This window comes from Buteo buteo, chromosome 2, assembly GCF_964188355.1.
Source record: "Buteo buteo chromosome 2, bButBut1.hap1.1, whole genome shotgun sequence".
Taxonomy (NCBI): Eukaryota; Metazoa; Chordata; class Aves; order Accipitriformes; family Accipitridae; genus Buteo; species Buteo buteo.
Genome location: NC_134172.1, coordinates 70,408,527 through 70,693,793, shown reverse-complemented (window position 1 = coordinate 70,693,793; position 285,267 = coordinate 70,408,527). Strand labels below are relative to the sequence as shown.

The window sequence follows — 285,267 nt, the reverse complement described above, 5'->3', positions numbered from 1 at the left end:
TCAGAGTGGCTGGAGGCATCAAGGGCTGCTGGGTTGAGCGAGTAAGTGAGAACAGGAAACCCCCGGTACCGGGAGGTGCAGTTGGTCAGTTACAGCGAGTTGTTATATTTCCACTGAAGTGGTCATCCCTCAGGGCAGCGCACTACGGGTGAATTAACCACAGGTGATATCAAATTATAACACCTAAAATGTTCCATATGAAGAGATGGCAATTTTCATGTCTCATCTCTGACTCATCAGCAGAAAATACCACTGCTTGCTTGACCTGTTGTTGCCACTGAGAAGGGGTAAGTCAGACTTACTACCACTGAGGTAACTAGTGAACCAAACACCTGTCTAGCATCACTGTACAGGTGGTTTTCCAAGGACTTGGTTGCAACAGAAAGTAATCATTTTGGCAGGAGGCCTTTCAGCCTGCTTCTCACTTGTGGTTTTGTGATGCACAGCTACTGAGCATCTGTTGATTAATGTGTGCGCTGGTTGTTGCTTTTAATAGATCCCAGGAATTTCACAGTCATTGAAGCTCATCTAAGATGATGTGGCTGTAGGTAATATAGTGTTTAGTTTTAATTCTTAAATTATACAGGGCAGCCTAAATAGATAGCTATGTGGAACACTGAGGGCCGGCACAGATGAGTAAGTGACCAGCTGTAACTTTGTGCTGGAAACATAGGGAAAGGCACTGATTTAAAGGCACAGGACTTTGTTCTCTCTTAGAAGTGGAGGCTGTGGGTTTTTAGGAGCAAGGGCATGCCAGATTTACTCTAGGGACTTGGTTTAGCAGTTATGGCAGTCTTTGGACTTGGAGACATCTGGGTTAGCCTGTTAGATTATCTACAAACACAGTGATCTCAGGGAGGTTGAAGTCACCCTTAATTCAAGTCTTTCTGAAATAGAGAGCACTGAACTTCCTTCTGCAGCATTGTGTAGTTAGACGATGGGAGGATGCTGCCAGATGTTGTAGGGAAGGTGGAAGTGCTTCACCTAGATTTACTCTAGAACTATCCTACAAGTATTTAAATATGCCCATCACCTTCATAGCTTGGCTTTATAGTAAAAATAAAATATTTCCTGGGGTGCGGAGAGGGGTTCAGCTCTAAGCTCACCCGAAGCCAGGTCCTGATTCTGGTGTGGAATATGGTATAGGCCAAACAATGAGATGAGCCTGGGGTTTCAAAGACGTAAGACAAGATCAACAGTATCAGCAATACCGAAATCAGCAGTGACCTTAAAATGTCAGTATCTGTAGGCTGCATGTGAGGAAATGCCTATGGCTACGGCACCAAAGTGCCAACAGGGCACTTATTGCTTACAAAAGACCTGCCTTTTGGGGGTTTCATCATCCCCCAGGATCGGTCCCATCACAGCTTCTGAAGATGTTGGCAGGCTGGGATGTGAATGCTGGGGAGCTGCATTGACCTGAAAACAACCTCTGTGCAAAAAGATCATCTCCTCCTACGCCCTTCTCTCAATTTTACTGCAGTCCAGTATGAGACTGAGAGAACTGATGGTACTTTAAAAGGAAGGATGAATGATCTTTGTTATCAACTCAGGACATCTATTTATTATACAGGCAAAGCTTAGGCATGCTGCTAAGAAGGTAGGGAAAGAGTCAGCCATGTAATTTGCTTGCTTTATTGCTTTTGGGCAGATGGGAAGGATTCTCTTAGGCTGACTGATGAAATGCTGAAAATTGTTTTAAACCCTTCACTATATAGATTTGGTTTTATATCTTCTTAATGTATCTTAGTATATATAGCATCTTATTCTCTTGTTCTCTAGATATATGCAGTAGGCATATGTGTGTGTGCATACATATACACACACTTATATGTATAAATATAAACAAATATATGTAGAGGCAAATTCCAGGCGTGAGTTCTCAGCAGATAATGTCTCTCCTGTTAGTTTGGTATTTGTTGTTTGAAACTATTGGATGCTTGGTTTGTTTGTTTTTCATTTCATGTTTCATCTGGTTTTGACATGCTAAATCTGGAGTTTATCCAGGAGGAAGCAGTGACGGAGGGAAGCACATCTCATGGCTGTAGTCAGTGCCCAGCAAGATGTGCTGCTGTAGCCAGTCACCAAAGGTTGTGATCAGTCTGAAATGCAAACAAATGGGATCAGCCCTTGGAAACAGGGACCCAGAGGGCACCGAGAGGAAATGTTCCTGAGGACACTGTCATGTCATCTGCTGGCACTGCTAGTCAACTGGCTGAATACATGGGCTGAGGAGGCTGAACTCCTCTCTTGCCGTGGACATGGGGATGGTGTGAGGAGTACCTTGTTGAGAAGCGATGGCTGACTTCTCCAGCCCTGTTTGCAGCCCTCCCAACCCGAATCTCATTTCCTCATTATTGACACCAGATGCTTGCTCTTACTGGCTTGTGCCCTGCCATGCACTGACAACTGCTTTGCCAGATAGGCAGACACAGAGGACAGTCCCCATCCACAGAGCTCGCCAGCTTCCCAACAGACAGGGTCAGCTGGGTGAATGGTTCAGACACTATTTAGTGGGGCCAGGAGGTGCTGCCCCAGACACAGGACATAGAAGAATTGTCCTCCCTAGGTTTTGCCTTTAAACAGTGAATTTTTTTTTGGACTGAGAACTCAGGCATTTCATGTGTTTCAGAGCTGGTGCTGTGCTTGTGTGCTGTGACTCATCTGAGTCTACTCTTGCAGCAGTGTGTGATGGCCCTTCTGTCTCAAGATGTGACTCTCCCAGCATGCATGGGTTATGCTTAGTGACAGGCTTAGGCAGGAGGCAGTTGCTATTTTACAAGTGCCTAAACTGAGGCACAGAGAGGCTGGAGAAACGGCCCTGAAACGGACAGCAAGTCAACAGGTGAGCTGGGAAGCACATCTCACAGAGTCCCCTACCATCTGCCCTCTGACCAACACTTTATCTCAAGACCCACAAAGACTGGGGAAATCTGCTCCCACTTTTTCACCCTAATCTCCCAGTAAACAGGTTGCTGATTGTTTACCAGCACAGATGGCTCTCACTAACACCACTTACTTATCTGACCTTTCTGGCCACCACAGGCAACCAGACACATGGGCTGACCGCACCACAGGCTGGAGCCCAGCATGATGCAGCTCCACGGTCATGTTTCTGCCAGGCCCAGGAATGCAGCCGCAGTGCGTCAGACCAGCAGGTCCTACAGGCCCTGGGTCTTCTTTCCAGCAGTGACCTCTGAACGCTTCTGCACACTTGGAAAATGAGGCGAGAGAAGGCAGTGAAGACAAAGTACCGCCCTTTTCCATTTCTTCCTGAATGTCTTCCTCAAGTCAATCTAGTTTCTTCGTTAAAGGGCTGTTCAATGCTTAATTTCAAACAAGCATTGCAAGTTCAAGCCTCCCACACCTTGCCACAGGTGTGGTTTCTGGAGTGTATCTATATATTTGGTGCATGTGTATCCATCCCAGGATTTGATGGCACTTTGCACGTGTGCATGTGTAGAGGGAATGACAGGAAAAGAAGCCAGCAGTAGAAACCATCATTTGTGAATTAAGAAAAACAAACAAAATAACCGAGAATGGAAAAATCAGTTATGATCAGGGAAGAATTAGAATTTAAAAAACAACACCCCCATTTCCTCTACAAAAAGCCAGCAGAGGCTGTAAGCAGACATCTTGACAGACAAAGAACAGGGCAAGCAGATGCAGTCCTGCTCCTGATAGCCTCTCCAGCTACTCTTCACTGTATTGAAATAGTGGAACCTTATAGTATCTGCAGCTTCCTCTGGCAGCCGGTCCCCCGTTTGCATCGGGCTGTGAGCAGAGCCACCTCCTTTTCTGTTCTGGACCTGGCTGGCACCAGCTTCCTTGGATGTAGGTCCATGCGCTGGGGGCAACCATGAGTGTTGTGTCCGCCTTTGCCCTTGGTGGCCAGGCGGCAGTTACTTCCCAGAGAGAAGCCATTCATCACCCGGGAGGTGAAACCCAAATACCAGCTTCAGGAAGCCTGGCCTTGCCTGTCCCCTGCTTTCCTCCCTCCCACAGCAGTCCTTCACACCCTGCCCCTCCGCTGGGGGTTGTTTTTAATGCTGAAGACCTTTTTGTTGCAGGCAATGTTTAGGTATTCTCTAGATTGCATTCTTGTTGGCATATAAATTAAAAGTTCTTCCTCCTTCCTTATTACAGACTACCCTGAAAGCCCTTCTGTCAGTGGGAATTAACAAAGCTTTGTGACAACTCTGATAAACAGAGTGTTTTGTTAGCTGGATTACAGTTACTGGTACCAGCCCCAAATGAGTCCAAGTATCCGTTGTACTGGTGAGAATCATCTGCTGTGACATGTCTACAAACAAATGGCAATGGGAAAAGAGAACAACTGTACAAAAAACTGCATTTCTTGCTCATGGCAATAGCCTGGAGCTGCTGGGCACTCCCAGGACTTGTCACCTCATGCTCACATGAGCAGCCTGCTCTCGAGCTGCCTCTGAAACCTGCCAGCCCTTGCAGGAGGCAATGCAGGGCCCTTCCAAGAAGGATGCCAGTCTTCTCTGCCCTTTGCCAGTAATGGGATGGCACAGCAAAGGCAGCTGGGACATGGGGAGGCACCTGGGGTGGGCACTCCAAAGTGTGATTTAATGATAGTGTGCACACAGATTTCCCATCAGCTGGGTCTTCCCAGCCTCCAACCTGCTTCTGCTCCGTAGCCTGGATATAGCCAGAAAGACAGAGATCTCTGCCCGGTGCTGTTTAGCAGATCATTGGGAATCCAAGCTGTAGGACCTAGATGTTTTTGTAGGCTCCGTTACCCTGTCCGTGGTGCCTCTGCTGGAAGAGAGAAGTTTCACAGCTGAAATGATGCAGGTATCCAGTTCAGTATACAGCAAAGTGACAGCAGAGAGAAAAATAATAATCTGAATGTGCTGACTCCTGCTCTAACTAGTAGACCACACTTTCTCTCATGTCTCCTTTCCATCAGAGGCAGCTGGTGGTGGTTTTTATGGGCATTCCTCTGAAGTGTCTCCATAGAAGAATGTTCTGCTGCTTCTGTTATCTCTGTAATCCCTCATCAGGACAGCAATTGCTTTGTTGATACAACACAGCTCCTGTTCACACCTACTCCACAAATCACTTTTGACACACAACACGCTGGCTGCATATCATAGAGAGGGGTATCCCTTCCCGTGGCCACATGGCCTGTCTTGCCCTGGATAGAGCAACATTTCTCCTGTAGCCTGGAGTAGAGATAAGGGGAGAAGTACAGATTTAAGAGGGGTAAAGTGAAAAAGCAACAATAACAAAGATTTAACACTGGCAAGAGTGGTAACTATCTCATAGGAAAGAGGGGATATATGACAAAGGAAACAAAAAGGAAGAATGAAGGAAACCGATCTAGCTGTGGTGGGCTGTTAAGCACCCACCCGGTCGCTCGCTCCCCTCCAGTGGGATGGGGGAGAGATTTGGAAGCGCAAAAGTGAGAAAATACTGGTGGGTTGAAATAAAGACAGGTTAATAAGCAAAGCAAAGCTGCAAGAGCAAGCAAAGCAAAATAAGGAATTCATTCATCGCTTCCCATCAGCAGGCAGGTGTTCGGCTGTTCCCAGGGAAGCGCATAGGGGTTACTTGGGAAGAAAATCACCATAACCTCGAACATCCCCCTTTCCTCCTCCTGTGCCTGAGATTTTATTGCTAAGCATGACATCTTATGGCATGGAATATCCCTTTGGTCACGGGGGGTCAGCTATCCCAGCTGTGTGTTACCCCCATGTTCTCCCCCCCCCCCGCCCCCAGCCTCCTCGCTGCGGGGATAGAGTGGGAAAAAGAAAAGGCCTTGATGCTGTGACAGCCCTGTTTAGCAGTAGGTAATACACCGGGGTGTTATCAACACTGATTTAGTCACAAATCCAAAACACAGCACCCAACCGGTGCCTCTGAAGAAACTCCAAGCTTCTCCAGCCGGACCTTGTCCGGCAGTGCTGGAGGAGGAGAGCTGCTGTAAAAAGAGCAAGAGCCGAGGGCAAAGGAATTATTTCTTTCCTTGGCAAGGCCATTCTCCTTGGATCCTCCTCTCTTTCCAAGAAGAGATCATCTCTGACAGCCTCCTTTCACCCCTGCAATTACTCTTCTGGTAGATCCAGCCACTCCATCTTTCTTCCACATCCATCCAGCCGTGGCACACGGATTGAAGTGGGTGCCTTGCCCATTGCCATAATGCTGCTGCCCATGTCTCTCCCTGGCTGTAGGGTGAGATGAAGCTGTAAACCAGCAGCTCCCCCTGCTCCGAAATCCAAGGGAAAGCCTGAGGGTCAGGCCTTTGACTGATACTTACTCCAATTAATTTCAGGGACACTGGCAGAAAAGTGGTTGCATGGTCTCAGAGTTCTGACTAGGATGTATAACATCTCATACCTCTGTCCCAGCGAAGCGGTACTGGCTCAAAGCGATCAGTGCTATTCTAAACCTAGAAATCTGCAGCGCTAGTGAAAATGTTAACAAAAAGCTGTTTGTTTAGTTTAAAATACCCTTACAAACTAAACAGCTTAAATCCAGGTTGCATACAATGAACTGTACACTGTAAAATTTTTTTTCTTGGTTTATCTGAGAAAAATATGCCCATGGCAAAGCCAAGCCTGGTTTGTTGTTGTAACTAGGCACCGTTCTTAGCAAACTCGCCTGCTAGCTGCAGTCAGCTGTTGTGAATAACTAATAGAGCTTGCATAAGATGAGAAACTCTGCGAACCTGGCTGAAACCAGCTGTCATGCTGGTAATGCAAGGAGTACCTCTTTTCCCTGTGAATCATGAAGTGGTGATTGTCTGGGGACACAGAGCAGTTAGGGCCAGCAGACCCAATTAGGTCATTGCAGCTGGCCACCTCTGTATCACAGGCCATGTAGTATTATCTGTAAAACCCTGTAATGAACCCTACAGCTTGTGTTTCAGGAAGGTAGGACATTTGGCTGACACATAAATTCCACAGAATTACACTGCTTTAACTGGGTGACAGCAAGAAATAAAGAAACTACCACTTCCACTTTTGCTCTTACAAAGTTCAGCCTGAGTTTCAATTGGAATACTTCTGGCTGTAGCTACCTCACGTAGTCACTTAGGTTGTTCATAACAAGCAAATATGAGCTCTGGTCTTTTGATTAAATTCCAGTTTAGATGACTGTATTCTGCTTTGCTACAGTTTCCACCATTTCTGTACTAGCTGGTGATGCTCCGCCTTTCCTGCCCTGCATTTCAGGGTCCTTCTGCACTGTCAGCTACAGACCCTGGTGTGGGCTTGGGCTGAGATCTTGAGCTCCCCAGAGGATCAAAGCAGGCTCAGCCTGATCGTGGATCGCAGCCCTTGTTCCTGTTGTTCAGATGGATACACAACACACACAGAGCCACATGTGTAAAACCAAACCAACCCAAACCAAACCCAAATCTGGCTAGCAGCACAAATGGTGCCATGTTGCGGTATCCAGGTTGGCACAAACAACCCCGTCGCACCAGAAATGTGGTGTCCATCAGGAAATGCTCTGCCTCTTTCAAGGTCCACCCTGACATGACTGCCATTTTTCTTTGCGGGCAAACAGGACCACTGCTGTCCTGTGTGGGGAACCAGGACTGGTGCCTTTCTTTGTGGCTTTCCTGGGCAGATGGTTTGTACACGCTCAGCAAATCTATCGCGCTCGAAAGGTGCTGATCCATCACACACACGTACGCAGCTGCACAGCACCTCCACAACAAATCTGATGCTTCCAGAAGGTGTTGGTCTTGCAGCACGTTCACTGTGTGATGGACAGAAAAATGCTGTGTTTCTTCTTCCTGATTTGTGCTATGTGTGGCAGCACAGCTGGGGCTGCTGTACAGCGCTGCCAACCAGCCTGCAAATCCCGGACTGCTGTAAATAACTCTTCTCTCCAGGTACAACATCTAGGCTGAAAAAGAGCATGTATCTGGGGAAATGCAGGCAGGCAGCAAGCTCGCCTAGGGGGGTGGCTGCAGTTCCAAAATAAGTCGCTTCCAGGTGTCTTAGGATCCCTTGCACTGAGGGCATTAAATCAATACCTATTTTCACTCCTTTAGGCAGGGTCCTGCTTATGGCAACAGCTGATGCTTCAAAGCATTAAGTAATTAAAAAAATGAACTGCCCTGTGGAGTGAGATATATGGTGCAGTAAAGATCTGTTTAGACCAGATTTTTGTGACTGATGCTGCGTAAACCTCCGAGGCCGCTCGAGAGATACTTTGCCCTTGAATTCTATGGAGAAAGAAGGATAAGGAATTTGCGTGTGGCACCTCCCGGCCTTGCGTGAAGGTCATCAGAGGGATGACTCTGGTGAGCGTTTTCCAGAATCAGTACTGCAAAGACAGTGTGCGAGTGGTGCTGCGCTGCGCAGGTGTGTGCCCTGCCCTTGGTGGCAGCTCAGCTCTTTGACACTGGCCCTGTACTGTTGAAATCACTCATTTACTTTCTTTTGCTCAGCAAGTCAAGCCAATACCCTGGGAACAGGCAGTGCCGAGCCCTTGCCCTTGCTTCGCCCTGGACTTCTGCAAGCAGTGTCGGCCGTAGAGCCTGGATGCCGGGGGCCTGGGGCAGTCTGTTTATGGTTTGCAACCCCATATTCAGAGTCCTGCTGTTTTAGCTGTTACAAATGATCCTACATTCAAAACAACTGGCCCCGAATTTTGCTTTCTGCTCCATGCTGGGGAATTTCTGGTTGTTAATTTTTCAGAGGCACCCAGCGAAGCTGACTAATGCAGGGAAGCAGCCTCAGACTGCCTGAGCGTGGAGGAAGTTACACATTTGGCATTCGAGAAAACGTATGCAAATAGCTTTTCCAAGGCATTCTCATCACCATCCATGTTGAGAGCAATTAAACCTCCCTCAGAGTGACACTTCCATGCAAAAAACATTATACAGCACGTTGCCAAACTCCAGCACAGCCAAATAAATCATTGGAGGCAACGATTCTGGGCTCTGAACTGTTGTTCTCCAGATGAGGTATAAATCAGTTGCGGCAGCAAGAGCAGCAGCTGTTTTTAGAGCTGGTAAAGGTCTCTTTAGCTTGACTTCACCTTTTCTGCTCTCAGTCACGCTCACTCCTGCAAAGACTTCAGAGTCAGATATTTATAGAGTGACAGCAGGAGTCCCACTGCAAACAGGAACAAAATCAAGCATGAAAGAAAATCATTAGGATTTCCTCAGAATAAAATAAATATAGTAAAGGTGCAAATGCTCCTTTAGGGAAAAATAAAAGCATACGGCACAAATGGTGCCAGTGCCAAAAGCAGGCGGTAATTAAGCCTAGAAGACAGGGAACCCGAAAGGCGGCGTTGATGGTTCTAGCAGATTGCTCTCACGGGCTGAGCTGCTTCCTAAGCCTTGATTCAGCACATGCCTAAGCCCTGCTGAAGTCGGTGACTTTTAAGCAGGTATTTGAGTGCTCTGTTGAATTGCAGGTTACGGGGAGGGGAAAGGGTGCATGGCTGAAATGGGTGCCTCTCTCACCCGACGCCGTCACCGCTGTGGAGCCCGACACGTAGTGTGTCGATGTTACCCGGCTCATGTCAGCACCACATCAATGCTCTACACAGGATGAAAATATCCAGAGTATGGTCCTGCCTGGTACCCACCACACCGCAGCTGGCAGCTCCCACAGAGCTGTGCAGTGGCCATGACCAGGAGGAGTTCTTCCCGCGGCTACATTACAGCTCATCACAGCAAACATTTAGCCAGGCAGTTGCTGCTTGGGATTGCTGCAGCCGCTGGCAGCTTGCAGGCAAGCATGGGCCAGCAGGGCCAGCTTTCCAGCCCTATGGTTTTCATGGGGACATGGACCTGGAAAACAAATGCCCAAGCTCCTGTTGGCTGTGGAGGGCAAAGCAAACCTCCCCTCATCGGACCAAGATGAACAGGAATCACTTTGTGCAATGTTTACCGCACTGCTTCTGAGCGACAAACCCCCAAACTTGCCCGAACTTGCTATGATTTAAGAGAAATGAAAGGCTGCACATGTTTTAAGAAAGTCCTACAAGCCCTTTCCTTGTACATCAAAGGGCAATGACTACAGAAGCAATGCCTGGGTGGTCAAGAGGTTCAGTTCTTTGCCTTTCTGATTAAGTATTTATTCCAGTTAATCAAAGCCCAAGCTGGGAAGAAGGTTAAGATGGCTGGAAGCCTTTATACTTTACTCTGGCAAAATATCCAAATATATTCACAGAATTAATTAGGATTCAGCTGTGTGGCTGGAAGTGCAAGGAGGTGTCCAGAATGGAGCTTTTTCATAGGGTCACCTGGGTAGCTTGGCACTGGTCAGTGATTGAGTGGAAATGGTTAAAATCCCTTCAGTCGTAGCTATTGAAGGCAATGGGCATTTTTTCCTGCACAGCAGAAGAATTTACATTCTGTATTTGAAACACCATATTTAATGTAGCTGTGGAAGGTTCTTATTCACCACGAAACTGTCTTCCTCTCTTGGGAATCCAATTAAGCTGTTGGCCTTTGCGAGTTAATTTTGCATTATGTAATTATGAGTTAATAGAAAGCAATTTCCTCTGAAATGTTCTTTTGTTCCTGGTTGTCCTTGTCCCCAGATTTATGGAAGGCAGTCACATTTCTACATGGTGTGAAGTCCTGAAGTCTTTTTTACAGAGGCTTCAACAGAGGCAGAATTTCACCCCACTTTCTTGCCTCTGCTGTTAGTTTTGAAATCCAGCTGTGTGTCTGAATAGTCCAGATGTTTCTTTTCCATCCCCATCACCTGGCAGGAGTTAGGCAGGGTTTCACCTCTGCCTGCACTGCCCTTTCATCTGGTTTTGCCCAACATCCTTGTGATCCCTTGCAGACCAGGGAAGAGCAGCACTCTTCCACACCATCCACAAACAAGGCTGGCCCCAGTGGAGAATTTCCTACCATCCCCATCTCGACCTCCTGGTGTGCTGAAAATGGCCTGTTTAATTTCTGACTCCCACACAGTTTGTTTGGCAGTATTTCAGCCCAGCCATCGTCACAGCTTTTTGACAGGGACTTTGTTAAGTTTTAGATTTTTTTTTATTTAAAAAAAAATATTTTATATTTTAAAATCTGGATGAATTACACTAAATTACACAATAATTTTATCTCTTGTCTGCTGAAGATTCCTTCCTTGCGAAATTTTGGAAAGTACAGCCTGATGTATTCCCTTGACAGAATATTTAGATCTCAAAGGCACTTTATGAGTCTTTGCGCAAGTCCACTTTGACTGGGATAGATCATCAGCCTTCAGAGGTGGGCTGACGCAAACAGAGGCAACGAAATCAATTGAATCTCTGCAAAGCACCATGACAAGCTTAATATTTTAGCCTATTTTTCTGACGACAGCCACCTCCCAAGTGAACATGGAGCTCTGCAAAATAATTCTTGTCGATATTGCCCCTTTGGGGAGCTATGACACATCTGTTGACTGTGGCAGAATGAGCTATCCTCATGGTTAGGCACGTGTACGGGTGCTATTAAGATCAGAGCCCTAATAGCCTTGTAAGAAAGTGTAGCATAATCTGAGAACTGGTCTACAGTAATCCTGCTTGCAAGGAGCACCTTGCAGCATTTGGTGGAGTTTTTCCATCTCAATAAACAAATATCTGCCTTTGGTTTCCTTTCTGTTATGGCCAACACATCAATGCGAGATAAAATAGCAGCACCCATGGGTGGCAGTGGTCTAATACCCAGCCGAAAATGCCAGGGCCACTTAGGTGTGCTCCTATTGCCAAATTAAGTACACACCCTGTTGTGTCTTTCTGAAAACCTGCTGCATCAATAATTATGTCTATGATCTGGCATACAGCAAACAATATGCTGAGTGAGTATTTATTGCATATGCTGTGTCTGTGGGTGTACATGTAGAAAATATTTACATTCCTACTATGCATGCATCCTCTGTGTCCTGCTCCTGCTCAAAGCCGGTGATGACACTGTGTTGGCTTTAAATGGAGCTGGAGCAAGCCCCATGTTGCAAAGAGACTTCTAGTAAGAAATAGAGGGAGCACATTGCTTTTGCAAAGCCGAGAGCTGGTCAGCATCCAGTCCACCCCAAGTCTCCACGTCTCTCTGAGCAACACAGCTCAGGTTCCCACTTCACTCACAAACCGTCTGGTGGCAGAAACTCTGGGGAAGATCCAAAGCAAACAGCATCGCCGAAGAGCTGGAGGGCTGACACAGTACAATGCTGATTGCCCTCACCTTTATAAATGGAGGCATTTTCCTAATCACAGGATGGAGTCTATTCTGGAAAGTCTCTGCCATTGGGGCTGAAGGTGCCAGAAACTTCAGAGACCGTGACAAAGACTGCAAAGTGCTAGCGAGGGCTGTGACATCCTTGCTACAATCTGTCCTTTGCCGAAGTGGCAGAACAAAGATTTTCCTCCCAGATTAGGTAGTCCACATCGAGCCTCTGTGTAAAGTGACAGTAAGAGATGTGCAGAGTGGAGCAGCCCTTTAACGACCGTTTCAAACCCCAAAACTGAGGATTGTGTTCCCCACGGCAGCCCTTTTACCTGGCTGCCTGCTCTGGGGTCAGCTCCTGCGTAAGGCTCTGCTGCTAACCCTGCCGGCCAGCGCTCCTCAGCCCTGCCTGCTCCATGTTGGCCCTCGGGAGCACGTGGCACTGCCTGTCCAAGATCCGAGACTTCAGGGCAACTCCTGGGCAGGTGGGTTTGCTCCTTGCAGGGTGCGAGGCAGCCCCTGGCCGCCCTCTCCAGCGCAGCTCCGGTGCTCTCGTGGCTGGGGGCAGGATTTGGCCTGCCAGATGTCTGCTCAGCCTGGTCGCGCCAGCATTCATCAGGAGTGAGCAATGATAGCTGCCACTTTGGTCTCCCACGCACAGCAGTTGAGCAACTGCATTGGTGCCACCACTGTGAATATGCAGCTCCAGCCTCTCCAGACTGTGTGTGGTGCAATAGTGCCCGTACCCTCCCTCGGAGCACCGTGCTCACGCTGGGGCACCCCCGAGCCATCAAAATAGAGCTCTCCCTCCAGTGATGCAGAATGCCTTTTATGTGGAGACATGCTCTAATGGTGCAGCTACATCTTCTTGTGAGTGTAGGTGCACTGGCAGGACCTGTCCCTCCGTTCCTGCTTGTGGCCATGCACCGACAGACCTTACCTTCCCCTTCAGGCTGCCGGCAAAGGTGCTCACACAAGCCCTCTTTAAAGTGTTTTTGGCACCATCGGTATGTTAAACTGCAGAAAGTGGGACTTTGTTTATCCACCACAGGCTGGGAGGGCTGGAGTAGCTGGTACAGGCTGGAGCACAGCTGGCAGAGGAAGGTGGTGGGGCAGTCACCCGTGTGCTCCCTGCAACAGCCATGCTTGGAAGTGCTCCCACCCCAAAGTCCTCACCTGTGGAATGATCTGAGACTTTTAAACCTCTCTTCCTGTTTTATTTTATTTTATTTTATTTTATTTTATTGGAAGAGGGCAAAAGGAAGGAGAATGGCTTTTGCTGGTGCTTCTAATCCCTTAGCTGGGATGCAGCAGAGAGGCAGGGCAGGGAGAAGAGGGGAAGAAAGAAAAGTAAGCGAAAAAAGGGGGGGAAAGTGAAGTGGGTTGGCTGGGGCTGAGCTGAACCCTGGGAGAGAGGGAGAAGGGAGGTGAGTCAGAGCTGGGGCAGCAGGGCAGGCATGCCCCAGCATGGCTCCAGGGCTTCCGTGGCTTCACTTCTCCATGACAGTCCCCATTGTGGCAGCCTGGGCCTGGGAGTGAGTTTCTGGGTGGCTCCTCTAGCAATGTCATTGCTAATTAAATATGTTCAAAAGGTTAGATTGCTGGTTGCGACGATGTCTCACTTTTGACCATGTCTGCATCAAACCAATCATAAACCAAGCAAGAATCTTCTTGGCTTTCCTTGCCCAAGGCATCCTTTTAGGAGTTGGACAAAAGCTATTTTGCGAGCAGCAAATCCAGCCACCACTTGGCCGTGCAGTTCTGCTGGAGTACTTTGGGCTCCCAGAAATTAATAGGGCTCAGGATTTAACTTATTTCAATGAAGGTGGTGGTGGAGTGGCATCCCTGGAAAACAAGAACGAGTACCAGTTTTCTTGTTCCTGAAGTTAACACAGCTCATGCAGCCTCTCCAGGGAAATGCCTGCTTTCCTCCTCAGCCTCCCAGCTCTTGAGGATCCCCTGTCCTCGAGATCCTTCTGCGCCTTGGCACATTAAGAAAAGTAATGCCTTGCCTTTTAAAGAGAGATTTCTAATTTCTGCTAATCCCTGTTCTTTTTTACTTTACCTCCTCCCTCCTCTGAGAATCTATGTGTCTAACAGCAGCGTGTTTGTCTCCCATTTGTGGAACGTGGGAAGTGTTTTCTTTATTTGCCCTTACTACATCCAGGCTGGAAGGGGGGCTAATCCTTCCTGGGATTACTGTGATACACAGCTGTACCTGGAGAATCCTCTGTCCCAGCATCTGGCCCCAGGCTGACACGGGGCTGGTGCTGGGCACCCCCCAGTCACTGTCTGGCTGGGCAGTCGGAAATTTGGATTGAGCAATGCCTCGTTCCCCGCCAGGGAGAGGCTCACCCCTGGGGTGCAGAGGCAGTCGGGGACACAGCGGGCACGTCCTGGCAGATGATCTGTCCCCACCTCCCACCCCACTCGGTCCTGGAGGTGCCGCTGCCTTTGCTGCCCACCCCGGGTGGGGACAGCCGGACCCTGCCTGCGCGCCTGGTCCACAGTCCAGTTTTCCGCCCTGGGCCTGGAGCCCGGGCTTGGTTTTCTCAGCTCTATCTGTTGATGAAATAAGGAATTACCTCTCCCTCCGACCTCCCCTAAACAAAGTCTGACGTGCACAGATCTTGTAATCATAAATGAAGCAAAAAACGCAGCTCTATGGGCTGGAGTGGGCCCCATCTGCTCTGCAGCTACTTCTCCTGGCTCCCGTGATGGGGATGGCGTTTCTTCTCTCCCAGTTTTTCATTTTCAGGCATCTCCATATCTCCTTCCAACTCCTCCTACACACGGCGGAGGAACTGCCCACAAACATGTGCAAAACTACTTAATTACTCTTTAACCGACTGGGCTGCTGGTTGCTGCTAGTGCTGATTATTGCACTGACTGTGATGACTTCGCCCCCTCTTCACTTCCACCCATCTGTGCCCATCACCTCCTCAGGCTACGCCTCCTCCCGCGCAATGTCCGGGGGGGCACCCAGCACTTGTCCAAACAGACCCCTGCTGCTTGGTGGGCTGCGGGGGGGGGGGGTGGGGGTGTCAGCCCTTGCTTTCTTGGTGCTGGATGTTCCAGGTTCATTACCGGGTGTCCCAGGACCATGGCTGGGTGTTCACGAGCCATTGCTGGGCACCCTGAGCCATTGCCGGGTGTTCCAGGAACATGGCTGAGTGTCCCGGGACCACTGCTGGGTGTCTCAGGACCATCGGCGAGTGCCCTGGGGCTGTGGCCAGGTGTCCTGAGGCCACTGCCCGGTGTCCCGGGACCACTGCTGGGTGTCTCAGAACCATCGGTGAGTGTCCTGGGACTGTGGCCAGGTGTCCTGAGGCCACTGCCCGGCATCCCGGGACCACTGCTGGGTGTCTCAGAACCATCGGTGAGTGTCCTGGGACTGTGGCCAGGTGTCCTGAGGCCACTGCCCGGCATCCCGGGACCACTGCTGGGTGTCTCAGGACCATCGGCGAGTGCCCTGGGGCTGTGGCCAGGTGTCCTGAGGCCACTGCCCGGCATCCCGGGACCACTGCTGGGTGTCTCAGGACCATCGGCGAGTGCCCTGGGGCTGTGGCCAGGTGTCCTGAGGCCACTGCCCGGCGTCCCGGGGCCATCAGTGGTGCCCCAGGTCCGTGGCCGGCTGTCCCGGGCTCACTGCCCGGTGTCCCGGGGCCATCGGTGGTGCCCAGGTCCACGGCCGGGTGCCCCAGGACCACCCGCGGCGCCGCAGGGCCGCAGCCGGCCGCCCCGGCAGCGGGGGCGGGCGGGGTGGTCTCCGCCGAAGATCCCCGGGCGCTCCCGCTGCAGCAGCAGCAGCGACGGCGGCGGCGGGAGTTTGCAGCCGGTCCCCGCGGCGCCCCGCCCCGCCCCGCCCCGCTCCTCCCGCCCCGCCCCGCCCCGCCCCGCCGCGGCGCGGCTCATTCATGCGGCGGCGCTGGGCGCGGGCGGTGGCTGGGAGCGGCGCCGGCGCGGCGCCTTCTGCCGGGCCTCGGCGCATGTGAGCGGCGGCGGCGGTGCGGCGGCAGCGGCAGCAGGGCGGCGGCGGCGGCGCATCGGCCATGCGGTGGCCCCGCGGCCCCCGCGGCGCCTGGCGGCTGCTGCCCCGGCGCTCGCTGCTGGCCGCGCTCTTCCTCTTCTCGCTCTCCTCCTCCTTCCTCTACTTCGTCTATGTGGCGCCGGGCATCGGTAAGCGGTGGGCCGAGGCCCGGGGGCGCGGGGTGGGGGGCACGCCGGCTCCCGGTGGAAACGCTGAGTAATCCGGGCCGGGGGGGGGGGGCCGCGACATCCCTGGTGGCTCGCTGCCCGGAGAGGGGCGGCCCGGGCCCGGCGGCTCTTCGGTGCCCCCCGGGGCTCGGCGCTGGGCAGCGTGTCCTCGCCTCCCGCCGGCGTTGGGGAGAGCCCGCAGCCGGGGGAGGGAGGCTTTCCCCGGGGGGTTGTGTGTGTGTGTGTGGGGGGGGTGCCCGCTCGTGTCCCTCGGGGGTGCCGGTCCCCGCTGCGTGGGGGGGCCGCGGGAGGTGCCGGCCGCGCTCCCTGTGGGGCTTCCCCGGGCTGGCGGGGCCCGAGCGGTGCCGCTGCCAGAGCCGAGCGGGGCGGCAGCGAGCCTGCTGCCTGCCTGCTGCCTGCCTGCCTGCCGGAGAGTTTGTTTGGAAGAAGTGGAGTGTTGTCCAAGTGTTTGTGGTCTAAACTCACTCTCTGGCAGAAATCCTACTCCTTTTGTCAAGTGGGAAGATGAGAAGTGTGTATTTTAGAAGGAGAGCGTACTCGCTCCTGTCTTCTTTTCCATAGCGTGCTTCGCAGGGGACTGGAGTAGCCGGTGTACCAAAATGGCTAGCACCTAGTGCCGGTGCCAGTGGGGCTGTGCGCCCATCTCCCATGAGATACGGGAAGACTTGTGCCTCGGAAGGCAGCTGTTATCTTCATGTGGTGTATCTCATTTCTGCAAGGAGCCAAGGCTTGCGGTTTGGCCTTCCACCGAACTTTGGCAACGATTTATTTCTATAAAAACAGCCCTTTTAACAGAAATCTTGCAAATGGGAGTTTCTCCTTGAAATGTCATTGGTATTGCTCATGCCTTTCCCGGAGCTAAGTAGGGGTTGGCTGGTGTGTGAAGCCCTGCTCGTGTCCTGGGCACAACCTGAGTAAGGACACGCATCCTGGGCTGCCCCATGGTGGCCTAGGGCTTTGCTGTCCCAATGGGCAGGCTACCGAGCTCCTGGCCACTGTCCTGCAGGCTGCCCTCAGAGCTGCCGACCTGTTCTCTTGCATCCGTTGGAGGACAGTTTCACGCTGGTGCTAACGGGTGGCGCAGCCGCTGTCTGCTCCCCCTGTAAACACAGCCTGACTCGTTCTGTTCACGTGCTGCCGTGGGGCCGGCAGTTGTTTTATTGGATGCATCCCGCAGCCCTTTGTGGGGCAGGTGCGGGGGATGTCTTCTCCAGGAGCCACGGTGTGCTGTGGATGGGCTTCCCCAGGCCCAGAGGGCATAGCTGTGTAGTTTAAGGAAACTTCTCTTATAAGGACGGTTTTGTTCCTTTTTTAGAGTTCTGTAATTAATTTGGTGCCACTTCTGCATGGTCACTTGTCCTAGAGGATGGAGATGCTGTAGGGTATAAGATGCTGTTTAAAACCAGCTCTCTGCACAGAGGCCTTTCCCTACGTGACCCCAGATAAGATGGTCAAATCCCACCCTGTGTTCTTGCTACCTGCAATACTGGAAGAGGAGACAGAGGGGTGAAGGTGGTCCCTGTCCCTACCTGCCTGTGGAATTCAGTGATGTTCTGAGTCATCTCCTTATCAGGTGACAGAAAATCTGCCTTTTTTTTTTTTTCCTCCCTCTTTCAGCCAAAAATGTTCTATCATGAAAACCCAGCCCAGTATTCCTGGGGTGGCTGGACTCGTCCTCCTGGCACTTGGAGGGAGTTTGTTTTCAGGCCAGAGTGATAAGGAGAAGCTTGGAAGAAGAGTGAGTGAGATAGGACATGAGCAGAGCTGGGGATTTTAATAAATCAGCTGCGTGGTGTGTGATGGAGAGGTGCTGTCAGCGGGGTGTTCTGCGGGCCTTTGGCCTGCCTGCCACTGTCTTGGTGCAATGGGGTAGAGTGGGGCTGGTTTTCTCCAGCCACTGAAGGGCCTGGAGAAGCCTCTGCCCTAAAACCATCCCTTGCAGGATGTGTTGGGCAAGCGGCTGAAGAAGGACTTGCAGCCCATCGGCTAAACCATGGGCAGAGGAGTGATTAATGCATTCCTTAATGGTACCTCAATTAAAAAGAAAAAATCCAAATAAATGGGACCTGAAGCTGCAAGTGAGCTTGAATCAGCTGGAGCCTGGGCTTGGAAGGGCTTTCATCTGCTCGATGCTGCAGGCTGCTGGGAAGGGTCTACTACAGCAAACGTCCACTTGTGGGGGTCAGCAGCCGGCAGCACCAGGGCTGGAGTCAGCCTGCCCTGTGTGGGCAGCGTCAGCCCCTCTGGGTTGGGAATGGCCCTGTGGTGGGACGACAGTGAGAATCTGGGCATCCCTGTGGTGGGGTGTGCCGTCACGGTGGTGGAGGGCAGAGCTGTGCCGAGCCTGTCCCCGAGCCCCTGGTTTGAGGGCGAAGAAATCCACTGGTGTTGCTGAGGCTTGTGTTCAAGCAGTTGTGCGCCAGGAGAAAACTGGGACAGTTGCACTTCTGGGTGCTGTCTCAGTGCATTGGTGTGGAGCTGGCATGCTTGCCGGCTGGAAAACTGCTCCTGGTGCCCTTTGGAGATGGGGAAGGGGAGCCCAGTCTGGGCTCTGGGTTGCCTACCCCAGCACTGGCGTGTCGCCTGGCTGGCCGCTGTGTTTGGCTCCTTGCAGCCCAGGTAACGCCAGCGTGCCCTCGGTCTGCTCAAGACAGAAATGCAGGAAGAATTTCATGTTTACTGTCAGCAAATAGCCACACTTGGTACCTACAGGGAGCCCAGAGCTTTTGGGGCTTATGTTTGCGTTGTGCCCTGGTTTATGTGGTGCTTGGGGTAGCTCCTCATTTCCGTCCTTCACCAAGGTTTCCTCCTACAGAACTGAAATTTTCTTGTGGCCTCAAGTTTGTACAGAGCGATCCAATGTAAACAGCCAGCGCTGCCTTCTTCCCAGTGTTTGCATCCAATACCCATGTGTCCTCCCCATGCACCACCCTAACGATTTACATCCCTGGGCTCCCAAAGCCGCTTTGGAAAGTAAATTGCCAGAGACCCAGCTGATGGCACGAATACAGCAGGCTCCCCTTTTATTTGACGCCGTTCCCCAGCACCCGCTTGCTTTTGTCCCCGCCGTGGCTGGGGTGATTACGTGGGTCTGTCTCATCGTGGCCATTGTGCGCTGGATGAGGCGGCCGATTGTTCTGCTCCGCGGTGAGCCGGGGCCGAGGCGCGGCGGGGCTGGTGGAGATGCAGCGGCTGGAGGCTCCAGGAGATGTTCTCGTATTTGCACGGGTCCCCGCTGCCTGCCAGGGAAGGCCTGCGAGGCAGCAGGTACGAAGCGATGCTTGTACGGGTGGGGAGGTCGTTTTTGCTCACTGCCTTGCTCGGAGGTCTTGCGAGCGGCAGCAGCAGGGTAAAGGGCTGTGAGGCAGATTGTGCTTTAATTATGTACAATTGCACTGGCCTCAGATTTGGAATAAGCAGAGCTTGGCATGGGGCGAACTGTTTTGTCCCGCTCTAGAATCCAACGTGCGCCTCGGGCTTTTTTGCAAGGCTTGTTCCCGGCACTGATGGTCTTGCCGTCCCGGGATGACCGCCCTGCGTGCCCCTCGCTTCTCCAGGGGGGATGTGCAGTAGTGGGCTTGCCGGAGTTATTCTGTCTGTGCTCAGACCCTGGTGTTGGAGCAAGGGTCGTCCAAGGAGCTATGCCACTGTCCCTGAAAATGTCTTGTCGTGCTGGTTTTGTGCTTTTTTAACAGAGCCTGGGAAATCAAGGGAATTCCTTCCTGCAGCTGAAAACAGTAACGCTTTTACAAGCTGCTTGTGCTGCAAGTTACTGTTTCATCTTGATAACTCTTGCTGCAACAGTAGGAATTTCTCAGACCTTGGACTTGGTCTTTGAGGAGAGGGTGGTTGATGCATGGCTGGGAGGAGGGAGGTCAGGGGCCTTCCCTGGTGCTCAGGCAGCTGCTATGGCTTTTCCCTTGTTGTCTCTCCAGATGTTGGAGCCTTTTTATTTTATTTTTTTTAAAACTTAGGTTTGCACAGGAGTCTTACTTGGTGGGATCTGATGTAGGAAAATAATGCAGAGAATTTAAATTACTGGGTGAGAGATTGTTACGTTTGTGAGAGCTGTAATTCACTTTGGCTTTACTTCATCAAAACTTAGAGGAATTGCTCCCCACTGGTTGTACAGGGCATGAGGTAGCAGTGTTAGCCCTGAGCTACATTTGTGGTGCAAGAACTTGATTTTGATAGGCAGGAGTGCTTTGAAACACTCTTCCTTCACGCTGCATTTTGGTGGACAGCAGAGCAGTACTGTGGACACCAACAGCTTCCTTTGTTCAGCTCGTTTGCTGCTTTGGTCCCTTGCAAGAATATTACACGGCTGATCCAGTTCGGATGTTTAATGCATCAGCCTGGTGAATCTTAGCACAGAGGCATTCCAGGGGTGAAAATGGCAAAAGATTTTGCTACTGCCATCTTGCCCCAGATTGAGGGGACAGTGGTACTGTGGGAAGTGGTTGTGAGTTGCCCTTAGTGGTGAGGAGCAGAGGAAAAGTGGTGGCTGTGGTCCCGTGGAAGGGGGATGGCACCGTGGGGACACGGAGCTGGGACTGGTGAGTCCAGATGAGGGGTGTGGGCAGGTTGTGTGGGGGAGTGGGTAGCTGGTGCTTTTTCCTTCTCTGCACTTCTCGTGGGGATGTCAGCAGAAGGAGCGTAGTTAGACTCGGCGGCTGGCGCGGAGAAGGGCAGAAGGGGGATGTCAGTGCAGAGTCCAGAGCGAGGGGTCCCGGGACGCCGGCCGTGGCAGCGTGCTGGTGCCCAGCTCATCCGAGATGCGCACTGGTGGGCCGTGGTGGCCTTGGCTCAGCTGGGCAGAGGCTGGGTGCAGGTGCCCTTTCGGGTTTGCTGGCGGCTTGCTGGGTGGCTGGGCACTGCCGGAGCAGGGAGAGAAGAGGAAGGTGCAGCTCAGAGTAATGAAAGGAGGTTTGTGCTGTTGTAGCCCTGGCTTTCATCTTCTAGGCCTTCCCTCTGCAGTGGAAGGGGCTGTGGTATCTTGCTATGAAAACACCAGCAGCGCTGCCCTCCTTCACTCTTCTCGCCCTGAAAGTTCTGCCAAGCAGCATTTCGCAGCCTGAGGAAGGATCAGCCCAGTTCCTCAGCGTATCCCACTGAGGTTTTTGCAGTCATTGGATCCGACAGTGACTGGGAGGTAGTAAGAAATCGCCGAGTGCTCCTTGATACAAGAACTTGAGCTCAGGATCTCCTTTGCTACGTGTGGAAGGAGACTGGCGATGGCTGTGGGAAGTAGCTCCTCTGGTAGCACCGCTTTCTTCCAGCACTGTGTCTCCTAAAAGGCACGTGCAGGCAGGAGAGCGGCTGCAGCCCGGCTGGCACAGAGCTGCTCCTGTGCCGATGCATCCAGGGCACTGGTGGTGCAGAGCATTGGTTGGAGACCACCTTTTGGTCAAGGCTAGCAAATTCCAAAGTTTCTTTGAGGGCAGGTGAATTACTAGGTTTTCTTTGCCTGTAAGCACCTGTGTTGTCTGTCAGGCGTGTCTGTTTTTTGGGCTTTTTTGCTGGTGGCTTGCTGGGTGTTGCAACTGCAGAGAGTATGTGAAGAGTTCGCATTTTGTCTGTCTGTCTCTGGAAGGCCTGGCTTGTGGAAGCTGATCAGCAGTCACAAAAGCTTCCATGTACGGGTTCATTCCTGCAAATTAAATGCTTCAAACCTTCAATAATCTGCCATGGACCTAACCTTAAAGCCGTTAGTGCTGTCAGACCAGACTTCCAGGAGATGTGAGCTTCATGGGACTGGGAAACTGTGGAAGGCCAGGACTTCAGCAGGTGCTTGGTCACTTCAGGTGGCTGCTGGCTCTGGTGGAGATGAGGGCTCTGACACTGCTGCTTTGTTTCCTGAACTGATGAGCGTCTGCCTCTTTTCCATGTGGACTCATTAATTGCATTAACTCGGGCAGCATCTGCTCTGCAGGGTACGATGAACACCCCCGGGACCACTGCAGGGAATGGAGATGAGCTATGTGGGGAGCTCTGTGTTTGCACTTGTTCCCATTTGAATGCTGTTACTGTTGGTGGATTTTTAATATCCAAGCAGTGCATGGAGTCTTTAAGTGCTTAATTTTATTGAAACTTCTGGGGAACCTCTCAAGGGTGGCACCGGTGACCCTTAACCAGTGGTGCTGGTTGGAGCTGGTGTGTTGACTGGGTAAGGCCCTGCAGAGCCCTCTGCTCTCCCTGTGGCAGTACCAAGGGATGAATAGTCTGGAAGAGAAACTGATGTGCAGCTACACAGAGCAAGAAAATCTTTCCCTGAACGGCTTTATTTTTAAAGCATCATTGTTACAATAAAATCTGTGTTTTCTTTGACAAAACCTTTGCTGAGTTATTTTAGTAAAGTTCATTTTCGTACTGGCTCTTCCTTCTCCTTTGCATTTGGACTGTTGTTCTGACCCTAGTTTTGTCTGACAGCGTTTTGAACACTGGTGCATTAGGATGGTTAATGTGCATTTGAAGGTTTTCTAGCAGCTGCTCTAAATAATGTGGGTATTAGTCCTGTTTTGAGAGATGGAGCAGAAAATGTGTAGTGGACTGTGCTGTTGAAATGCAAAAAAACCCCCGAATCAGAAAGTTTGAGAGATGTTTGTGAGTGTGTTTTTTGGAGAACACGAAGCCAGGGCTTTTAGCGTTACACTGGAGCTGCTATTATTTTGAAAGGAAAGGTAGACCAAAAAGCTGAGGGGTGATGTCAGTGCCTGGCAGGAAAACTGCTCCCGGCCATCCTCATCTGCTACTTGGAAGCGTCCCAGGGGTGACGGAGGGACAGCACATGTAACCCCCGTCCCGGTGGGAAGCGTCCTCGTGGGTGCAGCAGTGGTGTGGAGTGTGACGGGCAGGGCGGTGGTGCCCTTTTTGTATTACAAAAGGAATTTTCTGGGGCTTGCTGGTCTTGCTCAGACCTAAAGTGGAGAGGCGGGCTGTTGTGCCTGGGGAGGCAGGCAGGTTTGGGGGATCCCTTGTGCTCTGTAGTGACCGTGGGTATTCCGTATAAAGCCACAAGCTTGACTGCACCTTATCTGACGCTTTGTTTTTCCAAGGCACGTAAATATTACTTCAGGGGTGCAAGAAGCTCAGTGTGATCTCCTTCCTCACTCCTGGCTACATGGGGGACGCAGGGGTGGTTAGCATTTGCTTGGGCTGGGCTTTAGGTTGAAAGTGTGTGGCCACGTGTGTGTGACTTCCTAAAGCTCACTTTCCGAGGTTTTTTGTTTCGAGATGCAAAACCAATGGGCTCTTCCTTTTGCAAGCCTGCGGTTTGGTGTGGTGTCCCCAGGCTGGCACAAACCCCTCTGCAGCCCTTGCCCTGTGCAGGTCTTGTCCCTGGGCCCATCCAAAGATGCTGTGGGGTGCTGGTAAGTGCCCCTCGCAGTGGAGAGGACCCTGGCCAGGGCACCTGTCCCTGTCCCCTGGCTCTTGCTGCAGGGGAGAGGCTGCTTCCAGGGGATGTGGGTTCAAATAGCACCATGAATATTTTTCTCCGGGTGTGCCTCAGTTTCCCTGCTTGGTGGGAGCTTGTTGTGTTAGAAAACCGCTATTTTCCTGCCCCGATGTGTGGGTGTGTGTCCGTGCAATGCTTGCTTGGGCTGTGTGCTCCCAGCCTGCTGCGGGAGGGTTGCCTGTGAGATGGCACTTGCAAAGCTGTTCCCTCCCTGTGTCTTTCTAATCTGAAAGGTAAAGGTTGCAAAATATTTCTGTATGGAGGATGCCACTGCACATGTAATGGAAGAAAGCAAATACAGGCAAAACCGCTGTTGCACAGCTGTGGCTTGGACTATTGTATAAGCAGTCTTCAGCCAGTGTTTGTTTGCATACCTAGGGAATTTTATGGCAAAATAATTGATCAGTTTTAATTGAATGCCATTGCCATACAAACAATCAAAGGAACCTCTTGAATCCTGGCACTGCATTAGCCACCTCCTTTGCTTTGGAGAGGCTGGGGACCAAGCTGTGCTGAAACTTTAAATATGCTGATACGCTGCCAAAAGGCTCCTGTGCAGGGTGTAGAGGGTTACCCTGCAGTGACGAGGACAAGCTGGCGGAGGTCTGTGTGATGCCTGCAATAGGGGAGCATGTATTCTTTCTTAATTTATGGTGTCTCCCCTCAGCAGCAGGTTGGGAGAGGCTGTGTCTTGAGCAAGGACTTTGCATGGAAAGTGGTGCAGCCGGCTACGTGAATGCTAATGTTTATGAAGTGCCTCTAAAAAAATGTACAAAGCATACAGAATAAGAGGAAAGCAAACACTGCAGTGCACCAGGTAGTCAAGTGCTAACTGATTTTTTTTTTCCTCACCTACGTGGCAGAAAAAGGAAAGGATTTCAATCCAGTTCCTCCCTTTCGTGCCCTTTGCGTCAGCGGGCGCGCTGGCAAGAGGCTGCAGGCTGTGGTGCGGGGAGCCTGGGGTGTGTTGTGCAACGGCCGCTCTTGCTAAAACACCCGGTGGTGTGGCTGGGGCAGGGCTGGGGGGTTGTGTGGGGCAGGAAGCAAAGGGGGGAAGGAGTCAGCAAGTGATGCACAGACCACAGGTAAATAAACGGGCTAAAATGGCTGTACTCCACGGCAGGAAGCCCAGAGCTATCGTAGCTTGAAACTAGTGTGGTCCATGCCCCAAGCATGTTGTGGCTTTTGCACTAGGGCTGCAGCAACCTGCTTCCAGGGAGAAAATAGTGGATATTAAGTTCCTCGCTGCAAAAGCAGGGTTCCCTTGGAGCTGGGGTCCCTGCGGAGCCGTGCAGGGCGGCCCCTGGCCGTAGCAGCACCCACAGGAGTGTGAAATGCTTCCACACATGCAGCTCGCTCTTATTCTGCAGTCATTCCGCCCCCCCCAGTGTTTTTCCAACTCATGTCTTGCTGCCAGAGTCCATATTAATAATGCATGACTTTTTTTTTTTATGGTGCTTCCTTCCCGGCATCCCTTTCAGCTGCTGAGTCAGAGAAGATTGTTATAGCAGCAACCTCTGAAGTGGTGAAATGCCCCTGCAATGCTCAACTGCTGTCGTTCATCATCCTGGCTCCTCTGTGAGCAGCCCTTTCCCTTTCCCGGCTCCCGGTGACGATACCAATGCCAAAAGGCTGATTCCTGCTATGCCAGCTGGTGACTGGTGAGATCTGCTCCGCTGAGGCTTCCTGGCTAGTATTTGATTAAAGCAGATATTGCCTCTGTTGGATGCTTTTTTTTTTTGGTTTTGAAATCCTGTGAAGTTTTTTTCCTGATCTGCCTGAGACTGTGCTTTGGGATTGTGCCCAAGACCTTTTTTTTTTCTCACTAATTCTTAAATCAATTCTTTTTTTTCTTCCTCCCTGCACTCCCCCCCCCCCCCCCGCCCCGAGATCTGTGCCTGGGCTTTTTAAGGTAATTGAGATGACAGAAGCCACATAACATGCTAACATGGTTAAATTAACTTTAAATCCTTCCATTGGCTGTTGAAATGTGCCTGGCTGCTGCAGGAAGCCTCAGAGCTGCTAATGCAGCATGGATCAAGGATTTGCAGGGCTCCTGCCTCTTGGATTGGGATCAGCCTCTGGGGGTCACCTCCCTGCAGAGCTGGTCCCCACCTGCTGGGTCCGAAACCTGGAAGGAAATAGGGAGCAATAGTGCTTTTCAGGGAATTTGTCTTCTAGTGACTCAAGTAGTAAATACACTGTAATCTTGGGAGCAGATCTCTCCTGTCCCACATCTTAGCGTGATTTTCTGTTTGGGTGGAAGCGGCTGCAGGGGGAATTGCTGGTGGGGAGCAGAGTCGCTGCCTCCTGCCCCAGGCTGGGAAGGAGCATCCTTGGGGCTGGGAAACAGCAATCTCATAGCCTTCCCCTGCTTGGTGTTCTGCCTCTGTGCTTCGACAGACTCACCTGTAAATTTATGCAACTATCCCAGAGCCAAGCAGGAGAGGAGAGGGGCTTGCCCAGGGAAGGGGGGGGTTTCTTTTTGCCAGACTTCCCAAACTGCCTCGTTCCTCTATGTCCCGCTGTTGGGAAGTGCAGAGGAGTGGAGAGGCGCAGCCTGGGACCCGGGAGGGAAGTGGTGCTGCTTTTCCTTGTCCCAGCTGGCGAGAGCTGACTGGAGCAGCCAGACGGCAATGCTGCCCTTGGGAGCGGGGTGTGTGTGTGAGGCTGACCCTGGCTGCACACCTCCATCTTGCCCAGAGCCAGGCTCTTGCCTGTCTGGCAGCAGCAGTAGCGTGCTTCCCACTTGGCCTTTCTGCTAAGGGTCTACAAATGCTGTGCTACTGATTCATTCCTCCCAAGGAAGGGGAGGCACGGCCGGTACGGTGTGGAATTCCCCAGAGCTGCAGCGCATCCTCCTTCCGCGCTGCAGCCTGGCTCCCTTGCTCAGGGTCAGTGATATTTTTTCTTGCTGTGGATTTTTTTAGGGCTTTGCTGGCTGTTGGATGCCCACCACCCTGGCCACAGGGCAAGCCTTGGAGGCACCCTCCCTGTGCCCTCCGACGGGGAGGGGGCAAGCTCTTTCCGTGGGTGACTTTTGCCTGTTATGGTGGGAAGCTTTGCAGAAGGATCCCATTAACTTCTGCACCTCGAATCTGTATGGGCTCGCTGTAGCAGTGGTAGCAAGAGGTGTGTTGTCTTGCTGCAGTCGCCAGCTGCCCCAGTGTTTCTGCCTTCCTGGGACGTGCCCTCGAGGGGCACCTTCACACTGCAGGCAGCCCTGCTTGCCTGGCAGCAAAATGCAATGCCACCCACAACTAGTGAGACGAACGACTTGCTTCTCGGCTAACAAGATTTAGGTGGATTATGCTATGTATTTAATCAAGGGCTAAGCTCATTGCCTTATTTGAAATGGATCAAAGCCCTTGAAAATGCCAGCCTGGAGACGAGCTATTGAGCGAGAATATTATTCAGCCGTGTTTCTGTGCGGTGAGGCTTGCTTTCGAAGAAGCTGGGTAGTTCAGCAGGCACGTATCAGACCGCAGCAGCGACCAAATGCAAAACCAGATGGGAAAAGTCTGAAGTGATGGAAGGAGGTAGGAGCATGTGAATGTTGTTAGTCATTCAGCATCCCGGAGGATTTGGGGGAAAAAGGCTTCCTTTTCTAGCTTTCAATTTGCGACCACGTTTCCAGATATATAAAACTCCGTGCTGGCAGGTAAGGGAAATGCTCTGGCATTTGGCAGTCATGCTTTCACATTCTAGAAGAGCAGCTGTGATTTTTGTGTGAGCTTGTGTGGCTTTGCAGCAGGGACCGGATTCTCCAGTGCTTTCACTGACCCCCCCGCAGTGCCCATCAGCAGCGCTGGAGCTCGCAAGGGTCTCGTCTCCCCTTGTCCCGGTCCCCACAGCAGCGTTGCCCTGGCACCCTACGGGACTTCGGTTGTGGCAGCAGAGGAGCTCGTGCTGGTTGCGGAGGAATAAAGCCGACGATGCTCCTTGCTGCTCTTTTAGCCTAGAGGAACTCGCTCCTTGCTCTGGCCTTTGCTGTGCTGTGCGATGGGAGCCCACGTCTTGCAGCAAGACCAGCTCCCCCCATTTCCCCGGGGTTGGAGGCTGCTGGCTGTGGGGCTCCTGGCCAGCTTGGCACGGGCAGGCGCTGCCCTGCCCGGAGCTCGTCCCACCGCGGGGTGAGGGGGTGCCTGGCCCCCTGCCTGCACCCCGGCAGTGTCAGCGGTTCATGGGGCGGCAGACGCCTGCCGAGGTGGGCGGGTGGATGCGTCTGTCAATAAGCAGATATTGAGGCAAGTTTAAAATCACTCGCCAGTGAAGAGCTGTTGTGCTTGCCGGGGGCCTGCCTGGAGTGGTAGGGCAAGGGCGTCCAAGGTGCACGGCTTTCTCTTTCTTGAAAGATTGGGTTTTTTTGCTGTGAGAGGTGCGTGTATTAGTGCTCGTGGGCGCCCTGTCCCCGTGTCTACAGTCAGTGTGCTGCAAGCACCCCCTGCACTGACCGCTTCACCTGCACGCGGTGAGCTGTCCCAACCTAGCTGAGCAAGGTGTTGAAAATACGCTGGCTATTCAAATCACCTTTCCTCTTTCTTTAAAAGAGATTTATTCCAGTAACCGCTTTCCGTCTCGCTGCCATTTGACATAAGGAGGGCAGCTACAGCTCACGGCTCTCCTGCTCGGTGAACGTGACTGTCGGCACTGCCTGCAGAACAGAAAATACCTTAACCAAATGGCTAGTCTGGAGGAGTCTGTGCTGGAGGACAGTTACTGCCGACTTCTGCTTCTCATGCAGCAGCAGGTGCCGGTGCTCCCTGCAGCATCACCATTCCTCCCCCTTTGCTTAAAGAAGTGGCTTTGCAAACTTCTCTCTGCTCCGATTCTCAGACCTCATGTTTTAGCCTCGCTGCATGCTGCAGCAGAGAAGACCTCGCAGCAAATGCAGGGAGATAAATTCAGCCACATCCTGCCTGTGCCGCAGGCATGCGGGTCCCTGGCTGCCCCATCTCTCCTGGATGTGGCCTAAGCCCTCTCACAGGGCTGGCCAAACGTCTTGTGTGACAACCAGGTGCCAAATGTTCCTGTGTTCCATTTATTGTTAATCAAACTGCAAATGAGGTTTCGCTTCAGTTCTCCTCCAGCCTAAGCCTATTGTGCATCCTCCTGCCCTAACTTGCATTTGTAATTACAGGCAAGGATTGGTCAAGCATCTTTTTGTGTTTCAGAGGCCTCGGCAGGCTTGCTAGCTTGCAATCACCCTGTCAGTGCCGGCTTTCTGGTGTCTTGGGTTGTATCAGATGCTCTTACACTTTCTAGGCTGCAGCAGTGGGGTGTCTGCCAGTACCTGGCCCTGTTAAGCAGCTCCAGTGTTGCTTTTTCTGTGCATTGAGTTGGGAAGGGCTGGCGGGTAGGAGCAGATGGAGGGAGCTGTATGGGGGGCTGCCCAGCTTCAGGGTGCTCTAGGTTAACCCTGCTTTCACCTAATTAAAAAAAAAAAACCGCCAGTCAACATAGTAATTGTCTCATTTGCTGCTGCGCTGCAGAAAGCTGATAGCGAAGCAGGGCTCACAGCGGGTGCTGACACCAACCCTTTCCCCCCACGCTGCCCTCCCCCAGCCGCCATCCCCTGCCCTGCCTTGGGCTGTAGCTGCGATGTCCCTACTCTGTGCTGAGGGCACAAGAAGTTCTGGTCGTGGCCGGGGCTCTTGGCGTCACTTGCGTTCAATGGGTACCGAAACTCTGTGGGTGGAAGTTCCCACGCAAAGCTTGTGTCCTTCTTTCCCAGTGCGGCAGTGGGCTCTTGGAGTCAAGGCTGGGGGGGCTCCCCTGCCAGCTCGGCTCCCAAGCCTGCAAAAGGGCTAAAAACCAACAATGATGGAAGAGGACCCTGCTACAGTCAGGGAAAGGCTGTACTTGCAGAATAGCAACCTGTATTAAATTTCTCGGTTGTTTCCCACCTTTGGACATGGGGCACTGCATCTGCACCTGGCTTGGGAGTGGGTAAAAGATCCCTCAAATTGCGGGATGCTGCCAAAGAGCGTTGTGGCATTTGTAGGGCTGGGTCTGCAAAGCGCTGCCAAGGGCTCAGCTGTGTGGAGGATGGGGGAAGCGGAGGAGGATGGTGTTTAGCTGGAATACCTTGGAGAAGCAAACACAACATGGACAAATCGGGTAACTTGAGTGGCTAAATTAGTGTAATCTAAAATCTCGCTATCCAGTGTGGAGGGAAAGGCTGGTGCCTTGGTGATGAGGAGGAGGGTGGGCTGCTGCATTGCTGGAGGTTGGTGCTATGCTGGGTGGGTTGGAGGGGCTGGTGTGGGTCTGTGAGATGCCAGCTCTGATCAGCTCCTTCCCTGCAGCCCCTTGGGGCTGCCCTGGCCTGGAGGGGTCCTGCCCTCACCACCTGCCCAGCTCCTTCCCTGCCGCCTTTCCAAACCCAGGGGTGTCTGCAACAGCCAACCCTGCCCCTTTGAAGTGCGATGTTTGCAGAGGGAGAGGAAAAGCTTGTTCAGCCCCTGACGAAGCTGTCTTTGCTTCCAGCCATCCTTTGTGAGGTCTGCCAGTGCCTGCCGAGGCGATGCCGCGCTGCCCGGTGCCCACGCCTGGCCCCAAGACCGCAAGGAAGATGCTGTGGTGCATCTCCATGAGTTGCGCATTGAGATAACCTGGTGTTTTGGTGCATTTGGTTTGGTTGTTGTTTTTGTTTTTGTTTTTTTAGGGTGCAAAGGAAATGTGCCATCCCCAAGACCTCATAGCACGCCTACTGTACTTGCGAGTTTAACTTCCCACTAGCAATGTGGGGAATGGAGGCCAAAGACTCTTAAATGGGGGCTGGGTGCAAGAGGGGACAGAAATCACAAGCTGGTACCTCTGGACTCTGTGTACGGTCACAGGGAGTTGCGTGGGTAAGGGCAGGGAAGCCCATGCCAGGATCACTGCAGCTTTGGGTGAGCACAAGGATGTCCCTCTCTGAGACTGAAAGCCCAGGGCAGGGAGATGCCACAGGGACTGGTACTGCCTTGGTGCAGGAGGTGGCCAATGTTTGTTTTTAGTGGTCATGCTTCCAAGCCATCCCACCCTCCCCGTTTGCAGGCTGAGCATCCTCTTGGGCTGTGAGTCTCGCCCTGCCATTCCCCCGGGATTTGGTTGTGCAGGAGGGTGCCAGCGTGCTCCTGGCTTTCCCAGAGCCCACCCTTGCTCTGGGCTGGCAAAGCACCGAGCTGCTCCCTGGCTCTCACTCTGCCTTGTTCTTGCCTACCCAGGTCCTGTTTGCAGGCTGTGGCAGGGGCTGGAGCAGTCTCTGGGCACCGTGTGCCCATGCCAGCCCCCCGTGGATGGGGTCCCAGAGCTGCTGTGTCTAAACCCTGCTACTGAACCCAAAGCGAGCGTGCCCACCTGTTAGAAATGAATTGCCCTCCTCGTTTGCCAAGTGCTGCCTCCTTATCCCAAGGAGTTTGTGCAGTAGGGCAGGCTGGGGCGGTGCGGGCTGAGCTGGGCATGGGGGGCTGTGTGCATCCCACATGGGGCTGAGAGGGCTACTTGACCCAGGGGGTGCTGGCCTCCCGTTCCCACTGTGTTTATCTTTTCCAAGGTAGCCGAATGTCTGACTCTAACTTGTTTGCAGAGCTTGACTTCTGGGCGCAGGCAGGCTGGAATTGATTAGTGTGGTGGTTTTTTTTTTTTCCCCCTCTCCCTTCCTGCCCTGTTGCTCTTATCGATGATCAAGCAGTCAGATCCCTCAGTAAACACACAACTCTCTTTAAGCTCCTCATACGCAGCAGCAGCTGCTGAAGTTTTTTAAAGGTGTTTCTGTGGGGGACTGGGATGGAGGGAGGGGGTTTTTGCAGTTCTCTGATGTGCCCCCATGTGTGCTTGTCCCTCTCCAGGGCTGTGAGGAGGGGCGATATGGAAGAACTTCAGCTTGGAAGTCCCCAAGCAATTGCAGGGCCACCACGCAGATGAGGGCTGGTGCCTTTGAGCAGGAGAAGGCAGCGGTGGCTGCCTCCTGCCCGTGGTGGGACAGGCAGGACACCGTGTGCCCCGTGCTGCTGGGAGGCTGTGGGCAGCCAGGCTCAGTGCCCAGTGCCGCATCCCCACAGCCTGCTCACGGGCAACGGGTATCGCTGAACTTGCATTGGGTTTTTCCCCAGCTTGTATAAACCCAACGAACCCTGGTGGGGTGGGAGTCTGAGGGCCACAAGCTCCCAATCCCTCGTGGTTGGTGATGTCCTCATCCCCCTGTGGTGGATCTTGAACCCTGGTTACAGCTTAGGGCTGCAGACGCTTTTATCCCTTGCTGAGCTTGCTCACTTAATAGCCTTGTTTCTCCTTATCTAGGATTAATATGTAACTTAATGGTAGTGTTAGGCACAGTTCTGTGAGTGTGGTGCTTGTGGTAAAGGGTGGTGCAAATCTCGTTTCTGGTGCCAGGGCACTTTATTCCCCCTTCCCATGATAAGGTTTAGGGTTTTCTTATGCCTGATGCCAAGGTGGCAGTGCTGTTAGTAAATGTTTGCCATAGCCGGGCAGGAGGGACGAGTCAGCAGAGGGAGGGAGAGGAGGGTGATCCTGGGGGGAGGCCATGGGGCATGGCGCTTCCCTGCCCTGCTGTCCCCAGAGAGGGGTTTGGTGTGTCCTGAGCCCTGGGGTCTGGTCCTGAAGTGCATGGCAGAGGTCTGCGGTATGGGGTGGTAGAGAGAAGGGTTTTTACATTTTCCCCTATTCAAGGCATCCCAAACAGACTCTCATGCTGTTGCTTTTCTGCTGACACACAGGAAGGCATCAGGCAGGCTGTGGTTTGATGTGTAGTCTCTTAGTTAAGTGCTAAATCAGTTCATAGATAGAGGGGTGAATTATTTCCAATGAAGTCATTCCTTACTCTGATAATGGAATTGGTTAATTTATTTACAGCAGCTGTATTACTAGTTTGCTTCTCAGGCGGAAGAAAACCATATAAAAAATGTTAGGTATTCCAAGGCTACATAGCTCGCAACAAAGCTAATAAATGTCTTGGGACATCGGAGTTCTTACAAAATCCCATAGGTAATGGTCTGTGTGTTGGAACTTCAAAGTTGCATCCTCTCTCTGATAGCTTTTTTTGTTCTATAAAAACACAGCAGCTGTACTGACTGTTTGCAGTGCAGTCTTTAATTATTGTAGACAAGAACAACTCTGTAATCTTACTGTGGAGGCCAAGCTGCTGTGGATCTTAATGGCACTGTATGGTGAAAGTACCCTTGGCAGGGAGCTCGAAGCTGCTGCCTTTTAAAATCTCAGACAACAATAATCCCACGTGATTGAAGAATTTCAGCTTGGAGAATTTTTTAGGAGTTGAAAGGGCTGATGGGCTCTCCAGCAGGTGAGCCAGGCTGATGTGCACCGTGGAGGTGGGGCTGTGGCAATGCTCCTTCTCTGGCTGCTGAAACGGCTGGTTTCCCAGGACCTGGCAATGTATGGAGAAGAAACCACAAAAGGGACAGTCTTGGGGTATTGCTACAGAGGGATCTCTCCTTAGATGCAGTCTCTGTGGTGCAAATTGTGCTTGCTGCAAAGCAGCCTTTATACTTTCAGGGCTGAAGCGTTTATGGGATACTTTATTTTCACTAGCAGGTCCCGACTGCAGTATTGCACTGTGTGCTCCTGCTGGGTCTGGGCTCTTTAGCCCCAGCGAGGATCTGAAATGCCCGACGTCAGGTCAGATGAGAGCCTGCGGCTTCTGGTGGTGGATGTTGCCCTGCTGATCAGAGTAGTCATCTGTGATGTGGTGCTTGGGGACTACCAGGGTAAATGCCTTGGTACGGGCTGAGGGTTGCACTCTGCAACCTGCCTTCCCCCAATGTGGGGTGTCCCCACTGGTGTGTCCCCGCTGCTCAGGGGGGAGACACGAAGCAGCCAGTGGCTTGGCATAGGCAAGCCCACCACGGGGACGAGAATCTCTGCCTTGGGTTTCGCCATTCTGATGGCAAGAAGTGGGTCCCCTGGGATGTGTGCATCACGAGCGAACTAGGCAGGGAGCAGGACTTTCCCATGGTAATTTTTTTTTTTGGAGACAAAGAAGATGTAAATAGGAGCTGGACCATGCTTTAGCCATAAATGGCAGTGGAAGATGTGCCGTGGGTCTTGCTGAATTGAGCGAAGAACGAATGCTGTCCTCGATGCTGTAACCACAAATCCTGTGCCTGCATTTAAGCATGACAACTGGGAGGGCGTATTGTTTCATACATGTTAACTGGGATGGTCCAGACTGGTATAAGGGCCAAACCACTGACCAGAAGCAACATCTCAGACCCCCCTTTGGAACTGCTCAGTTGCAGCAAGCATGAGGCTGTACATGTGATAAGCCTTTTTGTTCAGCCATGCTGAACTCGTAAAACATGCTTGAAAAATCAGGTCTTTGTTTTTGGGGGGGAATAACCTAAACAACAGTCCTGTTCTCTTTTCCTTCATCAAAGTCAGGGTGTTAAAGCTTCAGACAGTGCAGTTTGTACTGTGTGAACTGAGTCAGTAAATCCATGACTCTAAGTTGGTTTTTATCTTGACAATTTTATACTCTCCAATGGGTATAGTTAATATCCTAATTTGGAAGACTAACAAATCAGTGATTTCAAAATCTGTTTAAATGGTATGTGATGTTGGATTTGAATTTAAAATTTCTATATACCTGTCTTCTATTCTCTGCTGTGGTCTGGCTGTATTCTAGATTGCTTCAACTGGTGAAGGACAGCCCCGATGAAAACTCCCTATTGAATGTATTTCCTGGGCAGTAGCAGCCCACACGTCCCTTTTTTCCTGCATATCCTAAGGCTGCTTGTTTGATGAGTAGGATGCTCAGGTTGGGGGGGGGGGGGGGGGTGCCTGCAGCAGAGGATTTCCTTTCTGTCCTGCAGCCCTGCTGATTCCCATGACCCTGGAGATGAGGGGTTGTCCTGAGCAGCCCACGTCCTTCCCTGCCCTCCTGCTTCAGGGGCAGCACTGGGGAGTGTCTGCCTGTTCTTCCTCTCCCTTGCTTGCCCAAGCATTTACTTAGTTCTTATTTATTTATTTTTATTTTATTTTTTTCTAAACCAAAGCTTTCCCTCTGTTTCCTTAACCTGATCCTACATGAACATTGGGCTGAGGCATCAGGATTCCTGCCGCTTCGAGATGGTGTCTGGGACGCAGGAATTTCCACCACTTTGTCTGCTAATGAACCTAAGGAACAAACGCTGAACTGTAAATGTTTGCTGTCGGTAGCCAGCAGCAGCCTGCCAGTGCTGCCAGCCAGAGAGGTTAGCAACCATTTCACTGTGACTGCTGAAGAGCCTTTTATTGCGCATTTAACTGTGCGGTGCCCACAAGTGCCCAGTGAGTGCTGTGCTTTTATGCTCTGTGTGCGGAGAAGTCTGCTGGCAGCCGATGCTCTTTTTCTCCTTGGAAGGGTTTGTGCTGACCCTGGTGAAGGGAGGCGAGATCGGGAGGGCAGGCTGGCTGTAGATGGGCAGAGCTGCCCATTGCCGGGAAGGAGGAGGGATGGAAGATAAACAGGAGATGCAGACATGTGCAATTGCATCTCCTGAGCTGCAATTAAAGTAGGAGAGTCCGAATCTTGCTAGGAAGGGTAATATTTAACTTGGGCAAATGCTTGTTATGCTCTGTGTTCCAGCCTGCACATGTCGCTACGCCCTTCCTCACAAAGAGGAATCGCAGCGGACCTCGGAATTGAGCTGCTCTTGGGATTTGCAAAGCCCTGGGTGATCTTACAGCCGTCCTTGGCGTTACTGCCCTGGTGCGCAGGTAAACTGTGTCCTCTGGTTTCCCCATCCACAGCATCGTCTGTGTGGAGCCGGGTACCACAGGCGCTGGGCTGCTCGCTGCCCTGGTGTATGTGACTGCGCCTGGATGTCCTGGGGCTCGATCCCACCGCCAGCCCTGGCTGCTGCTGGGGTGCAGGGCTCCTTCTGTGGGTGCTTTGGTGCTGCAAATGCTCCCTGAGTTCCCTTGGCCTTCTGAGTTTTCCCATGTGTGCAGAGCATATCGTGCTTCTCTTGCTGGGTGTCCTAAAATCGGCGCAGTGTTCTTCACAGTGAGTTGCACAAACACCTTAGCTCAGCCAGCTGTGGGATTGCAACTGAAAGTTGCCATCTTAAATGTGTACGTTAAAAATTTAGGGACTATTAGAATAATCTGAATTTTCTTCCCCCTTGCTGAAGCCTCCCCAGGGTCATTTTTCTCCAAGACAGTTCAGATGCAAATTCCCCATATTCAGGTTTTGGTCGAGCATCACTGCAGTCTCCCATCTTCCCTGCTTGCTCCAAGCACGTGCAGGCTGCAAAGTTGGCAGTTTTGGGGAGGGGTGGCTTGTAATTACCAGCTCAGTGCTGCTGCTGCGCTGTTAATTCTCAGACTGTTTAACATATCAGATTATTCCTTCCTGTGCTATTTATAGGCAAAGGGCTAAGTAATAGTGGTGGCATTAATACTAAATTCCCTAAAAGTAATAGGAACCTCTTACTTAATTGTTCTGGCATTCTCTACGTCTGGGGAATAAGGTGCCACTGGAAGGCTAATAGAGACAGAGGTCTCATGGTCTGTTAGTGATGGGATGCTGCTATGTTTCCTAGTTAGGTTGTTTACAAGTTCAGACTATCGTAACTCTCTATCTGTTCCTTGGAGGCTTAGTTTGATTAAACCCCTTTGTATTGCTAATGCTAATGGAGCTGAATTGATGCTGGGATCTGCTGGGAGAGCTTAACAAAAGGCTTAACATAGACATGACCCTGCTGGTTTCGCTGTCTCTGGGCCCCACGGGAGGTGTTAGCAGTGGGCAGGATCTCCCAGCCCTGGCAGGGTGCTGGGGTTGACCTGAGCACCCATCCTTGCTGCCTGCAGGACCTTCACTGGAATCTCTGTTGCATCTCACATGTGCAGGCATCTGCTGGGTGCTTCGTACCTGCTCCAAATGTTGGGCGAAGCGGTTTGTTCAGCGGCAGTTTCCCTGGTTGTGTGTTGCTTTATGACTGTGTTGGTTGAGATGTGTGCTCCTGGGGCAAGGCAGGGGCTGGATGGGGTCCAGCGGCTCCAGAGCCTCGGGTGCCGGCAGGAGAAGGCTGCACGTTGCAGTGAGACCACGATAAACTCGCAGGCAAACCCCTCTGTTCTTCTGTAGTGCTGATGGACTAATGAATTGGGAAAAATGCTGAATGTGACAGAAAGCCCTAAATCTAAAAGCAGAGGAAGACCTGCTCCTTCCTCAGGAAAGCCTGGCCACCATGCTGGGTGCTGATACTGCTGTGGTCGTGCAGGGCGGCCGTGAACCGCCTTGGCCCCTCTTCCTGACCCCAGCCCTGGCGGCTGTCTCTCCCAGCATGGGGCTTGGAGTACCGTGCCGTCCCTCATGTCAGGGGATGCTGGAGGAAGGTCCTTTCCGCAGGCGGCGGAAGCGTGTTGGAGTCAGGAGGAAGATGTGTCAGATCTGTCCCCTTCCTTTGTCGGTTAGCTGGTGTGGATCACGCTCAGACCTCTTCTGAATCAACTCCCGAGCAGCAAATTACCCTGCTGCCTCTTCTAGTACATATCATCATGGTGATATTAATTTTCCGTGAGAGAGTCAGCTGTTTCTTGATTAGAAGTGCTCCGAAAATACCAACAGAGAAATGATTACAGGAAGCCTTCAGTGCTCATTTATATAATTGGACTTTACCTCCCTGGTTGAAGTTGTTGCATCCATTCCTGGCTTGGACGAGCACTTGCCCTTTCTGTTGCTTGTGAGCAGGGAGGTTGGGGTGCAGCATCCCCAGGGGTGCGCTGGCCCTGGGGTGCAGCCGTGTGCCACTGCTCCAGCTGGTGGCAAGCTATAGGTCTGATACCCTGGTTTCCACGTGTTTAAATCCCAGTGGGGTTGACTTGTCTTTAAACAAACTAACAAGAATAATCTTAAGGCAGTCATTTGGGCAAATGGATTCTTAAATTTTTGCTTGCTCTGTGTGGGTAGTGGGGGTTTGCTGGAAATTTGTAGGAAAACGGGCATCTCCCCATCCCTCCCCACCCCCTGCCCCTGACAGCAGCTCAAATCCCTCTCCTGTTCTTGTCCTGCTGCTCAGTGGCTGTTATCACTCCGTGTATGTGGTCTGAAGTGCTTCATGCTCAAATGGAATAAAGGCAGAAGGCTAATGTAATTTCTGAGATCATTCTATGTGATTAGATTAGCAATATCTTGCAACATGGAGAATTGCTTTATGGCTGAACCCCGGTTCAGGCCGAGCGCACTGCGAGTGTGTGTGGGCACGTTCCCCCCCGGCAGAGGGCAGCGGCAGCGATGCTCAGCATCTCCTTCTTCTGCTGGTGGTGGTCCTGGCACTACGGCTCTGGGAAACGCTCTCTCTCGGGTACAGGGGCCCTTGGCTCTCTAGGGTCAGCCAGGCGAAGCTCAATACATTTAACATGTGGCCAATTTGCTCATCAAAAGCGAAGTAAACTGAGGAGTGAGGCTTGAGTTTGGTACAGCGATTCCCAAATGTTGGTCCAGACCCAGGACCCATGGAGCTAATTTAAGCACCGTGTGGGTATGGGGAGTGAAATGTTTTCAATAATGTGTTTTAAATCCGATTTTCTAACTGGAATGAATTGCATGTTCTGGATAAGCACGGGGTTTGTGAAGCTTATCTCACGGTGGTGGGTCATTTGGGAGCAGGAGAAGGGGTTCTCATCCCTGGGCTGGGGTCGGTATGGTTGCAGGGGGGTTTTTGCTTCTGGGCGCGTGGCACGTCGATGGCCCAGTCCATCTGTGGCCAGGTATCTCCTTAATCCTCCGAGTAAAGGGGTTAATATGCGAAAAGGCAACTGCTGCCTTAAACAAAGCTGGTGTTGTTTGCGCTGGCGCTCCCCTGGGATGGTGGCTGCAGTGACAGTCTGTTCAGGATTCCCGCTCCAGCTCCAGCTCGGTGCGAGTCCGACCCGGCGAGCGGCGTCATGTGGCTGTGGCGAGGCCCTGCTCCCTCTGCCCGCTGCGGGAGCCGGGAACAAACGGCGCTTTCACGGCGCCCGACAAACCTCCCGCGAATTAAGCAGGGGTTGGATGCCGGTTTGTCTCTCCGGCTCTTTCATGCTTCGCCAAACCTGGTTCTGCTTTATGCGGTGCGTAGAAGGCATAATGAAGCAGAAAGCGAAATTACTCGTTCGGCGTCAGTGAGTTACGCCTCGCCCCTGACTCAAACTCGATGGAAGGTGCAAGCTTGCTGCCCCCGCTTCCCTTATCAACAGCCTGGTCCTGATAAACATCTCGACTCGAGTGGCTTCAGCTACCCTTTGCTCTGTGCAAAGAGGAGAGGAGCTGCGCCCTGGCTCTTGATTAGCCTTTTGGGTTTTTGGAAAGGGAGCTGGGCAATCTCTAACCCTCGCTATTTGCTGATGGCTGAGGTGAGGCTGTGCCACTCTCCCTTACAAGTCCACGCTCTGCTGTGCCTGCTTGGCTTTGGAGGACGCTGTTCACGTTGCTGGATGCGTTGGTTTGTGCTGCCTCCTGGTAGAGCCTTGCGGTGCTTCTGCCTGCAGCTTGGGGTGGATGCTGTCACTGGGGCAAGATGTTAGAAACGTGTCCTTAGGAGCTGTATGCCCCAAGCATCAACCCTTAGCATGTTGCCTTTGCAGTTGAGACAGAGCTGGGATGTGGGCTGGTGAGCTGAGGGAGAAGTTGCCCAACTTTCCCATCTTGCTGTGGTTATCAGGGAGAGCTGTCCTCTGCCAGGCCAATGCACAGATCGGTCTAGAGCTGCCCTCTGCATCCTGCCCTAGATCGTAAGGCCATGCCAGCCTGATTGCATTGCGCGCTTATTCACCCTTAACCCCTGAATAGCCCCCACTAATCCTGAATAGCCCCTTTCCGCTAACATTTTTTTTCCCCAGGGACTCCCATTTCTGTAAGTCCTGGTTGGCAGCTGCCTGGCGAAGCTGGAACTGTGATGGGGAGGGATGCTGGGGCTGGACCACTGGTGCTGGGAGGTGGTGTGGTTTCATGCTGAGCTCTGAGTAGGAGATGCGTGCGAGCATATGAAGGTTTTGGGCTGAGTGTGAGGCTTTGCATGGGGAATTTCAGCTACATTTGTTTTTGGCCTGTGGTGCCACATCAAAATGCCAGCTTTTCCTTGAGGCTTATCCCCCTGGGGATCTGCTAGAGCGAATTCCCTGTCTTTCTGAGCAGGAGCAGCCCTTGCTGCCTCTCGTTGTCATTGCAACAGGAGTATCTTGCCAAGAAACTGCACCAGAGCACACGTTTATTTTGTAGCTGTCACTAACCGACCGGGCGGTTGCTCTGGGTGGCAGAGCTGGCCCTGAAGAGGTGGGCGAGCAAAGAGGGTTTGGGTGCAGCTTTGGCTGAGGCAGCTCCCGCTTGTTGCTGGCGTAACCGCTGGCTTAACGTGCCGTTGCTGGCTGCACCACAAAGGGTACGTGTATGGGAAAGGAGGGGCTGGAAACGGGCATTTAAAATTGCATTTCAAGCCATTTGGTTGCCGAGCACTTAATGCAGCTGACCCCCATCTTGCTGAAAATCTGATGATTTCCCATGGCTTGGAGACAGGCTGGGCGCAGGCAGCCCCAGGCATGGCACTGGGAGCTCTGGGCATGGTGCGGGGCTCCATTGCACTTTCAAATATTTACTTAGTTGGGTGAAAACGAAATATGGTAGGGATTGGGAAATGCATCTGGGCAGCCTTTCTGGAGGCTGACTTGATCTGTGAGTGTGAAAGGGGAAAGGGGGGCAGGGAGACCGGTGGTTGGGGAGGGCAGGGGGGGAACACCCTTGCTTTCCAATAGCAGTGCCGTCTCCGGGGTGCCCTATCTAATCTGTGCTCCTGGTCACTGCAGCGATGACTGTACCTTCCTGGCACTGGCAGCTGCTAGTTTTGAGCTATTACAGCTTGCGATACGCTGCTGTAGAAAACAAACTGTTATGGACGTTTCCTGGTGACATTTCATCAGTTACTGCCCCCCTCTATGCAGGGTCTCTGTTGTTTCCTTGGCCTGGTGCCCTCTTCATCCTTCCTGGAGTGTCTTTTGACCTGTTTTTTTTAATTACTAGTGCAGAATTGGCCTTCTAGATCTCCCCTCCTCCATATTTTCAAATAAAGATTTTTTTTTTCCCCCCTTCATTCTTAAGCTTAAAACTTCACTGCAGTGGGGCTGTCTGTGACTGGCACTGCGATGCAGAGGGGTGCTGTGGCACGCGTGGTGGCCGTCCTGCCGTCCCCACGGGTGGCCGTCCTGCGGGCACGGCTGGTGACGCAGGGCTGTGCCTGCTGCTTTTTTGCTTTGGGGCTCGTCCCTGCCAGTCCCAGGTGTCAGCTTAAACCAAAACTTAAGCAGGCTCAGCCTGAGCAGTGCCAGGGCATGGGGTCAGTGGGAAAGGGGGGGGGAAAGAAACGTGGCTGGGGGGAGCTGGCCCTGAGGACCCAGGGGGCTTGTGCTGCAAAATGCTGCCTGCTCTGGGATGTACGGATTGCCAGTGGGCTCAGAGACTGGCAGTGGGATTTTTTTTTTGTGGTGCCCACTGAGGTACCTCTGCCAAGCAGGTGTCAACCTTTGGTGGTGCAGTCTAGGAACAAATGCCCTTCTCCAGGTATGCAGCTTAGTTTCCTGTTACAGTGATATTTCCTAATTAAACCTCCCTACTTAAGCAGCAAAAGGTACTGTTGTTTAAGCTGCAATGCTGCATTACAGTCTGCATTGTCAGGTGTAGCTGGGTGCGCTCCCCCCTTATTAACAAGCCAGATTTCCAAACGTGCCTTACGCCTCCGCTTCCCGACTCTGTGCCCTTCCCAGCTCCTGTCGGGCAACTGAGGCACGTGTGACCCAGGGATCCTCCTGGCAGGAGGGAGCTGAAATCAAGCAGAAGGCTGGGAATGGTTCCAAAAGACTCCTATTTCTCTTTCCTACAAAAGCTGGTGCTCATGTAAATATTCCTTTTTTTTCTCCCTTGCAGTGAACACCTACCTCTTCATGATGCAAGCCCAAGGCATCATGATTCGTGAAAACATGCGAACAATAGGAGCTCAGGTGTACGAGCAGGTGGTCCGCAGTGCCTATGCCAAGAGGAACAGCAGTGTGAACGACTCAGGTATTTCTTGAATAATTGTCATTTTGATCAAAGGTTCCATTTCCATTGGAAATTGAGTTGACCTGAACCACTCTCGCTTGAAGGAATTAATTTATGCTGGTAAATGCAGGGTGGGAACATTGATTAATTGGCTTCTTTCTACTTTTTATATATATAAATAATATTATATATAACGTACAATACATCTTTATATATAGAATTACTGTGTATATATGTACACTATATATATAAAAATTATATTTTTTTATATATAAAAAACTCAAATGCTTCAAACTTGTATAAGGGGTGAAAATTTTGAAAGGTCTCAAATGATGGGATGTTGAGCCAAAAACCTTTTTGCTTTCCAGGAATTCAACTTCTTAGCTTCAACCAGTGTGAGAGTAAATGCTTTCAAATTCAGTGTAAGGATCAGGTTTCATTTTTAAAAAAACGACTTCTCAGGCACATGTGCGTGCAGAGCCCTGGCTCTGTGCACGTGGAGGAGCCTGTGCTTATAAGCTTCACTCTTCCCATGCAAGGATGAACTGAGATGACTTGGCTGGAGATCTGCCACAAATAATATATTGAACTTTGGGCAGAACGCAGGCAGCAGAGTCACAGGCTCCCACTCCCAGGCTGTTCATCATCCGTAATATAAAGCTGATAACAGGGTTGCAAGTTTTGGTGTAAATATGGTACAGCGAAGCATAAATGCACGTGGCTGTGTGTGAGCCAGGATGAGGCGTTGCCTTTGGGCTGGTGTGACACCGAGCATGTACCTTCCCTCTTGACATGTCACTGGTGCCTCACGCTGGTGCGATTGGCCTCCGGCTGCAGCGGTGCTGGGGAGCTTTGCTCGGCTCCTCTGTGAGGGCTGATTGTTTTACAAGGCAAGATTATTTCCTTGTTAATAAAAAATACAAGCTGTGTCCTTGCCTCCCAGCCCGCTGAGGAGTGGGTGATGCGACCACCAGTTCGGCTATACTCTGACCGGGAATGGGCATGGGAGGGGAATTAGCAACTTCCACAAGAGATTGATGCCCCAGGTCACCTCCTCTCCCCACCAAAGCTGGCCAGGGCTGCCAGCCCAGGCTATTTTTAAGACTGGAAGCATCGAGTAAAGCAGACGCAGGGTGAGGAAGTAGCTGATCCCCCGAGAGGAATGGATCCGCTGCTGCTTGCGGCGATGCAAGCCTCTGTCCCGCTGCGATCCTTGCTCCCGGGGCTCTGAGCCCTCTGAAAATCTGCTGTGTGCTCCTGCAGCAGACAAGGGAAACGGTTATCGCTTTAGCGTCGGCAATACCGGTAGTGCTGCTACCAAAATAAGTGGCTTTGCTCGGGCCTCAGGTCCGTCCCAGCTCCGCAGGCGTGGGTTGATACCCCCCCTGCCCCAAGACCTCTGGCCGCAAGGGCGGTTTTAACATATGCAAGTGCTGTGCACCGTCCTTGGGCGACCTTCCCTGGCAGGCAGGTCAAAGCAGATGCGTGACGGATGGCAGTGACATCTGGAAGGCGTGTGGCGCTGTGGCCGCAAGGATTATATTAACACTGGGATCAGTATCTTCCCTCCTCGACTCTGTTTTTGGGCACCTTGGTGGGATCGGGGTGGGTGGCACTGCCTGGTTAGTGCATCCTCCCAACGCTGCTGCATCAGTGTGATGGCCAGGACAGCAAACCCACCTCACGCAGCTGCAGGGAGGGACCCAGCAAAGGCCTTGACTGTCCCAGTTGTGACTTGGAGCTGCTGGGAGCAGCTCCCGGGCTCTCCTGTCCCTGTCCTACCCCGCAGGCAGCAATGGGTGTCCCGTCCTGCATCCCCTCCCCTCTTCCCAGGAGAGGCAGGCAGAGCAGGGGCAGGGATGCTGCTGCTGGGGGGTGAGCTGGCACAGGTCACAAACCAATTTGGGGTAGTAGAAGACCCTCTGGCCCCTTTCTGGTTGCCCCTGCTCCAGCTGCATGGGAGCACTGGGGAGTAGGAGGCTGCTGATGCTTTCTGAGCTGCAGCCTCTCCCACACGTCACATGCCCCAGCAAGGGGCTGGGAGGGGAGCAGTTCTTTGTGCAGTGCTGTCTTGTGTGTGTCCTCCTGGGATCTGGGGCTTTAATTTCTGGGTAAATTCCTTTAAAAAATGCAATCTCCCACCCTGAACAGCAACGTGACCAAGCACAGGGTGGTCTGCTGCAAGCACAGTGTGTTTGTCCCCATCCATCTGCGTTTATTCTTTGCCCTTAGCTTTTTTTGTGTTGTATTAAAATGGGGAAGTAATTTATAACTTTTTCAGCATTTGCTAATAGATGCGATAACAGGTTTCCTGTTTGGTGAGCCAAGAAGGGTCCATTCTGTGCTTCTGCAAGCAAAACAGGCAGCCCTTCATGCAAAGGATGCAAAGGGGAGTTGAGCTTCACCGTGCATTGTCAGCTGGACTAAGTATTAAGTGTGCACTCTGGTGATAGGAGTTTAATGGGAATCTGGTTATCAAAATTTAGAGCAGTATTGAACATCCAAAATAATATCTATCATACTTGAAAAGTCCTTAGGTTCTGTTTACAGGTCCGTCTTGAGTCTGAGATAGTTTGGGTACCACTTATTTGGGCAGGTAAACAGTATTAATGATGTGATGGTAGGTACTAGCACAATAAAGCAAGCTGAAATATCAGGCCACCAATGACTTGTCCCAATTGATTTAAATGAAGGAGTTTGACCTTGTAGGTAAAGGCAACGCTCCCTGCTTTGCTCTGAAAGATTAAATTGTCACTAGATTATTTTTTCTTGATATATCATTAATGTGGTTATTAGATGCAGCCTTTCTGCTATGCAGAATATACTGTGCCTATGCAATTACTTAAATGTCCCTATCCTTAAATATGACTTAAATTCTTAACTCTTAATCTTAGCAGATTCATTCACTTTGCTACGCTGTAATTCTGGGTTTATTAAATTGCTCTTAGGATAAAATGTGTGAAACCTTTTTTGCAATCAATATGTTCTTGCAACTAAATGTATACTTAATTTGAAAGGTTATAGCTGCTGGTTAAAAAAAAAAAATCTGAATTTCAAACTGGGTTCAGTAAAATAACTTAAATCTGGCTACTTACTGTAAATCGACTTTGCTGATGGATCACCTGCGACCCTTGTGTCCAAGGCTTTGCAGAGCTGCTTGGGCAGTTTTTGGGGGTGGCAGGTGGGACACTAGACCTTCTTTTGTCCCTGGGTGCCTGAACACCAGCTGGTTTGTACTGTGCTCATAAGAAATCAGGGCTGCTCTTGCTTTGAATCAGCATGGTGAATGTCAGCCCCATGGCGTGCTTCTGCAGCTAACTGCTGCAGGAATGCCCATGCATGATAAGGTAATTGGAAAGGATGAGACCTCCTTCTTGTCCTGGTAGTCCCGGGAGCTGCCTGCGATGGGACTGGGTGGCTCAGCCCTAAATGCCCGCTTTCCAGGACCTCTAGGGTGTAAGGTTGGTGCTGGTGCTCTGGGACCAAAAGGCCAACCCTCTGCTAAACATTTGATGCTCGGAGAAAGTGGAGAGGCAGCACCTTTCTGTAGCAGCTGATGCCTTACTACAGGCAGGGAACTTTTTCTAGCGCCTAAAATAAAGGTCATGCTTGGCTGAAGATGCTTGGTGACTTTACTGTAGAAAGCAGAAGTGCATGGTTATGTAGATGTTTTAAGGAGGTTTTTACAGGTGTAGCAGGCTGGAGGGGTTTTACCCAGGAGGTAAAAGGGTGCAGGGGAATGGGGGCGGCTGGAGAAATGAGCTGTGGCGGGCACTGCTGCGACTGTTGGGGCATGGGGGCTCCTCTGCTTTTGCATGATGCAAACCAGAGGAAAGGCTGCATGTAATGTGATAGTTTTTATTGATCCTTTGAGGAGGACAAGAAGCAGGACTTCCCTGTGCAGGCCTGCTGCACTGGCAATCCTTGCTGGCACTGGGACCCGCCTGGGGACTTCCCTCTCTGAGCCCATTAGGAAAGGACCCGCTGGCGGAGCATGGCCCCTCTTGCTGGGCTGTGGTCCTTCAAGAACAAAGTGCTAAGTAGCTTTTCCTTCCAAGCGCCATGTGCTCCTTTGCTTTGAGCTGTTTGTGATACCTAAAGGTGACACTCAAAATTCTACCTTTGGCCAGAAAACGTGAAGGTTTCTTTGGCGTGGCGTTGTTGAAGGCAGCCAGGGCTTCTGCAGCCACCTGCCCCAGGATGGGGATGAGCACCCAGCTGGGCTGCAAGTCTATGGCTCATGCTGCATGGGGACACCCCCGTCCTGTTTGGGACATCCTCAGCCATGGGTGGCTTTGGAATCTGGTCTCAGTGGCACTGGGAGGTGGCTGGAAACAACAAAGACCTGCAGCTCAAGTGTAAACTTTTCTCTCCTTTTTTTTTTTTTCTTCCCCATTCCCCAGATTATCCTCTTGATCTAAACCACAATGACACCTTTCTGCAAGCCACAACGTTTCTTCCTGAAGACTTTACCTACTTCCCCAACCACACCTGTCCTGAGAGGCTCCCTTCTATGAGTGAGTAGCATCCCGATGGCCCCGTGCCCCTCTCCTCCTCCCCGTGGCTTTGGAGGGCACATCGTGGCCTTCCCTGGCTCACCGGCATTGCACCTTTCCCTGCCAGGCACCTGGGGATGAATGGGAGTGCTGTTCATCGCCTCCTGGGAAATCATTGTTTACCCACTCACACGAATTAATCCCTTCTATGTTGGAGGCATGTCTCCCTGCCGAAGCAGGAGCCCATCGCTTGGCAAACACAAACAAAAGCGGGATTGTGTGCTGGGAGCCGGTGAAAAGGCTCGGCCAGCTCTTTTCCAGGGGAAGGAAGTGGTGGGTCCCAGCCCTGAGCTGTGCCGGGTACAGCTGGGCAGGGGCTGGTGTGGGAGACGGGCTGGACCCCCCCAAGGGAGCTGCAGCTGGGAGAAGTGCTTCCACCAAAGACACACTGCTGTGGAAAATTGGGCTTGGGGGATAAATATTTCCTAAAAGGGGGAAACAGCTCTCTGCTGAGGTGTGGGGTTTTGTCTGCTGGAAACCTGTATGGAGGAATAGAGGGGTGCCCCAGATCGTGGGGGTCTCTGATGGAGAGCCACATCCAACGGTGGCCACAAAGGCTGAACTGAGCCCAGCTGCTGAGGAGATGGAGGTGTTACAAGTCATGCCAGCAGCGTTTCTTAATCAGTTTTGTTGGTGTTTGGGGAAAAGAAAGGACTGCCTGTGTGCAGCACTGGGGACAGCAGGGAGGGATGCAGCAGAGCACTGCCCCGAGCTGCCCCAGGACCACAGCGGTTCCTGACCCGCTCTTCTGCTTCTCCCCACTGCCTCCGCAGAGGGCCCCATTGATGTAAATATGAGCGAGATTACAATGGAGGATATCCACCAGTTCTTCGCAAAAGACCCTTCCATCAAGCTGGGAGGCCACTGGAAGCCGAGCGACTGCCTGCCTCGCTGGAAGGTAACCGGGGAGCTGGGCAGCCCTGTGTCCTTTGCCGAGTGTGGGGGGACGGAGAGTCCCAGGCGGACGGTGGGAAGACATTAACGGGAATGTTTCTGATGTGCTGCAGCTCCAGAGTAATGAATATAAGGTTCTCCGAAGTGTGGGGCTGCAGTGTCTGGGGAAGAAATGCTGAACTCGAGGGCTGCTTTAGTGATGTGTGAGTCAGCTCTGAGTTTCTGCAGGGACTGCTAAGGAGTCAGGCAGTGAGCTTGCCTGCCTGCTTCCCCACTGCTGAGCCTCCCACTCCCCCCACAGCCCTGTCTGGGGTAGGATGGGACCCAGAGAGGCAAGGTGGCACTGCTGGGGACTCCTGTCCCCGGAGGGAGGTGGCTTAGAGCAGTGTGGTAGCAGTTGCCTGGCCCCACTCCTGCTGTCCCCAGTGCCAGGCAGAGGCAGTGGAGGGGGGCTGTGGGTCTCCCTCCTGCTCGAGGTTACGTTGAATTTCCCCAAAGCAACAATTCCCCCAAAAGTAAATAGGAAATCCACATTGTGGGTGTCGGAAGGGTTTCAGCCGTACGTGGGAGAGCTGAGACACCATGTTTGGTGCTCTTCTTCCTCCTATAACGCCATACCAGCCAGTCCTGCTCCCCAGCCTGGGGGTTGGTGGTAGCAGGAGCCGCTGGTGCAGTGCGGTAAGAGCCATGTCCTCTCCTTGTCAGGTGGCGATCCTGATCCCATTCCGCAATCGATACGAGCATCTTCCTGTCCTCTTCAGACACCTTATTCCCATGCTGCAGCGGCAACGTTTACAGTTCGCCTTTTATGTTGTGGAACAAGTGAGTGAGCCCTGGGGCGGTTGGGGTGGCAGCCGCTGGGGCATGGATGTGCTGCGCTAAAAGTGTGTGTCTGCCAAAGCTGCAAGTGTAGCTCTGCGCTGTGTCCCAAGGAGTTTACCTGCCAGATGACACCATTTAACCTTTGGCAGGTTTAGGGTTCACATTGCAATGTGTAGGTTCCCCTATTCTGCCTAAAAGTGGCACAGCTAAGAGATGTGCTCCAAAGTGACTGGTTTTAACTAAAAAATAAAGTGGACATTCAAGGCTTTTTTTTTTCTTTAAAAATCCTGTATTGGAGGAGATATTTTAAAAAAAGGCAACTTTGAACCAGGTATTGCAGTTTAAATAATGCTGTGTTATTTTGTTTATCTCTAGTAGTTCTGGGGCGTGCACCCCAGGCACAGGAATGGCCTGAGCAGAGTTATGCGTTTCTTGTCTGGGCGCTATCTGGAAGACTTTCATGAATGTAGAACATAACTGTCATTTGATATGTATGTGAACCTGTCACTTAAGCTATCTGACTTCATCCACCCAGTAAATGTACCTCCATATTTAGCTCTATCTTAAAAAGACTGATGAAAATTTTGGTTTTTAAGTGTCTGAGTAAGACTTTAGCATCCTTATTTTTGCTCCTGCACTGTAAATTGAATATTTAAGTCTTGTCTGATCTTGCTAGTCTGTCTGTTCCAATACATAATTTCCTTTCATGGCACTGATGTGGGAGCTGGTTGCCCTCCACAGTTTTCTAGACAAGACTGAGAATGCACACGTGGAGCACAAGCTGCATGGGGCTCCCCTTGAGAAGGAACTTTCTCCCTCCTAGGCTGGAAACCAACCCTTTAACCGTGCCATGCTCTTCAATGTTGGCTTTCGGGAAGCAATGAAGGACTTGGACTGGGACTGTCTCATCTTTCATGATGTGGACCACATACCAGAAAATGACCGTAACTATTATGGGTGCGGACAGATGCCGAGGCACTTTGCAGCCAAGCTGGATAAGTACATGTATCTGTAAGCACTGTTCTTCCTCCCCACTACCATAATAGCTAAGGAGGCAGTGTTAGATTTTATTTTTTTTTTAAGTGCGGAAGATGAATCTTGGTTTGCTTCTCAGGCTTTGTGCAAAGTGAACATGAGAGGGAAATAGAAGAAAGCATCCTCACAGCTCAGGCTTTCCCCATTGCAGGTGGGAGAGCTGCAGCGCTGGTGGGCTCTGCCTTAACCCCTTTTCTCCACTTAGGCTCCCTTACAATGAGTTCTTTGGTGGGGTGAGTGGCCTGACTGTCGAGCAGTTTCAGAAGATCAACGGTTTCCCTAATGCCTTCTGGGGCTGGGGCGGCGAAGACGATGATCTCTGGAACAGGTATGGGCTCAGCTCAGCCAGCATCCCTGAACTCTGCTTCTGATGGTGGTTCTGCCAGCCAAGTTTTGCATGTGCTGCTGGGGGGGAAGTGTTGTCACCTCTGCAGCCGGCGCTGGGCTTGCTGTGCCCATTTCGCCAGGGCTGGGGAAGAGCCAGCCTGGCTGCGGTGGCTCGGTGGAAATGGGGGCCGCTGCAGCCTTTGCAGGCAGTAGGTTGAAAGCAAACAGAGAAGTGCTAGTTGGGAGATTATTGGCTCTGTGTGCAATATCGCATGCTGCTGAGCTCAAACTGATCTCGGCTGAGCTGAAGCCTTGAGGTGCCAAATGCTGTGTGACGTGCCCAGAGCCCAGGCTGGAGTGGGTAGGTTTGCATAGCTTATCTGCTGGGTGGAAAGGCAAAGCTGCTGTTGGAGCCCCAAGCGTGCTAACTGGGCAGCCCTGGCAAGTGCTGACAGCACAGCAAATGCAGTAATTGAAATTTTTTTTTGTTTATTTTATTTCTTCCCTTTCTAATGCAGAGTGCAGTACGCAGGCTACTCAGTGACTCGACCAGAAGGAGACACAGGGAAATACAAATCAATTCCCCACCATCATCGGGGAGAAGTGCAGTTCCTAGGAAGGCAAGTAATTTTTTTTTTAAGAATTCCAAAGCTCTTTACAAGTCTGTACCATGTACAAGGCTCCATGCAGCTTTCTGAGGGCAGTAACAGCCTTAACTCATGAAGGAAACTAACTGTCGGGAGATGGAGGCAAAGCACTGCCTGAATTCCTCCATCCCTATGTTTTATACCCCGCATCCCTATGACAAGGGGTCCTTGCTTTGTGGTTGTAGCTGCTTGGATGCCACCCAAAAGAGAGGGTTGTCAGTGCAGCAGGCTGGGGGCCTGTACTGTGTCTCCAGGGGGTTGTTCCCAAAGGGGTGGCTAATGCCAGATGTCAGAGAAGCTTCTGTGTTTCTAGAAGAGCCTGATCTAAGCGTTGAAGGAGGCATTGCTCAGCCTGCAAAAGACAGCAGGGACTCTCCTGCTGTGTGGCTGCTGAAGCATCAGGTATCCCTGGGAGCACTAACAAAGTCCAGTAGCAACACCCTGGGTTTGCACTATGAAGGCAGTAGCTGTTGCAAAAGCAATGTCCCCCTGCAGTGTTGTTCTTTGGTAGTGGACAGTGTTGAGTGGTTTGAGTTGGAGAATGACACTCGTACTGGTTTCATCCTGTGATGGTATGTGCAAACAAGGAGATGGCAACAGCTCCAGCACACTTCCACCACCACAGCACTGAGATGGAGCAGCTCACCCCTCTCCATTCTTCTGTTCTTGCCTCTTGGTCCCAAACTAGGGTGAGTGTACAGAGTCCCTGAATTCAGGGTTTGCTCTCTTGTGAGACATTGGAAATCCATCAGGAGCAGTAACTGTGCCCTGTACCTAAGGAGCACAAGTACTGCATGAACATTTTGTCTTTTTTTTCTCAAAAAGCTAAATTCTCCCTGGAGCTTTCCAGGAGGGCTCTGACCCCTTTGTCCAGGAGCCAGGGTCGTGTCGGAGAGTACGAAGGTTGGTTGAATGCTTTTGCCTGGGGACCTTGGTGGAGTTTGAGTCCTCTGAAAACTATGCAACAGAAAACTGAAGAAATACCTTTTTCACAAACAACTGCAGGAATTAACACTTATAAGTGATGAGCTACTGGACAGTGCAAGCTCTGTTCTGCAGAAGGGCTCCTGGCCACTGCTGGCAGAAAAGGCAGTAAGGAGGGTTTATGTTGCAGATACCGTTTGAGCTATCTGCTGGTCCTCTTTTTACAGAAGACTGATTTTTGGGGGAGTTTCCGTTTGAGGTTATGTCATCTTCAGCTCTAGCTTTCATTAACCTGCCAGACAGAATGCAGCCAGTAAGAGATGCTTCTTTTGTTCCATTCTTGAAAAAAAAAGTTGGTTTTGGCTTAAAAAGCCATATTTAGTTAAACCCTTGAAGTGTGGAAGGCTGGCAGTGCAGTGGGATTGAGCTCTTGTTCCTAATGCTTCCCTGGTCGTCTCCTGGCCCCAGCCAGGAGCCCTGGTTCAGTGTCAGCAGGAGCTGTGGGGCAGTACTGCGGGAGGGGGATCTGCGAAGATGGCCAAGGCAGTGGTTCACCCCAGTGAGGCTGGTACCCTGCTGCTGAGCGCTCCTGTCTCCACTGCTGTGTCTGGAGCCTGACTCCAGCCTAGGCGAGGCTTAGCAATAGATTTGTTCTGTGTCCTGCCTCTGCTTCCCTCTGCTCTGCACTTACCCACAGGCAAGTAATAACTGCTGCTATCCGAAAGCCCTGCTGCTTCTCCCACCCGAGCAGGGAGCAGGGCGACCCAACACTTCTCACTGTGGAGAAGGAAAGTGTTTGTCAAGACGCTAAGTGTCCTGCCCATGTTCTGATGCTGTGACCTCTTTGAAACCAGCTTTGGCCCTTTTCTCTTTGCTCTCACCCAGCATCTTCCTCCCAGCACGTCCCTTACCTGGTGCTTTTTCTGTCCCCAGGTCTCAGCCCAGCTCCCACTCGCCCTGGTGCTGCCAGGCCCCCAGCACTGTGGTGCAGAAAGTCAGTGTCCTGTCCTGCTGAGATGTTTCTGCTTATTTCTTTTTTTTTCCTTCCCACCCTTATATGTTAGATATTATCATGCTGCCCCTAAATTTGATTGAGGCTATTTTTGTGCACCAGCTGCTATTTCCTTCCCCAAAACATCATTTTTACAGTTCTACTTCCTTATCCCCCAGCCTTCGGACTAAAATAATTTAGTTCTGCTCTTTTTTGTGGTCTAGTTTCTTAAAAATGGAAAGGACCACATCACCCATCATCTGCTTTTCTCTGGGATGTTTTGGCTGGTGAGGGCTTGGCAGGAACCCCTGAGCTCAACCCCCTCCTGGGAATGGGTCTCGCAGGGTTCAGGCAGGAGTTACAGGGTTTTTTGACAGCTGAGTGCTTGCTGGTGGCACAGAGAGCATTTTGCTCTTCATCAGGTGATGGACTGTACTTTTCTAAAGTTTGGGATATTTACCAATATAGAATATAGAAAATGTGATGGTTATCTTTATTAAGGGTTCGGAAGTTCGTTGTTTTGTAGCTGCTGCTGGGACTCACCATTTTAATGTGTTTTAGTAGCATTGGGAGGACTTTGCAGAACTCTGTGGGATATGTGGAAGTGACTCTGGCCTCTGGTTCTCATTGCACAGGTATGCCTTGCTGAGGAAGTCGAAAGAAAGGCAAGCCCTGGACGGCCTCAATAACTTGAACTACTTTCCAAACGTCACGTATGACGCCTTGTATAAGAACATCACTGTTAACCTGACACCGGAGCTGGCTCTGGTGACCGAATATTAAGAGGAAAAAATAACTTTGCTCTGCCCTTCACCAAGAAAGCATCACGCTAGACTTTCTTTTCCAAGGGTTATCGAGGACAAGCAACACTTTGTCTAATGAAGGATCACAGTATTTTGGAGAATAAGGCTGAAAGTGCACGCACAAATTGCCCTAGCTGTACCAATCCAGCCCGATACTCGTGCAGTGAGCTCAGCAGTCTCTTTCTTTTTTCTGCCACTTGCTTTCTGGGTTTCAGGACAATGGTTCGACCTGCTGCTCTTGTCTCCACATTCCTCCTCCAGCAATCTCTGGCACTGGGACTCGCCTCGGATGCGCTTTCTCCTCTGGGAAGCAGCTCAAGCTGAGGGACTCTGGCTTCTCGGCGGCGAACGTCGGGAGCGATTCAGTCGGCAACTGCCCTGGTGGGAGATCAAATGACTTCTGATACCGTTCTTCTATGTCTGTGCAGTTTTTTAAATGACCTGCTTGAAGTATATACAACAGATTCGCTTCTTAAAGAAGTGTAAGTGTAAATATGCTGTGTAAATTGCCCCTTTTTATTTTTCTCCTATGGCTCAAATCCAAGCTAGACGTTTACATACAGTCACTCATTTTAGTCCTGAATTCTGTAAACACTTGTGTGTGCATCACTGTACTTGTGCAAGGTGTTCCCTTTTAAGCCAGTGAGACTGCTTGCATGACTTAAGCTGTGCATATGCAGAAATGTCTGTGGGACAGGGCCCTGAACTTTCCAATGTAGTGGTTGAGAAATACAGCTGTATCATCGCTCATTCCAGGAACCACAGGGGTGGCTTTTTCCAGGGAGAGTGAGGAAATGGGAATATTTATGAAAAAACTCCCCTTTCTGTCACTTTTGCAACATGATGTGCAAATGAATCCAAAAGCCATATGGAATAAAGTCCCTTTCCTGTTGCTCTCTATCCCACTGATGACAAGCGTGAGCTTGGCGGATTGCTCAAGAGCTCGCATCAGTCCTGCCCACGTGCTGCCCTTGGGATGGGGCAGCTGGCCGCACCAAGCCCGCCCTGGACCGGCAGCACCCTGCCGTCACTCCTATAATGGGATGGTACAGTTTGGGAGGTTGTTTTAGTTGTATTTATTGTGTAAATCTAGCAGCACACTGAAGTGTTGTCAGAGCCGGGTAGTGCACTTCGTTATCACCGTTGGCACTTGGCAGCACTTGCACAGGCACAGCTGGTGGGGCAGGTTGTCACAGGTTAGTGAGAGAAATGAAGGACGCATGAATCAAGCTCATGAAAACATGAGGACTGAGAACCAGAAAGCTTGGTCCAACACCCCATCCAAACTGGAGTGCCCCTTCCCCACAGCTGCTGTGGGCAGGCTGGGTGCTGGGCTCTCCTCCCCACCGACACTCAATCCAGTCCTTACGCGGCACCAACACAGTCACTTTTACTGGACCTCTCCGACTTAAAAGTAAATACATTGGGGGTTGCTTTTTAATTTGTATTTATACATAACAACAGTGGGTACTTAACCTCTGAAGTACTTTAACTTTCTTTTTATTGCGTTGTTTGCCTTCAGTTTCCTTAACTACTCATGGTTTACATTGTTTTCTTGGTTCCGTGGACATATGATCCCCATACACATCTGTTGTGGGTGTGACTGCCCAGGGCATTCCTAACCTGTATCCAGAAAATGTTAGTTTAGAAAACACGAGTTCTTGTGTAGATCTTATCGGCCGGTATGAGAGGACAGCGAGCCTGCCCTTGAAAAGCGCTGATAAGTTTGTAACTTAGGTTTAAAGTCATTGAACTTACATGTGCTTTAAACTCGCTTCCCAAGGGGATTCAACTGGGTTATTTATAGGCAGAGGTGAGGATTTGCTTTTTACGGCGCATATAGCAATAAAGACTTTTGCTTCTGAATCTCGATCTCTAATTCATGTGGACCCTTTTCAGATGCTGAACCTGTGTTGCCCTGCCCCTCTTTTCTTTCATCTTGAGACCTTGCTAGAAATCTGTCTTTGTTTAATGGTGCTTCAAACAAGGAATGTATTTCAACTAGTCCAAGTTCACTACCCCAGGAATCATGCATGTGTGTGTGAGTAGGTGTTAAACTACCTTAGTTGGGATCCTCAGCCTTCGATGTGTACCTGACACCCATCGCACCTTGTGTTGAACAAAAAGTCGTTACCTCTGTTCAGAAATGCACTCTATGGTTGGCACAAAAGGGTCCACACACCCCCCCCCAGCAGCACCCCTCTTCATAGTTCCTTTGTTCTAATCACGTTGAAATTTTTTTCCCTTTTTAAAATGTGGAATATCTGAAAATGTGCACTGTTAATCTTAGCAGCTATGTCAAATACTGTATAGTAAATGTAACTGTTAAAAACATACTGTCAAGCGCATGTGCTATTATGGTGTAAAAATTCTCATATTAAGGAGAACCTGTACATATTCTGGCAGCTGAAATTCAACAAGGCCACTTGCTCGCCCCTTCCATGTCAACACCGTTGGTCTGCCCCACTGGAGGGCAGGTCCTGTTTGATGCTGATTTTTTTTTTTTTAAATGCAAAACTATTTATTGACAGTTAATTATCTGTAAAGCTCTGCTTCTCTAAGGGAGGTACTGTCTGAGCAACAGCCACGTGCTTTGGGTTGCTCACCATCAGAAGTGGCTTTAAACTTTAAAGTAGATTTCCATCATCATGGCTTTTGAGCTTACTGTTATGTTTTTAAGAGGTGCCAGGGGGACATTTTTGCACTGAAGACTAGTGTTTTAAAACACACACACACTTCTCAGCAAAGCAATCCTTTGTGTCATTACATTTATTTACCCATGTGTTTGTACATTTTTGTATTTGTTAATTTATGAATGATTTTTTCAGTAAAAAATACATATTCAAGAACAAAGACTGCAGTGGTTGCTTTTTTTATATGAGGTTGGCATGTGCTTTTTTTTTTTAATAGGAGGTGAGATCTGTAAGCCCAGAGCGGTAAGTGCTTATGAGAGTTAATGAGTGGCAAAGGGTGAGCCCTGGATGCTGAAGGCTGATCAGAAATTTCTCATTAGGGCTGGCCAGAAGTAAATTGAGTGTAGGATAGGGATGCTCCCCAAGCTTTTACTACTGTGTATATGCTAAAGCCTTTTTTCCAAGCATCTGCTTCAGTGTAGTACTGATGGAGGGGCTGGCTGCTTTCGGGCAGGTGGGTTTAGGAAGATACTTGGCTGAAGCTGGTGCAGGGCTCGGAAATGATGGTGATGAGGGTTAGTAATTTGATTTTTTTGATCAACAAACCCAGGCAGACAGACAAGCTTCCTTGCAGCAGCTTTAAAATATCTTTCATGCAGCATACAGGCATGCTAGAATAAATAGCTGGCAGCCCTGGGTTGTTCCAGGCCTTGCCTTTATTTAGCTCTCCATCTTCTGGGAAGCTTCCTCCCACCCACGGTGTTCGGCTGGAGCCTGCAGGGTGGCAGGCTCCTTCCAGCTGCTGCCACCCACCCGGGGACGACGGCCTCGCATCCCCCTGGGCTTTGCAGGAGCAAGGGTGGGAGCCTCTCGCTTCTGGCTGTGCTCCAGTGGGAGTCCCTGACCTCAGTTTTGGGGGGGAACCCTACAGCTGTGTTCCTCCATGGGTCGCCCAGCTGTAAGGGTTTCATTGCCTGCATCACGCCTGCAGTGGCTGGGCAGGGGCTGGAGGAGATGGATGCGCACGTAGAAATTTGGGGTTGCCCTTAACACAGGAAAAATGAGAAGGGCAGGGAAGCCTCCAGCCCGTGTCCCGGGTGTGTGCGTGGGTCCCCCTCACCGGAGCCAGCTGCAAAAAAGAAGAGCTGGGAGCAAACCCCCTTTTGCGTGGGCTGTGCCGGCAGGGTGCCAAGAGGAGCCCTGTCAGGGACTGGCGTGGCAGTGCAGCGCCAGCACGGCCACTGCTGCAAACCAGTAGCTGCAGAGGGAGGCTTTCCTCTAGAGCAGCCCACGCCTGCGGGGGAGAGCATTCCCTGCTCAGGCTGGAAAATAGCTCAGCCTTCTGTGCTTGCAAAATCCTCGAGCTTTTCTGCAGAGTGCATAAAAAAACCCCCAACCATCAAAGCAGGGTGTTTTCTCCCACGTCTTTCCCCCTTTCCTTTCCGTGTGGCACAATAAATCTGCCCAGGATGGCCTGGGCTGGCAGCTGGAGCACATGCAGCTGTGGGGTATCCCTGAGACCCTGCCCAGGGGGATGCTCTGCTCAGGAGCTGGTGGAAAGGCTGGACAGGAGCTTGGGGCTGTTCATTCATGTCCCGTTGACATGTATTTTTTTGGCACTGCCCAGCCCCAGTGGGCTGGGAGGTGTGAGCATGGGCACCGACACGGGCTGGGGAGAGGCAGGGGCACTGGTCCCTCGGCTGCAATGACCACGAGGTGGAAGCGCAAGGCTAATGATGCTTTGCATCTAGTCCTTTCCCTTTGGAGCACCTGCTCTGCCTATTCTGAACATCTGATAAATACCACAAAAAATGTAATGACTTTTTTCCCCAAATATTCATGCAGCATAACCTTTTCCTGCCAGATATGGCTCTTTATAGGGAGTGGACCAGGGGTGGCTGTGCCCATGTAACTAAAGACAGAAGTATGAAAAAGATGTGGCCCCTCTTGTCAGGCAGGTGGAGATGAGTTACTCCAGCCGTACGTGAACGGGGCTGGTGAGTGCTGACAGCATCCGCCCTGGCAGGATGGGGCCAGGCTGTCTGCCCAGCAGCCCATGGCACAGCTCTACTGCTGGCATGTGGCATTGGCGTGTCCCCCGGTATTAGCAGGGCTGCTGCATGCGGTGATACGCTCGGTGAACCCTCAGCAGGGCTTCAGAGCCTCCTCCAGCACTAGGTAGCCGTTTTTAGGTTAAAAGTTTCTAGTTGCAGCAATTTTCCCCCCCTCTTTAGGGTTACTAATTTCCTCCTGGGAGTGGGTGGGTTGAGAGGCACTGCTGTGAGTCACCAGCCATGCCAGAGCTTCCTGCTGACCTGCTGTGGCTCTCGGGTTGGCACCTCTCCCCCCGCAGGGGTAAAGGTGCTGACCCTCCACTGAGCATGGCCAGAGGGTCCCACTGGCCCCTGAGCCCGGGGTTTGCTGCTCCAGGCACAGTCCCCGTGGGAAGGGCAAGGTGTCCCCGGATATTTATTCTTCCCTCGGGCCAGCAGTGTGACAATATTGACTGTTATTTAAGAAGGGCTCTTGGTAGTCAAGAGGCGAGGCGAGTGGCGAGCAGGAGTGGTGGGTTGTGGAGGATTAACTGCAGCTCTCAGGCAGCTGCCCTTAGTAAATCCTGCTGGGGAGGACTTTCCAAGAAACCCGTTTCTTCTGAAAGACTCTCCCAGGTGCGCAGCCAAGGGCTGCCAGCAGCCCCCACTCCTCTCCCACAATCAGTACGAATAGCTTAGCCCTATGGCGATGTCTGCTGCGCTGCTGCCTGCCCTTAGCATCCCGTCTCCCACTGCCCCGGGTGCTCCCTTCGCCAACTGGCCAACCCTGCCTGTTGCCCACCCAGCACCCTGCTGTGCCCCCAGCAGCAGCCACCGGGGCAAGGTCCCTCGGTGACATCCCTCCAGGGATTTTGGGCACCCCCTGGGCTGTGCCAGCCCCCTCCTGTGCTCCCCAAGGAGAGAAGAGTGACCCCAGCCCTGGGTACTGCCCTTGGGTGCCGGAGGGAGTCAGGCCAGGGCTCGGTAACGTTCACCTGGGCTTGCAGGCTGAGCTGTCTGGGGAGCGATGAGCAGGGCCACGGGCACTGGTCCATATCACGGCTCCCAGGCTCTCCAGTACTGCTGACAGCGCTGTGTGCCTGCCAAATTGCTTTTGGATAAGAAAACAGCAAAAAGAGGAAAAAACCAGTAACTCACCCGGTGTCACCTGGGTGAAGCAAGAGCAAACACTCCGCTGTGAGCGGCAGCGACTCGGGCTGGTCCTTTACCCCATTGACACAGCAGATGCCACCCCCTCCGGCGCTGGTGGGGACACAGGATGAGTGGGTGGGTGGTTGGGCCACAGTGTCTGGGCCAAACAGGCGGAGCTGCTCAGCCAGGGAGAACTATGGGATGCGTGGACATCCAGTTGAGAAATCAGCGCCTTAAGCGTCGTCTCGAACCACAGGGATGGCAGGTAGCGGGGCAGTTTCCAAAGGCCATGAGTGCGGTGGCACATTCGGGACTCTCTTGCACAATCACCCACATCACTGGGACTGCGTGGTCACCGGTGTGGCAGGTTCCCAGCGAACAGGAATGCTATCCTCCACCAAAAAACTGCGAGTCACCTCGCAATAAGTGCCTTGCTCTGGGGTCAACACGAGTGGCGGTGGTGCCCCGTGACCTGCCGGCGGGACCAGGCAGATCCTCCCTCCTCCCTTGCTCTGCCCTGGGAGGTGTCAGGGATGGTCAGTGCCTCCCTGGGAGCGTAAAACCGATGTCCTCAGTACAGTCCGTGCGGCCACATCTCGGCCCTGCTGCAATCTGCATTTGCTCAGGAGACAGGCTGGGGACATGGGATGGGGGGGTGATGCAGCCAACCTTGTGCTGCCCAGGAATCACTCCCAGGCTCCTGCCTCCCCACTCTCACCCTGGCACTCCTGCCTCTCTGATTGCATTAAAACAGCTAATCGCGTTATCGGGGCAACAGCCTGGGATCCATCACAGAGCACGTGTATGCTGGGGGCTTTGATACCAATAACTGTCTCCAGCACATGGCTGAGACCTAATCCCTGAGCCTGAGCAGAGACCTTCGTTTGACAAAGCAAATTCATTCATAATTCAGAGCTGCTTCTGTAGCTGGAAACTTTTCGTAGGTGACTGAACGGCCTGGAGATGTGTCGTGGTTTAACCCCAGCCAGCAACTAAGCACCACGCAGCCGCTCACTCACTTCCCCCCCATCCAGTGGGATGGGGGAGAAAATCAGGAAAAGAAGTAAAACTCGTGGGTTGAGATAAGAACGGTTTAATAGAACAGAAAAGAAGAAACTAATAATGATAATGATAACACTAATAAAATGACAACAGTAAGTAATAAAAGGATTGAAATGTACAAATGATGCACAGGGCAATTGCTCACCACCCGCCGACCGACACCCAGCCAGTCCCCGAGCGGCCAAAAAAAAAAAAAAAAAACTGCCTTCCCCCCCTTCCCAGTTCCTAAACTAGATGGGACGTCACATGGTATGGAATACACCGTTGGCCAGTTTGGGTCAGGTGCCCTGGCTGGGCATGAGAAGCTGAAAATCCTTGACTATAGTCTAAACACTACTGAGCAACAACTGAAAACATCAGTGTTATCAACATTCTTCACATACTGAACTCAAAACATAGCACTGTACCAGCTACTAGGAAGACAGTTAACTCCATCCCGGCTGAAACCAGGACAGTATCCACCCCTTATTCTATACCATTGACGTCATGCTCAGTTCCCATACCTTTAGTTACATTCTGATCAATCATCACCACCTTTCCATCCCTTTGAGACATATGAACAATGATATATATATATATATATATATAAAAGTATATACACACAGAGATATCAGTTCTTTAGTTCATGGGTTACGTTCATAAAATGTTTGAGTTCATTTAGTTTCCGACTCTGGGCTCCATCTGTCATACCAGTCTGTCTGGGCAGGAGGGATGGTGCAAAGTCCTCTCAGTCGGTAGAGCAGAATTGGGCTTCTGTGCGGTGTGAGGAGCAGATGACATTTGATGCAGCAGGAGGATGGTGTGCACCGTTGGATTGTTGTATGCTGGAGTCAGTTCTGGTTCCACCTCTACGGCTCTTTGCTCAGTTTTATCACAGTTCTTTCTTGCTTGATCCAAGTGATTCTTACTATAGTACTATGGATATAGCATATAACAATTATAGTAATGATAACATACAGTAGCAGGGTTATACAGCAACTAATATCATACAGTTTAATTCTGGCTATTTTCACCTAAAATCAAATCCCCTTGAGGCACACATCGGACTTCCCCATCTTTTCGCATCACCCACCAAGTGCACCCAGGCCCTTGAGCAAAAGCAATCCCACGAATGGGTTTACCTTTGCCTGAGGCAGGAGTAACCCAGACTGTTTTCCCTAACATGTTTTTCATGTGCACTACAGGGACTTTATCCCCTTCTACAGTATGTAAAAATTCTGATTGGGCAGGGCCACTCCGATTGGCAGATCCTCTGGTGTTGACTAACCAGGTGGCTTTTGCTAAATGTGTATCCCAATGTTTGAAGGTTCCACCCCCCATTGCTCTCAATGTAGTCTTTAACAGTCCATTGTATCGCTCAATTTTCCCAGAGGCTGGTGCATGATAGGGGATATGATACACCCACTCAATGCCATGCTCTTTGGCCCAGGTGTTTATGAGGTTGTTTCGGAAATGAGTCCCATTGTCTGACTCAATTCTTTCTGGGGTGCCGTGTCGCCACAAGACCTGCTTCTCAAGGCCCAGGATAGTGTTCCGGGCAGTGGCATGGGGTACAGAGTATGTTTCCAGCCATCCGGTGGTTGCTTCCACCATTGTCAGCACATAGCGCTTGCCTTGGCGAGTTTGTGGGAGTGTGATATAGTCAATCTGCCAGGCTTCCCCAAATTTATATTTCAGCCATCGCCCTCCATACCACAGGGGCTTTAACCGCTTGGCTTGCTTAATTGCAGCACATGTTTCACATTCATGGATAACCTGTGCGATAGTGTCCATGGTCAGGTCCACCCCTCGGTCTCGAGCCCATCTATATGTTGCATCTCTTCCCTGATGGCCTGAAGTATCATGGGCCCACCGAGCCATAAATAGCTCACCCTTCTGTTGCCAGTCCAGGTCCACCTGAGCCACTTCAATCTTGGCAGCCTGATCCACCTGTTCGTTGTTCCGATGTTCTTCAGTGGCCCGACCCTTGGGTACGTGAGCATCTACATGACGTACTTTTACAACCAGATTCTCTAACCGGGACGCAATATCTTGCCACAGTGCCGCAGCCCAAATGGGTTTACCTCTGCGCTGCCAGTTGCTCTGCTTCCATTGCTGTAACCACCCCCACAGGGCATTTGCCACCATCCATGAGTCAGTATAGAGATAGAGCACTGGCCACTTTTCTCTTTCAGCAATATCTAATGCTAGCTGGATGGCTTTCACCTCTGCAAACTGACTCGATTCACCCTCTCCTTCAGCGGTTTCTGCAACTTGTCGCGTGGGACTCCATACAGCAGCCTTCCACCTACGATGCTTTCCCACGATGCGGCAGGACCCATCAGTGAACAGGGCATATTGCCTCTCATTTTCTGGCAGTTTATTATACAGCGGGGCCTCTTCAGCCCGTGCCACCTCCTCCTCTGGCGACATTCCAAAATCTTTGCCTTCTGGCCAGTCCGTGATCACTTCTAAAATTCCTGGGCGACTGGGGTTTCCTATGCGAGCCCGTTGTGTGATCAATGCGATCCACTTACTCCACGTGGCGTCAGTCGCGTGATGTGTAGAGGAGACCCTCCCTTTGAACATCCAGCCCAGCACTGGCAGTCGGGGTGCTAAGAGGAGCTGTGTCTCAGTACCAACCACTTCTGAGGCGGCTCGAACTCCTTCATACGCTGCCAATATCTCTTTTTCAGTTGGGGTATAGCGAGCCTCGGATCCTCGATATCCTCGACTCCAGAACCCCAGGGGTCGGCCTCGGGTCTCCCCAGGTGCTTTCTGCCAGAGGCTCCAGGTAGGGCCATTCTCCCCAGCTGCAGTATAGAGCACATTTTTAACATCTTGTCCTGTCCGGACTGGTCCAAGGGCTACGGCATGAACAATCTCCCGTTTAATTTGTTCAAAGGCTTGTTGTTGTTCAGGGCCCCATTTAAAATCATTCTTCTTCCGGGTCACTTGATAGAGAGGGCTTACAATCAAACTGTAATTTGGAATATGCATTCTCCAAAACCCCACGACACCTAGGAAGGCCTGTGTGTCCTTTTTATTAGTCGGGGGAGACATAGCTGCTATTTTATTAATCACATCCATTGGGATCTGACGACGTCCATCTTGCCATTTTATTCCCAAAAACTGGATCTCCTGTGCAGGTCCCTTGACCTTACTTTCTTTTATGGCGAAACCGGCTTCCAGAAGGATTTGGATTATTTTCTTCCCTTTCTCAAAAACTTCTTCTGCCGTGTTGCCCCATATGATGATGTCATCAATGTATTGCAGGTGTTCCGGAGCTTCACCCTTTTCCAGTGCAGTCTGGATTAGTCCATGGCAAATGGTGGGGCTGTGTTTCCACCCCTGGGGCAATCGATTCCAAGTGTACTGGACACCCCTCCAAGTAAAGGCAAATTGTGGACGACACTCTGCTGCCAGAGGGATTGAGAAAAACGCATTAGCAATGTCAATTGTGGCATACCACTTGGCTGCCTTTGACTCTAGTTCGTATTGAAGTTCTAGCATATCTGGAACGGCAGCACTCAGCGGTGGCGTAACTTCATTCAGGCCGCGATAGTCGACTGTTAGTCTCCACTCCCCATTAGACTTCCGCACTGGCCATATGGGACTATTAAAGGGTGAGCGAGTTTTGCTGATCACTCCTTGGCTCTCCAGTTGGCGAATCAACTTGTGGATGGGAATCAGAGAGTCTCGGTTGGTGCGATATTGCCGCCGGTGCACCGTCGTAGTAGCAATTGGCACTTGTTGTTCTTCAACCTTGAGCAACCCCACAATCGAAGGGTCTTGAGAGAGACCAGGCAGGGTAGACAGCTGTTCAATGCCCTCCGTCTCCAAGGCAGCTATACCAAAAGCCCATCGATAACCCTTCGGGTCCTTAAAATACCCCCTCCTGAGGTAGTCTATGCCAAGGATACACGGAGCCTCTGGACCAGTCACAATGGGGTGTTTCTGCCATTCCTTTCCAGTTAGGCTTACTTCAGCTTCCAATACAGTTAACTCTTGGGATCCCCCTGTCACACCAGAAATACAAATGGATTCTGTCCCTCTATAACTTGATGGCATTAGAGTGCACTGTGCGCCGGTGTCTACTAGAGCCTTATACTCCTGTGGGTCTGACGTGCCAGGCCATCGAATCCACACAGTCCAATAGACCCGGTTATCCCTTTCCTCCACCTGGCTGGAGGCAGGGCCCCTCTAATTCCGGTCAGAGTATTCAGTATTCACTTCTCGTAAAATTGGCTCAGAAGTCCCTTCAAGAGGATCGGAAATAAAATCAGCCCTTCTACTCTGTTTGGAAACTGGAGCGGCATTTTTCCTGGTAGAATCCCCTTTTGTGGTGGCTTTTCCTCGCAGTTCACGTACCCGTGCATTTAGGACCGAGGTAGGTTTTCCGTCCCATTTCCTCATGTCCTCTCCCTGATCACATAGGTAAAACCACAGGGCACCTCGCGGTGTGTACCCTCTATATTCTCTCTCTTGGGCAGAGGAACGCTCCCTCCTAATAGCTGAAACATTGGTCCTTACACGTGTGGAGTAGGACATATCCTCTTTGAATTGCTGGAAATCCTCAGACAGCTTCTCCACAGCCGCAATGCAAGCTTGTAGGGAGGAGGAGAGATTTTCTTCGTATTGACGGAGTTGGCGAGCCACTTCCTCCACTGTCGGTGCCTCTTCATCCTTCCAGGCCATTATTGCCAATGCGTTGGCATAGGATGATGGTGCGCTCCGTACAAACTTCCGCCACATGGGTCGTGTGCATTGAACTTCGTCTGGATCTTTGGGTAATTGTGGGTTGTCCGGGTCATGATGAACCGTCTCTAGCACAGCTAATTCCCTCAGATATTGAATACCTTTTTCCATGGTGGTCCACTTGCTTGATTGACATATAACATCTTCCTTAAAGGGGTACCTTTCCTTCACACTTGACAGGAGTCGCCTCCAAAGGCTGATGGCTTGTGTCCCTCTTCCAATTGCCTTGTCAATGCCACCTTCCCTGGCAAGCGATCCCAGTTGCTTGGCTTCCCTACCTTCTAATTCCAAGCTATTAGCCCCATTGTCCCAGCATCGGAGGAGCCAGGTGATAATATGCTCACCTATACGGCGGCCAAAGTCTTTTCGCAAATCCCGCAGCTCACTCAAGGATAGGGACCGGGTTATTATCTCTGGTTCTGCCTCCTCCTCCGGTTCCCGTGATGACCCTGGTTCCTCTTCACCCTTCGCTAAGCGAACTGATTTTTTTGTATATTTCTTTTTCTGTACGGGGGCAACTGATACTGGTGCAGGTTGGTCCGCTGGTTCAGTTGCAGTATCGCTAGCCAGGTTTTGGATAACCGCAGTGTCTGTCGACGAGGTTTGGGTAGCAGCAGTGCTCGTCGCTGGGGCTGGAGGGACAGCAGTGCCCGTCGCCGAGGTTTGGGTAGCTGCTGTGCTCCTTGCCGGGGCTGGAGGGGCTGCAGTGCCTGTTGTTGAGGTTTGGGTAGCCCGAGTTCTCATCGCCGGGGCTGGAGGGGTCACGGTGCCTGTCGCCACGGTCTGGGTGCCTGCAATGCTCCTTGTCGGGGCTGGAGGGGCCGCAGCGCCTGTTGCCAAGGTTTGAGTGGCCGCGGTGCTCATAATTTTGTTGTTAGGTCCAGAGACTTTCTCTTCCCCTTGAGGGTACTGAATGGTGTCGAACAGGGCTCGATAGGCATGGGCCAGGCCCCAGCACGTTGCAGTGATTTGTATCTCTCTGGAGCTGCCGGGGTGACAGCATACCTTTTCCAAATATTTTACTAGTTCTTCTGGATCCTGCACTTGTTCAGGGGTGAATTTCCAAAACATTGGAGGTGCCCACTTTTCTAGGTACCTGCCCATACTACCCCACACACCCTGCCACTCATAATTATCCAGCCTTGGGGCACACCTCTGGGTGATCTTCTTAAATAGCTGTTTAACCTTAAACGAGAGCTGAACCACATTCAGAAGTATGCTAATTCCTAGCAGTAGGGCTAGGACCGTACTAGTCCCAACACTCCAGGAGTATTCAAATTTCTCAAAATTCTCAAACACCATTGTAACTGGACTGAAGGAGAAAGGAGAGGGGAAGAAAGGTACCCCACCCATAGACTGGTTTTCCATGGAGGAAAGGTAAATGGTATAGTTATTAATAGTTTCCCACAAACGGCTCCCACAGTATAAAGGTGACAATGCTAAGTGCAAATACCGGATTAATCCCACAGCTGATGACTTTAGCATACCATAAACCAGAGTTATACCATACATCAAAGCGAAAACCTTAATCCACCTCCCACGGATGATAAGCAGTAGAAGAGGAACTACATACAGCAAGCGAGGAGATACATAACAGAGCCTTAAAAACCAGAGCAACAACTCCAATACATAAATCAACATAATGAATGCTTAGAACAAATCTGTTTTAACGAGCTCTGGTCAGGTCTGTCGTTATCTCAACCCTTCGTGCCCCACGTTGGGCGCCAAAAGGACTGTCGTGGTTTAACCCCAGCCAGCAACTAAGCACCACGCAGCCGCTCACTCACTTCCCCCCCATCCAGTGGGATGGGGGAGAAAATCAGGAAAAGAAGTAAAACTCGTGGGTTGAGATAAGAACGGTTTAATAGAACAGAAAAGAAGAAACTAATAATGATAATGATAACACTAATAAAATGACAACAGTAAGTAATAAAAGGATTGAAATGTACAAATGATGCACAGGGCAATTGCTCACCACCCGCCGACCGACACCCAGCCAGTCCCCGAGCGGCCAAAAAAAAAAAAAAAAAAACTGCCTCCCCCCCCTTCCCAGTTCCTAAACTAGATGGGACGTCACATGGTATGGAATACACCGTTGGCCAGTTTGGGTCAGGTGCCCTGGCTGGGCATGAGAAGCTGAAAATCCTTGACTATAGTCTAAACACTACTGAGCAACAACTGAAAACATCAGTGTTATCAACATTCTTCACATACTGAACTCAAAACATAGCACTGTACCAGCTACTAGGAAGACAGTTAACTCCATCCCGGCTGAAACCAGGACAAGATGCCACAGCCCCCGGCAGCCAGCCCGAGAGCAGAGGGGGGACAGATTACGTTGTCTTTAACAGAGCTTATTTCTGCTGGGGTTTGGAGCCCATTTAGAGGGGGGTCAAACGAGCCGGGGTCGGGGTTTACAGCAGCTCAACGGCCAGTAATTCTGTCTGGCACTAGGCATGGGTGGAGCTCGGAGCTCTCTGGCTGGGAGGAGCGGTGGGGGGGTTACTTGAACACGGGTCAGCTTTCTTGCCTGAGTCCCTGCCAAGTTGCTCTCCCCGCTTCCCTGCCAGAGGCGTTCATTACCAGTGAAAGCAACCATGTATTCTGCAGAAGGGGGCTGCACGTCCAGCTGTGGAGCACGCACAGGGTGGCAGCATCTGCCGCCCTCCTGGCCAAGCCTCCTTTACTCAGACGATCTGGTACCCTGGGATGGGGTAAAAAGGAATAGCTGCAGAGATGCAGCTCAGCCTCAAACCAGCCTGTGGGGAGGAGGGGGAGGAAGAGGAGGAGGAGAGCAGCCCCCAAGCCCCCTTGCCCAGCTGCAGCCCCTCCCGGCTGCCAGCCACAGGAGCTTCTTTCAACAGGCTGCAAATGAGGCAGGTGCTCCAGTACAACCCCAAATAGGTGCTGAGCACCGGGGGGGGGAGAGCAATTAGTGCTTCCACCTGGATGAGGAGCTGTGCCCACAGGTCCCACCCTGTCCCAGAGGGGAGCTGGGCGATGGGCCAGAGCCCTACCACAGCCTGACCTTGTCCAGCCGCTCTGGGGCAGGATCCTGCTGGGGCTCAGGGCATCGTGGGGAGGGTCCGAGCCCCCAGGGATGCCCAGAGATTCTCCGTCAGCCCCCCCCGATCCGCTCCGGGGTTAGCAGGGCCCCACAGTTGAACTGCCGGCAGGGGGTCGGGCCCCGGGAGGAGGGGAGAGCCCCCAGCCCCTCCGCTCCGAGCTGGGAGCACGGCGGGGCCCGAGCCGCCGGCAGGGACCGGGGGACGCTCCGGCGGGGCCGGTGCGGGGCCGGTGCGGGGCCGGTGCGGGGCCGGTGCGGGGCCGGTGCGGGCGCTGGGCGGCTCAGCGCGGTCCCAAAGCCCCACCTGGCGGCGACCGGCGGCAGGGAGCGAGCCCGGTCCCGGGGACAGCCCCAACCCACGTCCCCTCTCCTCCTTAGGCACGGCGGCACCCACGCGTGTTTCGCCACCGACACGCGGGAGAAAAGCCGGGCTCGCAGGGTCCTTTTCCTTGAAGCCCCAGGAGCAAGGTTGACTTCAGCTTCCCCCCCCCTCTCCCTGTTTATCCACAGGAGCCGTGGCCGGTGCCGTCCCCGCGGGGCTGGGTGCCACGGCGGGGGGGGTCGTGACGAGGCTTTGCCGGTCCCGGCGGCACCGGGCTGGAGCTGCGTGGTGGGAAAGAGTGAGCTTGAATGGAGAAAAGCAGAGAAAGCCCGTGGGAAAAGGCCTTCAGAGGTGTGAGGGGATGGGACGGGGCTCGGGGCAGCCTGGGGAAAGGGAAATGAGGGGAAAGGAAGGTGCCGTGGGGTATTTTTCCCGTTCCCAGGAGCAAAAGTTTTCAACCCGGCATCCCCAACATTTGCTGATTAGGGCAATGATGTGAAGTGGACAAAATAAAAAATAGCTTAGGGAAAAACTGGGTCCGTTTCCTGCAAGAGGGGGAGAAATCCCAAATTTTCAGGGATATTTAAAAATGCAGAGTGAAAGCCAAGTGTGAGTCTCAAAGTGCCTGAGGAAGCTGAGCCACCGGTGGGTAAGCAGCTGTTGGCTTTTGATTCCTTGGCACGAGATAAAGTCTGGCCTTGAAGATGCTCCTGGACATCCTTGTGATACTTTCCTGATTTCTCTGGGTGAGTTATTCCTGCTCTTGCAGCTGTCGCTACCAAGAAGAAATCATTGTAACTGTTTTTCAGTTGCTTAGTTGCTTTCTTATATGTTGTGCCTAGCCATGGGAATGTCTGGTAAGGATCCCCCTTTCCCCTGCCCCTTCACTGAGCAGAACTGGTGGATCTGCTGTAGATTTTCTTTTCCCGTGACCAAAACCAGGGAAAGTTCTGAGCTGAAGAAAAACATTTGTCCTCAAATTCAGATACGATGTTTCATGTTCATGCTATTTTACCCTTCTGTTTAATCCTTTTCTCTATTAATATTTATCAACATAATATTTTTCTTCTTTTAAACAATGTCAAAGCTTTGCTTTAAAGAAAAAACAAAATTAGAATCATTTTTTTTAAAGCTTGGACATTTTTCAGCTACCCCTTCCCTCCTTCTCTGCCTGTTTTGGCTCAAACTGCAGTCTGATTTTGATGAAATACATTATTCTGTAGAAACGTCAGATAAATGCGCCTAGCTCTAATGCTGTCAGCCTCATGAAACAGAGAGCTGTCTTTGTCATGCCAGGAGATACACAGGGAGGTGAAGCCAATTCTCCTTCACAGGGATGGGCTTAGAAACCCAAGTGCTCTCATGAGCACTTTTGTGCTAAGGCACCTTTCCCAGCATCCCTGCTCTCTCGCTGGGGCTCAGTGGGGCTGGATCCCCCTGCCCTGCTCATCACAACAGCCTTTCGCAGCCGCCTGCCTTTGTGTCCTTTCCTCTGCTGCTGGCATGGGAGTGCTCTGTCCTCTGAATTTTTGGGGAGTGCAGCATCCTCCTGGGTGCCTCCAGGAATCACCGTGGCACTCCTGGCCCTCAGACCTCCCACCAGAGATCTGGCCAAGCCAATGAGGGACCCAAAGTTCCCTGTGCTCTGACGCTTTGTTTGGATAAACCATTTGGCTTTTGGAGGGAGAGCGTGGGGAGCTGGGCTCTCCGCAGCCGTATGGGCTCTGCGGAGGGTGTGAGCTGTGTTTGTGACAGTCCGGCTGCCTGTCTGCACAGGATGGGGTTGGGATGGAAGTTGGGACAATTTGGGAAGGTGTTTGGAAAAGGAGACAGGTGTTTCTGCATATCCCATGAGTCTATCTTGAGAGTTTTTTCCCCTGTGAGAAGTTCACAAGGAATAAAGTGTCTCTTGGAAAGCCATGGTGCCTTGAAGGCTTAACTTGCACATCCCTGCTCCCAAGCCCTGTGCAAGCTGGTGGCAGTGGCCGCTCCCCTGGAAGCATCTCCTGCCCTGGCTCCAGGAGCACTGAGTCCCACCAGGTGCAATTTAGGATGCGGTGAATTTTTAAACCAGATGCTGGACTCCTTTCAAGTACTGTCTCCTCTTGAGACACTGCAGTTCATGTTTTTCTTAAGTATACACGAATATCACAAAGTCTGACAGTGGTTTATGTTGGCGGATTCCCACTGCCCTCGTGTATCTATCTTGTGTAAGTTGGATGATGTAAATCAGTTCTTTGGGTTTTTCATGTTCTTATTTGGTAAACTTAGGTTCATGTTTTGGGAAACTCACCCCAGTCCTCTAGCATGGTCTGTGGGCATAAATCTACTTTGAATTAATGCTCATTGCCAACATTTTTCAAACTAGATACTGAATGAGAGAGGTTTTTAGTTAATATAAACCAGAGTAAATTTATGATGACAAAATATTGCTAGATGTGTCAGGGAAAAGACAACCTGCTGAAATGTTTGACTAAAGTAAAGCTAAAAACTGGAATGTTTTTCTTTGGTGGATTCCCAAAGCCCCGCTCCAGCAGGGTGGGGAGGTTGCTCATCACCAGATGCTTTTGTGAGCTCCTGGTTGTTTTCCAGGAGGAGGGTGGAGATTGATGTTTTCAAACAGCCTTTGGCAATGAGTCATATGTAGGGCCCTTCTGAAACTCAGATGGTCTGTTTTGGTTTGGTTGGGGTTTTGGGTTTTTGTTGGGGTTTTTTTTGCTTTAAAATATCTTCAGTGCAAAGTGCAGGTATGGATATTTTGCTTGAGAAGAATCTAAAAGTGCAGGGCCCTAAGCATGATGCTGTACTTAGACTAGAGACTTCCCACACTTTACTAATGCAAATGGTGATAATTGTGGCTGGGACGGGCTGGGACGACTGCAGCACCAGGCAGGAGCACCTTCAGGGTCTGCAGTGCCCATCAGCGAATGGCTTGGCCTTGTGAGCTGAAGGGTGCTGAAGCTTTTCTCTCCCCTGACACATGGTGGTTAAACTCACTGAGAGGTTTTGTGGCCTGAGAGGCTGGAGACCCAGCTGCTGCTCAGAAACACCTGGGTCCAGACCTCTGCCCCATCACTGCGTGGCTCAGCTGTTGTGCCCAGGAAGGCAGCTCGTGCTCTACAAAAATGTCTTCTAGTACCAACAACCTGTTTACACATGGGTATCAGACTTTCTTGTATCTTCAGTCCCAAATAACTTTGGCTAGGATGGGAACACAGGGAAATGCACAGCAAAGGGTTTCCATGGTCCTTGCTCTCCTCACCCTTGCTTGGGGAGTTACTCTGTGAAAGCTATGGCAGCCTCGTTAGCTGACAGCAGACGGTGTCTTCCTCTCCCTTTCCCTAGGGCAGAGAGAAGAGGACAACATACCTGCCTGTTTTTTTCTCAGTTCTCTGCCCGAGGCAGTTGTGGGGCTGCGTGTGTACAGAGCAGGGAGAGATTTATTTGGTTGGGTAGGATATAACAAGATACCAGTGTTATATGTTGCCCTTCTTGATTGTGAAAGCAGCCTACAGCTGAAGTCATGATGCTGATACTGGTGTGCCAGGATCACTGGCTGCAGGCAGGTCACTCCTCTGTGCCCTCGCTCCCATTTCTGTGCCTTCTGCTGGGGCTGCCAGGGCTCTGTCCCACCATGGGGTCATCAGCTCTGCTGCAGTGAGCTGAGTTCAGCATCAGCCTCTCGTGGGAGGCTCTGCTCCCTGCTGGGCATGTGTAGGGATGGAGGGTCCAAGACCTGCTGAGAAATGTGCTCAGGGATTGAACAGCAACCTCTGTTCAGGCTGGTACAGCCATAGCCATGTGCATGGTTTCAACACAGGATATGAATGGAAAGGAGGAACCTCAAGCAATCAGGTGAAAAACATGTCTCTTGGGAGAAAAAAATTATAAATGTATATCAGAATACTTTTTCAAGACTCTCAATGCTTGCACATCAGAGCCAAATGAGAGTTTACTCTCTAAATCAGTTCTGCTCTGAGAGGATCAGTAGCACTCGAGCAGATTCATACTTCCAGGGCTTGAATTTAAATAGTTAAATCCCCTTCCCTACAATGCGAGTTTTCTTCCTTGCTTGCCAGCTGTCAGATCTTGTATTATTGTCTGTATGACATGCACTTAGGAAATAAAGACATTAATAAGTAACAGACACAACAACTTTCCTTTCTTTGCAACGACACTGCTATGAGCATGGAGCAGAGCTCCTCAGAAAGGGCTCTAAGTGCCTGCAGGAGGCTGTACGTGCTCTAAGGAGCAGCTCAGAGTTTCCAGTGTCAGGTTTCCATTCAGAATAATCTAACCCGTTTCTTATCCAAACATGTACCCAGAAGAGTGATGGCAGAGCTGGACTTTTATATTTATTGTTTTAAGGAAGGTGTGCTCCCCCTCAAACCCTTATTCAGGGCAACGACTTTAGAGTGAGGTCCAGCCTTTGCTCCGTGTCCCTGTTCAGCATGGCTGCCTCCACTGCTTTTAAGGGATTTCTGCAGTGTATTGAAAGATGACTGGGATCAAATCGTTGGCAGCTTCTGTTGTAGTTTAGGTATTTGTGGGCTGAATCTCTGCACCAGACCGAAAATGATTTGGATAAGGCAGGAGGGCACTGGGGTGAGTTGAGTTCTGTCTCTGACACTGTGACCCTGGTTACAGTCCAAGCCTCTGCGTGAGGTCCTGAGCCAGGTCCCTCTGAGGTTGGTGCGATGCACCGTGATACACTTGGACCATCCCGGGGAGAGAGGTCTGGAGTGAAGGCTGCGGGTTAGCTGTCAAAGCACCGAAGCAGTAGTTGCTGTATAGATCTGGGCACATCCGTGTCTCAGCCATGCAGTTAAACTACAGGATGCTGGAGAAGGGCAAAAAGCTGGTATGAGGCTGGCAGGACTGTCCCGGGGAAGGGGAGAGTGTCCTCAAGCTTGTAACAGGCATAACTCAGCTAAGAGTGAGTTACAAACCTGAAAGGCCCGAGTTAAAGGCTTGACTTTTTTTTATAATTTTTTTTTTCATCCTCCTCAGGCATGGAAGTGCCTTGCCAGGGGCTGAGCAGCCACAGGGTGATGGCTTTGCATGGAGCAAGGAGCCAGCTCCCTTCGTTGCGGGATGCTGTGGGGACTGGGCACCGAGCAGAGGCCGCTCACCTGTCTGTGGGTTGTAGCGCGTAGCCTGAGCACCATGGTGTACTGAGTTAACTGGGCTAAACTGTGCCGTACAGCTCTGGAAACCGCCTGCGTAAGCCCTGTGGCTTTGTGTGTCAAGGAGGATGCAAAATTGCTCCCTTGGATGCTAGTGAGATGGTGTGAAAAGTTCAGAGGACTGGGTCTGGTCACGCAAGTGGTGTGGGGTTGCTCGTTTCCACGCGGCGCTTCCACCCTGCAGCCTTGTCAACAGAAATGCTGATCTCTGCCTGGAAAAGGTGTGCTGAGCCAGCCAAACCTTTCAGCAGCACCACAGCCCCCACCACCCCAATCGCCATCAAGTCAAGCCTGTAGTGGTCTCTCTCCCACCCAGAAGTCATTCCTCCGTGAAACTGAAATGTACAAGTCATTCCCTCGTGGAAACTGAAACACAAATACGCTGGGGGTAGTGGGTTGGCCTGTATTCATCCTGCCATGGTGGCCATGCAACAGCAGATGCCAGTGGTGCCATGTGCCAGCGATGCTTATCACTGCTCCTCTGTGGGGGGAGGAGAGACATTTGCTGGAAGTTTGGGGCAAGTTTTTGGTGTGCTGTTTTTTGTTTTTTTTTTTAACCAGGGGTCCAAAAGCAAGGAGAAGTGAGAGACAAGAGAGCCACTGAATATCAAAATGCTGATGTATCAGATGAAGACATCCATAGAGTCAAGGCCTCACACCCTGCATTTAAAACAACACGAGCATCGATGATGTTGTCACTCTTCATCTCAAACAGAGCTGGGTACCTGGCGCTGTCTGGCAACGATGGAGAAAACTGCAGTGGTCCACCTTCCCAAGCTGAAGACCAGACACATCTCGGAGGAGTTCAGGGAAGTGGAGCAGGTTTTGATGCCATGCCTGGTCCATGCTGACCACAGGTCAGTGCCAGGGCTGGAGTGACCATACAGCTGCTCTCCCGCTCTCCCCCTTGGGCTGGGGCTGCAGGCAGATGGCCCAGCAGGATGCTGGAGATAACAACTCCTAAGCGGCTTTGCCCCTTCCCAAATAGATGTGCACCAGCAAGGTCAGAGCAGAGCTGTGGCCCAGGGGTGACGAGGGAACCTCTGACTCCAGGCTCTGACGGGGAACACGGCTCTCGAATATCCCTGTTTGTGGGACTAGTGTGGTCTAACACTTGCAGATATTTTAAATGTTAGCAGCTTTTCTAGGGCAGAGCAGCATGCGGGTAAACTGGGAAGTCTCCCTTATTCCCGCTGGTGGGAATTTGCCTTGTCCCTCTTCTCCCTCTCTGCCCAGAGCTGGCCCTCTGCAGAAGAGCCGAGTGTGGCAATAGATGGCACTGCTGGGACGGGCTGGAGCCTCTGCCCGCTGTGCCAGGACCCGAAGGGCATCACTCTGCCGGGGGCTGCGTGGGGCTGGGCTCCTGGTGTGCATGGCCACATCAGCCCAGGCTTGGTGGCCCAGCTGCAGATACATAAATTGGGCAAATCTGGTGCAAAGCGGCCGCACCAAGACTTCACATTCCTAGTCAAATTTCTGCTGCAGCGAGAGTTTATGTTCACACCTGAATTTCTGCTTCTGTTCCCATGCAGTGGAGAAGGAGGCTGCCAGCATCAAAGGGCATCTCTGGAAACTTCTGTCTGTGAAAAGCCGGAGCAGCAAAGCAGCTGGGAGCTGCCGGGAGGAGCTGGGAGCAGGAGGGGAGCTGTGGGGCAGAGCCGCAGCTCTGGGCCATGCGGGTAGATCTGCTCGGCCGGGCAGAGGTGAATATGAGTCCTCTCTTGATGCTCGGTGCCACCAGGTTCAGCTGCAGCCTCTCCCCGAGCAGCCACTGGTCATCAGCACAGAATCTCATCTGCAAACCCCTCCTGCGCTTTCACCTCCCTGCAGGCTGCAAATTCCCAGCAGAGCCGGTTATGGTCACCAGGCCATTTTAACCTAAATATTCCTTTCTTAATTTTCGTTGAAAAACTGTACTTTATGTGCTTTGAGGCAGGCTTATATAGCTTGATGCATACAAAACCCATGGGAGAGATCCTCGGCCGCCGCGAGCTGTTGAAGGGGGTTGGGGCAAGAGCAGCCCCAGATCGGTGCACTGACCCGTGCGTCGCAGCAGACCATGCAAGTAAATGCTAGTTTCATGGTGCCGGGCTCTCAAGACTCAGCAGCTTGGGGTAAAAATCCAGGGATTTCAAAATAATGAGTGTTGGGTGCTTTCGATTTACTTCCTGAGCAGTAGAGCTTTATTTTGGGCTGGAGTCTTTTGTGGAAGTTCAGACCAGGGCTGAGGTGCTGCCCTTGCCTAGGCCAGATCTAGACCCTGCAAACCAGCTGAGAAGTTCCCATTGAGCCAGAGATCCAGAGAAGGAGGGAGAGGGCTGTTGCCTGCAGCGTCATTAGGAAGATAGCAATTAAACCCTTTGAAATCATCTGCACTCTGGTTGTCTGCCTTCATAATATCCCTAACTGCTGGGGAGAACCTGCTTTAAAACAGGCAGCGGTGCAGATTGATTCTGCATCGCATTGGCTCTCCAGCACTTTGTTCTTTTTTCAGTTTGACCTCAGCAAATGCATCTTCCCAGATGACTTTGTGCTGCACAGGGGACCAAAACGCACTCTCATCACAAGACAGACTTCCTCGGCTCATTCACAGCCCCGGCAGTTTGCTGGGTGTAATCTACAGAAAGATGAAAGCGGCTTTATTCTTTCTAATGCATGACCAAGTCAGCTAGCTTCAAACATGAATGATTGAGGGCCCACGTGCATTTGTAAATGCCTACATTTTAATTAAAAAGCAACCCCCTCCTTGGAAATTCAGGCAGCTAAAGTGGCATTGTGCTTACCAAAAGAGAATGAATTATTTATATGATATGCTCTGCTCTTTAAATTACTTGGGTTTAATGTACTGCATAGGCACTCTGTATTGATAACAGCGCTATTTTGCTTCCACTTAATCATCACAATTTTATTTATTTATTTATTTATGAACAAGAACAAAAATACCCAGTGCTGGCCTATCTGATACTTCGCTGCACCACTGACAGGCTGTGTTTCCTCCCAGTCTTATGTTTTTGCTGTAAAGAGGCTGTTTCACAGCCCGCTGTGGCACTTGGTGCCGTGTGTGTACGGGGATGGTGGCGTTTGTCACCACAGTGGTGCTGACACTGATTTGTGTCTTGCTCTCTGTGCTTTATTGGGGCTCTGTTGGTTCCAGTTCACCTACTCACCATTTTAATAACTCTGACTCCTCTCGGGTGTTTATTTTTAGGGTAATGTAGGCCCTGCGGTTTTTTGGCTTCTCCTATTTCTCCTAAAGTATCCTGCAGCTGTGGCAGCAGTTCAAGGTGAATTAGAAAAAGTAGCTAGAAGTAGAGGACAATCTGCAAAGCTGATATGTGGATGTAGCCAGGGGATGCTGGACGACATGGCTGTTCTGGGCTGGTGCACCTCTTCTGCATATTTTGGTTACCAATATCCCTGAGCTTTTCTTTGCTAGAATTTAATTTACCAGAAAAGAAAACTTTTGGACAGCTTAGGAAGCTGCGTTCAAGGGGAATGGGTGCCTCAAACAGAGGTACTGCCCTGTGCCTGTGGTTTGCAGCCACTGCACAGTGTGCACGGTCATGTCGCTGCACACAGAGCTGATGTGGGGTGCAAGGTAAAGAGGTTTGTACAACAGTTTTCAAGGGAAGAAGTTAGAGGTAAGAAACAACTGTGGGAGCATCAGCTCCGTTTTCCCTGCTGTGGCTGCGGAGGTCTCCCTTGGGTGCAGCTTGCCCCTTTCCTGGCTTATCTAACCCATAAATTGTCCTTTTTGTTTTACAGCTATCTGCCTGCACTTACTGCACAGTGTGAGCGCGTGGTGCTGCCAGGACCGCTCAGCCTTAGTTTCATGGCATCGCTGCACAGATTTAATGAGCATTTTTTGCCAGAGGCTTGTCCGGAGGAGGGGCAGCGCTGTGCCCGCTGAGCTGCCATCTCCCCCAGCTGGGTCACAGACCTAGAAGCCCTGGCTGCGTGTTGAGGGCAGTTTGGATCTGATTTTGATATAAAGCAGAAGGTTTTTGATAATGCTGGGTAGAAGCAAACTTTGGGGCCTTGATTTAATTTCTTTTTCCTTCCCATTTGGAATTAGACTGCAAAGTTACCAAAGTTTTTTCAGATAAGGTCAGTCACTACTTTCTTGTGATAATTTAAAAATATTTCATTTCAATTTTGACACTCCCCCCGCCCCCTTTCATTTTCTCTCTCTTTCAACTATCAACTGTTGGGTTTTTTTACATTTGCAATTCAAATCAGTTGGGATTCAAGCTGCCCTTTTGCTTGGCAGCCTCCCCGTTGGGATTGCTGTGTCGGTGTTAATGTGGCACCACACCCCATTAGTAACTCCATATACCATTCAGGCGCACAGGGATGCTGTGTGCAATCTCCTGACTTCTTTTCCACAGTCTCTGAGTAAGCAAAGGGGTTTTGACTTTTGGTAAGATGCAATGAGCTGCTGTTAATTCTGGAACAAGAGTGTTTAGCAGAAGCAGCTTAGAGAACCAGGAACTGATGGGCTGCAGGAAAGGTGTTATTGCATCACAGCCATTTCTAAGTGCTGGGTCGTGTTTGATAGATTAATAACAGGTTTTGCTAGTTTAAGGTAAAAGGACATCAGCTGGGAGGAAATGGAGCAGAGAGACCTGTGAATGCTGCTGATGGGGACACTGAGCTTCCAGGGTCGTGTGGCCATGAAAAGGCAAGCTGAAAATTGCTGAGTGTGCAAAGTGAGGCGGTTCCAGGGGTGACACTGAAAACCTTAGCTGCCTTCTGAAATACCAGACCTAATTCCTGTCACTGCAATCAGGAAGACTCTGACTGCTGTAAATGGCTGCTGAGGCGTGTGAAAGAGCAGTGCGTAATTGTAATGCACGTGTGAGGCTCTCATAGAAAAATCACAGCTGTGTATGGCAGGAAGGGACATGAAGACGTACCCTAATCCATCCTTCCTGTATCAAGCCAAGACCAATATGTCTAGACCATCCCTGACAGATGCTTAAGCACCTTTTTCTTGAAAGTCTTAATGATGTCTCCACCCTCCAGCCTCCTTGGGCAATCTACCCCAGGGCTTTACTGTACTTCTGCTTTGGAAGTTTTTCCCAACAGCCATCCTAATTCTTTCATCCTATTATTTTTTGTCTGATTCCCAGCAGATATGGAAAGCAAGTCATTGCTCTCCTTTATAGGAACCTTTTGTAAATGGAAAACTGTTACCCCATCTCCGCTCTGCCTGCCTTTTTCATGAGTTTATTGACCCGTTTCCCTCTGTCTCTCCTTAGAGACTGTTTTTTACATCTCTGGTCACTCTTACTGCTCTCCTCTGGGCTCTCGCCGGTTGGGGCCTGTCTTTCTTGGTGAACAGTGCCCAAACTTGGATGCAGGACTCCAGCTGAGGCTTTAGTAACAGGGAAGGGAAGGTTTACTTCATGTGTCTCATATACAGCTTTTCTGTTTATGAATTCCAGCATGATAGCTGCAAAAAAAAGCAAACAATGTCCTGGTGGCCCTTGAGATTTGGGCACGGTGGAGATGAGGACCATATAAGTACATAGATGGATGCATGGATGAAATGCAGACTCTCACCAGTCAGACAGAAGAAACCGAGCTTGGGGAAGTGGCTCTGCAAGGGACAGACTGCTGCTCGCGTATGTGCGAGCCTCAGGTCTGCCCTGGTGAGGACCAGCAGTGGGTGTGGAAGGAGGGGTTCATTCCCATCCCACCGGGATGCACCCCGTGTTCACCTCGCCCACGTCAGGAGCCGTGCGGTGGTTCCCCCTGGGGACACACCAAGCGGGTTTCATCATGCTGGTGGCTCCCAGCCCCTGTGGGCTCCATGAGCTGAGAGGGTCTGAGCCTTTCTGCTGCTAGACTTGGCTTTCAGGGCTTGTATCTGTAGGCATATTTATTTAAGCTGTTCTTCTCATTTGCTTTTCACTTTTGGAGGAAAAAGCTTTCTGTGAAAAGATGAGTTGCACATTTTTTTTCCCTCCCCTTCAGCCCAAGTGTTAGGCAGGAGGCTGGTGAGTGATGCGAAGTTGGGCTCTGCAGAGGATGGCAGGGAGGCGTTCGGAGGAGCCCGCGGTGGTGGCTGGAATTCCTGTTGCCATAACAACCCGATGCAGGCCTTAAATATAGAACCGGTTTTACCCCATAGCCCCCCTCTGTCCTTTCCTCTGTAACACAAGAGCAAACAGGCTTTGCTTCCTTCTTGCTGCAACCTGTCAAAGTGTGAAAAGTCAGAAATGGGGCCAACTCTACGGCAGCGTAAACCCTGGTAAGTGTGGTGTGTGAGGTCAAGAGACCCACTAATAACGGGTTTGATGGTCCTGCTCCATTCAGCTTCGGTGTGTGGGCTCTAAATACTGGTTTAGCTCAGTGAAAATCCTCAGACAGGTTGGACTGAAAGAAAAAATCCCCTAGCAAGAGTGGAAAACATTTAACTGCTGAAGCAGCTGCTTCCCTGCTGCAGCTTTGGCCGTGGTGGGCGGGAGGGACCATCACCGCTTTGGGGCTGGGCGAGGCGTAGAGCTGGGCAGGGACGGGGACAAACCACGCCAGAACATCACATCAACATTACTCTGTGTAGGGGCTTGTTGTTTGCCGAAGGAAAGCTTCACTGAAGGAGCTGCCCTGTTTTTGCGAGCTACCCTATTTTTTTTAACTTCACAAATGCTGTCCAAAGAACTGTCCCCTCCAGAATATTCCTTCCTGTGACCCCCTGCCGCTGTCCCATCCCCGTGAGCATCAGGAGACTGCAAAGGATCAGTGGGCATGCACCGCGTGTCAGGCATGAGCTGGCTGCACCAGGGAAAGATCAAATAGTTGGGATGTGGCATTATTGTCTTTCAGGAACTTAAATACAGCACATTCCTCAATGCAGACAACACTGAGAAAGATTTCTAGAAGGGGAGGCTCGGTACTGCAGCGTGCCGTGGGGAGCAGGAGCGAGCAAGTGTGTTGGACAGCCGGCTGCAGTCGGTAGCAGCAAGCAGTAAGCGTGCGGCCAGTCTGCAGAGCGCAGCTCGCTGCCCCAGCCTGCTCCTGGTGATGGTGATGCTAAGGAATCCAGCCAAAGTCCCTTAGCTTGGGAGAAAGATCATCATATAGAAAATTCACAGGATGCCTTCGGTATCTCCGGTGTATGATTATAGCGCAAACCTGTCTGTTAAATTTATGTTTATTCCTCAGCAAACTGTATAGATGCTTTTAGAATTCATACTTGTCTTTTTAATTAAATATTGGGTTTTATACCACAGATCAGGAAGAGTCCCAAACTGCGGGAATTATTTACTGGTGCAATATACTGGGAGAGCTCCCAGGATCCGGACTCCACCGTAGTGTTGGTTTCATTCTGTTAGTGTAGTTAGTGTAATTTCATTCTCTTAGTTTGTTAGAAGGATACTTGGATTCAAAATAAAGCAGCTGGTTGATATGAAAAGCTATGATTAAGGTTTTCCCATAAAATCTTGTTAATCTACAGAGAGGTGCAACCTGCAAATGCTAGATGAATCCCTTATTTTTTTCTTCTCCGATAACAATCTCATCACTGTTAATGTTGTGTAGTTTTTCCCTGATCTGGTCATTGAAAATAGCTAATTTTCCTGAAATGGCCTTTGATTCCTATTAGAGACCAACAAATGGCATGGAAAAATCCAACCTGAGCAGTTTTAATTTTGGCAAAGTTACAAGTAACTGAATGCAGAATAACTTGGGTGGGTCAAGCAGGTATCGTCCAAATGCAGCAATAGAAAGCAGCTTTTCTGAATTGACTGTTTCATCACTTTAGATGTGTTTTCCTTCTGTTGACCTCTTCTGAACTGGAGTTGAAAGATATCAGGTCACAAATCCCAGGGTTAACAATGAAAGATACTGGGATGTCACAGCCAGAAAAGGTCGTCAGGGTTCAATATAAATTGAAAATTGAGTAAAACAGCAAGGACTTGCCTTCCATCAGCTGGGCATCTTCTTCCACTTCTCTGTATGTTTGTCGAGAATTGTTACTGTGCTGCTTTTTAACCCAACTAGTGTATTGACTAGTCTATTGGGATGGAGAACTGGTAGAAAAAATTGCACTCAAAAAATACCATTGCTGTACATCAGCTTTGTAGCTGTGAGACTGCAGCTTTGATGCTGAGTGTCTGAGGGTGCCTGGGGGACTCCAGCATGCCATACAGTCATTCTGAGTAACTAAACACTGGATACACTCAAAGAGAACTCCATCCTGGAGGCATATTTCAAGGGAAAACATAACTGTCAGAATCTATAGGATGTAACTTGTAGTTAAGTTTGCACATTCATCCATTTTCTTGCAAATCTTTGGGTAGATGGGAACTAAATATAGCTAATGGACTCATGAGCTCAAGTACACACAATGCTGTGCTTTTATTTCTACAGAGTGAGCCCCAGGGTCCAGGCAGAGGGTTGATGTTCCTTGACGGCAACATAACAAGTGAGAACTGGAGGGAAGACGCTCTGGAGTGACTCAGCATCGCGACTGTCCATATAAAGTGCATTAGTGCAATATTTAGCCGCTGGAAAAAAGTCCTGTTGGAATTTAGGCTCCCAGCCCAAGCAGTGGTGGCCCAGAAGACCTGCACAGAGCACGACTGGGCGGGAGATGTTCAGATGGGTGTTTAGAAGTTTCTGCTGTGTTTGTGTTGGTGGTCCCCAAGGGTGAGGTGCTGTGCACAACCTGCCTCGCTCAGAGCTGCTGCGGTGCCTTCTCGCAGCACCAGGGAGCTGCTGCCCCGTGCAGCTTTCCCCTGACGGACCAGTGAAGTTTGAAGCAGGGAAGAGGAGGAGAAGGCAGCTGATTTCATGACCCTTTATTCCAAACCTGGGGCCACCTATTTCTCTCTGAGAGCCAAGCAGGACTTTCCAATGCCTTTGGTAAGCCCGGTGATACCTAACACAAAGGCACTGAAGGACTAGGGCTTGTTTTGCCTGTAATTACCAGTGTTTGTATGTGCCCTCCTGCAAGGCACTGGCTGGAAAGTACATCTCCTCCCAGACTGCAGCTTTCCAGCTGCTTGGTGCCGAGACAGCCTCCTGCTCTCTTTTGGGGGTGCTCATTCAGGGTCTGGAAAGACTGCATTTAAACCTGGAAACTGTGAGCAGGCCAAAGGATTTGCTTGTATCTACAAAGTCACCCCCCTAAAATGTGCTTTAGTCCATATTAGGGCTGGAGCATCACATTTCTCCTGATCAAGCAAATGGTTGGGAGATCTGGTCTCAGATTGCACTGCAAAGACTTGTAAAGCAAACCACTGAAGTTTCTGGGATAGTTCCCCAGACATTGCTGCTTGTTTGTGCTTGTTCCTAGCCTAATTAATCTTTTTCCACAGGGAAAGACTTGTTTTAGTCCATTTCTTGCAAAATTGAACTGGTCTTTCTTGCTTTACTAAATTAAAATCCATGAAGATGGATGCTTTAAGAATAGGTACTTTCAGACCTGTTGTTCACATTGTTGATTCTGACTTTACAGCAAGACAACTGGTGCGCATCCTCTCTGCACACGCATTGGTACAAGGTGAATGTTCTTCAGTGGGCAGGAAAGAGACACCAAGGGACAGGGTTTCTGATGTCACATGCTCAGCGGTCTGGGACTGCCGGGGTGAGTTGTTACTGTGCAACATTACTTTGGGTTTTTGCATGGCTGCAGTAGGACACGCTCCTTAACTTGAAGTACCCATTGATGGGTGTTTCTACAGGGACCCATCAGTGGCCAGTGCCATCTCAGCAGCCATAGAGAAGCAGTGGAGAAGAGCTGCTAGCACCCAGCACGGGGGAAGCAGCACAGCTGAGCTATCCCCAAGTTATTGTTACGGACGCTTCAAGCAAATCTAGTTTTTATTACAGAATAAAATACTTAAATTTATTACCCAGAAGAAACTATACAAGCTCAAAAATTGTGCTTTTTACAATGCATCTTTATTGAATTCCCTTGTCTGCAGTGTTCCTGGGGGCTATTAGCTGCTTTAACTGGAAAAGCAGTTGCTGGGACCCTGGGCATTTGCTCTCAGAGGCAGCATGTTCCCTGCAGCCCCCAGCCCCTGGGATTCACTCAGCCCACATCAGCCTCCCAACTGCTGCCATCTCTCTCCCTTCCTCCTTTCCTTTGAAAGTAGGGTTCGGAAGAGCAAAAACCAGGGCAGGAAGGATTTGTGCAGCCACATGTGGCACCCCAGAAGTCAATTCACCTTTTACCAGGACTTTTTCCACAGAAAGGAGAAAAACGCCCATGCAGGACAAATAGCTTTGGCCTAGGAATAAACTGTAGCTGCATTATGGAGCTTAAGATCTATTGAAATGATACTTGTGTTGCCCTTGGTAATCAGAAGCGCTGAACTGCTGCTTGGCTTCCCTAAGAGCTCCCTGCACAGCCCTTCCCTTATCAAAGGGATTGGTCTGGGCAAGGCAGGCAAAGATCACCCGCACACATGCTGGGCTTGAGGAGGAGGTTTTGATGTGTTGCTGAGCAGAGGTATTTAATTAACCTCCTCTGTTGATTTTGATGGAGAACCAGCTTCACTTTTTATGTGCAAGAGAAAAAGACACTGTCTGAAGAGCAGCCGTCTGTAAGATGGCCAAACAAGTGCTGGGATGGGCTGGGTTTGCTCACTTCTGGTTTTCCAGTGCAAGACTGTGGTTGAACCTTTGCAAACAGGCCAGAAAATAGAGGCAGGGTGAGGGACTTGAAGAAAACTGGAGGACATCTCCACATGTCTTATGTTCCCCCAGCATGCAGGGTGATACAGGAGGTGTGCGAGGGGTGGAGAAACACCTCGTTCCTTCCAACAAGCAAGCAATGGCCTCTGAGCAGAGACAGCACATGCAGAGGACTTGCTCTGCGTTGAGATTGAAGAGAAGAGGGAAGGTGGATATCCCCTAACATCAGCTGCCAGGGCAGAGGATATCAGTGTTTCTAGCTGTGGTGATCCCCAAGGTGGAGGTGCGAGTGGGTCACCCCTCAGCAGCCTTACATAGCCCCCAAGGGCCAGTGGCTGCCCGGGGCTATGACTGGGTGCTCTGCTGCCTTCTGCATCCCATCAGGAGCGAGGAGGTAGGTTGAAAATGCGGGCTAAGCTTGAACTTGCAAGGCCATCAAAGGATTTTGGAGAACATTTGTGAAATATTGAAATGGCTGCTTGCTCTTCAAACATGACGGTGGGTGCGAAGTTTGGGAGTTTGCTGGGATTTCCTGATTTACTGGGGCGTAACTGCTTGAACTGAGGGCCTTTTAAATTTTACATTATGCTGGCTGGGTTGTTAATATTTAATGTATGGAAAAAGACAAAGGTAGGTAGCTGACAATTCTCTTAAAATAAAAATCTCCATTATGATAATCCTGAGGAATCTTTGCTATAGTTATTACTTCAGTTACTGGAACAGCAGAACATAAATGCTAGGAGCAGGGAGAGAAACCTTGCTGTGCCAGGGACTGCATGAATGGGGTAGGGGGAGTCAGAAGGTTGCAGCTTGAAAGACAGGGAGGACATGGAGACAGGAGTGTGCCCTGAGTTAGTGAAGCCTGTGACCAGGCCAAGTCTTCCCATCTCATCACTGCACTTAAAACAGCCCTCCGTGATGTGGCTCGTTGGGCTGAGGACTCGCAGCCCTGGGCTGGGCTGGGTGTCCCTGCCCCATGGGAGTGACATCCTCTGCGGGGCACCTGTGACCACCATGCCGCTGCACGGAACAGGAAAGCTTCCCAAGTTTGGGGTCACGCTGCTGCTTTTTAACCTGAGGCCTTTTCTCCCTTTCCTTTTGGACTTTTGCCCTTCCCAGCTGGCAGAGTTTTGAAGAGCAGGTGGGTGGGAGCGCCCAGGACTGCTGCTCCCCAAAGGCACCACCTGCAAAGCTGCAGGATTTTAGCCAGACCGTGTCTTTTCATCTGCTTAAAACCAGGTGATAATAATTTCTGTCTTCCACATGAGTCCTGCTAAATCCCCCTCCAGAGCTGGCAGGAGCATAGGGAGGGATTTCAAAGGCCTTCCTGCCAGATCCTCTGCCCTTTGCACAGAAGCAGCCTAATGTGCCTTACAGAAAAGCTGCATTGCAACTGTTTTTCGCAGAAAATAAAGCATTCACCAGAACTCTTAATTCTGTGTTATCATGAGGAATTTGGACCGCAAAATCCCCTCTTAAAATGGGTCCATCATCCAGTCCTCCTCCTGGTCAGCTCCAGATAACTCCTTGCTCCAATGCTGGCTCTTCCCAATCCTGCTCTACTGCTCTGCGCTCCCCATGGGCACTGTGCAATAGCCTGGTGTCAAAATTCAGACCCGCAGCACCCTCCAAGCTGGGCACTGCGGCAATACCAGCTCTGCTCTCAGCATCCTCCACTCCTGCCGAGATGAAGGAAGCAGAGCTGCATTTTCGGTAGGTTATTGCAGTGTTCTCAGTTTGTACGATTACATCCAATTTGTTCTTTTTGGTTAGCTGGTGCTGGGTATTATTCCCCTGCAGAACTCATGCGTACAGCAAAATGGGCATGTTTAGAAAAGCTCATTAAAATTCACGGGGAGTAGTGCTGTCCCATGTGAAGAAGTTTAATCCGAGACAGCCTTCAAGAATGGCTTATTGCAGCCTTCTGCATCGCCCACAAACACTTTGGGGAAAAACAGGGAAGGAGAACAGTGTTAGATAAGCTGCTTTAAAATGATCTTCATAATCCTGCAAATTAAAAGGTATTTTATTAAAGACAAGTTACAGATGCAAAATAACCCAAGAAAGGCTGGAAGTGACCCTTCCTAGAGATAATTTATGCTATTCCTGCAGCTGTGGCTGGATGTCACTGAAACCAAAGCTCTCCCCCCTCCAAGGAGCCAGCCCTGTCAGTGGCACAAGACACCCAGCCTTTCCTCTAGGACCTGCCCCCAGAGGAGCTAGGCCCCCTTAGTACTAGAAATAACATTAAGTAGTTGCTTAAAATTAGATTTGACCCCCTCCATGTCACTTTGTAGCCGTTGGCATGAGGCTTCTTGACCCCAAAAGCAGCTTCAGCTTTCACTGTTGTTGAATGGCACAAAGGAGGGGAGAAGGAAGAGTGTGTTTGCTCAAGGCTTAGGGCAACTGAGATCAGGGAATGGCCAAGAAGGGCTGGGTTCATGCAAGTTTTTCAGCTCCTGCCTATTTTCTGCCAGTTCCTCATAAAAGATGAGCAACAAAACCCTTAAACTGTTGGGTACCCCCACCAGCCTTATTCTCACTGAGGCGCGCGACTCTTGTAAAAGCTTCTGCCACTGATGGCAGGAGCCTCCGACAAACGTGCTCCCCGTTAGCTGCAATAACAGTGATAAGGCAAACAATCTTGGTAGGAATCACTAAAGGATAGCTCTTAAGATTTAAAGGATGTTTAGCCGCTCATTCATCCCCCACCCCATGCAGCTTTTGACGGGTTGCTTTAATCCTTCTCAGTCTCAATTTCCCTCAGTCTGAAAGAGGATATTACGGTACTTTCCTCCCAGGAACCATCTGAAATTGCTCTCTGACTGCAGAGTTCTTTTAGGATCAGCATATGCAAGAGCAGAGCAATTCTTACTCTCATTATCCTGAGAAAACTCGCCATGCTTCAGGACATTCAAGTGATGGCATTTTTCCAGCATTAGACCCTGAAGTAGATTTTATCTGTTGGCTGAGTTAGGTGTTTGCTTTGCCTCTAAGGCTGAGCCCTCAGCCTGTGTTTAATAAATTGGGGTTGGGCAAAAGATGGGCCGCGGATGGAAATTGGGTGGCTGTGGGGCAGTAGTGAATCCTGGCAGCCACACGTTCAGGACACAGCTACCTTGTTGCCACAAGGAACTATGTCTCTAAGCTCAGGTGGAAGCTGTTTAGGGAGGGGACCTGACTTTTCCTCCTCTGCTGCCAGGACGCTGTGAGCAGCCGCATCCTGGAGTGCCCTTCAGAGCCCTGGCTCCTTTGCAACATTGCTTGTGTTTGCTTCAACCGTGCTGAGAAGATGCTGCCAGGGACTGGAACGGGAGAGCTCCTCAGCAGACCCAACTGCTAACTATGCCGCTTGGAGCCTTGTTGCCAAAAGCCTTTCCTGAAACAGTCGGGCCAGCATATTCTCTATTGGGGGAAGGTGGACTCGTTTCCCCCGCTGCTCTTTCTCAGCACTCCTGCCCTCCGTAGCAGGCAAGGGCTCCCCGCCGCCTGTTGTGACACGCTTCAAGCAGGCTGGTTCTCCAAATGCTGGTTAAAGCAATCAGGCTTCCCCCAAACCAGGGAGAGAAACGGCACCCGTCGCCTCTGAATCAGCGAGACTAGTGTGTAAAGGGCAAGGCTGGTGGCACACATGGCAGGATCAACACTTCCCATTACATCCCTACTTATGTCTTCTCTTCTGAGCTGGGGCTTAATTTTGGTGCCTGCATCAGCAGCTGCCCCACCACATCTGCAGCCCCTCGCCTGGCTGTGCAAGGGGTTTTCCCCACATGGAAGCTCCCCCCATGGCTGGGATCCCTCTGGCAGCTGAGGGCGGCAGCTAGGCCAGAGGGATCCCAGCCATGGGGGGAGCTTAGGGAGGGCAGGCAGGGCCTCCTGCCCAGGAATCCCTGGGAATAATACTGTGTCTAGGTCTTGGATCTTGGCTCTCCCAAAAAACTGCCCAGTCTGCCTGCAGTCAGAACAGGGCTGCTGTGCCACAGACCCCAAAGGGTGTGAATGGCTGCAGGGCTGTTTGCAGTCCTCAGTAGCTGGGCGGAAAGCAGCCTGGATGGATGGGCACTTGGTCACCCCTGCGAGAGAGAGGTCACGTCTCCACCACTGCAAAGACTGTCTGACCCCTCTAGCTCTGCTGCCCTCCCTCCTGACTGATGGCGAGGTGACTAACGCGAGATTCCAGCCCTTCAGGGGCTAATAAATCTGCAGTTGCTGAATAATATAGCAAGTCAAATTGCTTTACAGAGCTTGGTGCTTAAACCTAAATGTTAGATAATGTATTATAGGTGGCTGTTTTTCCCTTGGTGCCAGGCCTGCCTGAACAGCACAAGCTGGGAGGATAAAATGTCCCCCTGGCCCCTCCATGGGGTGCAGGGACTGGCAGAGTGGTGATGCCACTGGTCCCTCCTGGGCAGGAAGGGGACCTGGGGCCCCAAGGATTTGGCCTATGGTATTGACAGATAGGACAAAATTAATTTCTCTGGACATTTTGCAAATTCCCTAGCAGATGGGTAATAGGGACAAAGTACACCATTGAGGGCTTTTTATTCCTCAATGAGCAGAAAAGTTTGTGTATTTTTCCTCCTTGAAGTAATAGTATTTGGTCTCAAACCCAATGTGAACAAGACAGACGCAGTCAGGAGGTGATGTTTTACATACCTGGCCACCTTAGGGAATTGGTTGATGCTTCCACAGCTTTCAGTCAGTGCCCCAGACTCATCCTCATCAATATAAAAGGAAAGGTGAGTCTGATGGAGGCATCCTTGGAAAGACGAGCTGCGGGGTGTGTGTTTGTGGTCAGTGGGTGCAGAGAGGAGACTTAATAGATGCGTGGGAGGAAGTGCACAGCCTGGCAAAGGCAGAAAGCTGGAGCCAAGGGGGGTGGCTCTGAATGTGCTTTGTGGGAACCTGAACCAGAAACTTCTCTGATGACCAGTTTGCACTGGCGTGTTTCCTGCCCCCTTCCCGAAGGCCAATGGAGCTTAAGGCTGACTAAGCACCAAGAGCCACTTACAGGGCTGTGCCAGGCAAAGGTGAAAGCTGCAGAGGTGATGCAGCTCTGGTCGGCCCCTCCTCGAGGCAGCAGGAGGGAGGGAAGCCTGCCTGCAATGGGGAGGGAGGGATGACTTTGGGCACTCCTGGGAATTCAGAATGCATCTGAAAAGTTTAGGTGAGCTGAAAACTTCAACTCTTTACAGGACAGGGTTCCCATGTGGCTACTGTCCTCCCAAACACAAAAGAGGGCTGCCCTCACCTGCCTTTTCTCTTCCAAAGCTGAGACAGTCTTTGGAGTCTTTGCCCTCTGCCAAGGGGCATTTGCTCTGTGGTCCCCTGGTCCCCGTGGAGACCTCTCTGCTCTTCCTCCTTCCATCTCCTGCTTTTGCAGATATCCAGTCCAGCAGCTCAGGCCTCCCAGATCCTTTGGTGCTTCTCTGAGGACTCAAAGAGCATGGCAGAGGTCAGGCCTTGCTTTTGGGACCAATGAGCTGTTACGGACTTATACATACGCAGTTTGGGAAAGGCTTTCTTTCACCATGGTGAGAGGAGGAGCTGGTAGAGGGCAAGAGTGAATGGTGGAGCATGCTGCGGGTACAGGCCAGGGGCCAGGAAAGCTGTGGCTACCAAGGCTTTCCCCCTGCACACAGAGCCTGCTCCCCTGCAGCAGCATAGGTTGGCAGCTACAGCTGAACTCCTCCGAACAGGGCTTTCAGCAAGGGAGAATGTGATGATGGAGCCCAGCTGCTGCTGACGTTGCCATCCAAGTTCTGCCTGGGCTTTTCAAGGAGAGTCTTGTCTCTTTAAGGTTCATTTTTGGACTATATTTTGCTGTCTGCTTCCAGTATTTTTCCCTGGTATTCCAGTATTTCCACGCTCCTGGGCTCTCAGTAGCACATGCCACTTCACACTATGTATCTCAGTTCTTTTTGCACTTTTCAACACTTGTTACAGATCTTTGCCAAGAAACCTGATAATTTTTTTTCCCATTTAAGGGAAAGGATTTCGGACTATAAAATCTCCATTGTACCTAAAGTGTTTCTAGGCTGGAAAGAATATCCCTGGAAACTAAGGGAATCCCTAGGGGTACATAATAGGAAACACTCTGTAATGGAGACAGCTTATTGTGTATGACTGTCTTTCCCACTCACGAGGACAAGTACAAGGCCCTTGGGCTGCAAGAACAATACGGGTTATTGTTACATCTTATAGCTCATTTTAGAATATGAAACCCAGCATCCCCTCAGCATCAGAAATTAGCCAAAATTTGTGGGCCACCAAAGCTGCTGTGCCCATCTCTGCTGGAAACCCATTGTTCCACATACCATTGCTGTGACAGGGCTGAGCGCTTGTTTACGGGCGAGGAGCCTTCCTTCTCTCACAGTCATTTGTTTCTCTGTGACCAGTAAAATGATGTAAATCAACCTCCCCTCTTGCTTTGCAGGATGGGCAGGAAGATGCTAGACCATTGTATAGGTGTGGGTGTTTGTGAAGATGTCATACTTTTCCTTATGCAGGCAGAGGAGTCACTGCAGATCAGCAGAGGGATATTTCCATGTTTAGGCTCAGCCTATTTCCCTGTCATGTTGTAGCACAGCAAACACTGTCTTACAGAGGTTTTCTGCCTAGCAGATGAGATCCAGATATGTATATACCACTGACTGTGAGCCCAGGAGAACATATATTTGCTGTACTCTCCACATTTCCTCTAAAGTACTTGAGGTTTAGGGTGTTTCCTTGTCCATAACTGCTGTAATACCTGGAAGGGAACAGGGTTTGCCACGGACTGCGTTCAAACATTTGGCTGCTTCCATAGGCTGTGGAAATAACAAACCATAAATTAAGTTTGCAGAAGCTCAGGGTACGAAAATATCAATTGAAAGGAATATCCAAACCAAGAGTAGGTTGGATAACCTTGGAGAAGAGCGAGCAGGCTGCACATTTCTGCATCCTCAGGCCTGCACTGCCCCTTGCTGACAAACTCTCCATCGTGGGACAAGAAATGCTGCAGGGAACAGATGTCCTGGGGGTGGAAATGTCCTCTCCTCTGCCCAGACTCCTGGATCACCCCAGGCACAGACAGCTGGAGGGTCTGCCCTGGGCAGGGCTCCTTGCAGCTTCTACCTGAGACTCCAGTACGATTTTTCAGCGCTGGCAGGACTGCGTGGGTGGAAGTGTGGGCACACAGCAGTGGAGGAGTCTGTACTTCCATGAGGCCCCTTCATGTGCCCCCCTCCACAGCTGGTTCTCCAGCCTCTTGGCAGAACACGTGAATGACATTGGCGGTGTAGCAAGAGTGATGCAGGAAGATACAAATGCCCTGCTAATAAACCCGAGTTGCCTCTCTCCCAGCGATTTAACTGCATTGAATCTGATGCATATCCCTGCATTAGGCTACTTGTCATTTTCCCTCCCAGCATCCTCTTCCCGCAGAAGAGCAGCCTGCATTTGTCACAAGGGGAGATAATGTGCCCTGGATGCCAGTGCTAACAAACAAATAACTTGCTCTCCTACAGCACCTGCCAGCTGGAATTTTCAAAGCACTTGGTAATCATTAAAAGATTCAGCTTCCTAGCCCTGACCAGAGATTTTCATCTCTGTTGCAAGAGGAGTAAACTAGGGTCTGGAGGTGAAAGGATGAGAAAGTAAGAGGAGAACTGAAGTGCTCTGGGTGCCACTTGTAGGTTTTCATGGGGTAGGGGAAGCTACTTCAGTGGAGGGGCCCTGGGCTGGGATTAAGCTCGTCAACAAGTTTTATTCCCAATTCTTCCCTCCACCTCCCCTCTGGGTGATCTTGCTTTTCTATATCTTAATTTCCTCATCTGCAAAAGGAAGGTAGTGACCCATTTCTCCTTGTAAGAAATTCTGAAATATACAGATGACGTACAGTTGTAGAAGGTACTGGAGAAAAACAAACACTGTTTGGGATTTCAGAAAGCTATCTCTAAGGAAGATGTGGACATTCAAACACCAAAGATAATAGCATAATATTGACATTGTGTAGGCTGGGCAATGGGAGCCAGGTGGGGGCTAGGGAGAGAAGAATAGAAAAGTGGGGAAAAGCAGCAATGAGAGTCCTTTTTCCCTAGTTAATCACATAAAATCAGACACCGGGCTCCTGTTTTAGAAACCTTGTAGTAGGAATTGTCACTAGAGTCCAAGAGCCATGGTCAATCAATGCAAGAGGAGAAAGGGCTAACGAGCATTGCTGCACCTCTGGTACACCAGCCTAAGCAGATGAACTGCATTAAGTGATGCTAATGTACCCATTAAATGGTGCTAATGGAGCTCCAGGCTCCTGGTGAGGTCCATTTTCCCTGTTGGGAGCGAAGGAGGAAGGCAAGAAGGACAGAGTGGCAGAGGGATGCTTTGAATGTTGTGCTGTTGCCTGGAAAGTCATCCTTTTCTCCATTTCTGCTGTGTTTTCAGGTTAGTATTATTGTTTTTATTATATTTATAATTTTTTTTAATATTTATAGTCCTAATCGGCAGGAGCGATCCACTGCTCTTCCTCCTATCCGTATCTGCAAATATATGCAACCCTCCTGAGAACAGGCTCTTTGCTTTGATGGGGCGCTGCTGGGGTGAGGTTGAGGGCCCAGTTCACTCCTCGCACACACGAGTGATGTGCAGCCTCGCTGAGCTCAGCTGCTCCCGGCTCAGCAAGCAGGGCCTGGGAAGCGATAGGGGCCCTGCTGGGCTTATCAGCGCTCTCTGCTCATCGCTCTTGTTCTGGCACCGATCCCTGCTCCTATTTTTACGGGTGATACCACCGGGAGCTGGAGGATGGTGGGAATAGCCCCGTCCTCCTAAGGAGGGATGCTGCGGCTCTCCCCCCGGTGCTAGGTCTGTTCCAGGCGCCTCCCCCCGCTCTAAATCAGCCCCGGGGCGGCGGGGCCCGGCCAGGAAAGCGTTAACCTTCCCTGCAATGCTGCATCCCAGCTCACGGTGGAGCTGCCTTCCTCTCTTCCACCCCCAACTTCCAATTCACTCCAAACAACTCCGGGACAGAATTACAGGGAAAAGCTGGAGGTTCAGACTAGACTTGTTGATCTCCGTTCTGAGGCGGCAGAAGGAAGTACCGGAGCTTTCCTTTGTGTCTGCACGGAGAGAGGGCTGGGGGGGGGGGGTGGGGGGCGGGGGCAGATGCGGCTTCGGCGTTGACTGTAGGCAGGAGTGAGGAGCCGCAGCCGAGGGAAGGCCTTGGAAAGCTTCCTGCCGAGGGATCCGATTTACCTCGTTTCCCTTCCCCTCCCCCCGGGCTCCGTGGACAGCCGGGAGCGCGGCCGCCATCCCTCCGCCTTGAGGCTGCCCGCGGGGGGATGCGAGCGGGGCCGCCCCTGCTGCCCGCCCCGCCGCAGGATGTAGCCGCCCTCGGCCCCGCGCAGCCCCGCACCGCCTCGCTGGGAGCCCGCAGGAGGAGGTAGGTGCGGGCCGGGCTGGGGCCGAGGGAGGGGAGCTTTCCCCCGGGTGCGCCGGGGAGCAGACCCGGCGGCGGCTTAGAGGCAGCGGCGGTATTTCGGTTTTGGGGCTCGGGGGACGAGACGGGACACACACCCCCCCCCCCCCCCCCCCCGGATCGGCGGGGAGAGGGGCCGAGCCCCCGGAGCTGTGCCGGCTGGGCATGGAGGAGCCGTTCCTTTCTGCGCCGGGGTTTCTTTTCGTGCCATCTTGTGTAAGCAACAGTGCTCAGGGCTGTCACAAGCCCGCCGGCTTTGCAAGGAAGGCTCGGGTTTTTTCCTTATTCCGATTTTCGTTGATTTCCCTCTTCTGCAGAGGTCGGCGTGGGGTGTGTGGGGCGGCATTCCTGGGCAGCTCGGAGAGGTAGAGTGCGTCGTTAGCGTGGCTGGAAATACCCCCTTTTCCCTTGCCCAGCTCTTTCCTCGGGGAAATTTGCAAGGCTGGAGTTACAAAAAGCCTCCGCCTCTCCCTGCAGCCTCCACGGCTGGGCAGAGCGGGGGGGGGGCACCGCCGGCTCCGAGGAGGGGGGTTGCCCCGGCCGGGTCGTAGGGACACCCGGGGTCCGGCGTCCGCGGTCCGGCAGGGCCCCTCTGCGGGAAGGAGCGGCGGCGGGGCCGGGTGCTCGGGGGACGGCCGTGGCGGGGCCGGTGCGCTCCCGGCCGGCCGCTCCGGGACGGGGGACGACGTGCCAGCCCACCCCCGGCTAGCGGCCCGCCGTCTTTTGGGGCGCATTGCTGAGCGGTGCTCGGGGGAGCTCTGTGCCCTCCCCTATCAGTCAGCAGCTCCCAGCCCTTTGCTAGCAGAGACTCCCGGGGCCGTGTCCAGCCTCCCCAGCTCCCCCGGACGGGGTGTGCGAGCGACCCTCCCGGGCAGAGGCGGGGGTCCGCCGGGGGAGAGGGGTTGGGGGGGACACACGGGGACACCGGGCCGCCGCCCGGGGGAGCTCGGCGGCGGCAGCGCCCGGGCCGACACGTGGGAGCGGGCGGCCTTCAGCACCGCGGGCGCGGACAGCGCCCGGCCGGGCGGCGGAGCGCGGTTCAGCACCGCCCGGGCGGACAGCGCCGCCGCCCCCTGAGCAGATTAGCGGGGCCGGTGGCTCCCCCGCGCTCGGATAAGGCCGCGCCGAGGCGGCGGCGGGCGCGGAGGTCAGCGGGCGGGGACCCATGGTCGGCCTCTCTTGCAGCTCTGGGGCATGGAGGGGAAGGAGAGGTGAGGAGAGCCGGCCCCCGCACGCCCTGCTCCGCGCCGCACCTTGGAGCGTCCAGCCTGAGGGGGACCAGCGATGCCTCTGGGGATGAATAAGCATGGATCTCGCTCTACTACCTCTTTGCCTCCGGACCCCACGGAGATCGTCAGGAGCAAGGCCTGCTCCCGAAGGGTCAAGCTCAACGTGGGGGGGCTGGCCCACGAGGTTCTCTGGCGGACCTTGGACAGGTTGCCACGGACCAGGCTGGGTAAGCTCAGAGACTGCAACACACACGACTCCCTCATGGAGATCTGTGATGACTACAACCTGGAGGAGAACGAGTACTTCTTCGACAGGCATCCCGGGGCATTCACCTCAATCTTGAACTTCTACCGTACTGGCAAGCTGCACATGATGGAGGAGATGTGCGCCTTGTCCTTCAGCCAGGAGCTGGACTACTGGGGGGTGGATGAGATCTACCTGGAGTCCTGCTGCCAGGCCCGCTACCATCAGAAGAAGGAGCAGATGAACGAGGAGCTGAAGAGAGAAGCCGAGACGCTGAGGGAAAGGGAAGGGGAGGAATTTGATAACACTTGCTGTGCTGACAAAAGGAAAAAGCTCTGGGACCTCCTGGAGAAGCCCAACTCCTCCGTAGCGGCCAAGGTAAGATCTCCGCATTTCTCATCAAGTCTTGCCTATATTGGCTCGTGACTGTGGTGATGCTTACGTGAGGTATTGCCCTGCTACTCTTGCTTTAGCATCTGGGCACTTGTGGCTGGGTGGATGCTGTGACTGAAGGGGAGAAAGGCCTCCCAGACACAAACAAGGTTTATTGTATCTTTTTGGTGTAGTTTGGAAAGGATCTAGTTTGAGCTTCCCTGGGGAAGCCTAGGCTGTTCAGTGTGGGAGCAGCTCTGCTGACCTGTGGGTCAGCATTCACTGATTGAAGTGGCTGGAGGTTGTAGACGTGTTATCCAGTGGCCTGTCTTAGCGCGTTTTCTAATAGAGATTTCTTTGGCCCTAAAACATGTGTGTCTCCTACTGCTTAACCAAACTGGCTTTTAAGAAGAGGAAATCTACTTGAACTCTTAGACCTAGGTCCAGTCAGGAAATAATGCCTTCCCTTCTAGGGCTTAATTTAAAATTTTGTGGTGAAATACATCTCCTGGTTATTTGTATCATGCATTCCTAAGCCACGGGTCTGCTAAAGCTAGTGTTTGAATTTCATCATTTACCTGATTTAAGTCTCCCTGTGCAGTACTGCTGCAGCTCTGTCTCTGTCAATAGTTGAAGTGCTGCTTACTCTGAAGTTGGTGCTAGTGCAACAGATCTATTTGAAGGCGTATGGAAGATAAGATCCATGTTAGGAGAAACCAATGTCAGAGTTGGCTCTGATAATTCAGCTGTCTCATGTTAGTCACATATTCTTTAGTGAGGAAAATCTCTGTGAACACAATGATTCTGTAACCATGGGGACAAAAGTGAAGGGGAAGAGGTTGAAAACTGTGGGATGAATAACTGAAAAGCATAAGAGACTGAGCAGTAGGGACCAAAACTTGAATTTTCTATGTACTGGTGTCCTCACAGTATAGCAAAGAAGTAGAAAGAAGCCCCAGCTACCTCTTTAATGTCTTCTCCCTGTTGTATGTGCATTTGCAAATGTAAACCTTAGTTCCATCCCATGGGAATCTGGCTTTGGTGGGCTACTTATGAACAGACTTATTTCCCTCTCTTTTCTCTTATCAAAATGTTGCACATCTTGAATCAAGAGCATGTACGAAAGTTTGGGGAAGGGTTTTTAGGAAGTGTGGAGCTAAATGGCTCATTCTGGCGGGGGAAGGGAGAGGCATGGTCAGCTGCTGAACCGATTATCACTTTTTTAATGACAAACGAATGTCAAAATGTCAAAATGTCAAAAAGAATGTCTTTTTCTCTCCAATGGCACAGATGACACTGTGCTGAATGCATTAATCATTTATAAGGCTCCTTTGGCACAGTCCTGGAATCCTGAAACACAGGCCCCGGGCTTCGCTGTGTGTGGCACTGACTCAAAATCCATTAGAGACTGTTGATGTTCATGATTTATTGTATATGAGCAGGGGTCATTCTTGCCAAATAAGTGTCTCTTGTGATTTATAAATGAAATACACTCTAGCTTCATTTTCTGAGAAAATTCTCGGAGTAAGTGCATTCAGCATTGCAGTTCTGGATTAATTGAGAGTGAATGGTAATGCATTATTATCCTTCACATTTAAAGCTATCATTCTGTGACTTCGTTACTGTAAGGAAAACGGTGCTGTATGTTATCAGACCTCAAATATTCCAGCAGTTTCAAAACACAGATTTCTACTCATGTCAAGTGTAGCAAGGAAAATGGGCATGCTGAACAATTAGCTTACCAGGCAGGGACAGAAGAGCTGCTAAGCCTATTCTTTATCCGATTTGCTCCCTGCTGGTGGATAGCTTTTCTCTCATGCCAGAGTATGCCCTTTGCTTTGATCACCTTCATGAGAATTCATTCCACATATTGAATAGGCTGGACCCAGTCTTCTGATGGAAAGATGTGGGGAGAGGGACTTGGCAGCCTGACCCATTATCTGACCTAACCAGCTGTGCCCCGGCTCTGTTTCAGGCTGCATTTTCTAAATCTGAGCCTCTGCCTGATAGCTCCTGGCCAGCTTTCCCCAGCTGTCTGCTCAGTGGAGCACTTTTGCTGAGGCCATGGGCCTCCAGGAGCTTCTGTCACCTTTCCTAAAGCTAGACTCCATCTGCTTTGCCAGGTATGGGAGTTCAAACTGTTCCTAAAGAAAGGGAACAAAGTAAACTATTCTGAGGTTTAATGGCTGTCACTGAAGGACCTAAAATTATTGTTGGGAAAAATCTGTACTACTCTTGCTTATTCTTTTTCTTCACAGTTGTGCTGCTTAGTGCAAAGGTTTTTCCATTTAAATGTAAGAAAAAGTCTCCTTTCACCTTTTCTTTAAGAAGTCTAGAAAATGGCTACAAATGCAGGTTGTCCCCCAAACCTAATGCAATCCCTCTATAAGCCATGCCTTGTTGTCTAACTCCTGCTCCAGCGAGGTGGCCTTTTTTGCTGGCTGTCAGCATTTGTTTGTATTTTAACATTTTCTGCACAACACTTAACCCGACACCTCCATAACAGCTTACTGCAGAACTTCTCATGGTTATACTGGGACAGGTTAAATCCTGAGAGAGTGAGTTGTTTTCTATTTGTGGTTGGTTTTGGTTTTCTTTTTTAAGAAAGGAATTATATGTGATGTACCTCAGGGTGGAAAACAGCATTCAAATAAGAAACGAAGGATCCCCCAGACCTTAATTTTTGTTGCTCTTTTATCCACTGAGGATTTACCCATATCTTTTGACTAATCTGTCTTTTGAACTAACCACCTCATGGCAAGCAGTGTCTTATTTATGTGTGATGCTTCACCCTGTATGTGACTGGAAAGGACACTGTTAGCTTTTTATAATACCCACTCTTTGAGAGCCTCCGTATTTCTACGATGAGGCAGCAGACAGCTGTTAAGGCCCCAAGCTCGCTGCCTTGTTACCTCCCAGCACTAGCAGAGGGGAGTTTGCTCCTTTCCTATAATGCTGCAGTCCCTCGCATCTGTAACTGAAGCTGCACTGTCCTTGTGTGAGGTGCCGTAGAGCCACGGGGCAGCACTCCAGCCTTTCTCCATGGTCTGACTGTGCAACAGGCACCCGAACTATTTCAACCCCCAGTCCATTTAACTTGGAGGCACTTGATGTGCTGTACTCCCCTGCGTTCACCTTGCCTAGTGGGAAAACCCCTATGCCCGAAATTGAGCACTGAGGGACTCTCCCTCTACCAAATGAGAAAATATTTAACAGGCAGTTATTTAATAAAACTCTTCATTTCTCTCTCTCTAGCCTTACAAGATATTTTAAAGGATCAGTTTCTCCTGCTTCTTGTGACTTTATTTGCCTATATATTCCTGAGAAATACTCACTGCAGTCTTTGTGTATGCTTCCACCTCTTCCTGTTTTTGCATATTCCTGCTTATTTTCATCATTCTCCTGGTCTCCCTTAACAGTTTGGTGGTTGGTTTCTGTTTTGGTGGTTCGTTTGTTTGGTTTTTTTTAAAATAGCATTCCTCCTGTACTTTGGTGTACTTGCAACATCCATTTTTAACCATAGAGGAGTCTCTGGTGCTTGCTTCTGTCTGGATTCATCCCAGATGAAGATGAGGTGCGGATATTTTCTGGAGTGGCTATTACATTTTGTTGTGTGGTAGTTTTCCTTTCCTCAGGAAAGAAAAGCAGCTCTCCAAAGCCAAGGAGAACTGCTGCTTTTTCTTGGGACTTAGTGTCCATGTCAGGGCAGTAGTGGCTAGCCATTTTCCAGCACTCAAGTTTGGGCTTTTAATCATAATTGCCCTTTCCCTCAGTGAGGCTAAGCCTGGGCAGCTGGTTTCTGTCACCCACAACCTGGCTAGCAGCCCTGAGTTTCCGAAGAAGTCCCTTCTGTGGCTGTTGTTTTTTACTAGCCAAGCTAGTTAGGATCTGTGGGTCTACCTCCTGGTGAGACATTCGTGCCCCTTGGGACAGCCAGCCTAGCTGTAAATCCAACTAGACTTCATGGCATCCCAAAAAATCACAGACTGCAGTTGTTCCATGTTTTTCAGTATAAACAAATAACGAATTAGACCAACTCAACATCTGAATTAGCTTATATGGTCTTGGAAATCCTCTGATCACCTGGACCTTTCCAGCAACTCTGCAAGAACATTGCCCTTTTTGACTCTTAGGAGGAAAGGAAATTCTTTCTTCTTTTAGTCCTTACAAATTATTTCCCTGATCAGTATTTGAGTAATTAGTGTTGCACAGAGGGGTGGGGAAAAAAAAGTCTGCTCGTCTTACAGACTCCTCTGCATGTGCTGGTTTCATCTATTTTTCTCTTGCTGTCCTGAAGGCTGAGAAAAACACGATGACATCACCCACTTTGCCAAAAGCTTCTCTGCATATCTGCATGTCAAGTAGGATGTGCACTTCCTCTGCTCCTCGCTGCCTTCACTTCCCACTTGTCCCTGTCCTGTTGGGAGCTCAGCTGCAGCAATCCTTCCATTCTGGCAGGCTATTTCTTATCCTTTCCCCTGTCCCTACTATGTCTTTGCCAGTGCAATAATATCACATTTATCCTTGAAAACATGCAACTCCAATTCAGTAATCTTATTATGCATGCCTCTACATTTGTTGAACAGCTTTTCTCGAGCTGCCCGCTGCTCTCTGCTGCTAATCTCTGGATGCATTGCTTAGGGATTGGGGAGGTTGCGCTGTAAGCTCTTTTCTTATTATTGTTGATAGTAGTGACAAAATAAGAATGATAAAGCCTCTTGGAGATGCATTTGCTACATCTAGAGCATTCTTCCCCCACATGGGCTTTCTATTCCTGGCCCTTCCTTATGGCATGCAGTTTTCATTCATCTCTAAACCAGCCTGAATTTAGCATTCAGCAGAGGAAACCCCTCTCCCTAATTGCAGGGGTTACATCTTAGCCATGCCTTGTCTGTCTCTGAGGCTCCCATCACAGGGCAGATGTTGACTTTGTCTGTTAAAGCCAGATTGCCTGTATTGTGTTTGCATCTGTGCAAATTTCATTTTTCTGATGCAGCTATTGCCTTGGCTTTTCTGCTATATTTAGGAGACTTTTCCCCTTCATCCAAAGTAAACTCCTGTCTTCAGAGATCCTCAAAAGGAGAGCCTCATTCCAAAGCCTTTCCCCTGGGTTCAAGGATTTGCCACTTTGGTCTATAGCTTATTGCTGGGTTTCTAGCGCAGCACTGTCTTACAGACACACAAACGATTGCTGTTCTGTATCAATCTCTTTTCATCCTGCAGCTCCTTTCTGGGTGCTTGTCCTTCCAGCGAACTTCTTAAATCTTTTGTCTGGGGAGCCCTAATTCCTATGTTCAGTTCCCTGCAACGTGTCCTCTGCTGCTATCTCACCAATGACCTTCCCACAATGTATTGCTGTGCTGCCAGTTCCCAGAACTCCTCTGTATTACAGCTTCCCTAAACTCCCAGTCTGGGGTGTGATGGCGGGTGGAACCCTAGTAATATTGCCAGCCTGGTAATTATGTCATGTGATTCTTTCCTGGCTCTAAAGAATCTTGCTGGGAGCTCCTGTAACATAGGAGACAGCCTGGCCATGACACCACCTTGTTGGTCTTCCACATCCCTAATGCAACATCCCATGTTATTTACTTCATGGTCTGCATCTGCCAACAACAAGCGTGTTCTAAGCTCTCCAGGTGCGATCCTCACCCTTCGAAGGTGATCCTTTCTCCAGACCTGTTACTGCAGCCCTGAGCACCCCTTGGATCCAGGCAGGCAGCTGCCTGGCATTCCTGCCTGAAAATGGTTTGGGTTCAGCAGTTTACAATACAGGCCTGCAGGTTTGCAGTCTTTAAAGAATTTTATAAAGGGAAAGTTAAAATTGTTATGCTAGTAGTTCTTTTGATGTACTTGCCATACAGTCCATGAAGTATAGTGTGCATAAACGTAAATATATATATATACACACACAATCCTGGATTTTTAATTTATCTGTAACTTTCCACTAGGAGAGCCTGGAGCAAGTCTGTGGTCCTCCTTGAGTCTAAGCATCCACATCTGTGTGAGAGTGCCTGCCTGCCTCAGGAGGGAAGTGACAAGCTTATGTGCCTGGGCTGAATTCCTTAGAGAACGTGTGCTATAGAAGTATAGTCGATGCTATTTTTAAAGCACCAGCTCTCATTTGTACCTTTGAAAAATCTCCCTGAGAAATTAATTCCCCTTGCTGCTCAGCGTTCTCCCATCCTGCTCAGCCTGTGAGCAGACATGGTTTAAGGTGCCAACATCACCAGTCAAAAATGTAGGAAATCTTGCAAGAACGGAAAATCCCTGCTTTATTCAGCTGTAACTGCAGAGGCTTAGTAATGGGATTCAGAAGAAGAGTGCTGGGCCTGATCCACCCAGGAAATGCCGGTGTGGTGTAATGCTCACAAAGTGTGGGTGCAGCTTCAGCTGGTACCTGTGCAAAGCACTTGCATGCGCTGCCAAGCCAAGCATGCTGTGCCTGACGTGTGTGCACTGACTGCAGTGGTGTTCAGTGCTAGCTATGCAGAGGGCTGCTGGAGCTGTGTTCTTAAAAAACAAAACAAAACAAAAAAAACCCAAAACAAACAAAAAAACCCAACAACCCCCCCCCCCCCCCCAAAACAAAAAAAACCCAAACCCACCACAGTTCTTTTCACTTTTAAAATCACTTTCTTCATTTAACTCTTCTTACACAGTGGGAGAAGTATCCTTGCTGTTGTGTTCCTACTTTTGCCTGTTTCCAGTGATCCTGAAGATCACAATTTCCTTATAATTTCTCTTGATGTAAGTGCCCCCATGGAGAGGCATAATCCAGTGTTACTTTTATAACGAGTGTTGCTTTTTGTCATTGCTAATGGCAAAATATTTATGTCAAAGAAAGTTCACAGCTGATCACTTAGTTCTTATAATAAACACAGTCAATATGATTTACTCCATGGGGATATCTGGCAGCAACAGTAGAGGCACAATGTGGTCAGTGAATGTGAGCAAGACATTAATACTAGCCTTCTCTGAAGAAACTATACATGGAAGCTATATGTTGTCACTGCTTCTACTACATTAAGGCAGACAAGGATCAGACCCTTACTGTTATAAGAGTTGCCCGGTTTGTTTCCTCAATCTAGAGGCTCAACTCCATCATGGGTTGGGTTGGCTTCCCATGTGTTACGCTAAGACTGAGAGCACTGACACCACAGTACGGCGGTAGCTGAGCTCAGGCTTGCAGGTCACTGTCCTTACGGGGCAAAGGGCTGAGTGGGTAAATCGGCTCTGTGCTGCTCTGTGCCATGGACCTAGGAGCTAGTAACAGCTCAGGGATCCCTGCCCTGCACCCGTTGCTTAACGGTTGCGCCTGAGCTGCTTTAGCTTTGGCACTCTTTATCCTTAAGATGACCTTGCCCTAAGTTTAGTCCCTGGGGTGATAGCCACATGTTCACCTCCTGGCATTCTCAATTACTCAGTACAGCAAAAGTAAACCTTGTAGTAAGCTTCCCCCCTAGAGTTTGGCTCGTCTCTGGTTTCTTTCTGCTGCCCTAGCTTTTCTCAGCCTCCTCTGTCTCCTTTACAATCTGGCACTAGCTGAACATGTTTACCAGCAGGACTCAGTGAGGTCTCTTCCTGATTTTTCATGAAAAAATTCTACTCTTTATTCTGGAGCAAGCCTGGAAAAGTGCTGAGCATCCCTGTACAAGCACTGTGCCTTTGTACCTACTATAGCCCCTCCCAAAATGCTAGCATTTAAATATCCCAAGTGCATTTATTTTCTAGGTCCCCCGTTAACACCAGCAGCCCCAGCCCTGCTTTTGTGGAGGGTAAAACTCCCATTGAATGTAACGGGAACAGGTGAGTATTACGATGTCCGTACTCATCAAGCAAAGCTCTCAAAGTGCTTTGAAAAGATGGATTACTTAAGGCCAGGACAAACCTGTGATATATATATATTATCCCCATCTTAAAGTGAAGAGGTGATCATTGCCCAAGGTCAGTGAGGAAGTCTGGGTCAGAGCTGGTGGGGGGACACCCTGGCTTCCCCCTGTCCCATGTCACCAGTACATTTTCATGATAGAGGTGAGATTCCAGTGGCCCTTGCCTGCTGCCTACACTGTGATATTACAGTGGTAGGTGCTGACAGCCATCTGACAGTTTATCCAAGGGGATGGAGTGAGAAATCAAACCTCTCTTTGTTTCAACACAGGTATTCTGTATTTAAGTGAGCCCAGCCTGGAAAGCTTTGTCATGTTTGAGGAATGAGTGGCTACAGAAAAATGGAAAGGTTTTCTCTGGTAGATCTAAAAGGTCTGTAGTGGGACATTTTTGGCACTCTCTGATGCAATGCTGACTGTAAGGAGGGGATGCTGTCTAACTGTTTTGAATAGCAAGAGACTACGTATGTTAGACTATATATGTATAAAAAGGTATTGTGGAATTATATAAATGTAATAATATGTATCCAATACAGTATATATTGATATGTATACACACAGAAATATATTTAAAATTGCCCCCCATATGGGACTTGCTTTGTACCAAAATCAACCTGTATAAGAAAAGTATTTATTTTCAGTTAAAAACTCCTAATCCTAGCAACTAGCTCCTCTTTGAGCACAGCAAGCGTAATGAACAACTCGCAACTTTATTCAACGGGAGTAGTATCTCCTCAGCCAAAATAATTGCCACCTTTGACAGCACCAGTGTCCGTGTGAACGTGAGGGACAGTAATTGGTCAGAGCATGGGCTTTTGGGTAGTTTGGGAGCTCCCTTCAGCATATTTTATTTAAGTAGCAGTCAGGAAAGATCCTGTGTGGTTTACAAGGACAGGGGTCTTTGGGGAACCATCTATCTCTTTCCCTACTGAATCTCCCAATCTGCCCCTAATTATCTCTTTCCAACCCAAGGCTCCAGCACCTCTCCAGCTTCATGTGGGTTTTCAAAGAGAAAAGACCCTGTGGTTTGCTTCTCTCTGGGAGTACAAGGTTGCACTATTGTCCTCTCCCTGCTGTATGACTTGTCCCACGCCACCTCCAGGTGAGATGATGGCAGCCAGCCCTTCCCTTGGCATCCAGCTTCTGCCTGGCCTCGAAGATATATTGACATTTTCTAGGAATGTTTGCCTTTTCCCCATTCACAAGTCTCTCCCAGACCTGTCATGATTCCCGTGAGTGTTTGTGCTTAAGTTTTCAGCTATTCTGGTCCAACAATGTGGACCATTGGTCCAAGGGCTGTGGATGTTTTGTGACTCTTCCTGAGGTGCTGGCACTACAGCATGGGGAAGGGGGCCTTAACTCAGCACTCTGCTGCTTGGTTGTGTGTCTGAAACCTGGGTTTGGACAAGGGAAACCAATAGCAAAGCAAAAACCGAAGCACTTGTTGATACCTGAATCCCATATTGACAAACCTCACATGAAAAGCAACATCCACCAGGCATCCATCTAATCTGATAAAAAACTTGTGTCACTAACAAAAGCTGGAAGAACAGTCAAAGCAATGGAAGAAACAATTAATTTTAAAGTTCTTTTTTTTTCCTGCGGTACATAATCAGTTCCAGTTATTATGAGTTCAACTTATTCAATGCTGTTTGGACTAGAATTCATGCAGAGTCTCTAGCCAAAAGCACAGATTAGCTTTGTTTTATTTTATTTAAGTCCATTTGCTGTTGCTCATTTTTGAACAAAATGGAGCTGTAAATCTCATTTGCAGCACATAAACAGCATAAATGTCAGAAATGCTCTCTGATTGGTACTGATGGACAAAATGTTTCTCAAACGTGATTATACTTACCAAATTTTATTTTAGGCTTAAGATTCCTTGTGGGTATCTCTTAAAATACTCATTTTGCTAAAAGAATAAACTGAAGATGTGAGCAAAGAGGTCTGTCTCAGCCTCACTACTTAAAATCTTTTGTAGTGGGCAGGAGCTCTAGTAAGCACACTTTCCACGACACAAGAAATCTCTTCCACATGCCAGGTTTGCTTTGCTTGGCTGCTTGCAGTGGTATCTGATGGCAGTATAAACTGGGAACGGAAACACGCTGTGGCACAAAGCACCAGGAACAGCTCCTTGGTTCCCTGAGGAGCCTTCTATATGACTATGTCCAGTCTTTTCTTATCCTTCTCTGCAGTGATTCAGCGTCTGTTGGTCCCTAGCTTTCTCTACCTTGGCATCTAAGAGTGTCGTAATGTGTTTGTCCTCCCAGTTGTCTTGGGAAGGAGAGCAGTGCGATTATCCCAGTGTACTTGGAGAGGGTACAGAGGGACTAACTGGCTTCTCAGGGTCTGTGATGGAGCAAGGAACAGAGTTGTAATCCACCCTTAATCCCTGGACCACTTTTTTCTCTGGTGCAGCTGGATCCCAGCCCTAAGCATTCAAGAGGCAGCTGTAATACATAAGAGAGTTTAATGCTTCCGTGAAACTGCCTGGGAATCCATCTAGGATTGTTTTTTTTCAGGTTTCTGGGAATTTCATTTTTATCTGGCACATGCTCAGCTCTGAAAAACTTTATTCACAGGGCTGTCATTTTTCTGTTTATTTCAAAATGTTCATCTATCACTCTACACACTTACTTTCTTTTGCATCATATGTTTTTCTTAACTGTAGTGATCACACATTAAATAAACTCTCTTTACTTCTCGTAATTGGTGCATTTGACCACTTCCACTATTAGTACTTCTCCATATCTGGCTATTCTCAAAACTATGGGTTCATCAAGTGTCTGGATAGAAAAGGAGTGTAACTCACTTTCTGAGGCAATGTTTGCTCTCTGCTATTAGAAGAACCCAGCCTCTGTGGTGGAATAGGGACCTTTCACTCCTTGTTTACTTGTTTGTGAATTTTTGGTACATCTGTCCTTCATAGCATAAAAGTTAAATCTTTATAGAAAAGAAAAGGCGGGGGGGGGGGGGCAAAAAAAGTGTTGTTTCCTCTCCTGTCAATGTGCCAGAAGTTTATTAATAATACGTAATAATTATACATCATATTTCTTAGCCCCTTTCATCTGAGGATCTTTAAGTGCTTCACAAACATTAGTTAAGTAATCCTCATGACTGCCTGGTGCAGTCACTATTATTATCTATCTACAGTTAAATGTGACAATGCAGAAGAAATAGTAAATAAGAAAATTTCCCAGATACAGGTAAGAGCAAAGCTGGTCTAGAAAGTTAAAGCAAACTGGAGCAGTTATCATCATTTTATAGCTGTATTTTGTGTACAAGAACTCACTATTCTGCCTGTCAATGTATCCATGCCATTACATCTGGAGTTGACTGCTGTTGGACACAGGCTGAAGACAGCAGTTGGGAGATTTTTTTAGACCAAGACACTATTATCTCTGTTGGCAAGAGGAAAGTTGCGATTGGCAGCAGAACTCGTGTCCCTGGTTGAAAGCAGCAGAGCTGGTGGCAGAGGGCTCTCTCTGAAGCCGTCTCAGTGATGGGATTTACTGATCCTCACTCCAAGAGAGCCTTCTTTTGTTATCCTTTGTAGGAGGGTCTCTAAGATGCAGCCCATCAAGTGTACATAGTGCCCTTTGAAGGGTCTCTTCAATGCTCAGCAGACCCAGCTGACCACCAAGGCTGTCACAGCCATGAGGTATCTTCCAGTGCCTACACCAGATGGGTGCAAGAGACCCACAGCTGTCAACCCAGTGCAGCTGGTCCCACTAAGGGGTCACCGTGTAGAGTTGTGGGGACCTTCACACTTCAGCTTTTCCTCTCTGACTGCTCCCCGGCTTGCTTCCCTTCCACAGGGAACCACTGCAGAGCGGCTCCCAGGCTGAGGCTGCTTTTGCAGGGGAAGGAGCTTCTGGCTCCTTGCCCTTCCATGCACAAAGCTTTAGGAAGTTCTGCGTGGGGTGGACTGCAAAGCTCGCCTTAGTTCTTTCCCCTCAGCCCTTGGACTAAGAGTTGCATGACCATCTACGTCTTATTACCTTGACTGGCATCACTTAGGAATGTTTTTTTTCTCAGAAAGAATAGCTTTTGTGAGGGTAGAGCAGAAATGAAAAATAAATAAATAGCAATGTTCTGGCAGCAAATGTCCCCTCATCTTACAGCTGTACCTCACACTTATTGCCAGTGAGCTGAATTAAACTTAGGTTAGTCAATGCACGGTTATTCTTAGCCTCTGATCTTCCCCAGGTAAGAGTCTGATTGATCTCAGCAGGTTTTGCAGCCTTTAGCTGAGAAGAGCTATGTCTTTTAAAAGTGTTACCTGTTACTATGAGGAAGGCAGGCTCACACAACAGCAGTCTTGGTTTGCAGTGTTGAGCACCTGCCAGTTTTTGCAATGTATTAGGATAGATTATGTCAGTGTTGGGAGGGACTACGAGAAGGTGGTTTAGTCCAGTTTCCCAGGAGTGCTGAAGACCTGCTGGTACCACGAGAGATCTCAGATATGTCAACCTCTAGTTTTACCTTCTGGAGGAGATGCCAAATGGTATGACTGGCATTTATTTTTGGTTTATTTTGACAAAGTTGCGGGCTTGGTAGCTGACTCCAAGTACATTGGGTCCCACTTATTGTTATTTTGGTCCTTCAAGGTAAATTTGAAGCAGATGAGGTGTAGTGTGTGAAGTCTGATTAATTCCTACTGATCTGGGCCCTACTAGCCCTGCCTTGACTGAAGCAGATCTTATCAAAGGGAGCTTTTCAGGAACAAGAACCTCACACATCCTTCATGCCACCCATGGCACCGACAGACCCAACACTTGCTGTATGTGTTTTGACCCCTTTCTGACTCCAAGTTCTTGTATGTGGCTCAGCAGAACAGGACAGAGCACTTTTGGGCTGTCCTGGTAAGGAGATATTTCCACCAAACATAATATGTGCTGTATTCTAGATCATGTCAGGTATCAGAGTTCATTTTGCTAATTGCCATGTTCATGCACTCTCTTGTCTGTGTTTACACACAGTGTTATTCTATAGGAGTAACTTTAGACTTCCAGCAATCCCAGGGAATGGTCTCATTTAACATCTGCAGCCCTGGCCAAAGCCAGCTTTAGCATATGCAATCTACCTACTGAAATATGAGACTTTCATCATGCTAGGCAAATACATCAGGTCCCACTGGAGTGATATCTGGTCTCTCTTTCCTCTCTGCTGAACACTGGGGCAGGTATAATTTGATTATTTTTGCACATCCATTAAGCTAAAGAAAAAATTTGCTAAAGTTTCTGGCTATGAATGAAAGGCCATGAACGAAACCCACTTGAGTTAGTTATTTTTAAAGATGCTCTTAAATGCTTCTTGTAAAGCGGCTGTGAAATAGTTTGCACTATCTTCTGGAAAACTTGCTTCATGGTCCAGATAACTTGGGCATGGCAATGCCACTTCCAGGCTTTATAGGTGTAATTTATTTAATTCATAAACTCTTTGCAGAAAGTTCCATCTTTTTTTTTGTGTGTGTGTGTTTATATAGCACTAAGTGGAACACTGGCCTGACTCACAGCTCATGTATGCTACCTAAAACAAGTAATAAGTTTTGCAGAGAAAACAAAAACTGCTGTAGGAAGGTAGGTATATATATATATGAATATATATTCCATAATTACTAATCCCATAACCAAACTGGCCTGTTTCTTGAGGAGGAGGAGCAGAAGGATGGAGTGCCTCTGCCTGCTCTTCAGCCATGTTGCTCTCCTTACTACCACTCGCTCACTTAAACTGGGATCCTCGTTTCCAGTAGGACTCCAGGCTGTGCAAAGCAGCGAGGGATTAAAGGACCTGTTTGGTCGTCCTTCTTTTGCACAGAGGTAGTGATCTCTAAAACGGTGAGCGGGGCATATATGGAGAGAAAGTTATTGCTTTGGCTGTCCCTGCTTAATTCACCTAAGCTGGTTGCATCACAGGTTTTGTTGTTAGAAACTAATCCTAAAGCACTGGGAAGCATTCCCCCAGGCACTCTGTGCCAGTTTCAGTACATGAGTGTGTTAGTGATACTTTCCAGACAGACGTAATCTGTGGTCTTGATTTGAGCAGACTTAGGCAGGCATGTGTGTGTGCAAAGGAAGGATGAACAGATAGGTTGTACGCACAGTTGTCGTGATTTAGCATGCAAATCAGGTAGTTGCAATACGTAAATGTATCTTGCAGTTTATACAAGCAATTACTTAATCTGTGTGTGGAAAAACAGGATAATTGTGTGCAAATTAGACGTATCATTGCATGCAGTGCAGCTATGTGTTTAAATGGTCAGCAAATCAGATCCTTTCTATCAGTAATTAATGACTTTCTGTCCTAAGGGAAACTAAGTACTAAGACTCTTCCTAATTTTATTCCTTTTTCCTTTTCCACCAGGTCCTTAAACAGTTCAAAACTCTGCTGTCATTTCATCCCTTGTTCCCTGCATTATGACCTACCTGCTGGAATATTTCTTTTCTGTAGCATTTGGGGGGGGGAATAAACCATAACGCTGGTAATAGGCTCCCTCTTCCTGTCCACAGAGCAATCTTTTACATCAGAAGTACATCGCAACCCCCTCTTTAAAAGTCTGTTTCTTTCAGTAAAAGTCCTTCACCACTGACGTCCTTGCTGCAGTCTTACCCAAAGTGTTTCTGGTGAGTCCAGTGAGTCAAAATTTAGCTCGATGTTCTTGAATTCAACCCCAGGGTGTTGTATAGCTCTGGTTTGTCTTCCCTCCATGCAGGTAGGATGACACCCCAAGCTGAGACGATGGTCTGTTGGGCAGTGACATGGCTGCTATTGACAGATCAGGGGTCATGGCTTTGCTGTGAGTTTTCTGCACAAACTCCAAAAGGTGATTTTTCTCTCTTCTGCCTCTGACCAACATCTGCAAAAGATGGAAAATATCTCTTCACTTTTCCCATGCTTGCCTTGGTAGGACGTAAATCCTTTGGGGACCACTTCTTTGCCCTGTACTTGTACATCAGAGCCCTTATTCAAGGGGAAAACCAAACACAGTCTGTCTTTTTACAGCCCTGCTGGTACAGCATCATTTCTGCTTGTGTTCTTCAGAAGGAATACAGATAAAGCTTAGTTTGGCCAGCTGTCGCCTTTTTGATTTAGTATCTTAGGTGGTCAACAGCTAATGATTAATCTTAAATGTCACCTCTTTTCCTTTCAGACTGAGTCCTTAAACTGTTGGGATGTTTCAATACATTTTAAGTAAAGCAATGATGCCCTCTGCCAAAGAACAGAGAGCAAGTATGGCAAAGCTCCAGCCTTTGCACCTGTTCTGGTTTGCTTTTTGTGTGAAGTGCTGTATAATTGTCTTCTTCATTAGCAGCCTGCTGAATTCTGGTGTGTGAGGGATTAAAAACTCTAATGAATATGGATTATTTCAAATATTTTCCTTTGAGACCCAGTACAGAATGGAGGTTTTTGGAGCTATATGGTCATATAATAATAAGGAATGGAAGATGCCTTCTCCTGCCCTTTGTCGAAGTTATCTCTTAAGAGTGAGTATCAAACCAGACAGCTGATCCTCCTGCTCTGCCTAGGGCAAACATGATGCTCAGATCCAGCTGACCCTTCTGCTGGATCTGGCTAGAGGCAAAATGAAAACCTTGCTAAGAGTGGAAAACTTTAGCACGCACATAACTTTCAGCATGTGAGTAGTCTCCTTGAAGTCAACAAGTCTTAAGCATCTGCTTAACATTTAACATGTAGCAAAGAGGGAGCGAGTTATGGTGCAATTAAAGGACCCATTTCACTGAGGAGGCCAGGAGCATGTGCTGGCTAAGTTTCTATGAAAATAAGCACATTTTCCTCCTCCAATTAAAATTCTTCAGTCCTTAAGGTTAATGTGTCATCTGCAACATCCAAGAGGCCTGGAGAGATTGTTTCTGTGGAACAGATGCTCAACAATCTGCATTTTATTTTTTTTTGTCAGTTTGGACACTTTCTTACTTCTGCTTGCAGAAATTGGATCCTTCACATCTACAGGGAAGATACGTTCTCTCCCCTGGTCAGCCTCCGTAGTGTTCCCCCTGAGGGGATCACAGAGTGCTCTGCAGGAATCTGCTTAAGCCCACTTTGCAGGCAGGGAAACTGAGGCACACTGAGACACTAGCAGCTTTCCCAACTCCCAGGTCAGGTTTGAGCCACAGGCAAGTGTTTCCCACACCAAGTCAGCCCTGCAGGCAGTGCCAAACCACTCGGCCGAACTGGTGCCCATCAGATGTGTGCTGTGCCCCCTTGGCCAGGGCTCAGAGCAGGCGCACAAGCGGTTACCTCCCTCAGCTGGCATGCTAGGCTGGTAAGCCACAGTGAAGTGACTCGTGAGCCTGACCCTTAGCATCCTATGTGACCATTAAGGTCTTGTCCACTTTTTGTGGCTATAACTGTGACAGTGCTGGGCCCAGGAGCTGTGAAGTATGGCTGAAATGGGGAAGGAAACCTGTATTTTCTCTAATTCAGCCATCTGTCTCCCTCTGCACATTCAGATCAAGTCCTTTCTCCTCCCTGGTGAAAGCAGCACTTGGATTCTCTCCCCTGCCAGCATTGCAGAGCCAGTCTTACCGTAAGTGAGTGGGACAAAGTAGGGAGAACCTCTTTTTGACCTCATTTGGAAATATCCTCCCAAACTGCATAGCAAAAACCCTCTCAAAGCAGAAATCCATGTAACAGCAGCTCTGTGATGGGCCAGGTTTCTCACCAGGGTGAAGGAGTAGGATGCCCTTGCAGAAGTTTAGTTAGATCAATAGGCTTGTAGAGGTAGGGCAACTTAAACCCTTCTGTTATTCTGAAGCTTTTTTTGCTGGGGAAGATAAAGGGATAAAACCTTTACAGGAACTTTTAACCAGCTCCTGAGTGGGGGTCCTGCTGTAGGGGCAGCAGCCAAGCAGTTCTCCCAGGGAAAGCCCCCGGCCGCGGGAGCACAGCAGCCAGCACACGCAGATCTCCTCCGGCCTGCAGAGAACACTGAGGTCTTTTTCACCAGATAATAAATCTCAGTCCTTAACTGGCTGTGCAGGGATACTATTCCTCTCCAGGTGAAGAATCACATGGCCATAAAATTTTGTAATATAAACAAGGCAAACGTAGTCAGAATCCTATTTGGACAGATTTATAGCTTGACTATGGAGCAGCAACCTTGCCTGGGCTTTATGCCACCAGTAATTAATATGCATCCTGGGCTCTGTTTTCCTTCTGGACAGTGTACTCTTGCATGTTTGTGTTTTAGAGTGTAAGCATGAAAGTCTGCTGTCTTCTGAAAAAGAGACTTTCCTGGGGAGACTGTGCTGGAAAGCTATTGCCCTGCAGGTTGCATGGAAGTGAAAGATAGTGAATGTCCAAATCTGGGAGAGCAGCACTTCCCCAGCACGCTTAAAGCCTCCAGGTAGCTGGCGCTGAGTCTTTCTGCAGTGATTATCATAAAGACAGTCAATGTTTGCCATAGTTTCTGCATACACTGAGATGAAGAGGTTGCTGGCGAAACCACGTTTTGTCTGTTGACATTGGACAGTGATCTCCAGCGCTCTGCCCCGTCTGTGGGATATCTATTGGAAACAATGGTAGTGTTTAGGTGCAAATACCTACACCAAATCTTTGAATGTAATTTCTCTGCTGCTAATTTATTCCAGTCTAATTCAGCAAAGCATGTACACGTAGGCTTCACTTTCAGCATGTGCTTTCATAACGTGTGTACATCCCACCAAAGCTGACTAAAGGTGTGCTCATGCTCTCCTGAAGAGAATCAGTGCCATGCAAGAGCTGGATGTCTATTGAGGCAATCTGAAGTGCTGTGGTGACACAGAGAGGCAAGGAGAGATTTATCACCAGCAAACCCTCCTAGCAACAAAGGTGGCAGCAGGGTCCCATTTGGCCTATGAAAAGGCAGGAGACCAGATAAGGATAGATCATGTTGCCTCACTATTTACCTCCTGTCTTCAAATGCTGGGTGAAGCCACAGTTTTATTTTCCCCTCTTGATGGCTTTTCCTGGAGTGATGTGGGTGTCCTTTGTTGTCCTCCTCTTCCAGGTGTTCACACCCGAGGTGACCGCAGGAGTTACCACCCCTCCAAGCTGCCCAGACTTGCCAGTTTTCATCATTTACTCTCAGGTCATCTCTTAGGCGTTCCTTTGCAACTCTGCGCTTCAAAAAGTTTGAAAAATAATGAAGGAATTAAAGAAAAAGGCAGAGAGGGGAGAGAAACTTATCTCATGTTATTCCAGGGGCCATGACCCCAGTACTGGATGTGGGCATACATTTTCAACTTGGACAGTTCCCCACGTATGAAATCCCTGCTCAGCATCATCCAGCTCCGTAGCCAGAAACTACTCACAATAATGCAATTCTCCTTCTCACACAACAGCTGTTCCCTCTTCACTATCCTTCTCATTTTCTGTAGGCATTCAGTCACAGTGCTTGTGTACAGAGGAGTTCTGGCATTGTGAGCCCCCTCCCTCTGCTGTTGGTAGGGTACATATAAAAGATGTATCTAATTAATGACCAGTGACCTAGTGCCATTCAAAACTATCTGTCATTAAGTAGGAGGCAAGATGCTGAGCACATTAAAATGTGTCACCTTCAGGATCTGAATTTGAAACAAGCACTGTTGCATTTCAGGGTTATTTGTTTTATTGTTAATGAGATTTCTCTGCACTTTTCTATCGATGTACAGTTTGGAAAACACACCTTGGTAGGCCACCAATCCTAGAAACATAGGCCTTAACAACAAAATCGATACAGTTTCATTAGACTTAGCACATGGTGTGCAATTATGTTATTTTCTCAACAGCAAGTTGCTGTATCAGCTCAGGCAGGGAGAAGGTCTTAGCTGGGAGCTTGCTGAGGCTTGCCTGTTTGTGGATGTTGGGCTGCTGGAAGCCAGGGCTTGGGTTTACCATACACCAGCTTTGCACTAACTCCCCACAGTGATGTGTTTGTGTGTGCTATGTGTAAGACAGTTTACTCCTCAATTGTGTATTTGAAGCCATGGAGACTGTGGACAACAAAGGCTACCTTGTGTTTGTGATTGAGTTAGTCACTGAGGGTTGAATAAAAGCGTTCTGCAGCAAATGATTCCATCACAGGTGCTCTGTGACCCTACTGCACATTATGCCAAAATAACTTGGTTATGTGGCTGGTTTACAGCATAGGTATGGGCCAAATTACATCTTTTTAAAGAAGTAGATTAGGTAAAAGGACATGGTTTTCTGATTAATGGCTTAAGCAATATTGATCAAATGACCGTCTGGAAGGCTGTTTGTCATGATTGTCTGATACCTCCAAAATAAAAAGAGTTTCTTTGGGTTCAGAAGTCGACAGTATACCAGCGTTAAGGCTAAGGCATGTGCTTTGGTCTTGTTTGTATTTCCCCTGCCGTTTACAGAGATCTCTGGTGGTTTATGAGATTTCATGTGAGACGGTTAAGAGGCAAGTGTGTGTTGGAATGCTCCAGAGTGCTGGGCTGATGAATAGCGTTTCGTATGCTGGCAAAGGCCTGAGGAAGCTCTGCGCTGATGGCTGCCTTCATATTTTCATCCCCACAGAGCCCCTTCCCCAGCACTGTCAGTGTTTCTGGCAGCATTTGATCAAAGTCTTTAATTCGAGCTCTGTGTTGCAGGAAAAGCAATGACAGCAAGCTCCCTCCTTCTACCTCTGGCAGAAGGTACAAGCTGCTTCTGTCTGAGCTGAGTCTACAACTAGGTGTCCACAGCAGGATTTTCAAAGCAGCAGAGGTTCATTTTATGGTACCACACAGGCAACCAGACTGTATGTGTATTTCTAAGCCCTTGGAAAGGTGTACAAAGCGTGGGTGGAATGGCAGGTTATTTGTTATTTGAGGTGAATAACACACTACATTCAAAATGACCTAACTGGTCTAATTATAGAGCTGACAGCTGTGTTATAATTGAGATTTCCAAGGGAATGCTTCCCCCACTGCTGGGGGAAGGGCAAAAAAGTGCATAAACTATCAAATTTTCTCCTTTTAAATTTGTTTAATGATACAAGATGATTTGTATAGAGTAAGGTGTCTGTATTAGTAGCACTAAGAATAGTGAAGGTCACAGGTAACCTGGAGATGTTACCTATGGGAACTATCTTTAATGTAGACCAGCAAACTTCTAAATCTCTTCCCACTGCCCTCATGTCCCCTTCCCATTATTAACATTCAGGGAAGCTCCAGGGAAAGGAGTATTCTTAAAATTTCATGCTCTTATATAGGTGCAAATCACTTCTGGGACTTGCACCATTAAAGAGATATTTGCAGTCATCAAGATGACAGATGGTAAAGGCTCCTGAGCTTTTCTGAGGAGAGCTCATCATTGACTGCAGAGTGAGAGGGTATGCAGAAGGATAAATCCATCATAGGAGTACCAAGATATTATCACTTGGGTTTGTAATATCCCGAAATAGCTCAACCCTGCCAATTTTGCATCATTTATCTACTTTCAGCAGGGTAATATGGGTTATATGGGTATATACTTTCAGATGGGTAATATGACTTTCTAGAAATGAATCGGATAAACTGAGCTCTTTTAAGAAGGTCTATCTCTATTATTCATATATTCCTTAGCTTTGCATTCCGGTAGAAATAATAAATTTCACTGGGGCACCACTCATTCATATGTTCAAAACATGGCCCCAAATGCAAACACCAATAAAACTCAATGTTTTCTTAATTAACAACCTCAGAAAGCATTGCATCAGACAAGTAAATACTATCATCACTTTAGAACAAAGTACACTTGGAACCAGGTGCAGCTATTTACCAAAAGCTTCCAGAAAGCCAGCAGTAAAACTGTTTGTTTTTCCAGCATATATCATGCACTCACCGCTATTTCTCTTGATGGAGGGAGTGATCTATGAGATGGTAAAAATACACAACTTAGACCGACAGAGCTGTAAAGTGATGCTAAATAAACAGTAACCCAAGGAAATCTTCCAGTTTACAGCTGTATTTTCTGTGTGAGGCAGAAAAGGTTGTAGGGCAGGATCTTATTTGAGGGGGCGCATTGGGCAGTGTTGTACAGAGGTCTGGATGCATCTCAGCAGAGAGGACACCAGCTTGCAAGCCAGGTGCGAAACACGCTGAGACGGCTCCTCTTGGAAGCTCTTTGTTGCAGGATGGGAACAATGAAATCTGTCCTTTGAGATGAACTCAGCTTTCATAGAAACCAGCGAGGAGATGCAATTTGTATTTTCCCTTCTGCAGTAATGTGCAGTGCAGAACAGAGAGCTGGAAATAGAGCAAGAGGGAGATGTTTGAGCCCAGGAACAGCTCTTTACCTTGGGAAAGCGTTGGTGGCTGATGCCGACAAAAGGCAGGCAGAGGAAGCACTCGCCTCGAAGCGGGTGACTGGCAGGGGGGGATTAGGTGGAATTACTTGTCTTCAGGGCAGGCTGCAGAGAGGCTGTGAGGCATAAACCACATTGATTGTGGACCTGGGGACCCATCTGGACTGGATGGGGAAGGTCTCATGGACTGTCACCTGCAGATTTTTAGATGCAGTGGTGACAGTCTGCCATTATGTAGAAAGCTGCAACTCTAAAGTGGCTTTGAAGAAGTGGTATTTGCTGTTTCAGACCCAGGGACAATGGAAAAAAGTTACTTTTCCTAAAATAACAGGCATGTCAAGACTGAGATTTTATTTATTGACCTTTCCAAAACTCCATAAAAAAATCCTTTTACAGAAGTACCTGCTGCCTCACGCTTGGCTCCAGAGGCTTGGAAAAAGTGTGGGACCCAGCACAGCAGCTGCTGGTGTCACTGGGAGCTGGACATGAGATCTGGGCCCTTGAGCGTGCACTCATACATAATTCATTGGCATGTTTTTTTAAAAAGACATTTGCTCTGTCTCGTGTCAGCTGCACACTTCTGACTCTGTTGAACTGCTTATTCTTTCACTTAAGCTCTGCCCTTGCTCTGACAAAGGATTTCTAGTAGTGTATTTTTGATTACTAACAGCCTGGTAGAAAGTTACAGACGCAGATGTTATTTTCCTGGTAATGCAGAATTCCACTGCGGTGGGGTATTTTTTCAACCTGTCCATCAGACAGATAAAACAGGCTCCTTTTTTCTCCACTGTCAGATTTTTCAAAGGCTTTTTCAAAGCAGGTGCATAAATTATAACAAAACTGAAGTCAGAGGAAAACTCTTAAGTCTGTACCCTACTGAGAAGGGATTATGGGGAGTGGAAAGTATGAGTCATGACATGGCTACTTCTTTTAGACAGAGTTAATACCGCTCCAGGCAGGGCAGAGGAGAGTCCTCTGGAGGGGCAGCCTGTTCTCGCCTCTTTAAAACACATTTCCACTTCTGCAAATCCGATCGGAGTTTCAAAAAAAACCCCCCAAAAAACCCAAAAACCAACAACAACGAAAAACCAAAAAGGAAACAACTCGGCAAGATGTACTTATCCTTTGATCTTTCCCTAAAGTCCAATTTCTTGGCTTGATTTCCAAGTATTTCAGTTCTAAGAATGTGGTAGTGTGTTTAACTCTATTTTGGCAGTTCAGCCACTGTGCCCAGGGATTTATCCTGGCTGCCTTTTATCTCTGCAGACACACTTGTATATGGAGCCTGAATTAAATGCCCAAGGCTAAAACTTTGCCTCTGATTCTCTCCTCTTCTGTGCTGTGTCAGGTGCCCCATTGCAGGTGGGGAGGTGGCTAGTGCCTGGTGTGGAGTAAGATCTGCTCTCCTGGACCTCCCCCCCCCCAGACTTTCTGCTTAATATTCCTTCCCTTGCACAACACTGAACAAATATTGAGCTTTATAAATATTAACTGAGAGGTTAAAGGAGCCGTGAGGCTGGAAGTCAGCTCCCATAAAGCTCCCATAATACTGAAGCGCGTGTCTGGGGTTGCATTTGTCTTTCTCAGCCAAGGGAAGTGCAAGGGATGCCTGACACATTGTGCATGTGTGTCGTCGTCCCCCCCTCCCCAACAGTGTGCCTACAACTTGAAATTGGAAACATTTGCTGTGAAATTGGCCTGTTTCTGTCCTGCTGCCCTGCAATCCTGTTTGTCAGTCTTTGTCACTCAATGGGCTGTTTTCCCACAGGGAACTTGTGGGATCCCGGCATGCAAAGCCTTGGATTTCATAGCTCTGTGTCAGTGGGAAAGGGAAAACATGACAGTGTTCACTCAAAACTAAGGGCAGGGGGTTTGCTTTCCTACCAGCTCAGGTTGAGTTTAAACCTGTTTCCTCAGTGGAGAGCAGATTTGGTTCCCTGTGTGCACAGACCAGAAGACACCAACAGACCCAGGATGAATTTTTGTTAGAAAACAGCTGAAATGGACATTTTGGCAAAAGGGTTCACTTTGGTCTCCATCATTTTTGGGTGTTTTAGTTAGAATTGAGCATAATTATGTATAGGACAGCCTTGTTCAGCAGTGTGCTTGCAAGCATGGAGTTTTGGTTTCAGAAGGACTGTCTATAGATTTTCACAGTATCTCATGCTTCCTCATGTGCATTTTGGATTTCGTCAGGCTTTTTCTTTAAGGCCTTCGGTTGACACAGGTACATGCAGCATCAGAAAGATGTCAGCAGACTTGCTGAGTCTCCAAAGTCCCCTCAAAGTTGGAAGGAGGACCTTAACTCTCCATCCTTCAGCAGCAGTATCAGAGTTGTGGTCGACCTCGGTATTATCCTCACTAAAAAATTCAGGATCTGCAAACCAAGTGCATTGGTCACTGCATGGTAAGTCAGCTTCAGATGAGGCGGTAGTTGTGGCACTACCAGCTTGCTGGCATCAGTCTGGACCTTTCATCCCTCCCAAGAGAGGTCTTTGAAGAGGCAGAGAAAAAAAAAAAATCCACGGACAGTCTGTACTTCTGAAAATTTCTAAGGGAGCAAGGGTAACAAGGGCTGTCATAGTCTCAGCTTTCATAAAGGCAGGTTACGTGGAAATGAGAAAACAAAACTTGTAGGGTTTGTATTTTTTTCCCAGGCAAACACAGGAGATGGATTAAACTGAGGATTGGTTTGTTCTTCAGTTTATTCTCAAAACATAACACATATCCAGAGGGATATAATTTTTCTGTTAAGTTTACGACACTATCTTTGTTAGATTCATTCCTGATGATTCACTTGTCACAATAAGAACCTCAGCCGAGAAACAAACCACCGCGGCTCCTCCGCCACTCTTCGCTCTGCCACTTGCCGGTCTGCCAGCCCTGGGCTGCCCCGCAGAAGTTTCTGTGATGACGGCTGCAATGCTCAGCGTAACGCAGGCAAACGCTCCTGGGGCACGTGGTGAGTGGGTGCCCCTGCCACCCGTGACCCCTGGGCACTTCTCACCGTGAAGGCAATCCACTTTGGATTGCTGTTTGAGCCCCTTTGGATTCCAGCTCTGCAATGAGGAGTGAGACCATTCAGCCTAAGGCTGGTTTCTGTCCCCTCCGCCACCTGACTGACTGCATTGCCACTGGTGACGGCGAGGGGGTAATTGCCTTCAGAAAAGAAACACCCTCTGTGCAGCAACAACTTTGTTGGCCTGACACAAATAGAAGATTTAAGTGCCAGTTACCCAAAACCCAGGGGGGTTTAAGACGTTAAATTATGTGATAGCGTGTGATGATAGTTACCGTGTCTCCCTTGTATTTGCACTGACAACTCCTCTGTCCGTGCTCTCTCACCTTTATTTTCCCTTGACTCTCCTCTCCATCCTCCCACACCTGAACCTCCTTTATTTCAGTCTGGCCAGGACACTTTCCCCCCCCACAGTGATGGGGTTTGTGCCAGGCAGGGCTGCTCACTCCCTGCTCACACGTTGGATCCTCTCACTTGACCACATTAACCTGTCTGGTCCCATCTCCTTTTAATAACCACCCTCACAGGGCTGTTCAAAATGGTGTTGCTCAATTGTGCTGTGTTTCCCCCAATACATGCTCTTAGAACTCCGCCTTCCTTTCTCATCGATACATAAATTTCCCATTACTGTATATTTCTTTCCTTTCTTTGTTGCGATATAAAATGCAGGTAATGCAAACTTACATAGAGGTTCACTCCCCCCTTCCAGTTGCGAGTCCTTGTAAGGGGGAGTCCTACTGCCTTGTGATGAACTGCTTGGGGGATATTCTTTTGGGGACATAAATACAGCTGGATTGTGTTTGAAGTTGAGGTGGGTCATATATGAGGTGAGAAACATCTGAACAAAATCCTTTGCACTGTTCAGGCTGCAAGGCAAGACTTGTTTCTTTTTCTTGCTGTGAGTTGAGCTTTCTGTCCTGGTTTCAATTGCTCCCCATTTTTTGCCCCTCTCTCCTCAAAGTCTGAGATGCCCCATCACCAGCCGTGCTGCCCCGATGCTGCCCATCTCTGAGGCCCTGGAGGGGAGCTCTGGGGTGAAGGAGCCCAGAGCTGCCCAGCAGCCTCCAGGAATAACAAAATCTGAGCATGCCTCATACAGGGGTTGTTCTCCCTCTGAAGGACTGTCATTAGGGATACACCTTCCTCTGGTTTTATAAGAGCAAAGAACCCAGTGAGATTTCAGTACTTTTGACTTGAAGCAATAAGGATGCAAATTTTAAGGAATATAAAGCCTGTTGTACCAGAGACCGAGGAATATTTCTGATGTTGGCTAGGAGCAGATGTTTTGAGGAAAGCTGCCCTGCAGACATTTACTCCATCCCAAATCCTTGCTCTCTAAGCATGGGAACAGGACGGAGGGATGGCAGTGTCTGTGAAGAGGCAGGACCCTTGCTTTTCAGATTTATGCTCCCTGAGAGATGCCCCTCAGACAGTGTTCTCACCATATTTTCTGTAACTGAATTCTTCTATCTTTAACCAAGCTCAGGTAGCTGTCAAGGTCATGATGGCAGGGCTTAGGCTTTGATGGACAAAGGGTTTTGGAGAGCTGTGTACCCAGGCTGGCTGATGTGCAAACAGGGCAGACACTGCCTCAGGGCTGGCATGACCAGGACAGAGAGACCAAGCCTGGCCAGAGGTGACGATACAGGTGAATGCGGTTCGGGAAGAGATTTGCAGAAAGCAGAGTGGTATGGACATTGACAAGGAGCCAGGGCGGACCTAGCCCAAAAAACCTGGGCAAACCTTTCCCCAGCCCCTCACCTCCAGTCAGGCTTTAATACAAAAATGCAGCACAGACCTGCTCCAGGGTGATGGAGCAGGAAAAACTGGTGAGAGATGGTACTTTTGGAGTAGCAAGAGGCCCACATGAGCAGGTGTAATGCCCACCTGGGCTGTCACCCCATCCCTGGTGTGCTCCAGCCCCCTCAGCACACCTCACGCTGTCACAGCATCTTCTCTCTGTGCAGCGCCCATGGCCCAGGGACCGGTCCTGAGCGTGACAGTCCCCAAACTGCCCAGCAGGTCGGGAGGTTGGCCACACATCAGCAGAGCCACTGTCTCTCTAGCTTTAATTTTCCCTTTCTGTAGATTCTTGCCTTCCAAATATTTTATGGTTTTCAACAGCCCCACTAATGGGCCTTGCTGACAAATTCACAAACGTTGGCATGATACACTTACAATTAATATTTCCATTGCCTTAGGGATAGCCTTAGAGAGAGGGATTGCAGGCAGCACTGCAGAGGCTCGTTAGGCACGTAGCTGTACGAGCAGAGGCCAGCCTGAGCTGTCGTTACGCTCTGCACCCTGAATAAACCTGGTACTGCTGAGACCGGTAGGGGGAACGTGCGAGGGGACCCCACTTGCAGGGTCTGCCTTGTCCACCAGCTCTGCTGCTGCTCGGGGGTCCCTGCCTTACTGCACACGTGGTGGAAGAGACTCGGCTCCCTCAGTGCTTCCTCTGCCCAGTTTGCCGCCTGTGACAATTTGCTCCTATGATGTGGCTCATCCTTTTTGAGCTGATGTCCTCGCCCTGCTCAAACCCCTCCTGGAGGGAGCTGTGGTGCCCATACAGGAGGAGCTCAGCTGCCTTCCTGAGCTGGTAGAAACCATCCCAACTCCCCTCGAGCCAGCCAGGCTGCACCAGCCACCGGTAACCGATTACCTGGGGATCACTGTCTTTACGTGGTTATGTTATAGCTATTAACAGCAACATGTAACATGGTATCCATAATTTTAATCCAAAACCGTAGGCTGGTGCAAAATAAAAAGACTACTTTGTCGCTTATTCTAATTCTGGCCTGCAAGGTGTTAGAGATGTTAACATTTGATCTCTCTTTCCTTTTCGATACTTACCCGTTGTGTAGCTTCTCAGCTGGTGTTAATGGTTCCAGCCCTGTTGCGTGCAGTGAATTCATGCTGATTGATGCCAGCTCAGGATGTGGCACTGCATGCTGACACTCAGGTACCTGGGAAAAAAAATGTTCTTTGGTATCATTTTCAATGAGAAGGTCAAACAGTTCAAGATTATGATGGAAATAATTTTCTGCCAACACTTAGATCAGCTATACTGAATTCACACATTGGAGCAATTGTGATGATTTCCTTCGTGCTGACTAATATGATCATGAAGACTGTGGCTGGTTCCACCTCTTCAGGGCTTTACTCACCAGATTTGTTCAGAGGATTGGTTGCCAAATTCAAAGTTAGACTTCATGAATCATATTTATTTATATTACAGTAGTGCTTGGGAGGTCTAGTCCCGGGCTGGGAGCCTGCTGCACTAGGTGCTGTGAAGGCACCCTGGCCCAAAGGTGCTATGGCTTTTAAGAGAAAGGAGAAGGGAAGGCAGGTGAAGGCAGGGGTCACCCCCTGAAGACTGGGGAACACCGTTTGTCTTCTTGCCAAGTCTTTGTAGGAGATGCTGGGAATGAGAGAAAGAATTTACTTTCCCAGATAGGAGAGGGGACTGGACCCCTGTGCTGCAGAGAAATTATTTCCTCTCTAGGCTGGTGTTAAAACCAGCTATTAGTATAGGATGAGCACAGGGTTTTGTTTTTTATCTGCTTAGAGTGAAACTTTAATAGCAAAACTTCTTTTCGAGGAAAAGATAAATGCTCCCAGCATTGGCAAATTAGTGCATTATCCCCTAGATTAATTACTGTAAAGTGAAATAAGGTGCTCATTATTTATTCAAAGCTTCACTAGAAATCCTTGGTGGATACTGAGCTCAGAGCCTGACTTGATACAGAGGAAAAGACAAAGCCATCAAGGTGGCACGTAAATAACCACATTTGTCTGCATTAGCGAGGAGCTGAAGGGAGAGGGACCCAAGCGGCTTCCCCGCACAAAGAGCAGGTCGGCCACAGGACGGATCCACACCTGCAGCGTGGGAAGAGCTTGTTCTCACAGGGAATCACCGCGCTTTCCTCTGCTCCCGCTGCTGACACTGTTTTTTACACATGTCATTTCAGTGGCATCTCCATACAGTTCTCTGTGCTGGCAGTCAACTTCGATTTTTTTTTTTTTTCCCCTTAGTAGTAGGGAAAACTCCCTACTTTTTAACCAGTTAACTGGCCAGATCACCACTGACCTGGCAGCTGTGTTACACCAACGCGCTCCAAGACTGCCCAGCGGTGGGATGCTGGATAACTAACATTTTCACATGAAAAAGTATGTAGAAAAGTCAAAACTCATCACATGTGTAAAGCCACTGAGTTCAGCAGTGCCACGGCAGGGATGAACTTGGCCTCAGGCAGTTATTTCTGCAGCTCTCCCAGCCTTGTGCAAAAAAATCAGCTGGATAATTGACAGGTTTGGGTGTCTGCTGCCGCCTTGTTTGCTTTTGCCTTCCATGCCTGATCGTGGCTTTGAAATGCTAATTGCAAACTTTATGTGGTCCGTCAAAGGAAGTTTGAGTTATTTTGATGTACTTTTGATGTGCTCTGGAGCTTCACAATCAAACTTTGAGGTTTACTTAGGAAGGTAAGAACCGCTCCCTGTCAAAGATGACAGCCGGAGGCAGAGCAGGAAAGGGACTGAGAGAATTTGCAGTAAGGGCTGAAAGCTGAAGTGTCTGCACGTGGAGCTTCAGGGCTCTCCAGGAGGCTCAGGCATCAGCATGTGGAGGCTGGGGAGGTGTCACACCAGAAACCTTCTTCTCTGCTGGTGTTTGCTTGGGGGTACCTGGAGCTGGGGTCCTGCGGTTGCACAGGAGGAAACTGGCTTTTATTCCTTCCGCTGCTGCTGCATTAGGGCATCACCCCTTTTGCCTCTGTACCCCCCTGCACCCTGGTCTATTGAAACCTCAGGCTGCTGTGGGCAGAGCTGGCCCTGTGCACGGTGGGGAGCACAGAGCCAGCCCTCGGGCTCTGGGGAATATTTTAGGCACTGGTGTAAGACAAATGAGAAGTGCCGTTCCTTCAGTGGGCTACAGAAACTGGGTTGTATTGAAAAGAAACGTTATATAAGGGGCTAAAATTAGCAGGATGGAAAAAGAAGTCTGCTAAATACTCCCGTCTCTCTGTTGACACAAGCAGACTTCCACCAGAAGGGGAGGGCTCCTTAATTATACTTTTCTGACGTATTCCGGAAATTAGGGATTGAGCAAGTCCACGAGCTCGGATCGCCCACCCCATCGGGTCACTCGTGGGGGGATGATCCAGGCAGCCCTGGCCCGTAGCCCCTTCCCCATGTAGGCTCTGACTTGCCATGCCACCCACGATGGGGCGGGAACAGATCCTGCCCCATTCTCTGTGGGAAGGAAACCCTGCCACCGGTACGGTTGGCATCGAACAGGCAAATGGAGCCAGTGTTGATGAAGGTGGATTTTTGCGGTAGCAAGGTGGGAGCCATTAACTGATCCCCCCCAACAAGTTGATGATGGGTGAGCATCCCTGCAGGAGGAAACAGTGGCCTGTTTCCCCCAACTAGGTGCCCAAGCAAAGCAATTTATTTTTTTTTTAGGACCTTCCTATTGAATTTGAGCCCGTTGTGCAGTACAGCTGAGTTTTTTTCTCCCTGCTTTTGGCTCTGCCCATTCTGCCAACAGACTGGCTTATTTGCTTTTCATGATTTATCCCCTAAGCCGTAACCTTAGAGACCTTCCTTGCCCTGTAAATACCAGTTGTCTTTTGCTCTTTATCCAGAGAAATGGTATGGGGATATCGAGTGGGCCCAGGTGGGTGCCAGGGAGACGTTGCTATTTACACTGTGCTTCTCTGGAGCCGGGGAGCTGTGGGCTGCGTACGCAGCTATTGCTCTGCCCCTGCCAAAAAGCCTTGCAGGGCACGGCGTGAATTTGGTGGTTTCATTGAGCTGCGAACGCAGCTTCAGAATCTCTGGGGGAAGGAGGGGATAACAGCAGCGAAAGGACGGTGGAAAGCAAATCCTCTCCCGAGGGATGCTCCTACCCGCACGGTAGCGCGGGCCGCCGCATCAGCCACGGCTCGTGCCTGCCTTCCCGGCGCTGCCACGCTGCGGGAAGCAGACGCTCACCCCAGTACTGTCATCCCTGACAGAAAACATCCATTTCGCTGACACCCACACGCTCGGCATCACAGGAAATCGGAGGCTTTATATAGAGGTGGGAACCACACTCCCCAGCCGCCCCGACGCGGAGGGGTTGCCTCGCACATGTGCTCGCGGAACCTTCTGAGGGAGGAGGAGGAGGAACACGGGGGTCCTTGCTCTGGCTCACGGAGAGTCCGGCCAAATGGCCCCTTTGCAAGGCTGCTTCCCGGAGCCTAAAGGAGAGCAGGACCCGCCTATGGGAGCTTCCCCACTCGGCAAAGGGGCCTTTTGCCTGCGGTTCCCTCCCGCTGGCAGCAGACCAGCTCATCAGCTATTCCAGTGCTGTCCTTTCCCAGGGCCCCTAGAAGCATCGCTGTTATAGCTACAGCTGCTGGAAAAATTTCCAGCAAAGCCGTTTTCTAACTGAAAACTGTATTTCAGCAAAATGAAGGTGTTTTTTTTGCTGGGAGTGGGTTGGTTTGGGTTTTTTTTTCCCCTGTAAACCATTTGGATTTTTTTGCCAAAAACCTGAAATGATTTGGAAATGCTTTTGCAGGGATTTATGGGAGTCGTAGTCCAGTGCCTTGCAGCCCTGTTCTTCCCTCCGCTCTGAGCTCCCAGGACAGAATATACTTTCTGTGATGCACCACATAGGTTTATGAAGGGAGGAAACCTTGTAGTAAGTGAAGTTTGTTCAGAAGCCATGGTCCAGAAATGAAAATTAAACTAAGAGGTATTTGCACCAAACTCAGCAGTAGCTGGGGTTAGATGCCACAGCCTGAGAGAGTAACAATCCAAGAGCTAAAGCTATAAGTAATTATAACTTGAACAAAAAATTGTTCATGTTTCTTGAGGGAGTCTATGGTAGAGCCTTGCTTGCTGCATGGGAGGTCCTGCAGCGTTCGCACTGCTTTGTCAGAGCAGAGTTGGATATAATGGCAAGGTGTCTAAGTATTCACAAGTAGAAGTGTTTACCAGTAGCCGTTGCCTTCGATTCCTCTTTCACCCATTGATTTGCTGGGATACTCCTAAGAGCAAAGTGGGAGATTCACTGATGAGAATAGGCTGAGCTATTTTTAGCAGAGGCTCATAAATCACCTAATATCTAAAGTTTTTAGTTTTAACTTTAAATTCAGACAATGGAAAATAAGGCTCCCAGATCAAATAAACATTCTCTTTTTATTGATGGAAAAATAAACATGAGCTGCTTAAATATCTGTAGAGCATAAATTATTAATCACATGAGGATGAAAACCACAAGCCCACTGTGATCTCGAGAAAAGTATGAGTCTCGGGAGTGCACGAAAGGCTGGGAGAGGTCAAGACTCTTAGAGCTGGAAAATGAAGCAGTTGTGGTTTCCAGGCTAGGATGTGGTACATACAAGTTTTTAATGTCTCCAGGCAGCACTGGATAGGACAGAGCTGGGATGCAAACCACACCCGTGCCTTCTGCAAGATTTCCAAATTCCCATTCATGCACCAAAATGGATGGTTGTAGCTGAGCCTCTTTTTTCATATCATTGAGCTGTGCTGGCAGCCATGGAGGCAGCCCTGGTCTGAAGCTGCCTGGAGGTGGCAGGACAGGATCCTGGCACTGGTGTGCACTGTATGGCTCCACTAGACCCTGCCACCCTGGGACTCGAGGCTACGAAGCACCATGAATTCAGAAGAAAATGTTTGCATGTTCTCTTTTGCGCAATTCAACCATCCTTAAATTTAAATTTGTTTGGATTTGGGTTGCCTTGGTCATCTTCTAAGCATTTTACAAAGGGGATTGTTTTGAGGTGTTTCTTAATGTAGGAACAAAATAGTGCATATATATATTTACTGAGCATGCATATATGATACCTGTATTTATAGGCATCAAATACTCCTAGCATATGGGCTCTCTTCACCCACTAGATCTACCTGGTAGGTATAGACTGTTCCTACAGTGCAGGCAGAGAGCTGTTTGGAGCTGCAAGTGCAGATTTATATGGATATGGATATGGATATTTGACCAGTCATAGGTAAAAGCTGGGTCCAAAATTGCAAATGTTTTTTTGGCAAGAGAATACAGCACTATTTCCAGTTTTGGGTCATTCAACTTTCTCCTGAAACCATATGCAATACCTCTGAGAGACTGCATTGCTCCATAATTTTTACTTATCACTCCCAATCACCATCCAATGACTGGGAACCTGTCATGGGATTGTTCTGTTCCGCCTTTGACTGGCACGCTTGGAGTAACAGCCCTGCACTGGGAGGACGATCGTGTCCTTCACAATGAAAACCAACACAGGTTGTGCGATGGGAAAAAACAGAGCCAAAAAGTCTCAAAGCCGATGCTGTATCCTCAGAGGTGGGTCCCCAGGCTCTGCAGGCTGCTGTGGGACCGGGAGGCTCTGCGGGCAGCACACGCTGCCTGTGGATGGAGGTGTCCGAGGGGAGTTGGGAATCCCATCTGTTCACTGCATTAGGCTTCTTGGTTTATGCCAGTTTTCAAGACTTTTTCTTTCTGCATCATGGAAAGGCCGAATTAAAAGATATTTTATCTGCAAAGGAGACTCTAAGAGCGACTAAGTCATGGGGCTGTTGAGCACATGATTGTGAGCACATAAATCCATGAAGGAAAGAGCTTAGGAAAAATGTAAGTTAACCCTTACAAACCCGACTTTTTCATTTCCCATGGTACTGATTTCAATCAATTTCTGTTGTACTGGGCCACATGAAAAAAAAAACCACCATAATCACACAATCCCTGAGAAAAGCAAAGCAAAATTAAATTCAAAGTACTGTGCTTTTCTTCTTCAGCAAAATCCCTGCAGAGAGAGAGCTTTCTTTTGACTTTGGAGAGAACCAATTTAGAAAATAGTTGGAAGGTGGTTTCTGGTAGCCATAAATCCAAAGAATTTTGACAGTTTTGTCTTTTCAATTACAACATGAGACTTCGCTTTGGTTATGCTTACAATCAAGATCTGAATTTCAAAACTCTCTCCAGGCACCTTCTCATTCCAATGCTTCAGGCAGAGTCTCTTCAAACAACAAGGCTCAAACTTTCTTTCCGCCACATGACTTCTCCAATGTTTCTCCCTCCTGCTGTGGAGATGCCAGCTTTGCAGATGTGAGACTTTTACAGATCTTCAAAAGCCTCTTGCATCAAACGGGATCCGGGGCCCGGTTCGGAGCTGTCAGCATAAATGACCTGGCAGAGCAGCGCTCGGTGCCAGCGAGCCAGCCAGGGCAGGCAGGGATGGGGCTGCCTCGAGGCCTCGGCAGGGACAGGAGGAAAGCTCTACATCTTCCACAAGAGCATCAAATTGTGAAAGATTAGTGGAGCATCTTGCGCAAGGAATCCATTTGGGTAGTTAAGTCCCAAATGCAAATGGGCAACACCTTTTTGTTTCAGTCCTGGTCTTATTGAAATAGAATGAGGTTGGGGTGGTTGTGTTTTATCTTTTATCCAGCACTCAGATGCTAGTAACATGCCCACGACCCAACCAGCCAAGTCTACCGATAGCACGGCTCCTCAGAGACCCCAGGTTCAAGTGCAGGGACTAGAGAAGAATGCACCATGCAGACACGTGGTGGCCTTCCCCAGGTTTGGGTGAAACGTGGGCTCGCAAGAACGATGCGTCCCTGGCTGCTCAGAAATTCTTCTGAGGACCGTACTGTGCTCCCAGCTCACCCTGGCCATGCCACAGCCCTGACAGCGATGGCAATGCCCAGCCACCTGCCACTGGAAGGAACCTGGGAAATATGCTGAGGTATTTAGGAAAACCCAGCATTTAAATCCTCACTACTCAAAAGGCAAAGATGGGATTTTTTTTTCCAAAACTGGAAGAAGAGACCATGAAATCCTCTGGCTGCCTCCGAGGTTTGCTCTTGCTGGGAGGGAGGACTGACCTTTCTGCGCTGCCCTTATCTGCACTCTTTCACAGAAAGCTTCTGCTTTTCTTCAGACCCCAGCATCTTCCCCAGCCCTCCTTTGCCCTCCCACTATCAGCAGGAGCCACATGCACATACCGTCCTGCTTCATCTTTTGAGCAACTTCAGATGCAGAGTTTTGAAGGGAAAAAAAAAATTAGTTCTCTCAAGCTGGACATCTCTGTGACTTTGAGTTAGTTTAAATAAACAATTGTCTTTTAAAGTCTTACCAACAGTGAAAATTTGTCTTTCTGTGTGCCAGTGTAATTCTTATTACTGCTGGTTTCACTTCCAAAAGTTGACAAGCAGAAAAACAAGCTCCCTCCTCCCCTCCCTCTTTCCCCTCCGTAAGTTCAGGCAGCTGCAGGATGGCTGCATTCCCCCAGCAGCCGCTTCCAGGGCAAGGAGGGAAGAAGCAACCTGGGATATTAATTTGGAGACCCTGGTTTCAGAGACAGACACCAAGATCCTCGCAGGAGCTGGGAACTGTCCATGCGTGTGCAAGGCTGCCCACCTGGCCGATACTTGCTCTGGCATAGCTGGCTGTACACGCTAAGTGGGTCATTTCTTCTCAAAGTCTGTGATTTCCATCCAAACCGGAGCCAAATTTTCTTGAAGGCTTTGTCGTGCCCTCATTTTTGAAACGGGAGAATGTCATTCAAAAGGAAGAAGTGACTCGCCCCAGGCTGCGTTAGTGGGAGCCGTGGGGTCGGTAGGAGCTGACCCCTTGGTTTGCTGCCTCTAAAATATGTTCCTTTCCTCCTGTACACATCTGCTCGCTGTATCTGGTACAGCCTGAGAAAAGGACCTCCAGGCAGCTGTTTGATGAATTTTCATCAATCTGGGCAAGAGGAGAATAAAGCCTGGAGAAACAGAGTCAGGGAGGGGAAGAAATCAAGAGGGGCATCCTGGGGGGTTATCCCAGAAAAGTTTAAAAGGAGCAGTTAGGGGGATTAAATCTTGGCTGACGCATGCCTGGAGCTTTAAGAAAGGAAACTTCACTCCTGTTTCTTTTCAGGGAACCAGGGCTGTTCATTCTGCATAAATAAGTAGGATTTCATCTGAGAAATGCCTAAGTCCTTTGTCAATTTTTCCTATTAATTGGGTTATCTAGCGAGGCCCCAAACTTTGATCCAGATCAAACAGGGATAATTCTGGCTACCAGAAGCAGGAGCCAGTTTCAAAGGAAGCAGCTGTGAGCTGGTATCGCTGCTGAATCTGATGGAGCAAATAACCAAGCCGTGCACAGAGCCCAGGACCTTAGGCCAAAAGACTTTAAATGAAGGCTTAAAACAAGAGGTGGAGATCTTGCAAAAGGAATTAAAGTCGATCTAAGGCAGCTAGAGACTTTGCAAAAGGAATTAAAATAAGATTAGAGCAAATTCTAATAAAGAGCCGTAGGCTTCAAAAAAAGGAGTTAAAGGAGCATCTGGAAGATTCCCAGAGAGGCTGAAAGATGTTTTGCAGGCAGAGATGAGGTTTGTGCCAGGGAGGGGAGCACAAAGCATCCCGGCAGGCGGCCGAGCACAGATGCACTCATGCCTGCCCTCCCCCCGGGCTGGAGAGGCAAGAGACCTTTGGCCCTCGTAGAGTTTGCTATCCGAGAGGAGCTACAGCATGAAGCGAAAGAGCTGAAAAAGCACCTACAAAAGAGAAAGAAAACAGGCAAACAGAAATCAGTCACTGGCTGAAACTGAGCCCAGAAGAGGTCTAACTCCAGGCCAGGAATTTGTTGCATTTTTCTTTACTGCCAACACACAGAGGCCTTGAGGAGAGGTCAAACTATCTCCATTCAAGCAGTCCTTGAGAGAAAAAAATTCCTGAGGGGGACTTATTTGCTCAGTTCAAGATCACTGAGCACACAGCTGGCTGGAAGGTGAACACCGAGGCTGTTTCCAGCCACGAGCGACGGTGACCCGGCTCTGCTGGTGCTGCAGAGCTGGAGTGACATCTGATTTAACATGAAGATTTGAAGGTTAGAAAGACGGGGGTTGAAAGCAAGCCCACCTGAATTCCTGACATTTCCAGGTGCCCACAAGGGCTTCCCAAATGTCTTGGCACTCGATCAGCCCGGAGGGTGTTTGCTGGGTTTGGGCTGCAAGTTGGGAGGCCAAAGGGACCCAGGAGCACGTGGGATCTTCAGCAGAGCAGGGTCCTCCCTCTCCCAACAGTGAGAGGAGCTGAGCCCTGAACCAGCCTTCAGCAGCCGTGGGGACAGGGATGGAGGGTACTGCCGCCTGCTCTCTGCTTTGCTTTAGTCCTGCATAGAAAAACCTGCATGGGAAAGGATAGAAAGCTAAGGAAATACAGGAACGTGCTCTGCTCTGAAAGACTGTGGAGAGCTCTTGGATTGAGTGCCGGCTGCGGGAGGTGGGAGGGAAGATGCTGCTAATTGCTTTTCTCAGGTACAGGATGGGAAATGTTTCCTTGTAGCTGAGCAGATTTCCAGGACATGCAAACTCAGGCTGTGCCGTGATAATTAGGTGAAATGCCAGGGAGCACTAGGGCAAACCTGGGTGCTAAGCCTTGGTTATTCTGTACGTCAAACGTATCATTCTGTATTTTGATAGAGATATTAGCAACTTCTTGATTTTTGCTGGTAATTAGATGCCAATCTTATACAAGGTCTCTCTTTCTGTATAGTGAAATTTTGCGTTGTTATCTTGCAACAAGGGACCATCTCTGACTGACAGCACAAGAGCTTTGCAGCAACAAGAACTGGTAGGAGCTTGACAATTAAAGCCTATAAATGGCACCTCTCTTGAATGCTAGGTAAAGTGATTAAAGACAGATTAGCCAAGTGCAACAAGTGAACAAAGCAATGGATGGCAAGGGTGTACCCCAAGCTGATGCATTACTGCTGCAGGACTCTTTCTTTTGATGGTTGGGGTGAACTGGTGTTTGAACACCAGAGTTGAGCCCTCTTGTTGTGATGGGATGAAGGTAAATGGAGAAAGCTGAGGGGCTCTGTGGCCCCATAGTTAAAAGCTAAAATCCAGATTGATCATCTATCCTTAAACAAATGAAATCTGGCCCTCTCCTCTCCCTTCCAGCCCTCTGAGCTTTGCCTGCAATGTACTCTGGCAACACTCATGCGTTGTTTGGTCAAAATAATTTCTAGCTGGCTTGTGAAATCTTCCCTCCTCTCATCAAAGAAGCAGGCAAGTCAAATGACCTGAATACCAAGCAGAAGAAACCTAAAGCTAAGCCGTGCAGTGAATGACTTGTACAGTATTTTTGTAGCCATTGCTCCTTCCCCACCTCTGTCCCTGTTTTTGCTGTCTGGGCATGTCTTGGACATGGTACGCTGTCTTCTGGGAGAGTCCTACAGCTCTGGAGGCCTTGTTCCCAGGGGCTGGTACTGTTCATTAATCTTTAAGCTGTCTGATAACTCTTGTCGCAAGAATTGCATTTAGTTGCTTATCAGTCTGTCAAAATTTCCCTTGATGGCTGTTTCAGTTAACTTTGGATCTAATCTGCTGCTCTTCCTTCATGCCCCTGCGAAACTTATTAAAACAACAAATAAGCTGGGAAATTCAGCGTACAAGTCAGGGTGATTAGTGTGAGAGCATGGCTCTGACAGCAGGGACTCCATCAGGAGGCTCTTCCAGGACTCAAGGGAAGGTTTGGGTGTTTGCATTTCTGCCTCCCTTTCCCACACCTCGAGGGAGCTTTTTTGTGTGCCTAGAGCTGGAGATGAGGAGCCAGGATGGCACCTCTGCTGTGGGCAGCCTCCTGTCAACACTGAGCCCCTGACCCTGGGCCAGATCCTGGAAGTCTTCTGGGTACCAAAAGATGTGCACTTGATGGTGACTTTACTTAGGACCTCAGGTGGCTTAAGTATCTGCTGATTTTTCTTAAATAACATTTATGGGCCAGTAGATTTCTAGCTGCATCATTAACACCTAAATCTTCAGCAAGTCTGGGTAGTGTGTGAGGTTTCTGTTGCACTCATGTTTCAGGTTGCTCACCAAACTCTTTCAAGCCCACACTGTCACCAGCACCAAAGAGCATTTAGGCTTTGAGGGCTCCTGCCTCCCACTGCCTTGGTGCAGCTCAGCACTTAGCGCAATCTCATGCCTCCGTTTGCCTGTCGGCCTCATTCAGCTGAGTGACTTGTGGCTTACTGACAGTGCTTTGCGATGCCCTAATGAAAGAGAGATGTGGGTAGGAGATGATTTGAATCATGGTCTACTTGCAAGAGATGAAAATATTTCTTTTTTCCTTGCAAGTCTCATAGCACCAGGAAATACCTTTGTGGCAACAAATGTCATTGAAGGAAACTCGTTAGCGCAGGACAAGACTGAAATATAGTGACGTATATCTGGATTTCTTTGAATTTCTGGCTTACGATCCTTTTGTGCCTAGCCTCATTTGCAGTGAATTTGCTCCACAACAGGTTTCCAAACCATTTATCTTAACATTGCAGGCACACAGAGGATCCCGCAAGGGATAGCAGGGGTAATTTCAGAGTTTTGTGTTTTGGGGAAGGAACGTTCTTCAGCTGTGTGTTAGGCAACCGCTGTTAGGAAAGGGCATTTGCAAGGTTTCCATGGCAGCTGATTCCCACTGCTGGAGCTGCAAGCTGTGACTGGGGACACTTTAAAAGCACAAGAAGGAAAATCCAGACACCCCCCTCATTTGGAGCCTGCAAAGCCTGCAGGGCAGTTAGTGGACCCCATTTTGTTTGTGGCTATCTGCCAGCTTCAGCTTTCGGAGCTGCCGGCAGGCAGCTGGCTGGGAAGGGCTGGGGACACAGGCATCATGCTGGGGGATGCAGGGCTGTCGCTCCCTTTGGAGAGAAGCTGGGCTGGACCCCACGGATGGGGGAACCCCAGCCTGCATGGAGGTGGAAGGGGGCTGATAGTATCCCTCCCCTCTGGCGTCTCTGAATTATTTCTTGCACGGGCAGCACACGTCACGTGCGCTTTGCATGGAAGGCAAAGCAGTTTGTCAGTGCCACTGGTACCCAGCACGAGGAGAGATTACGATGAAAAAAGGAAGTGCTGAGCATGAAACAGATTTACTGGGGTTGCTGCAGCCTTTTTATCCCATTATTTATTAAACTGGGCCCTCCAGCAAATGTTTTTCCACCCACAGTGGGTAAACTTGATATTTTTCCCTCTTTGCAGTTTGATGGGCCCTTGACAGCTGGTTGAGGGGAAGCTCAGTGCCTCGGTGGGCAGAGGAGACCTGCAGCTCGCCGCGTGCTGCTGGGTGGGAGGTAGAAAAGCCCTCTTGAGTCCTTTTGCAGAGAATGGGCCACATTTTTATTACTGGAGCAACCTTTCGGGAGCTCCCACCTGTCAATACCCCCAGTGCCGTCGGACCAAATAAAGTGAATCCTGCTTTTCCAGCACGTCCATGTTCCCTCGCAGTGAGTCGCAGCACTGAGCGCTCGCGTAAGCCCCATGGTGTGCGGGGCTGGCGGCTGGAGTGGGCTGTATTTACAAGCTGGTGTGAGTAGCAGCAAGGGAATGTATTTAGTAGCATTGCATAAGCGTGGTATTTGCAGACGCAGGCGAGTTGTTGCACTGATGTCAAGGAGCAAAACTCAGCTGGAGTCAATGCAAATCTCCACCTACTAAAGATCAGCCTGTGGTGCCAAAACTCTGGAGTGTTTTGTTTTCAGGGCACCAGGAGAATATTTCAGCTTTTTCTTTTTCTTTTTTTCTTGCAGTCGGAGAGCTGAAGTAAATACTGGCATAAAGCAGCTGTCTTAACACTAAGGACTCTGCTGGAGAGGCTTTTTGTCAGCTAATGAAATCCTGGGGCGTTTCAAGAGGGCAGGGTATTTCTCAGTATGAGATGTGGTCACAGGCCAGTTTTAAAGACCCTGTTCAGATACTCAGGCTGAAATCTTTCTGATGCAGCACCAGGTCTAATTCCACTGCAGGTTCCTGTAGGCTCTCTAATGGTGAGCACAGCCCTGCTGGGCTGAGGAATCCCAGCAGTGGGGAGAGAACCTCCTGCCAAAGCTGCCCTCTGCCAGGGCTTGCAGGTCCCCTTGTCCTCCTGGCCGGGGAGGCAGAGTGCCTTGTATGTTGTAAACACTTTCCTGATCCCTGCCTGTACATCAGCAGTTTTGTCCAGCCTGCAGTTTTCCTCACTTTTAATGGATTTTGCTTTGCAGGTGTAGAGAAGTAGATGTGGGGATTGAAGCTACCTTGACTCACTTACACAGGGATCTGTGTAATTGGGAAGGAAATTGCAATGGGCTTTGAGTTTTTCCGTCCTTCTCCTCTACCATAAAAGGTGCTCATTTGGGATGTGTGGCTGGTCACAGGCTGGACGTGGAGCAGTTGCCGGTGGATTTGAAATGGGGTGGGAAGAAAGTGCACAGGGCTGTCAGACCTGGTGAGATGACTCTGTCTGCAAGAATCTAGAGAAGTGAGTGAGCAGTGAGCAATGAAGGAGGATTTGACCAAGTTTAAGCTTGGTCCTTAACTGAGCGAGGACCAGCACTGGTCCATTTTCTTATCTGGTGATAGCTCTTCACATCATGTCCTTCCTCACGCTGGTGCCCTGATGCACCAAATGGGGCTGTGTCCACTGATGATGAGAACAAGCACTCCCATCTGAAATCACGGCTCCTGCTTGCTTTTTTCCTATTTTTGCGATTCCTCTGTTCAGCCTGGATGTGATGGGTTCTGGGTTAAGGATCAGTGCTATGTCAGACGCTGTTGCCTTCCATCTATGCAAGCAGCTGCTCTCATACTAAGGCTGTCTAGCTGGCAAAAGCAGAGATGTCACCATGGATTTTGATACCAGACACAGAATGGGAATTTTTCAGAGCATGAATTGGTTTGGGATACCCGCTGTTGGCCAAGGGCATGTAGGTCCTGGTCAGAGCAAAGTCATCCCGACTGAGACATGCTGAAGCAAGGCAGAGTCAAATGTATCGCAATAAGCTGTTGCCCTAACACTTACGAGTTATGAAATGCAGTGCCAGTGCCTAATTACCTTCTTGTGCTGGTACTGTGCTGCTGAGTCAGGATGCTTTGGACTCAGAGCCCTAGGAGTTGGGGTCTTCGTCATGTGTTGGCATTTTCTGATGGGCGTGGGGAGGTGTAAAGGGCCAAGGAGGACCAAGCTCATAGGTTTTGGAGCTGTTCTAGGGAGGGTGTCGGCAGCCTCGGAAAGGGAGAGCGCATCTTGCAGAAGCTCAGAGCCTGACAGCATTTTTGAATGTCACGCAGAGACTCAGCTGTGCCATAACGTGTATGAGGAATGGTTATTTCCCTAATAAGTGGGTCTCTGCCTCTGTGATCTTCAGCCTCTTGGCAGGCAGCAGCAGTGGAGAAGCCAAGGACCAAGTGGATGGCACTATCCAGGTACATAACACATGTTTGATTGGGACAAGAGGAATTCACTCCCTAAGGGCAGTTTTCCAGCACACAACCCCTTTGAGCAGCCGCAGTGAGATGTGGCAGCCTGGGCAGAGCACAGAGACGGGCAAGTTGGGCAGCGGCTCCTGTCCTGCCCCGGGGGTGCTGCTCTGCTCCTGACCACCCAGTCCATGCCTTCACCTGGCTTTCTGTAAGAAATTAATGCATCAGATCATGTATTTTGCACAGATTATTGGTTCTCAGGAAAAGGCTGAGCAGAAGCGGGGACCTTGCTGTCCAGTACCGTACTCTTGGCTGCTCAGGCGCCCACAGCAGGGAGCAGCCACGGTACTGGGAGCCCCAGCAGGGCTGAGCCTCCCCCTCAACTGCTGCCCCGAGACAGCCACAGGGTATTTCAGGGTCCGGCAGTCTCCATTAAAAACTTCCCTTGTGTGAGCAACAGCGAGGTCCTGCCTCGTCTCTCCTCCAAAGGGCAGGGACATGCGGGAGGAGGGCACCGTTACCCCAAAACCCGGCCTGGGACTTCAGGGCAGGGACTGTCTGCAGTTTGGTGCCCATTGGGTCACCTTCTGCTGTGCTGCCCCGGTGCTCCTTGCAATTATTAGTCTTAAAAACACGTCCTGTCTCAGGGCTGCCACCAGATCTCTGGTCTTCTTTCCTTCGTCCTTGAAAGGGTGGGTAGATGACAGCTTTAGGAGAATCCCCCCTGCATTTGGAGGCGAGGGCAGCAGGGTGCTCCGTGCACCCCACAGCCCAAGGATGCCCGTCAGCCCCTGCCTGCCCGCGCCCCAGCCCGCCGAGCACCGCGCTGCTGGCAGGAGCCAGCGCTCTGTCCTCTTGACCAAATTCGAAAAAGGAATTATTTATGTCTCCTGCATATTTCTGGGCTTGACTGCCAAAAATGGCAAGCAGCACTGGGGCACACTGATAGAGCAGCGGCTGGAGGAGCAGCCCCAGCAGGGGACAGGCAAACAGCCACCCACCAGCCGTTCCCCCCATCAGGTCCCTGCTCATAGTGGGAGGGGGCAGGCAAGGGGAAGGGGCTGGGGGGCATTGAGCATTTGGGGGGGGACGACTGCTCAGAAATTACTGAAGGATTCAGTGCAGAGTCTCTTTTTCCCTGAAGTACTTCTTAAGAAAAAAAAAAATCATCTTTTTTTAGGTCTCTGTAATGGATAAAAATAGCTAATATGTTATAAGGGAGACAGAGGCGTGCCTGCCCAAAAAATCACTGTCCTGGTTTGTGCCCTGCAATGTTCGATTGCAGCAGCTCTGTCAGATGTCTGCTAAGGGGAGGAAGAGTTGGATTTTAAAAGGAGGGTTTCAAAACACCGAAGTGATTAGTGGTGCCGGTCCCTTGAGAGGAGAGCAGAAAACATTCTAGAGACAAATTGAATAAAGTTAGCTTAAAAATGGTGGTTTGCTACATGTTTTCAAGTGAGCAGGAGGCTGCGGGGCAGCAAAAGGGGAGCAGGGACTGTGCTCCCACTGGCTGGGAACAGCCCTGGGCTTCAGAGATGTTCAGGTCTTGTCCAGGGTTTTGTTAGGGTAGGACTGTGCCCCAGGAAAAATCGTTTTACTGTTGAAGCCATATAACATAGCTAAAAACTTTGGTTTTGTTCAGAAAACTGCCAGGAAAACCACAACATTTCAGTCATGTTCAAATTAAGATGCTTTGTGGGCCGTGTTAATTTTGTCTGAATTCCCCACTGGAACAGCCCAAATGAACTGATGGTCTTGTTTTGTTTAATTTTATGTTAAATACAGATACTATATTTAACTATAATTTCCTTATTATAGTTAATATTCATATCATGTGTATCAATCTTGCTAAAGCACAGCATTTCAGTGAGTCAACTTTTTCTTGAACTTCATTCCGTAGGAAATTTCAAGATTCGGGGCTTTTTTTCCTTCCAAAGCAGAAGGATTTTATTATCTAAACCTATAATAATGAGGATTTCCTGTGGCTGGCAATTCTGGTTCCTGCCCACATGGCTCCACCGGTCCCCAGCTGCAGCCGTGCCCCTGTTGCTTTGCCGGGGCTATTTCGGCGGCCGCGGTGCTGTGCCGGTGCTGCCGGCGCTGCTAATTGGGGTAGAGTGGGGCGGGCAGGACTGAGTCCTGTCATGCTCAGGGAGACGTGCTCTACCACACACAGACACACACCCTTTTGTGTGGTCAGAGGTATTATCGCTTGTGGCTCGGCAGGTTCGCATCTAATCACACCGAGCTGCGTGCTAGTGTGCTGTGTAGGGGCAGTTATTGCCAGCTATAGGTATATGTGTGGTTCGGTCCCTCACCTCTATACATCCTTCCCCAAACTAGGGACCTACCTGTTGATAAAGTCATGCCGTCAGAAGCCCGTGAAGCCTTGATTCAAGGACCACATGAAAAATGCATGGATGAACACTTCTCTGCCCAGACCACAGGTTGCATTCATGATCGTGAACTTTATCTTTTCCTTTTTCCTATAAATGAGAGTAGAAAATGCCATCCCCTGAAATACTGCTGTGTGTCAGGATGCAGCGTGTGGTACAGCCCTACGAGTGGAATTACTAATAACTTCCTAATGAGGGAAAATGACATTAGGCAGCCTTTGGCTGGTGCTTCTTTTGGATAATATAATCCAAGCGTGCAGGCAGTCAGCCTGTAGTCTAACCCCACTGCCACAAGCAGAGAGGTTCATCGGATGTATTGGCATTTATCTCATAATAAAATTTGTCAACATCCAGAGTTTCTAAAGGCTCGTGCTGCAGAACCTCTGTGCTGAAACCTGCCATGGCAGGAGCATGAAACCCGCAGCGGGGGTGCAAGGCAGGGCACCGATCCTGCACCTGGACAGGGAGCATTCCTGCCGTGGATGCTTGCTGGCTTTTCTCTGCTTTCATTCAGTAAGAGATAAAAATCCCATTACCTTCCACAGCCTCAGCGTGTGGGCAAACACGCTGTGAGTGCCTCTGAGGTGCAATCTTTGCTGGGCTGACAATAATAATAAAGAAATTATCTGAGGGGGTTAAAAAGCAAGCACAGCCACAGGACACTTTCAGCAGCAGGGGAAAGCAGGGCAAGGTGGCTCCTCCATCCCTGGCCATCAGCGTGGTTACTGCCTGCTGTCCATAATGGAACTGGTTTATCTGCACAAATGCCATAATCCCACCTCGGGGGTGGGACTGGGCACCCACGACTGCTTTGCCAAGCCCCTGAGGAGTCTGGCAATGCACAGAAGGGCCAGGGGTGCCCCGGGCGCTGGGTCCTCCCCTCTGCTTCCTCGGGGACGGTAAAGGAGTAATTTTTAAATGCAGAATAGTCTTCCATCTGAAAGCACAGCTTTGTTGGATTTGTTTTAGTGAGACATCAGTTAAACTTATTTTTTGCACTTCTCTTTCTTCTTCACATAAGGATGAACCCTTCCCACTGTGTTTTCAGAGGCAAGCAGTGTGAAGGTGAAGTGTGCTTATTCCCTTACCTGCTTCTACACAGTGGAACAAACTGATTTGGCATTGCTCTAGCAAAACCTTTCTGCATTTCTGTTCTGTGGTAAACTTCAAAACCGTAGTTTGCTCCTTTCAATTTGGATCAGAAGTTCTGTTTTTCCTGATCCACCTTGTTGCTCTAATGGCTGACTGCACTCTAATTCCAGGGAGCCCATCAGCATGGCATCTGGGCCTGAGAGGCAGAGACCTGTCTTAGATAATAGTGCACAACTGTAATTATTCTCCTTGGCTGGCACAACCGACAGAATGTACTTGCAGTGCTTCAGGACTATTAAAAGATCAAAATCTGAATATCAATAAACCTGTTCCCATCTGAAGGCAGCCCAGGGAGATGAGCGGGGCACGGCCGCTTTGCTGGGGCTGAGCCTTCCACACACGAGATCTGAATGGTGAGTCTGGCCTCAAACCAGCCGTCTGCGTTCCCTGGGCTTTTTAGATGTGGAACAGGGAGATTTTCATCTCGAGAAGGAAAGGGAACATCCTATGAGCAGCCTCGTGGCATGGCAAAAAATCTGGTCTGCTCTGAGCAGAGGAAAGCGAAGCAATCCCTGTTGCATTTTCTCTGTCCTCTCTGGGAAAAGCAGGGCTTCTCCAAGCAGAGGGCAGTGCTGTCCCTCCTCCTGGGGACACGGTGTGACACCTTCTGTTCCGTCCAGGGCTGGGTCTGGGGCTCCCTTAGAGGCTCTTTGCTGCTGGAAATGTGTGTGAGCATCCCTGGCAGATCCCTGAAGAAAGCAAAAGGTTATCTAGTCCATAAATACATGTATGCACGCCCGTGCTCTCGCACATGTAAACGTGTCTGCACACAGGCTTTCACACACATGTGAGTGTGCATATACATGCCTACGTATACAAACCTGATCCTTCACTTAGCAATTCTTTTCTTAGTTTTGCAAGGCGATTTCTATGTTTATTTTTAAGTCCTATTTTGATAGTAGCGATTTATCTGATGATCAATTTTAGCTTGCAGTCTGTTACTTTGTATTGTGGATTTCTGCCACTTTCATTTATTTGGATTATGTCTGCTGTTACCATGTTATTGTGAACCATCTTTCACTGTCAGGATTCAGTCCTGTGGCTGTTACCTTTAGAAAAAAATTCTGCAGATTTATCCTTCCTCGCTAGAGTGACTGAAAACATCCCCATCTCTGTAAGTGACAGGGGAGTGGTAGAATTTATCTGGAAAGGGGATTTGTTTGTTTAATTCTGGGGAGCACATATTTAACCATTACTTGAACCAATCAATCTGGAACCTCTCCATCTGTGGCCCCTTTTTCTATGTTCCCTGAGATGCATGCAGTTACGTGGCCAGCATTCAGTGGAATGTGCTTGAATTCTTTCTTTCTCCTATCAGCTGTTCAGAACTGTTTTGCTTGAAAAATGAACTATGAATATACCAGTATTTGCTGCTCCCTGATGAGGAGGGAGGTGTAGAATGGCTTTGATGGGATCCTGGTCCTGCAGCCAGGTCAGGAGCAAGTGCCACGTGCTCAGGATGGGACCTTTGGTTCTTTGCTGGGGACTTCTGCTCAGAACCAAGGCTGAGCAGCCCCGCAGAACAGAGGGATCCTGCCTGGTGGTGCAAGGGACAGCATGGCCAGAAGTCACTTCATGTCCCCAGCGCAAGCTGGGCATGACCAGCCTGAGCTGTTCACCAGCCTTTTGCTGGGATACCAGGGAGACAGGACTGGCTGACCTGGGGCACAACTGATTTTCAGGCTGTTTCCACATCAGCTGCAGTGCACAGATACTATCAAATCAGCCTCATGGCTAGCGGGCAAGAAATAATTCAATTTTTTGTGGTCTTGTGGTCTGAAAGCCGAGGCATACCTCTGTGTCAGTAAGATACATCCTCAGTCACTCCTTGCTGTCCGAGACCAGTTTGGTTAGATACGTCTGTACGTGTCTTCTGCCTCTGTGGTGCCCAGGTGTCCACAGGTACCTGGGAAAAACAAACCAAGGGGTTTAGCATCCTTCTAGGAGATTGCCAAACTTGGCTGTGTCCTGGAGTGCTTACTTTCCCGTGCTGTTCTTTCGGCTTGGCCGATCCCTGCTCATTCCCCACCAGACCAGTAAAGACCAACATGGGGAAATGCTGAGCACCACCATGCTCCTGTCCCTGCTCATGGCCCAGCGGGAAATCGGTCCTGGGTCTCTGCTCAGACAGTTCTGCATGTGCCTTGTAGTGCCGCTGCCTGAGGAAGCTCCATCCACGCGGGCTCAAGAACTGGGCAAACAAGAAGCAGATGTAAATAGGAAAGGCAGACAGAAATCCCATCAAAACATAACCATGACAGACAAGCTAGAAGCAGCAATGAGGCTTTATTTACATGCTAATCAAATCAATCCTGCTTTGTCAGCCACTTTATCTGGATTGAAAGAGGCTATAAATACATAGGAACAGAAAGAAGCTCCAGAGAAGAACACATCTAATTCTGGTGTGGTTTTGCTGTTAATAGAAGGATACACTCTCTATACAAGACCCAATGAAGAGTTTTTACCTCTGCAATGCACAAACGGCAATGCCTCCAAACCTCAGTCCAGACATCTGTAAAGTGTCTCATGTTATTTCCTTTCCCCGGCTCTTTGATATAGCACCCTTGTGACAACCTATGTCATCTTATGTCAGATACAACAGCTTGCGTTGTGTTGCTGCTTCTTGTAGTATGAGTTTATCGCTTGGTGTAACATGGCATGACTCCGCGCAGCAGCCCTAGTGCATGGGAGCACATGGCTGTGTGGAAATGGAAATGCATTTCCCTCCTCTCCCTCCTTCCCCGTTTAGGCATTTCCACCATCGCTCAGAAAAAACATCAAACCTACAGTGCTTTAGTGGGAAAAGAGTTTTCTAGAAAACTTTCATTATGAAAAAATGTAAATAGAATTGGAGGCACAGGAGGTAAGCAACTTCAACCATAAAACGGACAGGATTTTATTTTTCAACGGACAGTGCTTGGATAAAATTTTAACTTCTTGGAGAATTTCACTGTTTGAAAAAGGGTATTTCCCATCAGGATGTATTTCTTGGCAGAAAATATCTCCTCTCCTATTGTATCAGCTCCTATCACATTGGCAAACTAAGTACAAAGGATGTAATGCCAGTCTTTGAAATGGGAATTTTGCCTTGACTTTAATGGGATTAAGACTGACACTTTGATTTTGAAGAAAGCCAAGCTAAAAAGCAGCAGTGGATGCTGGTGCGGAACAGGGCAATTTTAAGATATTTGGTAAAAGTTCATTTAGTTTCTATATTAGTTTGAGTAACAGGAGAAAGGCAGAAAATTGCTGCTTTCTTTGAGAACCTATACTGTGATTCACTGTGTAGATGTCCTTTAGGGACAGAACAGTATGTGGTCGTTTAAGATCATAAAACTTAGAAACATGCATGGATGTCCCTGGCAGATAACTCCAGAACCTATTTCAGCTCGCTTCTCTCTGCATAATTTCAGCAGCAAGTACGTGGGTACTTTACAGCTAAGGAATAATCTATCAAACCATAGCAAAACAAACACATTACACTGTTGTGGCTGTGTACAAATGGACTAAGGACTTCAGTGCAAGTTGTCTGCTCTCTTGGTCACTCTCTCTTTAAAGCCTCCCATGCCAAAACTGGGAGTACATAGTGGTCTCAGCTTCATTTAAAAGAAGAAAAGACAGTCTCAGGTCCTCATGAATGCAGAAAAAAGCCTAAAGATACAAAATCTAAAGGTTAAAAAAGCAGAAGGCAGATACGAAGCCTGTAAAAACTGTATTTGTACCAATCTGATGATCTGAATGTTTAAAGTTAGCAGTATGTCCCTCCGGCTCTGATTCACCTAGACGTTGGCATGTGTGCAGCTGTCTGTAACACCCGGCGCACACGCTGTCCTCTCATCCACTGACCTCCACGGTGGGTATGGAGGGCGCTAGCACTGCTCATCCCCAGCGGGGGGAAACCGAGGCACTGGCTGGAGGGAGACCTGCCCACCATCTCCAGGAAAGCAGCTCAGAAGTTGGGAGATGGGTCACTGCCCCGGGCACCGTTCTGCACGCTGCGTGTAAGCCACCCCTGCGGTGTCTGGAGACTGGCACGGGTCACAGGCATCATCAGGTCGTGTGTTTGCTTCACCAACAGCTTCCTGCCTTGTCCAGCCAATGTCCATCATGTTTCCTACCAAGGGGCCAGGCCCTTTTGGAAGTTTTGCATGCATGTTTTATAGGACTTGCAGACCCATGAAATTGTCCTTTCCCGTATGGGTCTATGGACCAGAGAACTGGAATCCACCCACTGAAATTTTACCAAATCAAAGCCATGGGTAGAAGGACAACAAAATTTGTCCATGCAAATTTTACTCAGGTACTGTTCATGCCCATGTCTGTGAAATTAGATCCTCAGTTACCCATCCTCTTTCTTCTGAGAGTGAAGGCTGTCTCCATCCCCAAGACATGGGCTGACCATCCTTTTCCTCGCATCTCTTCTTCAATAGGCTCAGCTTCCTGTAGCTCTAGTAGACATCCTCCGAGTCCCTCCTCCTCCTCCAGCTCATTTGCAGAGACGTTTTCTCTGCTTGCTCTAAATAAAAATAGGTCAGTTGTAAGTAATTTATTATGCGATGATTTCACTATATTTTGCCAGACATAAAAATCATACAGTTGTAGCAAATTCTAGTTTTGGACAAGTAATGGTTCCACTCCAGCTGTTACAGCTCTTCATATAAGTCGCTCTTGAACATTTTTCAGAGATCTCAAATATTGTTCTTCCTGCAATGAATAAGCAAGTCAATGAAGTGTCTCTTTTTCTTTAGAAGAACTGAAAAGACTGAGTATGACAAAAATATTAAATGGTAGTAGAGATTTACATCCTAAAACTGTCTTCTGACTAAAAACCAGTCAAACTTCCAATTTCCATTTGGGTTAAGGTGAATGTTAGGGCTACCTTGAATATTAAGTTTTAAGAGCAGCTGGTTTGAGATATATATATGCCTTAAATACCAGATTTTCTGAGCACTTAGGGGTACAGCTGCACACTGAACTGTGTATTAGCTGTGGCCTGCATTTGGGTTCTCCATCCTCACCCTTCCTGGCTCCTCCAGGCAAGGATGCTGGTCCTGCAGTGACAACCTCTGCGGTGATGCTGGTTGAGGGATCAGACACCAAAGGAGGCATAGCTTCCCCCTCTCCACGTGCATACAGCCATCACAGCCTCTGGCTCTCCAGGACACAGTGCCCTGAGCCAGACTGAAAGGTGAAGGATTGCGGTTACCCAGACTGCGAGAAGTCTGACTAAGCCTGGCTTTTGAGTGTGTGGGGAACCTAAGCAGTGCTCTTCTCCACCTTTTTCACATGTACAGAATACAAGCGAAGAGAAAATGGATTGCTGTCTAATTTTTTCCTATCTATTTCCCCTACTAGCCTCTAGATTTCTAAAAGTAGCTGATGCAACTTGGAAAATCCCATAGGCTCCATTAGAAATAAGAATCTGAGTACAAGTGCCTGCTCTTTTATCTGATCGTGTGACATGGTAGGACATGTTAGCTGGTGTTTCTGCTGTATCTTTTTGCATGAATTTGAAGCACTGTCACTCCCAGGCTCCATTCTCTGTTCTGAGTACAAGTCGTGCACTCTGTGAATAGGATCAGAGTTTCCTTTCTGGACTGATTAATGAGCATAGGCAGATAAGAGAGACTCAAATCCAGCCCCAGGAACCAAAACGTGTCCATCTTTTCTCTCCTCATTTTTTGCTTCACTTGTATGAACCACCTCCGCACCCAGAAACATATTTGCAAAATCTATTTTCAGCCTCACAAGGCAACATGATACATATCGGCTCACATTTGTCAACTGAAAAGATGTTGATTGGTTAAAAATTACAGACCAAACCTTACTGGAAGTAAACTGTGAGAGCTTTATAGCCATTCATTTATACCATCTACAGAGCTGCTGATGCTATTTTTACCACTAAATATTAAGATGTTCTTTAATGCATAGACTATGCTAATGTTCCTATGCAATTACTGGGAATGCACAGGCAAAGGCTATTTTGTTCTGCAACTGCAGTAATTAAATGCGCATAAATTAGGTTCATTTTTGTGAAACAGGAGTGTTTGAAATGAAGGTTCCTCACCTCTTTATTAGTAAAAGCTCAGATGGCTTATTAGGGCTGGATAGCTGATGTGAGACAAATCCATTTTTACTGGGGGCCTCAGTGGGGAAAAAGGGTTGGTTTTGGTTCTGTAAAATTCTGTTATCTTTCTGTGCTGCTGATTGATGTTATCACTTAGAAACATGGTGAGGAACCCCTTACAGCTGTTCTTCTCTCACCCTATGGTCATTACGTACGTGAGAGAGTGGTTTCCACCTCACCCCGCAAGACTCTTGTGGGAAACAGTGTGGAGACTGAGCTCTCCGTGGGGCCAGAGGATGTCCTGGGTGGAAAGGGGGAGAATGAAGAGGAAGGGAGCAGCACTCCTGGCGTGCCAGGGGCTTTCTCAGCTGGGTAAGGACAGCGAGTGTGACTGACTGCAGTTCTGCTGTCCCACGTGGCAGCCAGCAGCAGCGCAGAGCTGGTATTTTGCAGAGAATGCATCCCTTTTTACATGGAAAGTGAGTTTTCTGTCACCTCAGACACTGTACATTCAAGCAGCAGATCGTCAGATTGTCATATTGTCAGGCTGGAATATCTCATTTACGTTGGTCAGTAAAGGTCACTGGCAAAAGAGGTTATGGTCTGCATTGGTCCAGCAGTAAATTCTTTATTCTGCCTTAAACATTTTGCTGCCTGTGCCTCTCTCTGGAGGACTTGGGTGCCTTCTGGATAGCTGTTTGCTCACTGGAAAACAAAATTGCTCTTTTCACATAGAGGCAATAACGCTTCAGGGTATAAATTATAGTCAATAAAAACATGGCTGTAAAGTATGCATCATGCTCATCCAGAGTCTGAGGAGCGCTGGTGTGTGCTTTAATGTTATGGACAAGATTGCTAAAATTACAGCTGGCTTTTTATCTCTTGCTCTTATCCTGTACCATACACTCTTGTAATATCATCTGATTTTAATGTAACATTTTATGGTCAGTTGTAGTAGACAGTCCCACCAAGTTAAAATCTCTGGAGCACTAAAAATCAGCTTTGTTTTATTTTGTTTTGAATGTTATTTCTTACTTATTCTTAATATAACAGAGTCCTGAGGACAATATAGCCAATACATCTGCCACCACTGAATAGGTTGTGCAGTGCAAACCAACAGTCCATCTGCTCACTCACATAAGACAGGCTGGCCAGCTGTTTGGGGATGCAGGCAACCCATCTCTAGCAGAGAGATGTATCAGACACCATTTGGGTGTAATGGGAGGGTAATGGAGCAGGAGAAATTAAAGCTGCAGTGTCTAAGAGCCTTTACTTCGATGTGCTTCATGTCTGTTGGTTTGTGTACGGTGATCAGGTCTATCCCATCCAACGGTGGCAGCTGTAAAGTCAGAGGGTGCTTGTGTCTCCCCTGGGGACCCCGCTGCTTTTGGCTCTCTGCAGCTCTCGGTTTCCTTGTGCTCTTCTGGCTGTTGGCAGCAATAGAAATCACTCCCGTCTGCCCTGGTCGTTGGATTACCTGTCTGAATATATAAAGGCTTCCTGATGCATCTCACTGGGTTGAAATATTCTTTTGCCTTGCTCAAAGTTGAGTAAGCAAAGCTGGTGGAGATACTGTGCAAGGAACAGGAAAAGTCAGGGAAGGAGATGTTGTCAGCCAAGGCATTAATCTAAGAGACTTGAGATCAAGGCTTGACTCAACAAACTTCTTATGTAATTCTGCACAAAAGTGGCTATACATTAAAAAAAAAATATATAAAATTGCCTTGTACATCAATTCCCTTGTGTAAAACTCGGGTACTGGCACTGTTACGGCCTAACCTGAAAGATTCCCACTCACTCAAACAGAGATTGGACCACATCCATAGATTATGCACAGCAAAAGGATGAGCAGAGAACTGGCATGTTCCTCTGTGTTTGCCTTTCATTCCTCCCAGACCAGATCACAGTATTTAAAGAAAAACAACCTTAGGATATGCATGCTTTAAAAAGGAAAAGTAGAGCAGTAAATCTCTTCAGACACAGCAAAGTGTGCTTAGTACACATTGTATTTTGGGAAGGACAACTGAGCTGTGCTCGGGAAGGCCGCTGGGCTAGAAGTCAAGTTCAGGAAACTTTGTGGCTATGAAACATTTTAGTTCTTCTTCCCATTTAAAATCCTGATAGGTGTGAATAGGGTCTTCCTCCCAGTTGGATAGGATTGAAAAGCACCACCACACCTTTCCTATGTGCCCAGGCAAGAGCCAGTGGGCCTGCGCCTGCTCAGAAGGGAAGTTGCCCACAGAAATTCCTATTTTTGTTTCCTTAAGGCAACACAGGCAAATGATAGGGGTAAATTTTTGGAGAGGCTGTTGGGCAGCAGTTACTGTTAGAGGACTTTAAAGAAACAACGATTCTGGAGGAACGTAAAAGTGACATTCACCTCCAAGAGATTTTGGGCTGCTAATCAGTGTCTCTCTGCCATTCTCTGAATCATTATGATCATAGCATAGTAATAAGAGTAATAAACTGTGACCATCTGCAGGGGAACATTAACCATTTAGCCACTATCTTTAATAGTTCTTCTACAAATTCATCATCAGGGCAAGAAAACTAAAAAAATATTCTCAGGTCATTAATTTCATATTGAGATCATCATTCACCACTGTATTTTCTTTAAGGCCAGAGATTTTTGCCCAAAGTGGTCTTATGTGTGTGTTTTCCCATGAATTTTCAAAGTTGTTAATGCCCAAGGGATAAGGCGGTGATGTGGAAAATAGCCAGCCCCCATGTGATTTGTTCTCATGATAATGCCACGGGCTTTCTGATTCATTAAGGATAAAACAAAATTTAAGTCCAGTTGCAAAAAGCTCTAAGGTTCCTAATTCCTATGCAAATGCCTAACAGCCCATATCTATTAGTCCAATTAGGAATTAAGTATCTAAATATTTTGTTGTTTCTTGGTGTATGTATTTGACTGTGGCTCCCTGCAGGGCAGAGCAGAGGATGGTAAGGAGGGACCAGGGCACCTTAATTCTGGGCAGAGACAGGAGATCATGCATAACCTTTTCTTTCTATGGAAAACTTCATAATCCTCTGAAAGACTAAAACATACAAGGCAGGATCTAGCTGTCTGACCTCCAGTTATTTCAGCTGCTGCCTCTGAGGATTAACCCCTGCATTTCACTTTGTGCTGAAGCTGCTGTGAAAAGCTGGAGCCTGGCTGAAGCCAGGAGTTGTTTGGAAAGAGGATAGTGTTGCTGCAACAGGGCATCCTGAACACCCTTGAGGTTTCCATCTCCTCTCCCCAGCCTTTCTTCTTCTGCAAGAAAGGAATGAGGTCAGAAGAACCCTGGATATTTTCGTTTTTTAGCTGGCCAAGAGGTCATTGCCCTTTCCATGCGAAGAAGGTTATGGGAGTTGCTGGCACAGAGTTATTTTGTAAAGCTTTTGACTAGAAATAGAAAACTCAGATAGACCTGTTCTGACCCTGATCTTAGCATACGCACAAAACCACTCAGGTTTCCATTTGTGGCCCAAAAGAAGATGATGGGCCTTTTCTTTACTTTGTAAAGACGCGTCTAACTCAGAATTTTTCTAGAAACTGTGCAAAACAAAGTCACTCTTCAGAGGTCAAGAAATTTCTGTTTAAGTCTGGCTGGAGGATAGATCCAGGAACTGTCTGTGTCTTCTGAGCAGGTGTTTTTGAAGTCAGGTGAGGGAACATGTAACTCCTTGGAATTAACTGATATTTTTTCCTTTGAGTGTCCTGGTCCTGTCATGGTCTTATTGTCAGTGTCATTGCTTAAAGAACATATAACGGCTCAGAGAAGACATTCTTGCAGCTGGGAAGACTTTGGAGAAAAATTTTAGGGATTGAGTCCCAATCCTGTTGTTCTCTGTGCAACCTCACAGCAGCTGGCTCACGGGGGCCCTGTGACACTGTGATTATATCACTAGTGGCCATGATGCGGCTGTGGGTGGAGGGATGCAGCTCTCTCCGGTGCAGCCCGGAGATCCTGATCTTCCAGAACAGACAGAAAGAAAAAAGCTTTGTTTAATGCAAGACAGAAAAGGAAACTTCCAGTACATAATTGCTGCTCTATTCGTATTGTTTGCTTCAGACATTTAAAGCTTGTGAAACTCCCGGGAGAGGAATGTGATCAGTGACTTTGCCATCTTGTAACGCTCTGGCTGTCCCAAGAGCCACGAAAGAACTGAACTGCAAGCTAACAATGAGATCCCACAGAGTTTCCAAGCGATTCAGTGCCCCCCATCTGCTGCCACAGCAGAGAGCACACAGAGCTTTGGGAACAGCACACTGGTATTTTGGTGGCTGCCCGGCTGGTCTGTGTTCCTCTGCCCATGGCCTGGGTCTGAGCGTAAAAGCTTCCCTGCCTTGTAGCTCCCAGGGCTCGTAACCATGTATGGTATAGGTCTACTCTAATTGCATATTTCTGTGGCAGCTTGTATATATGGTTTGTGGCATCTCATGAGCAAAACCGATTGTGGCTAGTCATGAAAGTGGCGGAGGGAAGAAGGAATTTATCTCATCACTCCTCAGGGCACCCTTTGTGTTGAGGGAGAAAAAATATGGGGCAATGGAGAAGGAAAATCCACTGCTTTCATTTTTAGAAGAGCAGGCTAAAGCGACCATATAGTTCCCTGGCTCACAAGCAGGGAAGACACGAAGAGTGCTCTCCTCAGGGAATCAGGGGCTCCAGACACCGGCACTGCAACGCCTGGAGAGGAAGCTCAGCTCTGCCAAGATGCCATTTTATATGGGCAGAAATGGCAAAGAGCTCCCAGTTCCAGCTCTCCTGGTGTCGGGCCCTGTCGTTTTCAGTTCCCATCCCGGAGAATCTCCCGCAGAGCAGGCACGAAGTGGCAAATGGGGCCAGCTGGGGTAGCAGCAGGTTTCCCAACAGCACCAAGGCTGCTGCACGCTTGCTGGTCCTGCCCGTTGGTGAAGGTGGAAGCTTCCCGAGGGGGAAGGCCTTTGCCCGGGGAGTCTCGAAGTGGCTTCCCACAAAACTGTGCTGGAGCGTCGTGCAGGCGCTGAGCTGCTGTGATGACCCAACGCAGGGAGCAGCGTGGCTGCGTGGTGACGCGTCTGGCCGTCCTGGAGGTGGCCGTGACCTCTTGGCTGCAGTATCTTGTTCCGTGGTGGCTGGTGGATCCTGGAGGGCAATGTTCCCCTGGAACAGAGCCCAAAACCAAAACTCCTGGAAAGACTGCTGAACTCCCGCTGCTGAATAGCTCAGGGCTAAGTCACCACGGGAGGGAAGTTCTCGTGGCATCAATGGGGCTGCAGGTCCTCATGGAAATGACAGTCTGCTTTTCCTTTAAGAAAAAAAGAGTTTATGACCACGGAAGACTTTGGGATTGATAATCCCAGATCTCCTATTTTAAGATCTGGGAACAATTTGATGCTGTAGAAATGCTGTTTGGGAACTTTCTGGAGAAATATTTTTGTTAGCAGATGACTGTTGAGGCTGAAGCTGTGTACAGGAAAGTGTCAGTTTTCAGGGCTCCCTTCTTTGAAACAAGTTTAAAACAGGAGTTTAAGAGAAGCTTTCAAATAGGATTTTCTGATGTATGATTCAAAACAGATTTTATAATGAAACTTCAGCTAATTTATGCTAAAAATTAATATTAAAATGAAACAATATTTTAAATTACAAAATATTTTGAAATTATAAACATAAATAATTTAGATTATCTTGCTTCTATGAACTTTTAATTTTTTTTTTATTTTATCTTCTAATTTGGACATAAATTTTCCATCACTCTCCAGTGCAAATTTAGTCTAGGAACTGGGTGAGGGTGGAGGAGGGGGCACCCACTTCCCACCAGTGCAGTTCCTTGCTGGCTGTCATCTGCTCCAAAGAAAAAGGGGTCTGAGTCTTCTAAAGCCCCTTCCTCAGTGTGCTGCTTGTAATCTCTCACACGTGCGCCGGAACTCTTGATATGTAGGCAGTTTGGCACTGGGATTTGTGTTTGTTTTGTACTGGGAGCATCAGTAATTGTTACAGCTAAGGACATAGGTACAACCACTTTGTGTGCCTGCATGTCTGCCGGGTGGACTTCAGAGATGCTAAAAGGCTCTCAAGGCCAAAGGCAGAACATTTTCTCCTCTTGAATACATCGCAGCAAGTCTGAGGGTGTCCTTCGGGAAATGATTCACCCCTGCTTGCAAACACTTTGTCATCCCAAATGCCAGCCCTGGAAATACCACTGCTGGCCTTCAAGCACTGAGACCAGGGAGACAAAGCGTGACTTCATGTCTCTAAACAATCTCATTGTGGCATATTGTGGGATAAAAAGGGTAGGGACTTGCTGAAGAGTCGGACAGGTTTCCTCCTTTCCATGCCGTGTGGGAAAGGCAAGTAAAACCCCATGCCAGCCCCAGGCTACACCCTCCCGGGTATGTGTCCTGCTGCATGTCCATCTGCTCCTGGGGCTTCTAATGGGAGTCATTTCCTCAGGACCTTTGGAGATGAAAGGGCGTTCATATACCTTGATTAATAATCAACCAAAGCTCTTTGGACCTGTTTCCATGGGGACCGCAGCATGGCTTAGGCTTCTCTTCAATGTAGTTAATGTGGATAATAAAAGCAATGAAGATACTGCAGAGCAGACTTCCAACCTGTGCCTCCGTGGGTGGGTGCATCATGTCGGGGCTGTTTCCCTCCCTGCTGCTGTTGCTTATGCGAAGGGCAAGTCTGGAGCTGGAGAGGGATCCCTGGCAGCATGCCCTGAGGCTGTATTTCCAAAACCACAGGAGGGCCAGCACAGTAACAAATGATGGAAGGGTCATCATTTGAAGGATGCAATGAATAGGCAGCAATGGCAAAAGGTCACTGGGGAGTGAAGTTGTTCAGCTGCTGATGCTGTGCTGTGATTGCTTTCACAGCTAATCTGAATCAAGAGGCTCCAGGCTCTGTCTTAGAACTCCAGATGCTTCCGAGATGCATTTACCTAGGTGTTTCAGGGCTGAAATGGTTAGCCAGCTCGTAAGAAGAATTTATTAAAACAGGAAGATATTCAGGAAGCCTCACTTAAAACCACTGCTAAGACCCTACTTAATGCCTGAAATTGTGTTCTCAGATGAAAAGCTCTGGTATGGTTGGAAGCCATAAAATGAGCAGAACTGTTTAATGGAGGTGATAAGGAATGAGCACAATTAACAGCCGTTGCTACATACCCTCTTGGTTCTGCTGTTAGATCTCTGTATTCCAGATGTGGTTTTGTAAGCAGAAGGAAAAATTCTTTTTGTCTACTATCTATTCATTAACTTCCATTCATTTCTAGGAACAATATAGGGTGTCACATCTGGTTTATGATCTTATAGTACCTCTTCTAGTCAGAACACAGGTGAGCTGAGATAGTCAAGCACTAGTCCCCTTGTTTCATTCTCTGCTTGAAGAGATGAGCTGGTGCTACAGAAAAAAAATCCTTTCCTAGTCTGACTGATCTTGCCCCAATATCTTTTGCATGTCCAGCTGATGTAGCATGTGAACAGTGTTGTGTATGTGCCTGGGGGACTACCTCCAGGCATTTTGAAGTGAGACAAGTATTTGAGAAAGCAAAAATTCTTGCATTTCAGGCATATAAATGGTAATCTGTATGATGGACACATGTGGAAAGTGCACTAAACAGCAGGTGTGAGAGGCTGCTCAAGTTCTGCAAGAGAGCATCACTGCAGCAGAGAAAGAGGCAGGCAGACTCAAAGGATGCCAGCAGTTCCTCTCCCTCTTTTGATAAATTTAATATCTCATCACTCAGTGCAAAAACTGCTGAAGCTCTGTGAGCCTCCCAAACCAAAGGTGGTCTGGATGCAGCGGGGGGACGGTGTTGTGTGCTGACCAGTCATATGGTGTGGGCAAGTGCCTCCCTAGCCAGAGTCTGGGACACCTTGGTTGGGTTTGCTCAGGCACCACACCTTCCATCCCCGTCCTAGCAGAGCTTTTCATGCCACTTTTCACAACAGTCACAACTGATTGCCCTGACTGGTCATGCTGCCTCCATGGCATGAACAGATACCACAGTCACTTCTCAGAGAGACAGGCAGCACAGCATTGCTGTCAGTGACAACCAGCCTGATTGTGTCCTGTCACCCAGCAGCAGGTTCAGTGAGGTCCCTCAATAAAAATGTAAATGCCAACAAATAGATATAGGGCCATTCAATAGGTCTCCAAAGCCTGCAAGAAACAAAGCCCCGTCTCACATCTCCTCAGGGTAGAGGCACTCCAGAACTTCCCCTACATTTCTCCAAAAGTTTTCTCTTCCTCCTACTCTAGGCTGTCTTCTTCTGAGCTCAGAGGCTGTTTTCATGCAGCAAGGCTGAAGCTTAGCTCAGCTCACAGCTTCCAGTTTCTAATCCTGTTATCCAGGACCCTGTTGTTTCGTGAACAGTTGTCATGTGTGAAGAGCAGGCAAAGCTTAGCAGATGAAAAAACTTTGTGGAAAGTAGTTTACATGGTAGAAGTCACGTGTTCTCCACTCTCCACATGTTATTATTTCCACATCTCTTTTGCGAGGTGCACAAAATAATTAGCTGTTGTATACAACATGTATTGCACTGAAGATCTTTGGATAAGACCCAAATCTTCTTCTAAAGAGGTAAATCTCATTGTCTCACCTTCTGTCTTGAGGGTGAGTTGATCATGCCAGCAGCTAACAAGATAATAAAAAGCATCCTATTTCAGACAGCCTGGCTCTTCATCATCTTTTCCATGATCAACTCATTCCTCAAGGTCTGAGTAGCATCATGCAACGTATTCATGCCCCCGGCTTCACAGGAGCTCCCACATAAGCAGCATAAACCAGAGAGAAAACAAAACAGGCTTGTTTTGAGTCAGGATGCTACAAGGATTACATGTTGTACAGCTCCCAGCATAACTGAAGCACATATTTGGTTGAGAGGCTAGGGGAGTTATGGAAACAGAGACAACATGACAGCAATAAATTCCTTCTCACATGCCCCAAGCTTACATCTCTACAACTCCACCAGCTTCGGAAGAGCTATGCCTGTTTCCACCAATGTATGAGAGGAGACCCAAAGCTGGAAAAAACAATGTGTTTCCTTTGAAAAGGGATGCTAAACAGCAAGAGCAGCTGGCTTTGGCAGTCAAGATAATAATAAGTTTGAGTGGTAGATTATTTACAGCATTTTGGCTCTGAAACAGTGATGAATATAATATGAACACTTAGGCTAGGCTCTGCTGAAGGACTGGCAATGACTGCTGCTTGTTAGGAGATGAGCATACAATGTGCAACAAGTAAACAAGGAAAATCACTATATGCATAGGATAAAATGTTCTCATCCTACTCCAGGGATCCAAGCAGAATAAGTGCCTTTTTTCTGCTTAGGATTAATGGTGTTATTTGGACTAATTATTCTGGATATTTCCCTCTTCTTTTTTTAGCTTTCTCAAAGAAAGGAAGAGCATCTTCATCTGTGTAAAATGTTTTCATTTGAATCTTGGCTTTTTCAGATACTCATTTTCTACTCCCACACCTCCATAGTTCACATGTCATTAAATGAAATAATGAAGCCAGCATGGGTTGTTATCTAATGATGATTTAAGGGCTGACTCTGACCTCACTCTTACACCCATTTGCTCTACCCTTTTTCTGTTGACTGCAGTATAGTTGGTCCTACTTGGTCTCATGGAAATGATAAGAGAATCAATTCAGACCTTATCCCAAGCTGTGCAAGGAATTTGCTTTCAGCTACTTTGAATGGTTTGGAGCTAAGCCCTTAATCTGTTCCAGCATCTAACAGTTCCTTTTAGAAAGGTGTCCAATAGATCACCACATTTTTTTGTAAACTTGTCAAAAATGATCTCTTCAGATTGGGAATATGGTTTTTCCCACAGAGTTTCCAGTGTTCCTGTTTTTCAAACTTGGTTCTGAAAAGCTTTGAGAACAACATGTATTAACTATGGTGATTCAGCTCAGATCAGCCAGTTCTACAGGACAAAGAGATTTAAAAAATAACGGTTGTCGTCATTGTCCCACTCCCTCCCCCCTTGAACTTTTTCCAAACATCAGCACGCTTTTGGTTTAGTTAGAAGGGACCGTTCTATTGCCAAATTACTTGATCCATGGACAAGTAATATGGGACAGTGCCAAAGGCCCAAGGATTCAAGCTGTGAAAGTTGGGTTTTTTCCCTCTGTCCTAATTACTGTGTAACTCCTGTGCTACAGGAGTGTAAAATTCTCTGTCACACTGGGATTTTGCTAGTCCCCTTTCTTCCTGCAGTGTTTTGGGATTAGAAATGAGAAGGGCTAAATAATCACTAGTTGTTATAACTAGGAACACTATGGCAGCTTGTGCTTCTAATTCTGATGAATACGTTTGGGGGAGAGGACTGAGGACCCCAAAGTCCTGCATCAGTCAGTGATGTTAGTCCTGCACATGCAGCCTCCAGCAAATCCCATCAGGCTCTCAGACAGGATGGCTATCAACATGTTCTATAGATATGAAAAAATAAAGATTTGAAAAATATGTGTATGATAAGTTACTCTGGACCCATGAATAAATTAAAAATGCAAGTCATGCTTTCTGAGATAGGAGAAATCAGAAAAACCACCATTCAGTCAACTTCCTTGGCAGGAGAGCGAGTCTGATGGGAGAAGTCAACATACCGCAAAGGCTCCGGGCATGCCAAACCCCAGCAGTCTCACAAACACCCACTACAAAGTCAACTCACAAATGTGATGAGTTTCCTTGAGCTGTTCAGCTGAGGGGAGCGCAGCGTGCACAGGAGGGCAGGTCTGACCCCCAGCTGTGACTGGAGTAAGGGGGACCCAAAAGAGGGCATGGGGAAAGATGGGACCCTCTTCAGGTCCTTCCAAGGGCTAACGCAGAGCCCAGAATAATGCCCTAAGGAAGGGATTAGGTCCAGGTGTATTTTATGTTTGTAGGATCTTTTTGTGAGTGTGTTTCCAGTTGTATAACTCAACCCTTTGCTGTGAGTTTATCCTGCAAAATGTTTGAAGTAAAAACCCAAATGAATCTGTCAGGCACAAAATGCTCTGCTTTCTTCAAGGCAGTAAATCTAGATAAAACTGAGTTGCAACCCATTGAGGTACTTGCAAACCAAGTCAAACCCAAGGATCTCGCAGGCTGAGATGCGTCTCTTGTTACAAAAGCTGGGAGGAGACTGCTAATGTATAGGATTAGGTTTTGGTGGCAGTAAAGAGGAATAAATAGCTATTGCTGAATAGTGAGATTTGGAACCCCCTGGCAAAAATTTGGCAGTGAGGAAACAATCCGAACAAACACGGTAAAAATGAGCGCACAGGAGGTACTAAGCTGAAGGTTGTTCCTTTGAGTCTGAATGCTGAACAGATACGTGTCGTAAATATTTGGTACTCTTGGGTCATGTCTCCTTCCCACAGTCTATCAAGTGGTGTTGTACGGTGACTGTTGATATATTTTTGTCTTTTACTCATTTTTAGTGAACTCAGATGAATGATGCTTCTGTGCAGAGAGGAATGTATCTGTCCCCTTCTACTCCTTGAACTTTGCTCCTGATGCATCCAGTTTAACATGGGGGTGGCAGATGGGTTGTCTTTTCAGAAGGCTGATAGCATCTGGGAGAGGCCAATGGTGTGCAAAAGTTTCACTTGTACGTAAGAAACTCAACGTGGGTGGTTTGTCTTGTATCCATCCAGCAGCTGAGCCTTTCCATGCACTAACTGTGCTTCCGTGGGAAAACACAATCCCACCTTTCAAAACTTTGCTTGTTTTCATAAAGGTTTTCCATTTTATTTTAAGACATTGTTTTGTCATATCTTTTCATAGCTTCAGGTTATCACCCATTACAAGCTACAGTTAGCTCCAGAGATCATATTGTCTCACGTGTATCGTCAAACAAACAGTGTTGTAATATTGATGTGTCATTACCATGTCAAGGCAGTACACTGAAAACTCATTTTTTTTAGCGAACAGCGGGACAGGTACTTATTTAACCTTATCATGGCTGCTTCTGAGATGTCCAAGGTTTCATTAGACCTCTTTGAAACTGCTGGAACAAGAGGGAAAACCGAGGAGCCTCCTCCCTGCCTCTTCTCCACATCTGCCCCTTGAAGCCCATGACACATAAGCAGAGGTCAGACCTATTTGCCTGTTCCCATCAGGAATACATTTTTGTATCGAACTTCTCCAAGTTCATTCCTGTCCGGGTGTAAAACCCCACCTCAGCACAAACATGCAATCCTGCTTCAGGCGGGGGGAGGCTCCTCCAGCCCTGTGGCGTGAGGGACCCACCACCACCGGCCTCTCTGCGTCAGAGCTGACCACCTTCATGGAGAAGGCCCCCAGCTCTCCCCTTCTCACACCATCGCAGCCTCGCTTCCCATACTGCTAGAGCTGCTGTCCTTCGCTTCTGACCCTTGCTACGTAAACAAGCTCCCTGGTCTAATAGTTAAGGCCCTGTGGTTTCAGCCTATTTAATTGCTGTAAGGTCAGTGAGAACGAGAGCTCTGATGAACCTGGAAGCTGCCGGCCAAGTTCGCAAAGGCCGCGCACTCAACTGGGTGACGTTTCTGGGTCTGTCTTGCTTCTATGTATGGAACCAGATACATTTTTAATGCTGTGTATGTCCGGGAGAGGAGGGAGACAGGTTGCTTCTGTCATGTGCGGGGAGGAGAGCGGTGGCCTCCATGGCTCGGCCTCGCCGTGCCACCAGCAGGAGCGGAGAACGGACCGTGGACCCGGCTGTTTCCCGCTGGGATACAGAGGTTGTCACAGGCTGGCGTTGAGGCGTGCTCCGTCGCTACTGTTGTCCTCCAACAGCCGAGCATGGGCACAGCTGGACCCTGGGGTGGCTCCAGACAGACACCTTAGGCTGTGTGAAAGGATCGCGCTTAAATGAATTTTCCTCTCCTGTGGGTGAATTGGCTGGAAGGGACACAGCAAATTACTTTTGGCTGGGCTGTTTCTTTAGCAGCCAGACGGAGAAAGAGCCCCAGAGCAAGAGGGTGATTGTCTTGGGTTGCAAAGGTAGAGAAACAGCTTAATTGAGTCACAGATGATGTCTCTGTTTTGATATTTAAATAATTGGCTGGCTCAGACTCTGCTCTGTAAACAGGTGGTAAACACATGTTCCCTGAAGTCAAAACATAAAAATCAGGGTTTAAGATTTCTCCTCCCTAGAATATTAAAGGGCAGACCTAGAAATATGAAGTGTTTTGGAATAAAATCACATACTAATTGACTTTCACAATTAATTCCTCTTTTTATTCCACCTGTACTGGGAAAGCCATGTACTGAAAGGCTTTTAGTATTTTCCACTTTGGACTACATTATCTTGTTTTCTAATTTTATTAAGATACTTCTCGAGTACTGAACGAATCAGATGGAATGTGCAGTTCTTATTTCCTTTCTTAAGTCTCTCATAAAAACTCCTGTAGGGTTTTACAAAGGATAATGTTCTTTCTTAAACCAGAGTATAAGATGATACAGATGAAGTATAATTCTCAGTTGAATCATATAAGTCACTGCATAAATTTCTCCATAAACTTTTTATTAATGCCTGCAGGTTCTTAAGATAATGCCTGTAGCAACGGAACTGATTTCTACCCACCGTGTCCCTACAAGTATCTAAGAGGCTTTTGCAGAGCGGGAGATGGGACAGAGCGTCAAAGGAACTGATTGACATGAAATGGGAAAGTGCTGAGGCTTGCACTCTTCTTGAGTAGATGTGAAAGAGTGTAGACGTGCACAGAGACATCCTGCTCCTCAATGGAGCTTGTAAGCCTAACACCAGAGCTGTGCAGTCTCCAGCCTCCCAAACCCACGTGCTGACTTCCCGCAGCGGTATTTCAGGTCTGTGGGATTCCCCCCACAGGGCAGGCAACCCCCTCTCCTCCTCTGCAGGGTCTGGGGGCACAAGGGAAGCATTTGGGAGCCAAAGCACCTCTGGAGGAATGACAGACAGAATCCGTCTACGCGACCTCCAGAATCAGTCCTGGCTGGGAAACCTGAGCCGTTTTGCACTGGTGTAATGGTTTTCCAACGAGCCAGTGCAGAGCTGGCACCCAGGAACGGAGCGGGAGGCGGGAGCTGGTGCGAGAGGGACGGGGAGGCTCTGGCTGTGATGGTGCGGGGCCTCCCCAAATCCTCCTCAAATTAGAAATATTTCACAGAAGCGTGTCAGTACTGACTAAGTGTTTCGTGGGAAATGTCAAATCATTTTGACTTTCTTGTTTAGTTTCAATAACATCAAAGGTGTTTCATTTTGCTAAGGTAAAAATGTTTCCCTTTGATTTGATCATTTCAATTTGTGTCATTTTGGTTTCTGAGTTAGATGAAAATACAAGCTTTAAAATGTGAATGTATAAGAGTATAAGGTACATATGCTGTTTAGTCTTTTATAGTGGGTTATGACTTTGCAGTTTTAGCACAAAACATCATAATTCATCAAACTGAAACAATTCAACATTATCAAAGCACGTTATCTCATGTTCTCTTTTCTGTTGCTCCAAAGAAAACATAAAAATGACGGGTCTCCAGACTATCACAAGATTCCACAAAACAGATTTTTGTGATTAGCTTTGCTAAAGTAAAGATAAATACAGCATCATACCTGTTCAGTTTGGAGAATTGAAAGCTCTCTGTTGTGCATAAAATCAGGGAATATCAGAGTGGGAAATGTGCAGACTTTCTCCGTTGCTGTTTGTCCCTCTGTCACCCATCAGAAGCGCCTTTGGGAGGAGTAGTGGTAGGGCTTATCAGCATATACCTGGGTTGTTTTTTTCCTTTACTGTGCTTAGAAAAACTGAATTATGTTGGAAATGTATTTTCAATGCTGCCATTGGCTGGCCCTTGGTTCAAGTTAGACTGATACGTGCCATTATTTCTACTTCACACGCTCCATGGTTCTCTGCTAATAACTTTCCCCAGCTGCTACCTTCTCTGTACAGCTCTGTTGCTGTTGTGCAGGTTCCCAGCTCCCAGCTGGGTTGCTCGGGAACAGCTCGGCTCGCAGGACGAAGGGACCGCTCCTGCAATAACTGCTCCATCTGACTTTATATCTGCAGTGAAAGGAGAGGATAACAAACCCAGCACTGCTTCAAAGCAGTTCATATAACGCGTTAAAAGGCTGTGACCTTATAACTGTCTCGGCTATTAGAGAAAGAAACAAGCCGGAAAGCCCTGCAATTTGGGAAGGAAGGGGAGTATTCAATTCCATGTCTGTTTTATTGCAGCTGGGAATAGCATAGCACCTGCCATGCCAGGCTGACTGTGCTCTCGAGGCTTTCTCCACCACTCGCCATCCTCACAGACTCAGTCGCACGTATCTTAGGGAGGGAATAGGGTTTTCTCCATCACGCAAGTACCATGTTGGAAAATGGCAGCAGCTCCTTGGGAGCCCTGCTGCTTCGTCCCTGTAGGAGCTTTCCAACGAAAATCACCATAAGTAACAAAACCAGTGGTGAGTCTTTGTCTTACGCTACCAGGGTGGGTCTCCAACTGCAGTGAGTTTCCCCCAGTTTATGCCTTTCTGTGAGAGACAGGAGATCTCCAGGGCTTCATCCACAAAAACGGGGATTCCTGGAGGTTCCTGGCACATACAAACTCGAAGCTAGACCTGGGGGGAACTTTCAAGCCTGAGTGTAAATGGTGCTGAGGGGCTGTAGATCTTCAACTCTCAAATGCACAAAGCATTGTTAACGAAGGCAGAGTAAATTTACTTGTTCATACGATTAACAATTAATAATTAAATATCCCTCCCAGTTGCAGCTGTAATGTAACCATGATGTGTGTTTACCACTTGGTTTCAGCTCATCGCAGGCTGATGATTCTCAGGTTAATTCTCCTGTGTGCCAACCTTATCTTCTCTCTGAAGTGAATTATTAATAAATTCTTGTCTATCTTGGGGAAGCCATTCCAGATTTGCATTTTTTTAGAGTGTACGTATTCTTTCATTCTCCTCTCAAGGCCTTTCAGTCTTATCTAAACAAAACAACCCCGTTGTCATACCAACCATGTAAATTTGTGTTCACATATCTCCCTGGTTTCCTACTTACTTTGTTTGTAACTCAACTTGTATCGCTTCAGAACATAAATTCCTACAAAATAGGACAATGTTATCCTACCACCTATCAAAATGATTAATTTCATAAGTTGGTTTTCGAGGAAATGGATAATTCTCTAGCTGTCAGACCTTGAGCAGTAGAAGGGTTTAGAAAAGTTATGAGAGTTTTGACTTTTGGTGACAGTGAGGACCAGGGAGAGGACCCCCGGGTTGTGTTCCTCCAGAGCATTCTCAGGCTCTGGTCAGCCATTCCCAACTGGTCCATAGGAGAAACTACTTTCAAAGAATGACTGCAAAAAACATCTTAAAACCACCCAAGCACATACTGCTGCATACACAGTCCAGGAAACAAATAAAATCAGAGTGATAAAAAAAAAGTGAGCATTTGGGATTCAGCCATGACTGTCTTTGCAGTCATCAATGCAGACCACTAAGGCAACACAGTAAAAGGATATTGTTGAGCTTTTCTGTTAAATTACATTACACCTACTCTAATGGGAGGCTGGGGGGTCCTCGGGGCTTGACCACGCAGCTGAGAGTTGAGAACATGAGGACTCTGCTCTCAGCCAAGGTGGAAATATAGATTTCAGGGTACCTAGAAGGAAGCAGGCAATCAAGAGTAATGGATTCTTTATTAATAGGACATTGATAAAGTCATTTAACCTCTTGAAGACACAATGTCATCAATGGAACTGGGGCAATGGTCAATTTATCTCTGCCACAGATCCCACTTGGTGATGCAAAATGCAAGCGATGAAAGGTAAGACCTGGACATAGGGTATTAATAGGGTGGCAGCTTCCAGAGGAAAACTCACCTCTTGAAAATAGCGTTATCAGAATGGCATATTCAATTTGCTTATCTGAATAGGATGAAATTCAGTCTCCACTGTTTAGGGCTATGTATTCAGAAAAAGTGGTTTTAACCTCCCCTCTGTGGCTTGCCTGCTTGCATGCTGCAGATTCACCAATGGCATGAATATGAAAAGAACACAGCACTGAAAATAGCATCACAGGTCCCAATCCTGCACCGCAATGTGCTTTACTGAGACTTCTTAAAATCAGTCAGATCTTATTTTATTGCTGATATCGGCTGTACTAGCCAACCTCATGGCAGACCGAGGCCTCAGAAAATATACATTTGTCTTTGCCTGTAAAAGAAGTCTCTGTTCACTCTGCTGTATGTGGTAGAGATTCATTGATCTTATTCCTGTTATGCACATGTGTATTGCCTGCAGTGTGATACTACCTCTGCAGAAAAGGACTGCCACTTTGGGGGGAGGGCAGTGAAGTTTTATTGCTCCATATGAGTTTATGTGTCCAGGCCTGCCTTATCCACCAAGATTTATTTTTTATTCAAAGAAGTCTGTGAAATGGTTCTTGGCAGATGTGGGTAAGGAAAACGTGTCCTTTTGGACATGACTGGCATTGCATGTTTGCAGGGTGCTAACTACAGGCAGTGCTTTGCAGAGCCTGTTAATTAGAGTGATTTCAGTGTATCTGGTGGTCATTAGCATAACCAGGCCCAGTTGGCAGGCATAGTCCAGCTCAGGCTGCAGTGGGCATGCATAGAGAAAACGTGGACAGAAACCAGGTAGAAATTAACTAGAGAAGGGTGAGACATTTCGTTGTAAGCCAAAATTCTTGAATCATCTGCCAAAGGGAGTGACCAAGTTTTTATCAATAAAACACGGGCAGCAGCAGAGAGATGCTGGTACTCAAGCGTTACTGGGAGGGGGAACAGATGGGAACTGGCAGGCTGCAGCAGTTGGGAGGAAGAGGAGCACACAGCCCTGCCCAGCACAAGGCAGGCAGCACGTGGGAGGGAGCCTCTCTGCAGCCTGCCTCGAGGCTGCAGGTTCCTTGGCCAACATTTGGTGCAGGAGGGTCCAGACATATCGGCTTGCTCCCATATTGCTGTCCTTGGACATCAAGGTATGGATGGGTCCAGCGTGAGGTCTGTATTAAGGTAGAGCCTAAGATGGACAGACAGTCGCAGCATGATTTTCTAGGTTGTGTTCTCCTCATTCAATATGAAAGCACAAATTTCTTACCTGGACAGACGCATGGACTGTGGGTCTTGGTCGCGCTGCTCTATCAGCACTTGTCTTTGGTAGAGGAGACCTCCTGAATGGATGATTTGGGCCAGAATGGTCTTGTGTGGAGGCAGAATGTTGAGAGTCGGCATATCTGGGCTCTGACCCTAGCACTGCCAATCAATTTAGCTACATCTAGACTATGTCATACATAGAAGGGGCACGCACAAAAAAGCCAGAAATCCTGGGTCTGCCATTGTCCAAGCTGAGAGCATGGGGAGCTGATAGCACCCCACAGCTCCCTTACGACCTGGGTGATTGAGTTTCCATTCTTTCAAAACTAGAATATACCTGCATACGTGTACCTGCATACGTGTATATAAATGGCTTTCAGCCTTCCTCAAATGTGAGCTTTTGCAACTATTCATATAATGCAGCAATATTAAATATTGCAGTCACCTGGCAGAGTTCTGCCCCAGGTCTTACACACTAACAACCAAACAAGCATCTCCCAGGTTAGCCTGAATATTTACATTTTCTCCCTTCTCTAGACAGACACTGCTAGTCCAGGCACTGCTGAAAACTAATGAGGAGCCATTCGGTGGGTGACCTATCATGAGCAGGCAGGTAGTGTGCACCTCCCAGTAAATCTCAGAATACCAGTTTCTGTCATTTCATGTGCTTCAGTTACAACCAGCTTCTCTGTGGTACTGTGGGGTAATTAATCATCTCTGTACTCATGATACAGCGGCAATGTTAGCGACTGCCCATAGAAAGTTTCATAACTTTGAGTACCTGTACCCATTCAGCCTTCCTGATCCAGCAGGCTCTATCACCTGTGCCGGGCTCAGCACCAGGACTTGTACATAACTTGCATCCTAGTCAGTGCCAAAGCACCCTGCAAAACAATAAAAAACTCAACTATTGATTTGCAATTAAGGTTGATCCAGCAGAAAATTAGATTTTGCTCACATTTGTTCTCTGAGGCTGTACTGTCTGGTCCTGGCTGAGACGGAGGTAGCACTGCTGACAATGTGGATGGGCTCATAAGCACTGGGGCTGTTCCAAGACACAATTATTTTGGCTGGAAGTTAGTAGGAGGATTAAAGTGGTAATGGATACATCCTTAAATTTACTTCCCTGAGCTGGATTTGGTGTTTTTTTGGGATACATCCCAGCATCCTGGAAATTCTCCACATGGCAGAAGGACTGGTTCTCCTGAGCAATCCTTGTAGCCAACTGGCCTGTGTCCGCTGGGTGGGAGAGGAGCTGGCCTCTAGGACAGGGGCTGGGCATGGCAACTGGGCTGACCTATTGCAATGTGGGATGGTGAAATTTTGGAGAGGTGAAACATGGAGAAATGGATAAATATTTGGTTGTATTTTTTAGAAGACTGGAAAAACTTAGGTTGGCAGAAGCCAAACTGTTTCTCTTCCTACCCCTCCCTTACCCAATTTTCTCCCTCTTTTCTTCCCTCTGCCATTTTTCATCCTTTCCTCCTTTGTTTTCTCCTTATTTTTATGGGGAAATATAAGGGATATGTTCAGTGAAATTAGAAAATATATCAAGTACTGCATGTGCTTTATAGTCGTTATCATAAAGACACTATCGTTGCGACAGAGTGCTGGAGAGATGAAAACAAGAGTGCCATTTCAGCATCTTCCATAGCATGAGTCAGAGAGATTGATAGTTATCCTCTTGCAATTAGAATTTTTATTAGCACTGCCGGTGGCCCTTGGCGTGCTGTGAATGGATGCCATTTTCTTGGAGTGTTTAGTCTCTCATAATGCTTTAGAGAAAATAAAGATGGGCTGGAGTCACTCACCACATAATACTGAGAGGAAAATCATGTTTTATGCTGCCTCAGGCTGGGTTTTCAAGCTCCAAACACCAGGCATAAAACCCGTTAGGTATCCGCACGGAGCAAAGCTCAGCAGAGCTCACATGTCCCCAGGGCTCTGGAGCACCAGGAATGGGCTGAGGCTTGGAAGCTGGGCTGAGCACTCTGGAGAGATGGTCCAGCTCTGCTGCTCTCGCCATTCCTGAGCATTCCTGATCTGAATTCACAAAGGCACCTCCAATGTGACCCATTAATGCCCAGCAATCTGCATCAAAACAGCCATTTCACTCCCTACAGGAACTTGCCCTTCTCTACTTTTTCTTTCCTTGAGGCAGACATGGACCCCAGAATGACCCAATGAGTGTTAAAAAAGCTGTGGTGCTCTTTTGCAGGATGCTATTTTTAAGCAACTTCATGAAAATCCTGCTCTCATACAGAACAATTACATTTTTTCCTGTTCTGTAGGATTCATATTACTGAATCAGGGAGACTCTAACACCTGTGCTAGAGCCAAAGAGTAAAGTGCAATATATTTTTCCTTTGAGATTTTCCCCAGTTCTTTATGGTCTTCAAAATTCAACTCCTGAGTAATCCAAGAGGCTGCTCAGTACAACTTCACATTCTCACAGGGAATTTCTGTGTCTTGCCCTGAAGTTTCTGGGAGGCAGGGGCAGCAGTCTTCCACGAACCGCCCTCCTGGAGCTCACACCAGCCTGGGGAACACAACAGGGCATTCTCCAACCCTGCTGAAAAATGTATCCTGGGGACCAAGCCCCCATGGTGATGCAGGTGCTTCCTGCTCTCTTCCCAAATACCGCAGGCTCTGGAGCACCTGCTGGAAACAGGGCTCTGAGCACATCACAAGCATTTCAGCTGCTTTAAAATTACTGACAGGCAGACTGCATTGCCTTCATCGGTGCCCTTGAGGTGGGCTTAAGAACTGTTTGCCTGCTCGGCTGCCTGTAGCCTTATGACGATCTGCCCCGCGGTGCCTACGCCTCTTTGGAGAGTAGGAGGCAGACTGCTAAATCAAGCGCTCACTTCTGAGCATCGCACCCGGCTTACGCGCCTGTGCTTGTACTTGTGTGCCTCCACGGCCGGCGGGTGCTGCAGGCCTCCGGGTCCAGCCTGTGGCCGCTCGGCCATGTGCGTGATGAGCGGGGCACTGTGGAGGAAGGAGCCCTCGGGTGTCTGTGCCTGCCCGGCGGGGACGGATGCTGCACGGAGATGATGAATTACCTCCCTGGGTAGCGACACCCGCCGAAGGCCTCACAACATGCCAACCAAACAAGCCTAAGCTGAGCATACAGACAAGCCACTTGCAATTCAAAACAGGCCTGATTTTTCCTTTAAAAATCCATAATATGCGGGTTTATTTTCTGCAACTCTTCCAGGCCGGTTACCCCAACTGTTGGCAAACTGCGAGGATGGGGTTGCCATGGATACGCTCTGCACTGATTCACATGAAATACATCATTGCATTATCCCCAGAGTGGTGAAAGCCTTTCACAGCTGATAATTTTTAAGAGAATGATTCATCGTTAAATATATCATGGCAGCTCTGCATTGTTTGCTCTTCCTTGGAAGCATAATCTGGAAATAGGCAGCTCTTGGGATGCTCCTGAAGTCGAGAGCAAGATCGCGAGCAAGATGCCTGCCGCAGAGCACGGTGACACTTGGATTTCATTCAGCCTGTGCTGAGAGCAGGAGAGGGTCCTGCATGGCATGGCTGCCTACTCGCTCAGGGCCAGATTTTGAGGAAGAAACACCCAACTCTGCATCGTGTCCCACCGAAACCCATAGGAATTGCCTAGATGCTGGCTGGGCTGGCTGGGGGGATCACAGTCCAGCCATGTAGCTGCAAGGGCCCTGGGCTATAACAACTGTTATGATTTTTCACATTCACCTCTTAAGAGACTATTCTGTACAGGTAGGGGAAAAGCAAAATCCACATTAGAGCCAGGTGTCTGAGAGGGGGCCATGTCTCTCCCCGGGTGCTATGCTTCATTCAGCCCTCCTTACCACTTGGTGCTGGCTAGGAAACCAGAGTGCTGTCCATCAGAAACAGAGCCAGGACGAGTCCGTGGTTGTGCACACCATGGGCAGCTTCCCCCATCCTCCACCACACCTCCCGGCTCCGTATCCCCCATCCTCATCACACCGCATTGCTCCGCAGCCCTCCCGGTGCCACCGCTGCGCTCAGCCCTCCCGCCTGCCCTGCCAGGCACCTGCAGGGAGTGGACGGGACCTCCTCTCCCGCCACGTTCCCCAAATTATCAATGAACACAATCAACCAGACATGGTTTTGAGGCACCGGCTGTGCTTCGGGGTCCAAGCGGCTCCCTGTTCATGGCTGCAAGGGGAGGGAAGTTTAGAAGAGGCAAACTTTTTCCTCCAGGAAAAGCTGGCGTGAACCTAGACATCACCAAAAGCTGCTTTTTATCACAGTGAGTAATGAGGAGGGAAGCCCAGACCTGGGACACACGGACAGACCTAGCATGAGTGATCTGGGGCAGAGACAGGAGCCCCAAGCCCTTGGCTGTGTATTAGTCCTGCAAGAAGGGACAATGCCGGCTCTCTCTGAGGGATAGATGTGTCTCCTCGGTCCCCCCGGGAACTGCCACGGCAGCTCAGGCGCTGGCCTGGTGGAGGTCCTGCTGCCCTCCACGCCGGCCGGCACGGGCACAGGCATGAGCATGGAGAGGGATTAGTGAGCAGCGGGTGGGAGAGATGAGTGCCGCAGAGGAAAAGAAGGAGAAGAAGGAGGATGAGGGGAGTGCAGGCACATCCATCAGATGACCACGGGGAGAGCTGGAGCAGCCAGCACAGGGCTGGGAGAGCAGGAATGGGGTTGGAGGTCCGGCCATTGCCCAGATGAAGGTGGGATCTGCAGCCATGTGTTTAGCATTTTTCCTGGTAACTGCTGTATTTCTGAGAGCAGAGGAAGAGCTCCACCATCTCCTTGCTAGGTGGTGGGGATCTCTGAGGCAGCAGCTCAGAGGCACATCCGATGTCCACTGGCTGGATGTGTGCAGAGAGCGAGGAGGAAAGTCAGCATCATCAGCATTTTAGCTGTGATCACTGGAAACTGTCGCGTCCCCAGACGCCCTGCTCAGCTGAGATCAAACGACGGGTCTGCAAATATATGCAAGCGCTGTAGCAGACTGGCAGGCAGGGCTTGCAGGCTGGTGCAGAGGGCATGCACACGAGCAGAAAATGAGAAACAACATTTCTCTAAGATACTTATGTGATTTGCAACCCTTTTCAGGCTCCTTAGCCCACTGTTTAAAAATTACTTAGGTGTCTAAGAGGGTTGGAGGGTTCATAGCTGGATTTTCAGGTGTAGAGGGGTGGAACATAACTCAGAACGGGGTTACGTGTCCTCTGGAGTCACCCAAGATCCGCGAGGCTGCAGCCCTGGAGCTGGGGAAACATGCATTACACTGCCTGCTCTGGTTTTGAAATGGTGCATTTCAAAGAGAATTTGCCAAGAGCACAATAACTTTCTTTTCTGTAGGAAATGGGCCCTCGTCAAACAGCTGCCTGCACTTAGAAAGTAACCCAAAACCAGCTGAAATGAACAAAAACTGGGCTGTGTGTTCTTGACTCCAGGCCAAAATAATTCTCAGTTATTCCCAAGACAAAACTGTTTCCTCTGTCCCTAAAAGCCAAAGACGTACATTTCATGCATAATTAAAGTGAGATTTTAGTATACATCAGAGCCTAAGGTTGTGTGAGGCACAAATGGGGCTTTCCAAACACAGCTTTTGATTACCAGTCATTTTAAGTGCAGGAAATAATGTCACTTCTGAGTTCCCCAAGCCCTCAGAGAGGAATTTCTGCCACAACTGATGGTTCCTGGTATATTAGGGCCCCAGCCAGTATAGCAGCTTCCCCCGGATGGATGGAAACACTGAGGGAGACTGGAATTGCTGTTAGACCCTGAGCCCAGGGGACAGAGACCTACACAGTGCTCTGCCATTGCCCTACACCGACCGCTCTCACATAGCCTGCGGCAAACCAACACGCCCCGTGAGTATTTTTTGTAGCTCTAATACCCAGTGAGTTTTCAATCCTTTAATCCCCGTTTCTATGCTTCTTTGAGAGCAGCCATTAATGGGTGAGGGACAAGGATAACAGTTCCCATTTGTGCCCCACTAACACTGCTGCTAAACCTCTCTTCCTTGGGTCAGACACAGCGTGGCTTTTCCTGGGAGACTTTGAAAGACCTAGCTCTGCTTTTGCTGAGGTCAATAATAACTATAAGTATTGCAGTGGTGGTAGGCAAAAAACTGATTCCATCGTGCTGGGCACAAATCTTGTCCTAGTGTCATCTCCTGACACCCCTGGTATGATGCATCCAGGGCTCAAGGATGTGTTTGGTCCAGTGTGGCTGGTACCCTGCAGGGTAGCCTGCAAATTTCTCACATCCCCACTCCCATCCACGCTGAGTTAGTAAGGAAAACACTTTGTCAATGGAGGTGTCTTCCGGGAATCCTGTATTTCATGGGTTCTCCTGCAGAGTAGAGTACACCATAGTGTCCTCTGGGTTTGCTTTCTTTAGGGAATGGAGGGAGGCCTTCTTTTTATCAAAAAAAGACTGAATTTTCACCTTTTCCCCCAAAACCTTGGAGCCACAAAAACTCAAATACAGGAGGACTAGCAGTGGTGAGAACTGAGGGTCCTGCCGAGGAAGGAAGGAAGGTGTCAGACAGGTGCTGCTACATCATATCGTTGTGTTTGGGGTTTGGGCTCATTTGAACCCCTGACCCCACTTGTCCAAGGTAGTATTTGTCATTATTAGCCAAGTAAATTAACCAACCTTTTCTATGAGGTTAAGAGAGAGCGATTAGCGCTGTCTGTCCAGGCAGATGCTGGCCGGCAGCGGCAGCCTGGCATGGCAGCGTGCACGTGTGTGTGCTCCTCCGGACCGGAGAGCGATGGCCCGTATCAGCACTGCCGGGGGTCAGCTGAGCCCCCCGCTCCATGGGGCTTGCCCCCTTCCCTGGCAGCCCACCTCTTGCCACCAGCTTTTCACCGTATCACAGGTAACCCTCCCTTCTAGCCGGGCTCATCCCAATCCTTATTAAGGGTTTGCTTCAGATAAGAGCATTGAGAAAACATGATCTCCTTTCCCCTTTCTTCCTCCCTCTCAATGACACTGTCCCCTTCCCGGCGAGAATGGGCTGCCTGCAAATCCAAATCCACTGCCTGCGCTGGGCTCTCCCTCCCCAAACCCAGGCAAGGTGCTGACCCCACGATACCTCTCCTTCCTCCCTGCCTAATCCTCTCTGCCCTCCAGCTATGGCACAGACTGCTCGCCCCCCCTCCAGACCTCCATCATCCTCAGCATCCTGGGGTGCAGCGGGGAGACACCTCGTGGAGCCAGACACGGGAGGGGGGGCTTTCACCAGATCAACCTGGAGTGGGGAAAGGGGAACTGCTCCATAAGTACATGGTTTTCTTAAAGGCCAGATGAAGGCCGGTATCCCTGATTTCACGTAGCACTGGAGGCTGAGCAGGCCCCCCGGGAGCCAGCCCGGGGAGAGGAGAGACGGGGGGAGCCGGCAGCGCTTGCCTGCTGCCACAGGGTGAAGGCTGTAAGAGCTGGGGGTCCTGTCAGAGCTGCTTGCTGCAGAGGTGAACCTGGCACCTCTTTCTCAGCCCATGGGTGTCCAAGGATCCATGGAAACAGGCCAGAAGAATCTGAGGCAAATGACGTTTTAAGAGGCAAATGTGCAGAAGGGAGGTGTACAGTGCAGGCCCTTCGCATCCTTTGGTCTCTTCTGATTAAGAACCAAAGCCATGTGATTTTAGGTGGATCTCCACTTGACATATAACCATACTATTAATGCTCCCACCTCTCTCTCATTCCCATCCTAGCTCAGTGAGGTTGCAAAAAGCCGGGGTGGGTTAGGCCTAATCAGCCCTGTATTAATAATTGATTTATGGAAGGAGATGTTGACATACGCAATGCTTAGAATAAAAGTCATCCTTGGGGCAGGGGAAGGGTGGAAGAAGGGGAAAAAAAAGTTTCCTTCTCCTGCATGGAGCCATTTAGCATCCTGGATTTCAAAGGCCTTTCAAAAACTTCCATAAGCCAGTAACAAAAAAGGTAGGTGTAGTGGTTTAACACAGTTACCATCACTGCTTTGGAGGATCACCTGATCCATGTCCCAGAGGCAGAATCTGCTGGTGGACCCAGCTAAGGAGGGCTTTTCTCTGCTGGAAGCTCAGCAGGCAAAGTCAATAGGAAATCAATATCTTAATGGCCAAATAAGACCTGGACTTGACCCGCAGTCCTCTCTCAGGACCATAGTAAAGCGTTGGTCATCTGCAGCTCATGTCACATGGGGTGTTTTGTCTCCTGTTTGTCAGGAAAATAAAGCGTCTTTGGAAGGGCAGCACTGTGTCATGCTGTGCTTCTGGGAGTCGAGGGAGAGCTGTCCCTCCCCTACTAAATAGCAGAACAAATCTCAATATCCCACCAGCTTGTCCAAAAGCATTTTCCCTGGCTGGCACTTCCTCTACCTTGAAAGCTCAGGTAGCCCAGGGGACAGAGGGATTTCCAGAGCCAACGCCTCCACAGGATTCCCAGGGGCAGGTCAGCACCTTTGTCAAAGACAGCAGGTTAGCATGGGCAGGAGGGGAATTTTCCTACAGTGATGGTGCTGAAGTTGCCGCCTCTGACAACACGTCATCTCTTAACATGTTTCTGCGTTTCTTTCTCTGGATTTTCATCTCCTCCTTTGGACATAGCCCTGCATGTCTGGTAGCTCGTTCACTGCCTGCTCAGAGCATGGCAAGTGAGAAGCACAAACACAGGTCCCTGAAATGCTCCATCATGCTCCACTCTGTAAAGGAGGGATTTCCCAGCAGGAGAGATTTTGGGTTCCTAAACAGTGGAAACGCCACGTATTGGCAGGACATGGCTCTGGGCTCACCAGCCCAGCCTAAGACAGCACAGGGAAGGGCATTTTTGGAGGCATCTCTGTGGGGCTCCTACCAGATGCCCCCACAAGCTGCACTCCTCATAACCAAAACCCACTGGGTCTTAAGTGCTCAGTGCTCCTGGTGCAGCCTTCATGCACCTGGCAAGTGAGAAGTGGAGAGGAAAATTCTCCTTCTCTGCTTCTGGAGATGCAGCTTTACCCATAGGTATCTGTTTATACATGATCTAGGGTGCCTTCGTAACTGGTTACATACTAAACAGGTATCACCTGGCTTGTAAATTAGGCTGTTCATTGAGTGCCTCTATTGGTCTTTACACCTGCACTTGGCTGGATGTGGGTGAGCAGTGGATTTCAGGGGTCAGAATGGGTGTGTAGTGTGGAGCACAGTACTTAACGTTCATTATAACCAAAACCAATTCCGTGGTTCTTCTACCTCAGTTAAGGGACTGGAGGGAATCCCTCAATTAGGGCAATTGCTGATACAGTTACAACACCCCAGGTTCTCCTTTCGCAACCCATAACTTAACATTTGGAAGTGTTCACAAAATCAGACCACGGGTCAGCTAACTTTGCTTGAGCCCTGAGCTGCATTATCTATTGAATTCCTTAATGTACTGTTATTTCCCTTGGCGAATTCAGTAAATGGCATTTTGACCTGTTTGCTAATGCATCTTACTGCAGACTGGAAACATTAGTGGATGGTACAAGCATAGCTCTGAAGTACTCTTAAACCTGCAGTATAACAACACGCTTGAGGAGCAGAGGTGAAATGCAGTAGTTTTGGGTGAAGGAATTATACAGCTCTGGAAACCAGGGAGGAGGAGAGTGCTTCTTGCCCAAGCCTGCTTCTGCTCCCGTAAACAGCTAACATCAGCCTCTACCCAGCCCTGCAGATTTCATGTTCCAAGCAGGGTTTGCACTGTTTTTCTGAAGTCTTGTGGTTCCCTGTTTGGGGATTTGGCATCCGCTGTCTCTCTGTGCTGGGGCTGCCGTCTATCACATCCAGCACAGCAGCTCCCCAGGATCCCCTGAAGTGAGATTACTGGGGGCAAGGTGGGTTTAGTCATACTGGCTGCTGCCCACCAGGAAATCAGCAGTTCCCTGTTGGCACCCAAACTCTCAGAGCTGCCCAGGTAGTTTCCACTAAAGCACTTTGCCTCCAGAAGCTTGTCTTTTGTTGAAATTCTTGATTTCTGTGGCATTTTGGCTCTGCGGTCACAGTGTGCTGACTGTGTGCTAGCCCAAATTGAGTTTGGCCAGCTCTGCTGGGAAACAGGGGCTGGCACGCAAGGCCAGCCTGCACCGGGGTCTGCTCCCTGCATGAGCACCGAATTACCTAGATGGCGAAATGTTTTACCTGCCTGTTCTGGAGTGGGCATATCAGCAGAGATGCATGTTGTGGAAGCAAACAGTAAGGGAGATACTGTGTTTGGTGAAGTTGAGATGGTACAACTTTGATTGAGTTTTGGAATGACTTTTCTTTCGAAGATGCATCTTATTTTCTATCACGCAGGTAACAGTATTTTTTTAAGGTCATGATTGGAACAAAACTTTTCAGTATTCTCAAAATGTTTTTATTTATCTGAAACATGTCATATTTTCAGAAATGTAGTTAAGTAGTAAATGTCAAGATGTCCTTATTTCTTATGGGGAACAAAAAAATCCACCTCTTGACAAGCTCTAGTCTCAGTGTGGAATTGCTTGGTTAATGGCAAAGCCCTGAAGCTGCATACTGGAAACCTTCAGCTCATTTCACTGCACACCAGAAAACTATGTGTAATTACCTAGAGATATTGTATGCAGTGACCCTTAGTCATATTGTTTAAGCTGCTTATCGCAACAGAAATAAGATGTATATAGTAATCTTCTTATACTTACTGAGAAACCTAAACAAGGCCAGTACTGTGGTGGGGTCACTTATCTCTGGTTATAATAAGGTTACTATACAAGGAGATATTAATGTTGGAAAAAGCATGCTGGAGATTTCACTTTTAAGCCAGTGTAATTATTTCTGTCTTAAATAGGTGAACATAGAAGGTTTCCTTAGTGGTTCATGAGTGAGATAATGCACCCTCCAAAGAGGAAAAGGAATGAGTAGGACATCCCCCTGGGATGTATAAGTCTGAGTGCCTTGTAGAGCCAGGGTGTTACTGCTTACTCTGTCTTCTCCAAACAAGTCTTGCAGAACCAATAATTTGCTATAGCATTAAAAGATCGTGCTGTCTGACAAAGAGGTGTGCATGGAATATGTCTCAGTGTCATTGAAGTAATGGTAAACGCTGATTTTCAGTAAAATTAAATGTGAAGATACAAGCTGGGAATCATTGATTGACATTACATCTGCATTCCCCCTTCCTTTCAAAAAGTGGCCAAAAAGGCTATCAGAGGCTTCAATATGCTCCTGTTCCCTCTACGAGTTCCTTACAGAGGCTCCCTCTTGCACATCGCCCCAGCCTCCTCCGGCACCAAGCCTGCAGGCTGAGCAGGGAGCCCAGGCAGGGCAGGGGGAAGGTGGGAGGCACATCCATGTCACCACTCTCGAGGCACGTGGTGACAGCAGTTCTGAATCCAGATGGTTTTTAGCCAAGGGATAACTTTCTTTCAGTGTCTGGGTTTTTAAGAGACAGTTGAAAAAATAAGAAGAGCCAAGGAAGAGTTAAGGGTTTAAAAGAAAGATTTACACCTTGCATTTGAAACTTCAGTAGCAAAGGATTTTTCTGTAAGGAGAAAAAATGTTTTAGCAAAAAAGCCTCTGTTTTTTCCCTGGGGAAAATATATCCTAGTTACGCTAGTAATTCCCAAAGTGGGATCTACAGAGGGTCTGTGGAACATTTTTAGAGTTGTTCCTTGGAGTGCAGAAGTGGTCAGTGAGGGAAATTTTCTCTTACAGTGCTCTGCGTGGAAAAATTGGAGTCATTAGTTCGCATAAGAGGGGTCACTTTCAGGGCTCAGCTTACGTGTAAGCTCCCCTCCAGCAAAGGCTTTTTTGAGACACAGCAGTGCCAGTGAAGTGAGTGCAGAAAGGGGTTGGGGTAGATCTGGGGCAGGAATGACCTCTTGGCCTCTCTCCTCCATCTGGCACCAGCAGAGATTTGCATTGGCACAAGTGATCGTGCAGTGCAAAATGGTTTTTAAAAATAAATTTGGAAGCAGACACTGGCCCAGTTCACCAGTGCTGGATGTGATGGTCATGGAAACAGTCACGGGAACAGAGAGCAGGGACGCAGGGAAGGCATGTCACAGAGATCCCGTTAATACAGAAATCATTTTCCAGAAGCACAAACTTGAGATTGAGCAATACATTTGGGGGATAAAACCAAAGCCATTAATCTTAGTTGTACTGAATACTTGCAGCTCCTATTAAAAAAATGCTTTGGAGAAGAAGTCCCTGAAACAATGCTTAAAAGATGAGGGGAAGCCTCTGGTGTGCTTTCGTCCTTGCTTGCTCGCATGTTATGTATGAGAGAGATTTCTCCCAGGTTTTGGTTGATACCAGGCCTATTGCTGCCGGCGTGGAATAGCAGATCAGCTCTACTGAAGTAATCACCTGGGACATTAAGCTTATTAGACATGTGTCTGGAGACAGGGGCTGTGTAAGGTAGGGAAGGGAAACCTGACCCCAGAGATGTTTGGGTGCTGAATTGTCACCTGAGCCTGCAGAGGACCTCCATTTGCTGGAAATACCTAATCCAAAACTGTTGCTCATTAGACTTTAAAAACACAGAATCACCAAGGCAAAGAAAGCATCCAGACCTCAGGATTCAGCAAGGCTGTGCACCAGGCAGAGCGGTATTTCTGAGCTCTCCTGGTCTGCCTTGATTTTTGGAGGTTTAAGGTTTGATAAAGCACACACATATACACACAAAAGCTAGCCACAGTATCTACCTTGCAATTCCTTCATCTCTCAAAGATGAATATTCTACAAAAGGCCAGTTGTGCCACCACAAATTGTCGGTGACCCCCTGTCTTCTCGCAGCACTCCCTTTCTCTCCTTCCATAGGATCTTGAAAAGCAAGAGGCAGCTAACAGCAAACAAAGGGGAGAAATTTAGAGGCCTCATCTGGTTTTGATTGCTTTAAGAGATGATGATGAATTAGACCACTGGGATGATCCATTGTGTAACCCATCTCTGTTGGCAGGGGCCAAACCCGACCCCCCCATATCCGTGCTTACAGTTTGGCTCTCCCTGCGGTGGGTGAGTCACTGTTCACTGTTCATTCATAAAAGTCAAAAATGGCACTTGGGAAATGTGCCAACTCTTTTAGGAATATTAGCTCCTCGATTACTGACCAGTTTTACAGCAGATACGGGGCCGTGACAGACATAGGACATGCACTGCAGTGAGCTGCAGACGCTCCAAGAGCTGTGATGGATGACACGGTGCTGCATCTGCTCTGTCACTGGCGTGTGCATCCTGCATGCTCTACAGCGGAGCCTACGCCTCAGAGGTTGGTTTCTTTCCAAAGGCATAGTGATGAAATATCTATTGTGCTCAGAAACCCCTTTAAAAACGAACACACATCTATCCAGCCCTTTGCCCTTTGACAGATGACTTGAGCTCTTCTTCACCTGGTTAACCCAGGAGATAAATTTTGTGAGCAGGGTGTCAGTTCTCATTTACCTAAAAGCTCCCGATACTCTTAGTGCTTGCAGATGCTGCTGCTGTCATGGCAACAAGGTTATTTATGCATAATAGATGCCTACTTTTCTTTTTTTTCAAGGTTGCTAAGTGGAGATAGGGTCAGAGGGGCCCTAAAATGGAGTGGGAAACTCCCAGCCCCATACACATGTTAATAAGCCCCCCAGACCTCCTTCCTCTTCTCTGGTACCTGGCTCACCTGGTTCAAGTCCCTGCAACTGCCCTCAGTCCAGCCCTTCATCTGGCAGGAACAAGTGACAGCAGAAGGGAGCGTGGAGATATAACTAGAAGATGCCGACATCCCTTTCAACGCAGGCTGATCTCCACACAGGCAGACCCTGTCATGGATCAAAGTGCCATTTGCCAAGCTGCCTTCATTCACCTGACCCTTTACTTAACTCGATTTGTAATGTATGCTTTATCAATACAGCTGTTCAATTATTTAATAGCCAGGCCACCAAAGAAACAGGCTGATGAACAAGGTTCTAGGGCTACAATTTCAATTTAGTTAAGTTCTCCTTTAAATTCTTTCTGGGTTTCATCTGTCCGTTTTCCATGGCAACCAGCAAGGACCAGAGGTCAGAGAGGGAAAGAGAGGGAGTAATTTCATTTAAATTAGATGAAGCTCTGTTAGCCACCGGAGCACTTTGCATGTGAAGGGTTTTCTACAAAATGGGCCCCTTGCTCAAGGACGGATGGAGCGTGTGTCCTGGCAAACCTCCCTCTGCAGAGCTTTATTGTTTTCCTTCGCTGAGGAGCTTCTTCTCAGGACCTAAATCAATTCTGTTTACACATAATATTGAGCCCAAAGAGTGGAAAAACCCTCCGCAGAAAGAGGAGAGTAAGTGGCTGCCCAGAATTCATTGTCAGATAATGATCCAATCTCCTGACAAATAAGAAGCTTCTCTTCACAGCTCACACACGCTGCCTCACTTGGCCTCGCAGATGCTTGCAGCTGCCTGCCTCCAATAAAGCGTTTGCTTTGCCGGGGTCCGAACATCCCAGATGTTGTAACGCTAAGAGCGATGCCGGGCAGCGGTGACGGCAGTTGCACCATCGCCCGCCCGCAGGTCTCCCTGAGCCCAGCACGCACACTTTTGCTGGGAACTCGGATGCTGGGCACGTCTCTGAGGGATCTCTGAGACCCCGCCGAGTGCTGGCTGCCTTTGCTGGCACATCTCTGGGTGCTGTTTGCAGCCCACCCACAGCACCAGGTCCTCGGCACGTGGCTGCGCACCACGACCCTCGGCTGCCGCTGCTCCCAGGGGCTGCACAGCCCCCGGCCCTGCCCAGGGCTGGGAGTCACACAACTCCACAAACTCGATTCATTGCCATTTAAAAACCAGCAGTCAGAGTGGCTCAGCATCTGTTGTGTCGAGGTGTCGGAGCGGGGAACCACTGGGAATTTCCCTCTCCTGGGCATCCTGGCAAGAGGGGGCAAAGGCAGGGGGTAAGGGGAGAGCAGCACTCTGAAATCAAGTGAATCCTCCTCCCGTATCAGCACCGGAGGCTGTTTCCACAGTGCAGATCCCCTCCCTGAGCCCCGTCGAACAGAAGTTAAAATAGCTGCCTACGCTTGCAGTCGCTGAGCAGGCGGGAGCGAGGAGCACTGTCCCGGGGAAAAGGAGGGCACGTGAAGGAATAACAATACTTTCCTCTTATGTAACTCTTGCCTAAAATACTTCAAAGTGGGCTCGTAGATAAATAATTGAAGATAATACAGAATTAGCTGTCATTTTGTATGTCAGAAAGTAAAATTCTCCATTGCTTCTGTGCCAGTTAGGTATCGAAATCATCCCTTTTGTGGGCTGAAATGAGGCCACGTGGCTTCAGAAGCTGACCAAGAAAGCACAAAGTGTGCTCACATTACATTGCAGCTACTCAATGTTTAGGGCAAAAATTATTTACTGAGAAAAACTTGCAAGTAATTCTTAATAATGAATAATTGAGAAATTTCTAATTTGCCCACAGGCAGTTTGCAAGGGTGGGGAAGGGGGAGAGGGGAAGCAACATTTGTCAGATAAATTATTTGTGAATTAATCACTCTGATGCTCTCTGAAGTCGATGAGGTACTTGCATAAATAAGACTATTCATGGAGAAGACCAAGTCTTTAATGGTACTCTGAGAATGGTAAATTCATTAGCTGAAAGCACTGATTATGAATCAAAGGGATAGGGAGGGGAGAAAATCAAGTCATAATTAGTCACTTAAATTGTATCAAGTAGCAAGCAACTGATTTTAAACAAGTCCAAACAAAGGAGAAATGATTCGTTCTGATTAAGTCAGTCTCTCTTGCCCTTTTAAAGATTTATGAAGTAATGTCAATAAATTATGGCTCTTGGGACTCAACCTATAAAAACTGCATAGAAACGCAATATAATACAACATCAGACAAGTGGGTTAGATACAGTGGAACAGAAATTAAATGCATATTTATTAAGGAGGTATATAATGAGTCTCATCTCACCCAAATATTGACCAGCTGTCTCTAGCTTAAACTCTCGTCTTCACTCCTGTTGTTACCGATTCTCTCTCTGGTTGCTCTTCTAATGCTGAAGTCAGACCCAATTTGATCACTGATAAGCTTAATTACACTGCTGAAGGGCTTCTTGTAAAACTAAGTGATCTGGATTAATTATGGTGCTGGTGAATGGTGAATTATGTAGCATACACATAAAGACCCATTTGGAGTTTCCCCTCTGTCCCAGTGCAGCGTGTGATCTGGATTTCCTGGAATACAGTTTTCCACTGCTGTCAGAATGATGCTGCAGGGACAGGGCAGGTCTGCGGTTTAGGGCTCTCTTTCTCCAAGGCAATGTGTTGAAAGGACAGTATAGGAAAAGCAAACAGTATTTGCTACAAAATGGTAAATTCAGGCATACCGGTTCTGGTGCCAGGGTGGTGGTGGTGTTGTTATTGTTACTATCACAGTTATCGTTATTGCTATTAAGGAAGCATCAATAATGAACTCAGTGCTCTCTCTAACAGACACTTTCATCCAAATTGTATCATGGTGGGCTCCTAGCTGGGACAGAAATAAGGCACTGTGGTAGACTCAGGGAATGACAGACTATATTTAAACTAGAAAGTACTGAACCTCTTCTGGGTTTGATCCAGAGCTAGCGGAGCTAATAACAACTCACAGTAAGACCAACTTTTATCCAGGATTTCCCAGCATTTTGCATTAAGGAAGAAATGTTCTCCTGTGTGTCTGGGTACCGGGAGTGGCTAAGCTCAATTCAGCAAAGCCCTTGAACAGATGCTTCAGCTTGGGTCCACGCAAGTCCCACTGAAATCTCTGAGACTTAAACACATGCTTGAGCTATTTGTCAGAGACTGATGGGACTGTTCAACACCCACCACGTGCGCCGGGGCTCCTTCAGCTGGCAACCTCACATCTGGAAACTATACATTAAAACTGGGAAAGGTTTACAAGCAGTCAGCAGCGTCGTGGTGCTAGCAAACCAGGGAGCAGCCCTTCTGCAGAGTCCTGGCTGCCAGGTCGGTTGAGCTTGCGACTGTGTCTGTTAGCAACTGTGCTGAGATTTGCCAGCTCATTTTTCCTCGACCTATCAGACACGGTTGGAGAGGCCCGGCAGGCTGGATCGGCACCTGCCTTCTGGATGCAGAAGGCTCTGCTTCACCAAACTTCTTCAGTCACCCAGCCCTGCCCTGCTCTATTTTTGGTACCAATAAATCTCCTGTAGACATCCCCTTTGTCACAGCCTGTTCCCCAGCCCCTAACTTTGTAGGCTCTTCTCTGTTCCAAATGTAATTGTTCTTCATCCTTTTTTTTCCCTTTTTTCCTGCTGTCTGGAACCATAGCTCATCATCCTACACTTCTCATTATCTTAATTAAACCAGGGCAAATCAAGGGCCTGTTTTATAACCTGACATTACCCTGTACAATTTTTTAGCTCAAAAGATGTGAATTAGCCTGAGATGCCTCCTCGGAGAAAATTGGCACCTCGGTTCCCTCAGCTTTCAGTACCACGGTTGTTTGAGGAGGGCTGAGTAACAAACCGAGCTGAGTGCTCTGCTGTGCCCCATCACACCAGGTAAAACTGGTCTTTTCCATAATAGCCCAGTTCTTTCCCACTGTCTCTGGTGCAGCTGGTACGGCTGCTTTGGGTAACTGTATTGCAAACCACTAGATCTACCTCCTCTGTTCTGTTCTATTCCACTCGCTGCTCACTATACAGGCTGGTAGTTGTTTTGTTGGTTTTAACTGCATTCTACATCCCAAGATACTATCTGCCAAGGCAACTGCAGCACCCAGGAGCTAGGTGAGAAAGCTGAGAGCCATCCCCAGCAAGTGGTGGTAGCTGGAGCAGGCTGCTGGGGCGGTTCACGCTGACTTTTACTCCTGCTTTTGCAAGAGCAGTGTTTGCGGGCAATGCACTGGGCACAGCTCGTGACCCGCTCCAAGCCTTGGGCACGGGGGGGTACAAGCTGCTGAGCTGCAGCACAAGAAGGCTTCTCAGTCCTGCTGCAGGTCCCAAGCAATGTCCTTTGAACTGATGAATCCTCCTCTCATCTCCCCTCTGAGCAAAATACTATTTTATGTGATGTGGCATCTGAGGGCCATTACAGGGAACAGGACTGGCATGTTCCTTGTCCACACAGTCTCATGTCTTCAGTACAGATTTGCTGCTGACCTGATAATGTTATTATCTGGATAAAGGTGGTTTACGTTTTCTGTACTGGAGCTAAATGTTTTCTCACACTAGTCCTTTCCAGAGTCTAGGTTCTGGGAGGATCTGAAGGAAAAAAAGGGGAGAAAATAATTTAAACCAACAATTTTTTAATGCTGTTTAGGGGCTGTTCTTTTATACCACTAAGAGTAAGAGCATTTGGATCCCTTTACTCAGGTGTCTAGTCTTGTCACGCTGGAAGTCCTTGGGTAATGCTTGCAGTTGCAGAATGGGGAAAATGAAATGAAGAGGTTGTAGAGGTGCCTGCGGCCAGGAGAGAGTGCTGGGAGCCAGGTACCATCCCCATCATCCCCAGGGATGGGCACTCACATTGACACACGCAACCTGGTGTAAATATGGGCCAGTCATTACGTCTCGGTTCTGCATGTGTAAATGTTGATGATAATAGTGCTCTTCAGTCTTCCAGGAGAATTATCTGCTGTTTAATTAAGCAATGTTTGTACAATATCTAGAAAGGCTCTGCTGTAAACATATGGTGTGCAGCTCGGAGTGCATCGGTGGGGAAGCTGCCATTTACTTGTACAGCAGTAACTGATCTTGTACTCTTCTTCGCCTGTGCACGTCTCGAGATGAACTATGGAAGAAGGGAGGTAGTACCATTAGCACATCTGCTCTTCAGAAAAATCTTTGGATTAACCCAGCCCCACAGAGCCCCTGTGGGCCACCCCAGGAAGGCAGCTTGTGTCTCCTGCCGTTTGAACCTCTGGGTCATTTCTCGGTGTAAGGAACAGTGACATTTTGTGGTATGAGGATGGCCAAGGGCACTACCTGGGCCTTGAGATAATGGAGGCTCTAGAACAGATAACTCAGAGAGTTTACAGCTTTGCTCTCCTCATGTTGGTGGTTCTTATGCTCCAGTTTCAGGCCTTATTTTGGAGCTACCTGGCTGACCTGCCAGCACAGCTCTGGCTCTGGGCGATGTGGGGTCTGTAGACCAAAAGCGGGGTCTACCTGGGAACTCCAGCCCCGGAGAGGCATTGGGAATTGTACCCGAGGGCTTGGAGAAACATTAACGTGGTATTAGACGTGAGTCACCAAACACCTTTCCTAATGAGCTTCGAAAGTGGAGCACCATCTGGCCTCACCTTCAGCACCTCAATTATACGAACATTCTGCAACTGCGTGTTCAGGTACACCAGGGAGGCTGCCTTGTGTAACAGGCTTCAACCTCCTCCGGTGTGGGGATTGCACGGTCCTTGGGGTCTGCTGCTTTCGTGAGAGCCACTGCAGGAGCAGGAGCGTCAATACCTTCTGGGAGAAATCTGGTGGCTCGGTGGCCGCGAGGAAAGTATTTACAGACAGACTGTGGTTAAAATGCCTCTACTTGTGTCCCAGCAAAACCGGTGGGAAGCAGGAGGAGGAAAAGTGCTGAATAAAAAGTTTTTCTTGCAATGAAATTACACCTTTAAAATCTCATGTAAAGGGGATGTTAGTTCCAGAAGCAAACAACTGACTGTTCTGATTTTACAGAGAGATTCCGATGGTATTAGACATTATTTCTTTTCAAAATACTGCCAGAAAATTTTCCATTTTTATTCTGAAGTGAAAATACATTTTTAAAACATGCCTTCCCCACTGCTGTCTGGCCACTGCAAGACATTCGGCAATATTAGAAAAGCTGATGGCTGCTAAATGGCCTTCTTTCCAACAGTAATGAGCTGCATTTAATAATGAATTAAACATCATTAACCGGGGAAGTTTTTGGTGAATGCTACTTTAATATCATTGTGCAGCAATTATCACTGGAGTGAATAGCTCAGCTCTGTCCAGCTGCACCATTTGTCATTATTTGGAGGAGCAGTAAAATCACTCTGGTCCAGGAGGGCTAATAACATTAAGTGACACTGAGTAAAGTTTAACAAGTGTTTCTGTTCATCATGCAGACCAGAATAACTAAGATGCTCAATCCTGCTCCACCTTGCTTCTGTATCTGGATGACCCAGCTAGCCTGGCTATGTTTCCATAATCAATGAAAGCCCCTCTCAGTATGATCTAATTCAAAGGCACATGAAGTTTCTTTATTAAAAATTGATACACACAATTAAACGATGATAAAAGATGATAATGGGAGTAATGAAGCTATTTGGTATTTGCAGTCTTTATTATACAGTGCCATTCTGTAGTAATGAGACCTTCCAGACTTATTTATCATGTCTAGTTATAGGGTCACATTCATGAAAACAGCCTTGGTACTTTTCCAAAAATTCTTCCCCTTAAAATAATGGACTCTGAAAAACAAAAATCAAAATAACTGTTTAGCAGTAATTCTTTGGCATTTCTTTACTGCCATAGCTGAGCGATATATTTTTTAGCAAATTGTGTAGTTGCCAAAATATTCCTTTTCAGGAGGAGAGGGGCATTGCACAGCTTGCAGCCATGGGGAATAGTTCTGTCTGCAGCAATGAGAAGTGTGATTCAGGGATGGCTAAATATTTTATCTGGGCCATTGTGAAAGGAAGTGGTTTGTTGTAATGTTTTCTAAATGAAATGGTTCCCCCCTCTTTTTTGAAATAGTGCTAAGATAACTTTTCTGGTTAAAAAAAATAAAAAAGTGTCTTAATTTTGGTAACCCAGAGCAAGCTGAACTTCTTTTGAGCAGAAAAAAATATTTGGGGTCAATTCAAAATTTTGTTTTTCAGTTTTTCAGCTCAGTCTCTCAGCTGGATGATCCATTATTGGGCAGCACTGCTCATTGCATCCCCACGTCCCTGATGGAGTGAGGGCTCCTCTGCTCTACCTAAGGCTTGCGGGAGCTGGACAGCACAGGCAGCAGACAAGACACAGCTCTTGCTCTGACCTAAAAAAGTAGAAATAGCTGTTTGTTTTTTTTTAAATTATGGAACGGTGGAAAAGCAGGGGCTGGAGTGCAGCTGCACCCCTGGGCTGTGTATGTGCCTGTGATTTACGTCTCCTCGCTGCAGGGAAGCTTTCTGTCCCTATTTATCCCGCTGCTTAGGAAAAGAGAAGCACATTTGCAATGAGTAAGCTTGCTCAGACAATGTGCTGCTAATAACCACAGAGTTGTTACATCAGTTGCAGCTCAGGGGAGGCTACAGCCACGGTGTCAGGACTGGCCACTGACACTGTTTGACACTGGTAGATCCTGCAGTTCCATTTCCCTAATTCCCGAGCTGGCGGGTCTTCCTAAACCTTGTGCTGGACACAGCAGGACCAGAACGAGCAGCTCACCGCACTTCAGCAGAAGGAGCTGTGGGGTGTTTCTCATGCCAGGAGCACCCAGTTTAGCTTCCCTGGCTGTCTTTTTGCTTTGGAAGGGTGAAATACAAGGAGGAAACTCTAATGTGGAGGTGTCTCAGAAGGGCCTTTCCTCTCATAAGCTCTGCAGTGTCATTGCTGTGGGACAAGTATAATCACAGAGTGATAACAGGTATTTCAAACAACAGCAGCTTCTTGGGTTTGTACGTTTGTGTATCATTTAGCAGGGATCACACTGCAACAGATAGCTCCAATCGTAAAGTAGCTATAGCAACAATATTGCGTAGTAAACGGATGTAGGCATCAACGTGTTTATGGAGGTGAATGAGTACATGTGATTTAATTGATGTATAGACATCCCAGACAACTGCAGCTTCAGGTTGGACACAGCCATGAGCAAACCGTATATGTAAAACATCATGAGAGGGTCAAATTATTGCAGGAATCACTTGACAGACTTTGGCTGGTCTCTAGGAGAGAAGGTCACACGTTGCCAATCCCATTCAAGGGACCTGTTGGAAATTACATGCCGTGGTGGGCCAGGTGGTCTTCCCCAGGGCACTGGGGCTTCTCCATTCATTCCCAGGCTGTGCCGAGTGCTCAGTTTAGTGCAAACATTTCCAGGACTGATTGAACTGTTGCTCCAGAGTGTTCCCAGTTGCAATGCAGTTAAAACCCAGGAGGAATTTCTCCATGTACCCATTGGCAGATTCAGCAGCAGCACAGTCTCCACAGCGCAGGGTACCAGCCTGGGCAGAGGGTCACAGGCATGTCACTTACTGCCTTGGCTCCACCAGCCTGAAGATGCTCCTGCCAAGGCTGCAATTGCTGAGCTGCTTGGGGCTCTGTGAAAACACCCATTTACTCCCCGCTGGTATCGGGCATGAGCACAGCCTGATCAGTTCCTTCTTCTTCCTGTTTGATGATCAAAATATTTACGGCTCAGTGAGTGGGGCTGGCAGCAGCCCCAAAACTTTGCTCTTGATAGTAAATGTCACGTTTAATATTGATGATGTGGGCTACTCAAGTCACACTTGGATGAGTTATTAACCATTGGGAGTGACATCTATAATAGGAAACTCCTAAAATGTGAAGTGCCTTATAAGTGCACACAGATTCTTTTTTATTAAAGATATAGAAATTTAAGCAATTCGCTAAAAATATATGGATGCTGTTCATTGTTATATGGCCAGGAGAAGCCATCTGCTGTCCAGGCTGGTTTATTATTCACCTTAGCAGTGCATAAAACTCTGCTCTGCAGGGGAACACAGCAGTTATTTTATCACCCTCAGCAAACAGAGCACAGAGCAACACTACACCGTGTCACCAGAGATGGGTCCCTTGCTGCTGTCAGATCCCACCAGCTCTGCTCCCTTGCGTGCAGTTCCCACTTCTCCGTTTGGTGAGACAGAGGATGCCAGAGGCTGATGCCTCTCTGCTGCAACAGCATTAGGGCTCTTGGATTTTCTTTTTATTGTGCACTGAAATTAAAATAAGCGACTTTGCGGGGATTCAGGCCAGCACTAATATACTATGAATGAGTTGGGCTCTCCATTTTCACATCACTAAGAAATAGTAGGGTAAGTAGTACAGTGAATTTGTCATTAGTGTTCTGCTGGGACTTACCATGAAAAAGACTCTGTAAATTACCAGTATTACGGGAGACAAGAAGTGAATATAAAGTTACACAGAATGTCAACATTTATAGCTTGTCATAAAAGAGTTTCTTATTATTGGGAGATAAATTCTCTTTTCAGATATACTGGTGCAAACACAGAGTATTCATAGAAATTCAGTAATTTGGTCAAACCGTACTATCAACTTCATCAACTGCTGTGTTGATCAAGTCACTGAATTTTATATGAATATTCCACATCCCACTGTGTGATGCTTGCGTTACCGAGATGAGCAGTTACTCTGGGCTGGAGTGCCGTAAAAATGATTGCTCATGGATCACACAAATCCATTTTAAGTACTGGTTTTCCAAAGCTCTCAAAACCAGACAGGAAGGGTCTGTATGGAGCTGTGTTGCTCGGACTGGGGAGGAGTGTTGCATGTTGGGAATGGCAGCTTCAGCAGAAAAGGGATTGAAAATGTGGTCAGACCCAAACTGCTGTATTTGATGGGTTTTGCATCACCCTCAGCCAGCTAGCAAGTTTCCAAGGTGAATACATCTACTGTGCATTATAGCTAGGTTGAAAAAAACCTAAAGGAAGTACAACATTGTGTTATTCTTCCTGCTTGGCTTCCAAAACACCAGTATGGATTTCAAGATGAAGGGTGGAAATGCAGGTAGTCGTAGGGGAAGCTGCAGCTTTTTATCCACAGCACAAGAAGTAGCTATTCCTCTCCCTGTGCTTCTAAAGCTGTCAGAACTCACTTCTTCATGGAGCTCTTCTGGTAAACAAAAATGCAAACCCACAGCAGAGGTGACGAAAGCTGCTCCAAACTCACCCCCCTTGCAACCCAGAGACCCCTGGCAGCTCCCTCTGCTCCCGGTGTGGGCAGCTCCTCTGGTCAGCTTTGCACCATTAATACAGCTGTGGTTAACACCTACCTCAGGTAAAAGAAATAGTAATTATTTGCACTTTTTACCTACATAGTGTCTCTTAGCACATCACAGACTTGCTGCGTGCCAAAATCTGCCCTGACTCATAGCTTCACCTAAGCCAAGAGAAGCCAACCTTTTTGAGCTGTAGCTATTAACCTTCTTTTACAGATGAGGAAACTGTGCACAAAGAGAATAAATTATTTACCCAAGGTCACAGAACAAATCCAAAATGCCATAATTAGGAAAAGAACCCAGATTGCTTAATTCCCTTTCCTGTGCTTTAACAGCAAGCATTATTTTTCCTCCTCGCTGTGACTTACTCTCCCTTGGGCCTTCCGTCATCCACCTCCCCTTCGCCCCGATCCCTTTCTCATTTGGTACCTATCCTACTTCTTCATTTCTGACTCAGCAGTATCACGGTACACCCCGAAGTAGTCAGTCTCAATGTAGCATCGTGTCTGGCAAAGTAAGATTTGCATTTGACTCTTTAGCAGTCTAAATGCAAATTACACGGTTGCGTTGAGGCACCGATTTATACTAATTTGTACTCTGTTTTGCTTTGGTAAGAGCTACCTGAGAGACTACAGCTTTTTTTAACCTTTAATAATGACAGGGTTTTAAAAGCTTGTTCTGTAAAGTAGTGGAACTGATTGTTCTATCAACCTAAATTGTGGCTGAGATAAGTTCAGTCTATGGACACGCTAAAGGCTTTCAATCTTATGCACTTCCAGTCTCCCAGTCAATGTGGGGATAACTCTGATTATCCCAACAGCCTTGCAAAGGGCCCTTTTGCCTGTAATCAAGTTTGAAAGTGTCAAGAGCAGGTACTGCATCAACATGGTCATCAGCAGTATCTGAGTTAATTTTAACTCCTTGATGCATTAACTGGATGAGGCTTGTCACAGGACAAAATGTATGGTGTATTGCCAGAGTTTGCAGGTAAATGTATCACATTCCCTTGAAGCATTATCAATCAAGAAAGAAAACACATTAACAAGCCACAAAAAACTCTCTAGCATTTTTTGCAGAAGCAAATCAGAAGTGAATTTAATGTGCAAGGAAGGGAATACCCAAATTACAACCTGGATATCTTGAAGGTCTTATGAGAACCATAAAGGTCCATCCCCCACCAGATAAAGGAGCAACCACCAAGCTTAGCAGTTAATTTCCTGCAGAGAAAAACAGATGTGGATAAAAATATCACAAAGAGTAACTGTAAGGGGCAATCAGCATGAACCAGGTATGCTGTGAGATCTGGAAAGTCCCTGTCCAGGTTCAGCCCAAGGGCAAGGGGCTGTATTTCCAGCATTACAGTTAATACCTTTTTATCGGCAATTCAAAAGCTTCTAGTGAGAAGCTTTAAAATGACTAAAAAAAGGTTTAAAAAGTGTTCTTTCTCCCTTTCTTTGCATCTTGCGTTCAATGAGAGGAGCTTCTTGACCTGCAGACCTCTCATGCTCAGAGGCACAGCAAAATGGGGGCATTTTCCTTTAGCAAACATGACGGAGCATGCAAGGCACACTAAACCTCCTGGGAGGGGGCCAAAGTGCCTGGCTGCCATTCCTTGGGCTTCTGAGAGCCATCTCAAGATATGTTGGGAATGACAATGACATCCTGAGAGCTGCCAAAAAATCACAAGGAACAGCTGGTAAAAATGCTGAAACCTCCCAGTGCCCTTAATATACCGTAAACAAATCTGCTTCATTTAAACCACACACAAGGTGGTTAGGAGACTCACTCCTAGATTTATGGGCTTTAATCATTGTTATTGCCATCCCCAAATGTAAGAAATCTAAAGCACTTTAGGAACAAAAACCGCTGTGAAGGAAATACTTTAAGTCTTCTCAGGTCGTTGCTAGAGCTTTTCTGGAATCCTGTAAAGAAAAACGTGTCACAAAATGGCTTTTTTTTTCTGTTTCTGGCCAGTCAGAGCAGCAAGACAGCATGCCATCAGGGCGTTGTCACACACCGTGGCTGCTGCTCTAGTAGAGGAATGAAATATCCACACCTTTTGGCCAGGGTTTTTATTAAGGTTTCAGATGCCTACCTTCTGCCATCCACTCCATTTAAGTAATGATGACCAAAACCCAGCTGATTTCTCAAAGATTAACAGCTTGCTGGGAATATTTAATTGTCTGGAAACAGAACTGAAGGATCCTGCAGCAAGTCCCTTGCTCCCAGGGAAGCCCCTGAGGCCAGGATTGATGCCATCATTTACAGGATTAAAATCCCAGTGTGTCCCAGTGCAGAGGTGGCTGAATTCCAGTGGGGAGAAAGCAGTTCAAAGCCAAGGACACATGGCCTTGACAGCAGGATGGAAACTGTCTGGCTTAAAGTTGCTGTGAAATCATCATGAGTTATTATTATGGAATCCTGACATCCCGCAGCAAAGCAGGACTCAATTATTTTACACTGCTGGTTTTTGTAAGTTCATAAGCACCTATTGCAGGAATGCCAGGGGCATGGGGGTCTCCAAGAAGGTCTAGCCCTTGGCTGGTGGCTTTGCTTGGGCATTGTAGCTCAGTGTACAAGTGTGTGTGTGTGCAGATGTGTTAAGAGAGTGCTTTACTGCAGACAGGGTAATATTTCCTTCTGTACATGTGAAAGACCCTTACACCCACTCTCCTGCTCAAGATCTTCATGCAAATTTGATCTTGTGTTCAGGGCACTAAGGTTAGCAGCAGAAACCTCTTGTATCTGCATCCTTGTCCCTCTCACCCTCACATTTTCATTCTGTAGTGCCTTAAGTGGTCCCTTAAAAAAAACAACACAGTTACACAGGCTTTTTCTGAAGAGCCACCCTGCTTCTCGCAGCTTCCCATGCCCCAGCACTGAAGATCAGCAGCACCGTCAGATGGTTTCCCTCACTGCAAGGCTTGCTCCAGCCTGGCAGAGCAGGGATTAGTGCCTGGACTGGCTCCTCTAGTCCCAGATATGTGCCCCAGCCCTCAGGGTACAGCAACACCTTGTCTTTCTCCCTTTTTTCCTATGGGAAAGGACTGCCCTGGTGTAGGTGTCCATCTCCTGAAAATTCCTGTCTGCCTTTTATGGTGTTTAGCTCTGCCCCAGCCCAGTATTTCTTTTGCTCCTTTAGGCTGATCTCTAGTCAGGTCTGTGATCCCATTTCTCAGGCATTTAACTTTTTGCCTATATAATGCAGGAGATATACAGCCCGGTGCTGAGGTTTCTGCGAGGGCAGCCAGGTAGGACACTGCTGAGCTCAGGGTCCCTGGAGGGGAGTTAGGTCAGATCTGGGAGCTGTTGGCTTCGACCAGAGGCAGGTGCCAAGACAGCCGTTAGAACCCGACTACCTCTGTGGACCTAGCCCTCCGCTGCTTCGCTGCACCTCTTTAATTCAAGTGGTGACTCACAGCCTGGAACTATTAGGTAGATGGCATATGCAGTCAGTGAGTGTATTTTTCAGTGCTCATTTTACTTATTATATTATATTTTGATTTATAATTATATATACAGTGCATTCCTCTCCTAGGCTCCAGGCATCCTTGCCAAAATTAAAAAGTACAGTTAGCAAAACTAAAGCCAGCAGATGCTCAGAGCTCTCGGTCAAAAATAACCAGCCAGAGTGACTTTTTCCACCAGTTCTTCATATATTTTCTGTTCTCCCTGCAATTCCCTTCCCATGGACCTCAGGATGAGGAGAGCAGCCCCTGGACCAACCTCTTGGCCCCTCAACAGCAATGCAGAGAGCAACGAAACAGCTCCAATTCATTCCTCAAATCAGGAGCAGCATTTGCTGCTATTCCCAAGTCTTCCAAATTCATTTACTTCATACTCCTGGGAGTTTTTAATGCTGGGAGAAGTGTCTGTGTAATCATTAGGTGGGATTTGCAAGTGCCTGTGAGAGGGGATGCAGTGAAACATCACCTCTCAGTCTCTGGAAGCCTTTCTTGTTCAAGGAAATTCAGTTTGCTGTGAAGAGGATCGGGGAGATTTCTGGAAAGACAGGGAAGAGCAAGTTGTATACAAGGTGCCGTACACTGATGTATTTGTAGAAACAACACAAGTTATACTAACTCCAGAATCGCTGCTCTCTCCTTTCCTGAGGCAATGGCTGGGGTCAGTACTACCGTAAGAGCTGACAGTGGTAACTCACAACCTGTCTTTATAGTTATCTGTAAAAGAGTCGGCTCAAAGGGCTTTGCTGGCAAGGCCTGTGCAGCCAACACCAACAAATCACCCCCTAAAAAGTCCTCTGTGAGATTTTTAGACAAGATGAGGTGATATTTACGGATTTGCCTCTACAAAGTATGACTGACAGCTGGCAAGATGGCATCCAAAGAGCTGGTCGGAGGGTTGTTAAACCTGCCAGCAAAAAAAAAAAGCACAATTTCATAATTATTTCAGGCTTCCCTTGGAGATCAAAGAGCAAAGCTGGTACAGACCTGGTAGGGAATTGTCTCGATTTAGTGCAAGACAAGAAGAGGCTAATGCTGCGATTGCTGCTGGAAATGACTGATGGGGGAACACCTATGGAGCCAGCAGCTGATTAAGGGGAAAAAAGCTTTGCCTTTTCCTATTACTGAAGTAAAAAGGAGAGACAGGCTGGCCAGGACAGCAAGCTTTCATGGGAATGCTACAGCAGGGATAAGTGCGGAGCTCTAGCGCAAACCCAGCAGGTCTGCCACAGTGTGGTGTCACACATCTGGGCATAAGGCTGACGAGTTTGATGGGGGAGACACTAATCTGGGTGAAACTTGAAAATTTCATTGAAATTAGTGCATCTTTCTGAAGGCTGCTTGTAAAAATGAAACTTTTCATCACCAAATACAGTAAGAAAAACTGATACGCACTGGGTGTCATCCCAGGAGCTGCATCTCTAGATACATTCATGATTGTGTCTTGTCCCTTTGGGAAGGATATCAAACCACCCAAAGGCAGGGGAGGTCCAAGCAGGAAATGGGCCAGATCTCCTTAAGGCACAGGTGGCAGAGTGGGGACGTGCAAGAAATAGTTTTCTTGTCTGACATAATTTTTAATACTTTGAAAATTTTCCCTCCCTAAATTGTGCAACCATTTGCCCCCCCAAATCCTACATTTTAGGTCTCTGAGCATTCAAGATATTTTATTTCAGTAATTTCAGACAAGGATATTTCAAAACATCCTTAATTTATTTAAAACTAATTAACCAAACTAGAGAAAGAAGGCATTTTGAGCTCAAAAGAGAGCTTTTTATTAGATGTTGTTGAAAAGGAACATTCTGAATGTGAAAAAAATATGCGTATACTTTTTAAACAGACCATAGGAACCCAAGTCTTGTTCCCAGAATGTTTCTGTTTTGATAAATGATCTTATTGTCACAAATGTTGCTGTAATATTTCTGACCTGGTCAAGTTCAGAGCAATCACACTGGCTGATCAGGCAAAAGGAACTGAGTTTTGTATCACAGGGAAGGATACTAGGAATCAGAGTCTTAAAAATTAGACTGGAACTAAAGGTTGAACTGAAAATATGCTATAGTGTAACTCTGGGTGAAAAATAACACAGGTTTCAGGGCATAATGTGTTCCCAAGTTTAGTCACACTTGATTGTATACAAATAGCTATTCCCCTCTACCATGTGTATTGGTGCTCAGAGCCTCTAGGCACAAATTCCTGCCACTGGATGTGCACATCGGGCTCTTCTGGATCTAGGTTTGGGGAATGTCTGAGCAGGGATGAGATGGTGGAGCAGGCACCATCTGCTTGGGGTTGGGTGGTTTCCTAAGTGAAACGCAGAGTGCACTGTGCTGTCCTTGTACTGCTAGGCAGACACTGCTCCTAAAAACAAATTCACACATTGGGGTAAGTAGGGGGGAAGACCTGGCTGCTTTTGCCTCTTCCCTGCTCAACGTCAACATAAGCAGACCAGTATAATCCCAAGGACTGGCAGCACCTTGCCATGTTAAATGCACTCAGAGAAAACCCCTGTCTTTCGCTGTTTTTTGTAGTCTGGGAATATTTATACTGAAGCTGGCTGCTTGAGGAATAAGGTCAGTGCATGGACCAGACAACACCCAGCAAAACTGAGTGCAGTAGAACTTGTCCCTCTTATTCTAAAGTTTGTGCTTCAGCCATAATTTCTCTTCTCGCCAGTATACTGCTGGTTATTGGGTGGTCAGGCTTGCCATGGGTCCAGGGTAGCATTCGTGTGACTACGGAGAGTTTTGCGTTCTCTGGGACAGATTTAGTCTCTTGTTCGATAAGCACAATTACAGCTGCTGGTTTGGTGTATTGATGAAGCTTCCAGATGGCTACTTGTGTTTCCTGAAGGCAAAGAGAAACTCAGCAGCTGGTAGTATCAAAATCCAACAGAGAACAACACCTCTGGCTCTGAGACCACCTGATTCCTGGAGATCTGCTTTTACTAGCTCACTTGAAAAAATAGATGTTGCTTTTGTTGTGATATAATGGCTTAAGAATTCATCCATCTAACAACTGAGATGAATATAAGAGGATTATAGTAATTTCTCTGGCCCATGTGGGAGGATGTCATTTCTGCTTTGGTTAGTTCACTGATAACTGGACTCTTCAGCAGGCAAGCGATTGCATTCATGGTGCAGGTTGCTGGAACAGACAGTGATCTATCTGATCCATGTGGTGAAATGAAAAGCCACCCAGCTATGATGGTTAAGGGAATCCAGGGAGATATTTGTTGCAATATTGCACTCCCTGGTAGCTCCCGAACTCTTTCCATCCCTTCCCTGAACCCAAGGCAAAGGTAGGTCTGTTGTGCACCAGCAGAGCTTGACCCAAGATCCTTGCCTGTCTGGAATGTCTATGGCCCACAGACACACTCAAAGTTTGCTCTGCTGTTTTATGCTGTTTTAAAATGAGTTTTAGGCACCCAGGGAATTAACAGTGTTGCTGCCCAGTAAAGCTGGTTTGTGAAACTGTTTTCTAGTTTTCTTTGTTCAAGGTTTTTTAGAGCAGCCTGGAAAAATAAACTGATACCATTTCTACTGATAAGAAAAAGCATTTCTAAGAATTCTGCTGATAAAAAGCACCCCTCCAGCAGTTACTTAAATGCCACCTTGCTGAAATTTCTATTGACCAGAAATTTGCATTACCTCAGTTCCTATAAAATTCAAGCCCAGCATTGGCTTTGTTTACAGAATTGCTCTTGGTCACGGGGGATTTTGGAAGGGGGGCAGAACAAGGGAGCAGGGACACAGCATTTGCTCAAGAAGGTAGTGGCCACCTACCAGGAATGAGACCACCAGGAGTTGCACTAGATGACAGTCCCAGTGTCTCACAGCAGCAGGCTCTAAGGTGGAGGCAAAGCCCTGGCTCACAGATATGACTGAGTGTCTGCACGTCGGAGAGCTTCTGGCTGCAGACATCAGTGGAGAGAGCTGTAATTGACCCTGCACTTCATGGCATCTTCTGGACTTTGGCTAAAAATAATAATAATGGTACTCTCCCCAAATGTTGTGTGCTCGGGTTCATGCCGGTCTGACTGCACTCACACCAGTCCCCCTCCGAACACTGACCCACAGCCCACCTCCCTTCACTCCAAACAGGAACTGAAGGGTATTCTCAGATACACACTGACCACTGTGAGAGCCACAGGGACCTATGGAAAGAGGCACTACTTCATATGGCTGAAGCTTCCATAATTACTGAGCTGGAAAGTTAATTAATTCCTTAATTATATTGAAACAGTGATCAGAGTTTTTAAAAAATAACCTCTTCTACCTGATGCCTCAAATCCAGCCCTGGCCGTGGCACAGCACTACTAAAGCACAGTGAGATGCTAGGGGAGGACCTGAGCTCACAGGGCAGGACATGGGTGGGGGTGGGTGCCTTGGGGGTGCAGGCCAGGTTCCCCCTTCCCCACTACAGGCACACACCACAGCAAGAGCTGGGAATAACAGGGTCTGGGTTCCTTAGTCCCGATATGACAGCAGCACCACGTGAGGAAGTTTGCAGCAACCAGATCCATGGCCCAGCCATCAAGTGAAGTTTCAACTTGAACCTTGATGAAGACCTGCCACGTCCACATCTTGAGGCAACACAGATCTCCACCCAGAATACACGAAGTTAGCTTAGGAAGCATGAGAGTTTCCTTATTAACAATCAGTATTGACCTCTATCCCTGTTGCTTAGCCTTAAGGACACATGCATTTCATGTGTTTGCATCCAGCAGCAGCCAGAATGGTGCTGACAGGGCTCGCCTGAAGCAGGGATCTTTGGAAAATCAGAGTCCTTCCATCCTCTGTTATTTCAACACCACTTAATCTGGTTTTGGGCAATAGAGAAAACCGGTGGACATTGTTAGCCTGGGTTGCTGGCCAAGTCTTTTGCTGGCCCATGTGAATTGGGACGAGCTGCCCCCCTCACCCTGCACTGACCGGACCATTCACTGGGCTTTTGCCCCCCTTGGCCCTGTACCGCAGGCCCTGCCTGACCTCTTGGTCCTGAGGAGCCAGCCTTCCTTCATCTAGCTATTTTAATGCTAATGTCAACATGAATAAACCATATTCCTTTTAAGCTACCTACAACTTTTGACAGCTACAGTGCTGTAAATAAAGCAGCTAACGCAGATGCTAATATTAATTCACATGACCCAGTTGTGCTTCACTAATAGTATCTGGGTTACCAGCCGGGCAAGAGAAGTACCCAAAATATTTAGCCTCAGTCTGTCACACCAAAAAAAGCAAGTATTTGAAGATAGTAATTTCTAGAGCTAAACCTCAGAGGTGCCCTCCATTAGAAAAAGGCACGAGGAAGGTCTGAAAAGATCACAGGAATCTGTGTTTAGTGATGGATAGCAGTTAAGCCATGCTGGCCATGCATGGGATGATACCAGCACCTCTTGCAATGTTGCAAATGTGCTGTGACGTCCTTGGGTCAGGTCTTGTCCTGTGCAGGGCTGGGCATGCATTGCACAGACAGACTGCCATGGCAGTCAGAGATGTGCTGTTTGCAGGATCGTGAGTTGTGTTGTGGTTTTTAAAGCACTATTTAAGATATTAGCTAGCAATATTAAAGTTTCAAGATAATTGCCCCTGTAGCCCTTCCCAGCTGCAGCTTGCATGCTCTTGCTCATCCCTTTGGTTTCTGCCCAGGAGCTTCACTGACGTTCAGCATTTTCTGGAGCAATTCAAAGACTGTCAAGTGTGAATAGTGTGAAAAAGTGTTAGGGGAGAAACATGAACATCTTATGCAGCTGAAACCAATTGGCTAGGCCATTCAAATCTGCTTCAACACCCATGGCACAGCCTGACACAGCTGTTCAGCTCTCCAGTCTGTGTGAACGCTCTGAAGTTTCACGCTGATGTTCATCAAAAATGGCCCATAGAGGCACTGGGGCTGTTGCAGCCCAGCTGTTTTTCCCTAGCTGCAAGTGTATATTGCTTCTTTAGAAACTTGCAAAGCCCCTCCAGAAATGCCAGACTTAGGGCCTGGCTGATCAATACCCTTTTTATGTATCCTCACGGCTGTGCAATGAAAATACATGTGCATGAGCAACTAGTTTTCAGCCTCAGCACAGCTATTTGCAAGAGCAGAGTTGTTGCCACATGTACATGGTTGTGGATTTGGGCTCTCGGTGATAAAGAATTAGTAGGACAACTCTTCCTACAAATAATTTGCCTTCAATTTACCGCGAACAAGCTGAATGAAGACAGGGAAGCAGCCTTCGGTGTGTGTGGTACAGATGTGCTGTTTGTGCTTTCCGTGATAACACGACCGTGTGGCTGCAGAGAGGCAGAACTGTGCTGCTCGCAGCAGGCTTGGAGGCTTAATTAAGCTTCTAGTGTTCTGTAAAGTTCATTTCACTGTTCGGTGGAGGACAGTTTAGCTAAGCATAATAGGATTACCACTGCTATATACAGCCGCGTAAGCCAGGAAGTCCTCATAATGGGCCTTTACCCAGTAGGAAAATCTTTTCAGAGGATGCTTTTTATAAACTGCGCAGTTACGCACGCTATGAGTGTCTGGGGAAAGGTATCCTTCCTTAGGTAGGTTTGCCAGAACCGGCCCAGGTAACCACTTCGGAATAGCACACGTTTCGCCATGCCAGTCGCACTGAGGTTTGCTACTAACGATGCGAGTCATGTATTTGCTATCCCATGGAATGGTCGTTCCTTGTAAGTGCTTCCCCTGATACTAATCCTGGGACTAAAGTCCAGGTGCCTTCAGCCAGGTAAGCCCCGGCGAACGTTGCCTGCCCGGGCTCACGCGGCACCACCGAGCGCAGGTGCCCAGCGGCTGCTGGAGGCGGAGGTCTGCCTTCCTGCGGGAATCGGGAGATTCGGCAAGTCACAAGGCGAGAGCGGGGTTGTGTTTGTGTGTGAACGGCTAATTCATCAGCGTGTCTTATTAGGAGCAGAGACAAGGCCCCTGGGCTCCCGCCTACGAGAGCCAGAGCCCTGCTGGTCCTTCGGGAGCGGAGCCAGGCTGAGTCTGACGCTTTGTCACTAACCAGGAACAGCTACAAACCCCGCTAGTTATCTGTGGCACACGGAAGAGCGAGTGGCACTGAAAACAAGATGGATTTTTAAAAGCGCCCAGTCCTGACCTCCCAATTGCCCTTAAAAGAGCTGCCACCCGGGAAACCCACCTGCTCGGCCGCACGGGCTCGGCAGCTCAGCGACCCCAGCAGCCGCGGCACGCGTGGAAGGTGGGCTCTGCGGCCCCACGTCACGGTCCAGCCGCCCACCTTGCTCAGGAGCTGGTGCTGCACACGGAGAGGGCTCTGCCCCTGCACCGAAACCCCCCGGCAGCCCCAAGCTGAAGGAGATGTGCCAGCAGGCACTCTCAGTTCCCGCTGTGGGCAAGAGGCCTCTTCCCACTGGCTCCAGTCATTACAGCATTTTAACGCCATATTTTTTTAACACCTTTTTTTTTTTTTTTTTAACACCTTTTTTTTTTTTTTTTTAACACAGAGGTGATCAGTGCTTCAGTGAGATTTTAGAGGAGGAGGCGGTTGGCAGAAATGTCGGGGACATCTCGATTCCCAGGGGACATCAGCCAGCAGGGCAGGGAGCGAGGCTGCGGGGCGGCAGCAGGTCTGCGGGGCTGGCGCAGGGGAGCGGGGAGCACTGCGGGAACACAGCCCGGACCCGGCCGCGGACCCGGCATGTCCCGTGAGCACCGACCTGAGAGGCGCAGTGCTGAGCATACGGAGAAACGCCAGCTGGTTTAGGGGCGGCAGGTATTTCTCGGGCTCCCTTGGCTCTGGAGAGCAGCACCCCTCTGCGATACTTTCACATCATCCTGAGAAGCAGAGGCAGAGCTCAGCTGTGAGCAAATAATCCCGCTAATGCTGTTCCCAGTAAGGCCAATTCAGGCTGGTTTCCTTATCTTTGCCTTTTCTGCACAGCAGCAGGTAATTCATAGATAAAACAGTCAGTGCTTATACACACACACAGACGCTTAGGAGCTATTCTTAATCTTTCCAAATCCCTTAATATACCTTATGTATACGTTTGGAACTTGTAGATTTAGCATGATAGATTGATTTCACACACTATCTCAACGGAAAATGACATTAATAACTAAATTCTTATATTTTTTTTTAGCCCTGGCTAAGCTACTGCAGAGCACCGAACTGTGGTAAATCTGTCCATGGCACAGCAGCAATGCAGTCTAACCAAGTTCTCTGGTTGTGTCTGGTGTTATTGCCTGGATTATATAAAGCCCAAGCTATGGTACAGCCATAGGAGAATTTGGCCAAATAACTGCAATTTGAGCATATGTTCTAATCACTCAGCTAGAATGATTGTATTTATTTTTCACTACTCCCCCAAAATGGAGAAAATGGATGAGAATTGAGTCGGTCATGCAGATTGACAGGGGAAGCTGCTATGAGAGTTTGAAACAGATGACTCAGGATTTTTGTTTCATAGTTTTCTGCTTCATGGTTTCCTGCGTGTACCACCAAGAATTTCCGAGAGGTTTCTCCAGTAAGAGCAGGCAGGTAAAAATACAGACTTTCCTCATTAGCCATCCCATAGCGAAACTGGGCACACGTGCTCCTGTCCCTGAGCTGTCCTCTCCTCCCCAACACTCGTGCTCTCACCTTGAGCAGCTGGTGTTTTTAAGAAGCGTGTACAGCGCTCACACGTGGAGCACACCATATGTTTGGCAGTCCCAGGAGCTGTGTCACTTGGCTCTCTCGCCGAGCGGCGCCTGGCCTGGCTCAGGAAGCAGATGTCTCATCCCAGCCCCGGGACTGGCGTGGTACCACCGTGCCCGTAGGCATCGCCGAGCGCCCGCTTCTTCACGCTGCCCAACCTCCACCGTGGTGTGAACTGGGAGCTTGTCTGCACACAGATGTTACCCCGTGGCAGCCAGAGGTGTGAATTAGGGGCACCCTCTGCTTTGCACAGATGACATGGGGCGGCCTTCAGTTTGCAGAGCAGCCGAGTTTGCTTTCTGAGCTATGTTGCAAGCAGTGGCCAGCACGAGCAATGCAGACTGGCTTCTGTGCACCAAGCCTGCTGCTTTGGTGATGGCACCACCACTCTCCTGCGCTGAGATGTCTAACAAATTGTCTGGGCTTCTCTTTCCTTGTGGTGACAGCAATGCTGGCTTCTCTCGCAGAGCCCTGGAAAATTGTTGCATGAGTGCTCACGAGACAGCCTCGCACCACAGCCACAGAGGCCGGGTGTGCTTGGGTGCAGGCGTTTTGCATCTCCAGTCGCGATGCTGTGACTGTACTACCAAGCATAGAGCCTTCTATGCTTCTTGTCTTTGCCTTCAGAGGAAAAAATGTTTCCACTGCGTAAATCAAGCTATGGCCAACCCAGGCTATTGTTTTGTCTATGTTTTTATGTCCCTTTCAATATACGTCAGCTCTGCCACATCCCGTCTGTTAGAAAATGCCTGGGTTTACACGTTACCTCATTAGTCTTGCTGTCTGTCCAGCATTTTTTCCATCGTACAGACTCCTCACTCCTTTAACATCACTGTGATTAAATCATTTGCTTAGGCCATTAGCAACAAGGCTTAGTGTTTTTATACTCCTAGCTCCGTAGGAGAGGATGTGGGAGAGGCCTGAGGAGGGGGAATATGTTGACTTTTAAGTTGCAAGCTGGGGATGTCGGAGTAGAGCAGCACAAGGAACGTATATTTTATGGTGCCGCTGTCACAAAGCAACACAGTAGAGCGGTGGCTTTATGTCAAGAAACACTGTGCAGAGTAGTTTCTGTGTTTATTTTTTGGAACAGCCTGAACTGGGAAAAGAAAAAGCAGAGAAATCTTCCCCAGCAAGTGAATGTTCTTGGTTATTCTGAAGTCATTTCCCTTGAAAACATGGTTCAGGGCTCGTGACCCGCACTGGCAGCACAGCTCCAAAGCAGGATGTGCGCAAGGCACGCAGGATTAACCGGTGGCCTTAAAGCACAGGTTTTCTGAGGCTTGATTGTACTGCTGCCACATCGCCCACTGAGGCTGCCATAATTAAGGCTCTGTCAACTTCCAGCAGCCGCCTTTACATGCTGTGATTTTCATGGGGGTATAATTTAACCCAAAGCTCTTGCTTGGCAGCACGTTATTTTACAGGGTTACTTAAGAACATGTTTAAACCGTTTCAAATTACAGATTGGCCCCCAAAAAATGCTTTCTCAAACTAGGGTCACCCTTTTAAATATAGGCATCAAAACTTGGCTGGTAAATTAGCTGGGTACCTGTTGGGTGTGGGGCTTTCAGGGGGCAATTAAGGAGCACTCGGAGGCAAAAGCCTGTAAGAGCACCAGGCTGTACTAAACCAGCAGGCAACTAATAAACTCTTAAAAGAACGCGATCGGGAGGGAGGTGATCTGCCTGGCTCCCTGTCAGGCTATTGCCAGGTGATCTTAAGAACAGCTTGATGAAGCCAGGTCAGTTCATAGCCTGTGCTCGGGATAGTCACATCTGCTGCTGGGGTCTGTTTACACCAAGCACATCTGTGCACGCAGAGCAGCAGTGCCCGGTGCGTGTGGAGGCAGGGGAAAGGCTCACTAACACTGCGCACATGCACAGTGATCCTTACGGAGCATTTTAACTTTGGCATTGCGTTTTTTTTGTGAAGGCCAGGTCTTGTGCCGCAGACCCTCGTGAAGGCAGGGATGGTGCAGACCGGGGCCAGCTGGGATGTGCATGCAGGCACCCACTCGGGTGCACCCCTTTCCCCGGCCCCCAGCATCGCATCCAGGCTGCGCAACGCATTTGGCAGGATTTGGCCACAGGACTGGAGCTCAGCACAGGTGCTTAATGTGGGGATACACCCTGAGAGCCCATAAAAGCCCCGTGCTGCAGAGGGAAATCCGTGTGACATTGCACCTGACTGTAGCAGGAGGAAGGGACCCGTGCATTGAGCCACTGTGCCACCTGGAGTCCGTCCACTCGGTGCTCAGGCAGCCGTTCCTCTGCCAAAAAAAGAACACTAATAGACTTATTTTCTTCAGAATAATAAAACAGAGAAACAGCAACAAAGCCAAGAACATTGAGATGGTGACAGCAAGAGTCTGGCTTAAATTCCCCAAAATAGCATCAGCTAGAGTCTGATTTCAAAGCAGCAGACACTGCGCTGCAAATGCAGAGAGTTGGTGATTGTTATTTTTTTGTTCAATAGAATTTTCTTTAATGATAATACTTGACATTTTTCTTTGAGTAACTGTATGGTTCCCTCCATATTTCCCATTTCTTTGACATTTTCCACCATCTTCACACAGAGGGAAATCGGCTCTAATTGTTTTCTGCAAACAGCAACTTTGGGGGGGATACAAGCTCCAACCTGGATTCCTCTGAGCATCCAAACCTGGAGGGAGAAGTCTTGGAAGAGATGGGTGAGCCCTGCAAAAGGCACTCCAGATCCCTCCTTCCAGGCAGACCCCTCCATCCAGGCTGCCTTTCATAGGGACTGAGCGCGGTCCCACACTAGTTTCAAGCTCATTTCTTTGAGAATTATTTTTTGGTGCAGAGAGAGGAGGTTTTGCAAAAGATGGAACAAAGAGGTGGAGGTCCATTACATCACATACTACAATCTTTGAAAATCCTCTGTTTAAGCGAGTTTTGCTCAGGCTGCAATAGTAGCACACTCCATGTATGAGCAAGGCTGATGATCTCCCACTCACGGGAGTGCGACGGCGCAGGGACGGGGGGGTCCCGCATCCTGCACCCAGATGTGCACAAAGCCAAACCCTCCCACCGGCATGGCTGTCAGACACTGCTGCTGGCAGTGTGGGGAGACACAGCCTTTGCTGTCACTTTGACAAAGGGACCCTGCTGCTATGTTGCTGTTTGTGTTAATAATATTTTAGCAATTTTTTAAGAGTTGCTTTATTTGAGAGATTTGAAAGGTAAACTGTCAGCATTTCAGGGCTCCCCCATGGAGCAGTGAAATAATCCAGGAGCATGGCTTTGCCAGCTAATTTTCTTCCTTTGTATCTTCATTATCTCTCCCTTTGGTAACTGGGGTCTTTGTTAGCTTAGTGGTTTAGCTGGATCTTGGAGTAAAATCTAGAGGTGTAGAAGGGGCTGGATTTGATTAAGATATCTTTAAATAGGAGCCAACCCTTCCCCTCCTGCCCTGCCAACAAAGTATTCGCGATTTTTTATTTGGTTTCCAATAGTGTCATCTCTTACATGCAACTTCGATACAGCCTGAGTAACTCTTCACATTTCCAAGAGTAGGGTTTCAGCCAGAATGTCCCATTTTTGTCTGCTTTGGCATCCAACTTGCCCAAAGCCAGAATTTAAATGGGAAGTTGTTAAGCCTCCCTTCACAGGGCTGGTGGCAAGATCAGGGCAGTGGGGCACGGCTGGGCAGGCAGCAACAACCCCACCAGGGTAGCAACTGCAGGACCTAGTGTTTGCATGCTTTTTGGTGAGAAAAATACTTCATGCCTCCACCCTGTATTGTATTTTGGCAAATAGCATGGAAGAAAAGCCCCTCGGTGAAACAGTGCCCTACTGAAGCAAGGGATTTCTGCTGCTGACCTCAGCTGTGTCAGGAGCAGGACCCTGTAACTGCATCTCTGCTCCAGACACATCTCTGTACATGGAGATAAATAGATGATGAGTGGGGACTCACCACATGAACACTGCAAAACACACAGAAGCTGCCTGTGTTATAGAAGGTGTGAAACAAAGCTACTTTTTCATAATTTTCATGTTTCCATTATATTTTCATTTAAAATTTTAATTATTTTTATCAAGACTTTTCCTTTTGACCTCTTTATCCCTGAACTATTGTTATTTTTTGCCTTAAATTGAATATTCAGTAAGCGAAGAGTTTCAAAAGCTTCACAGAAGAAGTTCATAAATGAGAACAATTCTGAAGAAGTCAGCCCTTCCTCAAAACACCATCTCACACAGGCTGTCCTTGGCTGTGTCCCACGGGTGAACAGCCTCTCTCCTTGCTTTAGTTCCTGCTCAGTGTTTTTCCTGAGCCGGCACTTGTAATCTCTGATCCTAAACTGGGAAGGTTGATGTTTAAGTCCAGCTGTCCACAGAGTGTGTATCTCACCTCCGTCTTCCAGGGAGCCGCGGATACAGTCAGCCCAAGCCTGGCTTGTCTGGGGCTCCTGTTAACAGCTTCTGGCTGGGAGCCTGCGCTGGCACATTCACAGCAGCACAGGATGAGACCGTCCAGAACGGAGCATTATTCCTTCTGCAAAGGTACAAAGCCTCAGAGGAAATGAGTTAACACACCAACAGACCCAAGGCACACATCTTCAGTCAAGCTTAGCCGCGATAGCAGCAGCTCCATGTCCGGCTTATTCACCCCAGAAATAAGGAGAGCCTGTGCTCATCTCCCTACCTGCCCAGAGAAAGTGTCTGCTCCTTGCCCTGCTGCTCTATACTCTAACTAAGCATTTCCTAAACAAGTCCACCGACTACTCGATAATCTGATAAAGATGTTTCTGCCCAAAAGATAGTAGAAATCTCACATCAAAGATTTGAATCTCATGAGACCTTGCTAGCAAAACTCTGCAGAGAACAAGCTAATTCTCTGGAATATTGCAGGGAGCAATATATAAGGTGTTAAATTAAGAAAATAATTGTTTTCTGCAAGGCATTTTACCACTGCACCTTCTTCTCCACGGTTACCCAGCTGGGCAGGATGAAGTTGAACAGCACAGTTCAGAAGCTCAGGATTCATCATTTCATTTTTTTCCCTTGTGCTTTCAGTGGCCACTCACTGAAGGTTACAGGTTGAGAATTTCCAAACCAGGTGGAAACCCTTCAGGAACAGGCTGTAGTTTTCAGGCAAATTGTACAACTGCACCTTGCAACCCATGAATTCGTCCACAGCAAAAGTTGGGACCAGAGCACAACTGCTGCTGGTTTACAGAACTGAAGCAAGTTTTTGGTGTGTGCAGGGATGCCGGGGTGCTGCCACAGCCCCCCAGCTCTGCAGTAAGCAGGAACACCCCCAGGCACTGATCCCAGTGCCTGGATCTTTAAACCTGGCTGGGAACATTTTGGTTCCAGCTTATTTCTACCTACCACTGAAATAATCAAATCTGTTGCCATTGGATTTTTTTTTTTTAAAAAGTGTGTGTCTGAAATGGATCAAAGGGGCTTTTCATGTGCTGGGGTGAGGAAAGGAAGTTCTCAAGGTCAAACCCAAGATGGCCTAATGACTCTGGTACTCGGATCTGACCTCCAGTAGCAGCAATGAGCCAGGAGAAGATGAGCAGTTCAGGAACAAGAAAATGAAGCTTTTGAAGCCAATAATACCCTCTGGCAGTGAGCAATCAATTGACAGAGAAATGAGAGAGAGAGAAAAAAAAAAAGACCATTCAGCCAGGCTGCAGGAAGGGCAGCACCATAAAGCAGGACCATCTCATAAATAGAGCGGCACCTTTTTTCCTTCCTCTGTCTTTCCCAGGGGACAGTGGCCATGGGAACAGACACGCTTTGTGCCCTCTGAAGGGGATGCAGGAGAGAGCAGATTGACCCTACCTGCAGCAGGTTAATTGGGACACACAGCTCCAGTATTACTACCCTTAGGATGCTTTTTCCTCTCTAAGAAATAAAGGAAAACAATAAGCCAGTATCAGCTCCTCTGATGAGCCTGGCCATTCAGGACTGCCTTGGGAATTGCCAGCTCACTCCACATAACACACAGAGAGCCCTCAGCTGCCAGGGACTCTCATTCACATCTGTGCCAGATGTCAACCATTGAAAGGTTATTCCTAGATCCCTTGGTAATTCCTATAAGCTTATTTCCCTGGCATGCTGAGGGGTTTTTTCCCCTTTAGTATTTTGCCTTCTTTAAAAAACTCCCAATTTAGACTGGGTTCGTTTTTCCCACTCAGCAGTGGGTTCCTACCTGTGCCGGCCTTCCTCTGTCTCTCATTTCCAGATGTACTGAGCAACTTCTCACCAGACCGGGTCCAGCAGCTCACATCAGGCAGCAGCTGATTGTCACAAGTGTTGTCAATGAAAGATGCTCTATATTGCATGCATTAAAAAGCTATATTTTAATACATAGAGAGGAGCTGGGATCTTCTGCAAATCTTGCTCTGTTGGGGATTTTGGGCGCTTTGTGCTGCACTCATGATGAGGACAAATGGCAGCACAGAAATAGGTGTCCATTTCTGCAGACCTGTGGAGCACCGAGAGACCCCGGGATCGCCTCTTCCAGCAGAAAGGCTGTGGGGTAAATCCCCCAGTTCAGCAATCAGTGTTTTGCAGTCGTGTGAGCAATTTGCATGCCTTGTTCAGGACCCCGTTAATATCTGGGCTTTCCTGTGGGCAAGCAAGCATACATGGAAAGGGTTAAGCGCTGCCCTCGGGAAGGTGGATCTTACCAGTTTGTCTTGATGGAAGAGCAGAGAGCTGAAGGTCTGCCAGAGCTCGTTAGCAATAATGCAACCTGATCAGAGACAGAGCTTTATCCAGTGGCTAAAGGAACCCGCGGGGTGGCTTTCATCTGACCTTGCACTGGATTGCATGGCCTGTCCCCGGGGCACGGCCTCTGCAGACCCGCTCTCTCTTTCTGAAGAAAGTTATTGCAGGTGGAAGGCACCGAAGCCGCTGCTGCAAGGACCGCGGCACTCGGGAGACAGATGTGTCACAGCCCATGTGTGTTTAGAGGGAGAGGTTATTTTCTGCTGGCCAAGCAGAGCCTTAATCGAAACGTCCGAACAATGCCAGAGCTGCTTCCCTGCAGTGAGTTGGGAGCCACAGCGAGATGAGTCAAGCAGAGCCACGCTCCGAGAGGAAAACATTGGGCACAGACGAGGGCCGTTCAGCTGAACTGCAATGAAATTTCAGAACAGACACACAAAAAGAGAAGTGACCTGGCCCCAGTCCACACACGCGGTATGTGTTTTGCAAACCCCAAAGCTGTCGTGCTCACAGTCTGCTCAATGTGCAAGATAACGGATAACGGGACCACATGCCTGATGATAGAAAATCCTGAGTTTCCCAGGACATCAAAACCGTGTGTTTCCCTGGAATGACAAGTTCTATCTTTGGCAAACAAAACTCAGGCTCTTTAATATGCTTCTCCCCCAACGTGTCATGTTAGCGTGTCTTTGTTTAGCAAACACTTACTAGGAGGCCCCAGTAGGATAAAAAAAAGTGATACTGGGTATTATTATTCATGGATGGAGGTGGGGAGGAGACAGAAAAACAGTGCTAATGTAGCCAACAAGTTCAAGTAAGGTTCAACTTTGCTATTCCAAAATCTGCTGCTATGATAATGAGACAGTCAAATCAGCTCAAATTAAGAGCTCAGGAAGGCTCAGCCTTTCAAAGAAGTACATTCGTGACAAGATTAATTTCTGCCAGCCAGTATATAGCGCGGTATCATCCTATATTAACACAGAAACCCCAAATAAAAAAAAAAGGCAACTGAAAAATGTGCTAAAACCCAGTGAAGTGTATCATTTCCCTTAATCTTCAGAGCTGGTCTTTGCTATTCTGCATGTGGATTAAAATATGATGTATCACTATTCAGCTACCATTTACAGGAAACCTTGCCCCCTCCCCTCCTCTCCTCTCTCTTCAATAAACATACACTAAAAGGCAGCAGACCTGCATTTTCCAAACAGTTTCAGGTGACTTTTATTAAGGTAAAGGACAAAAACCCAGTAAAACAGCCAGTAAAAAAACCAAACCACCCCAAGAAACAGTACAAAAACCAGCTCTGCTTCCTATCAAAATGGTCAGAGTGGCTTTATTTTTCTTCCCCCCCCTCCCTCTTTTTTTTGCTTTTCTTTATTTTCTTCTTTCTGTTTGGCTCAGGTTTTCTGCAGTCCCCTGAGCATTGCAAAAGGCATGGTAAAGAAAAAATAAGTTCTTGTTGTAAATGTACTTTTCAGGTACCATGGTAGCACAAATGAGTGTCTGCTGCTTATGACCACCCCGGGAGGATGATAGTAGTGGAGTGATCTCAGAGCTCTGTGTTGAGGAGAGGATGAGAGAAGGAAGGGACTGCAATGTGTGATGTGTGTCTCATTGCTGGCCTGCCTGTGCAGTGTCTGTTGGGAGCATGCTGGGGTGCAGTAACATAGCAATGGCTATCATAAGAGATTTCAAGGCTATCAGAAAGCCAAGGGCTATCCGGAGTAGGTGTTTATTTCTTGTGGCTTGCAAAGGCTTACTGTTGTGTCAATGTCTAGAAGTCAGTAAGCACAGGAGTGAGTGTTCCCAGATTGCCTGCTGACACTTCAGAGAGTTTGAGCTTTTTCTGAGCTCAATAGAGTTAAAAAAAAAAAAAAAAAAAACCAAAAACCAACAGAACCCTAACAAAGAACCGAGTACACATCTCCATGCTTCCATTTCATCCTCTATATTTATAGCTAGAATGCATCAAAACTGTCTTACTAAGATGAGATCAAACTCTCTTGTTGAAATGCTGATGTATAGCTGCCTTTTCTTTTGTGTTCAAACAAATTCGCTATCCACTGTCTCTACTTACCACTTGCTATGGCCTCATACTCGTATGAATGATTAATTGCCAAGGATTAGCTTCTAGCTGCTTTTGCACACAGTTTGTATACAGTTGTTGCTATTTATTAAATATGTGATATCTAATCCAGTGTTTAGTGCTTACAAAGGGAAGAACCATCTGTGCTTGAGATTAAAACACTTCATTCGCATTGTGCCAAAGCCCTCACTAAGGGCTCCGTGCTCTGCTGTAGTTAAAGAAAAGCCTTGGGAACCCAGGCTTGGGAAGGGTGGGCCCACGTGTGGACGTGTCCCTGCATCAAAACCCTTCTGTCTGATACAAGGTCTGCCTGCTGAACACAAAGGTAACTGTGGGCATAATGGAGAGCAGAGAAGCTGATCAGGAAAACAAGAGGTTTTAGCAGAATAAAGGACTAAGAATTGGGAAGGTGCTGAGAACTTGGAGGGATCCCGCAGAGATGTTTCCCACCACCTGTGGGCATCACGTGTCTCTTTTGCAAAAAGAGGGGTGCTAACATTCAATTTCTTTGTAGGCTTCTTGCTAGGAATAAGCAATTAACAACTGTAATCCCTTGTGTGAGCCCAAGGCTTTCTCATCAGTGCAAGATATGCCACCAAACTCCTCTTGCATCAGGCTGTAAGTGTATGGGCAAACTCTGGGGCTGTGCAGCCCGGGCAAAGGCTGCACCCACAGTACAGGAGGACTTGTCTCCCTAAAGGAGTACATGTCCCCCCAGTTTGTGAGGCATAAAAGTGCTTCAGCATAAATTTTGTGACCTTGTTCCAAGTGTGAATGGAAAAAAAAACCCTCTGAAACCCACCAGAGAAACCTTCTGTGACCTGCAGAAGGAGCCCAAAAGCAGCGGTCCCAATAAGTTAAAGTCAGCCCTTAGGAACAGCCTCCTGAAATGCTCAGTCACGCAGGTGGCAGGGCCATGCTAGCATCAAACATATTAAACAGGTAGAGAATACTGCCACTGCCTTTCTATCTATAAGGATTTACTGTTCCTGCAGGCTTCCCTGCCTCTTCATAATGTCATTAGTGTGGCTGATGCTGGTAACCAGATTTGCTGCTTCTCCTAACGCATTTCTGGAAAAAATATTAAACAGGTCACCATTTTTGCAGACAAAACATCACTTGAGCACTGTTCTAATTTCCTTGCTATGTGGCAACCCAGTATGGTATCAATGACTAGGTAAATCTCCCTGCAGCAAAACTAATTATACCTTTTGGTGAGAAAGGGGCAGTGGAACTGGTTTAATCTTCAAAAAAATTCCACACTATAATATGCAGGACTAATGTGCCTCAGATTTGAAAAGAATTAATATCAATTATTCTCATGCATATTCATGACTAGTTTCGCAATCAAGCTAATAGTTTTTGCTTAATTACATTTCAGTGATTTCATGCTATCTTGGCACATTCCTGATTGAATTTAACCATTAAAAAAACCCTTCCACAACTACTCCAGCAAACACCAACACTTTAAGCTTAGCATCCCCTGTAAATAGTGTCTGAGGCTGAGTAGGCTGCTTGGGACAGTGGGAGTTGATCACGAGCATTTTCTCTCCCTGGTGCAGGGTAAAATCACAAAGGCATCTGCAAGAGCAGTTCCCAGGCGTTTACCAGTGCTGAGGGTTAAGGCACTCATTTTTTTTTTTATTTTTTAATTTTTCTGAATCCAAACCATTGCCTACTTGAATGCAAGATAGATAGTAGGGATGGGAGAAGTACCTGAAAGGGAAGCACCAAGCTGGAGGGAAGCTTTTGTCTGGGTAGGTGGTCTGGAGCCTGGCCCCGATAACAGCTAATGACTTGCTGTGGTGCAGAGGGTTGAAAAGCAGGCGGCATGTTGTGTGTGGGGGGGTTCACCATTAGAGTCTGTCTCTTTAGTCGTCTTCCAGAGAAAGACCAGGCTGTGCAATACTGCACTGCCGTTCCCACTTCTGTGCTCCAAGACCAGCATTTTGCACGGCACAAAGGGTGGGAATGTGCGAGCGAGGTGAAGTCATAATGGGTCAGGCAAGAGGGCTGGCAAGGATCACGGTAGGAGCGATCAAGCCATGGCTTGAGGATGGCAGTAAGGTTTGTCTGCATGGATGTGCAGGGAGGACATGCAAACAGTTTGGGTCTGTCTGTGCTGTTGGGGCTGGATATCTTGCAGTAGTGCTGCTCGCTGGGGTTGCAGTCTTCCTGGGCAGAAGGCAAGGCCAGGAGAAAAATGGGAAACTTGAGCTTCCATGTGCCATGCATTTGTTTTCTTTTTTGATATTCCCCATGCTAGCAGCAGCAGAAATAGGACAGATGCTCCCCTCTCATCCTCTCTTGAGCACTATCACTGCACTGATGTCTAAAGGCAGTGTATGCCTTTGAAGTTTGCCTTTTCAGTATTTTCATTCATTTATCATTTTCTTCTCCAACGCACCATTTGCATCTGGGCTTTGCTCAGAAGGAAGACTGACACCATTTATCATTTAATGGGGCTTGATAGCTCTCTGACAACTAAACATTTTCTTAACAGCATTAAGGAATTTACAGGCAGCCATGCCTGAAGGCTACTTTTCTGCCCACTTTAGCTTAGTCAGCAGCAGTTGTAGCTGCAGCTCTCTGGGTGCCTGTAGGCAAATGAAGCATTGACATATAATCAGCAGAAGTATTGGATCCCCTTTTAAATCAAATAGACTTTCTCAACAGATAAAATTATTACAGCTATAACTGAAATCAAATAATTAACCATTATTCAATCTGGGCTTTTCCAGGCAATGTCAAAATGAAGATCTCATATATTTCTAAAGCAAAATATAAACAGTTTTATCTTGATTTTGTTTTTATGGATTTCATACTATGCAGTAACGCTTACAGAAGAGCATAGGATTTTACATTCTCACAGACTGAGGATTCAGTCACTGGGGGCACCGGAGGGATGTAAGTGAACTGGTGTGTGCAGGGTCCTACCTCTCCAGAGCACAGATCTCCTGGTGCAAACGTGTCTCAAGGACTCCCTTGGGGCAGGATGCAGAAGTGGCATGTAAAGTGCCAGACCAGGGAAAACTCTTAAGCATGAGTTTATGTTCCACAGGAATCAGTGGGACTTAAGGATTTTGGAGATTCAAGGTCTTACATTGCCTCTTAACATCCTTCCACATGAAAATGCAGATTAAAAGTTCTCTATATTTCACTTGCAACCCTATCCCCAGGTTTGGCCTCAGCTTCTTGTCATGATCCAAGAAGCAAGGGTTACCTTCTGTTATACCCACAGCATTTTCTAGAAAAAACATCCTGCAAGCCCAACGGTCAGAATCATGACATCAGAAGTGACCATGTTCTGTGAATTCTTTCACTTAATGAATAAATAGGCATTTTCCTAGTGAAGAGATGTTTCCTAAAACAAGTCCCTGTCAATAAATACCATAGACATGTATAGCTGCCATGAGCAGGAGACGTTATTCCCGTGCGGAACGAAGTGGGGAGGAGATTAAGGAACTCTCCATCTGTTTCTGCACTGTGCAGCACGTGGGATATCACTCAAAATACACTGTGCTCTCTGCTTCTCAGAGCCTGGGGAGACAGAGCCTGGCATAGGCACGGCAGGATGGAGCTGGACAGTCTGACTCAAAGTATATTGTTTGCTTGGGGAAGTAGGGGGGCTGCAGGAAATATCCCTTAGTAAATGGTGCATATGAATGAAACCTGGTCCTGATGCCAAGTTTATTCTTCAGGCCTTGATGAAGCTAAAAAAGCGCATTAGACAAAACCATTATTGAACTTCTTGATTACATAACAATTTCCTCATCGTATTTCCAAGAATATTGAATCTATATTCAAACACCCTCCTATTCTCTCCCACACACCACCCCTTCTCCTTGCTATATCAGCTTCATTACTGAGTATGAAGACAGAAAAAGTATAGGGCATGTTGCCATGAGCAGAGAGATCTCAGATGCTTACACTGAGATTTTAGAGCCATCTATGGGATTTGGACAGCCAATTGTCATTAATTTTAAGGGTCTTGAAAGTCTCCAGTCTTATGCCTTGACCTTAGTTAGGGTCTTTAGCAGTGCAAAGAACAGATAATCAAGCAATAATTATCACCAAACCTAAATGTCGGGTTAGTCCCTGCTGCCTAAGAGTTACCCCGCTCTGTCCTCTCTGGGGGGGTGGCGTGCATAGTTCTGCTGCCCACAAACTGCTGCTACCACAAGCTCAAAAGAGAGATGGGAAATTTCTGAACAGACTGGCCCCTTCCTCCCAGGGATGAGCACAGACCTTGCCAACACGAAGGATGAATCCCTGGGGCCACTCTCGCCCAGCAAGCAGGGTCAGGCCCAGCACAGGTGGATATCTCCTGAAAAGTGCCTGATAGAGTTTTTCTGCCTAGTTTTGGGGGGCATTTTGGAGGAGGTGGGGATTACTGGCTTGCAAGCATGGCACATCCATCCTGCCTCAGGAAGCAGCAGTTGCACACGAACTAGCTACACTTACTCACATAATCAGCTTGCTTGTCTTATTTGCATGTGTAATAACCAGCATGTATGTACAATCATGCTAATCACTTTGAGGCAACTGCTTTAAATTAATTCAAAACCTTGCCCTGCCTGTCCTTGGGTTATTTAGCTTTCACAAAGGAACCATAGCAGCAATCCAGAGATTCACTCAATAAAAATCTTTGTGAAACAGTCAATTTAGTGGAGAAGGAGTTTTTTCTGGAATCCTGCCCATACATACTGAGACTTGCACTACAAGCCAGTGCTGTCGTTAGGAGCCCATCCAATACCCTCTGCAAGTCACCTAGAAAAGTACCTGATGGGGAATTTCACAATTTATGGTGTGTTGCTACAGGTCAAATATAAGAGTAAATACAGAAGCAAAGAGGAAGGGAACTTCACAGCTTCTCTCATGCAGTCAGTTGGCAGAAGTGGTCTGAAAGTTGTGCAGGGAAAAAGTAGTCTTAAACCCTGTCAGCTTTATGAGCAGTTTAAGGAGTGTCTGTGATGCTCTGTTGTAGATACCTGCCCAGTAAAACCTGGCCTGTCAGGGCTTCTGTCATTTGCTCCAATGGAGCCAACGTGAGGACGGTGGAGAACAGCCTTTGTGGATGTGGCACCAGAAGTACATGGATTCCCTCACCTGCCTCTGCCACTCATGTGGTCTTTCCTCAGGCCAGTCATTTCAGCCTTTTGTGCCTCCAAATCTTTTTCCTATGCCTCCAAATTTTAGGCTGCAAGCTTTTTGATTGTTTTAGCTATGTGTTTTATAGGATCTACTGCAGACATGGGGCATCCAAGTCAGAAGCTCTAGATGTACCTGCAGTGATACTGGAGGTGCCTTCCCCAGCCCTCATAGCAAGTCAACGTATTGCAGATAAGCCAGGAGCAAGACCTAGGAGGGGGGTACAGCTAGCTCCATAAGTAGCAATATGCACATTTGAGCAGCACTTACAAAATCTAGCAGACCCCCAACGCTTAACTTTCCTGTCCTTGTTCCTTCTGCAAGTCCAAGCTTGTGATCTAGGGACCTTTCTGTGCTTAAGCCTGTTCAACATCAGCTCTTTGATTACCAGTCCAAAAGTTTTCACCAGCACAAGGCCATGTTGCATGTTTTTTAAGGAATCATGAAAACTAGTGCTGCAGGAGGAGGCCCTCTCCCCATGCTTGCTTCCATTTCAAGCAGCTGTTAGCAGCCAATGCAGCAGCGAGGTTTTGAGTCAGTGCTTTGGAGTAGGGCAATGGGCACTTTTTTCCAGTGACCGCTCGCCTAAGTAGCTGCAGCCTCATTCACTGCGGAGGGATCGCTCCTGCTCAAGCCCAAGTTCGTCCCATTGGCTTTTCTTGTTAAAGAGAAGTGAACCTGGAAGGGGAAAGGAAGGAGGAAAGGCCAGGAATTGAATGAAAAAGCTGCAGCCACACTGAGCGTCTCTAGAGGTGTTCTTGGTGGTATAAAGGTCTTTCCTTCAGCTTTCTGTCTCTCATTACTGACAGTGGAAAATACGAAAGCTGCCAAGCTAGAGGTTCAGTATGGCCAAGATAGGAAACCTTATTAAACAGACAGACAGTGATTTCTACAATCTGCCATCCCATACTGTAAATACATTAGGATAGAGCCCTGTGCCAGTGAATGCAGTGCTAATGCCTGACAGCAGCAGCTGGATCCAGTTTTCCGTGGACAACTGCTCCTTGGATGGTTTTTGTTGGATGGTGGATGCTACCAGGACAAGGTATGCTTTAGAGAAGGATCCTCTAAACCCCACTGGAGATATTTCATCTCCCAGTTTTTTGTACTTTCCAACTGAAAAGTGCTTTCAATACCTGAGGACATTCCACTCACATTTAGAAGTTTTTCTTAGCCTGACAAGATTCCCAAAGATGTATGACTGCAGTAGATCAATACAGGGAAAAATCTGTATCTTAGGAGCACAGGTGACATCTTGCTGCAACTTGCGGGAGAAATGATAAATGTCTCTCTCTGTTTATTGCTTAGCTCCATGGCTAAATCTGCTAAACCAAAAACAAATTTTACCTTCAGATCTCCTAGTTTTCAAATTTATGTTCATCTGGCATTGCCTTGATCTTCAAAGCAGGAAGGTATATCAAAGGAAACGGAAGGTTTGACACCAATTACTGCTGCTGGATGCTATCCACTGAATAAAGACAGAGTGTTAATATTTACACTGAAAGTGAAGGAGATAAAACACACTATACACATCTAAGTCTACAAATAAGGCCTTCTGTGTATAGTGGGCAGAGATAAAACCAAGCAAAAAATTTGAAATTACCATTGAAAACATCCCAAACACCTTCAGAAATGTTGAGTTGTAAAAAAAGAAGTGACAGCAAAAACACTAAAAGAGCCTTCTAGGAAAGCAAATCAGGCTCCCTGCTTCTCGGGAGTATTACCTGGTCTTCAGGAGATGGTCTTTTGAGACAACCAACCACGCAGAAGTAGTTAACATCTAAGTTTCCCCCTGCTTCACCATGAGACACTTGACTTACATTTTATTCTCTTGAGTTCAAAGCCATCAGTTCAAGCCCTTTTCCCTGCATTCCTCTCTGCTTCTCTTCATCCCATGGTTCTTCCTACTTTTTTGCACACCCCCAAGTCTTTCCCACAGCTTTTTTGGCTCATTGACCCGAGAAGTCTCTCAACAAGGCAAACCCCACTTTGCACAAGTTGTTGTGGGGTTGTTTGTATTTCAGCAGCAAATTTATGGAAGGAGAAGATAGTGAGGAGGAGGCAAAAGGTTCACTAGCACTGCAAGGGTGTACAGCACAGCACGGCTAACAACAAACATTCTTTTAGGCAACCTGTTTAAAAAGGAAAAGGAATCTTCCCAGCATTTTTCCTGGCAACGATTTAGTAACTGAAAGTGAGGCTATTCTAAAATTCCTGGTGCTAGAGCATTGCACAGGAGGCTATTTACACCATTCACTTCTTCCATTTAATCCAATTTAGACAATGAAACCAGAGCGTTTAATGAAGCTCATCTATGTTTCTAGTCAAATCTTATTCTTAGATTAAATTACTAGGTCTGCAGTGTCATGTACAAATCAAAGTTATATAGTACATTTTAGTGAGTTAAAGGGTAAATGATTTTATTACATTGATTTGGAAGGGATTTTCTTAACAGCAAGTGGATTTTAAAACACTTGTTGAAATCAAAATTTCAGAATTGAAACTCTTCCCTTAAATTTGGATTTTTTGAAGGTATACAGGCTTTTGTCCTAAAGCCATAGCTTAAGCTTGCTATATGAATTTAATTCAGATGAAGTTTCCAGCCTTTGGATACCATTCCTTTCAGCTTTGGAGAAGAGGTAGGCTCTTCTTGAGAAGACCACAGTATTTCTGAACCGAATTGGACCTGCATGTTTCTCCTACAGCAGTAAGGCTTGTTCCACTGTAGTGACTGTCCATTCAGGAACAAATGTTCAGAAGTCTTATATTTCCTGACTTTTAGGATGTCTGTGCTGGGCTCGGCTGAAGAGAAATCCTGCAAGAATTTCTTTCTCCAGTGCCCCAAGTGGTAACTGTGGATATTCTGGTATTGTGAGGCTGGCTGAGAAAGGTCCCCGTGAGGAAACCTAAAATCTAGTTATATGGGCAAGTAAGGAGAGTGTCAGATTTGCAATTCATGATGCAGAACTTGTCATACATTTTATAATCCATTGCTTAATATTGTGTATCTAGTCATCATGCACATACGTTGCAATTGAATTCATGCTTCTCTTCTATCAAGCAGGAAAAATGCGAGCCTAAGGGACTAGCTTACACTTAAATGAATACATAAAACATTAGTCACATATACGTGTGTTTCAAAATCATTACTGTATTTTGGCCGTAACCTAAGAAACTAGATATAATCCCACCCAATTAACAAACCAGAGAATGAACTCACCAGTAGAAAAAACCACTGTCAAACTGTCTGTCAGCTCTAAAACCTCCCTAAAATGACTTTGAAAGAAGACGTAATTAGGGAAAACTGGAGAGTATAGCATTAATGTCTATATAAAACAGGTATGGAAGGACAATATGCCTATACTATCTGAAAGCTGCAAATACACCAATCTAGCACTTCATGCTTTCTAGCTCTGCATAGGGTCAGTGGCCCAGGATCTGAGCAGGTTTATGTCTGCTCACTGCAGACCCTCCTCCTCTCATTGTTCTCTTTAGCCCGAGAGCTGGTTTCTGATAATGGATGAGCTCTCCAGTGGCTGGACCTGTCCTTCCTTGACTGTCTCAGTGTTGTGCAGTTTGGTTTGCCAGGATGAGTTTGCTCTTTCCCCTCGTTGCGATGAGGAGCTAGGATGGCCAGTCAGTTGCATGCAGAGTAGCTCAGAGCTCAAAATGTTTTAGAAAGCTTGGTAAAGTTTTCATGTATTTCACAACTATCAAGTTTCAAATTAGAGAGGAGTCATTAAAAAAGAGTGTATTACTTGTATGCTTGTATGTAATAGAATTGTACACACGTTTCTGTAATTAGCCATAGGCACCCAAAATTACAGATGTAACCATGCACTGAATGGAGGACATCACTCCAATCGGGTCTTGCATTCACAATTGCATTCCTTCTTGCTTAGATTTCAGAGCCTGTTGTCCAAATGGGCTTTTTTGGGCACCTGATTAGTAGTTAAACAGAAGCTCCTGCTGTGAATTGCTTCACAGCCCTCCTGGCATCCTAGCTGCTTGGTACACATTCCTTGACTACACAGGGATGAAGGCACAGGAGTTGAAGTAGATACTTTATCTTCTTTATGCATCTGACATAACTAAAGCAGCTTCCAAAATAAAATCACCTCAGGATGCATTGGTTATCCAACTTCTGTGTCCTAAGAGCAAAATTAGTCTTGAAATGGGTAAGCAGAAATACAGCCATGCGTTAATGGCAGTGATAGATAGTGTAATATATTCTGAGATGAACTCACTGTTTTCTCTTTCCTTTCCAGATTTTGGCAATCATTTCCATCATGTTTATTGTACTATCTACAATTGCCTTGTCCCTTAACACACTTCCTGAACTACAAGGCATGGATGAATTTGGGCAGACCACAGATAATCCCCAACTTGCCCACGTGGAAGCGGTGTGCATTGCATGGTTTACAATGGAATACCTCTTGCGGTTCCTATCCTCGCCTAAGAAATGGAAGTTTTTCAAAGGCCCGCTGAATGCTATTGATTTGCTAGCTATCTTACCGTACTATGTCACTATCTTCCTCACAGAATCCAACAAAAGTGTACTTCAGTTCCAAAATGTACGACGAGTGGTCCAAATATTTCGGATTATGAGGATACTCCGGATTCTAAAGCTCGCCCGGCACTCCACGGGTTTACAGTCCTTGGGGTTTACACTGAGGAGGAGTTACAATGAGCTTGGATTACTCATCTTGTTTTTGGCCATGGGCATTATGATCTTTTCCAGTTTAGTGTTTTTTGCAGAGAAGGATGAGGATGATACAAAATTCAAGAGCATACCGGCTTCTTTCTGGTGGGCAACAATCACCATGACAACAGTAGGCTACGGAGACATCTACCCCAAAACACTTTTAGGTAAAATAGTAGGAGGACTGTGCTGCATTGCTGGAGTGCTGGTGATTGCTCTTCCCATCCCAATTATTGTCAATAACTTCTCTGAGTTCTACAAAGAGCAGAAGAGGCAGGAGAAAGCCATTAAGCGCAGGGAAGCTCTTGAAAGAGCAAAAAGGAACGGCAGTATCGTTTCCATGAACATGAAGGATGCGTTTGCCCGTAGTATAGAACTCATGGACATTGTGGTTGAAAAGAACGGAGAAAGCATAGCCAAAAAAGATAAAGTTCAGGACAATCATTTATCTCCCAGCAAATGGAAATGGACCAAGAGAACGCTCTCTGAAACTAGCTCTAGTAAATCTTTTGAAACTAAGGAACAAGGATCTCCAGAGAAAGCCAGGTCATCTTCAAGTCCTCAGCACCTGAATGTCCAACAGCTAGAGGACATGTATAACAAAATGGCAAAGACTCAGTCCCAGCCAAACCTTAATACTAAAGAATCGAGTCAACCTGGAAAGCAAAAGGAAGAGCTCGAAATGGAAACCCTTCCCGGCCCTATGGTGCCCTTGCTGACGACTCGCGCTGATGGGATCGTTGACATGAGGAGCATGTCCAGCATTGACAGCTTCATAAGTTGCGCGGCTGAATTCCCTGACTCTGGGAGGTTTTCCCACAGCCCGCTTGCTACCCTTCCCTGCAAAGGTGGCATTAATGTGATTCAGGAGCAGAGCAGGCCAGAGGGCAGTGGTGCCAGATTTGTGGAAATGAACCCAAGCTCCGAAGGCAGCCACCGTTCTGCTTTTTTCATAGAAAGTCCCAAAAGCTCCATAAAGGCCAGTAACCCTTTAAAACTGAGATCTCTGAAAGTCAACTTCATGGAAGAGGACACCAGCACATTAGTACCAGCATCAAATGTACTGAGAATATATCCAGACCCTCTCAAGAGCCGGGGAGCTGCTGCTGCTGCCACAGATACTTCCTTACTCTCTGACAGATCTCTCATGAGCCCAGAAACCTCGATCTACACAACCGCGAGTGCGAGAACACCCCCAAAGTCACCAGAGACGCAGACAGCCATAGCTTTCAACTTCCATGATGCTGGTATACACAAATATATAGATGCTGACACTGATGATGAAGGTCAGCTGCTCTATGATTCAAGTCCACCCGGAAATGTGAGTCCCAAGTACAATGTTACAAACAGTGGCTATCTAAAGCAAAAGGACAATGTTTATAGAACAGAGAAGAACCATCTAGAAGCTGCTGCTTTACCCACCTCCCCTAAGCTGATAGGGCAAAATTGCATTTACTCTATGGAAGGTATCACTGGAAGAACCCAGGGCAATCAGGAGACTGTCAGACTAGAAAATCACATTTCCCCAGAAGTCCATGTATTACCAGGCAGCGGAGGACATGCTAACACACATGATCAAAGCATCTGAGACGGGCTCCAAAAGAACTTACTGAAAGTTTAAAGGAATGTCTTTACAGTCAACACAAAAAAAAAGAGCTTCTGCATGGCATGAACTTGGCTGAAACAAGCCACCTGTTTCTAAAAGTCTGGGGGAGGTCCAGTGTGGGTTTGTGAAAATGTCCTTCTCTGAAACAACTCTAAAGACGTTGCCCACATCAGTCAAAAATAAGGATTGCGAATCATGATCACACATTGATCTCCTTTCATGTTGTCCAGTGAAGCCAATGTGACCAAATATCCATCCATTCCCCTTGAACGCTAGAGCTCCTTTTGGAAGTATTAACATCTGATTTGCATTAGTTCCATAAAGGATGCCAAGGCAGCCAGATTTGAACTCTGGAATAAATTGCTGGGGTTGGTATAAAGCTATCAAAACCACAATGCTCACTGCTTCAGGGCAGCTGTTCCCCATCTACAGCTTTCTCTGATGGATATTATGTCTAAAGGTAACAGGGAACACTTGCATTATTGGAAAATCCAAACGAAAAACCGTTTAAAACAAATAACAGTCTAGGGAAACCAATTATTAAAATGCTCTGTGTGTGTTTAACAATACGATATCCTGTAGGACCTGACGTTTTCTTTTGAAACATCAGCAGGGTGAGTTGCACCACTTGTATCTGATTCCAAACACCCCCTAGGACATAGTGAAACTTGCACTTGCCCTCTGCTAAAAATCGATACCCGCCCCAGGGCCAGCACGTGGCCCTCGGGGGATCCACGGCCCACGCCGGAGAGGCGCGAAGGAGCCATGCAGAAGCAGGACTCTCTGGAGGCATCGCAGCCAGACCCCCTTCCCGGTGCCGGGGAGCGTAGGGCTGGAAGGAGAGCTCGGCTCTCGCCCTACCCTTCCGCGGAAGGGAGATGCTCGCTGCCCTGCCCCGTGGGGACGGCCGGGCGCGGCGGTGGTGCCGACGCCGCGGCCGGCCCCTGCGGCCTGCGCCGGGGGTACCGGGACGGCTCCCCACGGCCTCCGCCTCCCGCCCGCACGCTGACTCCAGGCGTCGGCCCAAGTCTCGCCCTTGGCGTAGGAGAGGAACCGGTCGGTCTGAAGCTTTTTGCGCCCGAGCGGCGCGCTGAAAGATATGCAAGCGTTACATAAATATGCAAAAAGAGGGATTCGTTAGCGACCCGCCCCGGGCCTGGCTGTGCTCTCTCTCGCGAGGAGGTCGGGCAGGAGCGGCTCCCGCAGAGCTGCGGCGCGAAGCGGCTGCGAGAGACAGGAGAATCAGGCCTGATGTTTTAATAACATCCAGTCATTTTTAAACGAAACGAGAAAAAAAAAAAAAAAAAAAAGAAGAAAAAAAAGATCTGACCATTTTAAACGAATAGAACTAGCAGCCACCAGCCTAGGTTTTTAAAATATTATTGTTTCAATAAAGTTATGTCAAATCGTGTAGGAAATAATTTGTCTTTGGTTTTTAATCTCGGGGGGGGAAAAGCACTTTATGTTGACTTTTTGTTGTTGTTGTTGCGATGCTGGAGTAGGATAGCAGAGTGTAACAATCAAGCACTTTAACCAAGCACTATTTTAATTTGTGCCTCCTGTCGTGACCGTGATTTGTTACACGCCTGTAGCAAGTCACAACCTGTCCTGTGATAACTGTGATGGTAATCTTTTATGTTGTTCTCTGTTTCTACTGTAAAACTCAACTGTAAATAACTCTTGTCAATGAGCGTTTCCTGACCTATTTCTGAGTACCTGCCGGGGCATGTAACGATCTGCATGCAGCAGGTCCGGGGACGTGCTGAGACACGGGACGCGGGAGCGGAGGCGCACAGGCGGGAGGAAGACCCTGAGCCGCTCGAGTCCGCTGCGTTTTGTTCCTTCCTATTGTAAAAAAAAAAAAAAAAAGCCGTTGGTTAGTCCTGAATGTAAATGTCTGTCCGTCCAAGCTGTACAGTACTTCTGTCTGTAATCCGTAATAGTGAATGCAGCATGTACGGACAAAAGCAATAAGCACATATATGTTTTAGGAACTATTATGGGTTACGGTGATAGCTTTGTTAGGTCTCTCCTTGGCACAAAACTGTACATGCGTTGGAGTTAACTCTGCTCTGCTCAGCCGACCCCGTCCCCGGGCGGTGGGATGCAGCCCAAGGTACCCGCTCAGAAGTCATCCTTGCGCCCCAGCAAGGCAAGACCCTGGGGAAGGCGTGAGTAAGACCTGAGCCACCACCTCACGAATTAGCCCACCGGCAGCGAAAGAGACCTCGTGCCATGCGGAGTGACACGGGGAGGTACTCAAAATCAGTTCAAGGCACCTTTGTGTGCAAATGGCACTCTCCAGAATACTTAGGCAGGGCCAATTCCTGAGGTTCGTTAGCTTTTACTCGGCCTTCACTCAGCCAGAACCACCGTTCCTCTGAGTGGGCTCTTTGCCTGGTGAAGGACTTTAGGATTTGGCCATAGTAAATACAAGTGTACTTAGAGGAACCAATGTATTGCTGAGATACTAGTTAAGATTGAGTCATCACAAAGAAGTAAAGTGACTTTCCAGCAGATAAGCTTTAAATAGTGATTTATTCTGTGGCTTTCCGAGGCCATAGAGTGGCAACGAGAAATCTTAAAGAGAACAGTCTTAACATAATCTCTATGTTTCAGTAATCATTCATGTCTGCCATCAGCACAAATGTAAAAAGAAGAAAAATCAGGGAAAATTTTTTTGATAAAGTAAGTAATAGTGATTTCCAAGTTAAATATTTTTAGAGCTGATGCTTTCATGTGGAAAAAAAAGTCATATTTTGCATATCACGAAAGTGAACGTATTTAAATATAGCCATATAGTGTAGTATTTACCACACTCTCATCCAAATTGATGTATTTGGTTTATAGATGGCACTGACAAAAATGTATAGATCAACAATTCTACCATTTTTTAACTGATAATCAACTGGTGCAACTCTCCTTGTAACCAAAGGCCCTCTGTCTGCCTTGTGTGATCACTCACGACACACACCTTCTATCATCTATTTAGTCCTACCTTTAAAGTAGCATTTTATTGAGTCACTTTTGAAAGCCAAATTCAAAAGTATCATTAAAAATCTACCTTTTAAGTCTGAATAGCCAAAGTCCTATAGATTTCTTATAGAAAGCAAATAATTTAAAATTAAGCATATAATATGCTTGAAGAGCATTTCTTTCTTATTTGTGTATGAAGATGTAGCTCTCATTCTGTGCCCAGTTAAAAAGGAAGTATGTTTAATTTATTTTAATGAAATAAAGTCTGAATATGAACTATGTATCTATATATGTGTGTGTGTGCATAATACACATATATATAATGTAAGCACTGGGAAATCTACTCTAACATAAAGCTATGGTAGACTAAATCTGTACTCATTACAAAAGGAAAGGCAGTGCTTTGAAAACATAATGCTCACCAAATCCTATAGACACTAGAAAGACAATTTCATTTTATAGTTTGTTTGATACATGTTTCCCAAAGTACATAACCGATGGGGAAAATATGCAATTTCTCCTGCATTGAGCTAAAGCGTCCAGTTTAATCACCGATATTTGGCATTCAGGTCTGTGAATTTACTGTGTATCATGTATCAAGCAAGCTGACAGAGTTCCACCTGCTGCTGCGGAAGACATCATATCTGAAAGGACTATGTACGTGTGATGTCTGCGCTTGCTTGTATCTTATGCCATTGACATCGTTTTTAATACATATATATAAAAATATATATATATAAAACATATATATATGCGGAATGAATGGGTGCAGTTTTCTTAACCAGGAGGCAAAGATCCTTTGAGTTTTAGCCCTGAACAGAGGAAAACAGCAGTCACATTGCAGTAGATTTCTCAGTGCCTTTTCTTAGAAACTTCACCTAAGCACACTTACGGAAAAAAAAAAAAGCAACCCGAAACAAAACAGTCTCCTGTGAAATCCACATTTTTCTGAAAGGTTTGAGAGTCAATAAAGGTAGAAGAAGGAAAAAAAAAAAAAAAGAGGAAAAGAAAACCCGTGGAACGCACATTCCCTTCCTGAACATGCCGTGTGTCAAATGCCGGGGAATATCTGTCTGTGCAAGTCACGCAGAAACACATCCGAGGCGGTCGGTTTCTTTGGCAACTATGGCTGTGATAAACTGTAGCCTTTTCTTCCCTTGCAGCTAATAAGATACACATTTCTAAGGAAAACCGTATTCTCTTCTGTAAAATTGTAATGTATTGTTAATATTTGTACCTATTGTATATTTATGTCTTGACAGAATTATGACTGGTACAGTTTATAGTAAATAACAAGGGTATTTAAAACTCATCGCAAAGACAAGGTTTCTAAAGCCAAGTTCTCTCTCTATTGGTAAGCTCCACATAACATGATCTCCAATAGTTTTTAACACCTCATTTTGAAGCAAATAGTAGAATTACTGAATAAAGTAGCCAAGCGATGGAGACTGTGTGGCACTGATGCCCTCCTGTGCAGCTCAGTCAGGAGCGAGATGGGGAGGTGGGCTTCCCCGGCGACTCCAAATTAGCTCCAACTTCTTCATGTTTGGTCAGTCACTTCTGCTTACGGTAATCAGACTGAACAAGTGTTACCTTAGGTTGCTTTAGGATCACCCACTTGGGGAGAATATGGCTTTAAATAGTTCTTGAATAAAGTACAGATGTTCTAGTTACCTCTGTACCTCCTGTTTGCCATTGTGTTGGCTTTATAAGTATCTGATGTATGGAAAAGTCATGTGACTTTCATGCATTCCAGAGTAGTCTATTTTTCTGTTCAGATTAAAAAAAAATTATATATATATAAAAATATAAATATATATCTGTATTTTTAGCAAATTTATAATAGGGCAATCAAGTCAGATTTCTTCTTTTTGTATTACAGAATAATATATTAGATGCTTTCTTGGTGTTCATTTACATAGCTGATCCCCTAACCTTTTTGTTGTCGTTATTTTCTTTTGTTCTGAAGAACACCTGCAACATCACTCCTGAAGTGTGTCTGCAAAAGGTCACTGAGTCTGTCTGATGTTGTCATGTTTTCGTATTTTCCTGTTTGTGGTACTTAAAAATAACCAGGGACTGGCTATGGAAACTAAGATGATCCTTCTGAGAAACACAGCGTGGGCCAGACTCTGCCCTCGGTTATGGCAGTGTAAATGTCAGCAAATGCCACTGGCTTCGGTGTTAGCCACAGCCTGGGCTTCAGTGTTTTTCCAGATTTACGTTGATTAAGCTGAGAGCATAAAGAAGAGATGGATTTGAATCTGGCTGTCCTAACAATTACGATGGAGTTGGGATAAGCATCAAAATTCAGGCTCTTATTTTAAGGCAGTGACCTGACTATGCTCAGGTAAAGCTCCCACCTTCGGGGGAGTTTTTCCTGGGTTAAAACAGAAGGGTCAAGACTTTCATTTCCCACTGGGTTTGGGCATTTCTCTTTTCAGTCCCAGACAAAATCAGGAAATGAGAAAAAATGATAAGGGAATGAAAAAAACCTGAATGTACACATTCAGAAAGGGACCAGATTTGGATTTGGTTATGGTAAAGTCAGTCCATGTACCTGCTTACTTAATGATCTTCCTTGCTCCTTTATAGCTCTACCGTCACATAAATTGAATGTGCATCTTGAAGCTATCTCATGGCCTGTTGAAGTTTAGCACGACAAAGAGCTTCGCACCAGCTCTGTAGCTCTGCACAAACATTTCCTTTTGAATCCGCCCAGCAGTCTGGTCAGTGACCATGTTTTTTCCAAAGATGGAGTTTTGGTCCCATTTCCTTTCGTTTGCTTGTGTGTTTTTCCTATATGCCCACCTCACTAGCCAATAAACCCGACACAGAATTAATTTGGGAAAAAGTGTTTCAGAAAGTCCAGATACCACCCGAATGAACAGAATAACCAGCAGACACAGTTTTGCGTGTCATTGTGTATCAGCAAGACCCATTTACACAGGAAGGTATTAAAACTGGGTGGGATTTTTCTTTTTTTGAAAGCAATTAATGCAATAGCCCGCCACCTCTGTCATCAACAATCACATAAATCCCTTCAAAAGGCACCTTTCGTATCAGTAAGTTTGTTTGAGCATAGTCAACAAAACCACAGAAAGCTTCTAGTGAGACCAGTCTTTAATTCGCCCTTGCAGGTAGCCCTCCCACACCACGACAGAAATGACCCAAATACAAGCCGGCCCTTCAAAGAAGAGATGTTTATTTTCCAGCATGTGTTTCGCACCCCATGCTGATCAGATTTAGGCTCTTGCACTGAAACTTTGTCTTGGCCAGACAAAGGAAAACTGAAAGTCTGCATTCAGGGTGCGTATCCCCTTTGTTGCTGGTGTTACCTAAGCCACAAATAAGTGTCCTTTGACACCAACGGTAGGGTGCCACAAGTGTTCATATCTGTAAATACTACTCAGAATTTTGCTTTGCTTGATTCTGGCTTCATCGCACAAGAAGTTTTCAGTCTAGAGGCTTAGAAGAGAAAGCTTCATTTTTCTTTTTAACTAGAAATAATACTATTGATATTCTGTAGGACTGAACAAGGACTAACCTTCGACATTTTTAAAGGGGTCTTTTCAAGACTATAGCGACACTACCTTCCAAAAATAATCATCAGGCTGGGCTCAGTACAAAGACCCACCCAAACTAGAGCCTTGTGGAAGCCAGGGAGCCAAATTTGCATGAAATGCCAAATTCTTTGCTGCTGTAAGTAAAAGCCCATGGGGGTCAATGGAGCTGTGCCCCATTTAGCCCAGTAAAGAATTTGGACCCATATCTCTAAAAGCTAATGGAAAAATAAAAGCTCTGTATGACCTCAGGGATGGAGGTGTCTGTCCACAGCACCTGCAAGGAAACCAGTGGGGTGAGGGAACGGGAAACGGAGACAGGTCAGTGAAAGCCTGGGCAAGGAGGGAATCCTTCAGGCAAGAGGATGACAATGGTATCATCCCACTCGTGACTGAGCATTGCTCCATGTCAGCTCACTCTTTGTGGGCTTGATGTCGCAAGTGGCATCCCAAACTCACCGATGGCTGTCCCTACAGCAGGACCACAAGCTCAGCCACACAGTTCAACAGTCTCAGCCCTCGGTCCAGGGACTTGCTGATGCTGGGAGGACACTACCAGCAGATGGGCCATCGGTTACCTTTGATTGTGTCACAACCTCTGGCCCTATTGGTAATCTACATTTAAGACCATTTTAGGATTCATCAGTTCTCTACTCTCTGTATTTCATTTAGGAGCTCTGCCCTTTTTGCCTCTTCTTCCTGTTATGTTTCACTGCCTCTAAGTACCATTAGCCACACATTGGCTCATGCAACCACTGGGATTTATTTTGTTTATATCAGTTTTGTTGGCTTGTGGCAAAGATAAAAATCCCCCCCCCCCCCCCTTCTGGCTTTTTGGTAGTGGGTGCAGAAAATGGCTTTTGCATTGCAACATTCCCCACTGGTGTGTTCGGAGGGGGGGAGCAGCAGCTCTATGTTACTTTGAACTTTGAAGCCATGACACTGCGATCAGAAAGGCCAGCCACAGCTACCAACCAAACTCGTTTTCCAACTAGATCAGCATTAAAAAAAATATATACCCCAACTTAGTGCAGCAGAATCCTGCTTTCTAATCAGGCCAGTGAAGCAGTTCCTGAATGGGGAGAAAACACTTAATGAGGCACTGTTGCAAGTGCTGTTTAATAACGACTCCATGCCCGTGGAAGGACACCGGGGCAATCCGTTGCTGTGCTGCACGTCGTGGCTGCTCAGCTTTTCAAAGGGCCGGGGAACAGCCTCAGGTCTTCCTTCTCCAAAAGCACAGGATGGCTGCTGGACCTGCAGAGCTCCGTCAGCCGCTGCGCCCACGAGCCCAGGCAAGGGCTTCCCAGTGCCATCTCCAAAGGGCACGGGTGAGCATCCATCGTCATTGAAGGAGAAGAAAGGTGTGGGGTTCCCTCTGAAAGAAAAAAATGTGATCTTTAACAACAAATAAAAACTGGAAAAATGTAAATTTCCTGTGGCTCTGCTAGTACATGTAGATTGAATTGTTTTTGTATCTGGAAATTGAAACTGACTGTGACCCAGCTTGAGAAAGGGCAGAATATGACAGGTTCCTCCATTGCCTTGCACTTCAGTTAGTTTTTAACCTGTGCAAAGGGGAAGCAATGGGGAATCCAGTTTGGTGTGTCTGTAATGAAGGGCAGTGCTTAATGCCTCTGCCTGACAGCCCAGCAGATCCTGCATGTCTTGCACAATCTCTTCATTGGGTTATATTGGATCGACCCAAGGGGCAATGCTTCAGCAGATGTTTTCTCCCCTTTTAAGCAATGTTTCAATACCCTGGCACTTTGGGGTGATTACAGCAACATTAGCCATATACTAGTGTACTTAGAGTCTTACATTTTTTGTTAATTTTGATTTAGTCATTCTTTGTTGAAGTTTATTGACCTCTCCAGTTGTTTCCGTAAACAAATTAATAAAAAAAAATAAAAATCAGTGTCTTTATATGCATGTAGTAGTATGAAACTGTGATCAATGTGTGACATTCAGAAACTGTACTGTCTTGTAAAATATGTCCAAATGTCTAAGGATTTTAAAGCAATGGTCCCCTACTACAGACTACAGAAATAAATAAAAAGGTATGGATAAAACCAAAGCCTTTATTTGCTCTGTTTCATGGTCATATATACTGGCCAAAAATATAACTACCATCAGCTGGCATTGAGTTTCTGCTTTAGCTCGTTGCAGTTGACAGCAGGTTTAGACATATGTTATTTGCTCACGGATAAGGCCGTGATTCAGGAAAGCAGTGCTGAGCTTGACACCTCCTGTTTTAAGTCTGACGGATTCAGTGCATAAACCTGCAGGCTTCAGTCCTCACCCTACATGGACAAAATCCACCCACATGTCCCATAGCCACGGCCGGGCTCAGGGCATCTCCCAGCTTCTCTGTGCACAGACCAGGGATGTGCGGCACCCGGGGAGATCCCTGTCACACACACACAGCGCCTGGAAATCCGCATCTTGATCGTGCGATTGTGCAGATGCAGAACCAGACGCAGATGGGAGAACAGCCGCGGTTTGGAGACAAAGAGCTTTGGGTGTGAAAACTAGACAAACAGGCTGCTTTTGCTGCTACTTGAGGCAAAAACTTGGGCTTTCTGCTAGAGCCACTGTGGTTTTCTTCTCCTTTAGATTAAACAGTGGGTTGGTTAAATTATGCAAGTCATCAGAGCAAAGGTAATTCAAACTGCTCAGGAATATTTTCTTTGAGTTGATTACATCAAAAAATTTTTATACTGGAATGCAGTTTCTATAAGAGTCTTCAGAGCTCTAATCGGAACCCGCTGATTTATGGAGACATTAATTTATGGCCATTTGAAAATATGAAAAGAACACATAAGCACACTTTTCTGCCCATATCAACTGCTTGTTTCTACGGTTCTGCACTCCACGCACCTTCATAGGTTCCTGCACGCAGAAATGAAATGAAAAAGACTAAGTGCACAGTTCTACATCTTATTTTCCACAGCCACCACATTTGCAAATGGAAACCAGAGAGTTAAATGCACAAGTGGAGAAATCTCACAGAAGTCCATGCATAGCATTTTAATGGCATGTTTTTGCATTTACTTGCATTCATTTTCAGTTTAGTATGATCTTTCTAAGAAAAATCTAAATGATCAGTTGAGTGTTTCCTAACGAGCAGTGACAATGACATCTAATAAGATTAAGGCACTGAACTTGAAGGGAAGTTTACAAATGAAGCACTAGAAAGTGGAGAAATTCCTATAACATATGTCTTCCTCTTCCACTTTCTGCTAATGGCTTTTCTTGTTATTTGCCTGCCAGCCTGAGCATGCAAGCTCCTGAGTTATAATCCAGTGTCTGTAATTATACTGTCCAAGGAGGTTTTCTCTTTATCGTCAATTAAAATAATGCCTATCTCCTGAGGCATTATGGTTCATTATTGTGCGCCAAATCTATAGATACGAAATATTTTTGCCCTAGTTAACATATACTACAGAAACTTTTCTTCACTTTGCCCACATCCCCTCAGCTCGGTAACTCGCATGTGCATTATGCCAAGCCAATGCACTAACTAGCAGGTTAAAGTAAATCACAAGGCAGAAGCACCATGGGGAGAGCAGGATCCCTCCCAGCCCACATCGCCGGCGGCAGCTCAGTGGCCGCAGAGCGTTCACTGCCCGTTCAGCACCAGCCTCAACAACATTACTTCAGGCACCGGCTGCCAAACGTTACCGGAGCCAACATCGGTAGATTTACTTTTCTACCAACAACATAAAGCATTTTCCAGACTTTATATAGATTAATGAAATGCAGCAGCTTTTTCACTTTTCTAGTCTCCTCTCCTTCATCTCCTCCAGCGCAATCTCTCCCCTCTGGCTCCATCAGCGATAACCTCACTATCTCTTCCTTCCTACCTGGGTGGATTTTCCTGTAATTATTTAGGCTAAACCAGGCACCTTTTTGTTTCTTTGTTACACACCATCCTCTAAACCACCTACAAAACTACTGTTTCTGTTTTCCCAACACCCAGAGCAAGCCGATGGCCACCACGCACCGAGCCAGGCAACAGCCAACAATCCCAAAGGTTAATCAAACAAAAACCATCTGGCGAGGGAGCGCACAGCCGGAGTCAGGGCACAAGAGCCCCAGCCACCCCCCCGAGCACTGGTGGGGCTCGTCCAGCTCTTCCCCATCACCCCGTAGGGCAGAGCGACCCAAGAAGAGCAGCACGGCCGCAGGGGCACAGCGCACGGAGCACGGGCAGCCCTTGCCGGTGCCTGGGCGCTCCTCGCTGCGTCTGCACCAGCCGCCTCCACAGCCTGACAGCACGGCACCGTGTAGTGCTTTACATCATACAATTAAACACAAATGTTAAATACGTACTAGGGAACAATCTAGCAAGTGCATGCCGTGCTTTGTTTGGCCACGGGCACTTTATTGTCTTGCTTTTAATTCTTTGTGGCATCAAAATCAAGAAGGATGTTTAGGCATTTCAGCACAGATGAAGATGAGGAAAGGTTCAGCTTTTCAAGATGTTTTGTTCATTTCAGAAGAGTCAGTAACAATTTAAATAATTTACAAGGGGTTTTGTAGGAAAATCTCTGCTTATAAAACACAAATTAGATTCTTCCATGCTCTTTCCTTCTACTTACTTATCTTCCTTCCTACTTCCCATAATGAAATTAAGCTACTAAGAGATGTGACATCATTATCATTCAGCAAGCAAGAGCATTTAGAGGTAACTTTGCCCCAGAGTATCATCTGCAACCATCCAGGCAGAAGCTGAGACTAATGTGTCACACCAATGAAAGTCTGCGGTTACTGGTTAGAAACACAAGCACTGAGCATTAACCTTAGCTTTGGAAAATAAAAGCAAATTTGCACAACATTGCATCATACAATTTAATCCCTATATAATTGAACGATGAACCCACATTGCTAATCCAAAGGTGAGTTTGTGTTTTGCTATATCCACTGCCATTTTTATAATGTTGGCAGACATGTGGTTAACAATAATTGAAGCTAAAATGAATTGGTCTATGTGCTGAACAAAAAAATACATAATGTAAAATGCTGTTTTCATGTCTTGATGATAATTAGTCTTAAAATGAACTGCACAGTGATGCAGCTCCTGGCACTCTCCGGAACGGTGGAGAGGCGAACACTAGGGGACAGTGAGATGAAGATTGATCCAGGGATGAAAAAGTATAAATTTAAATTATTTAAGGAAAAATAAATCCCACAGATTACTCCTCTTTACAGCCAGATTTAATAGGCAGATGATACAATAAACTGGAGACATTATTTTCTGAATCCCGAGAGACTGGCAAAGCCAAAAAAAACTTAAAAAATTAAGTTCCCAAAGTGCAGGAGTCTGAGACAGAGCTTATCAAATACCTACAACGCTACACAAGCATGTGCTGACCTTCTGAGCCTCTAGTAACACTTACTGCTTGTATGGCTGTGCAGAAACTGCCGCCTTCCATTGCTGTGACCCCATCACAGCCAACATGGTGTGGATGACAGCAGGCATCTAGCCGAGCCATAGAGGAAGGTAATTGCAGCCATGCCAAGGAAGAGAAGGGACCACAGGGTTCACCACCCCACCCGGGAGCCCAGGGCCCCTGCAGCCCCAGCAGCCCCAGCATGGCACCTCAGGTACCATTTTGCAGGAAACAAATCCCAAGAGAGTGTCTCACTCGAAGGGCTTAGTTAAAGCATGGGAAGATGATTTCTTCTCTAACCTTCATGGCTAATGTCCAATCTTGTACAATGGTAATGAGGGGCTGGAAAAGACATGCCACTCCTGCTGTGGTCAGGTCACTCATTTGCATCGTTATGCAAATGTGAAATCTGCTTGTCATTGGGATCCAAGCACAACCCTGGGCCATCCACAGGGCCCTGTTCCACCTTCAAGATGACAGTGGCTCTCCAGCCTCAGACCAGCTGTGTGCTGCACACCCTACTAATGGGCAAGTCTGGATGTCCCAGGAGTTCCAAATGGTTTAAACACTCTAAATGGCAACTAAATGGAAAAGAAAATCACAGTACAAGACAAAGAATCAATGAATGAGAAGGTATACAAACCCTTTGGCTAACGGTATAAAGGAAAAATCATTCAGTCTCCTCCACTAATAGAGTCACCCCTAAGTTGTCCTGTGTAGCTTTTCTTATACATCTTCCCCAAAGAGCCAGTGATGACCAGCTGGGCTAGGTAAGGGAAAGAACTGATATCTTAGTCTGATATGTTATAGCAACTACATCCGAACTCCTACAGGCAAGCTCCTGACAAACAATGTGACCATAGCTCTAACTCTCTGTTCTGTTCTGTTTGTTTTGGGGTCTTTTATGATTAGTCGTTAAAAGCCATGAGGCTGTTGGAAGACAGCTATTAAGTGCTATCTAATAGTATACAAAAAATTTGACACTTTCTGAAGGTCTAATTGACCAGAAGAATCTGTGGGGTTTTTTCTCTATTTATTTGCTTTTCACATCAGCAATATTGGTTTCCACTAACATTTTCTAGCAAACAAATATTTTTGAGGCATTTCGGTATGGAGTAGGATGGCTGCATGGAAAAAGCAGACCACCAGTTGCTCCACTGGGAATCCAGCAAAAAGGAACAGTTGATTTCCTATTAATATAAATGAGCTTGTCAGCTGGATTGACTTCAGACTGAGTTCAGCAGTTCAGAGCCTCTATTCTAGGAAATACAGAATTTATATAACAAAAATTAAGAGAAAGTGAAGGAAGGATTTTGCAAGTGCCTGTTTACCAACTAAATGCTTTGCTATTCTGGTGTCAGGATGGTTGGATGGAAGCTGAGATGGGATACTCTGCTGACTGGACCATACCCAGAGCTGTAGGAAGATTTTTATAGACATACTAGGGTACTTAAAGAGGATTTTCAGGATACCAAGCATCCCATACTGTGTTGCAGTTTTCTTAATATATGCCTACATCATGAACAGTTTGTGCAATTGATACCCTCATAGAGTTCCAGAATAAACTTGCTGAACAGCATTTCTTGGACTTTTTTATGTAGAGAAAAAGCTTCAAGGATGGGCAGTCACTTCCACCAGTGTTGCTATTATGAGCTTCTAGGATGACTTGATGGCTTTAGCATAATGGTGAGGCCTGAGAATGCCTGAGCTCTGGTCCTATATTTAACTTTGACCCTTTGTTCCTTAGCACCCTTCAATGGGGAGAAAACGCATATCTATTTCATAAGAGTAATTTATTTAGTTAGTGATTAGAGTATTCAGCAAGATAATAAAGAGTGCAGGACCAGGTTGGAATATAGTTTCAAGGCAAAAAAAATGCTCACAATGAGAAAGAATAAACAAAAATACATCAACTTTGCCATATCTCATGTTATTCAGGAATTATTTTTCTGGTTTTATTCCCTAGCCCTTTTGTCAGGGAATAAAATCAGAAATCTCTCGCTTTTTCTTGCTCATTCGCTCTTTCTCATCCTGCTCCCAGAACATGTACCCCGTTCCTTAAACAGACACCTTAGCCTCCTATAAATAGTATGCTTCAGTACACACTGTGCAGTTCACCTGCAAAGCAACAGCACTACCGACTGCAGAGCTGTATGGGAAGAAAAGATTGCTCTGACAGCAAATCAAGCATGTGAAAGTTAGAAAGCACCAGCACAGCAGTCGTGCCTTCGCCTGCTCTTCTGGCGGCTGGGCATGGCTGGGGGCAGGCTGCGGCAGTCGTGCTCCGGCATAATGCACGAGCAAAGCGATGACAATGCAGGAATCGCACAGGAAGACACAGATGGGATATTTTCTGAACTTCGAGGTTTGCATTTTGCAAGTTAAATAACACCCAGATGCACAAATGGGTAGGGGTGGGGGGGGGGTTGCCCCCCCTCCCCAGACACATAGAGCCGTCCGTGAGCCCCTGTAACTGGTTTTGAGTCCAGCATCCCCCAAGCGCTTGCTGAGAGCATGAAATGTGCCTTCTTTAGCCTTTTCACAGTCTCTGGACTCTGAGAGACCGCGCGTTTGCATTGCCACCTCGCAGGGAGGAGCGTCACCCTGCGTGCTAGCAGCACCGAGCGGTCTTCCCACCGCCAGGAGCGAGCGGAGCCCTGCCACGCCAGGCGCGCTTGTCACCCCACGCTTGGCTCTCCTCACCCCATCCCAGCCCACCGCAGAGGCCGTGAATCACACCACAACAGCCTCCTGGCATACCCACCCCTCCGAGCTGGTGCCCGGTCCTTGTGCACGGTGAAAAGTTACAAACGCCGTTTCACAGATGAGGAATTGTACAGCAGCTGAGGCCGAGAGGTGCCGGTTGCTCGACTTCAGCTCATGCTAATGCTCACTGCTTCTGAAAATGACCTTCTGAATGGGCAAAACAGGGGTGCAAGTGACCTCAGAGACACCGGGTGTTTATGCCAGGAGGGGCTGAGGGTATTCCCAGGGATAGGATTACAGACTTCCAACTCCCCGGCTGCTGTCTTAAATATTAAGCATCCTTCCAGGAGGGGGAACCTAAAAAACCCTATATTGGAATAATGACCCCACATTCTGGACATATTAAATCCATCTCCCCTATTATATCTCCCTTATTCACTCTCCCTTCAGATAATAATCTCTCAAAAGCTTTGCAAAAGCTTTTTACAACACCATTCTCTGCCTGAAACAAGAATTTTCTCCACCATGGGTGAAAAAGCTGGGTGCCTCTCTTTTCCTGGCTGTTACTCAAGGTATAAGATCCATATCCCTACCACAAACCATGCTGGGACTTCTAATTGGGTTTTCCTCCCACTGTAACTCCTTCTACCATCTGTTTCTCTTTTTCTATCGGATGACACATCCCTCAGTCACTGAGCAGTGCCACTGGGATGCCAACCCAACCCTGGAGACTCAGCCAGAGCAGCGCCTTCCCCTTCCCCATGCCCCTGATGGCCACCAGCCTCAGCTCCAGGTGTGAGGTGGGACTTCAAATCACCACCTTCCCGTCTGGGATCAGAGGGGAATCAGGGAGGGGATCAGACACCAGTGGATTGCTGTATTCCGGTCCATGTTCCTGGCTGGGTTTTAACTCCAGCTTGGCTGTAGGGTTTCTTTGAAAAGGAGGCAGAAACCCCAGTGTCTCTGAAGTCCAGAGCAAACCTTGCATTGCTCTCAGCAGGGCTGGGGTCCCACCCTGCATTTTTAAATAGCAGCAAAGCTGTTTAACCTATGACACAACTGATTTTTCTGCTTAGCTTGAAATCACTGCTGTGCTTGCAGCAACCAGAAACTCCCCATGTCCCCAGCACTAATGAAGGGCTCTGGAGCCTCTCTGCTGAGATAATTGGTTGCCCCAGGCTTCAATAGGATCCGGCCACTGTTTTCCACTGCTGCATCTAAGGAGATTACTAAACTGTTGGAAACATGGCTACCTCTTCTGGCCTCTTTCCAGACCCCCAGTCATGTTAGAGTCGAGCTACTGCAAATGAAAATACATCAGAATTTTAAATCAGTACATAAGTGATGCTTGTTCATTGGGAAACTTGAAGTTAATGTTGCCTGCAGCTATTACTAGTGTTTTCAGAAATAATTCATTAGCTGCAAAAATCTTCTTTCATGTCTCAGGAGATGAAACAAAAAATTAGCTATTTTACTTTTCTTGTTAATTCTAATTCCTTCCTTTCAGCCTCCTTCAGCACCCTCCCCTTTCCAGGCTGCAAAGTTGAGACATGAAGTCTTCAAGATAGAGACGATGGAGACACATTTCAGATGGGCTCTTGGCCAGGTACCATAAGATGGTACCTTTTACTAGTTCCCCTAGTAATACTTTACTCATGCATAGGCTTTTCTGAGCAGGGTTTCTTGAACTGTCAGTTCCCACCTAACAGAGGAGCAGTAGATAATTTTCAGTGGTGGCCTCTGGCTGCCAGAGGCGTGCTCACCATATCTCAGCAGCTGAATACAAAAAGGCTGGTTGGATCAGCCAGTCTGTTCTGCTAAAGCCAAGGTAGAGTCCCCCTGACACATAGCCTAGCACTAAGCCACAGGGGACCGAGGTAGAGGGACTTCTTTTACCTGCAGTAACTCTAACAACTCCATTTTTCATGTGGCGAGGAAGACCCAGGAAGATTATTTTCTCTCTGCACTTCAGCTCCTCTGCTTTTGATCCCAGAAGAAAAGCAACACACGTAAATGAACGATAGAGGGAGAGAGGAGAGTTTTGTAGATTTTCTTTCAAAGAAAATACACCAAGAGTTGAAGTCAAGTCCTACTGGTTACTCCACCAAAAATGTTTTGTTCAAACTGATAATGCCCGAGGAATGTGAAACTAATTTTCTTGCAATTTCAGGGCTCTGAAGAATTGAAGTTCTTCCTGAAAGTCCTGAAGAGCACCAAAGAACTCTGTGCTGGACTAACTCTGCACCTATCCAGGCTGCTCGCTGCAAGAACCTCCCTCTTCCCGCACAGAAGGGACACAGCTCTCCAAAGCCATCCCTGTCCAAGCAAGAGAAGGAAACAGCCACACTGAGTCCAACCGAGGGTGCATGTTTTCACCCAGCTGTCTCTCTCATGCACATCTCAGCTTTGCTGGCAAATTCAAGGAACATCCTTTTTCCCAGGACATGGAGTTGCTTTAACATCTAAGTAAAACAAGACAAAAATGTGAGTCCTGGAGAAGACCTGGCTGAACTGCTCATCCCCAGCAAACATAATACACTCGATGCCGTCTTCAGACGGCATCATCGTGTGCCACTTTGTGTACCCATCAAACCTCCATCTCAGGGCAAGGCAGCACCAGGGGGAACAGATCTGGCAAAGACGACAGCCTCTGCTCTTCTGCGGGGGGTGCCCACCCGCGTGCTCGAGAGCTCCCGCATTTGGGCTGTCTGTCCCACCCCGTCCCGTCCAGCTCTGCGCCCTGCTTCACGTTTCTCCCTTCAGACGCGGCAGCTGTGTCAGGTAGCATCTGGAAGGGAACTCCTTTTTTTCTCCTTAGCAGTTTGATACTGAAATTAGATTGGGTTCAGTTGCTGGGACATTACCACCTGTGCTAATAGCCAAAATTGCTTTCAAAGATAGACTGCAGTGTTTTGAAATTGAAGAAAGATTGCTGTCCTTTTTAATTACATTTTCTGTCCATAATGAGACAATTACGAGCATTTCAATAGCTCCCAGCCATCAGCCTTCCACTGTATGAGAACGCAGGAGAAAAAGGCAGCCCCACCTCCCCCCTTCTCTTTCCCCTCCCACCCACTAATTTCTTCGAGCAATTCACAAGTGTGTCATGTATATTCATCTCCATTCTGGCAGAGATCCTAGCAGCACTTAGATTGCCCAAAGTGTCCTCGTGTAGCCATTGCACTACTCCAGCTGTTGCACTTAAGGACCAAATTCCCATCTCAGTGACCTTCAGAGGGCAGCACGTGTAAAGAACAGCCGCACCCCACCTACTCACTCCTCTTTTTCACTTAAAGTATATAAATTTACCAATCATCAGGAGTGTTGAAATCAAAGATTTCATTCATATGTGGAGAGAGAGAGATAATATCGTCCCAGAAGTAAGATACTGCAGGACACAGAAGCTGCCACGCCGGACCGACGCTGGACTATCGCTCCGGTGGTCTTCTCACAAAGGTCAGTAGCTTCAGCACTGGAAGTGTTATCGGAAAATAAACTGTTAGCTCAGGTTCATGCTATTTGGTATCTGAGCACTGGAAGGCTGATTCCTTCCAGCTAGAAATCCTTTCAGCTCTTGAAACCTGAGCCTTTTAATCTTAAGCAGCATCAGATGTTATTATTCTAAGATTGCATAGCACTGCGAATAAATACTGCATTTAACATACCAATGTAATGAAGTACAAAGCTCTGGTCAAGAATGAAAGTTTACGTAAGGCAATATAAAAATATTGCCGTTAATCCAGAGTTCTTGTACCCTACAAACCAGGATGCTGGAGAGCAGCCATTGTAAGCAGGATAAATTTAAAAAAGCCTCCCCACATGCAGGCTGCCATGATATCTGTTTGCAAAGTCAAAGGACATCTTAAATGAACAATGAAGATAGTCCCACTTCCCATGGGTCTAACCCAAAGATCCCAGTTAATCAGGCCCAGCTGACCACATGGCAGGGGTGGGGAGGGAGGTTTCCATATGTATTCATGAATCCTTTGCAGGAGTCGGAGAAATTCAAAGGAGGAGGAGAGTTTCAGGTGCAAATCTGTAATAAGAAGCATTATTAACCTGGAGAGACATAAGAACCTTAAAGAGCAAGAGCTGATCAGGGTCTTCCCTGTATCAGCCCAAAGGCTGAGCCCCTTTCCTCAGCCCCAGAGTTTCCAAAGGCCAGACAAGCCCTTGAGACATATTAACATTACCCTGATGCATCCCCAGCTGCCCCCAGGATCTTACAGCACCTCCTTAACGGTAGGGTCGGCAGCCTAAGCGGACAAAAGGGAACGTAAGTACTTGTTGGCTGGATCCTACCAGCTGTTTTGGAGCTGGAATATATTGAAATACTAAGGACTGCAGCTATCCGGTTACACATATACCATGGTATCCACAGCCACATGGGCTGATGCTAGGGGAGCACAGAGCAAGGAAAAGAGGAGGAAGAGTGGAACTAGACCAAGCATTAAGCTTGGGAGTGGGAGCAAACAGAGTCAGAAGCTCCCGGGATGCTTGCCCAGCCTTGTTCTGCTCTGCCCTTGGGCCTCTCTTGCCCCATGCACTGCAGGGGAGATGCACAGTTTATGTAGCCACAAACGTTACCTACAGTTGGGATTTGTCTACTGAGATACCCTCAGGATTAGCATACCTGGCTTTGCGATGCCGAGAGGCTGGGGAATAAAGAGCTGGGACTCCCGGAAACAATGAATTTCCAATCAAGCTCAACTGATCTTCAAACCAAAATCATCCCCTTTATGTTTCTTTTTTTGTACAGCTTCTAGAAAATAAGTCTGAAAACCTTTGGTAGGGTTCAGAGCTCCCCAGCTACAGCTCTGACACAATGACAAAAACTGCGTATTAAATAGTTTCCATGAAAAAACCCAAGCAGTGGGGCCTAGACAGTTGTGCAAAACTCTTAACAACACCCTGTCCTTGGGGAAACTTCACTGTGAGCCAGCTAGATCTAGGACTTACCATCTAGCCAGTTAAACATGAATCATTGTTGTCTGATTAAAGATGATCTTCCCAGTACTTTTCTGCCTCAACCGTGCTGTTTTGACATACTAGTTCAAGAGCTGTCACTTTAATTATAAGAATGAGTGGTGATGCAGAAAACCAGCAGTAGCAGCAACAACAACAAAAGAATTACAAATCCCCAACTCCTAAAAACAGAGCTTTAATGAGATTAGTGGAGACTGTTGGAGGAGATTGCACACCGTATATGTACGGAGGAAGCAATGAGCATGCTGCCCACATCCAGATCATCTCGCTGAGGGCCTCTCAGCCCTTCACAAAAACGCTGAAGTTTATGACCCCCCCTTTGACAGCTGAGAAGATGAAATGGAGAAGAGCTGCAGTCTTGGGGGCATACAGGAGGCCAGGAGCTGAACTGGGAATCAGGGTCCAGGTCTCTCCACCGTACTGCAGTTGGCAGCACTTGTGAGACATCAAAGTGCTGAGGCTGATATCAAATTATTGACATTTCCAGCTAAAGCAGGAGGTAGAATTAATCAGGATTTGCTACCCAAACTTTTTGGGGGGGTTGTTCTTTTCAAAGGAAATGGCTTCTTATTAGAAAGAAACTTTCAATCTCCATTTATCCTTCAAATTTCCTTCAAGTTGTTCATGCTTTTATTTAAGAAAGTCTTCACAGGTACAAAAACTACCCAGTTTGTGTAACACCTTTCAAGTTGACCCAAGACTATGCATTCAAGTTGGAGGGTGGGGGGAAGCCTTGGTTTTGAGACTTGCATGTAGCAGGAAATGAAAAACATTCATTCTCACCAACCTTTCTCACTTAGAAAAACCTCCTCAATGACTTCTATCCAATCCTACTTCCTAAAAAAAAGAGGTGAAAAACAGAAGTGGTCTGTCCCCCCCAGCAAAGCTCTGGGTTTTCACAGCTCACCTCTCATTAGCCACCACGAGCCACCGTTTGTTTTATGATTGCATGATTCCTGCGACTTCAGGCAGAGAGCACCCAACCAGATCAGAGCGCCAGGGACCCTAAAGCTAAACCTGTTACCTAAATGAAAGGGGGGGGACGGGACACGGGACCAAGAGGGGCCCTCACAGCAATGAGTTTGTGATGCCAGGGCTCAGTGACAGGGGTTTGAAACCCTCTGCCACTTTGGGATAAATTCCAAGACAATTTATAATCCAGAGCTCATATTCTCCCAATCCTATTTACTAAAGCAATAAGAAATTGCACTTCCCATGGCACCCTGGGCACATTATTATACTGTGTAATTTCCTTCTGCAAAAAACCAATTAACTGTACATGTCTGTACCCATTCTGCCAACTATATCATTTTATAATTTTGGAACAGCAGCGCAAACTGCCAGGGAGTTATCAGTAAGAACTGTTCTGCAATAATTAATAGATGCAAAGATTAAAAAAAGGAGCAAAATAGGCACACAAATTAACACAGTCAATTATAATGTAGCTATCTACAGGCCCAGGATCTTGTGCAAAACGAATTTCCTTATTAAGCTTTACCATCTCCCCCACTATGACAGAGGTCAAGGAGGAGCTGGAACATGAGCTGATTTGAGAACTGGTTTTGATTTCCCTCTGTTTGTGCTCAAAGGAGAGAGATCTGAGACCAAGCAGGTGTGACTGTAGTTTGGGATCTTAATTCATCTCTGACCCCCCTTCCCTCTCCCCTTTGATCAATAGGTGATGGAGTCATGCTGACAAAAACCTTCCATATTTGATGTTTCTCTCTTATCCTTGGCACCTAAAGCCTTTTGAGGATCTGGCCATTTTACACACTTCCAGACCCCTGGTGAGTCCAGGGTGGACACTACTGGCCCCACCACGCAGCCATCTGCGGCCCCCTTGGAGACCACTGGCTTCCATTGGGTTCCTGCCCGCACAACGCTGGCTGCCCAAAGCATGGAAGGCAGTTCAATGTTTGGCTTTACCTGACTTGCCTCAGAGCCTTTGGACAATCCGCTCCCACCTAGTTTTGTGGAAAGCCTCTGGTCTAAGCAATTGAGATTCTTCTGAGAGCAGTGGGGTTTGCTGTAAAATGGGAACACGAAGCAAAATACAGACTATTCAAGGAGAAATTCAGCCCCACTCTAGAAACGTCTGCAACTAATCAGGAGATTGAACACCTACTTGCCAACGCTGATTCCACTTAAGACTTTTCCCCCCCAATTTCAAGTAAAGGGCTGCTTCTCCTAATCATCTCAAGCTCCTCTTCAAGACCCCAAACACACTGGAGTGATGATAGGGTTTTTAATCAAATCCTGCACACAGCAAGTGAGAAAACAGCTTGAGAGGCAGACAAAGGAGGGACCTCTTCACGTGCATTGTCTTTCAATGGCCCAAGGCTGTGCATCTGTGGAGAGGGTTAAAGGATTTGGCTGGTTTTAAAGACACCTCAGCCTGTCCCGCACTCTTCCATGAAAGTGAGGTTACTTTCCACACCAAAAAGAGAGAAAACTACTTTTGCATATTGATAAGCTAGAAGGAAAACTCTGTATTTATGTTACATCTACCCACTTCTTACCAAAGGTGCACACGACTGAATAAATCCATTGCGGGCATACAGGATATATAAAAAAATAGATGATCATAATCCTGGAAAATGCATTTGCTTAATTGCATGGCTTCCACATTTCCTAATAAACAACTTCAATACAGTCATTAAGCCATTTTTGCTGAAATGTACTACCATAAAGCAAACATATTTGCCATTGCATTTGCACAATTACAGCTGTTTAATAAACCATTTCCAATATGTAAATGTAGCAACCATTCCAGTGTTGTTGCTTTGGAAGCCATTTCTGGGTGCTTGAAATGCCAGACAGAAGCACATTTGGACATATATAACACTATAGAGTGCTTCTCTTGCTACCTACTAGCAGAGCAGTTCCTCTCCCTGCTCCTGCCCTTCCCTGTCTGCCTGTTCCAGCCAGGCATCCTTCCTCCCCTTCACCCAGCAGGCAGAGGACACTGCCCATCACTCCCTGTGACATTTATGACTTATTGAATGAATTTATTCCCGCGACTACTTGTGACCTGGTGCTGCTCAGGGCTCGTATGTTGTGCGGTGAGGAACCTTTAAACACAGCTGTTGTTTCAGGTTGTCCCAGGCACCAGGCAATCAGCAGATGTGCTGTCCTGCTTCACCCCCAGCTGTGCTTCCTTCTCCTTCAAGGACGCAGGTGACACGCTGCGACTGCACCGCTTTCTTCAAACCCCAAGTCAGGGCAGCTGCAATGCACCCTGCCATGTCAATGTCTTTACATTAGTAACATCAATTACTGATTCCAGTTACGGTAAACATTCCCCTCTCTGTGACACCACTAATCACATCAATTTTATTGTACTTTGGTTTTTAATTGTCATCTCTGTTTCCAGGAAACCTCTGTTAACCACCATTAAAGTTGCAATTCTAAATGTAAAAAAAAAAAAAAAAAACAACTTAATGGAGCTGAATGAATTCTCAAACCCAAAGCTTCCATCTGCCATCAGTCTGTGTTTTGACACAGAAATTAAGCCACACAGCTGTTATGCTAGAGGAATCTCCACACGTGCCCTGTGAGCCTGCGCCCAAGGTTTGATAGTCAGGTGTTCATGATTTTACACAGGTAGGGCCATCGCTCATGAGGAACATTATCAACCCTGGGCGTCATTTGCATTTGAAGGAAAAAGGAAAGAAAAGCCCCATCCACATTAAAAACAAACCAAGATCACAGCTATTCCTGAAACACTGATGTTGTGATAGGAGCCACAAGAGACACAAATGCAGCTGCACAGCCAGGCAGGGACAGGCTCGGGAGATGCGCTATGCCCCCAGCCCATCGCCCAGGCTCACATACAGCCTTTCCTCTCCCACATTCAGCATCTCAAACGGCATGGTCTATCTGCTGGATCCTTCTTCCGTCAAGTTTACTGCTGATTTGCAGGCCAGCTGCTCCATACATGATATGAGAAGGACACAGTAAATTCTGCCCAGTACTTTATGGATTAGAGTAATATAAATTTTGAACTACTGCTGGCAAATAGAGACCACTTAAATCGAAAATTGAACTAGCTCAGAGTTAATTAGCTCTGAGCCCCTCGGGAAGAGCATCTGCCTCCTCCTGTGAGCTGCTATCAGCCAGGGCTGCATGCATGGGAGATACTGTCGAAGACGGACCTATGCTTCTGTTGATACCTGATAGAATGGTTAACTTTACCAGTGTAGGCAGTCCTGTTAAAGTCAAGGAAACTGCTCTTAAGAACTGCTCTAGAAATTCCCGTTAGGTTCAAGTCCTTAATCATCACAATTGAGACCTTCAAAAAATAAAACCAGAAAAAGATCTATTGGATTATTAAAACAATGAGACCAGCATAACAAAGCAGGCATGAACATTGCCTTATAGGACACAAAACTCATCTGCCTCTGTGTTCTCCACATATACAGTATTTTCAAAGAAAACATGCATATAAGGAAGCAGTGTAAGTAGGTAATGAAGAGGCAGTGACGCACACAGGGGCACTGCTAGGGCTGGCTGGGCTAGCATATATACTTACTTCTTTGTTTTGACGTTTACTGTTTGATGGCAAAAGCTTAACCAGTTTTTGGAAGCTGAGATGTTTATGTTCACCAGATCCTGCAGTTCGCACTCTACTCTTCTGTGGCAGAAGGTGGAAATTTTGCAGTTTCTTTTCCATTACTTTCTTTATTCCCTGCCTTTTTCTTATTAAACCATGTCTCACAGGGTGATAGCCTCCCACGGAGTTTTTGTCTGGCCTGCCAATAACACCCTGCCCCTGTCAGGGCAAAAGGGCAGTTTCATGTGTCTCTGCCAGCAGCCAGGCAGCTCTGAAGACAAGAAGAAGAAACTGCATCTTACATCAGAACTGTTAATATTTCATAGACCGGTGCTGGTAGCAGGCTTGTGGCTATAAAGGGTCATTTTGTGCAGAGAAGACTGCGACTCATTTTGGCAACCTCCCAGCTAATGATAATTTGATTTTTAGGGGAACCTGTTCCTGCATAAAGCCCTGATATGCCCCCCACTGCCCAGAGTGCTCTCCCTTTCTCACAACACAGCTCCTTTCCCATTTGTTTAGTTGTTAGAGGCAAAAAGAGGCAGCCTTACACTGCATTTCTCTCCCCGGCGTACAAGCGTGCCGCCCAGGGTGGTGGCTGTGCTCCAGGGGCTCATGTGCTTATGTCTTTTGGAGTTGGCTGTCAGTCCTCAGTACATGCTGTAACTAAGACTTTCCAGCCTAGCCAGCATAATAAACAGTGGTGCTTTTTTTGGAAATATTTAAGCTTTTTCCTGCCTTAGAAAGATGAATGACTTATCACTTTGTTCCTACGTTGGGCAGATGACATCAATATTCAGAGTGCAGCACGCAGAGGAGCTCAGCACACGAACCCACGTACCTGTCAGGACTCACCCCGAACAGACAAACCGAGGGGAAAAGCCAGGTAGAACACAAGCTCCGTGGCTGTGGAATTGCATAACTACATGCGATCGGCTCTTTCCACCGGTGATTACAGGCTGCGTTTTCACACTGCTGTGCCCAGATGAGCACAGTCGATGCCCCCAGCAGGGAGCTGAGGGGGAGAGGTGGGTGAGGTAACTCACATTGTGCCTGAGCGTCATTTGTGACCTCGTTTATCCCCCTTGAATTGAAATCGAGTCTTAAGCCACCCTCCTTGTTAAAGCATTTCAGGGATCTGCTTCCATATTGCATCCAGCTACTAGACAGTTAAAACAGAGAGAGGAAAAATAACAGCAACCTGTTGTCACATCAGAGAAACCCAGTTTCTCCAGCGAGTATCCTTCTAACACAATTGACAACTGTTTCTGGGAGATGCTCTCCTACATCCCACCATTTGCCCCAGCAGCCAGGATGCTGAATTGGGTCACGGGTGCTGCTTCAGGGGAGCCCACCATGGATACAGACACACTCACACTCGGAGGGGGAAGATGCCCAGTTGCACTCTGTGCTCTCAAACAGGAGTTCCGAGCGATCATAGATCAGCCTTAGCTTCTGGGTGAGCAAAAAGGCACAGGATTAGGCAAGCCAGGGCAGCATCGGCTTTCACCACTGGCAGAATGAGCTGAGCAACTCCCATTTTTCAGACAGCTTCTGCTCCACCTGTTAACGGCTGAAATACGGTGCAAGGAATAAATCGAGAATTGGTTAATTGGTCTGAGGATTGTTATGAAAGTGGAGGAAGGTGAAAGCCCGTTAGCGCTGGCATCACCCTACAACATCCTTCCAGTAATTCAGAAGCACACAATTAGTGGTATGGAAAGGCCACAACAGAGCTCAAGTAAAACAAGCACCGAGCACAGCAAGTAACAGCAAAAAAACAATGCACAGAAACAGAGCGATGCTGACCTTTGCACAGGTCTCAGCACAGGATCAGCTCTTCAGCCCTGAGGATTAGGGAATGGTGATGAAACCTTGCACTTCCTATCCAGCATGGACCAGGGTGTGGAACTCACAGCTTTAGGGGGTCACACGCTGCGCCTGAACTCATGAAAAAAGGGTAATATTGTGATATTTATCAGCAGACATGGACAAACTGCACCATGGTTCCACCTTTCTCCCTTTTCAGTATCTATTTAAGATGTTTACAAGATGCAGCCAAGCACATCCCGTCCTGAATGCGTGTCTAGGTCCCACTAGTGTCACAGCGAGTTGTGCACACGCGTTACAGGACAAGAGCGACCGGGGGTACAACAGACCCGCAGCCTGGCGACCCTGCATATCCCTGTGGATTTAAAAAGGTGGTGATTTGCAGAATACACAGAACAGTCTTTATATGGGAATGTATCTCACCCAGCTTGAGAACGGGAGAACCAGAGTGTTTAAAAAAGAAAAAAATAAAATCTTGCTAATATTTGGGTTTGTAGTTTTAAGCTGCAGGAGATATATTTACAGAACAGAATAATCTCTGCTGGTTCAGAATTTCCTCTCCTTTCTCACCTCTACTCCTCCACTTGCAGTATCACGACTATCACCAAGCAACTAATGTTATAACTGGAAAGGACTTAAAAAAAACTTCCTCACAAAAAAAAAAAAAACAAAAACACCAAAAAACCAAACCCCCAAACCAGTCAGTGATTTTAATATTTAAAGACTCAAAATACTCAAAATGAAGGATAAAAAAATTAGGTTTGAAAAGCTAAAGATAACAGAATAGTCTCATTTATGGAGAATTATTGCTAACTCCTACCATTCAAGCAGAATATGCTCAACTTCCCTGGCCACTGAGCAAAAGAAAAAAATAGTTTGCCCTTAGAGCAACACAGCTATTTAAGAAAATGACACTTCTTTGTTGTTCTTTTTCTTTACCTTTGGCTCCTGAGCTTTCTAGGCATATTTTATCTTTTTTTTCCAAATGCACAAGGGCTTTCTCCTTAAGAAAGGAAGCAGATCCTCATACATTCAGATGACTGCAATCCCGCATTTCATGACCATCAGGGACCTGATAGGCCTAATGAAGATCCCATGGTAAAAAAATGGTCTTTTACCACCTTCTGTTTCAAATGCAGAAGAAAACTGTTGAATCACAGGCTGGACACTACAGGGTTAGGGTGAAGAAAAGCAGAATTCTCCCATGGCCTCCTTCTCTCTCCATCCCATGACGATGAAAGATTTCTCTACAACAGAGGAAATCACATGGCTTCTTCAGCAGTTTGTAAAATGGCCTGGATTTTTTGCTTGGCTTTTTATCCTTAAATATTGAGATCCTCAGCTGGAGAGCAGAGGGAAGTGTAGGAACATCAGTTGAGCTTAATTTTCCTTTTACATAAATCCAACTCACTGTTGCTTTGGTGTTATTTGCTCTTCCTTTCATCTGGAGCCAGGCTGGTGCCTAGAAGGTGGAGCTGCGTGTGCACAACTGGCAGCTCCTCATTATCGGTGCCCAACAGAATGATTTATGGACGATGAGGACTAAGCTCCTGGCTTCGTGTACTTGCCGTGGGAGATGTTCTCCTGTTGATACCCAATGGTGAAAGGTTTTTAGCGTTGTCATAGGAACGGCTGTCATCTTCGGTGAACAGCCTCTCCTCAATGTGAGGCTGCCTTGCTTGTTTACTGTACAAAGCCATTTTTCAGGAATATTTTGCCTTGGATTTCCAATAGTCTTATCTTTCCCAAAACTCAGGCAGTAGAAACTACAGAGATTGTGATGATGGATGGTGCTAAAGCCGCTGGAGAGAAACAGGCAGGACCCAGTATGTGTCTACACTATGAGCTAATCTTCCAGGGAAAGTGATCTGACAGCTTCATTATCATCTTCTACTTAAAAGGCTCACTCTTGCTCACGCTAGCTCTCTCTCACACACACACACTTGCAACTCTCCTTCCTTCCCCCAGGAATTTACCAACAGGATTGGTTTGTACAGTCACCCAAGGTGTGGAGGTGAAGCCAGCACACTGCACAGCCCTTTTTATGGTGTGCTGATGCACTGAGACATTGGCAAAGTTTTGTTTCATCAAGTGACATAGCCCGCGTAGAAATACAGCTACTATGAGGGTCCCTCAGGGGCTAATTCTTTCACACTCCTGCATCCCCAAGCTACGGTGACAGAAGCAAAAGACTGCAAGTCCTACCACGCCACCATCAGCAGCTCATGTTAGGATCTCATGTCATCAGCTCTCAGGGATGAGGCAACAGCAAAGAAAACCCTGACCAACAAGTCGTTGGCCATAGGGAAAGACTATTTTGTTCTTACTAATTTAGTATCACGGCTGTCTCACAAGCAGGACCCAAAAGAGAACACTACTGATAAATAAATAATTTTGGTCAATTCAAAATGAGGGTTTTTTTCCTCCAGTTTTCCTTGAAACAGAAACTTGAAAACAATGAGGGGGTTGAATGAAATATTTTGACTCAGATTGAAACAATCTTGAAATAAAATTCCAAAATCAGAGATCAAAACACTTCACTTAGGAGGTATAAAAACATTTCACCACTTCTAAATCTCCCTCCATCCTCTGTCTCCATCTATGAGGACTAATCAAATGTGGCATAAACTCACAAGCAGTTTCAGTCAACCTAAAAGGCATTTTACAAACTTACTGTGAGCCTCCAAAAAATATAATCAAGCCCAGATTCTGTAGTGATCTAACCCAGAATCCTATTTCTGAGCAGCCTACTCTCAAACTTCTCAACTCTCAACAGCTACCTTCACTCACCGAAGAGACTGATTCGGCAAACTTCCTACACATCAAATTTATATCAAAACTGGCTAGTTTCCTACCATTTCTGCCAGAATAGGACGAAGTATTATCAACAGAACCTCTCTTAAGGCTCACTTATTCCCAAGACACTGAAGCAGGAAGGTAGTCTTCTACCCTGAAAGGTTCAAAACCAAATGGATTAATGTCAGGGCTAAATATTTGACAGCAAGTACTATGACAATTTAATAAAAGTCTTACAAGTAAATACAATACAGCTAACACTTAAGTACTCAGTAAACTAAAGAGATTGCAATTAAGGTGCTTTAAGGTACCACATGGTTTCAGTGATGGCAATAAAGGCTTTTCCCACTTGACACTATCATTTATAACTTTGTAATACAGCCTTTTCCTACCTGACTGGCTCTGACATTGTAAGAGTGGGGCACTGGGGTGAACGCAACTTCTGGAAGACTAAGTTTTTTAAGCATTATTAAGCAAAAACTGCATCCTTTATAGCTTCAGTACTCAATTCTGCAAGCATCTGATAAGAGCAGGGTTTCATGTCATCAAAAGTTTGGGTAGATTTCTAAAATGAAAAATGTTTCCAATAGCTGGCTCCATTCTGCTCCTGAAATGACCGGCTGCCTCTTTATGGTCCTGTGGCCCAATATGGGGCTTCTGCAGAATGAAGAAAACCTTCCAATGACCAAATGCTACTATGATTACCTCCACCAAGAAAATGAAACTGGCTTAGAGCTTGATAGAAATACCTCACTGCAAAAAACAAAATTATGTACTCTAGTTATTTATTCCCAAACCATCTCTCAGAGGGATCGCATCAGATTATGTCAGACAGTGAAGCACAAGCCTTTTTTTTTTTTTTCCTTCCCCTTAAAATCTTGCTACTCTGGGATGAGATCACCCCACTGTGAGTCATTAATCCACAAAGACAGCTTGTAACATACAAGGAAAAGCAGAGCCTTACTCTCAAATCCCTACTGTACTGGCCAGGAGGCATCAGGCACTTTTAGACCTCTCATCGCCGTACTATACATGCCTCTAAGCATCTCAAGCACGTATCCACAGTGCACTTTAATGTTTCCATGAAAGACCCTCAACATGGTCACTAGATGGGTTTCATGATCCAAATCTAGACTAGAGTTGGACCTGAGCATTAAAATTCTGGAGCCACCTCCAGCCACACACCTGGGTTTTGACAAATTTAATTACCTAGATGCTCACCACTGCAGCGCTCTGCCACAAAGAGTAAGTCCTTTCTGTAATTTTGTTTAAGCAAATTCAGAAGTATGTGCATATTAAAAGAAGTATCACATCCATTTCTGCATAGTGGTAGGTCATGGTGCTGAACTTCCATCTGTAAATCCTCAGTAGTTCTGGAACTGGACAGCAGCAACTTTTCCTCCAGTCTTACCTGCTGGAGCAGAGGCGTCAGTGGCAAGATTGGCTGGAACAAATTAAGCAGGTTCAGGAGCTAAAGAGATGGCATTACACAGATTAATCAAATAGATACACACTGGGAGAATGTCTCCAGTCTCCTTTATTTTCATTTATAGAAAAGTATGAATATAAATCAGCAGAATATAAAGAAAATATTTCAAATATTTTCCAGTCAAAAATACAAGGCAATAACTAGCCCTCCTGGTACAGCTGGGATGACTTCCTATTTAGAGCCCCAGGACTGCACTGCATTTTGGGGCAACTAGGAGTTGCTCCTTGAAACCTGAAGTCCAAGGGCCCATTTATCTCTGGTACCTTCTATTCTCACAGATTTGAACAGGCTCATTTCTAAGTTTTGCCATTATCTCAGCAGTGCAAGATCAACCCTCTGTAAGGCTGAGGATCAATATGAAATGATGAGACCAGGGAGGGTGAAAACAAAAGGAAAAGATATATAAGCACAAGCAGGAAGCATCCACAAAGAAGTGCCATTGCCATGGAAAGAAGGCACTTGAGTTAATTTATTTTGCATTGTTGATTCTTCACTGAGACTTTAGAAAAATAATAATTAAACTTGGCTTCATATGGCCTTTTTTGTCCAATTTCTTATTTGGTCAATTCTTGTTCCTGTCAAGAAAGAGGGAATTTGCAAGAAGTCATCAGGTCAGACAGGCCTCTCTTGGGGACAGACGGGCAACAAGAGATTGGCACTTCACAGCCAACCTGATTTCTTTGGAAGTCAAGGAGTACACATGGACAGAGAGGATTCAGGATGTCCCGGTACAGTCAGCAACCTCTTGAAAGTAAGTGGCATAGCCTCTTACTGACATGGAGAAGTCATTGCTTTGGTTGTGGTTCCTACCGCTGCTGCACGTTAGTGCCAGAGAAGCCATCACAGCTCTTGCTTGCTGAGACTGCCAGAAGTTAGATGAACAAGAAGCTGTGAACAGAAGGACAAGAGCAAGTGTCCAGCTGGCGAATTCTCTTCCAGGTTCCCTTGCATTGAGCATTCCCCACTGCCTGCCAGTGCAACACCTGATTCCTGAAAAACAGTCATAAGAGGGAGAAAGTTAATGTGCTGCACCTGGGCTGCAGGGCAGTCACTCGTACAACAAGGGCTTAAATCACCCAGTAAATCCCATTTAGTTTGCTAACATTCACTTTCACTCCATGGACCCAATTCTGCCTTACTACCACTGTAAAGAAGCAGCAACCACAGTGACCCCCACAGGATTATAGTAGTGTGAAGTAAAGCCACAGTCAGTCAGGAACACTGGTCTGGAAGAATCCAGAGCAGCACACACTGTAGATGTTAAGCAGATGTTAAGTCCAAAAGTATTCACAGAACCATTCCCTCGAGGTGCCCAGCATTGCATGCAACAACTCACAAAGCACACCAGCATCCCCATAACTCCTGTATTGAAACACTTGACAGGTTGCAAAGTGGGCAAAACACCTCTTTCTCCATTTTTCTTTGTAACAACATGCTCCCTCTCAGCAGGCAGAGCTCTGTTGCCACCCATAACCATGGAGATGCTGAATAAGTACCTAGCACGCAATACACACCACATGTCTGTGCAAGCAGGTGCAGGGACATGAGCATCTCTGGATAACCACGTTAGTGGAACACTTGCCTAAGCTTTTCTGCCTTGCTAAGAGCTACACACTAACACAGCTTCTGGATGGCAGCTGGCTGGAGGTACCAGACCCACAAGTGTTGGAACAAGGTTACTCACAGGCCTCTTAAGTAGAGGACAAAAAAACCAACCAACCACCTTTTCTCCAAAGCAGTCCATCAATACATTGACCAGAACTGAACAGAGAAATATCCTAGTAAAACAACCAAGCAGATCCACAGGTCATTTTTCACAATCAGTGGGTGCACAAGCAATGCTGGCCTAACGGCCACAGAAATGAAAATTTTGCTATAGCACTGTGGCCCTTCCCAGATTTTAGCATTTAGTGGTTTAAGGGAATTCCTCACATCAGTGCATCCCAGCCCTGACCATTGGAGAAGCACAAATACCACAACTGGATCAACTCTTGCCCTGTGCAGAGAGCTGCCCACAGAATAGCCCAACAGACCCCTAACTTCTGCTTGTTTTATAGTTCTGTGGAAACTGGAATTATTGCTCTAGCTCCACAAAAATAACCCTGCCCTTGGTTTAATGAGATGTCATGGTCCAGAGCAGGGTTTTATGCATCACACGTGGTTGGAAAAGGCTCACTGCATTTTTCTTTTGGCTTGGGGTCATTTCAAAATACCAGAATCTGCACAGGGAGGATTAAGATGCCAGATAAAGCAGGCTGTGCACAGAGCAGTCCCTTACCTTCCAAGCTGCGGGCTGCAGCTTTACCTTTAAAAGGCTTCACTCCTTAAACACATAAGCTAAACTTGCTTACTCTCATTTTGCTCATGGGGAAGGCAAATACTGACTTTGCTATAAATCAAGTCCATCCATCCTCTCTCTCCCTCTGCCCCACGAGCACAGGCATAAACTGCTGCAGCCTGGACATTTATGTGCTACAACTGCCACATCTTGCTCCAGATGATGAAGAGCAGCTGATCCTCCTAGGCACAGGCTGAGTAACAATTTCACAGATGTCAAGTCTGTGCTTTATTTGTAGATCTTTCAGAAGACGATCCAAAATTAACAGATCAATTTCCCGGCTCGATGCTCTGCCTTGTTTATCTCATAACCTTCTAGAAGAAAGAAGTCAAAGCAAGCTATCCTCACCTGATGGCCACAGATCTGGCCATACATCAAGGACTTTGGGAAACGTCCTGAGCTTGCATAACACAGGTTAAAAAGAACTAGCATCTTCTACAGAGTGGGAGACAGGTGGAAGGCACAGATAACAAGCATCTCTCTTTAACTTGAAGCATTTATAAGCCAGACTCCACTTAGACACAAGAAGATAATTAGGAAATACTCATCAAAATATACCAGCATTGCTGAGTTTATTTTAAACTCTGTCAGATGTTTTCCTTCCTGAGAGTCACTCTTGGAACAATATCTCAGGGAACTAAACGCTGGCACAAGCTGCCGAGCTGACAGGGTGAGAAGCAAAGCGCCGGCACGGCGTGGGTGGGACAGCAGCAGCTGTGCATGCTTCCCCGCACAGCCTCAACCAGCAGCCCCAGAGACCGGGGCCAGCACACGACGGCACAGGTCAGCCAGCATAACCATCGCTCTGAGGTTGCCACAAACTGTCCACGTCTCCTGGCAGAATTACAGCGGCAAAAATTCAAAATGAGGGTTAACCGAGTATACAGCCAGAGACTTGTGAGCAGATCTAGGCAAAGTCAACACACACTGCAACCTACTCTCTGGCATCAGCTTTGGCCATCCACCATCCTCTTCGTCAGGGCAGCAGTTGCTTTCCCATCTTCTTCCACCTTTCTTTACAAGCAAATCCTAGCCTGAGGAGCTCACCATGCAACCCCCTCAGAACACTGCTCCCTTGCAAGCCTGCATGCTCAGATACGGCCACTTCCTCTAACAGAAGGCAGAAGCCTTTTCACAGACATTTCCCTCATCCCACTGAATGGCTGTCCCCACCAACAGTCCAATTTCTTCTCAGAGATCACAGAGGTCAGTTTTTCCCTCCATGCAACCTGGTAAAAAAAGTATATTATTTCTGGAAACAAATTAGGAGATACCTCTGTTTGTACAAAGAATACCTATAATAAATACTTGCACTTGAGATGTTTGTAACAAGAAAATCAAGGAAGATACCCAGCCCTGGACAACAATCTCCTTGACCCACCACTGTAAGGTCAAATAGTGATAAAGAACACCAGACCATGCCCTGGAGGTTAACCATCTAGGGGATACACGGGAGTTATCTAAAAGATCCATGTGAAAGGTAAGGGAGGCTTCACACATACACAGGATGAGGAAGTTGCAGACCAGAGACATCATTCATGTTCAACCTGCCAGTCACACATCCATCTCTGACAAAGCTGCCCAGCACTGCTGGTTCAGGGAGGCTTAAAGTGCATCTCCATTGCCTTTTGTAGACAGGAGCTTTGTCCACTGCTCAGGCCAGCTCTGACTGTCCTCCAAGCCTATGTTACTACCCTGGCAATGAATCCAAGTGAACACACACAGTACGGCTGCTTGGCATACATACAGAGAGCTCATACCTGCCTAGAAAATGCCACAGACATGACTTCATTTGACATTATAGGCAGTAATGCTGGAGGGGTAAAAGCTCACTGTATTAAAAGTTGGCTTCCCTGCTAGCTCTCACATGCCTATAATGAAACGGACCCACTAGTTCATCTTACAGACCTCCAACAAGATTCTGGGAACAATTTCTAGGCTCTGCTCAACTGGGATGGATTTAAACAATCTGCTGAGACATGGGCTGAGTCCTGACTTCAGCAAACCATGCACTGTTCACCCCAACTCCACTATGACTACCGCTTTCCAGCCTTCAGCTTGCCAACACCCGACAATCAGATCATCATTCCTAAAGGACACAGTCCCATTTTCTTTGTGCTTCCATTTCACATACAGTGTTGTTCACCAGATCAGGTGAAGGAAAATGCCCTCCCCTTTTTGCAGGCTAATGAGGAAATGAATTCCTGAATATGTTTTTTATTTCGCTTAATCTGATGTTCCTGTCTGGCTCCAGGGTTTTAGTAAAATAACATTACTGTAAGCTTTTATAATCACTTACATGTTGAATGCAAGTAAGAGCTACTTCTGGCCACACCAGTTAAGATTTTTTGATTCTTTATCTAAAAGCTCTCGGAACCTTTGTACATAACAAGCTGAGGCAGGGAAGGAAAAGACTCTAACATGACTTCCTCTTACTAAAAGCCCGAGAAAAACCCTGCCTAAAACCCCTGCCATTATTGGCAGTCTTGGTAGTGCAATACATTGTGTGGTTGAGGCCTGACAATCCTAGTTTAGAGTTTCTCATTCAAATGAACATGCTTATTTCAACATTTATATAAGTTTTAAAAATACCCCTGCCCGGCACTGATGGGCAATGATTTTTCTCAGGCAGGGCTATTAACCAGTTTCAGAGCATGCCTTTAACAAACTAACAACAGGGTTAACAGTATCAGGATAAAAGCAGTGCAGAAGCTGTGCCTCCAGTGACAACAGCAGAGGCTCGGAAGCCAGGACTCCTCCGTTGCTGGCTCTGCCACGTATGCATTTCACAGCTTCAAGCCATTCCCTTCACCTTTGCTGGAGTCTGCCCAATTTGTACAACCTGGGTGGTCACCATCAATCACCCCACAGCTTCTTCAGCTTTCCAGGGAAAGGATGCTGGAAGTGCAAAGATTTAACAGTACTTCCATCCAGCCTCAGGTGCCAGCACATACCCCAAGTCCCTAAGCCAGCTGCCACTTGCCAGAAATACTCATAAAGGGTCACTTGTAGAAACAAACCCAGTGCTTAAAAATCAGAAAGAGATTTTATTTTATTTGACATCTGACAGAACTGTTAACCTCAGAAGCATGGCTGGAGTGTCTTTAAAACAAAAAACCTCCACAACTGTGCCACTTAAAAGTCAGGGAGACTTAGCAGACTAAGTGCAGGTGCTCCCACACTTCAGTCCTGGCTCTGCCACTGGTTTAATATGTAAGCTTCACCAGGTCATTTCATCTCTGCAAGAAACTCATGATATGCAACAAAGACCAGTTAATATACGTAGAGTGCTCCAGAGAGCTGTGTGCAGCACATTATGAAACTGGGACAAGCAGATCAAGGGAGAAGAATGAAAAATTCAACACGAAAACAAAACCTAAAACTCTTACTTTTTGCTTCCACTGCCATCCCCATAACAATGTAGACTTCTGGAGTCTAAAGCCGGGTGCTGACACTCCACGCAGACAGTGTGGCCCTCCCTGAGATACTGCATCCAGTGAGTGTACGAGTGGTGGCTCTGCAAGCAGCCCGGCGTGATGGCCACAAGCTGGAATTCAACACAGTACCTGCAACCAAAATAACCCAATAGGTTAGTTCAATAACCAGTTTAGAGCCCTCCATGGGACTGGAAGAGCCAGACTAAACTGGGTGACCATAGACCACTAATTAAGAAAAACAAGAAAACAAACAAATAAACAAACAAACAAAAAACCTCCACACCCAAGGCCATAAAAACCAGAACGTATGGCGTACCTGCACTTTGGCAAGGTTAAATGGGGAATAAAACTACTTTGCTGCTGTTTTCAACTGACATATCAAAAAATATCAGGTATTACTGGCACCTGTTTTTACAAATAGAGACACATACTGGTCAAGCATTTGACTAAAGCCAAAAAACCCTAACGGACAGGTCTTCTGATTCCGATTCCAAGCCTGGTATCCACTTGCTGAACCACACTTTCTCTATCATCTACTCTCAGTTACTTATAAAGGGTTTTGTAGAGCAACTTGCAACAGGAGCTAAGATTCAGTCTGTAGAGGTTTTCCCTGTGATGATCTCCCTTCTAAGAGACAGAGTGAGCTTGTCAAATCTCAGTGGGAGGAGTATCAGATTGACACAGCACTTTTGCCCTGCCCAGACTTTTCTGTGCTTCTGATTTTAACCAAACCTGAGAGGAAAGCCCAAAAGAACTGGCCTTGTTTGGAGGGGAAAACCAAGGAAGTTTAGTAATTGTCTATAAACACAGAAGAGAACTGGGTTCTAGTCTAGTCTGGTTCTGCACCAGTCATCACGGGGATTTCCAAACACCTTCAAGTAGCACACTGAACCACGTGAGCAGTTTGCTTCCTTGTCTTATCTGAGGGAAAGACAGCAAGGATAAATGTGCATGCAACAGACCCATGCTCACATTTTTTAATTTTACAGGAAGACTCAACTAATGAGGAGTCAAAGGGAGACTCAGGGTGAACAGATGCTCTTTCCTTCAGACACTTAAGTAAGGGAGACAGATGCACCCACGCACTATGGGAATACTTATATGTACAACAGCACGTGGGGAAATAAATCAACAAGGGCATGGCTGCTTCACGCTGCAAGAGCAGCTCTGGGAAACTCCACACAGTGTTTAAAGGAATGGCAGCACTCGACAAGAAACAGGCAAACCATCAGGGACTGCACTAAGAATCCCTGGTGAATAACTATCCTGTGAAGCTGCGCACGAGGGTTTTCAGGGTGGAAGATAACCTTTCCCATCAGCACTGCGTCGCTGGTAGCGATGACCCCAACTGGGGAAGAAGAGGACTGGGAAGGCTGATGCCAGCTCCCCTGTGTTTGAGGCACCAGCCCAGAGGCAGAGCAGCACACACAGAGATGGCTGTGTCTCAAAAGGTAAAATGCAACAGAGCTTTCCACACAGCCCTGCCTGTACCTGGGCTGTGGAACAGTGCTACAGGGAAAACAGGCAGTGTTACAGCCAAGAGGCGCTGAAATAGGAAAGAGATGTGCTTCCCATGCAACAAGATAGCAAACTCTGCCCCCTGAGAATTTATCCCGTTTAAGTAAAAAAGTGCAAACTGCACCAGATTCCACATTGGGAAGAGCTGAAGTGAATGGTCTTTGGCTTTTTGATCACACAACCTTAAACAGCAGCGATGCCATGAACAAAGAGCTGAATTTCAGTCTTGTACTGGCCTTGCATCAAGGCAGACCCACAACCTTCAAATGCATGGCAAATACTGCTGTTGCTGAGGGGAGAGCAGCACCCTGCTAGTGAAGTGCCACCCTTTTGCTGGAAAACACCAATTCTGATCAGCAAAAAGCTGGGCCCAAAACTGCAACCGGACAGACACTGAAGGTGGACTATGACTGAGGCCCTGTGCTGAGCCTCCAACTTACCCTGCTCTTTCATTGCCGTCAGCTGCAGCTCTTTTTTTCCTCGCTTTTCCAAACCCTCCTGTTGTTATTAATGCTGGGACTGTATATATCAAAGAGAAAGAGTACATAGTGTAAGTGGCAATACTGCACTAAGGCTGTTTACATCTGCAAAACAGTACGATAGGCCTTTAATGTCATATGGTTTTATCTTCAGCAGGAGACAAAAACAGTTCAAACTTTGTATTTTGATATTATCCATGACCATCAACCATTTCACCAAAAAGAGAATCTGTATTGTTGCCAGATTTTTGCCTGAGCAGAGTAAGCCTACTTATCAGGCACACCCAAAAGACAGCGGGGAGGCAATATTCACTTAATATTAACTCCCCATAGGTTTGAAGGAGTTGGTTGTAGCCAACATCCAGACTGGACAGATTTTGACACCAAAATACCAGCAAAAATGACAAGCCATTCTTCTAAAAATCAGTAAAGGTATGTCAGGAAAAGTTGATTTGAACAAACTGAAATCAGGTGTTATCTCCAGAAACTGGCTGGAGATCTCTGCCTGCACTCTGCTCCAGTGCAAAGAATTCATATCTTGCCTTTGATGAGTGTTGCTCCTTCATGATTTTTTGCAGATGACTCATAAAATTTAAAAAAATATATAAAAAAGAAGAAAAAAAAAAAGTGCTCAACACCCACTTACAGAAGTTTTAAACAGGCATAAATCTACCAACTCTAACAAAATCACCAGAGATTTACACTTGTATAAGCAAGATCACAACAGGCCTGTAATATTTCACTTTTGAAACACAGCAGATCCCAACAAGCAGCAGGCACTACTTTCAAATATTGTCCCAAGAAGGATATCTCTAAGGCCCTGTGTGAAGAGCTCAGTTCTCAATTACACCAGACAGGCCCAGAGCAAACATGCTGGTGTCTGAAAACAACCCTTTGCAAACACAGTAAAGAAAGATCAGCTCTGCTGACCCAAGCAAGAGTCCTCCCTCCGATTACCCAGACACTTACATTTTCAGTGGACTTACTCAGGGACTGTTTGCACTCTGTTCCTTGCTGAGTCCAGTACTCCACGCAGCCAGCCCTCTCCTCAAGAGGAGGGCATGCCTCTCCTCCATTCCTGGGCTCCTGGATGACGTGCCTCCTCCGAACACGATACGTTGTCTTGCAAGGCTCTGCGCAGCCACTCCAGACACTCCACTGAGATACGACACAGGGGATAACTGGAGGAAGAGTAACAAACAGGGATGTGGAAGGTTACAGAAATGATGCCAGTGATGTGCCTTCTCCAGAAAAGACACTTCTTGACATTGCTCGGTACAACCTTCCTTATTTCACACCTGTCCCACAGTTGTGTTGGGCAGTTCCCACTAGCTCTGCTCCCAGGAAATTACCTGCCCAGTAGCTCCAGTCATCCCAGCTAGTCACTTCCCTTTCCCACACCACTGCAAGACTCCCCCTCAAACTGGGACCTGCACTGGATAACTGAGAAAAGTTTTAAAATTAGACAAAGTCAAGTTGAGTGGTAGGGGAAGAGCAGAATAAAGAGCAGGAGGAAATGGAGGGTGTAGAGCCTTCACGCAGATAAGGCCTGAAATCTTACTGATATCTCTTGTGAGATATCACACAGCAAATGATGACCAGCCATGGAGTTTGGACCATCACATGGCAAGCTGGAGTTGAGTTCAAGAATCACAATGAAATACAATGGCTTCTACTTTGTACATGTTGGAACCAATCCCAAAATATTCTGAGGATGTGACTCATGACTTTAAATTTTGGGAACTTGCACTAAGTAACACTTCAAAAATCTTCACGTCATTGAGCATCCCTACTTGTTCTCACACAGTATTCACGGTGCTAAACTCCTAAGTTTTGGCCTCCATGCAGCTAAAGAAATGTCTTCTTTCAGCATTCAACATCCCATTCATTCGGTCTGAAACACACTGGTACCACTCCCTGTGTCACATATCCCCTTTTGTGATCTCTTCCCCGTGATCATGCCCATAATTGAGTTTCATAGGATTGAATCTTTGGAGAGAACTATCAAGAATAACACAGGAATCACTGGAGCACAAGAGCATTCACCTCCTGGTCTCTCTCAAAGGCAACCTAGAACCATAGCCCATGATATACTTGGTCAGTTCTACTTAACCAACACAACCTAACCATCAAGAACAATACCTTTGGAGAAGAACACTTGCAGGTCAGCCTAGACTAATTTTTTTTTTCCCCAAAAAAACATTTTCTTAGCTGGCTACAGTCCCTCTCCTTGCATTTCTGCACCTTGTGACTGAGCTGGGCCAGTATGTGACAGTACACCACACAAGCACTTCTAAGGACATCAAACTTCAGTCGTACCAGTGAACAGGTGTCTCATCAGGTTTCCTACTTTGCTGGTTTGGCCATTGGGTGCCTCACACATCCAGCGACCAGCTAAAGGCCAGCACGCACCACCTTCCATACACTAAGAGAAGGGCTGCACTTGCAAGATATCTTCCACCAAAGTCCCTATGAGTACTCGAGAGGCAAACTACCCAAGGACAGAAACACTGACCCATGACGCTGACCTCAGGCACAAGAAATTCCTTGTTTCTGACTCCAGCTCCACTACCAACCTATCACTCAATTTAAAGATGCGGATGAGCCCATTCAAATCGATTAAGAGTCACTATGCTCAGCACCTTACAGTAACAGACATTTGCACTCCAACTTACAAAGGTATTCAAAAGCCTGAGCCCCAGTGATTTCATTGGGACATAAGCTGCTCGATGCTCTTGTGAATCCCAGCCTTTCTGAGCAGCCCAAGCTTGATACTTCAATTTATTCTCCCAGGGAACACAGATAACCCCTAATTACTGCATTAACCTCATTTGAAACTGCCCTTGTCTTCAGGAACTTTAGGAAGATCTTTCAAACGCTATTGCTTTTCTTCTTTGTCTAATGTCACCACAAACAGCTTTTTAAACCTATTCAAAGATTAGGAATTAAATCAATTATCTAAGTAATTGAGAAATTCCATATATGCAGCAATGGACCACAAAAAAACCTGTGCATTGGATTGTGGGCTAGCCAACGTTATATCCTTTTGTGCATCTGATTTACTTGGAACATTCTGCTCTCTTCAGTTTTGTTTGGCGTCACATATTAATGCCTTTGCTTTAATATTTTGCTTTACAAGTCAGTTTGATAAAGAAGCTCTTTAGTGGTAGGAGAAAGAAAACTCCTGAAAAAAGGCCAGGCTACAAATGCAATACAAGTCAAAGTAGAACTGGGTCCCTTACATGCAGCACAAATGAATCACAAGAAACAATGCAGAAATACCTCACCCTGCACAAAATCGGCTTTCTCGCCTGATCTCCCTCAGCCGGATGCTGTTATTCCTCCGGTGAGCCACAGGATGGCACCGGGCTGGCAGCAAGGGGCTACAGCTGTGACACTGGTACTGCTGCAAAGGTGCCCAGCACAGAAAAGGAGCAGCAACCGCCCTTTACTATCCCCTCACAATGAGTAACAAGGACCTGCAAATACATTTTTCTTATTACTCTTCGGTAATATGAAGAAGAGACACGAGGGGTTCCTGTCTATCCCAGTTACCCCTGATGACTGCAGAGAGCAGCAGGATTCAGATGCAGCAGTCCCGAAGGAGGACTGAACAGCCCAGCCGTGTTCAGACATCAAAGGCACTGGGGCATCCCGCACCAACATGCCCCTTCCCTGACAGCCCCAACAGCAGGAGAGAGAGCCAAGCTGCGCCCTCCCCGCAGACCTGGGGTGAGGCAGGTTATGGGATCCCGTGGGCAGCACTTTTCTGCTCGCTGGTCTCTGCCGCACCTGGGAGTTGTTGGTCTGCAGACCCACCAGCCTGTCCGCATTCACAGATATAGCTTGTTTAAATCACCTTGGCACAAACTTATTTCCCACCCATTTTCCAGCTCTCTCTTGAAAGGAAAAAGGCAATTAAATCACAGGAATGTCTGCCCATCTGCCTAGAGCAAAACTCCGCTAAGGCTCGGCTATGCAGGTTTAAAAAAATAAAAAGGCATTATGTGAGCGGGTAAGGCTCCTTGAGGATGCTGTTCGTAGGAAGGGAATATGAGATTGCACCACTCACTAAAATAACTTATCCCCTTAATTCATGTCCGCACTTTAGCGCAAGACATTTACGGAGGGAGGGCTGCTGTGCCCCCCGGGAAGGCAGCGCTGCCTGGGGACCCCGGCACGCAGCTGCCCGGGCACTGCGGTCCAGGCTCTCGCCAGACCAAACGCTGGAGCTGCAGGCAGGTGCTCCAGCCGTCCGTGCCTTTTTGCAGGGAAGCACAGCCTAACGGGAGCAGCGGATTTGATCCCATCCGTAACAGTTCAATCCGCAAGAGGGAAAGGGACTGGGGGACCCTGACCCAGTCAGGCAGCGTCCCACTTCACGTTTCTGTCCCACACAAACACGCCGCATCCCATCCTGACGCCCCCTGCCAGCTACCCGCTCCGGGGGAACCCCAGCACCCCCGAGAACCGCAGCCGAGGTGGGAGCCAAGCGTCCGCAGCATCCCTCCTTCGCCCACCCGCACCCCCGCCTGCCCCCTCTCGCTTTCCCCGGCAGCCAAGCGGAGCCCGGCGGGGGCAGCCGGAGCCCCCAGGGCAGGCAGGGGCCGGTGGGCTCGGGGGCCGGCGGGGGCAGCCGGAGCCCCCAGGGCAGGCAGGGGCCGGTGGGCTCGGGGGCCGGCGGGGGCAGCCGGAGCCCCCAGGGCAGGCAGGGGCCGGTGGGCTCGGGGGCCGGCGGGGGCAGCCGGAGGCGGGAGCGGCCGCAGCCCCGCCGGCCACTCACCTGGGCAGGCCTCGGCGTAGTCGTGGCAGCAGTCGAGGGTGCGGGCGCACGCCTGGTCGCAGTAGCAGGGCCCGTGGGAGCCGTCGGGCCGCCAGCCGAGGCTGAGGCAGGCCGGGTCGCGGCCCGGGCAGCAGAGCCCGCGGGCGGCGCAGCCGGCGCTGGCGCGGCGGGGCAGGGCCGGCAGGGCCAGCAGCGCCAGCAGGGCGGCCCAGCGGGGACACCCCGCCATGGCGGGGCGGCGCCTTCACCGACCTCGGCCCGGCCCGGTCCTCGGCTGAAAGGCGCCGGGAGCGGGCGCTGAGGGAGGGGGGGGGGGAAGGCGGCCCGGCCCGGCCCGGCCCGCCTCCCCCGCGCCCTGGCCCCGCCGCTGAACGGGGGATAGGCGGCGGGGCGGGCCGGGCCGGGCGGAGCCCCGGGGCCGCCAGCCCGGACGGAGGGGCCGGGGCCGGGCGGCGGAGCTGAGCCCCGGGGCCGCTCGGCCTCAGCGGCGGCCCCCTCCCGGGCGGAGCGGCCGCTCCTCGCCGCCGGCCCGGGGCAGGTGCGGCCCCGGGAGCGGGGCGGCGTGCGCAGCTGTAGCCGCGGCCCTGACAGCGGGCTTACGGCGACAGGCGCTCGGTACACGGGTGCCCCGTAGTTCCCCGACCGTCACGTTTCTTTGCCTTTAACCTTCGCGGCATCTCCCGACGCCTGCGCATCCAATAGTTCCGTTTCTGCAGGCTTTTACAACGATTTCTGCACGGACCGCTAGCACTCGCCAGCCCGAGTGTCATAAAGATTACCATCAAAAACAAATTATAGGAGACCACTCTGTGCCGGATTTGACTCCCGCGTACACCTCAGGAGCCGTTAAAAACCTGAAGGTACTTCATTCCCAGCGCAGCAGCTTGTAAGAAACACGATCCAGCCGGCTATACTGCCTCCCTCCAGAATTACTCTGAATTTTCTGCTTACTTTCAAATGCAAGGAGCTTAAAGTGATTAGAGCTACTCCTGTGAATTATTTAGCTATTCAGTAGGAAGCTAAAGGCTTTACTGTAACTTTTTATCAAACAGACTTGCTCTAAAATATTGATCACAACAGATGTTATACCTTGCTGAATCCCGAACTGGGATTTATAAAACCCACCCACTGATTTTTTGGAACTGATTATGCTATTGTGCTAACAGTGGGTATGAGCAGAGTGTTTCCACTTCAGGGAGACTGCAGCAAAGATGCTTCTAGAAAAACAGAAAAATAGTATTAGAGGACAGGCTAACACCTTCATCATGTGCAATGCTGGAGGCATGGGAGCAGAGGAGACCTGGCACTGTACCAGCTCAAGCATAACATGGTAAAATGTTCCAAAAAGATAAGAAATAAAAGGAACTTTCGCTTCTTTGTATGTTAACAGATGTCTGTAGGAAAGGGTAGATGTCTCATTTTCTTGGCAGTGGTCAGATATTGTCACCTTGGAAATCACACATCCTGCAAATCCTGCAGTGGGCAAGAGACAAAAAGGCCGGGAGAGGAAAGAGAAGAGCACTAGAAGTAAGAGGCCATGGGGTCTAGGAAGCAGGAGTCTAACAATACCAGGTGTTAATTCGTGCTTCTACCAATGAGTCACTCCCTATGTGACCACAAGTCATTTAATCAATGTATGTCTCATTCTTGATCTAGAACAGGAAGAACATTCAAAAGGAGATTGCATTACTCAGCTAATTAGTCAACACAAACCAGAGGCCTGCGCAGCTCTTGCGCAATTAACTGAGGATCAGTAACAGAGAACACTTCCCGGGTGTTTCTGTTTCCAGCACTGATGCTGGCATGCTGCAAGTCCCCATGCCAAGAATTGTTGAGGTAGGAGGAACACCTTCACATTATTCTGAGACACACAGAACTGACTGACTGAAAATTAGCTTTAGAAAGCAACGCATCCACATAAAGACTGCAATTTTGACTGACCCTGTGCCGTTAGGAAAATTGGATCTGGGTCCAGACATCTCAGTAGGGTTTATATTCAATCCACACCCACCTGAAGCTCTTGGGAGCAAACTTAGTTGCTCATCTCACATTCCCAGTCTGAAAGCAGAAGTTCTCCCTTGTTCTGGTCTGACATAGCCCTAGGGGATTTTTTAGGCTTTGTTTTTTTTTTTCCCTGACAGGCTCTAAAGATGGTAAAGAAGCCAAGGAAAACATGGCTCAAGCCATGCTGGACCACATCAGCCCAGCAACAGTTTTCTTGCAAGACAATTGCCAAGTCTAAAAGTGGGACTGTTGGCCCTATAAGGAATATTGGAGCTAAGCAAGTATACTTTACAGAAAAGAAATGTGGCTAAGTCCATCTTATAAGGAGAGGTTCAGGAGCAGAACAGCTTGCGGGGCTGTCCTTGGCAGTGGAGATTGTGTCTTCCAACCTACGGGGAACATCAAGAGGCAGCTCACTAGGGCACAGGGAAATGCAGCTTTATCTGCTTGTTCAAACCCAGCTGCTTTCCCGGCTGGCCACACGGGGTTCCTGCCCTCTCATTTTCCTTTGCTTAATTAAGCTGCACTGTGCTGCAGCTGCCACTGACCCAGTTCCCAGAGGCCCTCCTGCTCCCTTCGTTAACTCTGAAGGGTGGGAGGATGTCGCAGATGGAAAGTCCCTTCCAAGGGACAAAGGGAAGCTTACTCACTTTCACTCTGCATTGTTAATCAGTGACCCTGCCTTCACCACAGGCTGATCCACCCATCTATGGAATGCTATCCAATACCAGCCCCTTCTTAAACTTTATTTTGCCATAACTTTACCACCCCCACCTCCCCCCGCCCTCCCCCCCCAAAAAAAAAAAAGATTATGTAGCCTGGATAGGATTTACCCTATTCCCAACTGTTCGCCCCTTTGCCTGTACACCCCATCACCTGATAATTTATATATACATTGCAAATGCGTTAGGATAGCAGTATTTTCTTTGTTCTGTGTTTGTACAGCCCCCTGCACTTTATGTCCCTTGTGCAGGACTCAGATTCCTGTGCATTCCAGCAATAAGGAAACTAACAGAGCTATCACTATGCAGGACAAAAAAAAAAAAAAAGTTCTGGTTTGGAGTGTCTGATTTTACTTTCCATTGTCACAGCCAAGTCTGTAAAAGCATGGAAGGAAAGTAGCCAGCCAAGTGACCTGATTTCTACAGATATGTGAAGGCCACAGGAGAGCTGGCTGCCACCTCATTCAAACCCTTCTCCAAGACTATCACAAGGGATGCTCTGCTTGTTCATTATATTTCAGCAAGAAGCACCACCAGTTCACACGAGCTTTCCAGAACATGAGGCAAATCAACAGCAATGGCAACAATACCTGTTCACAAGAAGGCAAAGGTCAGTATTTCTACCTATACTTTTGCTGCTGTGAACAGGTACTAACTTGAAAATCAACTTCTGCAGCAGAGTCTTTTCTGTGGTCTGCTGCCTTTCCCATCTCCCGCCTAGAGCATGCAAGGGCACACTTTTCCAGGCTTTGCTGGTGAGAGTTTTAGCACACATGGTCCTAAACAGACTACGTCCTGCTGGGCATAGAGGAGCACAGGAGGCATTCCAGTTGCACATAGAAACTTTGTTCTCAGCTTTTAAATATCATCAGGGAAGCAGAAAACCCCTCAGAAACTTTAATGTTTTCAAAGAAAAGCTGGGGCAAATGGTCAAGCTTCCTACAACTAACTAATCAGATAGAAGCAGCAAAACTCCAAAACCAGGAAACCCAGCAAGAGCCCGAGATCTTCTGGGACAGTTGATAATCAGGGGCTTTGCTCTAACTGCAGACAACACTTGTATGAATCAAAACGGAATGCCAGCTCTCATCACCCCTCCACCCTTTGGAAGCTGAGCGCCTAACTTGTAATTATGTAAAAACCTCCCATCCCTTCCTTCCTATCCCATCATCCTGTTTCTGGGGATATCCCCCTTCATTAAATGATGCTTCAGCATCCTCTGAAGCAGGCTGTTTCATTTTCAGCAGTATTTATATTCAGACACAAGACCTACGTTTCCTTTTGCTCCTCTCAGGCTGCTGCTCTGGCTGAGCAGCAGCATTTGCTCTTATGCCCTGCCTGCCTGAACCGGAGACAAAGTGCAACAGAGGAGAGGACCACCAACATAAATCCAAAGAGAGACCGAACTGCCCCATGTTATTCTTAACTAACTCTCCCTTTCAAACTCTCCATTATGCTTGTGCCTGACTGCTCAGGCAGAATAGGGGCAAGCTGGCCTCATGCCAAGACCAAAGCAACTGCTGTGGTTTTGTGTTCACAGCACTTACCTGATTCTGTAGTTTGCTGAATGTTTTCCCATCCCAGATCCTTCCCTCTGTGTGGCAGATAAGAAAAAAAAGCCTCCAGTTCAGGAAAAGCAGGGAACACATGCGAGAAACTCCTGGCTGTCTCCGAGGTTTTTCCCTGCCTGGCTATTCCACTGAAGCCATTCACCTGAGGTTTTACTGTTTGTTTCATTAAAGTGTTTAACTCCCTTCCCCACGCCCTGGCAGTAGGAAATCTTTGATGCATCTCAGCCCTTCATTCTATCCTAGACCCTGAGGATGCTGCTGTCCTAGTCTTGCCAGCCCCAGCTCTCAACAAATGACCTCAGTGCACACAGCTCTTTCCTAAGACAGGTCAAAGATGTCCTTTCCACAAGCTATTGCAAATTGTCCTTTGACTCCTCAGAGCTGATCTAACCATACCAGAGCAGAAACTGGGATTTGAGCTCAGATTGCTGCTGATAAAAAGCTGCGCATTTATTCATTGACTAGAAAAGCTGCATTAGGTCAAAACAAAGACCTGTCTCCCCCAATATCTGTCTTCAATAGTGGCTAATAGCAGATGCCCAGGAGGGAATATAAGACTGGTTGAATGTATAGTAGTATGCCTCAGTCCATATCTTACACAAATTCTCTCTCATCTCATTTTGAGCTCATGTAAACTTTCAGCACCCACAGTCTCTCATGGCAGAATGCCATGCTACACAGGGCATGAAGTTGTTTTGAACCTACCATCAGCTAATTTAATTTGAATCCCTAGTTCTTGTATTGGAAGAGACAGGGAACAATCAATTCTCATTTACTTTCTCAAGGCCACTTGGGATTTTATAGATCTCCATTGAATTGTCCCTTAATCATCTCTCCTGCAGGCTGAAGAACCACCCTGCCAGGAAGGGTTGCCTGGCTGGCGGTTTGAGTTGGGGAGAGGTGCCACCATCCCAGACTCTGCTGCAGCAGCTCCTCTGCTGTGATCTCTCTGCCACAGCTGCATTTCTAACATCCAGTTCCTCACCTGCTCACCTCACAGGTCCTGCCTCTCTCAAGTCCTTATTTAGGTTAGCTAACCTTTGGCAACAAAGGAAATCACTGCTGCGGATGTGGTCTTGCTTTCCCATGCACCCCACTCAGAGTATGAATTAATGCACTTAAGGCCTAGATGAAAACAAATTCACACGGGCGGATAACAAGCTCTTAGTACTGAGAAAAAGAGAAGTCTCATGTGTGAAAATATCCTAATGCAAGAATTAAGGTTTTTCTCTTTCTTTTGAAAAACTCAAAATAATAATAGTAAGCACTAGAGGAGCTGGCTGATTCACTTTCACACCTGCTCCTGCTTTCTTAAAATGCCTGTCTGCCTGCTTACTCCAGGCACCCCGTCCAGAAAGCCATAATTAAAAACATGTTGGGGGTCAGGAAAGGGAGGAAGACCAAGGACTGAGTCTTAAAAAAGGCTTATTTGAGAAAAGATTCAGGTGGAATTTTCTTTTATCAAGACCAGTAAGCAAAGAATACATCCACAGGGATCCTAATGCCACTTTAATTGGAGGACTTTCAAACTCTGCACTGCGTTTCTTTCCTTCTCAGTGTCCTTTGAGATGTTAGAATAGAAGTAAAAAGACCTTTAAACATAATTCCCCTTCCGTACACATCTGCTAGATTTTAGCACACAGACACATGGGATAAGAGTTGATACCAAGCAAGATTCAGAGATTTACCTGAAGAAAATCTGAAAAAAAAATCAGATTATGAGTCCATGTATTTGAGATTCTTCTGTCTTTTGCCAAAGTGGAGAAGAACATTGAACCAAATAGTCCTAAACTCCACCTGCGAACAAAGCCCACCCAGGAACAGTCCTATCCTCTGACAAAGGGATAGGATCTCATTAGGACTGAACGGTGGTTTGGCCAGCACACCTGAACTGGGCTATTGACCCAGGGACCAAAAATCTCTTCTTGTTAGACCTGGACTTTTCTGCATGTGCTCAGGAGGCCAGCAACTGCTGCACGCTTCTTCAGATGTGCCTTTGCCACCCTTGTAAAACTCACCCTCAGCAACGAGAACCACATCAGCTTCCTAGACGGAGTGCATAGAGAGTACTAGAAGAGGGCAGAAATCTTCTCCAGAGCCCTAATGTACGACCAGTGAGGTCCAAAGCATCTGCTGTTTTTCAGCTCACCAGTTTTGTCCCCAAGACATAGATTCTCAAGGTACTGCTGAGAAAATCCACACCACAGCAGAGCAGTTACCGCTCAGCTAACACCTCCTTGGATTTAGACCCCGAAAGCATTCACCCTTGTTAAAGGCTTCATCTCAACACGGCAAAACTAGTGTCTCCGGCAGACTCCAACACATGGCAAGTGTGATCTGCTTAGTCTGCCTTTTCCTCTCTCATATATAATGCTGCATTATGAGACCATGGGCAAAAGTCAGGCTAGAAGAGAAGTAGGGAAGTCCGCTTCTCTCATTCAGATGTGGCCATAGGCACAAAGAACACAGGTGTTAGCCTTCTCTCTTCTGCCAAAAGACGCTACACAACCCCATCACATACTGCCTCTTCAGAGAGAACAGGGCTATGACTCACCCCAGGGCATAAAGGAAACAAACTCATTGTCATTAAAAAGCTATTATCTTTAATGAAAGCTGCAGAAGGTTCAAAGTGGCCAGAAGTCTTATTTAGAAAATAGGAAAGATAAATAGTTTAATAAAAAGCTTTTAGTGGTTTTCTCTCTGGGTCTTTTGCTTTTCCAAAGAAGAGGAAAGGAAACCAGCCAACTTTTTCTGAACCTGGCACTTTGTTTTCTTTTCCTAAGAGAAAATAAAGGAACATTTTGTGAGACTCTGAGCTATGAGAGGGGACCCTATAAACAAGGTAAGCCATATTCCTTACCCTAAGCAGAAGAAAAGCCGTGAACAGGTTTGCATTCAAGTCAAACCTGGAATTTTCCTCTAGTCTGTGAAAGCCCAGGGTGACACCTGACTCCACAAAGCATTACTAGGAATCTTTTAAATCCAGAATAACCCCATGACAAGGTACACTCTCTAGCAGAAAGAACACAATGCCTAAAAACCTGTATCAATTCCACAAGCTACATGACCCTCTTCCCCATTAAATCAAAAGCAGTGTCTGACTTTTTAGATTCCTCCCAAACTAGCTCCATTCTCATGGTTTCACCAGCTGCCTCCACAGACAACTGCCTCCTCGTTCAGCCCTTGCACCTTTGCATCCTCCTCCAGCAACACTTCTCCTGCAGCCCACGCCACACTGTGAGATGGCTCCAGGAGCAGCAGACAGCAGCAGCCTTCCCTCCCTTCACTGACTCGGGCTGCAGCTCAGTGCCTCCTGCTTCTATAGCCCGTGGGATTTTGCTGCTGGTGTTTAAGGGTGGAAGAGATCAACAGGGACACGTATAATACAGCCAGGGACTTCTCCCAGCAGGTCTTTCCTCACCCCAAAGAACCTGTGGCTCACCTAGAAGATGAAACTTTTTGTCTTCTTTAGCACAGACCATTTTACTCCCTTCCTATGAGGAATCTCCAAGTGTGCATGAGATGGTACAGAAGAAATAAGAAATGCACGCATATCCCAGAAACAGCAGCCCGGTTCACACCCCCTAAAATCAGTCTTCCCAGTCACTGTTAGATCATCCTGTCTCACCTAAGTTGATCACTTTCACTAATGTGTTCTCAACGAAAGAGTCTGGGACTCTGGGCCACCATTTCTCCTTCTCTTTAGTCACAAGGCAACAGTTGCAAATTGGCATAGGCCAGAATCCAGACACCTTTATTTTTTCACAAGTGGCTATTGATAAGATTAAGATGAAATAGCTAAAACAACTTCATTTTCTGTAACTGATAAATCTAAAAGAAACATCAAAGTTTTTTTTACAATGGTTTTCCTATAAGAGACAACAAAAAATAGATATTGTCCTTCCATGCAGCATAAGACTCTGGATAAATGAATCCACCCACAGCTAAAGAAAACCCCATTTATTTATTTACCAAATTGTCAAGTCAGTTGAGCTGCTTTATGAGTCAGCAATTGCAAATGGGCCACATGCAAGTTGCAGCATCAGGCTCCAGGGTGACACAGTACCACTTGTCCTCTGGGACCCTGTGGTGGTGAATTTCTTCTCCCTCTCCAGGATGATTTACAAACTTGGGAAGTCTCACTAGGCCTTAGCATAAGTAATGAGTCAGGCAGTTAAGCGACCCTTGACTGTGCCCTGAACTCTTACACAGCTGAGACAGGGAGTTATGCCGTGCGGCTCAAGGACTCCTGCTGCCCAGTGGAGGCAGGGGACAGGAGTAGAGATAGCCACAGTTCTCTCTCATAACAACCTTGAGACATTACAGTCCTCCCCTGACAATCTTGGAGCATCCCATATCTATGTTTTAAGTTATTCTCAGACAGCCTCAGAGGCTTCCTTAACTGCACGTGAAATGGTACCAGCGCAGCTGGGATTCCACCAATTTTTTGATGACACAAGTCAATCATCTCCCGAACCTATAAACAGAGGTACTAAGTGATGCCCTTTGAGCTCTCCTGGACCGCAGTGGGCTGTGACCAGCATCTCCCTCTGAGTGGGATGCCTCTGAGGTCGCAAACTTTCCTGTTTGTGAAAATCTGAGGTATGTTGCCGAAAGCTGATATGACCTGGGCTGATTTTTCTCTGTTCCTTGAGGCTTGACCCTTCGCCTGCTGAGAAAGATGCCGAAGCAATTGACCTGAATCTTTTCAGTGACCTCGAGGGGAATTTTTAACAGGTATACCTCTTTTACTCTCTTACATGTATGTCTCTTAGTGTCTTTATGCATGCACGTGTACTAGCCTGCATAGTCTATAGTAAGTATATTATAGCAAGTATATTATAAGTTATTACTTTCAAATTTATACTTAAATTACTGTTGTGAATCTTATTCAACTGTGAATGAATTTTAGGCTGCTATTGTACTCATAATCCCTTTAGATATAAACCCTTGACCAAGTCTGGGACTAGGAGTCAATCCAGCCACTCCTAGACTCTAACAGGAGTTTAGAAAACAAGGGGGTCTTCTCTGAACCTCGTGACTCAATGGGAGAGTCTCCCCTACTTTTCCACATTCCCATTCTTTGCACAAATCACAAGAAATTAATTCTAACTCAATTTTTATTTGTAATATTTCTTTTTACCCTATTACTTTTTTGGTCTCTATATACATAAGTTTAGTCTGATTCCAACTTAATTTTCCTGAGTGCATTTCATCCACGTACTAAGTAATAGGGCAAACCTTGACATCGAATTCTGTGAAGCTGCACTTTCATATAAATTTCTATTAAATCATTTTTCTATTGTTAATACAATTGGAGGTGATTCTTTAAGCAATCCAACCCCCTCCTCTCTCTTATTCCCCCAGTAACAGACCCTGTACAACACAGGAACAGTTGGGAATAGTCTTCAGTACAGTTTCTTCAATGCAGTTATCACCCAGGCCATGCATTTTTCACTCTGCTAAATCTCTCCCCAGATGTTAGGCAGAAAAGCAAAGCAAATGGAAAGCAGATCCTAAAGTGCTATAGATGCTGCTTAAACAGGACACTGAGGTGTCTCTCCAAATTGAAGAGCATGCTTAAAATACAGTACTTGAAATACTACACTGCACACAGACATAGCTGTTTTGATTAACTAGGCTCTGTAATGAGCAAAAGAAAGCAGATACACTTACTATTACTGTTCCTGTTTTTAAGTTGCAAGTTCATTGCACATCCTAAGAAACCTTGGCTTTAAATAAATCTCTCCAATAAACTGAACACGTTAGTATTTGACTGAGGTGAAATTTGAAAGACAGTTGGTTTAGTACCAATGTACATTTCAGAAATTTAAATTGCCCCATTGGAAAATGGTTGAGTATTGCCAACAATAGCCAAGCTTTTAGCTGACACTGCTAACTACAATAACAGAAAGAGCAACTGATTTCTGATTACACTGTCCGAATCTGCAGTCCAGGCGCTGCCTGTATCACACAGTCACACTGACTTTGTTTTATACACGTCAAATTGTCAAGAAGCCAAAGAGGCCAGAGCGCAGACCCCGGTTTAATCTCTGCTGTGCAGAGTTCCTGGAGTCCACAAAGGGGAAGACTCCTGGTCTGATCCACACCTCTGCCTGGCAGAGATAACCTGAGTGCATTGCATCTCATGGATGCAATGAGTCAGACACATCTGGTGCAATCTGCCTACCAAGTGGCATGAAAATTACTGTTTCAATGTTGTAAGCAAAGCCTGATCCTGCTGGGTCCTATCTACCGAGTAGGCCTTGTTTGTGCTGGCAGTTTCCCATCGTCACTGGGTCTTCTCACTGGACCAAGCATTTGTAGGACTAGACCCATAGCAAGTAAGTCCTAGTTTCTGGGCCCCTCCTCAGCTTTGGAGCTACACTGCCTCTTGAAATGTACCCATTGCCCCTTGCTTTAACAGGAGAAAGGTAGTAAATTGACCCTTGTAAATTAATAAAGTTACAGCTAATCTATAAAGAAGCAGATGTTTATTTGCAATAGGGTACCACTTAGGTGATGAAACCAGAGGCCTTCTCTACAATGGGTATTTCCACAAGAGATTCGAGGCCGCCCACATGCACAAATTCACTCCCTGCAGATGATAGCTGAACACTTCACAGAACATTAAGAAGCAGCACAGAAACTTGATGAAAAATAGAGCTAAAAACCAAAGCATTGGCCCAAACTCACAGAAGTAACCTCTCAGCACAGAGGGTCCTTTTTGTGACTGGCATTTCTGAGTGCAACTAGGAGGCAGCATGCAGTAATAGCAGAGATGAAAACAAACAGAACCTGTAACACTACCTCACCTATTTAACAGCTTTATTCAATTGATACAATCAACATGACAGAAATGGTCATGTTTCTTTTCTTAAATGAGACCAGAGGCTGTCATGGGCACAGGAAGGCATTGACCAGTCAAGCACTCATGTCCCTTGGGCAAAACCAAGTCACCAGGGCACTCTGTACTTTGCAATTTAGTAAATGCAAAGAGGAAAAGATTTCGCTTTATTTTACTTGGAATAAGGTTCACTGATTTTTTTTTTCCCCTCTCCTCTAGAAATTAACTTTTTTACTATTTCAACACTATTTCAGCTGTGCCCAGGTTTGAATTATGGAACTCTGGGAGAAACTTAATTTACCTCCTCAAAGCACATTCCTCTTTTCAATACCCAGGCTCCTACTCAGACCCATGAAAAATGATGCCATAAATTACAACATGAAGAAAAAATCTTGTAAACAACAAGATAAAGAAATTAAGTGTGAGAGGAAAACATTTCTTTTCCCTTCACTATTAAAGTGTTTTATATAAACAAGCTGTAAAACTCCACCACGGTATTTCCAATGGAATTTAGTTTTCATTGCTAAGAAACTTGCTATATTTTTCTTACAGTAACTGTGGAAAGTAGCTTGTTAAAGACCCGCTAGTGCCTTGTGGAAAGATATGGGGTAGAAAAAGTTTGATCTAAAACAATTCAGCAGATGGAGATGTTTCTAGACAGCATGTTCAGAAGACTGCAGTGTGGGAGTCCTTTATTTCTTATCAGTAAGGATAATTGCATGAAAAGAGGGGTTTCCTGTTATTCTCATATCAGCAGGTGCATTCTTTTGTTGATGAAAATCACCATTAGTCACCATGGAAGTTTTAACAGTGATACAAGCAGAAGATGCTAAGATTTGGGAACAACGGGTTAACTGCACTTTCTCCTTCTGTTTTTTTCTGAACTGTTTTTGCCCTGGGACCTCACAACAAATTTACACAGACAGACTACCGAGTCCAACTCTTCAGGTCTTCTGGTAGGATCTGCCCTTTAGTCTATTGCCTGCAGGATGTGGGCCACGAGTCCCTACATATTTTCTACAGTGTAGAGATCACTAGCAATTTTTGACAAGTTAGATTAATTGTGCTATGGATGGTAAAGGAATGCATTTTGCTGAATGACTAGAGCTGCCTACAGACCTCACAGCTATTGTTCAGTAGCTGGACCAGGATTTTATCCTAACATGTCACAGAGAAACAAGTTAAGAGCTTTTTTGGTTTCTTTTCCCAAAACTATATTTCCATGGACCTATGTGACCCTGCCAAGTTGCTTTAAAAATTAATAGAAGTGTTGTACATTTCTGTTCCATCTGCAGGATAGCATTGCTATCAACACTGTCTGACTCACAGCCTTAAAGAAAACAGTCAGAAGTAGACATCTGGATGACAGAAGAGGTCACTAGACTTTAAATAATGACATTCTGAAGGGAGTTTTAATAACATTCCTAATGAGTCCAAGAAATTGGCATTATAAGCCCAAATCACCTCAATACTATCTCTGAATACTCCTTTTGTATCTCTGCCCATAATGAAAATAATGCTTAACAGTATTCAACATTGCCAAAGGAAAGGGAGCCATAAAAACAGCTCACAAGCACCACAAATCTAAATCTTGAGGAAACTTCCATGTGTGAAATTCAGATTTTAAAAATTATAATCATGTTGATAATCACATCTTGAACCCATGGTGATACTCAGTGCTTTGGAAAAGGAGATGGATGAAAAATGATCCGCAAAGGCTTTTCCAATGCCTGGCCCCATCCATGCAGCCAGCTTGTAGCCACTAGACATTGCTTGTATGCCATCCCCTCACTGAAAAGGCTGGGCATGGTGATTTTAATGGATGTGGCCAAGACACTGAGGAATCCGTATTTATGGCAAAAAATCTGACAGTTTCTGCCAGCCATGATGAACTGAACCAGTGGCTTCAACTCAGTTCATAGCAAGTACACAGCTCCTTCCACCCCCATACACCCTTGTGACAGAGAGCCTGATGAAGCTTTAGTCTCCTTGGATGTCAGAAATACATGGACAATCAAAAACCTAATTCACTTGAACTATTACCAGTTTCCACATGTATGTTTGTGTTAAATAACTTGGTTGTCCATGCAACAGCAAACAGACTGGCAACATATGTTAGATGTACAATAGATGACACCTTTCAGCAGGCAAAATTTGGCCTACGTGGTCAGTCTGTTAGACAGGAGCTGTCTGAAGCTCGGTTTTGCTTCTTGCCTTATGTATCATTTATAGGACTTGCTTCCAGACTGCACATTCCCTTTTCCAGCGGACTCACTGCCTTGAACACCAAAAGTTGAAAAGAACTGAAAGCATAAGGTGTTACAGTTCAGACTAAGAGCTACAGCTTATTTGTACCATCAGTGAACTAGGATCAGACAGAAGAGGCTGCCCAGGGATTATATTTGCCCAGTAAAACATGTTATCAACGTTCAGCATGAAAGCAACCCCTACCTACAACCACCACCTTGACTTAGGTACAAAAAGCTCAGCTATGGGAAAATTGTGTAACTGCTGTTTATTTAACCACCACCTTGAAGGCAAAAACAAAACAAAAGAAGCTCACCCCATGAGATCTTTCCACCTCCACATGCTCAGTGCTCTGATAATAACAGGTCTCTGAATAAGACGACATGAAGATTATAAGGCTATTGCTAAGGGGCCAGATTCACTATTGTAATAAAGAAAATTTTTCTTAGCTGTCCTCTAATCCAGAGGTTTACACAGCTACTGAGGGTCCTGGAGAGATCGCCTCTTACACCGCTACCACTTAGGCTCTAACTCCCCATTATACCAGCATAAACCTGCACCACGTTAGTATAAAACCACAGCTGACTCAAGTAGTATCTCTTACCAGGACTACACAGTCCAGTTGTACACAGTCCTTTGCAACATGGTCCAAAGGGGGCAAAACCCATTTTTGCTTCTACAGGTTAGACTGCCAACTGATCTGCTTTAGACAACTCACAACTAACTTTGACAGCAACTTGGATGAGTTACAGCTGCAAAAGCCAAGAGCTAGAGCACCATGCACATGCATACAGATCTCACAGGACATGGGGACTGTTCCTACTGTTCCAGCTCCTGAGGTCTTTGCTCCCAGTATGAGGGAAATGAAGATGAATAAACCCTGTGAGATGCTCCTAACACTTCCATCACTACAATTCTCTTTACACCAGCTCTCAGGGATCCTATATAGGTTTAAGGATCAGGCAAACCTACAGGAAACCACAACTCACCAACAAGCCTCCTACCCACGGCTGAACCCAGTGATGCATTCCTGAAGGCCTGAGAGATCCTGTCTTCCGTTAGCCTTGCAGACCTCTCATGCAGCTTTATATCTTCATTCTCCCACCTCTTGAGCCACAGTTGAGGGAACAACAATGCTGTGATGGATAGACAGACTCCTGCCATCAGACAGCGGGAATATCTGACAACACCCACATAAGGGTGAGCTTTCGTCTTCAGTGTGAGGGAAAATCATTAGGCTCATCCATGGATAGGTGCCTTTGCCAGATACCCTGTCAGAATTCAGACAGGGAGAAGGCAGCTCATGGGAGACTGTGACCTTTCCGTTTTCTTTAAAGAAAAAATAAAAATAAATAATAAAAAAAGGAGAAAAACAGCAGGAGGGAGAACCCACCAATGCCACTTCCAGAATCCTGCAACACAAAGTAAGAGAGGCACCCACTTGCAACTTGGAAGGAAAAGGCTGCATCACATCTCTCAGGCAACAGGCTGTGACATCCTTTGTGCCTGTTGCATCCAGTCCACATAGCATGGTGAACCCTGCACCCAACAGTTATGCCACAAGTCTGGCAGTCACACAGAGCCCTGATTCTGCTTTGTCACTGAGAAAATCCATCTGTGCTTCCCCCCTGCTCTGCTCTAGTCCTGCAAGTACATTCCTCCAGGACAGGGAAAAAAAAAAGGGCAGAAAAAGAACATCAAGAACCAGATTTGTAACTGCTTTATAAACTAACAAGATGATTCAGAAGTTGACCCCTTCTCACCAAGCCTTCCACTTGCCAAAGGGCTATGCAACAGCAGGTCTACCTGGTCAGCTCTGCTAGAAAAAAAGCCAGGTTTGCATGCAAATACATTCACTAAGTCACTGTAACTCATGCTGAGACCTGATCAGCATTCCTCTCACCCCCACCGATGTTGCTACTTACCTTTACAGCCAGCAACCTCACTCACAAGGACTTCAACGCCTCTTTGGTACCCAGCATATCATCCAGGACCAGAGGAAAGACTGCATCCTGGTTTTGGCTGGGATAGAGTTAATTTTCTTCCTAGTAGCTGGGACAGTGCTGTTTTGAGTTTAGTATGAGAATAATGTTGATAACACGCTGATGTTTTTATTGTTGCTAAGTAGCACTTATCCCAAGTTAAGGATTTTTCAGTTTCCCATGCTCTGCCAGCAAGCAGGTGCACAAGCTGGGAGGGAACATAGCCAGGACAGCTGACCTGAACTAGCCAAAAGGATATTCCGTACCACAGAACATCATGTTCAGCATATAAACTGGGGGGAGTTGGCTGGGAGGGACGGATCACTGCTCAGGCATTGGTCAGTGCATGGTGAACAATTGCATTGTGCATCACTTGTCTTTTCTTGAATCTAATTTCTCTCTTTTTGTTATATTCCTTTTCATTACAATTACTATTATTGTTATATTAATATTTTTATTATTATATTATTGTTAATGTAATAATAAAATATTATTATTAATAATATTTTAGTTATTAAACTGTTCTTATCTCAGCCCATGAGTTTGGTTTTTTTTTTTTTTTTTCTTTTACAATTTTCCTCCCCATCCTTGTCAGGCATTGGAACAGGATGAGTCACCATCCCTGGAGGTGTTCAAAAAACATGTAGATGTGGCACTTCAGGACATGGTTTAGTGGGCATAGTGGTGTTGGGTTGACAGTTGGACTCAATGATCTTAAAGGTCTTTTCCAACCTAAACAATTCTATGATTCTATGATCCCACTGGGAGGAAGGAGGAGTGAGCAAGTGGCTGCATGGTGTTTAGTTGCTGGCTGGGGTTAAACCATGACAGTCTGGCAGAGATTGTGTCATAGGTCGGAGAAGTGACAGAGAGGGTTTACAGAAGGAAATCATGACCAGCAGCACAAAATATGTGTCACCCTCATGACACAACAGTAGCTGTTGTGAAGCATGTGCCTGATGTACAGGTTTAGGTTGGTTCCTAGCTTACAAGAGATGCACATTGCTGTTAGCACCTTTGGCAACCACCTTTTTCTCCAGGTGGTTTTCCCAAGCCCTACTAAGGTGTTTCCACAGCAACATAAACTGCTGACTAACAAAACTCCTCAGACACTTCCAGTCCTCCTCTGTAGATTTCAAAGAAAATTGCACCTATAAATATCCTGCTATAAAACAGTGACAGTGAATACTCAAAGGAAAAGTCTGCTTTGAACTGCTGGTGTCAAGGGCCACACCCACTGTCTCAAGACAAACCTTCCTCCATGAGTGCTATATCTCAGGGAAAAAAAAAGTTTTTATCTCCTCTTGGTAGACAAAATTCTTGCAAACATGAATGGAGACTAAGCCACTGTAACATGTAACAATTACAGCAACACTCTCGTGTGCCTGCAGATGGTTTGCAACCATTTGCATGAGACAGCAACCATCTTTCTTCATCAGTAGGCCATTAAATTCTCCAGCTGGATTTGGGAAAATTGGTGAGGGTAAGGCAATGTCTACCATTGGCACAGCTGTGCAGCACAAAGAAAGTATACATACTCCAAGCTGCTAAACAAGGGCAGAGGTACAACTTAGTATTTCTTCTCACTGAGAAATGGTATCCAGAAATTAGCTGCTGCCTACAGGCCAGGTTCTATCCTGGACCCATGTGCAAGCATTCCACTATCTGTGGGAGGATCAAAAGCACGAGCCTCACCCTTTCAGTTAAAGAGCTGCCCTGAACCAGAAGCAGTACGGTCTTGAAGACATTGCGGCCACCCACAGCGGGAAATGTAAGCATGTGTGGAGCAGAAAGCACGTGTGCTACTCTGGGCCAGCCCCTGGGTGCTGACACACTGCCCCAGCTTCGGAGAGCAGCTTCCAGGAACAGGCTTCAGAGAATCCACCTGGCAAGCAGCACCACATGGGGCTGCATCTGCTCACCCACCACCCTCATGCACCAGCTGAGCCTCCTCAGCCCACTGGAAGGACACCTGCACCCTGTCGGAGATGGGGAACGTGCCTTGCTTCTTCGTGCAGTCAATGCTGAGACCACTTCTCCAAAAGTTTGTCGGGCCCTGGACATCCTCGCTGAGAAAGGTTACATGAACCCAAGGGAGTCTATGCAAAGTAGAGAAATGAGGACAGCCCCTGGCTTTAATATTTGCTTTGAGAAAAGACTGGGGAAGTCAAGCTTATTCTCAGCACTAGAGGGAAGACTTCAAGGTGACCCAGCCACAGCATTCAAAACTGAACAGAGCAAGCGACAGGCACAGTGAACTGCAGACTATCCAGTGGACATTTTTCGAAATATAATACTGAAGAAATCAGGCAGATTCTCAGGTAACATAGACAGAAATGGCTCTGAACCTGTTTCCATGAACCCAAATCAACCTTAGGGAATATAATGGAATTGCTGCGATTTACAAACACCATGAATATGGTGTAGCACAGTGAATATTTTTACCCATCACCAAGACAACTCTCTTACTACGTGCAAGCTGCCAGGTGTTTCCCATCCACATCATAAAGGACTTGAGCCCGTTTCAGTCACTGGAAGCCCTGTGGCAGGGGCTGCATCCAGTCCTTGCTAGCCTCACATTGGCACTGAGCAGAGAAACAGGTGAAGATAATTTCTTCAGACCCCAGAGTACCTGTTTCTGTAAATGTGAAGAGAACCATCTCCAGCACTTTTCTCTAGAGTTTAATTTACTGTGGAACAATCTAGAAGGCTTTAGCACCAGTCTCGGGTAGGTATCATGTTGCAAAGGGGAGATTTTGGTGGTGTGTGCTGGGAACCTTGGCAGAAAGCTAGAGCTCCAGAGAGAGCACCAGGCCTCCCCCTACACAGCGAGCTGAACCTGAGCATCAACCAGGTGGTCTGAGCAAGAAAAGTCACAGCAGGGAGCAGAGGGACATAAACTGCAGTTTTCTACAAGATGAAGGCTGACAGAAGACAGCCAGGGCAGTGCCAAAGGGTATCAGCACTATCTGCACCCTGTGCCCAACGCTTGGAGGGGAAAGTGCCTGGGAACCCTAGGTGCTCTAACGAACCAGCAGTTCCCACAGCACCAGAGACCTGGGCTGCACCAAGACACTTGGCTTCACCCCAACCACTGCAAGGGATCTGGCAAAAAGGGTGGAAGACCAACAGAAGTCTATAGCTGCAGAACATCTCTTTAAAACACTCCTTCAAACCCTCTCCTTCAAAAAAAATCTTCCCCTTACTGCCTGTGGGGCAATCTGAGTGTCCTGAAACATGGGTCTTCCTAGGGCAATCACGAAACCAAGTTTTGCTTCATTGGTGTCCATGATAACATCTAGCCTGTCAACACAACTGATGTGTCAGATAACTTAATCCATCACTGAGCAGAGATGGAGGCAGAGGAAATAACACAAAAAGTGGAAGCAGCAATGAATGCAATGAATAAATGGACTGTGCTATCCCATAAGCTAATGCAGCCACTTAACAGATGGGTCTAAAAGGAATATAATAATCACCATGCAGTCAAAAAGATGCCTGGGTCTTTGGGAATACAAATGTTAAACCTCTCACTGTGTATGAAAACATGCCTATTAAAAGCAACATCAGACAGAGAAATATTCTGTGCTATTTTCCTCTCAAATGCTCATGGCACCAAGAAACAGAGCTGTTAGAGAAAAGTAAACATTTACTTAAACATACCAGCCCCTGAGTGACTCCAGATTTCGGTTTTAGAAAGTTACACAAGTACATACAGCATCATCTGTTCCTGCTGTAATTGACAGAACTGACAATTCTTGCCTTCATCCTCAGTGTCCTGCTCAGCCACTTCGCAGCAGCAGAAGATAAGCTCTGGACATACTGTGATTATCCTTTGCCAGCCTCTGAGAGCTAGTAGGGAGCGGTCTGTGCACAGAAAAAGCTCTAAGCCACTGTCCGAAACATACCTCCTGGCCCTCATCTCCTCATTCAAAACACCCAGCAGACACACTCAGGAGCTGACCAGGGCCTGCAAGAGTCAGGCAAGCAATGGGGCAACAAATGCCAAGGGCAGCTCTGAGGAAGAAAGCTGAGCTACAAATTGCTTTAAATTCAGTGTTAAACCGCCCCCCCACACAACTCACCCCATCTTTTATCAAAGGGCTGTATGAAGAGATTTTCAAATGGGGTGATCTTACGTCCATGCTTGATACAAACAATAAAGTTTAATGGTTTCTCTCTTAACTGGGAGGCATACTTCATTACTTGGCTGTAACACAGTGGTACTAGGAAGTCCATTGCAGCTCAAGTTTTTTAACAGCTCACAGTTACACACAGGAAAATTACCTGAGCTCATAGCATACCACATTGCTGAGAGCCCATAGCTGGCCACAGCCAAGTTCAGCCAGCTCTCCATTACCAAGGGTGTTTGGAGAAGCAGCAGAAGGTAGGATATCCTATATTACAGAAAAAAAGATGTTCTACTACTAAAGAACATGAGCCCCAGCCTGTGTTTACCAGCTGCACCTACCATTTACCCTCATTTTGCTGAAACTCTGCCCAGAGAGAGTTTTGGTAAAGGCAGCCGTGATCACATTTTTGAGCATGGTATGTGGGAATTTGGAGCAAAGGTGTGGAAGGAGTGCCAGGGGACAGGATGTTCTCTAGACCCAAACTAGTTCCAGAACAGAGACAGATGTAAAATGAAGCCACACCTAAGGTGCCTGGCTGTTTGCAGGCATATCAGAAAATCCAGCAGATGAAAGCTTTGAAACAAAAGCTTATCAGTACAGAAGAACTCCTCCACCTCTACTCCTCTAAATAAAAACCTCTGGCAAGTTCAGATGTTACTTTTCGTGTCTGTCTCCACTTTGTCACACTTCTTGTTCTTACAGATAAGCTAACGACCACTGGTCCAGAGGTTTACTACAGCACAGCACTATAGCGACGAGGTGAAAGCATCTTACCTATATACACACAGGAAACAACTCAGTTTGATGCAGAAACTCCATCTGGCCCGTACTAAGCTTTGGGCAACGCATGCACACAGCACCCCCTACAGCTGCCGGGTCAGAGGAGACCTCCAGATCCAGTTCTTCGCACGCAGTTCAGTGCTTCCAACCAGCCTCTGCATCCAGACTAGAGAGCATTTACGGGTTGCCTACAATGGATCAGTTATCTTCAGACAGTTTTGTCTCCCATCCCTATGCATATTTGAATCCTGGCCTGCGCAACTTTTCTTGGAGAGGTAATAAAACATGCAAAGAACATGTTCCAGCTACATCTGTCCTTACAGGTCCCACTGGACAACCAGCACTCTCCACTTCCTGAAGTACACTTGCTGGTAAGTATGCTCATTATGAAAGTAATTACCTGAGCAGCAGTTCTGATCCCTCATCAATATATTGTTTCAAGAGATCATGCTCCTTACATTAACTGAATGAGAAAAATCTCTACCCAGTTTAATGGGAGACTGCTCTGAATGCTGATGAATAGCTATTTTTCCATTGTTGCTGTTTCCTACTAAACATATATGCCAAAGGCCACTATCAGCTCAGATACCAAATCCCCTCTGGTAACCACTGAAACTGTTATTTATGCTTTTGAGTAGCAGAAATACCCTCTAAACTTGTAACTGCTGTAAATAACTTCCAACCCATTACAGTATTAGTTAGGCTGTTGCTGTCGGGCAGTAAAAATAACACAGCAGTACTTCAAATGCTGCAGGAAATCATTCCTTAAATGTTTCCTCAGCCTGTTATCCATGCCTCACTTTTGCCCTTCAGCTACTTCCAGCTGCGTTGTCACCACTGGGCTAGCTAGCTCACTGCAGCCCCTGTGTGTGCACCCCGCTGCTTTCAGGCAGCAGCCCCTTGGTTGGCATTTAGCATGGACAACCCATCAGTTACAGGCTTCCACAGGCCCAGAACTAGCAACACAGGAACCTTCAACAGCTGCCAGGTGGCCCTGCTCCTCAGGAGCCTAATGAGGCTGCGGGGGGATTAGTTTTTAACCCCATCCCTAATGCACATACCTGCTGCACTACTGCCCAACAGCAGCACATGGGAACAGCTACTTCCATCCTTAGGGCTGGGGTTTGAATCTGAACCTGCTGTCTGAGACACTGCAGGTTAGTATCTATCCCAATTCTTCTCATGAGCTTTATCTGAAGGAGCAATTTACTTCATTTGTATTGCCAGTGGGGTGTACAAATGCTCCCAGACCAGGACCTGCATGAGACATCTGCCAAGGCCTGTTTGACTACATCACGCAGGCACCACTCCTGACTGCCAGGCTAATGGGCACAGCAGATGGAGAATGCCTTCTCCCTCCCTGCACAACAGACTCGCCACCATTCAACCCCTCTATATGTGCAGCCATTGTGCAGCACAGGTGCGTTGACCCAGATTTTTCACCCCTACTGAGGCCAGATGTGTACAGTCAATTGATCTGGGGTATGGAAGTCAGAGGTACAGGAAGCAATACATCTTCAGGCTCTTGACTACCTCTCTGGTATTAGGAAATTAGGTATTAGAAAAGCCTTTAGCTTCTCATTTAGTGGTTCCCTACTTCAGCACGTATGTACAATTTATTTCATTCTCCTGCTCTGCAAACCTGGAAGTTTGCCAAAGAGCATCCAGGGGAAGACTGCAGGATCTGAATGAACATCTGTCACCAAGTCTCTCTAGCCAGAAGCAGTCATTCCTGTGAGCTGAACACACTGCACGAGGGAAATGTCCATATCCTCACAGAAGCTGACATCAGCTTCCATGCCTTCCCAGACTGCTGTCACTTTTCTGTAAGACTCATGTACA

At 47.6% G+C, this 285,267-nt stretch overlaps 3 protein-coding genes across 3 annotated transcripts; 2 read left to right on the top strand and 1 right to left on the bottom strand.

Annotated features, from left to right (window-relative positions):
- Positions 1 to 16,082: 16,082 nt before the first annotated feature.
- On the top strand, positions 16,083 to 55,824 carry B4GALT5 (beta-1,4-galactosyltransferase 5). The gene is made up of 9 exons (XM_075019049.1): positions 16,083 to 16,327; positions 41,725 to 41,859; positions 46,242 to 46,355; positions 47,168 to 47,292; positions 47,994 to 48,110; positions 48,934 to 49,121; positions 49,351 to 49,473; positions 49,991 to 50,092; positions 52,670 to 55,824. The coding sequence occupies exons 1-9, from the start codon at positions 16,201 to 16,203 to the stop codon at positions 52,815 to 52,817; spliced, it is 1,179 nt and encodes a 392-aa protein (XP_074875150.1). The 5' UTR covers positions 16,083 to 16,200; the 3' UTR covers positions 52,818 to 55,824.
- Positions 55,825 to 92,980: 37,156 nt separating this feature from the next.
- KCNB1 (potassium voltage-gated channel subfamily B member 1) lies at positions 92,981 to 221,415 on the top strand. Its single transcript, XM_075019037.1, has 3 exons — positions 92,981 to 93,094; positions 94,316 to 94,981; positions 218,251 to 221,415. Exons 2-3 carry the CDS (start codon positions 94,415 to 94,417, stop codon positions 220,270 to 220,272), a joined length of 2,589 nt encoding a protein of 862 aa, XP_074875138.1. The 5' UTR covers positions 92,981 to 93,094; positions 94,316 to 94,414; the 3' UTR covers positions 220,273 to 221,415.
- Positions 221,416 to 250,593: 29,178 nt separating this feature from the next.
- On the bottom strand, positions 250,594 to 263,586 carry LOC142028734 (somatomedin-B and thrombospondin type-1 domain-containing protein-like). Its single transcript, XM_075022569.1, has 5 exons — positions 263,140 to 263,586; positions 259,343 to 259,537; positions 258,318 to 258,396; positions 256,312 to 256,488; positions 250,594 to 251,574 (listed from the first exon to the last, which is right to left on the bottom strand). Exons 1-5 carry the CDS (start codon positions 263,366 to 263,368, stop codon positions 251,457 to 251,459), a joined length of 798 nt encoding a protein of 265 aa, XP_074878670.1. The 5' UTR covers positions 263,369 to 263,586; the 3' UTR covers positions 250,594 to 251,456.
- Between the last annotated feature and the right edge of the window lie 21,681 nt (positions 263,587 to 285,267).

Excerpts from the sequence above, each read along its gene's own strand:
- B4GALT5 (XM_075019049.1), top strand. The coding sequence starts at position 16,201 with ATGCGGTGGCCCCGCGGCCCCCGCGGCGCCTGGCGGCTGCTGCCCCGG. Across the intron at positions 41,860-46,241 it reads CAGCAGTGTGAACGACTCAG|ATTATCCTCTTGATCTAAAC; the intron begins GTATTTCTTGAA and ends CCCATTCCCCAG. Across the intron at positions 47,293-47,993 it reads ACTGCCTGCCTCGCTGGAAG|GTGGCGATCCTGATCCCATT; the intron begins GTAACCGGGGAG and ends TCTCCTTGTCAG.
- KCNB1 (XM_075019037.1), top strand. The coding sequence starts at position 94,415 with ATGCCTCTGGGGATGAATAAGCATGGATCTCGCTCTACTACCTCTTTG. Across the intron at positions 94,982-218,250 it reads ACTCCTCCGTAGCGGCCAAG|ATTTTGGCAATCATTTCCAT; the intron begins GTAAGATCTCCG and ends TTTCCTTTCCAG.
- LOC142028734 (XM_075022569.1), bottom strand. The coding sequence starts at position 263,368 with ATGGCGGGGTGTCCCCGCTGGGCCGCCCTGCTGGCGCTGCTGGCCCTG. Across the intron at positions 259,538-263,139 it reads CTACGCCGAGGCCTGCCCAG|TTATCCCCTGTGTCGTATCT; the intron begins GTGAGTGGCCGG and ends CTCTTCCTCCAG. Across the intron at positions 256,489-258,317 it reads GACGGCAATGAAAGAGCAGG|GTACTGTGTTGAATTCCAGC; the intron begins GTAAGTTGGAGG and ends TTTTGGTTGCAG.